Source organism: Pinus tabuliformis, chromosome 4_1, assembly GCF_031772625.1.
Source record: "Pinus tabuliformis cultivar Carrire ecotype Pingquan chromosome 4_1, CPIR1, whole genome shotgun sequence".
In the NCBI taxonomy this organism is placed as follows: domain Eukaryota; kingdom Viridiplantae; phylum Streptophyta; class Pinopsida; order Pinales; family Pinaceae; genus Pinus; species Pinus tabuliformis.
This window is the reverse complement of record NC_142303.1, coordinates 367,014,519-367,302,876: the sequence shown is the minus strand read 5'-3', so window position 1 is coordinate 367,302,876 and position 288,358 is coordinate 367,014,519. Positions and strand designations below refer to the sequence as shown.

At 38.0% G+C, this 288,358-nt stretch overlaps 1 protein-coding gene across 1 annotated transcript; it reads right to left on the bottom strand.

Moving 5' to 3' along the window:
* Window positions 1–157,638: 157,638 nt before the first annotated feature.
* Window positions 157,639–284,502, bottom strand: LOC149175841 (U1 small nuclear ribonucleoprotein A-like). Its single transcript, XM_089419752.1, has 5 exons — window positions 284,180–284,502; window positions 277,776–277,948; window positions 234,474–234,567; window positions 196,615–196,709; window positions 157,639–158,288 (listed from the first exon to the last, which is right to left on the bottom strand). Exons 1-5 carry the CDS (start codon window positions 284,250–284,252, stop codon window positions 157,998–158,000), a joined length of 726 nt encoding a protein of 241 aa, XP_089275878.1. The 5' UTR covers window positions 284,253–284,502; the 3' UTR covers window positions 157,639–157,997.
* Window positions 284,503–288,358: the final 3,856 nt, after the last annotated feature.

Genomic DNA, 288,358 nt, shown 5'->3' with positions numbered 1-288,358 from the left:
CTCAAGATATGCCTCCACCCCCAGTCCTCCTTCCCGATGAGTGCGAGTGATTCGGAAAGAAAGACTGGAACCCAGGGGGCATGCACCCTGGTCTGCTTCGGGCAGAAGAAACCCTGGGTATAAGGTAGAATTTCCGCAGAAGAATATGACTAGTCCGTACCCCGTCCGTGGATGGAAGAGGGGTTGTTCTGGAATAATATTCTTTTGTTAAAGTTATGTGTTTGGCAAAAGAGTCATTCACCTTTGTCTAAAGAAGTGGGCAATGCCCAAGTAGGAATTCCCTTATTACAACAAGCAGTAACCATCTTTGGGGAAAAGCAAGCCTCACCCATTAAAACAAATGTTTTGAAGGATAAGTAGGGGCAGCCTCCAAAGAAAGAGATTCTATTGTTGTGACATAGGGTAACCATCTTTGAGTAACCTAATGATAGACATCACCGAAGAAAGAGATTGATTTGCGGCAGCAAATAGAACCCTCTTCGGATAATAAGAAAGAGACAAGCCTCCCTCAATAATACCAATGTTTTGTCTTTGAGAAGTGTTCTTCTCTTGTCACAAATAGCTGTTCGTTAAAAGTTGGGCCGACGGGAAGACTGAGTACCGCGTAAGACCCCTTAAAATAACGAGAAGACTAGTATCGTTAACATTAGATTGGCAAGATGACAAGTAACTGTGAACACCCAAAGAAAAGCAGAGGTAGGGGAGAGGAGGGGAAGCCTCGAAATTCTATCCTATACCTGGGGGCATGCAAACCTTCTGGAGTGCAAGCTAGGGGCGGTTATTTATCTGGTTTTAAGATTAACCGTTTTCCGAACTTACATAAAGGAAGGATGAGTTGGAGCATAGCTGTGGTAAGGCGCAAGCTCTATAAAAAATGGATCCTTAGAGGAGGCATTCTTATTTTTATAACTGGTATATCGAGCAGTTTTAGCATAAAGCTCATGCTCGTTAAAAAATAAGCGCGAGATCCGAGCAGTTTTAACGCGGTCTTCATGCTCGTTAAAAAATAAATAAAAGCAGTGAGCAATGTTCCCTCCAGAGTTTAAGCTCATTTTTATCTAAAAAAAGAACCTATCCCGGTAAATAACCTTCTGAGATCGTAAATTCATCAGCCATAAAAGCCTTGGTCGTGTTTGTGCACCGTCACCTCCACCGTCATTTGGCCGATCATTCACTTCCATTTGTGTGTTTACCCATTTTGAGGAACATCTGCGAAGAGTGATTTCACCTAGCCATCCTTGTGACACTGCCGTGATTGGAAAATTCCAATTTGTACCTGGAATCAATTGCTATCCCTGTTTATCACTCGTTCCTCAAAAGATGAGTCATCTTTGAGCTCTTTTCTGACTCGTAAAATATGAAAAGTTTGCCGAGTTCTGGCCTTCCAGCTCGTTAAAGGGACCGGAAGAGCTATCCCTCTTTTAGACTTTAATCTTTTTGGACCTGAGGGATTATTACACAAAAAGATCGAGCGCTTGTCTTGTTCGGCTCGTTAAAAGTACCGAACACCCATCCCTTCTGTATTGTTTTATACTTTTTCGGACTTAAGGGATTAGATGACGAAAAAGGAATTATGGAGTTAACTTTCTGTACCTTTTCAGACTCTCTAAAAATGAAAAGGACCGAGTTTTCCTTGTCGTTAGACTCATTAAAATAATTAAATAGCGACAAACTTGTCTTTAGACGAGAACGAGTTTCCCTATCGCTAAGCTCGTTAAATCATAGCGATGGGCTTGCCCGAAGGGCAGGTTATAGAACAAGCATATGTTATCCTCCTCAAGCTTGACAAAAATAAAGAGGTACTGGTCAGAAATGACTGGGGAAAAAATTGGGAGAACATCAAAGCTTAATGGTAGCAAGTCGCTCTTGAACATGACACTTTTCTTCCGTACCACATCGGGTTGGGTTGTTTCATTCACCGGTCTCATCACCATGGTCTTCGCCAAACCATCCACATTTTGGGGTAATGCTACCGATCCATCGCATCAGTGTCGTTATATGTTCAAGAGAGGTCATTCTGAAAGTGTCAACCGTGTCCCATCCACTGCCATACATTATCCTTCATCCATTCATGATCGCCACCCTGAATCATATGTCACAGTTTGTTTTCACCTCCACTAAAATCATTAGCTCCGTTCCGTGTCATTGATGTGGGATTCATTAAGGCCCTCCTTTGACGGACCGCTTCTTGTCGACTTCAGCTCATTATCCAAGAAGTTGATCTAGGAACAACCCCATCAGTACTTTGAAGCTTGCATGCCTCAATGGCAAGTTTCTCACTTCCGGCGACAGGTATACATCAATGACCTTCGACCAGAAGATTTTGCGTGGCGTTCGACGCCAAGTCCTTTATTCACGCCACGTGAATTGTACTGCAGTACCTTGAGGGTCATTATCATTATCGGTGATTCCTCTCGCGCTTGTTAACAGTTTTCATCATTGACCGGTAATCAAGCGATGTCTTTCCATGTTCGACTTCAGCGAAATTCTCACATGGATCGACTTGTACTTAGAGTGAAGATCGAACGAGTTTGAAGACCCCGGATCTAGTTTCATCCATCCGGGCTGCGATACATATTCAGGAAATATAAAAGCATTTGTCATGTACATCATTGCAGCAGATGATCATCCTATTCAAAGGATGATAATTTCAACAGAAAATTATCAGTCTACCATCAGACGATCGTCTGTTCTATGTACCAAAATGTATTTATAAAGCTGAGCATGGGAATGCCTGCCTCAGCTAGATCATGAAAACAGAATGAAAAATAATGTATTGTATTGTATTGTATTACAGGGCACCTCTCAGCACTTGAATGAACTTCGGACCCTCTGGATAAAGCATTTCACCCGATAAACGGCCTCATACTTTAGGGGGCAACTGTTATAGACATTTTTGTGCCTCGCAGCATGGAGCATGAAATGTCAATAATTACAGGGATCCTCAGTCCCTAAACATGTTGTTCTTACCCCTAGAGGAACAAGGTCAGCAAACCACAGCACTTCCTATCAGTTCTCCACCTGAAAACACTCAAAAACAGGCTATTTTTGGATCATGTCAGCTGCTCCACTGAGCATCTGCACTGAATGTCAACTGCTCCTCCTTGTACCTGCGCTGAAAGTCAAAACCAATGAAGGCTACCTGCGCTAGGCGAGATTGGCCAAGTGGCACAGTCATTCTGCAAGGTGTCAACTGCCCAGGAAGCTTCCAAACTGACACTTGGTTCAAGGAATTCGCCCTATGATGAGTAAGAGGTACTTGATCTCCATGTGGAAGCAAGGATCTCCAAGTGGACTCAAGAACTGAAGTTTAACTGAAGAGGGAGAGGACACAAGGCAGCTTTAGGTCAGTCTCAAGCTGACTCATCCTTTCTCCAAATCTCCTATATATAGAGCTCTTCTATGAGGTCTAGGGAGGCTGGAATTTCGTGCAAAGCAAGGAAGTGTTGTTGGTTTACAGTTAGAGCTATTGGGTGATTGCTTTTATAGAGGAGAAGAGGAGATTTCTTACTGCTGGGGAGGTGCTGCTGGATTGGAGCCATTTATGGTTGTAACCTTCTCAGAACCTTTTTCTTCTATCAATAAATCTTTTGATGTTCTCCTATATACTTGTATTGCAATGATGTATTGTTTTTATCTGTATATTTGATCCATTCTAATCCATGCATCAGTTATGAGTACATGTTTCTTGTAGTTTCCCCCTCTTGTTTTTGCAGGATCTTTGTGTAGCTGGGCCGGCAAAGGGAGCAAGGAGCTGGGAACAAGAGGCAAAGAGAGAAGATAGGATCGACAAAAGCGAAAGACATCGGTTGGTCAATCTTTTCTTCCTTCTCTGTACTTTCATAAAGGAAAAATATCAAAGCTTTACTTTCAGTTGTTGCTAAGGAACTATCACCCTTAGAGTAGGGATAGGGTCATTCCGAGTCGGATACTTTTCCCCACAACATGGTTGCGCAGGCTCGCGGACTAGAGCAGGGGGTAGAGGATGCATGTAGGAGCATCCCAGAGTTGGCCATGCTGGCAGAGCTACCAGCAGCAGAGCGGGTCCACAGATTAGCAACCGGAGTCTGCGAGGCGAGGGAGGAAACGGCGAAGGTTCAGTTGGAGCTGAGCCTGCAGATCGTCGAGCTACGATTGAAGGCGCATCCCTCCACGTCCCCAGAATTCAGAGAGCAACGCACCCGTGCTATTAAAATGGGGTTGGAGAAAATTGGCCAAGCGGTACAGGACTGCACTGGGATGTTGGATCAAGCACTAACAATGCTTACATCCCTGCAGGTAGATCCAAACCTATAGTGCCTAGAGACAGAGGTGCACGAGTTGCAGCAAGAGTACAACAGTGTCTGAGGTACTGTGCAGACGGTTATCCTTACTCAACGAATTGCCAAACTACAGCAGGTAAGGGCACTAAAGGACGAATTAGACGTCGCGTGAAAAAAAGAAGCCCTGCTTAAAGCGTACATCCAACCATGGATTGATGAAGCTTTCACAATTACAGCTACCATTGAAGGAAAGTTGGCACAAATGCAGGAACTTTATGCGGTTAGACAGGAATGTGACCCTTCTCATGAAGGTTCAGAGATATGCATGCAGCAAGTACAAAAGACAGTAGAACAATGTGTCACGGACACCCAATTTGTGCGAGACCTGCTGGATGGACTCTGTGCAAAGATCGACGCACCAACAAAGTGACTCGAGACGAGTCACGATGATTGTGTTGGGGGCTTGTTGGGCATGGGATCCCCCGCAACAGGTTTTGGGGCTTAAAGCCCGAGTTTTGGTCAATTGTATTATAAGACTCCATGAAGTGCAGACGTGGAGCGCGAATTGTATAATAGAGTCACAGGGTTGTCCGCCCTAAGAATTGTAATTTAATGTAAAGTTGTGTCGGCCTACCCATGGCCTGCGGACCATGGGATTGTATAAATAGAGAGAGGCTCTAAGTGTAAAGAGATGAGGTAGGCAAGCAAGTAATAGATAGATGTGAAGGCATGATTAGAGCATAAGGGGAAAGTTGAAGTGTATTCGGTCGTAGTAGTAGGAAGAGGCTTTGCAGCTGAGTGTGTAGAGGCCTAGTAAAGTCCGCAGCTGAGTGCGTGGACCCCTGCAACTGAGTGCGCAGGGCGAAATCGGGTCTGTAAGTGGGATTGTACTTGGATTTGAAAGCTAATAAAGAGAAGTTTATTCTATGAATCTATTCCTGAATCTGTATGTTGATGTTATGCATTACTTTACTATGTTATTTACTATGTGAAATTGATAATTACATGTATGATTGCTTATATGTGAATTTAATCTAAGTAATCGGCTAATGGAGACTAATTAAGGAAGACTTGGGTAAATAACATGGGTCTTGCTGCAACTAGAACTACGCAAAGACAGTATCACAGGGTGCGGGGTGCCCGCAGATGCGCGTAGCGTAGTAAGTGCGAAGGTTGGACCGTGTACCAATCACCACATATCAGACATCCCCAGGGCGTAGAAAACTAGTTCCAGCACCCTCCCATACTACTTCGAGTGAGACCTCAGTCCGCACTCTGCGGACTATTGCCGAAAGGGCCAGTAGTACCAAGATTTGCTTGGCTAAATCACTTCCGAACCTGGGTCAAGCCCCACTAAGCCAAAAAATAGGGTTTTCCCCAAATCTTGGCCAGTGTGTTTTGCTCTCATGATTTCAACCCTATAAGCTTCTTAGGTCGTCTTCTCCTTGACTAGAAAGTTGCTTTTATTTTGGTTTGTTTGCTTGTTGATTTTCCATCTTTTTGCTTGATTTTGGGTCATTGGATGGTTATTGGCACTAGGGCATCTAGATTGTCATCCATTCAGCTGATTTTGAACTCAGTGAGTCAAGTTGTTGGTGCATTTACTCCTTGAATTTTGTTTATGGTCCTTCTACAGCTTTGACCTCCATTACACAAGTTTGAAAATTTTTTGCTTGCTCGTCTAAACATTTCTTTTTTGGCATGGATCACATTGCTTGTCTTGTTTTTGGTAAAGTCGTCATGTCATTAATTTGAAAGAGATTCTCTTTTCGTGTTTTTCATTTTCTTGAGAATTAATTGTCTCGAAAACTTTTTCATTGAAGTGTTTTGTGATAAATTCATTTTGTCATTTCATGAAAATTATAAAATTCTAGTTTGTTGCATCAGTATGTTACGGTAGTTGGCTTCATTGAAGACTAGGATTGCATTGGAATATGAAAAGAAAAGGAATTCTCTTTGTTTTTGAAAGGACTATTAGAGTGTACTTGTTAGGAAATTAGGAATTGGAATGTATTTTTCAATAGTTTATTTTCTCAAAAAGTGAAGTAATGAAAAATCATTTTTCTTTTTGTTGCTTGGTTGTTTGCATTTGATTGTGTGTTTTCTACCCTCTCTAGTGTAGACAATTCATAAAATTGAAAGGTTCTTTTCTCATTTAGCTGCATTTAGGGTTTTTTGAGTCACATCACTAAGGCCTGAAAACTGAGACATAACTCAAGATAAACTTTAAAAATGAACTCAATTAACCTAAGGCACATTTGAAACCTAATGATCACATCTAGAAGGTCTATGCTAGAGACGTGTTCCAGCGTCTTTAAACGTAGCAATTGTCATTAGCTTCGGCACTAGACAGCACTAGTACAGATTTGTGCTCCCCGTACCATTGAGTATATAATGGGAGACCCCTCTAGGCTAAAATCCTTTATCCATAGGAAGCCATGTTGGCCGCCTTGCAAATGTGATACTCCAAACACAGCATTCGGTGAGATTACCTGCTCGTACTTCTTGGTTTGCTGGGAGGTATTCAGCAGTTCACGATTGCCTGGTAATCCTTTTTACCTAGATCATCCAGAGCAGTCATTTGATATTTTTGACTCGTTAAACTTAAAATATCATTCGAGAGCTTGTCCTTTTGAGCTTGTTTCCAATTGAAAGTGATAAAGTCATCTTTGTTTCTTTCTCGACTCTTAAAACATGAAAGAGCACCTTTCTATTTATGCGTCTTAAAAAATTAATTGCCCACGATCTTATAACATCCTGTTAGTCTTTTCTAGACCAAATCATGAGTTTTCCCTAAAAGAAAATTTTAAAGCCTTGAAGTTTATCTCTCTCTTTTCCTGTTAACTAAGACAAGGTCATCGTGGCTGAACCATCTAGTTCACCTAATTCCTCTTCCTCTCCTCCATCTGAAAGATTGTCTGAGGAGCCTTTTCCTGAATTACCAGAGTCACTCGAGGACCAAGGTGTTGAACTCGGAATCATTTTGAGCATTCAACCTTTTTCATCTCATCCTCCGCCTACTTCAGATACTGGGTCACCTGCTGATTTTGGCCCGGAATCTCTGGAAAATCCCATCCAAACTCCTGAGAGTTCACTGACTACTGACGATCAGCTTGGACTGGTTATCTATCCTTTGAATCCTTTGTTCGACCTTGTTGTGATATCACCGAAAATTCCTTATAGTACAATCAACCAAGTGTTCCTTTGGAATTATCCCCACGAACCTCTTCGGTTGTTCGTCTTCATTTGTTCCCAGCTATGGAACCTAAAGGCGATGCTCAAGTTACCTCTCGGAATGAGTCAGAAGTTTCTACTCCACACACTTTCGAGGAGGAAGAGCATACATTTCCTCTTGAATGTTTCCCCTATACAGGGAGCATTCCCATCCATGTGTATCGGGAGCTGCCACCTAATTATGTGACTTTGGCACAATTGGTTTCAGGTACACCTAGTGCCTCATCACTTTACCATAACCCTATTTGGGCATCTGGCGCCATGCCTACTACAGGTCCGTTCATTGCGAACCTGACCTCCCAACAGGTCATTACCTCAATCTCGGTGCAACCCACCATTCTAAACCCTCTTATATCGTTCGTCCCAGTTACTCGTCCAGTTCAACCGGTGGTCTCGAAGAATGTTACTGTCAGTTCTTTGATCCCTCCAATAAGTGGCCAAGATGTGCCACCGCCTGGGGGGTAGAATCTAAGTGTTTCTATGGTGTCAGGCACCACCAATGTGAGTAGCTCACATGCTCACATGGTTGGCATGAACCAGCCTTCTTCTGGCATTATTCAAAACCCTGCTGGTCCTGCTGGATCAAGCAATGTCTAGTACCAACAGGTTCAAAATCTCGTTGGTCTGTCTGGGTCAAGAAATTTCCAGTATCAGTAGCCTTATGAGGCTCAGGTTTAGTACCAAACTCCTTATGTTCCATATGGTTCTCAAGGAATGGTCAATCTGCCTTACATCCTTCAATTTGGGCAGTACATTCATCCTAGCTCATCCACTTTTCAGGGTGGCTATGCCCAAATTCAATTCGGAAACTTTCCAGGAACTATTCAAGTACCCTTGCAACAGCACGGACAGCCTCTACAGTAACAAGGGTAACCTTTGTTGCAGCAAGGGTCATCCACGCAACAGCAAGAGAAGATGATGCCGCAACAAGGTCAACTACAAATGTCGCACGGGTGACCCTCACAACAGTTGTAGCAAACCATGTAGCAGCAGATGCAATATGCTCCGCAAACCTCCCAGCCTCTATCTTCACAGGGCCAATCTCTGCAGCCCTAGGGATAGCTTTTGCAGCCACAAGGTCAACCCTTGCAACAACAAAACCAACCAAGGCAGAAACAACCCTTATATACATATCAACAGGGTCAACCCTTTCAAGGACAAGGCCAGGGTCAAGTCCTGTAGCAGCAGGCCCAAAATCCTAATGTCCTAGGTAAATAGGTACAAAATCCTTTTGCTAAAGGGCAGTAAATACAGATCCCCTATGTCCAAGGGCAACAAGTGTACAATCGTTATGTCCAAGGACAGCAGGTCCAAAATCCTCTTGTTCAAGGGCAACAGGTTCAAAACCCATATGTTCAGGGACAATAGGTACAATATCCATATGTCCAAGGTCAACAGGCTCAACAACCTCTTAACCCGTATGTTTCTTATCAGCAACCTATGACCGAACAGTTCCAAGGTGTTCAAGGTCAAAATTCTCCTTATGTCCAAGGTAACCCACAATGGGGGCATATTCAAATGCCATATGGCCAAAATCCTTACCAGCAGGGATGGGCTCCTCCGATTGGACCCACTTATCAACCTCCAATGCCTTTAAATACTCAATTTTCATTTTTGGCCACACTAGAGTTGTCAGATGTGTCTCGCCTTACAAATGATCCAATTTTTCATTCATCATACTGGCCTCCAATTCCATACAAGAGACCGAGTGATTGTCCTAAGTTCGATGGGAAAGCAAAAGAATATCCTTAAGCCCATGTGATGACATATCACCTCTGATGCTCTTCGAATTCTTACATTGATGATTCTATTCATCTTTATCTTTTCCAATGAACCCTCACAGGTGCTGCAGCCAAATGGTACATCGAGCTTCCTCTAAGTACTTACCATGACTTTGACTCTTTATCCATGGCTTTCCTCATGCATTTCCAGTTTCTGGTTCGCTATGAAACTGGCACCTATTTGCTCACATCGCTTAATCAAGATATTGCGACACACATCTCCGATCACATCCATGAAAGGAGATGTAGATGTCGCCTGATCAAATTCGAGATTGTTGATCAGTTTCTCACCGAATGGTTTACTAAGTCATTTGTAGCTCCAATTGCTCACGATATAGCTATGGGTGGATGCATTACCGAAGAACAAGCCATTTCTCGTGCCTAGTACTTATATCTTGTTTATTCTCAGTCTGGCACTTTGTATGAGTTATTACTCGATGGTCCATGGCCATCATCTGGTCCTACAGCATCGAAGTCACAAGCTACACCTCCTGTTGATGGAGTAATTGGTTCAGTCTCTGAGACCCCTGCTAAATCTTCTTCCAAAAAGAAGTCGGTCTCAAACACTACTTCCAATAGTTCCTCCCATAATCCATTTGGCCTTGGTAAAACCTCAGAGGTCCACGCTATCCAGTCTACCACAATGGACAAATCCTCGAAAGGTAAGAAGAAAGGAAAAGGCAAGGGTAAAGCCGATGCCCCAAAACAGGGTCCTCCTAAGTCATCTGCTGGTGATTCTTCACAACGGAAGCCTAAGTATTTGTGCCTCATTTGTGAGGAGGATCACTATACCAAGGATTGTCCCCAACATTCCAAAGTCAGTTGTTTGCTCAAAGGGACCCCAGTTGTTCTGAAAGAGTCGTTTCCATCTTAGCAGACTCAAATGGTAGACCAACCTCAATCATTTGCTTCCTCAGGATCTCAAGTGTTCATGATGAGTACACCTATTAATGTGGCTACTAGATCAAAAGATTACTAAACTCCTACTCCAACAGTCGGGAAAGAGAAAGATGCCACCCCTTCTTCTTTTGCCCCAAGTTTTGGACCTCTTCATATCGAGCGCCCTAACCCTGATTTCGTTATTCGGCCACCCCCTCAAGGTGTGCGAAGGAAATCCTTGTACAATCCCAACGCTCAAGCCGCTCAGCACTATAATATTGTTGAAGATTTGGCTCAAGCACTGTCAACTATGTCGCCTCTCGAGGTGCTCCAAAGTTGTCTGTCTCAGCGGAAATCTTTGTTGTTAGCTATTGGGGTATTTTTCATACCGATTCCAATTTGATATGTTTTGATCTAGAGAACCATGTTCCACACCTGCTATTACAGGGAAAAGTGTCTATTTAGAACTACTCTATCCCACTAAGGTGTGACAGCTACCTTAGAAACAAACAGAAAAAAACTACTTTTGTATTTCCTTTATGAATTATAGATAGAGAGGAATAGAAAGAACCAACCTGTGTCTTGCGCTAATCCTTTGATCCAATCCCTCTCTTCTTTGATGGTCTCCAGCTACCTGCTCCCTTGCATGCCCAGCTTCACAAAGTACCTGTAAGATCACAGAAGTAGAACACTATACAAAGACATGGATCTATATTCATAAACAACTTAGGATCAAATTTAAGTTAACCATACAAATGTAACTAGCATCAAAGATACAAAAGCATGGAGGAGAACTCAAATAGTTTTTATTGATAAAAAAAGAAAAGATCTAGGAGGAGTTACAACCAGTGGTTCCGACCCAGCATCAACCTCCCAGCAAAGAAGCCCCTCTTCACCTCAAACAAAGCATAAATCACCCAACAATCTGATGTTTGTCTCTAGAAACCAACAGCAATTCCTTACAATATGCAAAATTCCAGCCTCTGGATCTCTGGGATGAGGGATCCATATATAGATATGTGCAAGGAGGATGAGTCAGCTTGTGATTTGATTAGTGCCTTCTCTCTGTCAGTTCTTGCTTCCACTTGGAGACTGAGGGCCTCTTACTCATCCTTGGTCGAATTCAGTGAGGCAAGTGTCACAGGAGAAGATTCTGGAAGCTTCCATTGCCTCTCCACCTCGCGGAATGACACTGCCATTTGTCATTTCTCACCCATCGCACCCTACAGAAGGGAGTTTTGAAATGCAACGCACCCTCACAGTGCATTTGGGTGAGATGCAACGCACCTAGCCAGTGGAGCAGCTGCAATGATCCTATTTTGACCAATTCTGAGCAGTTTCTGGTGGAGAACTTCTGGGAGAAGCTGTAATCTGTTGACCTTGTTCCTTTAGGGGTTAGAACAATGCTTTTAGGGACTTAGGAGCCCTTGGTTTATGGACATTTCATGCTTGGAGTTGTAGGGCACAAAAATGTCTATAACACCTGCCTCATTAGATTTCCTTTCTCATTCAGGTAATCATCAATGAGAAAAGCATTCACAGGACTATCATCGATGAAGGTGCTTCTACTTGCATCATGTCAATCGCCTACTGGAAAGCAATTGGTTCTTCTACTTTGAACCAATCCCTGAACACTTTGGAAGCTTTCGACGGGCGTGATTCGCCACTCTTCGGTGTCTTACCTAACCTTGCCATTACTTTGGAGGATGATATAATACAAGTTGAGGTAGAGATTGTTGACACTAATCTCAATTATAATCTTCTACTCGGACGGAGCTGGACCCATGCCATGCATGATGTAGCCTCCTCCCTATTCTGCGCGATTCATTTTCCCCATTAAGGGAAGATTATCACTGTCGACCAGTTGTCCTTCTTTGCCTCTTCCTCCTCAAATGGAAATGTTTTGTATGTCAAGCACACTAGTGCTCCTTATGAGAGTGTGGGGGCAGGTCTTTTCAAATATTTTGCCTTGATGGGAATTTTTCCACTCCCACCTCCTCATGTTGCCTCTGTCAGCATGATCTTAGTCAAATCTAACCCTTGGGTCATACCTTCACTATATATTTTTGATACCTAGGGCGATGTTATGCCACTTAGTCCTCCTAAAATCAATTACGTGGAGATTGTTTCAGCCTCAAGTTCTATATCCTCTAATTCTCATGTTTCGAGGACTTCTCTCAATACGTATTCTCAATCACCATGGCTTGGCACTTCAGAATCTCCTGATCCCTTGGCCGAGACTTTTCTTGCTAACAAAAGTATCATGGAAGGAATGTCTCTCGAGGAACCACCTTGGAACAATACTCATCATCATTCCTCGTTGCTACCTCACCCGGTGGTCATGTAACCAATCTCGAAGAGTTCTCTTCTCAGTTTCCTTCCCTCTCGCGTCCAGCACCGATCCTAAATCATGAAGTATGGTTGGAAGGAAATTTGGGTAATATTACCCAATTGGTGCCAATTGATATTTCTATGAAGCCTGGTATCGTTGAACATGTTCATATCAGGGTAACTTGTTCTCCAGATGAGATCAAGACCTATACTCGTTTGTTTCAAGAATTTTTTGATGTGTTTGCGTGGTCATATGAAGAAATGCCTGGCATTGACCCTAGCATCGTTGTGCACAAAATACCATCTTATCCTCATTCGAAGCCTGTTCGCCAATGGCTCTACCCAGTGCACCCTAGGAAAGTCTCCGCTATCAAGGGTGAAGTTGGAAAACTTCTAAAAGTTGGATTCATCTATCTGATCCCTCTTACAGATTGGGTGTCAAATATTGTCCCAGTGACAAAGAAACAAGGTACGAACCACGTTTGCATTGATTACCGTGATCTCAACCGTGTCTTTCCTAAGGATAACTACCCTACTCCCTTCATTGATCAGACCATTGATGAATGTGTTGGGAGTGAAATTTTTTCCGTTATGGACGGTTTTTCTGGTTACAACCCGATTAAAATTGCACCAGTCGATCAAGAAAATACAATTTTTATCTGTCCATGGGGTACCTTCTCATATAAAAATCTCCCTTTCGGCCTCAAAAATGTTGGGGCTACATTTCAGCGGGCGATGTCCCATGCGTTTCACGATATTCGCAACATCGTTTAGCCTTACTTAGATGACCTTCCAACACATTCTCGTAAGTGCCAAGATCATCCTAACCATCTTCAGCAGATTTTTCTTCACTGTAGACACTACAACATTCGGTTAAATCTTCATAAATGTGTTTTCTTCATAGAATCTAGATGACTCCTTGGCTTTATCATTTCCAAGGACAGTATTCGCCTTGATCCACCTAAAGTCGAGGCCATTGTAAATTTACCCCCTCCATATTCATTGCACCAACTCCAGAGCCTGCAAAGAAAGGAAATTTTCCTTGGTCGTTTCATACCCAATTATGCTAGGCTGGCTATAGGATTTACCCAGTTTCTCAAATAAGGAATGCCCTTTGTCTGGAATGAGGTTGCCCTAAAGTCTTTGGATGACCTCAAGGTTTTCCTCGCAAATGCTCCTTTGTTGCATCCCCCTAATTACCATCGAGATTACTTCCTTTACATGCTACAGTACCTAGCACCATTGTTATGGTATTGGTCCAAGATGACGACGAAGGCAACGAACACATTATCTACTACCTTAGTCGTAATCTCCTCGACACTGAAACGCGTTATTCCCATGTTGAGAAGTTTGATTTGGATTTCGTACAGGTCGTTTAGAGCTTTCGACACTACATTCTCTTACACACTACTACTGTGATTTCTGAATGCAACCCCATGACCTACATCCTGACTCATCAGTTACTGGGGGGGCAAGTATTCTAAATGGATCGTCATCCTATAATAATTCGATTTGGTGTTTACCACTGCCAAATCTAAGAAGTCACTAGTTTTCGCCAAGTTGATTTGTTCCCTTCCTTCTACGTCTCTCCCCACTGGTGCAAATGAACAACTTTTAGACGAGACTCTTTTCCTAGTTAGCACCCTTGACCTATGGTACAGTGATATCATCGTGTATCTCCGGACGTCCACGTTTCGATTAGCGTTGACTAAGGATGATTGCTGACGGATTCGAAATCACTCCAAACCCTACTGTATTATTGGCGATACTTTATACCCTGTCAGTGTTGATTCAGTTTTTTGTTGATGCCTTACTCTCAAGGAGGCTGAGAGAGTTCTCAATGACTGCCATTCCGAGGCATGTGGCGGTCATATGTCTGGCTATGCTACTGCTCAAAATATCCTTCGTGCTGGTTATTTCTGACCATCCATTTTCAAGGATTGCATCCTTGATGTTAAGTGCCATGAATGCCAAATTTACCAATGCAAGATGCACTTCCCACCCACTCACCTACACCTCGTCATTATCGTTGATCCTTTTTCCAAATGGGGCATTGACTATATGACATGTAATCATCATTCAATCGGGGGGCATGGTTATATTATCGTGGTTGTGGATTATTTCACCAAATGGGCGAAGCGATGCCTACATACTCTGCAGATGGTAAAATGGAGGCTCAATTTCTTTTCAATCACGTTATTTCCAAGTTCGACATACCTCAAGCCATTGTCACAAACCATGGATCCCTTTTTTGTGATTACATGATGGCGGAGATGACCTCTACATTGGGTTTGCACCACGATGGCTCAACCTCGTATTACCCTCAGGCCAACAGTCAAGTTGAAGTTGTGAATAAAGTTTTGGTTACAATTATTTAGCGTAATATTGGGATGCACAAGTCAAATTGGCATCTCATTCTCTTCTCAGCTTTGTGGACTTACCAAACCTCCACCAAGGACACAACTAGTTTCACACCATTCCAACTTGTCTACGCTCTGGAAGCGACGTTACCGATTGAATGTGAAATTCCTTCACTCAAGCTAGTTTTCGAACGTCTCCCGGAAACATCACCTTAGGAAGAGTGCCTCTTATATCTAGAACGGCTGGATGAGACTCGTCATCTTGCTGCGTTGGTCATCGAAGCACAAAAGAAGTGAGTCAAGTCCCATTTCGATCGGTCGGTCTCCCCACGCGCGTTCTCTAAGGGTGATTTGGTTTTACTATATGATCAAGCTAATGATAAGCTGGGGGCAGGCAAGTTCGAGCCCATGTGGCATGAACCCTACATTGTAAAATGTGTTTTACAAAAATGGGCCTATGAGCCTATTGATTATGAAGGCAATCCTTTGGATAAACCTCGAAACGGGCTTTATCTCAAGAAGTACTATGCTTAGGTCATCTTGCATGGTTACTTGTGTACATTAGCATGTCATTCATTTTTGTGTAGTGTGGTTTGGTGTGTTAGTTTTCAAACAGATTTCCTATTTACTATGTTTTCCCTGCTTTGCAGATGTTTGTGACTCCTCCCATCGGTTTCACTGATGGTGCTTGCCGTAGTACCTAGATTCTATCCTCCACGGCATGGGCTATTTATGACCCTCAAGGTGAGTTGATTGATCTTCAAGGTATTTTTTTAGGTCCCACAACTAATAACATTGTTGAATACATCGCAGTCATCGAACTCTTGTCAGAAGCCATTGCTCTTGACATTCGGGAGTTGGTTGTCAACCTGGATCCACAACTTGTTTTCCTTCAACTCAACGGGCAATATTCCGTCAGAAACTCTCAGATATTGAGAATGTATCTTTGTATTCGTCTACTGGAAAGGCATTTTGATTACATCATATATCATCATATTCCTAGATGCATGAATACATTTACAAATACATTAGCTAATTATGTGTTGGATAGACATTTACAAAACATGTGAAAAGCCAAAACAAATCATTTGTACCATAGTAAGCAAGAAAATACAACATATATATATAGTGATAATGTTTGATACATCAAAACCCAAAAAAATAATGTGTGTGTTCAAATAACATCAGCGGCTCGCAGGCCTCAAATATCCATGGCATGCAAGCCTCAAAAATGTAAAATGTTGGACCTAGGAACTAATCAGCATGGTGATCGTGGTAGCATGAAACGGCTCGTGCAACACAAATTAGCAATTGGCAGATCCGATCCGATACCCCCACTGTGTTTCTCAGGTACTCGCGAGAAATATCTCCCACCCGAGCATACTATGGGATACCATGAGTCAACCCCTCAAGGTTCCTTGTGATCTCCTCCTCGTTCTCACTCCCCTTCTGATAAGGAGCGACATCAAACTGGCGGGCGATGCACCTGGCTATCGGGGACATCCCGGTAGGATGCTCTAGTCCAACATTTGCATTGACAAAATAAAATTTTATAAACACATATATATATCAAAAACAACTAAAAAATCACAAAATTAAAAAATTTATTTTTTACCTTCATCGTCGAAATCCTCTCCATCTCGCAGCCGCATGTCCGGATATCCATGCAAGTTTGTGCCACTATATGGCCAATCCTCCACGACGATCAACTGTCATCGTAGCCATGAAAAAAACACAGGCCTGTAAGACATATGCTGGCCCCGAGTGATCCTAGGCATCAAACGGCTCCAACGGGCCATCCGTGGGTCGCGTGGCATCGAAGGATCTACCTCAGTCAACTAGTACTATAACAGAGGCACCCGTTCCAAGAAAAAGGTCACTAGTATGGATCTGAAGAAAAATTGCTTCAGATTCCCCACCTTAGCTTTTGTCAGCTGGCGTTTTATGTTGATCTTCATGGCTTCCGCCCAATTGAAGATCGTCAGTGTTGTACAGTCGATGGCATATAGAAATTTCAACTTGTTAGTCTTGTGCACTTCTTGGAACCCCACCACTCTATTGATAGTCAACAGTAGCACTCTTAGTGTCAGATCTCGCACAGTGGTATTCTTAATCTTGCCGCTCTTGGATTTGAGGGCTTTAGGGCAATGTTCGGCAAGTAGCATGGATATGCTTGCCCCAATTGGTCGTGACCCATATAGGTTGACTGGTTCCCCTCTACAGGATAGTCTTGTGATGAAATATACCTCTGAAGTTTCTAACTCCTGCTCCTGGTCACCAATGATGATTATTTCCTGATTTATGTCCTAGAGACTAATCAGGTATCGAAGCAACTCAAGTTGGGCCCGCATCCCTGGTGTAAGAAAGAACTTAAGGAGCCCACAATTCCTCAAATCATTCAGGAAATTTGGATCATTCAGTGCCTGGGTGTCCATATCTTCGTGCTCACGTTCTTTCCATTCTACCATTTTCGACAATTCTTTCTTGCAAAAACCATATATTTAAGTCAATAATCATTTTTGGCCAATAAAATTTGGATTCCAACGGTGGTTTTGAAAGGAAAATGATTTTTTCCGTGTTCACGGTGTCAGCGTGCCTGTTTTAAAAATAGTTGTGCCAACAGTGTGATAGGATGTTTTAATCACCCTTGGCTGGCGCAATTCTGTGACTGAAACTCATGCCGGCAAAAAAAAATTGACAAAACCTCCCTCAAAAATCCAAAAAATGGATGAAAATAGGAATAAATGGTATGGAAATGGAGCTTAGGGCTTTGGCTCTTACCTTCAACTAGCGCCTTGGGGAATGACCTCCCGGATCTCTCGTAATTTGCTGAGGAAAAATTAGGTCAAAAGTGGGTGAAAAGTCTTTCACAACAAGGAAAAATGGTAAATGGTAAAATATATTTACTTTTCCTCCCTCTTATTCAATTTTTCCATGAAATATTAGGTTTTGTAAATGTTTTGACCTATTTTTCCTCAAGAATTGGATAATGCACTTTACATTTTTGCATAGTGACAGGTGATGGATATTCAACGATGATTCTGAGTCATGTTTCAGCCCTTTTCTCAACTTGTAAAACTCATATGAAAAGATTGCCAAGTATTTTTCCCTTTTGACTCATAAGAGAGAATAAAATGGGGGGTTTGCTTTCAAGCTCTTTTCTAACCCTTTAAAAACGAAAAGATAGTTGAGCCCTTGTCGTTTTGAACTTGTTAACGAATATGAAACGTTATGTGCCCAGTATATGTTTACCCCTTTTTCAGATTGGGATGCACTATTTACGAAAAAAGTACTCCTTGACTGAAATGGTCAAGCGATTCTCTCAAGTATCGTTTTCTACCCTTTCGGGCTCGAGAGACACAAATGTACGAAAAGGTACCAAGTGGAGTTTTCTTTTCCGTGTCTTTTTAAAACTCTCTAAACATGAAAAAGATACCAAGTTACACCTTTGTCGGACTCATTAAAATATTAAACGACATCGGATTCGTCACCATGACGAACATAAGCTTCTCCTTCCTAGGGCTTATTAAACGTACTAGGTTGGATTCGTCCGAAGGATGAACTTACAGTGCAAGCATATGCTATCCCCTTCAAGCCTGCAATTAGAATATAATTGGGGTACCTGCCAAGAATGGTGGGGGAAAATTTGGAAATCTAATAAATTGTGTCGACAGCTCACTCTTGAACATGACACTTTTTGCTTCGTGTCGGGATGGAATATCCTCCTTTGTATCGTTGACCTCCCTGGGTTGGACCATTCATTTTTTCCTTCCATTTGATCTCTACCAAGTCATCATGACCACTGATGCTATGGATCCAAAAGCTATCAAACTTCCAGTCGTGTCGCCGATATGTTCAAGAGTTATCCTTTTGCAGTTACACTTACCTCTGATTCTCTATATCATCCAAAATCATTTTTCATTCCTTTATCTCGTGTCGATGATGTGGGATACATTATGGACCTCCTTCAACATGGTCGCTTCCTATCAACTTTAGCTCATTATCCAGGATGTTGATCGAGAGACTCCCTTCCAGTACCTTAGAGCTTGCATGCCCTAATGGCAAGTTCTTCGTACTCGACGACAAGTTCACATCATTGGCTTTCGATTGGGTGATTTCACAGGTGTTCGACTTCAATTCCTCTATTCACATTTCATGGATTGTGTTGCTAGTATCTTGAGGACCATTGTCATTATTGGTGGTTTCTCTCACACTTGCTAACAATTTACAAAATTGACTGGTAATCAAGCGACTTTCTAGCATGTTCGACGTCAACACATCTATTCACATGTTAGAATTTGTACTTTGATCAGGTCATGTTGGAGCGCAAGAACTTGGGCTCAGATTACAAAAGTCTAGGTTGCAAGGCGATGTGACATGATTATGTTGATTTTCATGTCTCTCTCAGATGGATAGTTGCGACCATACCTTGGTTTCGATATGATCCTTTTTATCGAATGACTGTGCCCATGCCTGGATACATTTACATGATCATTCTCTAGATGGTTGCGTCCATGCCACAATTCATGTATCATTTGACAGAGTTTTCAGTTATGCATTTGTATTTGTACTTGCTTGTAGGTTTTCCGACGACAGACTTCGGTTTCCTGCATTGATTCATAAAGCATTTCATCCCTCACTCTAGTTCGGCCTTCATACCTTAGGGGGCATCTGTTACACAACATTTTATCATTATCCTTGTACTCCCCATTCCTTGATCTTGGAGGACTTCTACAGTGAACCCTATATGCTTTCCCTTCATGAAGAAACTCCCATTGTGTCCCTCTTCATGAGCAGAACAATTCCCTTTTGCACCATTTTCCCAAAATCTTCTGTTTTTCCCAGTTTACAAGACTAGCGCTAATGACCCTTGTCCTCCTTGCACTGATATATAGGGATTAACATTGTTCCTAGCACTAACCGGAGCGACTGAGCCTTGTTCTAGTCGCATCGATCCTCTTTTGGAAAATTTTTAAATAAGGTGTCGAAGCTTCCAGCTCTAGAAGCTTCGTAACGGAAGTCTGGTAAATGGTTCAGAGCCGGATGGAGTCGAGGATGTCAGTTTGGGATCCTTTTCCCTATAAGGATGGAAATACCTCAAGAGATAAGACCTTCTCCCATGAGAAGATGAACGATCTCCCATCCATTCATGTTATATAAACCTCCAATTTTCCCAAGCACAAGCTAGTGTTAATGTTGGTGTGTTAGTGCTAATTAAGTTTGGAGTAAACAACAAGCTATTCATAGTTGTAGCTCTCTAGTTGTGTGTGAGGGAGAAGTGTGGATTTGGTTTAGTGTGAAGACTAAAGGGAAGAGCCTTAAAACTATCATTGTTGAAGCCATCATGGAATGCTAACAGAAGTGTGTGGGAACCTGGTTTTGTCGGAAGAGAATGGCAACATCAAGACAATGGTTGTAATCTCTTCTTGATTCAATATATATGCAACTATCAATTGATTTCCCACATAATGTGTCATCTCACATTTTTATGGCTTAATGTTTCTTGACTTGTTAAGTAGGTTGAATTACAATTTTTCTATTATCACAGTTGTTATTTGTTATTGTTTACTTGTTTCAGGTGTTCGAAGAAGGAAATGGGAGATAGTTGGAGCGAGCAAGCAAGGTCATCACCAAACGGGATAAGCGTGCTAAGAGGTAGGCCCTCTTAATTGGTTCTAGCCTAAGTAAATCTTCCATAGAATGTATCGATTGTGGCTAGACCCATTATCGGGCTAGAGAAATTTTTTTTGTCTGCACTCATAATTTTACTTCACCACATCGGGACTATCGTTTATAGGGGATAATGAAGGTGGATTCCAAGGGGCTATGCTACCAGTGAAGTCGAAGGTTAGTTGGAGTGGTGGGTTTACTCTGGCTTGTGAGGTACTCTTAGATGGTTAGTTGGGACATATTTGGGGGGTCACAGGGGCTTCTGGGACTTGTGGTGTCAATATTGATTTTTCCTCAGATTTAGGACCTCCCTTAGAATATTGTGTTCCTTGTCAGGACATTCAAGGTTCTGTGCAATTACAGAGTCATTCTAATGATATTAGGGTGGGTTTTTTGGGAAAAAAAACATCTGCAGGGTTGGTGGAGGCATATCCCTCTAAATTTGTCAGGGTATCTAAGGAGCTGGTACATTTCCCTGTTAGGGCTATTGTCTCAAATGATATCTGTGGAGGGAAGTGTTTTAGGGAGTCTCCATTAGCTGAGCAAACATGGTAGTTGAGGTGGTGTTGTGGTAAAACACAACCCTCTAATTTTTTATTTGTTCACCTCAAATAATGGGGACCCTTTCTATATAAAAAATTGGCTAAACGCCTTTTAGGATTTTTATTAAGTTAATTAACCCATGATTATCTTAATTTTTCATTTTCTTGTTTTGATTGCTTTGTTAAAATTGATTTTTTATAAGCTTCCCATTGATGCTTTTTTCACCTCATTTGGTCAACTAATTTGCAAACGACATTCCTTTGAAGTATAATCAATTATGTTGCATGGATTAAAAATGCGTAAAATGTACAATATTTCATTTTTGTAATTAAATTAGTTCAACAATGCATTTATTTTAAATATTAACCCTTAGTTAGTTATTACTAAAAAATTTCATTTTTTACTTATACTGCCAAATCATAAAGCATCGAGATTCAGTGATTTATTCCAATTTCCAATTTTCAAATAAATTACTAATCTCGAAAACTCAAAATGTCAAAGTGGCTGTAGTTTATTTTTATCAAAGTGGTTGTAATTTAGATAAAAAAAATACACTTTAAATAATTTCATAATTTAATTAAACATCATTAAAATAAAACCAAAACAAAAAATTAATATTTAATATTTAATCTTAAATTAATTAAATTAATTATTATATAAAATATAATTAAATTAAAACTCTATATATATATATATATAAAATAAAAAAGAATTTTATTACATCGTATTGGAAATTTTTATGGCATTGGGGATTTCTTATCACAACATTCTTTTAGAAACCCCGATGACCTCCATTCCCTGATCGTCAATATGCGATGGCTAAGGAGTCAAAAAAGCATTAGCCTTAGTTTCATAACACTTAAGTTTGTTTGGTTTCAAATACACATTCATACGTATGATGGAATGAGTAAAGTGTGGAATAGTTGTAATATTAAAATTAATATTTAATATTTAAAATAATTAATTTTAATTTATTAAATTAATTAATTTAATTATATTATAATAAATTATTATTTAGGTTAATTTTAAATAGTTTATAAGCAGTTAATTATATATTAGTTAGTTAAATTAATATTAATTAACAATAATTTATTAAATAATTAGTTTAATTATGATTAACAATTATTAGATAATTAGAGTCTAATTTAGGAATAGATTTTTAATTAAAATTATGATTTTTAGTCTAGCGACAGAATTTCCAGATTTATGCTAGATTTGACTCATCAACTTTGGAGATTCATAGATTGAGTTTTACTTGGCCAAATGAGGCCCAGGATGGCTCATTGGAAATATAAAATCAATGAGAACATTTCTGAGGAGGTTTCACAAACAGATTTGGTCATTTATTGGGTCGAAAATTAGGCAGAAGATCAAGCTCCGAATTTTTAAAACAAAATCATTTTTCTGAGTTTTATTTTCTGCATTTTCATTTGTCCAAACCCTTCTGAATGCAAATCCATTTGTCAATGATATCCTTGGCCAATTAAACCATCCCAGGCATCAATAGAAAGTTTATATTTTATTTTCAATTATTTAATTAATTTCATTTAATTGGATTTGTTTTAATGCCAGAAATGACATTTTGATTTTATTGTTGCATTTTAATTTATTTTGATTTCTTTTTGCAGAAAAACAGTAAAAGAAATATGGAGAAAAGATATCAATCAATGAGAATGTTCCAGCGATTAAATATTGGAATTTTGAGCAAATAAAATTGATTGGGCAGATTTTTCTTCAACAAACTTTCCTCTCAAGAATTCCTTTGCAAATATTATAAACAGAAAATTGAAAAATGTAATAGGGGTTGCTCTCCTCTGCAATTCTAGACTTCTAAAAGTACTTTTGTAATATGGCTTTAGAGTTGTAGGTGGAAGGAGTGGAAATCTCAGATCTGGGGATTAATGAGGTTTTTCTTTTACATTCTAAGTTATGTATAATAAACAGAGTTTGCACTATTGTAGCTCTTTTTTTGAAAGCAGAATCTTACGCATTGTAAAGGACTATTAGAGACCGACGTTGGAGAAACGGATTCAATAGATTGGTATTTTGAATACTATTGTTTTAAATGCTGGTTTCATTTTATAATGACAGAATTGTATCAATTTACTTACATATTTGTACACTTTTGTCGGTATGGGTAATTTGTCTCTATTTTTTGTTATTATTTATCTCTACTCTTATGGACTGAATTCTGATTTCTGAATAACTATTTACTCATAAATCTGTCTTTTAAAATTGATTTGTTGAATAGTGATATGTTGAGAACTTCTTCCGCATATTATTGTTTAATAATTCAAGTTACTGATTAAATTATCAAAATCATTCTATGAACTTTTTCTTGAGTGTTGTTGACTAATTATTTTAGTTAAGAGGTCTCAATAGAATGTGTTTTGGTATCCAAAATATCATTTAATTGAAATACTTCTTTAACTTGATATTCATTATAAACAAGACATATTTAAATCCCAATACTTTAAATATCTTGCTCTTGGTTGGGTTAGATCTATATCTGCCTAATTGAGATAGGATTAAGATAGTTCATTTCGCTTGCATCTTAGAATAAGTTTGCATTCAGATTAATTTCTACATTATTTTAAGTCCTCTTCCCAAATAGCCAAACTTTAGTAGTGGATTGGCTGAGCCCTAAATCAGCTTAAGGATCACTTTCTTCCCTGATCAGCAAGAGGGTTGATCTAATGTCTCTTCTCCATTGGTGAATGAAAGTCATATTTTAAAGCCATTGGAGATTGAGAGAAGGTAACTGGACCTAGTTGAACCAATCGGAACCACCATTTCAAATGGAAAAGGAGTTGCTTTAAGGTCCGGACTGAGTGGTCATCCCCCATGTTATTGCAGCGATTTTCGAGGCTTCAACATTTTGGCACTAGCAGGAGGGCCTGAAACTTGTTGTCTATTGGAGCCTTTTCAATTTTAACATTTTATTTAAATCACGATGGCTCCTCTTAAACTTCCAATTTGGAGTTGTATCCATGGACGTGCATCTTCCAATACTCCACCCGAAGTGGTAAGACTCTTGTCTCAGGTAAAGTTTAATGGTAAGAGGAATTCTTCTGCTTTTAATCATGTCTTTCAATTTATTCAAAATGTTTCAAATTATGATTTTCAAGGAATTGATAAAGGCATTTTATGCAAAAATTTTACTCTCACGTTCGCGACAAAAGCCAAAAACTGGTGTAGAACTCTTCTGGTTGCCTCAATTCACAGCTGGGATCAATTTGTTACAATTTTCATTTGTAAATTTGATGGCTATGATTATGAACAGGTATGTGATGAAATTGAATATCTACGAAGATTTGAAAATGAGTTTGTTAGAGATTTTAATATTCGATTTCATTTGAATTGTTTAAGATTCAAAATCGAAGATAAACCTACAGAAGAAGAATCACTAGATTGGTTTGAATATATTTGTTCTCTTCCTCCCATTCCCAATCCATATGAAATTAGTTCAAGTTTTGTTTCATCCCCTTCCAACATAAATGAGAATTCCAATATGGATGTGCAAATAAATTATGATGAAGTGGTCTCACAAAGCTTGGAAAATATTTCTATCCAAATGCAAGAAGACAATAGCAGCAATTTTGGAGAAAGAGCTGCCTTGAAATCTGAAAATTACTTTGTATTAAATTTAAAAAATCAGATCACAAATCAACAAGTGCAAGCAGCAATCAAAGTAAATAATAAAATGCAAACTGTTGTACAAATTTCTGAATTTTTCCATGATGAACAAATGCTGAAATCAGAGCAGCAAAGCAGCCTTCTTCAAGAAAGCATGAGTACACAAAGGAATGATCTAGAATCTGAAATTTATAGTGAACAGAACGCACAAGAGTTCTCAAACAAAGACATTTTTAAATGCATTATTTCAGATTCACATTTTTCCCTTTATCCTGATATTTTTAGTGATGGTAATTTTTCCCCTCTTGGTATAAATGATATTTCAGAAAATAAAAAGGGTGATTTAAATGAATTACCAATAAGTTTTTATCAAGATAGATAAACAATTATTGATCATTCTTTTTCCATTAATGAACAGGAAATTTTTATTTCTCCTTGTTTTGATATATTAGACGAAATCAAAGGGAATTCTAGAGAATATTGTGAAGTCGTTTATGATAATTACTCTGACATTGAGGATGTTGATTTATATTCTTCTCAAGTGAATCCTCATGAGAAAATTCAAACAACATCTGAGAATGAGGAACGTTCAATTTAGAAATTATTCCAACCAACTCTCATTCTAGAACAGTGAATTATCTTCATGATTTCACCATTCGAGAAAACATTCCAATTTATGATTCATATCATGATCAAGCTCTCATTCCTACTCATAATCATAATTCTCTTTCTGATTCACAAGTTGGAATTGGAAATTACTCAAATTCCATAATTCTGGCCAATCCTTGTGAAAAAAAAAAAAAATTCAAAACAATCCCAATTGTGCTGTAACATTAGTTGTACCATTAGTGATTTTAATTTTTTTTGTTTCCTCACTTATTTTGTTTAAAATCAAATTTTATTTCTGATTTTATTTTTCAGATTTTTGATACTTTACACTGGCATATTGAGCATTTTAATAGCAAACACTCAATTGATGCATTGCCCTATTGAAAAAGTAAAGCTTCATATTATAACCATGAACATCAAAAGCTATTAATATTTCAATTTCAATCGATGTTCATGTTTTATCAAAAGCTTCTATCTTCTCAAAGGCAGTGTCAATAAGAGAATGTATTTTTACAATCTGGCAAGCAATCCAATTCAATTAATAATCTTCCATTATATCTAACAGATTTCCATCCATTTTTCATTAGCCTATTTGAAAACTGTTTACAAATTTTTCCTTCAAGGAAGATTGTTAATAGCTTAACATTTGTACATAACACTAATAATTTTTTCCAGACTTTTGAATTTAAAAGCTTATATCCACAATCTGACCTATCATCTCCTATTTTGAACATTTTCCAATCCTTAATGGAAACCCATCCAAATTTTTATGATCCAATTAGAATTCAATTGGAAAAGACATTTCAAAAAAAGGTAATTGTATATAAGTTGATAATAATAACTGTACATTCTGATTACAAATTTAATTTTCTTAGTTTAATTAGATTTGTATTTTTATTACTAACATTTGAACTGTACCTATATGCAGAAATTAAAATAAGAGAATGGTTACACTGAAAATATGACTATACCTAGCCATTTTCATGTATATGATTAGAATAGAAGTAGAATTAATTTTGTTTGTTTGTTTTATGTAGTTAATTTATTCTTAATAGTTCTGCAGATAAAAAATAAAACAAGCAATCAGCCTTTCTCATATCATATACATGTTCAGGGAAATATTTTTCTCTCATCAGAAAATTTCTAATTCTTGCTTCCCATTTTTAAATTAAAATTTATTGCAGCAATACCTCTACTCTGCCTATTTTGAATAATGTCTTGACTAAATTCAATTGAGTTTGCACTTGGCCCTAATCACCTCAAAGCCACTTTTCTCCATTTTGAAATATCCTTATAAGATTTTCTTTTGAATTTAATTTGTTAAAGGTTTTGAGGATATAAAGCTTCATGATCTCATTATCCCATGAAATGTATGACTGTCTATTATAAGCTTAATTCCAATTCAATCATTATTAGTCAGTCTAACCTTTCACTATAATCACATGAAGTTCATATTATCTTCCTCGAAATTTGTTAAAATGACCTTAAGGGTGTCCATTTTTTTGTGTGCACACATTCAAATATGTTTTGATATTTTTCCATAATTAGTGGCTTTATCCCATTCTGATCTTTAGTTTATTATCTGATGCTATAATACGCATCATATTTATTTACTAAAGGCATTATTGAATAGTCACTATAACAATACAGATTTTTCTCAAGTTAATTCGGAATGAGCAGAGGTAATAAATTGTTGTTGCAATTCAAAAGGGAGCATATTCTCATTTTTGTTTCTGATGGATTCTATGAATTTCAATTTTCTAAACATGAATAATTGATTTTCTTCAGTTTGATTGCCCACTCTAATTTAGAATAAATAATGAGATGATTTTGAACAAAGTCAGAATTTTGATATATCGAAAGAAGAATTTGAAGATTCATGAGGTAAAAGCTAAAGAGAATTTCCTTCTAGGTACGCATTTACAAGTTCATTTTTATATATTATTAGTTTCTCTTTTCCTTAGTTTATTTTTATTCTTGTTCTATTTTATTTGCAGGTTTTCATTTGTTTTCAAAACTTGAAGTAAGCAGCAAACTCAATTCAAATTTGCAACAGGTTCAGGAAAATTTTATTTGTGATTCATTAGAATTTGAGCATTCTTTAACTTTGCTTTCATTCATTTAGAAAACCCAATTGAAATTTAAAACAGTATCATAGAATTCATATCAGAAACATTTCAACCTGATTTGCATATTCCTGATACTACAGTGAATATATCTTCGCAACATTTTCATCCCGCTCATCTTCGTCATTTATTTCATTCCGATATCACATCATCCATATCACAACCATTTGTATCGTAATATTTCATTGAAAGTAGGTCTTAGCATTTTCTGATAACAAATCGCTGATGCAAAACCTCCGATGTGTTACCTCACTCATTCTTTCATAAAATGCTATATCGCATTTCGCATATCATAGGTTTTCAGTTGAATATATTTTCATTAACTTGAATTGCCGATCTCCGATAAAATCACTTTACCAATATTATGATGTCCACATAATTTGGGACTCGATATCAAATTTAAATCAAGTTCATAAGAAATATCGCGTCCGTTTAATCGCAATAATGGTAGGGGCATAATTTTAAAAGTACTGATGTCTCAAATCCGATATGATATTAAAATCTCGTAATAAATTTATCGGGTTCATTCTTCATCGCATATCGGCATATCAAGAATATTACATCGTGTACTTAAGATTTATGATCGCCGATTTCTTTTGAGGCCCAAATCCGGTCCCACCTAAAAGCCACGTCATCCATCGCATTCTCGTTATCGCAAGAATCATATTGGCATTTCCGACTTGACTATTTTCCGGTATTCTGATATGCCGATATCGCAATCACTTCATCACATTTTTATTCATGGTCATATCACTATTCCAGATCTGCGATGCACGATTTGTGAGGTACGATGTGCGAAGTATAAAGCATGATGTAACTATTCTCCGATCCTTGATATAACAATTATTCAATATTATGATTGTTCCATCTCAACGCATATATTCTCATTGCATGTTCTCATATCGCCAATTTGCCATTGCAACTTCCAATGAGATAGACTCCTCTGCATGCCTCTATGCTATTAACATTTAAATCGATATATCGCATATCAACAAAGGTAAAATTTTGCAGATTGAACTTTAAGCATGGTGAAGAAACATGCAATGTGAATCATCCGATAAGGCATTGTGTTCTATGCAATATTTTAAAGCAATTTTGGGTAACCAATATGATACTAAAGCAATTGATGACAAATTTGCAGCATATTTAAATCATTTCGATTTCTCATATATTTCAGTTTTAAATATATAATTCCATAATTAAATATGAAATTCAAGACCTCTCTATCTTCACATTTAAATTTCATTATCTTGGATTTGGTCTTAATTCTAGACAATTTATAAAAATCATGGAGTTTATATGAAACTTATAATATTTTGAGAACATTCATCGCTACAAATTCTCATTCTCATTTCTGATGCATTTGTTTTAATTTCAATTCCCTTGAACACAAAGCATTCCATTTTTACATTTTGCTACTTGCTTTAGTTTAAATAAAATAAATAATGATTTTGGGTTATAGGATTTTGGTTAGTTTGACTTCTTCATGTTTTTAATGTTAACTAAAATAAGAAGTCAGCTAGTATTGGAGAAACTGATACCTCTCAAGTAAGATCAAAAGAAATTATCTAATGGTAAGATTCATATACCCACTTTCATTAATTTCCATTTTGTCACTTTAGTTTTTAAATTATGCTGATATAAAAATCTATTTTGCAGCTCTTCATAAAAGCTTTCAATCCTCTGCCAGATCATATTTTGGAAGTCCTATACTCTTTTCCTGGTTTTATTTCAAGAAGCAGCGATAATCTTCATTAAAATAGCTACACTAGGAAGTTTCTGAACCTTTAGTTTGTTTCTTTAAAGCATTCCTTTTATTAGAAAATGATTAAGATGATGCTTTGAAACAAGAAGATTGACATCAGACAGAAAGTTTTCATTGTGGCTGAATTTTATTATCACTGCTATCTAAAGCCTAAAACATTTAAAACCCTGCAAGGTATAATTTTTCTAAATCTTGACATAAGAATGAATGATTACACGATTATTTTCCTTTACTTCATTTTGTTGAGACATTGGTATAAACATTCTTGTTAGAGTTTATCTTTCAAAAACTTGGATTTTCCTTTCCACTTATAAATTTCTTCATTTTTGTTTTTGTTTGTTGATTTCTTTTCTCACTTTAGATTAAGAATTATTTTCCTTTGGTTTTCAATTTTAATTTTAATGACTCTGCCATGATTTATATGGATGACCTTTTTATTACCTAATAATGGTCAGCATACATAGGAAAAAATTGTTAATAGTCACCTATTAGCTTTTTCTTAAAATCTCTTAATAAAGCTTGTTTTTTTTTATTATAAAGGTAGACATACTTAAGGAAAAGATTACCAATCAAGAGAAGTTGACAAAGTATCATAAAATCTGGAAAAAAAAAATATATATATATATATATATCTTTTTCATCAAAATTGTAATCATTTTTTATGGGACCCAGCCCACGCTCCAACGTAACCTTGGATGTCAAGTTGTTCGGTGTTAATTATGTTGGCAGATTCGGTTGTTGATTTGGCGATTGATTGCAGATATGAGTGTTGGATATTTTTATTGGAATTAGCAATCATTAATTGTGGCTCGTAAATGCGAACCTGCCCTGTACCCAACCTCGGTCTTTGTTTTCCCGCTTGGTCTTTTACACAAAACCTTTCTGCTTTCTGGCCATTGTTTGGTTGTTTTCTCTACTGTGGGAGCTCTGCGAGGGTTCCTATCAAAGTGCTCTGCCTCGTCCCAGTTCCTATGGAAAACTCTATTTTTGGGTGTGGCTACGATCGAATATTGGTCTCCCGGACTTGCTTGTGCTATTGGCAACGAATTTTTCCTTGTTGCATGAAATTGTCTCGGCTCTGGAGGTTGGTCCGCTCGTATTCTTCTACACAGTGAGTTATTGTTTTGTTCTGTTGTTGCTTGGACTCGATGCCTGGTCTCTCGGGCCACCGATTGTTCTTTCCTATTGTCGACAATGTTCTTAGCTACTGTTATAGTGCTAAAGTCGTTTTAAATTCTGGTTCTTGTGTGCACAGGTTTCGTCACAATGACTCACTCGGCTACAGCTTCAGGTAATTTGTCCCTCCGTGTTTTATCTCCACTCCCTTCTGGTTTAGAAGCTAACCAATGCCTGCTCCTCTTGTCTCAGGCTTCTTTTGGTTTTCTGCGGCTCTATTTCATGAGATTCTTGGTCCTGTCATGCTCCTAGGTAAATTATGCTCTCCCCTTGCTTATGTTGTATCTCTGTTCAGGCATCATTGTGTAATGTATGCTAACCTTGGCTCATTCTATCTGCATAGGTCGAGGGTTCGACCTTGGGCACGAAGGATTATCACGATTCAGTCTCCAAACCCTACAACTCTTTGCTGGTAGGCTCTGTCTTCCACAGTTTGTGAACTTTTGGTTAGGGTTTTGTGGTTCTATGGTGATTGCTCCTCGTTGTTCGGTTGTTGTGTATGATTTGGGTCGTTCTCGCGACCTAGGCCTATGTCTGGTTTCAAATTTCAATTTATTTACTGTTCTAGTTTGGCTGTCTAGTTGGGGCTCGAGGGTTTTCTTGACATCAAACCCTGGACTAAGATTTGTTCGTTCTAGTGGACGTTGTATACTCTATTTGTTTTGGACAATGTAATACTTAATTTGTATTGAACAGCAGCAATATATATATATATATATTATCTGTCTCTGTTTGTTAAAGAAAATGTGTGATGGTTCGTCCAGAATTACCTCTGTTGTAGTTTGTTTCACTGGTGCCTTGATTCTGTATTCTCCATACGATTGTTCAATGTATGAATTTCTCCTAGTCGTGAGTTTGTTCGCATACCCGTTCATTCTAGTTGTGGAAATTACATGTGTTTTACAGTATTCGGCTTCCTATTAAGAGAGGAAAAGAAAAACAACCTACAGTTGTAGGCCTGCGCTCTGTTTGTTGTTTCTGAGTTCAATTAGTCAATAGATAAAACACAATTGCACAGCATGTAGGCAATGATACATATGGATGATAGAAAAATTTGTGTTCTGTCTCTTTTATTACTTGTATCTAGAAATGTTGAACCTTTTACATGTTTTTCATTGTTACATTTATACGTTTTTGTTTATAGTTAATGAAACTGTAGTTACTTTCGGTTGTAGGCAGTATAGTTACATAACTACTAAGTATTCGGTTCTGTTTACATAACAAGATTTACATTTAGACACATTTGTCTTTTCCTTTTAAGATGACAGGACAATTATTGATTTGTTGTTTATTAAAGTTAGACAAGTAATAACCCTAACCGACCAAATATTTTTAACTAATACAGAAATTAAGACAAAAATGAAATCCTACCTCCTACTCTAACAAACTAAACATATAAGACAAAAAAGATGTTAACTCAGCTCTCCAACCTGGCAGAGACCAACACCCGGTCATGGTACCTTAGCTAGATGCTCTTGCATCAGGCTCCCGGGGCAAAAAGAAATCATGGCTCTGGTCCATGAGCTTCTCGACTGAAGAACCTGTCTGCTCAATCTGCTTAGCATCAAACCACAAACTGTCCTCGACAGGACAGTTCTTCCACTTGACTAGGTATTGCAGATACTCCTTCTGCCGAGTTCGTTTGGCCACCTGAGTGTTGAGAATGCTCTCGATCTTGGGAGGTTGAACGTAAGGAATTTGTCTCATCCAAGCTTCTCCTCCATCCTAGGCATTCTGTGTAGGCCATGTGGTTCTGTCTTCTTCTTCTTCTGGGTCAGCAGTGTAAGGGAACAAGTCTGCCACATTAAATATAGGCGAAATGCCTATTCTGGGTGGCAACTGTATCTCATAGGCATTCGCTGAAAATTTTCGAAGGACTTTACAGGGACCTTTCTTCTTATATTTCAACTTATTGTACGTGCCTTTAAGAAAGCGTTCCTTGCCAAATGCGCGAGGACTTCATCTCCTACGTTGAACTGTACTTCCCTTCTCTTCAAATCTGCTTGATGTTTATACTTTTGGCTATTATCCTGCAATTTACTTTTTACCTGCTCATGCAAATTCCTCATCGCATTAGCGAAATCTTCTCCATCTGCGCTTCGCCTTTCCTGTAGTCCAAGATCTCGCAACTCATGCACTCCATGGGGATGCATGTCGTAGAGGATCTGAAATGGACTGTAACTGGTGCTACGATTAGGTGAGTCGTTATAAACGAACTCTGCCTAAGCGAGCATTTGATCCCACATCTGCGAATTCTCACCAACCAAGCTTCGTAGCAGGTTTCCCAGACTCCTGTTTACCACCTCTATTTTTCCGTCGGTTTGCAGGTTATAAGCAGAGCTGTAACTCAACTGTGCATCCATCTTCTTCCACAGGGTACGCCAAAAATTCCCTGTAAACTTCACATCCCTGTCCAAAAGGATAGACTTAGGCAACCCATGTAACCTGACAATCTCTGTGAAAAACTAGTGGACCACATGAGTGATATCACTGGTTTTTTTGCAAGGGATAAAATGCGCCATCTTCGAGAATTTGTCCACTACTACCATCACTGAGTCATAACCTTGCTGTGTCTTAGGTAGACCCAAGACAAAGTCTAAGCTGACTGAGTCCCACAGCCTGCCTGGAACAAGTAATGGTGTGTACAGTCCCGTGTTCTGACTGTGACCCTTAGCCAACTGGCACACTTTACACCTAGTCACAAACCATTTTACATCCCTTTGCATCTTTGGCCAAAAATAGAAATGACTGAGTTGCTCGAGTGTCTTGTCCATGCCGAAATGTCCGGCCAGACCTCCACTATGCTTCTCCCGAATAATGTTCTCCCTCATCGAGCAATCAGGTATGCATAGTTGTCCTCCCTTAAATAGCAGTTTCTCTTGCAAGTTGTAGTCCAACCATGGATTGTTATCTCTCACCAAGGGATTCTAACATGCCTCATAGGCTTCTTTAAAATTTGTATCAGTCTAGTATAAATCCTTTAAGTGCTCAAAACCCAGCACTTGCACAGTACTCTCCTGCAAAAGTAAAGCTCTCCTACTCAGTGCATCTGCCACCCTGTTGGCCTGCCCATTGATGTGTTTCAACACGAAGTTGAAACTCTGTAAATACTCCACCCATTTAGCATGTTTTTGGTTCAGCTTTTGCTATTGCATTACATACTGTAGTGCAGAATTATCTGAAAACAACACAAATTCGTTTCCCATCAAATAATGCCTCAAGTGTTTTAATGCTTGTATAACAGCATAGAACTCCTTGTCATAAGACGAATATTTTTGTCTGCTTTCATTTAGCTTCTCGCTGAAAAATGCAACAGGCTTATCCTCCTGGCTAAGTACAACCCCAATAGTCGTACCACTAGCATCACAGTGAACCTGAAAAAGCTTCTTGAAGTCTGGCAATCTTAGGATCAGCCTCTCTGTGATCTTTTTCTTTAATAGCTGAAAACTTCTCTCTGCTGCATCAGTCCATCGAAAAGGTTGGCTGGCCTTTTTAATGGTGTCCAACATAGGTGCACAAATTTCGCTAAAATTTCTTATGAATTTCCGGTAAAAACTCGCTAGTCCATGAAAGCTACGTACCTCAAATAAACTTTTCGGAGATGGCCAATTAACTATCGCCGCAATCTTCTTCAGATCCATCTCCAGTATAAGTGCAAGTCAAAGGTGAATGGATTTCTGTAGATGCATTTGTAGATACTGGAGGTTCTAACAATCTGGCTAGGCCATCTCTGTTCAAATCCCTGTGGAAACCGTTAAAAAATATATTGGTGTCAGAAAAAATTGGACGATCTGTTCAGCTCACACATTATGTAGACAATGTTCCTTTAAAAGTTGGGGGGATTATTATAAAAATTTCAGCAATTCAGCATTACGACCCTTCAGCAAGCTTGATGTTAGGCATGCCATTCATAAACTCTGTGGTACTAGTGACTATCAACAAGGACAAGCTGATAATAAACTTGAAGAAAAAGGCTATATCAGTACCTAGATTGAGTATTGCAAATTCTGAAGCTACGCATGAGAATAGTCAAAAACTAGTAGGAACTAGAAAGCCGGTAAAAGATTCAGATGACTAGCAGGAAGTCCTACAAATTTATGAGGCTAGAGTAGAAAACAAAACAAGACAATTAGCATGCATTGATACTAATTGGTCTACAGAGCAGAAGGACGTCTACCAGAGACTTCTAAAGAGTTGCTCGGACAATCCAAAGCAATTTTGGGAAACTGAAAGTCCGATGCAGGAAATAGTCACCTTACATGACAATGGAGTAAAGGGAAATCTGATTCCATGTACACCAGCCGATGAACAAGAGATAAAGAATCAGATTCAAGAATTACTAAAAATGCAGCTGATAGAGCCGAGTGAATCTCACTATGCATGTTCTGCATTTCTAGTAAGAAATCATTCTGAGGTCGTAAGAGGCAAGCCAAGAATGGTTATCAATTATAAACCTCTTAATGCCATCACTCAGAATTTTAACTATCCATTGCCAAGACCCGAAGTGATTATGCAGAAGATTCAGCATAGTAAGGTGTTTAGAAAATTTGACATGAAGTCTGGGTACTACCAAATCCAGATCCAACCAGAAGACCGACACAAAACAGCTTTCATATGTCTAGCAGGTTTTTATCAGTGGAAAGTTGTTTCGTTCGGCCTGAAAAACGCTCCAGCCTTTTTTCAAAGAAGGATGGATTATATTTTTGCTAAATATGAGTTCATAGTTACATATATAGATGATATATTGATTCATATCCCTGATGTACAGACTCACTTAAAACATTTAGAGATTTTTCTTGAGGAAATTAAAAAGCATGGAATTGTTCTGTCAGAAAAGAAAATGTCCTTATTTCAGGATAGCATTGATTTTTTGGGGATTAATGTTGCTAATGGTGCTATTCAAATGCAGCCCCATGTGCTAACAAGGTTAACACAATTTCCTGATGAATTGAAGGACAGAAAGACAATTGAAAGGTTTCTTGGAGTACTGAATTATCTCCACAAATACATCCCGAATCTATCAGAGAAAACAGCTCCAATCAGAAGACACATCAACCAAGGATGGTCTCAAGAAGCTACTGAAGCAGTGAAGAAGCTCAAGGAAGAATGTCAGCATTTTCCATGGCTTCAACCACCAGGTGAAGGTTTACTTATTTTACAAACCGATGCTTCACTTGATTTTTGGGCAGCTGTACTTTTAGAGCAAAGAAAGAACAACAAGGGAGAAGTTGAAGAAAATTTGTGTGGATATGCCTCTGGGGAATTTACACCAAGTCAGAAAAACTACTTCATAGCTGAAAAAGAGACGTTAGCTATTTTCAATGGAATTCAGCGTTTTGAGGTATATCTCACCCCAGTAAAGTTTTTAATCAGAACAGACTCCAAAAACTTTAAATATTTTATGTCTGCTAAGATCTCAAGGCAAATTGCAAAAGGCAGAATTCTAGCCTGGCAAATTTGGTTTCAGCAGTTTGAATTTGAGGTAGAGTGGATTCCATGCAATTCAAATTTCTTGACATATTCCTTAACAAGGGATATGAATAAGATGTATATAACTTGTAATTATTCAATTTTTGAAATTCCAGGCAAAGGCCCTGAAGATGATAGTTTTGCTACATTTGTAGATAGATTAAGAATTCTGGAAAATCATGCAAGTTGGGTAACAAATGAAATCAAGAAAGTGGTCGGTTTTAGACTCAGAAGAAATATGTGGATCAGAAAGTGTCAGGCATGGCAATCAAAGAATGTGGGCATCTCACTAGGCCTAGATGAAAATTTGGTAAAAATATTCCCTCTACCAAATATGAAAGTAAAACTCTTCTTTAGGAGTTTATGTGATTTATGGTCTAGTATTTATACAAAAGAAATGGTCTGGACACTCAGGATTTTGAATTATCACCAGATCATAGGAGGTGTTGATTTTGCACTCAGTTTGTTTACAGGTGCCAAGATTTTAGATTTAGAAGAAATTCCCATGACATAAGAAATGATCAAATATTTGGTGACATTAAAAATCCCAGATATTAATTAGGAGCTCGAAGCTGCTTTCCTCCAAAGAATTCATGAGAATTATCATCTTAGTGATACTTTCCCTCAGTATGAAATTTTTGAAAGTTTTGCAGATTGGGAGATCAGAGGAGGAGAATGCAGAAAGATTCAGGTTACCAGAGTATCCCAGTGCATACAGAGAACTGCACAGTACTTAAAGACATTTGCTTATCCCTGGGATTTTCACAGTTTAAGGATTAGAGATAATATAGAGGCAAATCCATTTGCTCAAATCTTCAGTCATGAAAGGATTGGCAGTTTTGAAACTGGTAACAACTAAGAATTAATTAAACAGCATGCTGAATGGTTCCATGAATTTGGGAATCTAAGACTGACAGAAAAGTTACAAATTCTAAATAAACTAGATGGAATACAAGGACAGCCTAAAGCCCTGAAGTTCACAATTAATCAGAAGGCACTAGTAACCATTTCAGTCTTATCTCCAAATTGGAATAATAATGTCATCCACCTTGTCAGTTTAATGATTTCTAAAAGGATATGTACATCAATAATTTTTGAACTTGGATGGCAGCATCGAGATATTTTGAACAAAAATTGTCGATTATGGATTCAGCACGCTATTTAAAGCTCCACGAACATGTTCCAGGTTTTTAAGTGGGAATATTTAGATGGCATCGAGCTGGCAGTACAGAGAGCGCCTACAACCCGGAACGCCTTTAAAGATTCCTTTCTTGATATTGAAGTAAGTGCTCTTCCTTTTTTGAATAAATGGGAAAAGCAAGAACAAAAGCAAGAATTGATGTATACCTCACAACAACCGGACCTCCATAAAATCAAAACTAATATCTGCCAAGGAGAATCATCGTCAGCAGCATCTCGCCAGACAACAATAATGTAGCGGAAAGAAAAATATGAAATGACATATGCGCAAGATCCAAATGAAGGAATAGATGAACAATATGACCGACTGATGAAAAGACACCACTGCTAGATAATAGATGAGTACGAACCATCTCCCGGATCATCTGAAGAAGACCTATGGGAGACTAGAAGCCCAATGGGCCCTTGGTAGAATCTTTGTCAACAATGTGATAATATTGATCACATGTTGTGACAAGATTCCTTTGTACAGAAAAAGTTGAGTAGACACCGTCGGTGGAAAAAGATACCGACAGGACCCTTAATAATTTCTTTTAACATCATTGCTTAGACAGGAATAGATGCTTAGAGATTCTATACAAGAAAGAGTCTGTAGACCATTGTGATCGTCCTGATCATTCGAGTCATTTGCTCTATTGTGATCATTCAGTCTGAGACACTCTGTTGTAATAAGCTTTGTGTATTTTTCTGCTTATATTAATATCGAAGCCTACTAGGCCGCCTGTCTGAGGACAGTTCCTGTAATCCGAAAGAGGTTTGAGCCGTAAGGCGCTTGAGTGAAGACCCGTGGAGAGAGGTCGTGTGGATACTCGCGCATGGTCGCCTGAGGATTGGATATTTGTTTTCAGATCTTGTTGTTTGGGAAGCAACGATTTTAATCAGAAGTAAGTCTTGCATGCCATAAAGCTTCATCATTTATAATCAGTCTCTATATTTCTATTTGTGTTGAGCCTTTGAATGGTCAGAGTCACTTTTTGGTATCAGAGCCATAACCCGTTCCTTGGAACTATAATCTTGACGAAATACATTCTATACACAGAATCTGAAGAAAGCCAGGAAGCCTTCGAAAAGCATCTTTGTTTTACATTGTGCTGAGTAGATAAAAGCGCCTTCAGTCGATTTCTGGAATAGTTTGTATCAGTCCATTATGGCTATATTCTTGAGATCTTTTTCTACGATTGACAAAATATCAATATCTGAAGTAGAAAGTAGATCTGTTTAGTCAGACGTAAATGAACATGAACAAGTAGAAGACCCTGAAAGCTGGAACCCTCCTGCTTTGGATACTGGAGAAGTCTATCCAGTCCCTATCATGTTCAAACACTCAAAGAAATATTACTTTAAAGAATTAGAGATCAAACTCAGAATTAAAGGTCCATTTGTATAGATAGTTGGGCTAAATTTATTTTCTGAAGATGAGATAAGAAAGTTCAGAAACTATGCTAAGGAAGGAAGATTTTATTACTTACATTTGGTGCTATTAGAATTGGTTTAGCACCCCTATTCAGACATGGATTAAATATTCTTTGCATAGCAGAGTTATTTGACACAAGGCATAATGAATATGATCATGCTAGAATAGGAACCATTTTGGGAAACTTATCATCTGGTTGTCAGCATGGAACAATATTTCCTGATTATGTTATCAGTCTAACAGACGCTCATCTTAAAGACTGTTGGAAAGCCTTGATAGGAGTACAAGGGTTATCTATGGTAGATGACAGCGAATTTTTGTCTGTAATAGTCAAAACCTCCTTTCAGCTTACTAATACAGTTCATCCAAAATTAAAACAGTCGGTGTTGAAAGATTGTGTAACAGTTGGGACAGGAAATGCTCAAACTGAAGGTGTGCATTATGAAAAGGAATCCCTACCCAATGACTGGTATATCCAGTATAAGTCTTTGGCTTCAGATAATGCAAATAAACGAGTTAAGAGAATGGCTCTTATGGATGGTGGTGTAAAAGTCATACCCAATCTAGACCATCCTAGAATTCCACAGCCCATAATCTTGCCAGAGAAACATGTATTACCAGCCGAAAATTCAATCCAAAGTGGAAGAAGGTATTTTTATAGACAGCTCACTATACCAGAAGAAAAGCCATATACTTCCACTAGTACACCCCGGTCTGAAAGTCAGTTGTACATTCCTGCAGAAAAACCATTTTTTGCAGTCAATAAAATGTTTAGGACTCATGTAAATACTTTTCCACCTATAGAAGAATATCAGTTTGCTAACAAAAGATTTGTTAGAGGGGGGAAATGGCCACCCAAAACCAAGTTCTGTGTTTCTTCATCTCATACTAGACAGCCTCCTACAAGAGTAGATTGTGCTCCCTTGTTAGAACATAATTCTCAAGACCCAAATGATATGGATCAGGTCTATCAGGTAGGAAACTACTTGACTACTTGGTGCTCTCATGCAGAGGATGTTCTAAATGATTTGGGAAAACAAGCTGATTTGATAAATGAAAACTTAAAGTTGTTATATGAAGAGCAACAAGCCGAAAAGGAAGAAAGGAGAAGAAGGAAACAGAAAAAGAAGGCCAAGAAAATCCCAAAGTTTCATGTAGATATGTCAGCTCCAAAATACTGGGAATTAGAGGAAGATGAAGAAGATCAAAAGGAAGCAGCTCAATCTAGTGCTGGAGAAGGAACTTCCATAGGCACTGGTAAAATAACCAGTGACACAAAATCTTCAAAGACATACAAAATAGACAAACCCTTTGAGTCTAAAAAGGAAGTCATGACATTAGAACAATCTGCAACAAAATTCCCATCTTTTATTATGTCGTCCATCCATAATCAGAATAAAGCTCATATTCTAAAAGAAACAATGAAATATCCTAGGGTCGAAGAAGACCTGTTTGCTACAAACTCTAGTGGCTATATTCTAGACCTAGATAGCTCATCTAATCCAAGGGAGTCTATCAGAATTTGGATAGAAGCCTTGTACCAGATGCAGGTCACTACAAAATTAGATAATATATCTATTATGATTCTAGCTGAAAAAAGGATGGCAGGAATTGTTTTTGATTGGTGGATGGGAGGATCAGAAACCGAGAGAAGAGCAGTCATGGAAGCTGGTTTATCCACATTAGAAATTTTGCTAAAGACCCAATTTGTGCCAGAACCAGCAGATGAGAGAAAGCAGCTTTTAACTGACCTTAGCCGTATGGAATTAAAAGATCTAAAGTATTTAGATCAGTTTGGTAAAGATTTTATGGCTAAAGTCTTTAAAGCTAATCTTTTTAATGACCTCGCTCAAAAAATTGCATTTTTATCAAAATTACCAGGCAATTTGGGAGATCTAATAATGAAAGATCTAGAAGTTCAGTTAAAAAGTCTAGATCAAATCTATTGGGTTGATCTTCTTTTAAGAGTTTCAGAAAAGGTAAAATATCTGCGTTGGCAGAAGAAAGCACACAACATCACTCCAAGCTCCGATGTCTATAGATCAGTATTGCCATGGACACCTTTTAAAGCAAAGAAGAAATCCAAAAGGTATGGCAAATACAAACCCAAAAGAATATCAAACCCAAAGAGGCCTTTCAGAAAATACAGATTTTTGAAGAAAAGGAATAAGCCCAGAAAAAACAACTATTGTTTCATTTGTAAAAAGGAAGGACACTTTGCTCCAAAGTGCCCCCAGAAATCATCTAGTAAACTCAAAGCTTGTGTAGATATTGAGGAGTTTCAAGATGACTGGTCCGTTGTAGAATCAGATGATGAAATTTCTGATGTATATATTTTTACACAAGTTTCAGATGTTGAAGATGAAAGTGATAATGTACAAAAGATGAATGTACGTACATCTTGTTCAGAATATTCTAGTGAACAGCATTACAGTGATATAGAAAGTTCTTCAGAAATTGAGACGACAAGCGAGACAGAAGATGATTCAGATGATGAATCAGAAAGCATAGCATCAGTCAGTAGAGATAAAGGTAAGCAACCTGTAGTGCCTGTATCTCAAATTAATTCCTTATGTCCGTATGAAAATAAAATAACACCATCAACCAGTATGCCACAACTAGAGGGTACTAAAGAAGAACAGAACACTTTGTTAAAAAAGATTGTTAAAACAGATAGCCTGATTTATATTCCAGTACAAGTGCAAGTCAAAGGTGAATGGATTTCTGTAGATGCATTTGTAAACACTGTAGGTTCTAACAATCTGGCTAGGCCATCTCTGTTCAAACCCCTGTGGAAACCGTTAAAAAATATATTGGTGTCAGAAACAATTGGAGGATCTGTTCAGCTCACACATTATGTAGACAATGTTCCTTTAAAGGTTCGGGGGAGTATTATAAAAATTTCAGCAATTGAGCATTACGACCCTTCAGCAAGCTTGATGTTAGGCATGCCATTCATAAAATCTGTGCTACCAGTGACTATCAGCTAGGACAAGCTAATAATAAACTTGAAGAAAAAGGCTATATCAGTACCTAGATTGAGTATTGCAAATTCTGAAGCTAGGCATGAGAATAGTCAAAAAAGAGTAGGAACTAGAAAGCCGGTAAAAGATTCAGATGACTGGCAGGAAGTCCTACAAATTTATGAGGCCAGAGTAGAAAACAAAACAAGACAATTAGCATGCGTTGATACTAACTGGTCTACAGAGCATAAGGGCGTCTACCAGAGACTTCTAAAGAGTTGCTCGGACAATCCACAGCAATTTTGGGAAACTGAAAGTCCGATGCAAGAAATAGTCACCTTACATGACAATGGAGTAAAGGGAAAGCTGATTCCATGTACACCAGCCAATGAACAAGAGATAAAGAATCAGATTCAAGAATTACTAAAAATGCAGTTGATAGAGCCGAGTGAATCTCACTATGCATGTTCTGCATTTCTAGTAAGAAACCATTCTGAGATCGTAAGAGGTAAGCCAAGAATGGTTATAAATTATAAACCTCTTAATGGCATCACTCAGAATTTTAACTATCCATTGCCAAGACTCGAAGTGATTATGCAGAAGATTCAGGATAGTAAGGTGTTTAGCAAATTTGACATGAAGTCTGGGTACTACCAAATCCAGATCCAACCAGAAGACAGACACAAAACAGCTTTCATATGTCCAGCAGGTTTTTATCAGTGGAAAGTTGTTCAGTTCGGCCTAAAAAACGCTCCAGCCTTTTTTCAAAGAAGGATGGATTATATTTTTGCTAAATATGAGTTCATAGTTACATATATAGATGATATATTAATTCATAGCCCTGATGTACAGACTCACTTAAAACATTTAGAGATTTTTCTTGAGGAAATTAAAAAGCATGGAATTGTTCTGTCAGAAAAGAAAATGTCCTTATTTCAAGATAGCATTGATTTTTTGGGGATTAATGATGCTATTCAAATGTAGCCCCATGTGCTAACAAAGTTAACACAATTTCCTGATGAATTGAAGGACAGAAAGACAATTGAAAGGTTTCTTGGATACTGAATTATCTCCACAAATACATCCCGAATCTATCAGAGAAAACAGCTCCAGTCAAAAGACACATCAACCAAGGATGGTCTCAAGAAGCTACTGAAGCAGTGAAGAAGCTCAAGGAAGAATGTCAGCATTTGCCACGGCTTCAACCACCAGGTGAAGGTTTACTTATTTTACAAACTGAATCTTCGCTTGATTTTTGGGCAGCTGTACTTTTAGAGCAAAGAAAGAACAGCAAGGGAGAAGTTGAAGAAAATTTGTGTGGATATGCCTCTGGGGAATTTACACCAAGTCAGAAAAACTACTTCATAGCTGAAAAAGAGACATTAGCTATTTTCAATGGAATTCTGCGTTTTGAGGTATATCTCACCCCAGTAAAGTTTTTAATCAGAACAGACTCCAAAAACTTTAAATATTTTCTGTCTGCTAAGATTTCAAGGAAAATTGCAAAAGGCAGAATTCTAGCCTAGCAAATTTGGTTTCAGCAGTTTGAATTTGAGGTAGAGTGGATTCCAGGCAATTCAAATTTCTTGACAGATTCCTTAACAAGGGATATGAATAAGATGTATATAACTTGTAATTATTCAGTTTTTGAAATTCCAGGCAAAGGCCCTGAAGATGATAGTTTTGCTACATTTGTAGATAGATTTAGAATTCTGGAAAATCATGCAAGTTGGGTAACAGATGAAATCAAGAAAGTGGTCGGTTTTAGACTCAGAAGAAATATGTGGATCAGAAAGTGTCAGGCATGGCAATCAAAGAATGTGGGCATCTCACTAGGCCTAGATGAAAATTTGGTAAAAATCTTCCCTCTACCAAATATGAAAGTAAAACTCTTCTTTAGGAGTTTATGTGATTTATGGTCTAGTATTTATACAAAAGAAATGGTCTGGGCACTCAGGATTTTGAATTATTACCAGATCATAGGAGGTGTTGATTTTGCACTCAGTTTGTTTACAAGTGCCAAGATTTTAGATTTAGAAGAAATTCCCATAACAGAAGAAATGATCAAATATTTGGTGACATTAAAAATCCCAGATATTTTTTAGGAGCTCGAAGCTGCTTTCCTCCAGAGAATTGATGAGAATTATCATCTTACTGATACTTTCCCTCAGTATGAAATTTTTTAAATTTTTGCAGATTGGGAGATCAGAGGAGGAGAATGCAGAAAGGTTCAGGTTACCAGAGTATCCCAGTGCATACAGAGAATTGCACAGTACTTAAAGACATTTTCTTATCCGTGGAATTTTCACAGTTTAAGGATCAGAGATAATATAGAGCCAAATCCATTTGCTCAAATCTTCAGTCATGAAAGGATTGGCAGTTTTGAAACTGGTAACAACCAAGAATTAATTAAACAGCATGTTGAATGGTTCCATGAATTTGGGAATCTAAGACAGACAGAAAAGTTACAAATTCTAAATAAACTAGATGGATTACAAGGACAACCTAAAGCCCTGAAGTTCACAATTAATCAGAAGGCACTAGTAACCATTTCAGTCTTATCTCCAAATTGGAATAATAATGTCATCCACCTTGTCAGTTTAATGATTTCTAAAAGGATATGTACATCAATAATTTTTGATCTTGGATGGCAGCATCGAGATATTTTGAACGAAAATTGTCGATTTATGGATTCAGCGCACTATTGAAAGCTCCACGAACATGTTCCAGGTAAGTGGGAATATTTAGATGGCATCGAGCTGGCAATAAAGAGAGCGCCTGCAACCCGGAACGCCTTTAAAGATTCCTTTCTTGATATTGAAGTAAGTGCTCTTCCTTTTTTGAATAAATGGGAAAAGCAAGAACAAAAGCAAGAATTGATGTATACCTCACAACAACCGGGCCTCCATAAAATCAAAACGAATATCTGCCAAGGAGAATCATCGTCAGCAGCATCTCGCCGGACAACAATAATGCAGCCGAAAGAAAAAGATGAAATGACAGATGCGCAAGATCCAAATGAAGGAATAGATGAACAATATGACCGACTAATGAAAAGACACCACCGCCAGATAATAGATGAGTACGAACCATCTCCCGGATCATCTGAAGAAGACCTATGGGAGACTAGAAGCCCAATGGGCCCTTGGTAGAATCTTTGTCAGCAATGTGATAATATTGATCACATGTTGTGACAAGATTCCTTTGTACAGAAAAAGTTGAGTAGACACCGTCGGTGGAAAAAGATACCGACAGGACCCTCAATAATTTCTTTTAACGTCATTGCTTAGATAGGACTAGATGCTTAGAGAGTCTATATAAGAAAGAGTCTGCAGACCATTGTGATCATCCTGATCATTCGAGTCATTTTTTCTATTGTGATCATTCAGTCTGAGACACTACTAGGCCGCCTGTCTGAGGACAGTTCTTGTAATCCGAAAGAGGTTTGAGTTGTAAGGCGCTTGAGTGAAGACCCGTGGAGAGAGGTCTGTGGAGACTCACGCATGGTCGCCTAAGGATTGGATATTTGTTTTCAGAGCTTGTTGTTTGCGAAGCGACAATTTTAATCAGAAGTAAGTCTTTCATGCCATAAAGCTTCATCATTTATAATCAGTCTCTGTATTTCTGTTTGTGTTGAGCCTTTGAATGTTCAGAGTCACTTTTTGGTATCAGAGCCATAACCTGTTCCTTGGAACTATAATCTTGACGAAATACATTCTATAGACAGAATCTGAAGAAAGCCAGGAAGCCTTCGAAAAGCATCTTTGTTTTACATTGTGCTGAGTAGATAAAAGCTCCTTCAGTGGATTTCTGGAATAGTTTGTATCAGTCCATTATGGCTAGATTCTTGAGATCTTTTTCTACGATTGACAAAAGATCAATATCTGAAGTAGAAAGTAGATCTGTTGAGTCAGACGTAAATGAACATGAACAAGTAGAAGACCCTGAAAGCTGGAACCCTCCTGCTTTGGATACAAAAGAAGTCTATCCAATCCCTATCATGTTCAAACTCTCAAAGAAATATTACTTTAAAGAAGTAGAGATCAAACTATGAATTAAAGGTCCATTTGTACAGATAGTTGGGCTAAATTTATTTTCTGAAGATGAGATAAGAAAGTTCAGAAAGTATGCTAAGGAAGGAAGATTTTATTACTTGCATTTTGGTGCAATTAGAATTGGTTTAGCACCCCTATTTAGACATGGATTAAATACTCCTTGCATAGCAGAGTTATTTGACACAAGGCATAATGAATATGATAATGCTAGAATAGGAACCATTTTTGGAAACTTATCATCTGGTTGTCAGCATGGAACAATATTTCCTGATTATGCTATCAGTCTAACAGATACTCATCTTAAAGACTGTTGGAAAGCCTTGACATGAGTACAAGGGTTATCTATGGTAGATGACAACGAATTTTTGTCTGTAATATTCCAGACCTCTTTTCAGCTTACTAATACAGTTCATCCAAAATTAAAACAGCCGGTGTTGAAAGATTGTCTAACAGTTGGGATAGGAAATGCTCAAATTGAAGGTGTGCATTATGAAAAGGAATCCCTACCCAATGACTGGTATATGCAGTATAAGTCTTTGGCTTCAGATAATGCAAATAAACGAGTTAAGAGAATGGGTCTTATGGATGGTGGTGTAAAAATCATACCCAATCCAGACCATCCTAGAATTCCACAGCCCATAATCTTGCCAGAGAAACATGTATTACCAGCCGAAAATTCAATCCAAAGTGGAAGAAGGTCTTTTTATAGACAGCTCACTATACCAGAAGAACAGCCTTCTACTTCCACAAGTACACCCCAGTCTGAAAGTCATTTGTACATTCCTGAAGAAAAACCATTTTTTGCAGTGAATAAAATGTTTAGGACTCATGTAAATACTTTTCCACCTATAGAAGAATATCAGTTTGCTAACAAAAGATTTGTTAGAGGGGGGAAATGGCCACCCAAAACCAAGTTCTGTGTTTCTTCATCTCAGACTAGACAGCCTCCTACAAGAGCAGATTATGCTCCCTTGTTAGAACATAATTCTCAAGACCCAAATGATATGGATCAGGTCTATCAGGTAGGAAACTACTTGACTACTTGGTGCTCTCATGCAGAGGATGTTCTAAATGATTTGGGAAAACAAGTTGATTTGATAAATGAAAACTTAAAGTTGTTATATGAAGAGCAACAAGCCGAAAAGGAAGAAAGGAGAAGAAGGAAACAGAAAAAGAAGGCTAAGAAAATCCCAAAGTTCCATGTAGATATTTCAGCTCCAAACTACTGGGATTTAGAGGAAGATGAAGAAGATCAAAAAGAAGCAGCTCAATCTAGTGCTGGAGAAGGAACTTCCATAGGCACTGGTAAAATAACCAGTGACACAAAATCTTCAAAGACATACAAAATAGACAAACCCTTTGAGTCTAAAAAGGAAGTCATGACATTAGAACAAGCTGCAACAAAATTACCATCTTTCATTATGCCGTCCATCCATAATCAAAATAAAGCTCATATTCTGAAAGAAACTACGAAATATCCTAGAGTCGAAGAAGACCTGTTTGCTACAAACTCTAGTGGCTATATTCTAGACCTAGATAGCTCATCTAATCCAGGAGAGTCTATCAGAATTTGGATAGGAGCCTTTTACCAGATGCAGGTCACTACAAAATCAGATAATATATCTATTATGATTCTAGCTGAAAAAAGGATGGCAGGAATTGTTTTTGATTGGTCGATGGGAGGATCAGAAACCGAGAGAAGAGCAGTCATGGAAGTTGGTTTGTCCACATTAGAAATTTTGCTAAAGACCCAATTTGTGCCAGAACCAACAGATGAGAGAAAGCAGCTTTTAACTGACCTTAGCCGTATGGAATTAAAATATCTAAAGTATTTAGATCAGTTTGGTAAAGATTTTATGGCTAAAGTCTTTAAAGCTAATCTTTTTAATGACCTCGCTCAAAAAATTGCATTTTTATCAAAATTACCAGGCAATTTGGGAGATCTAATAATGAAAGATCTAGAAGTTCAGTTAAAAAGTCTAGATCAAATCTATTGGGTTGATCTTCTTTTCAAAGTTTCAGAAAAGGTAAAATATCTGTGTTGGCAGAAGAAAGCACACGACATCACTCCAAGCTCCGATGTCTGTAGATCAATATCGCCATGGACACCTTTTAAAGCAAAGAAGAAATCCAAAAGGTATGGCAAATACAAACCCAAAAGAATATCAAACCCAAAGAGGCCTTTTAGAAAATACATATTTTTGAAGAAAATGAATAAGCCCAGAAAAAACAACTGTTGTTTCAATTGTAAAAAGGAATGACACTTTGCTAGAAAGTGCCCCCAAAAATCATCTAGTAAACTCAAATATTGTGTAGATATTGAGGAGTTTCAAGATGACTGGTCTGTTGTAGAATCAGATGATGAAATTTCTTATGTATATATTCTTACAGAAGTTTCAGATGTTGAAGATGAAAGTGATAATGTACAAAAGATGAAGGTATGTACATCTTGTTCAGAATATTCTAGTGAACAGCATTATAGTGATATAGAAAGTTCTTCAGAAATTGAGACGACAAGCGAGACAGAAGATGATTCAGATGATGAATCAGAAAGCATAGCATCAGTCAGTAGAGATAAAGGTAAGCAATCTGCAGTGCCTGTATCTCAATTTAATTCCTTCTGTCCGTATGAAAAGAAAATAACACCATCAACCAGTATGCCACAACTAGAGGGTACTAAAGAAGAACAGAACACTTTGTTAAAAAAGATTGTTAAAACAGATAGCCTGATTTATATTCCAGTACAAGTGCAAGTCAAAGGTGAATGGATTTCTATAGATGCATTTGTAGATACTGGAGGTTCTAACAATCTGGCTAGGCCATCTCTGTTCAAACCCCTGTGGAAACCGTTAAAAAATATATTGGTGTCAGAAACAATTGGAGGATCTGTTCAGCTCACACATTATGTAGACAATTTTCCTTTAAAAGTTGGGGGGAGTATTATAAAAATTTCAGCAATTCAGCATTACGACCCTTCAGCAAGCTTGATGTTAGGCATTCCATTCATAAACTCTGTGCTACCAGTGACTATCAGCCAGGACAAGATGATAATAAACTTGAAGAAAAAGGCTATATCAGTACCTAGATTGAGTATTGAAAATTCTAAAGCTAGGCATGAGAATAGTCAAAAAAGAATTGGAACTAGAAAGCCGGTAAAAGATTCAGATGACTGGCAGGAAGTCCTACAAATTTATGAGGCCAGAGTAGAAAACAAAACAAGACAATTAGCATGCGTTGATACTAACTAGTCTACATAGCAGAAGGACGTCTACCAGAGACTTCTAAAGAGTTGCTCGGACAATCCACAGCAATTTTGGGAAACTGAAAGTCCGATGCAGGAAATTGTCACCTTACATGACAATGGAGTAAAGGGAAAGTTGATTCCATGTACACCAGCCAATGAACAAGAGATAAAGAATCAGATTCAAGAATTACTAAAAATGCAGCTGATAGAGCCGAGTGAATCTCACTATGCATGTTCTACATTTCTAGTAAGAAATCATTCTGAGATCGTAAGAGGTAAGCCAAGAATGGTTATCAATTATAAACCTCTTAATGCCATCACTCAAAATTTTAACTATCCATTGCCAAGACCCGAAGTGATTATGCAGAAGATTCAGCATAGTAAGGTGTTTAGCAAATTTGACATGAAGTCTGGGTACTACCAAATCCAGATCCAACCAGAAGACAGACACAAAACAGCTTTCATATGTCCAGCAGGTTTTTATAAGTGGAAAGTTGTTCCGTTCGGCCTGAAAAACACTCCAGCCTTTTTCCAAAGAAGGATGGATTATATTTTTGATAAATATGAGTTCATAGTTACATATATAGATGATATATTGATTCATAGCCCTGATGTACAGAGTCACTTAAAACATTTAGAGATTTTTCTTGAGGAAATTAAAAAGCATGGAATTGTTCTGTCAGAAAAGAAAATGTCCTTATTTCAGGATAGCATTGATTTTTTGGGGATTAATGTTGCTAATGGTGCTATTCAAATGCAGCCCCATGTGCTAACAAAGTTAACACAATTTCCTGATGAATTGAAGGACAAAAAGACAATTGAAAGATTTCTTGGAGTACTGAATTATCTCCACAAATACATCCCGAATCTATCAGAGAAGACAGCTCCAATCAGAAGACACATCAACCAAGGATGGTCTCAAGAAGCTACTGAAGCAGTGAAGAAGCTCAATGAAGAATGTCAGCGTTTGCCACGACTTCAACCACCAAGTGAAGGTTTACTTATTTTACAAACTGATGATTCACTTGATTTTTGGGCAGCTGTACTTTTAGAGCAAAGAAAGAACAGCAAGGGAGAAGTTGAAGAAAATTTGTGTGGATATGCCTCTGGGGAATTTACACCAAGTCAGAAAAACTACTTCATAGCTGAAAAAGAGACGTTAGCTATTTTCAATGGAATTCAGCGTTTTGAGGTATATCTCACCCCAGTAAAGTTTTTAATCAGAACAGACTCCAAAAACTTTAAATATTTTATGTCTGCTAAGATTTCAAGGCAAATTGCGAAAGGCAGAATTCTAGCCTGGCAAAGTAGGTTTCAACAGTTTGAATTTGAGGTAGAGTGGATTCCAGGCAATTCAAATTTCTTGACAGATTCCTTAACAAGGGATATGAATAAGACGTATATAACTTGTAATTATTCAGTTTTTGAAATTCCAGTCAAAGGCCCTGAAGATGATAGTTTTGCTACATTTGTAGATAGATTTAGAATTCTGGAAAATCATGCAAGTTGGGTAATAGATGAAATCAAGAAAGTGGTCGGTTTTAGACTCAGAAGAAATATGTGGATCAGAAAGTGTCAGGCATGGCAATCAAATAATGTGGGCATCTCACTAGGCCTAGATGAAAATTTGGTAAAAATCTTCCCTCTACCAAATATGAAAGTAAAACTCTTCTTTAGGAGTTTATGTGATTTATGGTCTAGTATTTATACAAAAGAAATGGTCTGGACACTCAGGATTTTGAATTATTACCAGATCATAGGAGGTGTTGATTTTGCACTCAGTTTGTTTACAGGTGCCAAGATTTTAGATTTAGAAGAAATTCCCATGACAGAAGAAATGATAAAATATTTGGTGACATTAAAAATCCCAGATATTTTTTAGAAGCTCGAAGCTGCTTTCCTCCAGAGAATTGATGAGAATTATCATCTTACTGATACTTTCCCTTAGTATGAAATTTTTTAAAGTTTTGCAAATTGGGAGATCAGAGGAGGAGAATGCAGAAAGATTCAGGTTACCAGAGTATCCCAGTGCATACAGAGAACTGCACAGTACTTAAAGACATTTGCTTATCCCTCGGATTTTCACAGTTTAAGGATCAGAGATAATATAGAGCCAAATCCATTTGCTCAAATCTTCAGTCATGAAAGGATTGGCAGTTTTGAAACTAGTAACAACCAAGAATTAATTAAACAGCATGCTGAATGGTTCCATGAATTTGGGAATCTAAGACAGATAGAAAAGTTACAAATTCTAAATAAACTAGTTGGATTACAAGGACAGCGTAAAGCCCTAAAGTTCACAATTAATCAGAAGGCACTAGTAACCATTTCAGTCTTATCTCCAAATTGGAATAATAATGTCATCCACCTTGTCAGTTTAATGATTTCTAAAAGGATATGTACATCAATAATTTTTGAACTTGGATGGCAGCATCGAGATATTTTGAACGAAAATTGTCGATTATGGATTCAGCACGCTATTGAAAGCTCCACGAACATGTTCCAGGTTTTTAAGTGGGAATATTTAGATGGCATCGAGCTGGCAGTACAGAGAGCGCCTGCAACCCAGAACGCCTTTAAAGATTCCCTTCTTGATATTGAAGTAAGTGCTCTTCCTTTTTTGAATAAATGGGAAAAGCAAGAACAAAAGAAAGAATTGATGTATACCTCACAACAACCGGACCTCCATAAAATCAAAACGACACTCGGTTGTAATAAGCTTTGTCTATTTTTCTGCTTTTATTAATATCGAAGCCTACTAGGCCGCCTGTCTGAGGACAGTTCCTGTAATTCGAAAGAGGTTTGAGCCGTAAGGCGCTTGAGTGAAGACCCGTGGAGAGAGGTTTCGCGCATGGTCGCCTGAGGATTGGATATTTGTTTTCAGATCTTGTTGTTTGGGAAGCGACGATTTTAATCAGAAGTAAGTCTTACATGCCATAAAGCTTCATCATTTATAATCAGTCTCTATATTTCTGTTTGTGTTGAGCCTTTGAATGGTCATAGTCACTTTTTGGTATCAGAGCCATAACCCGTTCCTTGGAACTATAATCTTGACGAAATACATTCTATAGACAGAATATGAAGAAAGCCAGGAAGCCTCCGAAAATCATCTTTGTTTTACATTGTGCTGAGTAGATAAAAGCTCCTTCAGTCGATTTTTGGAATAGCTTGTATAAGTCCATTATGGCTAGATTCTTGAGATCTTTTTCTACGATTGACAAAAGATCAATATCTGAAGTAGAAACTAGATCTGTTGAGTCAGACGTAAATGACCATGAACAAGTAGAAGACCCTGAAAGTTGGAACCTTCCTGCTTTGGATACAAAAGAAGTCTATCCAGTCCCTATCATGTTCAAACTCTCAAAGAAATATTACTTTAAAGAAGTAGAGATCAAACTCAGAATTAAAGGTCCATTTGTACAGATAGTTGGGCTAAATTTATTTTCTGAAGATGAGATAAGAAAGTTCAGAAAGTATGCTAAGGAAGGAAGATTTTATTACTTACATTTTGGTGCTATTAGAATTGGTTTAGCACCCCTATTCATACATGGATTAAATACTCCTTGCATAGCAGAGTTATTTGACACAAGGCATAATGAATATGATCATGCTAGAATAGGAACCATTTTGGGAAACTTATCATCTGGTTGTCAGCATGGAACAATATTTCCTGATTATGCTATCAGTCTAACAGATGCTCATCTTAAAGACTGTTGGAAAGCCTTGATAGGAGAACAAGGGTTATCTATGGTAGATGACAAAGAATTTTTGTCTGTAATAGTCCAAACCTCTTTTCAACTTACTAATACAGTTCATCCAAAATTAAAACAGCCAGTGTTGAAAGATTGTCTAACAATTGGGATAGGAAATGCTCAAATTGAAGGTGTGCATTATGAAAAGGAATCCCTACCCAATGACTGGTATATCCAGTATAAGTCTTTGGCTTCAGATAATGCAAATAAACGAGTTAAGAGAATGGCTCTTATGGATGGTGGTGTAAAAATCATACCCAATCCAGACTATCCTAGAATTCCACAGCCCATAATCTTGCAAGAGAAACATGTATTACCAGCCGAAAATTCAATCCAAAGTGGAAAAAGTCTTTTTATAAATAGCTCACTATACCAGAAGAACAGCCTTCTACTTCCACTAGTACACCCCGGTCTGAAAGTCAATTGTACATTCCTGAAGAAAAACAATTTTTTGCAGTCAATAAAATGTTTAGGACTCATGTAAATACTTTTCCACCTATAGAAGAATATCAGTTTGCTAACAAAAGATTTGTTAGAGGGGGGAAATGGCCACCCAAAACCAAGTTCTGTGTTTCTTCATCTCAGACTAGACAGCCTCCTACAAGAGCAGATTGTGCTCCCTTGTTAGAACATAATTCTCAAGACCCAAATGATACGGATCAGGTCTATCAGGTAGGAAACTACTTGACTACTTGGTGCTCTCATGCAGAGGATGTTCTAAATGATTTGGGAAAACAAGCTGATTTGATAAATGAAAACTTAAAGTTGTTATATGAAGAGCAACAAGCCGAAAAGGAAGAAAGGAGAAGAAGGAAACAGAAAAAGAAGGCCAAGAAAATCCCAAAGTTTCATGTACATATGTCAGCTCCAAACTATTGGGATTATAGATGAACATGAAGAAGATCAAAAAGAAGCAGCTCAGTCTAGTGCTGGAGAAGGAACTTCCATAGGCACTGGTAAAATAACCAGTGACACAAAATCTTCAAAGACATAAAAAATAGACAAACCCTTTGAGTCTAAAAAGGAAGTCATGACATTAGAAAAAGCTGCAAAAAATTTCCCATCTTTTATTATGCCGTCCATCCATAATCAAAATAAAGCTCATATTCTGAAAGAAACTACGAAATATCCTAGAGTCGAAGAAGACCTGTTTGCTACAAACTCTAGTGGCTATATTCTAAACCTAGATAGCTCATCTAATCCAGGAGAGTCTATCAGAATTTGGATAGGAGCCTTGTACCAGATGCAGGTCACTACAAAATTAGATAATATATCTATTATGATTCTAGCTTAAAAAAGGATGGCAGGAATTGTTTTTAATTGGTGGATGGGAGGATCAGAAACCGAGAGAAGAGCAATCAAGGAAGCTGGTTTGTCCACATTAGAAATTTTGCTAAAGACCCAATTTGTGCCAGAACCAGCAGATGAGAGAAAGTAGCTTTTAACTGACCTTAGCCATATGGAATTAAAAGATCTAAAGTATTTAAATCAGTTTGGTAAAGATTTTATGGCTAAAGTCTTTAAAGCTAATCTTTTTAATGACCTCGCTCAAAAAATTGCATTTTTATCAAAATTACCAGGCAATTTGGGAGATCTAATAATGAAAAATCTAGAAGTTCAGTTAAAAATTCTAGATCAAATCTATTGGGTTGATCTTCTTTTCAGAGTTTTAGAAGAGGTAAAATATCTGTGTTGGCAGAAGAAAGCACACGACATCACTCCAAGCTCCGATGTCTATAGATCAGTATTGCCATGGACACCTTTTAAAGCAAAGAAGAAATCCAAAAGGTATGGCAAATACAAACCCAAAAGAATATCAAACCCAAAGAGGCCTTTCAGATAATACAGATTTTTGAAGAAAAGGAATATGCCCAGAAACAACAACTGTTGTTTCATTTGTAAAAAGGAAGGACACTTTGCTCGAAAGTGCCCCCAGAAATCATCTAGTAAACTCAAAGCTTGTGTTGATATTGAGGAGTTTCAAAATGACTGGTTTGTTGTAGAATCAGATGATGAAATTTCTGATGTATATATTCTTACAGAAGTTTCAGATGTTGAGGATGAAAGTGATAATGTACAAAATATGAATTTATGTACATCTTGTTCAAAATATTCTAGTGAACGGCATTACAGTCATATAGAAATTTCTTTAGAAATTGAGACGACAAGCGAGACAGAAGATGATTCAGATGATGAATCAGAAAGCATAGCATCAGTCAGTAGAGATAAAGGTAAGCAACCTGCAGTGCCTGTATCTCAATTTAATTCCTTCTGTCTGTATGAAAAGAAAATAACACCATCAACCAGTATGCCACAACTAGAGGGTACTAAAGAAGAACAGAACTCTTTGTTAAAAAGATTGTTAAAACAGATAGCCTAATTTATATTCCAATACAAGTGCAAGTCAAAGGTGAATGGATTTCTGTAGATGCATTTGTAGATACTGGAGGTTCTAACAATCTGGCTAGGCCATCTCTGTCCAAACCCCTGTGGAAACCATTAAAAAATATATTGGTGTCAGAAACAATTGGAGGATCTACTCAGCTCACACATTATGTAGACAATGTTCCTTTAAAAGTTTGGGGGAGTATTATAAAAATTTCAGCAATTCAGCATTACGACCCTTCAGCAAGCTTGATGTTAGGCATGCCATTCATAAACTCTGTGCTACCAGTGACTATCAGCCAGGACAAGCTGATAATAAACTTGAAGAAAAAGGCTATAACAGTACCTAGATTGAGTATTGCAAATTCTGAAGCTAGGCATGAGAATAGTCAAAAAAGAGTAGGAACTAGAAAGCCGATAAAAGATTCAGATGACTGGCAGGAAGTCCTACAAATTTATGAGGCCAGAGTAGAAAGCAAAACAAGACAATTAGCATGCGTTGATACTAACTGGTCTACAGAGCAAAAGGACGTCTACCAGAGACTTCTAAAGAGTTGCTTGGACAATCCACAGCAATTTTGGGAAACTGAAAGTCCGATGCAGGAAATAGTCACCTTACATGACAATGGAGTAAAGGGAAAGTTGATTCCATGTACACCAGCCAATGAACAAGAGATAAATAATCAGATTCAAGAATTACTAAAAATGCAGCTGATAGAGCCGAGTGAATCTCACTATGCATGTTCTGCATTTCTAGTAAGAAATCATTCTGAGGTCGTAAGAGGCAAGGCAAGAAAGGTTATCAATTATAAACCTCTTAATGCCATCACTTAGAATTTTTACTATCCATTGCCAAGACCCGAAGTGATTATGCAGAAGATTCAGCATACTAAGGTGTTTAGCAAATTTGACATGAAGTATGGGTACTACCAAATCCAGATCCAACCAGAAGACAGACACAAAACAGCTTTCATATGTCCAGCAGGTTTTTATCAGTGGAAAGTTGTTCCGTTCGGCCTGAAAAACACTCCAGCCTTTTTTCAAAGAAGGATGGATTATATTTTTGATAAATATGAGTTCATAGTTACATATATAGATGATATATTGATTCATAGCCCTGATGTACAGAGTCACTTAAAACATTTAGAGATTTTTCTTGGGGAAATTAAAAAGCATGGAATTGTTCTGTTAGAAAAGAAAATGTCCTTATTTCAGGATACCGTTGATTTTTTGGGGATTAATGTTGCTAATGGTGCTATTCAAATGCAGCCCCATGTGCTAACAAAGTTAACACAATTCCCTGATGAATTGAAGGACAGAAAGACAATTGAAAGGTTTCTTGGAGTACTGAATTATCTCCACAAATACGTCCCGAATCTATCAGAGAAAACAGCTCCAATCAGAACACACATCAACCAAGGATGGTCTCAAGAAGCTACTGAAGCAGTGAAGAAGCTCAAGGAAGAATGTCAGCATTTGCCACGGCTTCAACCACCAGGTGAAGGTTTACTTATTTTACAAACTGATGCTTCACTTGATTTTTGGGCAGATTTACATTTAGAGCAAAGAGAGAACAGCAAGGGAGAAGTTGAAGAAAATTTGTGTGGATATGCCTCTGGGGAATTTACACCAAGTCAGAAAAACTACTTCATAGCTGAAAAATAGACGTTAGCTATTTTCAATGGAATTAAGCGTTTTGAGGTATATCTCACCCCAATAAAGTTTTTAATCAGAACAGACTCCAAAAACTTTAAATATTTTCTGTCTGCTAAGATTTCAAGGCAAATTGCAAAAGGCAGAATTCTAGCCTGGCAAATTTGGTTTCAGCAGTTTGAATTTGAGGTAGAGTGGATTCCAGGCAATTCAAATCTCTTGACAGATTCCTTAACAAGGGATATGAATAAGATGTATATAACTTTTAATTATTCAGTTTTTGAAATTCCAGGCAAAGGCCCTGAAGATGATAGTTTTGCTACATTTGTAGATAGATTTAGAATTCTGGAAAATCATGCAAGTTGGGTAACAGATGAAATCAAGAAAATGGTCGGCTTTAGACTCAGAAGAAATATGTGGATCAGAAAGTGTCAGGCATGGCAATCAAAAAATGTGGGCATCTCACTAGGCCTAGATGAAAATTTGGTAAAAATCTTCCCTCTACCAAATATGAAAGTAAAACTCTTCTTTAGGAGTTTATGTGATTTATGGTCTAGTATTTATACAAAAGAAATGATCTGGACACTCAGGATTTTGAATTATTACCATATCATAGGAGGTGTTGATTTTGCACTCAGTTTGTTTACAGGTGCCAAGATTTTAGATTTAGAAGAAATTCCCATGACAAAAGAAATGATCAAATATTTGGTGACATTAAAAATCCCAGATATTTTTTAGGAGCTCGAAGCTACTTTCCTCCAGAGAATTGATGAGAATTATCATCTTAGTGATACTTTCCCTCAGTATGAAATTTTTTAAAGTTTTGCAGATTGGGAGATCAGAGGAGGAGAATGCAGAAAGATTCATGTTACCAGAGTATCCCAGTGCATACAGAGAACTGCACAGTACTTAAAGACATTTGCTTATCCCTCGGATTTTCACAGTTTAAGGATCAGAGGTAATATAGAGCCAAATCCATTTGCTCAAATCTTCAATCATGAAAGGATTGGCAGTTTTGAAACTGGTAACAACCAAGAATTAATTAAACAGCATGCTGAATGGTTACATGAATTTGGGAATCTAAGACTGACAGAAAAGTTACAAATTCTAAATAAACTAGATGGATTACAAGGACAGCCTAAAGCCCTGAAGTTCACAATTAATCAGAAGGCACTAGTAACCATTTCAGTCTTATCTCCAAATTGGAATAATAATGTCATCCACCTTGTCAGTTTAATGATTTCTAAAAGGATATGTACATCAATAATTTTTGAACTTGGATGGCAGCATCGAGATATTTTGAATGAAAATTGTCGATTATGGATTCAGCACGCTATTGAAAGCTCCACGAACATGTTCCAGGTTTTTAAGTGGGAATATTTAGATGGCATCGAGCTGGAAGTACAGAGAGCGCCTGCAACCCAGAACGCCTTTAAAGATTCCTTTCTTGATATTGAAGTAAGTGCTCTTCCTTTTTTGAATAAATGGGAAAAGCAAGAACAAAAGCAAGAATTGATGTATACCTCACAACTACCGGACCTCCATAAAATCAAAACGAATATCTGCCAAGGAGAATCATCATCAGCAGCATCTCGCCAGACAACAATAATGCAGCCGAAAGAAAAAGATGAAATGACAGATGCGCAAGATCCAAATGAAGGAATAGATGAACAATATGACCAACTAATGAAAAGACGCCACCACCAGATAATAGATGAGTACGAACCATCTCTCGGATCATCTGAAGAAGACCTATGGGAGACTAGAAGCCCAATGGGCCCTTGGTAGAATCTTTGTCAACAATGTGATAATATTGATCACATGTTGTGACAAGATTCCTTTGTACAGAAAAAGTTGAGTAGACACCGTCGGTGGAAAAAGATACCGACAGGACCCTCAATAATTTCTTTTAACATCATTGCTTAGATAGGACTAGATGCTTAGAGAGTCTATATAAGAAAGAGTCTGCAGACCATTGTGATCATCCTGATCATTCGAGTCATTTTCTCTATTGTGATCATTTAGTCTGAGACACTCTGTTGTAATAAGCTTTGTGTATTTTTCTGCTTTTATTAATATCGAAGCCTAATAGGCCGCCTGTCTGAGGATAGTTCCTGTAATCCGAAAGAGGTTTGAGCTGTAAGGTGCTTGAGTGAAGACCCGTGGAGAGAGGTCGTGTGGAGACTCGTGCATGGTCGCCTGAGGATTGGATATTTGTTTTCAGATCTTGTTGTTTGGGAAGCGACGATTTTAATCAGAAGTAAGTCTTGCATGCCATAAAGCTTCATCATTTATAATCAGTCTCTATATTTCTGTTTGTGTTGAGCCTTTGAATGGTCAGAGTCACTTTTTGGTATCAGAACCATAACCCGTTCCTTGGAACTATAATCTTGACGAAATACATTCTATAGACAGAATCTGAAGAAAGCGAGGAAGCCTTCGAAAAGCATCTTTGTTTTACATTGTGCTGAGTAGATAAAAGCTCCTTCAGTCGATTTCTGGAATAGTTTGTATCAGTCCATTATGGCTAGATTCTTGAGATCTTTTTCTACGATTGACAAAAGATCAATATCTGAAGTAGAAAGTAGATCTGTTGAGTCGGACGTAAATGAACATGAACAAGTAGAAGACCCTGAAAGCTGGAACCCTCCTGCTTTGGATACAAAAGAAGTCTATCCAGTTCCTATCATGTTCAAACTCTCAAAGAAATGTTACTTTAAAGAAGTAGAGATCAAACTCAGAATTAAAGGTCCATTTGTACAGATAGTTGGGCTAAATTTATTTTCTTAAGATGAGATAAGAAAGTTCAGAAAGTATGCTAAGGAAGGAAGATTTTATTACTTACATTTTGGTGCAATTAGAATTGGTTTAGCACCCCTATTCAAACATGGATTAAATACTCCTTGCATAGCAGAGTTATTTGACACAAGGCATAATGAATATGATCATGCTAGAATAGGAACCATTTTGGGAAACTTATCATCTGGTTGTCAGCATGGAACAATATATCCTAATTATGCTATCAGTCTAACAGATGCACATCTTAAAGACTGTTGGAAAGCCTTGATAGGAGTACAAGGGTTATCTATGGTAGATGACAGCGATTTTTTGTCTGTAATAGTCCAGACCTCTATTCAGCTTACTAATACAATTCATCCAAAATTAAAATAGCCGGTGTTGAAAGATTGTGTAATAGTTGGGATAGGAAATGCTCAAATTGAAGGTGTGAATTAGGAAAAGGAATACCTACCCAATGACTGGTATATCCAGTATAAGTCTTTGGCTTCAGATAATGCAAATAAATGAGTTAAGAGAATGGCTCTTATGGATGGTGGTGTAAAAATCATACCCAATCCAGACCATCCTAGAATTCCACAGCCCATAATCTTGCCATAGAAACATGTATTACCAGCCGAAAATTCAATCCAAAGTGGAAGAAGGTCTTTTTAATGACAGCTCACTATACCAGAAGAACAGCCTTCTACTTCCACTAGTACACCCCAGTCTGAAATTCATTTGTACATTCCTGAAGAAAACCCATTTTTTGCAGTCAATAAAATGTTTAGGACTCATGTAAATAATTTTCCACCTATAGAAGAATATCAGTTTGCTAACAAAAGATTTGTTAGAGGGGGGAAATGGCCACCCAAAACCAAGTTCTGTGTTTCTTCATCTCAGATTAGACAGCCTCCTACAAGAGCAGATTGTGCTCCCTTGTTAGAACATAATTCTCAAGACCCAAATGATATGGATCAGGTCTATCAGGTAGGAAACTACTTGACTACTTGGTGCTCTCATGCAGAGGATGTTCTAAATGATTTGGGAAAACATGCTGATTTGATAAATGAAAACTTAAAGTTGTTATATGAAGAGCAACAAGCCGAAAAGGAAGAAAGGAGAAGAAGGAAACAGAAAACGAAGGCCAAGAAAATCCCAAAGTTTCATGTAGATATGTCAGCTCCAAACTACTGGGATTTAGAGGAAAATGAAGAAGATCAAAAAGAAGCAGCTCAATCTAGTGCTAGAGAAGGAACTTCCATAGGCACTGGTAAAATAACCAATGACACAAAATCTTCAAAGACATACAAAATAGACAAACCCTTTGGGTCTAAAAAGGAAGTCATGACATTAGAACAAGCTGCAACAAAATTCCCATCTTTTATTATGCCGTCCATCCATAATCAGAATAAAGCTCATATTCTGAAAGAAACTACGAAATATCCTAGAGTCGAAGAAGACCTGTTTGCTACAAACTCTAGTGGTTATATTCTAGACCTAGATAGCTCATCTAATCCAGGAGAGTCTATCAGAATTTGGATAGGAGCCTTGTACCAGATGCAGGTCACTACAAAATTAGATAATATATCTATTATGATTCTAGCTGAAAAAAGGATGGCAGGAATTGTTTTTGATTGGTCGATGGGAGGATCGGAAACCGAGAGAAGAGCAGTCATGGAAGCTGGTTTGTCCACATTAGAAATTTTACTAAAGACCCAATTGGTGCCAGAACCAGCAAATGAGAGAAAGCAGCTTTTAACTGACCTTAGCCGTATGGAATTAAAAGATCTAAAGTATTTAGATCAGTTTGGTAAAGATTTTATGGCTAAAGTATTTAAAGCTAATCTTTTTAATGACCTCGCTCAAAAATTTGCATTTTTATCAAAATTACCAGGCAATTTGGGAGATCTAATAGTGAAAGATCTAGAAGTTCAGTTAAAAAGTCTAGATCAAATCTATTGGGTTGATCTTCTTTTCAAAGTTTCAGAAAAGGTAAAATATCTGTGTTGGCAGAAGAAAGCACACGACATCACTCCAAGCTCCGATGTCTGTAGATCAGTATTGCCATGGACACCTTTTAAAGCAAAGAAGAAATCCAAAAGGTATGGCAAATACAAACCCAAAAGAATATCAAACCCAAAGAGGCCTTTCAGAAAATACAGATTTTTTAAGAAAAGGAATAAGCCCAGAAACAACAACTGTTGTTTCATTTGTAAAAAGGAAGGACACTTTGCTAGAAAGTGCCCCCAGAAATCATCTAGTAAACTCAAAGCTTGTGTAGATATCGAGCAGTTTCAAGATGATTGGTCTGTTGTAGAATCAGATGATGAAATTTCTGATGTATATATTCTTACAGAAGTTTCAGATGTTGAAGATAAAAGTGATAATGTACAAAAGATGAATGTATGTACATCTTGTTCAGAATATTCTAGTGAACAGCATTACAGTGATATAGAAAGTTCTTCAGAAATTGAGACGACAAGCGAGACAGAAGATGATTCAGATGATGAATCAGAAAGCACAGCATCAGTCAGTAGAGATAAAGGTAAGCAATCTGTAGTGCATGTATCTCAATTTAATTCCTTCTGTCCGTATGAAAATAAAATAACACCATCAACTAGTATGCCACAACTAGAGGGTACTAAAGAAGAACAGAACACTTTGTTAAAAAAGAATGTTAAAATAGATAGCCTGATTTATATTCCAGTACAAGTGCAAGTCAAAGGTGAATGGATTTCTGTAGATGCATTTGTAGATACTGGAGGTTCTAACAATCTGGCTAGGCCATCTCTGTTCAAACCCCTGTGGAAACCGTTAAAAAATATATTGGTGTCAGAAACAATTGGAGGATCTGTTCAGCTCACACATTATGTAGACAATGTTCCTTTAAAAGTTGGGGGGAGTATTATAAAAATTTCAGCAATTCAGCATTACGACCCTTCAGCAAGCTTGATGTTAGGCATGCCATTCATAAACTCTGTGCTACCAGTGACTATCAGCCAGGACAAGCAGATAATAAACTTGAAGAAAAAGGCTATATCAGTACCTAGATTGAGTATTGCAACTTCTGAAGCTAGGCATGAGAACAGTCAAAAAAGAGTAGGAACTAGAAATCTGATAAAAGATTCAGATGACTGGCAGGAAGTCCTACAAATTTATGAGGCCAGAGTAGAAAACAAAACAAGACAATTAGCATGCGTTGATTCTAACTGGTCTACAGAGCAGAAGGACGTCTACCAGAGACTTCTAAAGAGTTGCTCGGACAATCCACAGCAATTTTGGGAAACTAAAATTCCGATGCAGGAAATAGTCACCTTACATGACAATGGAGTAAAGGGAAAGATGATTCCATGTACACCAGCCGATGAACAAGAGATAAAGAATCAGATTCAAGAATTACTAAAAATGCAGCTGATAGAGCCGAGTGAATCTCACTATGCATGTCCTGCATTTCTAGTAAGAAATAATTCTGAGATCGTAAGAGGTAAGCCAAGAATGGTTATCAATTATAAACCTCTTAATGCCATCACTCAGAATTTTAACTATCCATTGCCAAGACCCGAAGTGATTATGCAAAAGATTCAAGATAGTAAGGTGTTTAGAAAATTTGACATGAAGTCTGGGTACTACCAAATCCAGATCCAACCAGAAGACAGACACAAAACAGCTTTCATATTTCCAGCAGGTTTTTATCAGTGGAAAGTTGTTCCGTTCGGCCTGAAAAACGCTCCAGCCTTTTTTCAAAGAAGGATGGATTATATTTTTGATAAATATGAGTTCATAGTTACATATATAGATGATATATTGATTCATAGCCCTGATGTACAGACTCACTTAAAACATTTAGAGATTTTCCTTGAGGAAATTAAAAAGCATGGAATTGTTCTGTTAGAAAAGAAAATGTCCTTATTTCAGGATAGCATTGATTTTTTGGGGATTAATGTTGCTAATGGTGCTATTCAAATGTAGCCCCATGTGCTAACAAAGTTAACACAATTTCCTGATGAATTGAAGGACAGAAAGACAATTGAAAGGTTTCTTGGAGTACTGAATTATCTCCACAAATACATCCCGGATCTATCAGAGAAAACAGCTCCAATCAGAAGACACATCAACCAAGGATGGTCTCAAGAAGCTACTGAAGCAGTGAAGAAGCTCAAGGAAGAATGTCAGCATTTTCCACGGCTTCAACCACCAGGTGAAGGTTTACTTATTTTACAAACTGATGCTTCACTTGATTTTTGGGTAGCTGTACTTTTAGAGCAAAGAAAGAACAACAAGGGAGAAGTTGAAGAAAATTTGTGTGGATATGCCTCTGGGGAATTTACACCAAGTCAGAAAAACTACTTCATAGCTGAAAAAGAGACGTTAGCTATTTTCAACGGAACTCAGCGTTTTGAGGTATATCTCACCCCAGTAAAGTTTTTAATCAGAACATACTCCAAAAACTTTAAATATTTTCCGTCTGCTAAGATTTCAAGGAAAATTTCAAAAGGCAGAATTCTAGCCTGGAAAATTTGGTTTCAGCAGTTTGAATTTGAGGTAGAGTGGATTCCAGGCAATTCAAATTTCTTAACAGATTCCTTAACAAGGGATATGAATAAGATGTATATAACCTGTAATTATTCAGTTTTTGAAATTCCAGGCAAAGGCCCTGAAGATGATAGTTTTGCTACATTTGTAGATAGATTTAGAATTCTAGAAAATCATGCAAGTTGGGTAATAGATGAAATCAAGAAAGTGGTCGGTTTTAGACTCAGAAGAAATATGTGGATCAGAAAGTGTCAGGCATGGCAATCAAAGAATGTGGGAATCTCACTAGGCCTAGATGAAAATTTGGTAAAAATCTTCCCTCTACCAAATATGAAAGTAAAACTCTTCTTTAGGAGTTTATATTTATGGTTTAGTATTTATACAAAAGAAATGGTCTAGACACTCAGGATTTTGAATTATTACCAGATCATAGGAGGTGTTGATTTTGCACTCAGTTTGTTTACAGGTGCCAAGATTTTAGATTTAGAAGAAATTCCCATGACAGATGAAATGATCAAATATTTGGTGACATTAAAAATCCCAGATATTTTTTAGGAGCTCAAAGCTGCTTTCCTCCAGAGAATTGATGAGAATTATCATCTTACTGATACTTTCCCTCAGTATGAAATTTTTGAAAGTTTTGCAGATTGGGAGATCAGAGGAGGAGAATGCATAAACATTGAGGTTACCAGAGTATCCCAGTGCATACAGAGAACTGCACAGTACTTAAAGACATTTGCTTATCCCTGGGATTTTCACAGTTTAAGGATCAGAGATAATATAGAGCCAAATCCATTTGCTCAAATCTTCAGTCATGAAAGGATTGGCAGTTTTGAAACTGGTAACAACCAAGAATTAATTAAACAGCATGATGAATGGCTCCATGAATTTGGGAATCTAAGACTGATAGAAAAGTTACAAATTTTAAATAAACTAGATGGATTACAAGGACAGCCTAAAGCCCTGAAGTTCACAATTAATCAGAAGGCACTAGTAACCATTTCAGTCTTATCTCCAAATTGGAATAATAATGTCATCCACCTTGTTAGTTTAATGATTTCTAAAAGGATATGTACATCAATAATTTTTGAACTTGGATGGCAGCATCGAGATATTTTGAACGAAAATTGTCGATTATGGATTCAGCACGCTATTGAAAGCTCCACGAACATGTTCCAGGTTTTTAAGTGGGAATATTTAGATGGCATCAAGCTGGCAGTACAGAGAGCGCCTGCAACCCGGAATGCCTTTAAAGATTTGTTTCTTGATATTGAAGTAAGTGCTCTTCCTTTTTTGAATAAATGGGAAAAGCAAGAAAAAAAGATGGAATTGATGTATACCTCACAACAACCGGACCTCCATAAAATTAAAACGAATATCTACCAAGGAGAATCATCGTCAGCAGCATCTCACCGGACAACAACAATGCAGCCGAAAGAAAAAGATGAAATGACAGATGCGCAAGATCCAAATGAAGGAATAGATGAACAATATGACCGACTGATGAAAAGACACCACCGCCAGATAATAGATGAGTACGAACCATCTCCCGAATCATCTGAAGAAGACCTATGGGAGACTAGACGCCCAATGGGCCCTTTGTAGAATCTTTGTCAGCAATGTGATAATATTGATCACATGTTGTGACAAGATTCCTTTGTACAGAAAAAGTTGAGTAGACACCGTCGGTGGAAAAAGATACCGACAAGACCCTCAATAATTTATTTTAACGTCATTGCTTAGATAGGACTAGATGCTTAGAGATTCTATATAAGAAAGAGTCTGCAGACCATTGTGATCATTCGAGTCATTTGTTCTATTGTGATCATTCAGTCTGAGACACTACTAGGCCACCTCTCTGAGGACAATTCCTGTAATCCGAAATAGGTTTGAGCTGTAAGGCGCTTGAGTGAAGACCCGTGGAGAGAGTTTGTGTGGAGACTCACGCATGGTCGCCTGAGGATTGGATATTTGTTTTCAGATCTTGTTGTTTGGGAAGCGACGATTTTAATCAGAAGTAAGTCTTGCATGCCATAAAGCTTCATCATTTATAATCAGTCTCTATATTTCTGTTTGTGTTGAGCCTTTGAATGGTCAGAGTCACTTTTTGGTATCCGAGCCATAACCCGTTCCTTGGAACTATAATCTTGACGAAATACATTCTATAGACAGAATCTGAAGAAAGCTAGGAAGCCTTCGAAAAGCATCTTTGTTTTACATTGTGCTGAGTAGATAAAAGCTCATTCAGTCGATTTCTAGAATAGTTTGTATCAGTCCATTATGGCTAGATTCTTGAGATATTTTTCTACAATTGACAAAAGATAAATATCTGAAGTAGAAAGTAGATCTGTCGAGTCAGACGTAAATGAACATGAACAAGTAGAAGACCCTGAAAGCTGGAACCCTCCTACTTTGGATACAAAAGAAGTCTATCCAATCCCTATCATGTTCAAACTCTCAAAGAAATATTACTTTAAAGAAGTAGAGATCAAACTCAGAATTAAAGGTCCATTTGTACAGATAGTTGGGCTAAATTTATTTTCTTAAGATGAGATAAGAAAGTTCAGAAAGTATGCTAAGGAAGGAAGATTTTATTACTTACATTTTGGTGCAATTAGAATTGGTTTAGCACCCCTATTCAGACATGGATTAAATACTCCTTGCATAGCAGAGTTATTTGACACAAGGCATAATGAATATGATCATGCTAGAATAGGAAACATTTTGGGAAACTTATCATCTGGTTGTCAGCATGGAACAATATTTCCTGATTATGCTATCAGTCTAACAGATGCTCATCTTAAAGACTGTTGGAAAGCCTTGATAGGAGTACAAGGGTTATCTATTGTAGATTACAACTAATTTTTGTCGGTAATAGTCCAAACCTCTTTTCAGCTTACTAATACAGTTCATCCAAAATTAAAACAGCCGATGTTGAAAGATTGTGTAACAGTTGGGATAGGAAATGCTCAAATTGAAGGTGTGCATTATGAAAAGGAATCCCTAGCCAATGACTGGTATATCTAGTATAAGTCTTTGGCTTCAGATAATGCAAATAAACAAGTTAAGAGAATGGCTCTTATGGATGGTGGAGTAAAAATCATACCCAATCCAGACCATCCTAGAATTCCACAGCCCATAATCTTGCCAGAGAAACATGTATTACCAGCCGAAAATTCAATCCAAAGTGGAAGAAGGTCTTTTTACAGATAGTTCACTATACCAGAAGAACAGACTTCTACTTCCACTAGTACACCCTAGTCTGAAAGTCATTTGTACATTCCTGAAGAAAAACCATTTTTTGCAGTCAATAAAATGTTTAGGACTCATGTAAATACTTTTCCACCTATAGAAGAATATCATTTTGCTAACAAAAGATTTGTTAGAGGGGGGAAATGGCCACCCAAAACCAAGTTCTGTGTTTCTTCATCTCAGACTAGACAACCTCCTACAAGAGCAGATTGTGCTCCCTTGTTAGAACATAATTCTCAAGACCCAAATGATATGGATCAGGTCTATCAGGTAGGAAACTACTTGACTACTTGGTGCTCTCATGCAGAGGATGTTCTAAATGATTTGGGAAAACAAGCTGATTTGATAAATGAAAACTTAAAGTTGTTATATGAAGAGCAACAAGCCGAAAAGGAAGAAAGGAGAAGAAGGAAATAGAAAAAGAAGGCCAAGAAAATCCCAAAGTTTCATGTACATATGTCAGCTCCAAACTACTGGGATTTAGAGGAAGATGAAGAATATCAAAAAGAAGCAGCTCAATCTAGTGCTGGAGAAGGAACTTCCATAGGCACTGGTAAAATAACCAGTGACACAAAATCTTCAAAGAGATACAAAATAGACAAACCCTTTGAGTCTAAAAAGGAAGTCATGACATTAGGAAAAGCTGCAACAAAATTCCCATCTTTTATTATGTCGTCCATCCATAATCAGAATAAAGCTCATATTCTGAAAGAAACTACGAAATGTCCTAGAGTCGAAGAGGACCTGTTTGCTACAAACTCTAGTGGCTATATTCTAGACCTAGATAGCTCATCTAATCCAGGGGAGTCTATCAGAATTTGGATAGGAGCCTTGTACCATATGCAAGTCACTAAAAAATTAGATAATATATCTATTATGATTCTAGCTGAAAAAAGGATGGAAGGAATTGCTTTTGATTGGTGGATGGGAGGATCAGAAACCGAGAGAAGAGCAGTCATGGAAGTTGGTTTGTCCACATTAGAAATTTTGCTAAAGGCCCAATTTGTGCCAAAACCAGCAGATGAGAGAAAGCAGCTTTTAACTGACCTTAGCCGTATGGAATTAAAAGATCTAAAGTATTTAGATCAGTTTGGTAAAGATTTTATGGCTAAAGTATTTAAAGCTAATCTTTTTAATGACCTCGCTCAAAAAATTGCATTTTTATCAAAATTACCAGGCAATTTGGGAGATCTAATAATGAAAGATCTAGAAGTTCAGTTAAAAAGTCTAGATCAAATCTATTGGGTTGATCTTCTCTTTAGAGTTTCAGAAAAGGTAAAATATTTGTGTTCGCAGAAGAAAGCACACGACATCACTCCAAGCTCTGATCTCTGTAGATCAGTATTGCCGTGGACACCTTTTAAAGCAAAGAAGAAATCCAAAAGGTATGGCAAATACAAACCCAAAGAGGCCTTTCAGAAAATACATATTTTTGTAGAAAAGGAATAAGCCCAGAAACAACAACTGTTGTTTCATTTGTAAAAAGGAAGGACACTTTTCTAGAAAGTGCCCCCAGAAATCATCTAGTAAACTCAAACCTTGTGTAGATATTGAGGAGTTTCAAGATGACTGGTCTGTTGTAGAATCAGATGATGAAATTTCTGATGTATATATTCTTACAGAAGTTTCAGATGTTGAAGATGAAAGTGATAATGTACAAAAGATGAATGTATGTACATCTTGTTCAGAATATTCTAGTGAATAGCATTACAGTGATATAGAAAGTTCTTCAGAAATTGAGACGACAAGCGAGACAGAAGATGATTCAGATGATGAATCAGAAAGCATAGCATCAGTCAGTAGAGATAAAGGTAAGCAACCTACAGTGCTTATATCTCAATTTAATTCCTTCTGTCCGTATGAAAAGAAAATAACACCATCAACCAGTATGCCACAACTAGAGGGTACTAAAGAAGAACAGAATACTTTGTTAAAAAAGATTGTTAAAACAGATAGCCTGATTTATATTCCAGTACAAGTGCAAGTCAAAGGTGAATGGATTTCTGTAGATGCATTTGTAGATACTGGAGGTTCTAACAATCTGGCTAGGCCATCTCTGTTCAAACCCCTGTGGAAACCGTTAAAAAATATATTGGTGTCAGAAACAATTGGAGGATCTGTTCAGCTCACACATTATGTAGACAATGTTCCTTTAAAAGTTGGGGGGAGTATTATAAAAATTTCAGCAATTCAGCATTACGACCCTTCAGCAAGCTTGATGTTAGGCATGCCATTCATAAAATCTGTGCTACCAGTGACTATCAGCCAGGACAAGCTAATAATAAACTTGAAGAAAAAGGTTATATCAGTACCTAGATTGAGTATTGCAAATTCTGAAGCTAGGCATGAGAATAGTCAAAAAAGAGTAGGAACTAGAAAGCCGGTAAAAGATTCAGATGACTCGCAGGAAGTCCTACAAATTTATGAGGCCAGAGTAGAAAACAAAACAAGACAATTAGCATGCGTTGATACTCACTGGTCTACAGAGCAGAAGGACGTCTACAGGAGACTTCTAAAGAGTTGCTCGGACAATCCACAGCAATTTTGGGAAACTGAAAGTCCGATGCAGGAAATAGTCACCTTACATGACAATGGAGTAAAGGGAAAGCTGATTCCATGTACACCAGCTGATGAACAAGAGATAAAGAATCAGATTCAAGAATTACTAAAAATGCAGCTGATAGAGCCGAGCGAATCTCACTATGCATGTTCTGCATTTCTAGTAAGAAATCATTCTGAGATCGTAAGAGGTAAACCAAGAATGGTTATCAATTATAAACCTCTTAATGCCATCACTCAGAATTTTAACTATCCATTGCCAAGACCCGAAGTGATTATGCAGAAGATTCAGAATAGCAAGGTGTTTAGAAAATTTGACATGAAGTCTGGGTACTACCAAATCCATATCCAACCAGAAGACAGACACAAAACAGCTTTCATATTTCCAGCAGGTTTTTATCAGTGGAAAGTTGTTCCGTTCGGCCTGAAAAACGCTCCAGCCTTTTTTCAAAGAATGATGGATTATATTTTGGCTAAATATGAGTTCATAGTTACATATATAGATGATATATTGATTCATAGCCCTGATGTACATACTCACTTAAAACATTTAGATATTTTTCTTGAGGAAATTAAAAAGCATGGAATTGTTCTGTCAGAAAAGAAAATGTCCTTATTTCAAGATAGCATTGATTTTTTGGGGATTAATGTTGCTAATGGTGCTATTCAAATGCAGCCTCATGTGCTAACAAAGTTAACACAATTTCCTGATGAATTGAAGGACAGAAGGACAATTGAAAGGTTTCTTGGAGTACTGAATTATCTCCACAAATACATCCTGAATCTATCGGAGAAAACAGCTCCAATCAGAAGACATATCAACCAAGGATGGTCTCAAGAAGCTACTGAAGCAGTGAAGAAGCTCAAGATATAATGTCAGCATTTGCCACGACTTCAACCACCAGGTGAAGGTTTACTTATTTTACAAACTAATGTTTCACTTGATTTTTTGGCAGCTGTACTTTTAGAGCAAAGAAAGAACAGCAAGGGAGAAGTTGAAGAAAATTTGTGTGGATATGCCTCTGGGGAATTTACACCAAGTCAGAAAAACTACTTCATAGCTGAAAAAGAGACGTTAGCTATTTTCAATGGAATTCAGTGTTTTGAGGTATATCTCACCCCAGTAAAATTTTTAATCAGAACAGACTCCAAAAAATTTAAATATTTTCTGTCTGCTAAGATTTCAAGGCAAATTGCAAAAGGCAGAATTCTAGCCTGGCAAATTTGGTTTCAGCAGTTTGAATTTGAGGTATAGTGGATTCCAGGCAATTCAAATGTCTTGACATATTCCTTAACAAGGGATATGAATAAGATGTATATAACTTGTAATTATTCAGTTTTTGAAATTCCAGGCAAAGGCCCTGAAGATGATAGTTTTGCTACATTTGTAGATAGATTTAGAATTCTGGAAAATCATGCAAGTTGGGTAACAGATGAAATCAAGAAAGTGGTCGATTTTAGACTCAGAAGAAATATGTGGATCAGAAAGTGTCAGGCATGGAAATCAAAGAATGTGGGCATCTCACTAGGCCTAGATGAAAATTTGGTAAAAATCTTCCCTCTACCAAATATGAAAGTAAAACTCTTCTTTAGGAGTTTATGTGATTTATGGTCTAGTATTTATACAAAAGAAATGGTCTGGACACTCAGGATTTTGAATTATTACCAGATCATAGGAGGTGTTGATTTTGCACTCAGTTTGTTTACAGGTGCCAAGATTTTAGATTTAGAAGAAATTCCCATGACAGAAGAAATGATAAAATATTTGGTGACATTAAAAATCCCAGATATTTTTTAGAAGCTCGAAGCTACATTCCTCCAGAGAATTGATGAGAATTATCATCTTACTGATACTTTCCCTCAGTATGAAATTTTTGAAAGTTTTGCAGATTGGGAGATCAGAGGAGGAGAATGCAGAAAGATTCAGGTTACCAGAGTATCCCAGTGCATACAGAGAATTGCACAGTACTTAAAGACATTTTCTTATCCTTGGGATTTTCACAGTTTAAGGATCAGAGATAATATAGAGCCAAATCCATTTGCTCAAATCTTCAGTCATGAAAGGATTGGCAGTTTTGAAACTGGTAACAACCAAGAATTAATTAAACAGCATGCTGAATGGTTCCATGAATTTGGGAATCTAAGACTGACAGAAAAGTTACAAATTCTAAATAAACTAGATGGATTACAAGGACAGCCTAAAGCCCTGAAGTTCACAATTAATCAGAAGGCACTAGTAACCATTTCAGTCTTATCTCCAAATTGGAATAATAATGTCATCCACCTTGTTAGTTTAATGATTTCTAAAAGGATATGTACATCATAATTTTTGAACTTGGATGGCAGCATCGAGATATTTTGAACGAAAATTGTCGATTATGGATTCAGCACGCTATTGAAAACTCCACGAACATGTTCCAGGTTTTTAAGTGGGAATATTTAGATGGCATCAAGCTGGCAGTACAGAGAGCACCTGCAACCCGGAACGCCTTTAAAGATTCCTTTCTTGATATTGAAGTAAGTGCTATTCCTTTTTTGAATAAATGGGAAAAGTATGAATTGATGTATACCTCACAACAACCGGACCTCCATAAAATCAAAACGAATATCTGCCAAGGAGAATCATCGTCAGCAACATCTTGCCGGACAACAATAATGCAGCCGAAAGAGAAAGATGAAATGACAGATGCGCAAGATCCAAATGAAGGAATAGATGAACAATATGACCGAATGATGAAAAGACACCACCGCCAGATAATAGATGAGTACGAACCATCTCCTGGATCATCTGAAGAAGACCTATGGGAGAATAGAAGCCCAATGGACCCTTGGTAGAATCTTTTTTAGCAATGTGATAATATTGATCACATGTTTTGACAAGATTCCTTTGTACAGAAAAAGTTGAGTAGACACCGTCGGTGGAAAAAGATACCGACAGGACCCTCAATAATTTCTTTTAACGTCATTTCTTAGATAGGATTAGATGCTTAGAGAGTCTATATAAGAAAGAGTCTGCAGACCATTGTGATCATCCTGATCATTCGAGTCATTTGCTCTATTGTGATCATTTAGTCTGAGACACTTTGTTGTAATAAGCTTTGTGTATTTTTCTGCTTTTATTAATATCGAAGCCTACTAGGCCGCCTGTCTGAGGACAGTTCCTGTAATCCGAAAGAGTTTTTATTTGTAAGGCACTTGAGTGAAGACCCGTGGAGAGAGGTCGTGTGGAGACTCGCGCATGGTCGCCTGAGGATTGGATATTTGTTTTCAGATCTCATTTGTTTGGGAAGCGACGATTTTAATCAGAAGTAAGTCTTGCATGCCATAAAGCTTCATCATTTATAATCAGTCTCTATATTTCTGTTTGTGTTGAGCCTTTGAATGGTCAGAGTCACTTTTTGGTATCAAAGCCATCACTTATGCTTGATTCCATCCTTGACAATCTTATAACAGTTCGTCAATCCATCATGCACCACCTTTCTGTCGTACTTCCATGGCCTGCCTAGCAGTATGTGACATACATCCATCAGCATGATGTCACAAATGACTTTATCCTTATATCTGCCTATTTGAAACTCCACCTCGCACTGTTCATCCACCAGCAACTGATGGCCTTTTTGCAGCCATGAAACTTTGTAAGGGGTGGGATGTTTCAATCGCTTCAATTCCAATTTTTCCACCATCTCTGTGGACACCAAGTTATCTGTACTACCGCTGTCAATAATTAACTTACAACACTTACCATGTGACTTACAAACTGTTCTAAACAAAGCCTTCCACTGCGTTTGTTTGGTAGCTTCCTTGGCTAGTTTTAATAAAACCTTATTCAGCACCAGGGCTTCCCCTATTTCTGGAGCATTTTTCTGCTTCTTTGGGAGGTGCCTCTACTTCCTCTAGTTGTGCAACATATGCACCCCTCTGTCCAGCTTGGTCTGCCTCAGGACACTCAAATGATCTGTGTCCCCATTTATGACACATGTAACATTGATAACCAGCCCCTCTACCTCGGCCATTTCCCCTGCCTCGCTGGTATGACCTACCACCTCTCGCATTATCACCTTTGTTCGTTGATCCGGAAGCTCTGGAACTGTTGCCTTCCTCATTACTACTAGCAGTCTGCCCTCTGCCATATGACTGGCCTTTTCCTTTGTCTGTTCCGCGTCCTCTCTAGACATTATGCCTTCTAGTAATTTTCTCTTCAGCTTTCATCACACTCTGATATGCTTCTTCAATGTTCTTTGGAGACAAAAAACTAATTTCATCTAAAATTTCTAGTCTTAAACCATTTACGTACTTGGTTGTCTTTTCTGTGGTATCCTCTGTATAACTGACCCTTAGGTTCACTTGATAAAACTCCTCAGTGTACTGCCTCACCGTCATTCCTTTCTGTTTCAGATTCTGCACTTGTCTGTGTAGTGAAATCAGATAGTCTTTCGGAAGAAATCTGCCCTTCAACTTGGCTACCATCCTTGACCAAGTTTTGATCGACAACTTGTTCAATCTCCTTCTCTCCGCTTGGACACTATCCCACCACAGGGTTGTGTGTCCCTTCAACTTAGTCACAATGAACCTCACTCTGCGGTCCTCACTGACTTCCTCACACTCAAAATACTTATCCAGCTCGCTGATCCAATCCAATAGAACCTCTATGGACACGCTGCCGTCATAGGTTGGGAGTTCTGGTTTGGGTTTACTGCTTGCCACTAGAACAGACCTCAACAGTCTCACTTCTAGGGTCTCACCATCTGATCCATCTGTCGCTGCTTCAGCTTCCTCTTCGCTGTCATCGCCTACCTCCGGGTCTCTTCTTCTCCCTGCCTCTACTGCCTCCAAACGGGCAGTAAGAATCTTGATCTCCTCTCTCAGTCCTTCCTCTACTATCCTTCGAGCACCTCTGCCATGACCTCGCCTTCCTACCTCCATTTCTCTAACTGACCTTAAAAAAAACTACTCTGATACCACTATGATGGGACCCAGCCCACGCTCCAACGTAACCTTGGATGTCAAGCTGTCCGGTGTTAATTATGTTGGTGGATTTGGTTGTTGATTTGGTAGTTGATTGCAGATATGAGTGTTGGATATTTTTATTGGAATTAGCAATCATTAATTGTGGCTCGTAAATGCGAACCTGCCCTGTACCCGGCCTCAGTCTTTGTTTTCCCGCTTGGTCTTTTACACAAAACCTTTGTGCTTTCCGGCCATTGTTTGGTTGTTTTCTCTGCTGTGGGAGCTCTGCGAGGGTTCCTGTCAAAGTGCTCTACCTCGTCTCGGTTCCTATGGCAAACTCTGTTTTTGGGTGTGGCTGCGATTGAATATTGGTCTCCCGAACTTGCTTGTGCTATTGGCAACGAATTTTTCCTTGTTGCATGAAATTGTCTCGGCTCTAGAGGTTGGTCCGCTCGTATTCTTCTACATAGTGAGTTATTGTTTTGTTCTGTTGTTGCTTGGACTCGATGCCTGGTCTCTCAGGCCACCAGTTGTTCTTTCCTGTTGTCGACAATGTTCTTAGCTATTGTTATAGTTCTAAAGTCGTTCTAAATTCTGGTTCCTGTGTGCACAGGTTTCATCACAATGACTCGCTCGGCTACAGCTTCAGGTAATGTGTCCCTCCATGTTTTATCTCCACTCCCTCTGGTTTAGAAGCTAACCAACGCCTGCTCCTCTTGGCTCAGGCTTCTTTTGGTTTTTTTTGGCTCTATTTCGTGAGATTCTTGGTCCTCTCTGGTCCCAGGTAAATTATGCTCTCCCCTTGCTTATGTTGTATCTATGTTCAGGCATCACTGTGTAATGTATGCTAACCTTGGCTCGTTCTGTCTGCACAGGTCAAAGGTTCGACCTTGGGCGTGAAGGATTACCACGATTCGGTCTCCAAACCCTACAACTCTTTACTGGTAGGCTCTGTCTTCCACAATTTGTCAACTTGTAGTTAGGGTTTTGTGGTTCTATGGTGATTACTCCTCGTCGTTCGGTTGCTATGTATGATTTGGGTTGTTCTCGCAACTTAGGCCTGTGTTTGGTTTCAAATTCCAGTTTATTTACTGTTCTGGTATGGCTGTCTAGTTGGGGCTCGAGGTTTTTCTTGACATCAAACCCTGGACTAAGGTTTGTTCGTTCTAGCGGACGCTGTACACTCTATTTGTTTTGGACAATGTAATACTTAATTTGTATTGAACAGCAGCAATATATATATATATATATATATATATATATATATATATATATATAGATATATTATCTGTCTCTGTTTGTTAAAGAAAATGTGTGATGGTTCGTCCAGAATTACCTCTGTTGTAGTTTGTTTCACCGGTGCCTTGATTCTGTATTCTCCATACGATTGTTCAATGTATGACTTTCTCCTGGTCGTGAGTTTTGTTCGTGTACCCGTCCATTCTGGTTGTGGAAATTACATGTGTTTTATAGTATTCGGCTTCCTGTTAAGAGAGGAAAAGAAAAACAACCTACAGTTGTAGGCCTGCACTCTGCTTGTTGTTTCTGAGTTCAATTAGTCAATAGATAAAACACAATTGCACAGCACATAGGCAATGATACAGATGGATGATAGAAAAATTTGCGTTCTGTCTCTTTTATTACTTGTATCTGGAAATGTTGAACCTTGGCTCGTTCTATTTGCACAGGTCGAAGGTTTGACCTTGGGCGCGAAGGATTACCACGATTCGGTGTCCAAACCCTACAACTCTTTGCTGGTAGGCTCTGTCTTCCACAGTTTGTCAACTTGTAGTTAGGGTTTTGTGGTTCTATGGTGATTGCTCCTCGTCGTTCGGTTGCTATGTATGATTGGGTCGTTCTCGCGACCTAGGCCTGTGTCTGGTTTCAAATTCCAGTTTATTTACTGTTCTGGTCTGGCTGTCTAGTTCGGGCTCGAGGTTTTTCTTGACATCAAACCCTGGACTAAGGTTTGTTCGTTCTAGCGAACGTTGTATACTCTATTTGTTTTGGACAATGTAATACTTAATTTGTATTGAACAACAGCAATATATATATATATATATATATATTATCTGTCTCTATTTGTTAAAGAAAATGTGTGATGGTTTGTCTAGAATTACCTCTGTTGTAGTTTATTTCACCGGTGCCTTGATTCTGTATTCTCCATACGATTGTTCAATGTATGACTTTCTCCTGGTCGTGAGTTTTGTTCGTGTACCCGTCCGTTCTGGTTGTGGAAATTACATGTGTTTTATAGTATTCGGCTTCCTGTTAAGAGAGGAAAAGAAAAACAACCTACAGTTGTAGGCCTACACTCTGCTTGTCATTTCTGAGTTCAATTAGTCAATAGATAAAACACAATTGCACAACACGTAGGCAATGATACAGATGGATGATAGAAAAATTTGCATTCTGTCTCTTTTATTACTTGTATCTGGAAATGTTGAACCTTTTACATGTTTTTCATTGTTACATTTATACGTTTTTGTTTACAGTTAATGAAACTGTAGTTACTTTTGGTTGTAGGCAGTATAGTTACATAACTACTAAGTATTCGGTTCTGTTTACATGACAAGATTTACATTTAGACACATTTGTCTTTTCCTTTTAAGATGACAGGACAATTATTAATCTGTTGTTTATTAAAGTCAGACAAGTAATAACCCTAACCGACCAACTACCTTTGACTAATACAGAAATTAAGACAAAAATGAAATCCTACCTCCTACTTTGACAAACTAAACATATAAGACAAACAAGATGTTAACTCAACTCTCCAACCTAGCAGAGACCAACACCTGGTCATGGTGTGTTAGCTGGATGCTCATGTATCAATTTTGAGATTTCAATATTTTATTAAGATCTTTCAAAGTTCTATTATCAGTGAAGAAAAGTTATTTTTAACTAAGTAAAGACACTTTACAATAAAGCACCTTTAACTCTGAAATTTTCATTCTTAACTCTTAAGGAGTCAATGATTCTCCCTATCCCAAAGAGTCTTATTTTTCTACAGTGTAATCCAGAAATATATTTAAACTTAAAAGACAAGATGTCTCATCATGAGCCTGCTTACCATGATCATATGGGAAAAATAGGCTGACCTTACCAACACTGCTAAACAAACCAGGGTAATGGCTTATGATTGCAAACAATTTTAAGACAAGGGGTATCATCACGAACCAGCTTATTCAGTCCAATTATAACCAGTGAATGGCATTGTCAACTATCTGGCTACCAAACTAGGACAATGGCTTTTAAGAACTAAAAAATAAAAAAATAAAACAAATACAAAGAAAATAAACATATATAAATGGATTTATCTGTCGGTCAATAATTCCTAAATAGATGGGATTCTGAATCATTGATGATTAAAAGGTAACCCTGTCGAAACTATAGATGTTTGCTAGCAGTAGTAGCTCTACCTATGACAAATGAGTATATTTTAAAAGCTAAGCTGTAAAGTGACCCCTTGCTTTATCTCTACAACTAATTAAGGACTGATATAGAGTTCTGAAATATTTTAATATACGAGGAATTTTAAGAAAAATTACAGTAAGATGATTCTTGTTTTTATTCAAATTAATGAACCTAGTCAAGCATTCTAAAAAATAATTTTCTTTTCTTTAATTATTTTTACTTTGATTTTAGGAAAATCTCATTCATATCAAACAGAGATAACTAGTTCTTCTCCCGTGTGTCGCCATTGTTGTGGTAAAACACAACCTCCCTCATTTTTTACTTGTTCACCTCAAATAATGGGGACCCTTTCTATAAAAAAATTCAACTAAACGCCTTTTAGGATTTTTATTAAGTTAATTACCCCACGATTATCTTAATTTTTCATTTTCTTATTTTGATTGCTTTGTTAAAATCGATTTTTTATAAGCTTCCCATTGATGCTTGTTTTATCTCATTTGGTCAACTAATTTGCAAACGGCACTCCTTTGAAATCTAATCAATTATGTCGTCTGGGATAAAAATGCGTAAAATGTACAATATTCCATTTTTGTAATTAAATTAGTTCAACAATGCATTTATTTTAAATATTAACCCTTAGTTAGTTATTACTAACATTTTTCATTTTTTACTTATACAACCAAATCATAAAGCATCGGGATTTCAGTCATTTATTCCAATTTCCTATTTTCAAATAAATTACTAATCTCGTAAACTCAAAATGTCAAAATAATTGTAGTTTATTTTTATCAAAGTGGTTGTAGTTTAGATAAGAAAATACACTTTAAATAATTTCATAATTTAATTAAACATCATTAAAATAAAACCAAAATAAAAATAGATATTTAATATTTAATCTTAAATTAATTAAATTAATTATTATATAAAATATAATTAATTAAATTAAATTAAAATTTAATATATATATATATATATATATACACTTGCTTTTTATTGCATCGTATTGGAGATTTTTATCGCATCCGGATTTCTTATCGCAACATTCTTTTAAAAACCATAATGACCTCCATTCCCCGATCACGGATATACGATGGCTAAAGAGTCAAAGGACTCGGAAGCATTAGCCTTAGTTTCATAACACTTACATTTGTTTGGTTTCAAATAAACACTCATACGTATGATGGAATGAGTAAAGTGTGGAATAGTTGTAATATTAGAATTAATATTTAATATTTAAAATAATTAATTTTAATTTATTAAATTAATTGATTTATAAAATATAATTAATTAAATTAAACTATAATAAATTATTATTTAGATTAATATTAAATAGTTTATAAACAATTAATTATATATTAGTTAATTAGATTAATATTAATTAAATAATTAGTTTAATTTATGATTAACAGTTAAATTAGTATTAATTATTAGATAATTAAAGTCTAATTTAAGATTATATTTTTAATTAAAATTCTGATTTTTAGCACAACAACAGAATTTCTAGATTTATGCTAGATTTGACTCATCGACTTTGGAAGCTCATAAATTGAGTTTTACTTGGCCAAATGAGGCCCAGGATGGCTCATTGGAAAGATAAAATCAAGAAGAACATTTCTGAGGAGGTTTCACAAACAAATTTGGTCGTTTATTGGGTTGACAATCAGACAGAAGATCAAGCTCCGAATTTTTAAAACAAAATGAATTTTCTGAGTTTTATTTCCTGCATTTTCATTTGTCCAAGCCCCTTCTGAATGCAGATATATTCGTCAATGATATCCTTTGCCAATTAAACATCACAGGCATCAACACAAAGCTTATATTTTATTTTCAATTATTTAATTAATTGAATTTGATTGAATTTGTTTTAATGCCAGAAATGACATTTTGATTTTATTGTTGCATTTTAATTTATTTTGATTTCTTTTTGCAGGAAAACAGTAGAAGAAATATTGAGAAAAAAATCTCAATCAATGAGAATGCTCCAGCAATTAAAAATTGGAATTTTGAGCAAATAAAATTGATTGGGCAGATTTTTCTTCAACAAACTTTCCTCTCAAGAATTTCTTTGCAAATATTATAAATAGCATATTGAAAAATGTAATAAGGGTTGCTCTCCTCTGCAATTCTAAAATTCTAAAAGCACTTCCATAATAGGGATTTAGAGTTGTAGGTGGAAGGAGTGGAAATCTCAGATCTGGGGATTATTGAGGTTTTTCTTTTACATTCCGAGTTATGTATAATGAACAGAGTTTGCACTATTGTAGCTCTACTTTTGAAAGCAAAAGCTCAGACATTGTAAAGGACTATTAGAGACCGGTGTTGGAGAAATGGATTCAATAAATTGGTATTTTGAATACTATTGTTTTAAATGCTGGTTTTATTTTATAATGACATATTTATGTCAATTTACTTACATATTTGTGCACTTTTGTCGGTATGGGTAATTTATCTCTATTTTTTGTTATTATTTATCTCTGTTCTTATGGGCTGAATTCTGATTTCTGAGTAATTATTTACTCATAAATCTGTCTTTTAAAACTGATTTGTTGAATAGTGATATGTTGAAAACTTCTTCCGCATATTATTGTTTAATAATTCAAATTACTGATTAAATGATCAAAATCATTCTATAAACTTTTTCCTGAGTGTTGTTGATTAATTATTTCAGTTAAGAGGTCTCAATAGGATGTGTTTTGGTATCCACAATATCAGTTAATTGAACTACTTCATTAACTTGATATTCATTATAAACAAGACATATTTAATCTCAATACTTTAAATATCTTGCTCTTGGTTGGGTTAGATCTATATCTGCCTAATTGAGATACGATTAAGATAATTCATTTCGCTTGCATCTTAGAATAAATTTGCATTCAGATTAATTTCTACATTCTTTTAAGTCCTCTTCCAAAAGAGGCAAACTTTAGTAGTGGATTGGCTGAGCCCTAAATCAGCTTAAGGATCACTTTCTTCCCTGATCAGCAAGAGGGTTGATCTAATGTCTCTTCACCATTGGTGAATGAAAGTCATATTTTAAAGCCATTAGAGATTGAGATAAGGTAACTAGACCTAGTTGAACCAGTCGAAACCACCATTCCAAATGGAAAAGGAGTTGTTTTAAGGTCCGGACTGGATGGTCATCCCCCATGTTGTTGCAGCGATTTTCGAGGGTTTAATAGGTGGATGCTACTTGTCCTTATGTTTGTGAAGCATCGTGCATGGGTTCGATTGGTAAGAGTGTGGAGGGTGGTAGGGCTTCTTTCACTCTCCCTATCTCAGGGAGTATACATTCATTTTTTAAAGACAAGGTTAAGGCTTCCAAACTGAAGGGACAAAAGAAGCAAAAATTCATTGCAGCACGGCTTAAGTACTGTGGTGAAGGTTTAATCTTCAGGGAGGATGTGTCTATGTCCAAGTTGGTGGAATATTCAGAATTGGTTGTAGTAGGTCAGGCTCGTGGTAGACATTTGGGGGTCCCTTATCTCAGGGACTGGATTAAGGAGACCTGGGGTTCCAAGGTATCATATGCCCCTATGGTTTAGAGGCTGGAAAAAGGTTGGTTTTCTTTCTTCATGCAAACCAAAGAATATGAAAAATGGGTGATTGATTCAAACTGGCAGATGGCGGGGGTGCCTATGTGTTTCTCAAGGTGGTTTGCACTATTTGATGCCAAGAGGGAAAAGGTCTTTGAAGAATTGGTCTGGGTACGCCTTTTGTGTCTTCCTAGTGGATTTTGGGATCTGGACCAATTGAAAGCTATTGGAAATTATATTGGGAAATTTGTTGAGGTAGATATGTCATTTGTGGAGACTGGGGTAGCGACAGTGGTTTGGATATTGGTGAGGTTGAAAATCCATGAAGGTCTGATGGCTAAAATTCCTATTCGCATTCCTTCAAGATCCTTCAATCAAAAGTTAGATTGTAAAGGTGTAAAATTTCACTTTTTCAAATTCCACACCTATGGTCATTCTGTTGATCAATGTATGCTACAATTTCGTCCTAAATTTTTGGAGGCAGATGTTGGGGGATGCAAAGTGGGTGTGTCAAGGGCTTCTTCAATTGAGACGGTGTTATCACTCTGATAATACCTTTGAAGTAAGAAGAAATAAAAACCAAAGGTAACCATAATCCACTTTTGGAGATCAGGACCTAGTCTTCCTAATGCTTAAAGAGGGCTCTCTCTTTAAAATTTAACTTTGTTTTAGTTAAGATGTTTTTAGGCTAGCTATGATTATTCAAGGGGTTTTTGATTTGTATTTGAGATTGGATGGTGGGATCTGCTTAGACATATGAATAGAATGATGTCTTTTATACTATTGGGATATGGAGTCAAACAATAAGGAAGCAGAATTTGATTAACTCACTAAAGGGAACTTTCAAAGGGCAAGATAGCAAAGTGTTTTTCAGATCTTTGACACAGAGGGGTGAAAGGGTTTCACTCGGGGTGAGAGAGCAGTTAAGGGTTTTCAGACCCGAATAATGAACAAGGAATGAAGGGTAATCAAGATCAAAGGGCAATTAATAATCCTTTAATTTGGATATTTATGAAATCAATCTAAACCAAAGAGAAATTAAGAATTCTTTAATTTAAATATCAAAAGAAAACATTCAAATGCTTAACTGTTAAGACATGGTGTAATTAAACAAGTTATGAAGTATTATTCAAGTTATAACATTTGGATTTGGAAAAACGTTAAAGATTATGAATAACTTGAGAAAAATGACAACAACACATGAGAATACTTGTCTGAAATTCGCTTAGCACATGAATCCTTTGAAACATCTAATCTTTATTCATCAATCCAGTTTGTTGGCTCAGAAAATGATACAATAACTCTCTGAGTTTTATGATCAAAAAGTCTATAGAAATGTCTAGTAGAGTCCACCCTACATACTTCGAATTGTGAAGTATTTATGCAAAATATTAGTACAAAATATCTCAAACTAATTTGAGATTTAATCTAGGAAATAAAAATATCTTCTTGCAAGAAGATAGAGATAGCTATTGAACTGCCTCATGCTGTCCCTTTTATTTTGGTTCTGCTGGCTTTGATATTTTTCCCTTTTATCTACTTTGTTGTTTGATCTTTCACGTTGGGTGCCTCATTTACTTTAGCCTTTCATCTGATACACTTTGACTCTGCTGATCTGTCAACATCCTTTAACCATGTGTTTTACTTTTACTACACATTAAACTTTTTACTGCATATTTCTACATTAAATCGGTTAATTTCTCCCATGCTTCAACATCAGGTAATTGGATTTTTAACATATTTCTATATATTTCATCTGCCTCGGTGTATTTGGAAAAAGGTAGCCTTATTGATAAACAAGTGTTTTACCTCATGCTAGAGGTAAAACAAGTTTTCAAATGTTTGGTAAAGTACTTTTCCTATTGGTAATGCCTTTATAGATGATGTATTTACCTGATCCTTTGCTACCTCTCTGATTTTCTTGTTGTAATCCTCCTGTGTCATCAGCTTATCATTAATCACTAAGGGACTGAGTAATCCCTTTTCTCTCAAAATTTGGAACTTAGCCATAAATCTATCAATGGCTATCTACATATTTTGACACTTATCCTCCATGTTTTGCATTAAGTTCCTCTTGTAGAGGACCTTTTTGACCTCCAAAATTGCCTTTGTTTTGTCTTCTATTTCCAATTCCTGAAGTTCATACTTATTCTTGTTGTTAAGGAATTGGATAATTCTAGTAGCCTCTTATGGCATTTGTCCTAATTCTTCTTTTGCTTTCTGGATGGCCTCTGTAGCCAGTTTCATCAAATCTATTTGCTCGAAAATTACTTGAATAGATGACCAAATATCATTGACAAAGTCAATGATATTGGCCCATAGTTTTTCCTTAGCCTGCCCAAGGGGTTCTTTCAGTGTCAAGTCCTTTTCTAGGGCTTTCAATCTTTCACTCATCCTAGTAGCCTATTGCACTTCTTCTTTGTGCATGATCTTGACAATCTTGTAATCAGTTTCCAAGCTTGTCACTTTCTCTTTGAGGTTATTCATCTCTGTGGTTTGTATGGACATTTCTTCCATAGCTTTAACCAATTTTGTTGCTTCATCACCTGATGTACCTTTTGCTTATGTAGATGTTGTAGAAATTGGTTGTGTTGTGGCCATTGGAGTTGTGGAAGCCAATGAGGCTGCCAATGTGGAAGGAATAGTCGTGGTAACTACTGGGATGACATTCACCGAGGTAGTGCCAATATCAGTTTGTTTTAATTGGATTAAGTTGTCCAATTCCTTTTCTGTCTCCCTCAATTGATCATTTAGTTTAAGGACTAAGTCCATCAACTCTTCATGCCTTGTTTGGATTTCCAAGACTTCCTGTGTCTGGGGGTGCTGTAGTTGAGGTATCTTCAATTGTTTCTTGAGGGTTGCAATGTCATCATTCTTCCTTTTGATTAATTGTTCAGTAGCCTTGATGTCTTTGGGATCATGTCCCAATTCAATTACCAAGTCTTCCAAAGACTTGATTCTGGTGTCTTTGGCCTGTGAGGAGGCCTTTTCCAACTGATACTGGGCCGAAATGTTATTCAATGAATTCTGCAACTGATGGGCAGCTATGGCTTTTCCTGTAAGGGTGGAGTAAATCATTTCTCCAACCTACTTGTGAAATTCAATCTAGTTAATGGGATGAATATCCCTTGCCAATACTTCAAAGTCTATCTTCTTGAAATTTGTTGATGTTCTTGGTTGTTGTACAATTGGCTTTATGAAGTACATTCGCATCTTTCCTTCCTTGATGTCAAAAGTTGACATCAACCTACTTTGATTAGGGGGTGCAAGCTTGAGATACTGTGCATAGGATTGTGTCTTTAGTTTCTCATTTCTCATTTTAATTTCCTTGAACCTGTCCTTAATGTCCCTATCTCTATAAGTAGGATTATTGAATGAGGAGACTTCTACACTAAGTTTCCTTTCTAAAATTTGAGTTTCTGATGTTGATGGCTCCTATGTTTCTTTAGATGGAGTTGTGCCTTGATCATGTCTAACTCAATATTAGTTATTTCTATCGAGCCTTCTGTGTCTTCCTATTCTAAAACAGGATTGAGCCTAGGCCTTTTTCTCTGGCTAGCTTCATACTTTACATTGGATGTGTCCATACCTGAGCTGGAAGCTCCCTCTCTGTTCCTTTTCACATTCGTTTCCTCATCCTGAGGATTCTGCAAAACAGTAGGGGTACTCATGGTTCCTTCTTTCTCTGGTACCTGCAGGAATGAGCTTTCATCAAGCTGTCTCTCTAAATCAAACAAGGTGTTTTCAACATCTACCTTTGTACTATCCCTGTCTATGAGAGTGTTTTTCAACCACTCAGATTGGTTGGCATATCTTTCTATTTCTGGTATAGGGTGAAAAATGTAAGGTCCCAATTTGGCCTTTTGTCTTAGTTTGGTCATAAACCCTTGAGGGTCATACCTCCACATGAAACTGTTCTGAAACTTCATTTGTTGCAGAATTTGATCTACTTCCTCTCTTGCCTCTCTAGAATTGCAAATAAAAGGGCCTAAATAATTTTTGACCTTGAACTGAGTCATTTTCTTGGCTGAGACAAAGTTGATATTATCAGAGTTCATTATCTGCCTATAATATTCCAAAGCAAATAACCTCATGGGGAGGTATTTGGGTAGTTTCTATAGGGCAAGCTGGCAACCATAGATTCTTATTTTGGTGTGATTTTGGTAAAGGTACCAATCTCCCACCTTACTTTGCTTGGAAAATTGGAGCGCTCTTTTGATTTCTTGGCTTATTCTAGGTGGAGGGCTTCGTGTCAGCATGGTCATGACTGGATGGACAAAAGAGCCAATGAAGTCTGTGTAGGTGTAAGCTGATGAATATGTGTGGAATAGTGGTGTCCAAAATATAACAGACCTCGGCTAGCCTTTAGTATCCAGCTTCTGGATGGTGAAGGGAAATTTGTCTCACTGATAATACAAAAACATGTGGTAAAGTACAGATGAGTACTTGAATACTCTTTCATTGTGAATTCTGGTAAATTTTTCATGCATCCTTTCAACTATGAACTGGGAATAATTGTACAAAGTAGCAGGAGGCTTTCCTGGGGTTAAAATGGACATGAAGGCCAGGATGAGCTCATTAACGAATTCATATATGGTATAGCCCAGTATACATGATATCATACTTACAATTTGCTTTCCCCTTTTAGAGAAAATGGTAGAAACATATGGAGGGGCATCTGTAGGAATGTGTTGCTCCTATACAATGAAAGTTTGGAATATTTGGGCCAGTCTTGATGGACCAATTCGATGTACTGGTCTCACAAATACCCAATGGAGAGTGGGGTTAGGTTTAGACCTGGTTGGACTTGCAACATTTCATTGATTGACTCAGATGTAATAGTGAACAAGACCTTTTGGTCCGGGGACATTACAGCTCTCTGGCTGTGAATGTAACAGGCAGGGCACATATGGACAATCTCTGGAAAGATATGTACTTGTGGAAACTAGTATTTGGGAGAATTGGAGTCCCAAAGGCCAATGTCATCAGTATGGTTTAGATATCTGTCCTTACTCAAACAATGAATTTTGAGCAAGAGTGTATAGGCACTTGTGTCTTTGATTTGAAAATCCCTGTCCGCCAGGGGAAGGTGGTCAAGGTCCAAATGGGGGGTTGTGACAGGTCTGACATCCATGGCAATGGGGCAGCCATAATTCAGTTCTTGTGGATTTGAATTTGAAAATACAGATTTATATCAAAGGTTTTGAAGGTAATTTGGAAGCTTTCAAAAGGGCTTGGGCACACATTTTAATTTTAAACTAATTTCAATAAATTTTACTTAATTAAAACACTTTAAAAGACTAAACATTTTCAAATTGAAAGGGTGCCTTGTAATTTCTCTTCAAATACCTGGAATTTGGGTGAATTAACTTCAAATTTGGTGTTCTCGGCAACTGCAGAACTTTGAATGGGCTTTGGTATGGACTGAGAGCTTGATTGGGGTCTTTGCAACTTCTTCAAGAGTGAAATTGAGGTCAATTGGAAATTTCAGCGTTTGAAGGTGTCGCAATCGTTTGCAGAGGTTTACAAATAAATTGAGCGAAAAAACCGAAAATAGGGCTTCTTGGCATTTTTATTGAACAACGGTCACTTTTTGGTGGGTAAATTACAAATGAACAGTGGGTGGTTTTTCAGGTTGGGCGGGGAGGTGGTTTCCCAAGCCATCACACCGCTTTTATGGAGGAGGTGGTATTTTGGCAAGGTCACCTGATCTATCTTAGCGCTTGACACATAGCAGATGGGGGACCGGGAAAAACCACTTTATCGGGTGGGTAAAGGTCAAACATCGGGTGATCCCCACATGGATGTGGACTGTTGGATTTGGGTGCTGACGATCGGACAACAATCGAGTAACAGATGTGCACGGATGAAATGGGCAAAGGTTTCGGGGGGGGCCTTTAATCCTTAGTGGTTTGGGATTATTTAGGAGTTAAGCATGGGATTAAATGATCAGATGGGGTTCAATGACGGGATTATCTTAACTTTACCGAAAATTGGTGAGTTAAGAGGCTTTTGTCGGGGGTATGGGGTAAAAGTATAGTTTATAGCTAAACTAAGGGTTGGGGTATTAAATACAGGATTTACTTATATATGGGAAAAGGTATATCATGAGCTATATTATTATGTTAAAAATTAATATGAAATGAAATGAGCGGAGTGAACATCCCACTAAGCATAATGTAATAATTTTACATTTTCTTCACATACACTTATACTTAGGATAAAATCTTTTTGTAGGTATTTTGAATGAAATGGAATTTTAACATGGGGTTGTTTACTTTTCATTGGAAAATGGACTTTAACCTTAGGAAAAATGGTTTTATTAGGGTAATGAAGGAAAATGACTTTTATGAAGGGAATTCTAACACTCGATATCCATAAGTCATTAAGTCGAGGGTCTAGTCCCACCAAAAGTCAGAAAAATGCTCTGAGCCTTTATGACTTGAAGGATCTTTAGTAGTAGAACATACTTGTAAATGGGAAATTAGTAAGTATAGGGATGAAATGAATGAGAGGGAGTTAATTAAATCAACTTGTAAACCATTGTTTTTGTTTTCTTAACTACTCATGCACATTGAAAGATATGATTAAGCATGATAAATGTGCTTTTATCCAATCAACTTTATACTTCAGCAACCTTTCTTCTACTTACCCATTACTTGCCCTAACATTTTTTCTTCATTTTATTTGGGTGCATTTAGGCTAGAAGACCCTTATCATTCATTTTTATTTTGCAAAGTAAACTATTTACCTCTAACCTTATATCTTCCAAGGGCTCAGATTAAACTGATGAGCTCCTTTTATTTTCTCTACCTATCTAATGATCTGCCAAGATTAAGCTGTTTGGTCAGATTTTATTCTCTAATTATAAACATAAAATTGAAAGCATGAAATAGTCAAGATTAAGTAGTTTGACTACCATGGTTTGTGGCATGTATGACAAGCTGCACACAACCATTATTTAAGACACTAAAGCAATAAAATAGTAGTGGCATTTAGACTTGCACACTTTTATGATCTGTTTTTGTGTTTCGGGTTCATATTTTTTCATTTTTTGATCTTTTCTTATTCTTTTTGTCCTATGATATTTCTTTTAGGACATACCCTCTTTACATTTTTTAATTTTTAATATGGAAAACATTTGTAGAAAGCAAAGGTATGTACAATATTACAAGGTTTAACCTTAGCCCATTCAAAATTATGAATCCTATCACTATATGACTCTAATAGTGGCTCCACATGGGGATGGCATTTCTTAGTGAAATGTCAAGAAATCTAAAGATCAGTAGCCTTTCAATTGTGGCTGAAGTTACTTTGCAAAGTGTCCTTCTATGAATCTACATTATTGATACTTATGATAGTAAATATTTCAAAGCTTAGGGCCTTCTCTTCGGGCTTCAACTTCAAAGGATTACCATCCAATCCAATCTACACTCTGCAATGTTATGTACAATGATGCAAAGTAAAATGAACTATTGTAAGTCAGTGGAAAAGTAGTGCTTCAGCATCCTACCATTAACAGGTCCTCTTGGTAGATCTGATCCATCTATGTTTCTCAAGAAAAAGGCATTGTTGCCTCTGTAGCCATAAATGACATAAGGCCCCTGCCACAGAAAATCAAATTTTCCATGCTTGCCTTTATCTTCTCTCCTTGAATCCCACTTAAGGACTTTGTCTCCTATGTGAAAATCATCTGCTTTAGTCTTTTTATCAAAGACTTTCTTAATCTTTTCCTGGATTATTTGTGATTTTACATATACTTCTTCTCTGGTCTGTTGTAGGTGTATGGTCTGATTTATTCTTCTCTGAATATCATTTGGTTCCACCTATAATTCCTAAAGGATCTTCATGACTGGCACTCCCAAGGATGATGGGAAAATTGCATCCATCCTATAAACCAGCTGATAGGGTGATGTTCCAATGGACTTCTTAGTAGTCAATCTATCTACCCATAAGGCATTTACTAACTTCTTGCTCCATGTCTTTTTGTTATCCTCTAGTAACTTTTTGATAATATTGACCAAAATTTTGTTGGATGACTCTGTTAGTCCATTACCTTGAGGGTAATAGGTTGTGGAATGGCCAAGGGTGATATGGTATTTGTACAGAAATCTATCATTATTTTGGATTTAAAGGATGCTGCATTATCAGTAATGAGCTTCTGGGGACATCCAAATCTTTAAAGGATATTACTCTCTAGGAAGGTTGTTATGACAATGTATGTGGCTTGCCTAGAAGGTATGGCCTCTATCCATCTGGTAAAATAGTCTGTGGTTGTTAGAATCCACTTGTGTTGAGTTGAGGATGGGGGGTGTATTTCTCAAATGAATTCTAACCCCCATTGTTGGAATGGCATCTCAGTGGAAATTGGTTTAAGAGGCAAGGGTAAAAGTTTCCTTTTTCCCTCAAAAATCGGGCATTTATGACAGGAGGTCACATGTTTTTTAACATCTGCAAACAAATTAGGCCAATAAAAACCATCCCTCGTAATCTTGTTAGCAGTACTCTTCCACTACAAGTGTCCTCCATAGTCCCCTGCATGAAACTCTTGTAACATATTGTCAGCTTCATCCTTCAATAAACATGTTAAGAGAATACCACTACTATCCTTCCAAAACAATGCATTATCTACAACACAATATCTTAATGACTTCATTTTTAAGAATCTAGCTTTAGTTCTTGTCAATCCATGAGGATCTTGTAAGTTTAGTAATACAAATGTAATATATACATACCATGGTGAATCATTAAAAGGTTCATTGATTTGTAGAGTCACCATCTCCTCCTAATCATCAAGGGCACTAATGAAGTTGATATCAAGGACCTGACAGTTCGATTCAGCCATGAGTTTGGCTAAACCTTGGCCTTTGATGAACTTGGTGGGTTTTATCTCTATGTCATATTCCAATATTGTGGCAATCCATTTGCCTCTTTTTCCTCAAGGCCCATTTTGAGTCAAAATGTCCTTAACTACAGAGTTTGGAACATAAGCAATAATGCGAGAGTACAGAATGTATACTCTGAAATCTTTGATAGCCTTAACCAAAGCCAAAGCTTGTTTTTCCATGATATTGTATTTGAGTGTGGCATCTCTTAAGGATTTACTAAAGAATGCTATTGGTTGTTCATATCCTTGATTGTTCTTTTGCAACAAGACTACTGCAATAGTGTGCTCTGAAGGAAAAGAAAAAATGATAAAATCTGTGTTAAAGTCAGGACTAATCAAGACTGAGGTCTTGGTTAATGCTTCCTTAATAGCGTCAAAGGATTGTTTGGCCTCCAGTGTCCATTTAATTGTTGAGTCCTTTCTTAGCATGTTATTTAATTCCCTAATTAATTTTGCTAGATTTGAGATGAATCTCCTAACAAAATTAATCTTACCTAGAAATGATTGTAGCTCTTTAATGTTTCTGGGATGGGAAATGGTCAAAATGGCTTCTATTCTAGCAGGTTCTATTCTAATCCCATCTTTAGATATGAGGTGTCTTAACAGCTTTCCCTATTCTAGACCAAAAAGTGTCTTTTTAGGATTTAAAGAAATCCTAACTTTCTTGCATTTGATAAATACTCTTCTAAGGTGGTCTAAGTGTTCATTGTCAGATTTAGAGAAGACTGTGATGTCATCCTAGTATACTACTAAGAAATCATGGATTTCCTTGGCAAAAGATATATCCATAGCTCTTTGAAATGTGGTACCTGCATTCATTAATCCAAAGGGCATCTTCAAGTACATGAAGGTACCCCAAGGAGTAGTAAACGCAGTCTTGGCTTGGTCCTCAAGTTGGACTAATATTTGGTTATACCCAGAGAATCCATCTAACAGCGAAATCCTATATGAACCCACTACCCTTTGCAATATATGGTCCATTTTTGGTAAGGGGTAGTTGTCTTTTAAAGAGACCTTGTTCAAGTTCCTAAAATCTACACAAAGTGTAATTTCACCTGTCTTTTCCCTAGTTGTAACTAAGTTTGAAATCCAGTCTGAGTATCTAATGGTGGCTATTATTTGGGCATCAAACATTCTTTTAACCTCTTTCTCTATGGATGGCATAAGAACTGGGTTTATCCTTTTAAGTTTCTATTTGAAAGGTTTATGATCTTCTTTTAGATGTATTTTGTGTTGGATTATGTTGGTGTCATAAGATTTTAAGTCTTCATAACCCCAGGAAAATACATCCTGGAACTCCTTAAACATATTTATATATTTGACCTTTTCCTCTGGGGGTAAGGCTTTAGATATCTTAATGAGTTTTGGATTATCTTCAATTCTTATATTTACCTCTTCTATGTCAGCTCTTAGAGGTTCCATCTTGGGTTTCCTAGCTACATCATTAGAGTCAAACAAATCCTCTAAAGGTACTAATCCTTTAGGAAAAAAATTATTTTCAAATTAATAATCTTTGGATCATCATCCATTATTTCATATATCTCTACATTTTCTAAACTATCTATCTCCACTTTAGTAAATTTAGTTGGTTTAGCTATATTGAAAATATTTACATCTGAGCTACTTTCTATATTATTATCTATTGTACAGCCAGTATCTATATTGCAATTCTGAAATTCACCTTCATTGTTCATGAAATCATAGATTTGAGCATCCTGGGAGAAAATCTGCCAATACTTGAGGTTGTCTAGTATTACAGGCCTATGTCTGACTTCTGTAGTGTACTGGTGGTTTGTTTGAAATGGAAATTTACAAGTACTAGCAAAGGCAGCAAAGTTTGATTCCAGGAGGTCTTTGATCAAGTCTAAAACAGTATCCCTATATCTACCAATCCTAGGGTTGTTGATAGAATATTCACCACTGATCTGTTTCATAATCAGCTATGAGTCTTTCATGACGGAAACTCTTTTGGCTCCCAATTTCCTAACCAATTGTAACCCTAGAATCAGGGCTTCATATTCGGCCATGTTATTGGTACATTTGAAGTTCAATCTGAAAGCATGTCCCTCAGCATGGTTATTTTCCATATTATGGATCCACACTCCTGAACCATCCCCTAACCTATTTACAGACCCATCAAAGTCTAAATGCCAAAGTGACTCCTGGAATGTGTTCTCACTGTCAGTTGCTCTGTACTTAAGGTCTTTGGTTGTAATTTCCTTTTTATCAGTTTCTGCATTGTATGAGATGAAAGAGTCCATATCTAAATGCATGGAGTATATGGGAAATTTTTGGGGCTTTTCCTCACTACTGACCATGTACTTCATAGGTCTCCCTACATAATTTTCTTGGTTGGCCAAAAACATATATGGGGGCATAATACATATCCAACTGCAAATATCCCTATAGTTTTTCTCCCCATGAGCGAGATAGTAGCATTCCATATTTTGGTGGGATATCTGCAACTACAATTTCCATCAGAATTCTCTTTACAGTGCACTAGACAAGAGTCACACATAAGTATTTGATTAAACCAAGGTATTTAACCTGGCTGGAGTCAAAAGAAAATAAATCCTTATAAGGCTTGGTAATGTCTAGGTTCAGTCTTTCCATTATTTCCTTTGGCATGAGATTGTGGGATGCTCCTGAGTCCAACATAGAATTATGCAAAATTTTATCGTGAATGTTTAGGCTGATGTAAAAAGGAGGAACTCCTCCTTGCTGATGAATTCCATTGGCCTCAGGGCCAAACAACAATTCAGATTGGTCATCATTCAAATTAACAGAATCCTCTCCCTCTCCTATGTTCAAAGTATCAGTTATCTGTGACCTATAAGATTCATTCTTTACTAGTTCGGTCATAAGGAACTGATATCTTTAACTTGGCTATTTCATTTCTAATATTGAAAGGGAGCTGAGGTTTGTTTGTTTGATTCAGCTCTTCCTTAATGTGTGCAGTTTGAGTGTCTTTATCTTGTTTCTTAGTGGTAGGAATTTCAGTTTGTGTTTCTATTGTTTTTCCTTGATTTCTTTTATCTTGATTGCTTTGAAATATTGGCTCTGTTTGGGTTTCAGTGGAGGTTATATCTACAATCCTAGGGGTTGAAGTTTCAGGTGTTCCCCTAGGGAGAATTTGCAATACTATGTTAACTGGAGCTTATTTTATTATCTTAGTCTAGGTTTGGATGGATCTTTTAATGGGAGACTCGTTATTCTTCTTACTTCTCAAGCTATATTTTTTATGTACCTCATATATATCTGACTCGTATCCATGCTTAAAATCAAAAGATTCACTAGATTCTAACTGTAACTGCTGAAGCATATAAAACTCTTGTTCTTCTTGAATAAGAAAAACGGTGTCTTCCTCTGTGGTTTCCAGTAAGTTAATCTGGGTATCATCCTCTGCATCTTGATTCTGTGAATCCTCAACATAATTTTCTTGGAAGGGGGGCCTAATCTGTTGGTCTGGTGTAGCATTTTTTGGAGTATTAGGGTTCTTCCTAAAATTTGGGTTTCTTATTGGGGGTTGTTGTTGTTGATTCTCCCATTGATTTTTCCTATCCATGTTATCTAACCTATCCATGATTCTTTCCAAACTTTTAGCTAAAACATCTACTTTTCCATCTGAAGTTGAAGCTTCTTCTTTAAATACAACATTCTTTTCATTCCTCATTCGTGCTTTCTTAGCTAACAAGTTGGCCTCTACACTGATAGCATTACTCTGCATTTGTTCAAGTGTTTCAGGATTTTTCTCCCTTAGCTAGTATGACATGTCAGCATCAAAACCATCAGGGAACTTAATTAATGCTAGGTCAGTTGGAGGCTTAATGTTGGTTGGGATTGCATTATAGATATTATTAAACCTAGTGCAATAGTCCTAAACTGACTTATTGGGAGCTCTCCTAATATTTTCATATTCAGAAAGTATTTGCAATGGATTCTTCTTTCTTTCCCATCTATCAATGAATAACCTTTGAAAATTGGCTAAGTCTGCAGTATGGTTGGCAGGAAAGGCTTTGAACCATTTCTTGACATCACCAGTTAAATTTTGGGCAAACAATCTCATTTGGACATCTGCTTCATCTATTTCATGCAATTCAAAAAAACAGAAATCTTGTTTACATGTTGTTGGGCAGTGTAATGACCAGCAGCATCAAACAGGAAAATCTTACTCTGATAATCTGCAGGCATGGGATGGAGTTGGGCAGGTAAAACAAGAGGAGCATATATGTTTGCCTTACTGTGATTCTGGTTTGACTGGGGGGGTAAAGTTGTGGTGTTTGAACAAGGGCTTGAAACTGATGGAGGTGAACAAGATGATGATGAATATGATTGATTAATAAGTGGTTTAGGTGATTGGATTGTGGTAGATATAATTGATGAAGTTGTGGTAAAGGAAGGTTGATTTACAGCGAATGAAGTTTGTAAAGAAACTCCAAGGACAGCGGTAGTAAGGATAGCTAGTTCAGTAGATTGTTGAATGTAAGAATCACCTACATTACAATTTAGAGGCCCAAGCTTCTAATTTGTCAAAAGTCTCAACAACTAATTTATCTAAATCTTAATGAATAACCCTTTTTTATTCAATGAGTTGAAAAAACTCAGGATCTAAGACTTTTCGTGTATTTCATTCTCAGATTTACTTCTGAATAATAAGAGTTCAAATGACAAATCGAAAGGGATGTCCTTTAAAGTTGACAACTCATCAGGGAATGAATTGGATCTAACTAACCTGCTACTACTGGCTTGAGTTTCTGTTGTTTTAGGTTGTCTTAAAATTCTCTCTGGGTCATCCACTATAGTTGCAGGGTTTGGGTCTGGGTTGGCCCTAGTATAGTGAATCTTATTAGGAGCCAGAATTTTAAGGTTTTAGACTGTTTTTATGAAATTTTCTGAAAACTTACTTTAGGTAATGACCTTAAGGGGCTCAAGATTTAATTGAAGGTTTCCTAAAAGTTTTATGAGACTAAGGATTGAAGTCCCCAGTATGGTCGCCATAAATATTATCACTCTGATAATTCCTTTGAAGTAAGATGAAATAAAAACAAAAGGTAACCACAATCCACTTTTGGAGATCAGGACCTAGCCTTTCGGATGCTCACAGAGGGCTCTCTGTTTAAAATTTAACTTTGTTTTAGTTAAGATTTTTTTAGGCTAGCTATGATGGTTCAAGGGGTTTTTGATTTGTATTTGATATTGGGTGGTGGGATCTTCTTGGACAAATGGATAGAATGATGTCTATTAGATCATTGGGCTATGGAGTCAAACAATAAGGAAGCAGAACTAGATTAACTCACTAAAGGTAACTTTCAAAGGGAAATATAGCAAAGTGTTTTTCAGATCTTTGAGATAGAGGGGTGAAAAGGATTCACTCGGGGTGAGAGAGCAGTTAAGGGTTCTCAGACCCGGATAATGAATGAGGAATGAAGGGGTAATCAAGATCAAAGGGAAATTAAGAATCCTTTAACCTGGATATTTATGAAATCAATCTAAACCAAAGAGCAATTAAGAATTCTTTAATTTAAATATCAGAAGGAAACATTCAAATGCTTAACTATTAAGACAGTGTAATTAAACAAATTCTGAAGTATTATTCTAGTTATAACATTTAGATTTGGAAAAACGTTAAAGATTATGAATAACTTGAGAAAAATGACAACAACACATGAGAATACTTATCTAAAATTCACTTAGCACATGAATCCTTTGAAATGTCTGATCTTTATTCATCAATCCAGCTTGCTGGCTCAGCAAATGATACAATAACCCTCTGGGTTTTCTGATCAAAAATTCTATAGAAATGTCTAGTAGAGTCCACCCTACATACTTCGAATTGTGAAGTATTTATACAAAAGTTTATTACAAAATATCTCAAACTAATTTGAGATTTAATCTAGGAAATAAAGATATCTTCTTGCAAGAAGATAGAGACAGATATTGAACTGTTGGGTGTGGAGCATGATTATTTAGAGGTCTTTGTTTCATCCAAATGTATACCTCAAGAAGTTTGTACACCCCTCCACGCGGGGGGGTGCGGGGGGGACTTGTCCCCCCGGAGGGGCTTTGGTGGGGCCCATCCCCCCCGCGGGGGTTCGGGGGGGCCCATCCCCCATGGTTGGGGGGTCCAGGGGGCCAGCGGTCCTCTGGCGGGGGTTTCGGGGGCAGCGCCCCCGAAGCTAAAAACAGATGTAAAACTGCCTTGTAAAAGTATAGTAATTTCTAGTTAATCTGGGCCGTTCATTAGGCGAATGATCTGACGGTAGAACTTATGTTTAGTTTAGGGTTTTTTGCCCTGGAAGACAACCCCTCTCTTTATATGAAGGAATTGTATTGAGGCTATGTAATAGATGTGTATTCTTCGAGCAAGAAACAGAGAGGTGAGACTGTGAGAGAAAACAGAGGATATTACAGTGGATCTACTGTAGGTTGTCTCTTCATTTTGTTGGATAATAGAAAGGAAGGACTGGCTATTTAGGGTGGACGTAGCCCAAACTGGGTGAACCACGTATATCTGTGTCTCTCTGGTTTTATGCATTTTCTATGCTTATATTTATGCAATATTTTATGTGTTCCATTGCTCTGTAATTTATAATTTCCTAACAACTAGTATCAGAGCCAAAGGTCTATTTGGCTGACAAACTCGCAGTAGAGAAGGGTTCCTAGTTCGAGTGGGACCAATGGCGGAAGATGGTAATTTTAGGGTCAAGAAATTTAACGGCCAAAACTTCTCGCTGTGGAAGATGCAGATGGAAGATTATCTGTATCAGAAAGATCTGTACCTACCATTGGGCGGAAAAACAAAGATGCCGATAAGTATGACAGATGAAGAATGGAACCTTCTCGATAGAAAGGCACTTGGAATAGTACAGTTGTGCCTCACAACGTCGGTCGCCTTCAACATTTTGAAGGAAACAACAATAGAAGGTTTAATTAAGGTGTTGGCGAAACTATATGAAAAACCCTCGGCCTCAAACAAGGTATTTCTTATGAAACGGTTATTTAATATGAAGATGTCGGAAGGTGGATCTATTGCAAACCATTTAAATGATTTTAATACTATTACAAGTCAGTTAAGTTCTGTAGGGGTAAACTTTGATGATGAAGTTAGAGCTCTGTTATTCTTGTGCTCATAGCCAGAAAGTTGGGATAGTTTAGTAATGGCCATTAGTAACTCTGTTTCTGGAACTAGTACTTTAAAGTTTGATGATGTTGTCGGTGATATCCTTAGTGAGGAAATGTGACGGAAAAGCTCCGGTGAGACATCAGGTAATGCTTTGAGTGCAAAGTCTAGGGGAAGAAAAATGGAAAGAGGAAAGAGCTCAGGATATCGCATTAAATCAAGGAAAGGCAGATCCAAGTCCAGATCAGGGATAGTGTGCTGGAAATGAGGAAAGAAAGGACACCTAAAGAAAGACTGTAGATCTCAGAAGGGAAAAGAAGGATATGCACAGCAAGAAAACAATCATGAAGCAAATGTGACAAGTGAGGTGTTACAATATGCTTTGATTCTTTCTTTCGAAAATATTACTGATTCCTGGGTGGTAGATTCAGGGGCCTCATTCCATGCCACACCTAATAAGATATATTTTCATGACTATGTTCAAGGAGATTTTGGACAAGTCCGTTTAGGTGATGATAAACCCTGTAAAATTGTTGGAATGGGTAAGGTTCTTGTAAAACAGTAGAATGGAAACCAATGGCTACTAAAGGAGGTAAGGCATGTTCCAGATCTGAAGAAAAATCTGATTTCAACAGGGCAGTTAGGCGATGAAGGTTGTGTGACAACTTTCACAGATAAAGCTTGGAAGGTCACCAAAGGAGCCCTGGAAATAGCAAAAGGTGAAAATGTTGGTACATTGTATTTATGCAATGGTATTTCTAACTCTGTTAATGCTTTAACTTCCAAAGGAGCAGATGTATCATTATGGCATCATAGGCTCGGACACATAAGTGAGAAGGGGATGAGGATTATTCACTCAAGGAATTTTTTGTCGGGTTTGAAGAATGTTGATTTGGACTTCTGTGAGAATTGCATTTATGGAAAACAGAAGAGAGTCAGATTTCTTAGAGTTGGGAAAGAAAAGAAGAGTGAAAAATTAGAGCTTATGCATACAGATGTATGAGGACCTGCTCAGGTATCATCTCTCGGTGGCTCTCGTTATTATGTTACTTTTATTGATGATGCAACTAGAAAAACTTGGATTTAATGTATTAAGAATAAATCTGATGTATTTGATACTTTCAAGTAATGGAAAGCTTTTGTTGAGATTGAGCCAGGAAAGAAATTTGTTGACACCTAATCATCAGGATTGGGTGAACATAATGTAAATAAATAAATAAGTAATGTGAACAGTCATCGGGAGATGAATTGAATAGTCTCTCCCTCATGTATATAATGAAAACCAACCTAAAGGAATAAACATACGAATCAATTTTTCTTTGAGGAGTTACTGCTTGGCCTGACATGGTATCAGAGCCAGCTCCCAAAATAATTGCAACTCCCTTCTACCTACTGCTCTCTATCCACTACCTACTACTCTTTTTCCACTGTCTACTACACTCTTTGTCCCCTCCACAGTGGCTGCCACTCTGTAGTCACTACCACCCATTGAAGAACCATGCGTGAATCATGTTCCTTAGCTAGGATCTGCAGGTGAATCAGCTATGTATTAAAGCTGGTGTCAAAAAAAATTTGAAGAGTTGTTGTGTGTTGTACGCTGGTCGGTTGAAGGGGGGATTCAAAAGCCATCAAGGCAAGACAAGCCTACGATCCAAAGGGCCACCGTCGCATCAGTCTGCTGGTTTTTGAGGATTCTACAGTTGGATACTTGGAGGCAAACCGTTTACACAAGGATTTCTCGAAAGAAGGAAGAGGTCGAGCTGATTGGGAACGACGAGGAATGCTGCTCCAGTTATTGTGTTGGTATATACCTCTGCTATATGCATTGAACTGTTTTGAACGTTGGTGGCCTATGTTAAATGGCATATATTAAATGGTATGCATTGAATATTGAAATCTGATGAAGCGTTGTCTTTGTATATTCCGATTTGAAAGTTGTTCATGACATATATTAGATGGTATGCATTGAATATTGAAATATGATAATGCACTATCTTTGTATATTCCGAGTCGAGGCAAGTGTACTTTTGGCCTGAACAGGATTTTCTACTTGTCCAATGATTCCATTATGTGACTGCGTTTGAGATTTCCTGAAAATATTTTCTCATTCACTGTGGCATAATAACAAAAGAAAATATTTACACTTATCTGACTGTGTCTAGTAAATAATTTTGGGACCATTCTGGATACGAAAGGAGGAGAAGTGGATTTGATTTTGGCATTCAGAGAATGTGAAAAAAAAATTGATGGAGTAAAGGAAGATGATTCAGTACTGATTCTTGTTGGTATCAAAGCGTTGTATAGTTTTTTTATATACATAGTCACTCACCATATATTTTGGTTGTCTCACCCATATATATTTTATACTTTAACACTGTCCAGATGAATGCCAATTGACATTTGAATTTGTTGCCCCATCTTATTTTTTTTCCATTAAGAGTAAAAGTTTTGCAACAGAATTTTTTTTGTTACAATATGCATTCAATCATATCCATCGTGGGAATAGTTCTCACTGGCAAAGAGAACTATCCTGAGTGGTCCCAGAAGATAAAACACACGCTCATTTTCAATGAGTTGTGGAAAGGAGTGTGTGTTGGAGACAGAGACAAAGAGCCATAACAGCCTACCTTAGACAAAGATCTCGTTATTTGGGAAAACAAGAACAGCAAAGCTTATGCATTAATCGCAGCATCTGTAAATGAAGAGGTGAGTCGCCATATTTCACCATTTTCAACTGCCTTTGAAGCCTTACAAAAGATGAAAGAATTCTATGACTCACATTCTTCACTTGAAGTTGTTCAACTCATGATTAAACTCTTCACTCTTGAACTGCAAAATAATGATCCTCTTGCTCTTGCATCTGAAGTAAAGTCTATAATGCATGATATCAAATCCACTAAGGTTGAATTGGACATTCCTCTTATCACTTTTCTCAAGGCACTTTATCCTACTTACTCCAATTATCTTGAGTCATTGCAAGCAAATGGAAATCTCAAAGATATCACCTTTGACTCTCTTATGAAAAAGTTTGCTGAAAGAGAGAAAGTTTTTGGAAAGAAAACAGCCCCTGAATCTGCTGAAGAGGCTATGTGCCTTGCTCATAAAGAAAAGCATCCTACTTAAGATTCTTCAAGAGGAAGAGGTGGTCGAAGAGGAAGAGGAAGATATTTCAGAGGCAGGGGGGGCAGACACTCTCAAGGAGAAAAGGCAGATTTGCATTGCATACACTGCAAAAGAAATGGATCACATGATGGCTCTACATGCAAGTTACCATGGGACAAAATTGAGCAGCAAAGAAACCAATAAAAAGGTAAAACTGATGATACAGACAAAGGTAAAGCACCTGAATCCGCTCACTATGTTGTGGCACAATGTAATATTGGAGTAAATGAAGATTTTTTTAATGCTTCACTTGCTTCTTGGAAAAATGATTGGTTGCTTGATTCAGGAGCAACCTGCCACATGACTCAAAAAATATTTTTCTGCGGAATTTACTGAAAATGTTGATGGAGCAGTATACTTTGCAGACCAATCAAAAATCAAGCCATCAGGGCTTGGCACAATCAGACTTAAACTGCCTAGTCTTCCAGACTTTCTTCTACATCATGTTCTATATCTCCCACGGCTCAAGAGAAAATTGTTGTCCTTGGTCCACATCTGCCAGCAAGGTCACTCCATTCATATGTTTGATGGCAAGCTTGAGGTAAGAAAAGCATCTGACCACTCACTTGTCATGAGGGGAATAGAAGAAGAAAGGCTTCTCAAGTTGCAAGGAACCTCTGCTCGTGCACAACATTTCTCATACAATTCTCATTATGAAGAAGGTACACTTCCATCAAGTTTATTATGGCATGCTAGATTTTGACATTTGAACTATGACAACCTCCGCTTGTTGAAGAAAAATGGTGTTGCTGGTTTGCCTACAATTCCTAGGAAACTTAAGCAATGTGATGCTTGCATTCTAGGAAAGCATAGCAAACAGTCTTTTCATGATTCACATTCAAGAGAACATAGAAAACTTGAACTCATTCATTCATATTTATGTGGTCCAATGCCTATTCCTTCTGCAAATGGAAATAAATATATGATGACATTTATTGATGACTACACCAAAATGTGTTGGGTTTATTTATTGAAGAACATATCTGATGATTTTCAAACATTCAAGAACTTTCGTAAATGGATTGAAAATGATGCACAATCTCATATTGGGTCTATTCGCACTGATAATGGAAAATAATACACATCAAATGAATTTGAAAACTATCTTCGCCAACATGGGATCAAACATCAAACAACTGTACCTTATAATCCCTAACAAAATGGTGTAGCTGAAAGAATGAATAGGACAATCTTAAATATGGTACGATCCATGCTCTTCTTCAAAAATGTAAAGATAATGTTTTGGGCTGATGTTTTTCTATGTGTTGCATATATAAAGAATAGATGTCCATATAATGCTATTAGAAACAAGACTCCATATGAAATGTGGTATGGACATGTTCCTTCGGTAAAGCATCTCAGGGTCTTTGGTTCCACTTGTTATGCCTTCATACCAAAGGTACATAGAAACAAACTTGGTACAAGCCTGGGGTATTCAAACACCTCCAAAGCATACCATCTCTATGATGAAGTAAATAAAAATTTTGTTGTATCTAGAGATGTAATTTTTCTTGAATCATCCAAAACTGACAAAGTTGTTGAGCGGCAACTTGATCGCTTGGATAGATTCGCAAAAGAAAAATCATTTCAAGAATTTGATAATCAGATTCCACATCTTGAAGGGGGGATTCCTATACTAGATCAACATGTGGAATCTTCTTCTGAAGAACACTCTCCCCGCATGAAACTCCAACAACGGATGATGCATTAAGTTATGTGATTGATAGAATTGGGAGACTCAATCTTGATTCAGTCCCAACTCAATCAACAGAGCAGCCTGGACTATCTAAGAAAGGTCCCCCAAAGTAGCTGACAAAGACACTTGAATGTGTTCATCCTAATGAGGTTGGAAAGACAGGAACTAGAAATTCAAACCGGAAAAATGGAGGTGATGTAGATGACTCAAATTCACCTGTTGATATGGATGTTTCTTATGATTGTGAATTGAACTTGTCTACAGATTTTGAACCAACTTCCTTCAAAGAAGTTGCTTCTCATGATGAATCGAAAGAAGTGATGCAAAAGGAGTATGATGCCCTCATAAATAACGGCACTTGGAAGCTAGTTGATCCTCCATTAAAAACCAAACCAATTGGCTGCAAGTGGGTCTACAAGAACAAGAATAAAGCTGATGTCTCACTTGAGAAGCACAAGCTAGGCTTGTCGAAAAAGGTTTTGCACAGAAGGAAGGGGTCGATTATGAGGATACTTTTTCCCCCATAGCAAAATGGGCTACCATCCGGACACTCTTTGCCCTAGCAACTCAGAACGGTTGGAAAGTCCATCAAATGGTGTAAAAACTGCTTTCTTGAATGGAGATCTAAAAGAGAATGTTTTTATGTCCCAGCCTGAAGGATTTGCTATGAAAGTACATGAACATAAAGTATGAAAACTGGTGAAGTCCTTGTATGACCTCAAACAAGCACCGCGAACCTAGTATGAAAACCTAATTGAGTATCTTCTGAAACTCAATTTCAAACATTATGATCTTGATGATGCAACTTTATTTGTCAAGAAAGTTGGAAAAACAGTTGTATATCTTGTGGTATATGTAGATGATCTTTTAATGATAGGGAACAATGAAAGCTACATTGCATCCATAAAGAAGGAATTGGGGAAAAGTTTTGAAATGACTGATTTGGGCTATGTTCATTACTATCTTGGTATTGAAGCAACCCAACATCTGAAGTCCATATTACTTTCTCAAAAGAAATATATTGGAGATCTATTAAACAGGTTTGGCATGACAGAATGCAATCCTCTTATTACTCCAATGGAACAAAACTTAAAGCTCACATCTCTTGAAGGAAAATAATTTGAGGATGCAACAAAGTATAGACAGCTTGTAGGAAGTCTCAACTACCTAACTACTACCAGACCAGACATTTCGTTTGTTGTTGGAATCCTCTCTAGGTTTATGCAAATGCCTTGTGAGGGACATTGATCTGTTGCAAAAAGAGTTCTAAGGTACTTGAATGGAACTCAAGACTTTGGAATCAAGTATACATAGGTGGACGACTTCAGCTTGATTAGATACTCTGATTCAAACTTCGATGGAGACAAAGAAACTGGGGTATCTACTTCAGGATATGCTATGAGTCTTGGATCAGGAGTTGTCTCCTGGAGCTCACGTAAACAATTAGTTCCAGCAAATTCCACAACAGAAGCAGAATACGTGGCAGCAGCTGAAGCAACAAAAGAAATTGTGTGGCTCAGGAAAATTCTTGAAGATTTGCAGGTAAAACAAGTACAATCAACTCCACTCATGATTAACAATACCTCTGCAATAAATTTGGCCAAGAACCCAAAGTTCCATGATCGAAAAAAGCACATAAATACTAAATATCATCTGATTCGACAACATGTTGAGGCCAAAACAATCCATCTCCGTTATTGTTCCATTAATGAGCAAATTGCAGACATCTTCACCAAAGCACTTGGAATAGAAAAACTTGAACGATTCATAATGATGCTTGGACTCACCAACATCCCTTCAGATTAAGGGGGGAATGTTCACACCTAATCATCAGGATTGGGTGAACATAATGTAAATAAATAAATAAGTAATGTGAACAGTCATCAGGAGATGAAGTGAACGGTCTCTTCCTCATGTATATAATGAAGACCAACATAAAGGAATAAACATACGAATCAATTTTGCTTTGAGGAGCTACTGCCTGGCCTAATAAAATTGAAGTGTCTTAGATCAGACAATGGAGGTGAATATTGCAGAAAAGAGTTTGATAGGTACTGTTCAGAGCATGGAATTCACAGAGAGAAGACAGTTCCAAGAACACCACAAGAAAATGGTGTGTCAGAAAGGATGAACAGAACAATCATGGAGCGTGCAAGGTGCATGATATTGCATGCAGAATTGCCTTTACAATTTTGGGCAGATGCTGTAGATATTGTTGTTTATCTAATAAACAGAGGGCCTTCAAGTTCCTTGGATGGTGGTGTTCCAGAGGAAGCATGGACATGTAAAAAGGTAAACTACTCTTTTTTAAAGCCTTTTGGTTGTGACGCCTTTGTCCATATTAATAAAGAAAATAGAACAAAGCTTGAGGCAAAATCAAAGAAATGTACCTTTATTGGATATGGTGTTAATGATTTTGGTTATCGCTTATATGATTATGAAAATCACAAAATCATTAGGAGAAGAGATGTAATATTCAATGAAAAGGTCTTGTATAAGAATCAGTTGCAGGAAAAGAAACAGGAAAAAGAAAAAAATGAATACACAGTTCTTGATGAGATCACTGAAAAAGTAAAGGTGCCTGAAAGTAATAATAATCAACAACCACAACAACAGCAACCACCACAACATCAACAGGCAACCCAAACACCTGAAAGTGGTGTTAGAAGATCTACCAGGATAAGTATATCCCCTGAATGATACTCTCCTTCATTATATTATTTATTGTTAACTGATTCTGGTGAACCCGAATGTTATGAAGAAGCAATGCAGGTTGAAAGCAAGAAGAAGTGGGAGCTAGCCATGGAAGAAGAGATGGACTCCTTAATGCATAACCAGACTTGGGACTTAGTCAGGTTGCCTGCAGGAAAAACTACATTGAAGAATAAATGGGTTTACACGCTAAAGGAAGAAGATGGAGAAAAACAAAGGTACAAAGCTAGACTTGTGGTGAAGGGGTTTGCACAGAAGAAAGGTATTGATTTTGATGAAATATTTTCTCCTATTGTTAAAATGACTTCAATCAGAACTATTTTAAGTCTAGTAGAAATTGAAGAGTTTCATCTTGAGCAGTTAGATGTAAAGACAGTCTTTCTCCATGGGGATTTGGAGGAAGAGATATATATGCAGTAGCCATAAGGATATGAGGTAAAAGGGAAGGAGAAACTAGTGTGCAGGTTGAAGAAGAGCTTGTATGGCTTAAAACAGGCTCTAAGACAGTGGTATCTAAAATTTGACAAGTTTGTGTCTAAACAAGGTTATACTAGATGTCACTTTGTTCATTGTGTTTATCTGAAAAATCAAAATGATGGCAGCTATATTATATTGTTATTGTATGTGGATGACATGCAGGAAATAAATGTTCTCAAAAGAAAATTGGCAAATTCATTTTCAATGAAGGATTTGGGAGCTGCAAAACAAATCCTTGGTATGAGAATAACTAGAGACAGGAAAAATCGCAAATTAACATTGTCTCAAAATGAGTACATACAAAAGGTGTTGAAAAGATTTAATATGCACAATGCAAAACCAGTTAGTACACCTTTTGCTAGCCATTTCAAACTTAGTAAGGAAATGTGCCCAAAGACCCAAGAAGACATGGATTATATGTCTAAGGTTCCATATGCATCAGCAATTGGAAGCTTAATGTATGAAATGATCTGCACAAGGCTTGATATTGCACATGTAGTGGGAGTTTTAAGCAGGTACATGAACAATCCAGGAAAGGAACATTGGATAGCAATGAAATGAATTCTCAGATATTTGAAAGGTACCACAAATCAAGCATTATGCTTTGGTGGTTCAAAAATTTCTATACAGGGGCATGTTGAAGCTGATATGGCAGGTGACAGAGATAACAAGAGGAGCACTACAGGATATGTATTTACTGTAGGTGGAACAGCTGTCAGTTGGGTTTCAAAAATCCAAAGTGTTGTTGCACTTTCAACAACATAAGCAGAGTATGTTGCTGCTACAGAGGCTAGTAAAGAAATGATTTGGTTACAAAGGTTTATGGGTGAACTGGGTAAGAAGCATGATATGGGCACGTTATATAGTGATAGCCAAAGTTCCATTCATCTTACAAAGAACTCAGCATTTCATTCCAGGACTAAACACATATAACTCAAGTACCATTTCATATGATCAGTGTTGGAAGATGGAGAGTTGAAGTTGGAAAGGATACACACTAGCCAGAATCATGTAGATATGCTAACAAAAGTTGTAACCAGGGAGAAACTGAGAATATGCTCAGTTTCAATTGGTCTTCAAGGATGACGATGAAGATGAGAAACAGCCAGGTCCAAAGAGGAGTCATTTTCCAGCAAATGAAGCAGCAGTGGAGTTGCTACAATCATTCTCCAAGTGGGAGATTGTTGGGTGTGGAGCATGATTATTTAGAGGTCTTTGTTTCAGCCGGATGTATACCCCAGGAATTTTGTACACCCCTCCACGCGGGGGGGTGTGGAAGGGACTTGTCCCCCCCACGGGGGTTCAGGGGGGCCCATCCCCCCTAGCTGGGGGGTCCGGGGACCAGCGATCCGCCGGCGAGGGTTCCGGGGGCAGCGCCCCTGAAGCCAAAAACAAATGTAAAATTGCCTTGTAAAAGTATAGTAATTTCTAGTCAATCTGGACTGTTCATTAGGCAGATGATCTGAAGGTAGAACTTATGTTTAGTTTAGGGTTTTTTTCCCTAGAAGGAAACCCCTCTCTTTATATGAGGGCATTGTAATGAGGTTATGTAATAGATGAGTATTCTCCGAGTGAGAAACAGAGAGGTGAGACTGTGAGAGAAAACAGAGGATATTACAGCAGATCTGTTGTAGGTCGTCTCTTCATTTTGCTGGATAATAGAAAGGAAGGACTGGCTGTTAGGAGTGGACATAGCCCAAACTGGGTGAACCATGTATATCTGTGTCTCTCTGGTTTTATGCGTTTTTTGTGTTTTTTATTTATGCAATATTCTATGTGTTCCATTGCTCTGTAACTTACAATTTCCTAACATGAAATGCTTCATGTTGTCCCTTTTATTTTGGTTCTGCTGGCTTTGATATTTTTCCCTTTTATCTGCTTTGTTGTTTGATCTTTCACGTTGGGTGCTTCATTTACTTTAGCCTTTCATCTAATACACTTTGATTCTACTGATCTATCAACATCCTTTTACCATGTTGTTTTAATTTTATTGTACATTAACCTTTTTATTGCAAATTTCTATAGTAAATCAGTTAATTTCTCCCATGCTTTAGCATTAGGTAATTGGATTTTTAACATCTTTCTATATATTTCATTTGCCTCAGTGTATTTGGAAAATGTAGGCTTGTTGATAGACAATTGTTTTACCTCATGTTGGTGGTAAAACAAGTTTTCAAATGTTTGGTAAAGTACCTTGCCTGTTCGTAATGACTTTATAGATGATGTATTTACCTGATCCTTTGCTACCTCTTTGATTTTCTTGTTGTAATCCTCCTGTGTCATCAGCTTATCATTAATCACTAAGGGACTGGGTAATCCCTTTTCTCTCAAAATTTGGAACTTAGCCATAAATCTCTCAATGGCTATCTACATATTTTGACACTTATCCTCCAAGTTTTGCATTAAGTTCTTCTTAGAGAGGACCTTTTTGACCTCCAAAATTGTCTATGTTTTGTCTTCTATTTCCAATTCCTGAAGCTCATACTTATTCTTGCAGTTAAGGAATTGGATAATTCTGGTAGCCTCTTCCGGCATTTGCCCTAATTCTGCTTTTACTTTCTAGATGGCCTTTGTAGCCAGTTTTATCAAATCTATTTGCTCGAAAATTACTTGAATAGATGGCCAAATATCATTGATAGATTCAATGATATTGGACCATAGTTGTTCCTTAGCTTTCCCAAGGGGTTTCATTCAGTGTCATGTCCTTTTCTAGGGCTTTCAATCTTTCACTCATCCTAGTAGCCTTTTGCACTTCTTCTTTGTGCATGATCTTGGCAAGCTTGTAATCAATTTCCAAGCTTGTCACTTTCTCTTTGAGCTTATTCATCTGTGTGGTTTGTATAAACATTTCTTCCATAGCTTTAACCAATTTTGTTGCTTCATCACCTGATGTACCTGTTGCTGATGTAGATGTTGTAGAAACCGGTTGTGTTGTGGCCATTGGAGTTGTGGGAGCCAATGAGGCTACCAATGTGGAAGGAACAACCGTGGTAACTGCTGGGATGACATTCACCGAGGTAGTGCCAATATTAGTTTGCTTTAGTTGGATTAAGCTATCCAATTCCTTTTTTGTCTCCCTCAATTGATCATTTAGTTTAAGGACTAAGTCCATCAACTCTTCATGCCTTGTTTGGCTTTCCAAGACTTCCTGTGTCTGGGGGTGTTGTAGTTGAGGTATCTTCAACTGTTTCTTGAGGGATGCAATGTAATTATTCTTCCTTTTGATTAGTTGTTCAGTAGCCTTGATGTCTTTGGGATCATGTCCCAGTTCAATTACCAAGTCTTCCAAAGACTTGATTCTAGTGTCTTTGGCCTATGAGGAGGCCTTTTCCAACTGATACTGGGCCAAAATGTTATTCATTGAATTCTGCAACTGATGGGCAGCTATGGAATTTCCTGTAAGGGTGGAGTAAATCATTTCTCCAACCTGCTTATGAAATTCAATCTAGTCAATGGGATGAATATCCCTTTCCAATACTTCAAAGTCTATCTTCTTGAAATTTGTTGATGTTCTTGGTTGTTGTACAGTTGGATTTATGAAAGACATTTGCATCTTTCCTTCTTTGATGTCAAAAGCTGACATCAACCTACTTTGATTAGGGGGTGTAAGCTTGAGATACTGTGCATAGGATTGTGCCTTCAATTTCTCATTTCTCATTTTAATTTCCTTGAACCTGTCTTTAATGTCCCTATCTCTATCAGCAAGCTTATTGAATAAGGAGACTTCTACACTGAGTTTCCTTTCTAAAATTTGAGTTTCTGATGTTTATGGCTCATGTGTTTCTCCAAATGGAGTTGTGCCCTTGCTCATGTCTAGCTCAGTATTAGTTATTTCTACTAAGCCTTCTGTGTCTTCCCGTTCTGAAACAAGATTGAGCATAGGCCTTTTGCTCTCGCTAGCTTCATACTTCACATTGGTTGTGTCCATACCTAAGCTGGAGGCTCCCTCTCTGTTCCTTTTGGGATTATTTTCCTCATTCTAAGGAGTATGCAAAATAGTAGGGGTACTCATGGTTCCTTCTTGCTCTGGTACCTGCAAGAATGAATTTTCATCAAGTTGTCTCTCTAAATCAAACAAGATATTTTCAACATCTACCTTTGTACTATCCCTGTCTATGAGAGTGTTTTCCAACCACTCATATTGGTTGGAAAATCTTTCTATTTCTGGTATAGGGTGATGAATGTAAGGTCCCAATTTGGCCTTTTGTCTTAGTTTGGTCATAAACCCTTGAGGGTCGTACCTCCACATGAAACTATTCTAAAACTTCATTTGTTGCATAATTTGATCTTCTTCCTCTCCTACCTCTCTAGAATTGCAAATAAAAGGGCCTAACTAATTTTTGACCTTGAACTGAGTCCTTTTCTTGGCTGAGACAAAGTTGATATTATCAGAGTTCATTATTTGCCTATAATATTCTAGAGCAAATAACCTCATGGGGAGGTATTTGGGCAATTTGTATGGGGAAATATGGAAACCATAGATTCTTATTTTGGTGTGATTTTGGTAAAGGTACCAATCTCCCACCTTACTTTGCTTGGACAATTGAAGCACTCTTTTGATTTCTTGGCTTATTCTGTGTGGAGGGCTTCCTGTCAGCATGGTCATGACTAGATGGACAAAAGATTCAATGAAGTCTGTGTGGGTGTAGGGTGATGAATACCTGTGAAATAGTGGTGTCCAAAATATAATAGACCTAGGTTGGCCTTTAGTATCCAGCTTTTTGATGGTGAAGGGAAATCTGTCTGACTGACAATACAAAAACATGTGGTAAATTACAGATGAGTACTTGAATAATCTTTCATTGTGCATTCTGGTAAATTCTTCATGCATCCTTTCAGCTATGAACTGGGCAAAATTGTACGAAGTAGCAAGAGGCATTCCTGGGGTGAAAATGGACATGAAGGCCAGGATGAGCTCATCAATGAATTCATCTGTGGTATAGCCCAGTATACATGATATCATAGTTACAATTTTCTTGCCCCTTTCAAAGAAAATGGCAGAAACATATGGAGGGCATCTGTAGGAATGTGTTGCTCCTCTACAATGAATGTTTGGTATATTTGGGCTAGTATTGGTGGACTCAATTTGGTGTACTAGCCTAACAAATCCCCAATGAAAAGTGGGGTCAGTTTTGGACTTGGTTTGACTTGCAACATTTCATTGATTGACTCAGTTGTAATAGTGAACAAGACTTTTTGGTCTGGGGACATTATAGCTCTCTTGCTGGGAATGTAACAGGCATGGCACATATGGACAATCTTTGGAAAGATATGTACTTGTGGAAACTAGTATTTGGGAAAATTAGAGTCCCAAAGGCCAATGTCGTCAGTATGGTTTAGATATATGTCCTTACTCAAACAGTGAATTTTGAGCAAGAGTGTATAGGTACTTGTGTCTTTGATTTGAAAATCCCTATCTGCCAGGGGAAGGTGGTCAAGGTCCAAATGGGGGGTTGTTCCAGGTCTGACATCCATGGCGGTGGGGGAAGCCATAAGTCAGTTCTTGTGGATTTGACTTTGACAATACTGGTTTACATCAGAGGTTTTGAAGGTAATTTGGAATCTTTCATAAGGGTTTGGGCACACACTTTAATTTTAAAGTAATTTCAATTAATTTTACTTAATGAAAACACATTAAAAGACTGAATGTTCTCAAATTGAAAGGTGCCTAGTAATTTCTCTTCAAATACCTGGAATTTGGGTGAATGAACTTCAAATTTGGTGTTCTCGACAACTACAGAAGTTTGAATGGGCTCTAGTATGGACTGAGAGCTTGATTGGGGTCTCTGCAACTTCTTTAGGAGTGAAATTGAGGTCAATTGGCGATTTTAGTGTTTGAAGATATCGCAATGGTTTGCAGGGGTTTAAAAGTAAATTGAGTGAAAAAGCCGAAAATAGGGCTTCTCGTCCTTTTTATTGAACAACGGTCACTTTTTGGTGAGTAAATTACAAATGAACAGTGGGTGGTTTTTCGGGTTGGGCGGCGAGGTGGTTTCCCAAGCCATCACAACGCTTTTATGGAGGAGGCAGTGTTTTGGCGAGGTCACCCAATCTATCTTAGCGCTTGAAATGTAGCAGATGGGGGACCGGGAAAAACCACTTTATTGAGCGAGTAAAGGTCGGACATCGGGTGAACCCCACATGGTTTTGGACCGTTGGATTTGGGCACTAATGATCGGACGACAATTGGGTGACAGATGTGCACGGATGAAATAGGCAAAGGTTTCAGGGGGGCTTTAATCCTTGGTGGTTTGGGATTATTTAGGAGTTAAACATGGGATTAAATGATCGGACGGGATTTAATGACAAGATTATCTTAACTTTACCAAAAATTGGTGAGTTAAGAGGGTTTTGTCGGGGGTATGGGATAAAAGTATAGTTTATAGCTAAACTAAGGGTTGGGGTATTAAATACGGGATTTAATTATATATGGGAAAAGGTATATCAGGAGCTATATTATTATGTTAAAAATTAATATGAAATGAAATGAGCGGAGTGAACATACCACTAAGCATAATGTAATATTTTTACATTTTCTTCACATACACTTATACTTAGGATAAAATCTTTTTGTAGGTATTTTGAATGAAATGGAATTTTAACATGGGGTTGTTTACTTTTCATTGGAAAATGGACTTTAACCTTAGGAAAAGGGGTTTTATTAGGGTAATGAAGGAAAATGACTTTTATGAAGGGAATTCTAACACTTGATGTCCATAAGTCATTATGTCGAGGGTCTGGTCCCACCAAAAGTCAATGAAATGCTCTGAGCCTTTATGACTTGAAGGATTTTTAGTAGTAGAACATACTTGTAGATGGGAAATTAGTAAGCATAGGGATGAAATGAATGAGGTGGAGTTAATTAAATCAACTTGTAAACCATTGTTTTTTCTTTCTTAACTGCTCTTGCACATTGAAAGATATGATTAAGCATGATAAATGTGCTTTTATCCAATCAACTTTATACTTCAGCAACCTTTCTTCTACTTACCCTAACATTTTTTCTTCATTTTATTTGGGTGCATTTAGGCTAGTAGACCCTTATCATTCATTTTTCTTTTGAAAAGTAAACTATATACCTCTAACCTTATATCTTCCAAGGGCTCAGATTAAACTGATGAGATCCTTTTATTTTCTCTACCTATCTAATGATCTGCCAAGATTAAGCTGTTTGGTCAGATTTTATTCTCTAATTATAAACATAAAATTCAAAGCATGAAATAGTCAAGATTAAGCAGTTTGACTACCATGGGTTGTGGCATGTATGACAAGCTGCACACAACCATTATTTAAGACACTAAAGCAGTAAAATAGTAGTGGCATTTATACTTGCACACTTTCATGATCTGTTTTTGTATTTGGGGTTCATATTTTTTCATTCTTTGATCTTTTCTTATTCTTTTTGTCCTTTGATATTTCTTTTAGGACATACCCTCTTTACATTTTTTAATTTTTAATATAGAAAACATATGTAGAAAGAAAAGGTATGTACAATATTACAAGGCTTAACCTTAGCCCATTCAAAATTATGAATCCTATCACTATAGGACTCTAACAGATGGGAGGTGGTGGTCGTCGAGATAAGGAACATTTGGGGGTTTCATCGGAGAAGTATTCTCCTAACATTGTCATGGAGAAGCTTCTGAAGGAGAAGGAGCCTTCTTACAGGGAGGTAGGGTTACACATTCCAGAGGAGTTGGTCACCTTTGCTGATATGAATGGTTCTAATGGTATGTATCCATCTGTTTCTATAGTTAATATCTCATTATTGTGTGATAATTATGTTAATATTCCTCCATTTATTGCGTCAACCTCATTTGCACTCTCTCTGATTATGGTGAATTGTATCATTCCAAGTATTGAGCAAAGTATCCTAGCTCCTAGAGTTACATATATGTCTTTTCTAACGAGAAACACTGAAGAACAGTGTATTAGATACTCGCTACGTAATCGAGTGATTATGGATAGTTATGGTATAGTTTATTCTTCTATCCTGGGATTGGCGTCCTCCATACCTTTTTTCTCTAGGGGTAGGGGCAGGAAATCTCTACTTTCGTATGCACGAGCTAGGGCGAAATTGGATTTATCTTCTGGGAGACAATGTTCTATTGAATGGGCACTTAGAGTAGCAAAACCCAAGATTGGGGTTTCATGATGAAGCTTTTGTCTTTTAATTGTCGTGGGTTGGCGATCCTGTCAAAAAAATCGTCACTTCGAAGACTAGTAATGGATACTAAGCCGCATATTATATTCCTTCAAGAGGCATTATGTATTCGTCCGTGGGTGAAGGCGACATTGGAGTCATTACTCGAGGGTTGGACATTTGAGGCTAATGATGTTTGTGGAAGATATGGTGGGTTGGCAGTGGGTTGGCTTGATAGGACCTGCCATTGTGAGACCATTTGGGGTTTTGAATCGGTTATGGGACTGGAATTTTTCTCGTCAGAATTGGATACCTCTCTATTATTTGTTAATGTATATGGTCCTTATAATGATCAGATCCCATTCTGGGAGAACCTGTTTCGTAAATATTTTTTCAAAAATAGGAAGGTGATCTTGGGTGGGGATTTGAATTTTACTCTAGGGGCTTCTGAGGTGTGAGGTGCAAATGCTAATCCTGATGCACTTTCTCCTTTCTTCATCAATTTGATGGACTCTCGTGGGCTAGTGGATATAGATCCTATAAAGTTGAATCCTACTTGGAGGAATTGTCACGCGGGTGAGAATGAGATTGCTAAGCGATTGGATTACTTTTTGGTGGCTGAGGATGTTGCATCATGTTTTTTTTTGTTTAAGGCAATGGTTGGATTTTGGTGGGGAATCAAACCCTAACCCTATCCTGTTGGAATTCAAAGGTTGGGGGAGGAAACCTCCAAGCCCATTCAATTTCTATGAAAAATGGTTGAAGGATGTACACTTCATTGATCTAGTCACAAAAAATTGGATTCCTTATTGTCTCCATGGTGGTCATGCGGGGGTACAATTTGTGAAGAATATGAGGAAGATCAAGCAGTTATCTTTCGCTTGGGCTCATGAGAAGAGATGTAAGGACAATCAGACATTAAAGGAAATTTAGGATAGGCTCTTTATAGTAATGGAGGGGGATGGTAAGGGTTTTCATTCGGATATGCATAAGTTGGAGGTTACATGGCTGGAACGCAGAAGGAGGGTTCCACTGGCTGAGTAGGATGCGGTATGGAATTTAGAAAGTCTGGCCATTTGGATGCAGAATAGTGATGAGAATACAAAATTCTTCCAAGCGGTTGTTCAGGGCAGGAAAATAAATAATACAATATGGGAGTTGACTGATGAGGTAGGGAATAGGCATTCATCTTTTGATGATCTTGCTCGTTTGGGAGTGAAGCATTCCAATTATCTATTCAAAGATCGGGGGTGGGGGGAATCCATTGGTGAAATATTAAAGGCATCACAATTGTTCCCTAGTTTTGTGGAAGTTAATGAAAATGAGGAGTTGATGGCCAAGGCAAATCTGGAGGAACTTGAGACTATTCTTGCATCCTTCCAAAAGGATAAGATCCCTGGTTCGAATGGGTGGCCAGTGGAATTTTTTTTGGGCTTTATAGAGTTGATTGGTGTGGATATCCTTCGGGTGATTGATGAATCCCGATCGGAAGGAATTACTCACCCTCCTGTGAATGCCATATTTATTGCATTGATACCTAGGGTTAATAATCTGAGCACACTTGATGAATATCGGCCTATCTCACTGTGTAATTATTTATACAAAATAATATCCAAGGTTATTGCACAAAGGCTAAAGGTGGTACTTTCTGAGAGAATATCACAGGAACCGTTTGGTTTTCTGGTTGGAAGATAGATTCAAGAGATTGTCGAGGTGGCTCAATAGGGTTTACATAGTTTAAATACTAGGGGATTAAAAGGTGTGGTGATTAAACTGGATTTTTCATGGGCCTATGATCAGGTCAATTGGTTTTATCTGAGACTTCTGGCACATTTGGGCTTTTCTGTGAGCTTCATTCATTGGGTAATGATTTGTGTGACCTCGGTATCCTTTGCTATGTTAAACAATGGAGCAGCTTCTCCCTTTTTCACACTAGGGAGGGGTATTCATCAAGCATTTCCATTGTCCCCTCTATTGTTTTTTCTGGTGGTGGAGAGTTTGAGTCATTTCCTGAAGCAAGCTAAAATCTCTGGCGGCTACAAAGGGGTTCCTATTTCACAAGTTCTGTACATTTCCCATCTATTGTTTGTCGATGATATTTTCATATTTTGTGATGGATCATGTAGAGATTTTGATAAATTATGTAGGGGGATAGAATTATTTATGAAATCTACAAGTACGGTCATAAAATTTGGTAAATCCTCCATCACCTGTTCCAATATTGAGGCGGTGGAAATCAAATATTTGACTTCTAAGTTTGATTGTTCTGTGTTGGATATTGATGATGGACTCAAGTATCTGGGATTCTATTTGAAGCCTAATGATTATTAGAAATCTGGTTGGCAGTGGTTAGTTTCCAAGATTGAGAAGTGTTTGAAAGTATGGTGCCATCAATGGCTCTAGAGAGCTGGCAGGTTGGTGATGGTCAAATCCATTTTGGGGGTTATTCTACTTTACTGGTTGTCTCTTGCTTGGATCCCATTGGGGACGTTGGAGAATATTCGAAGGTTATGTTTCTCATATCTATGGAGGGGTCATAAGGAGCAAAGTCTACCTTGGGTTCGATGGAAAGCTATCTTGATGCCAAAATATCTGGGAGGTTGAGGACTAAATAATATTTTCCATTTAATTTTCCAAGGTGTTGGTGGTCAAGGTAGGGTGGTGACTCATATCCATGGACAATTTATGGACTTCTGTGGTGTATGAGAAATATATTAAACCATTTTCAATGACTAAATGGTTGAGGTTTCCATCATAGACTACAAGGAATTCCTCTGTGATGTGGAAGGCTTTGTTGAGATTGTTGGAGATTATAAGGAGTGATTTGACATGGCAGGTAGGAGATGGGAAGTAGATTCATGTGGGGTTGGATCCATGGCTGGGTAGTGGTAATGTTCATAAACTTCTTGAGAAAATTTGCGTACTTCTAACGGAGGCTGGTTTTATAACTCTTCACCAAATTCGGGATCCTATTACAACTAATATATGGCAACAGGGGTGGCTTTTTGGGGAATGCCTCAACTTGATGGGTGCACATCTAGCATGTTGGAACAGATTTACAAGTGTGTTAATTAAAGCACATATTCGGATTATGAATCATGTGAATAGGTTGGTATGGGACTCTAATGTGTTGAGAAATGACAACAAGAAATTCCAGTTTAATTTGTCCTTGAATTAAACTGAGAATTAAAATCTAATTCTATTATCATAGAAACTTGTAAATAGTTAGAGTCCTCTTCTCTGTGGGAACGTGGACATAAACTCGACTACTGGAATGAAGATGGAGCTCTGGTGGATCTATCAACTACAGCCTAAAGTAGACTAGGGTTTAGGAAGTTGTATTGTTGACGACTGCTCCGTTAGCCCTGGTCGCAACCTTGTCCATTTCGCTATCTCCATTACCACATGCTACCATCACACCTAAGGGTTTCTCTTCTCCGTTACTTCATTATTTTGTGTTGCAGAACCTCTGATGAATGGCTTTCCGTGGGCTACCTGGCAGTTGACACGTATTTTTTCGTTGTCGGCTACGGTCATGGGGTTAGATCAGGTAGACTATTCGAAGGATCCCTATGCCTTTGTCTCCATTTGGATGTCGTTTCCTCCCCCGATACTAGATGTGTCATATCCCCAACATTCCGTCTCCACTACGACTTCTCCCAGATAATTCCCTTACCATCGCCTTCTGCTCCGGGAACCTCCTGTCTGGCTAAACCTTTGACTTACGACCCCCTTGTCTAGCCAGTTTCTGCTACCCCTCCACCTTCGTAAAAAACCTACAGTTTATGGTCGGTTGCATCAATCATAACCCCTCCATTTACCCTCTAGGCTACTCGCTAAACCCTCTAGTCGAAATCTCATGCAATTTCCCCTCCACTGCTCCTGAAGACTACCCCCTAACTTACCCGCTAGACCATCCCTCCCTCACTTTTCAGTGCCTCCCACCTCTGGTTTCTTTGAAGGAAGCCCGTCTGAGATTGCAGGGAACACCTCTGCGCACCATCCTGAAGAATAGAATCCCTCCGCAGAAACCCCTTGGAATAGCCACTACGAAAATGGCATCAAACAAGGGAATAATTCAAAGTGTGGAAGGCCAAGTATCAGGACATAGCCTTGCATCTCGGAGAAGGTATTCAGATGGGAGAGGTACTTGACACTATAGACAGGGTTTTGGTCGGTCGGGTTTGAGGTCGGAATTAATCCATGGATAGACTCAAATAGTGGACTTATGAAATTTGGGGGCACATTTTGACAGAACTCTCATTTGTTCAGTCACTAGCCAGGGGATGGTTTGCGCTTCGCTTTGCAAGGGCTGATTACACAACTTGGATTCTATCCAAATTTTGGCACATTGAGCACACTCATGTTCTTCTCAGAATATGGAGCCCTATTTTCGATCTAGAGAGGGAGCATCTTGGTGTTGGGCCACTGTGGGTTCATATCCCTAGTCTACCTCTACATTTCTGGTCTGAGGATATTTTCCACCGCATAGGGAACACCCTAGGAACCCATTTGGAGCATGAAAATTCTTACCTCTCTTCGAGAAATATGTCTTTGGCACGCATCCTTGTTCACCTTGACACAAGGGAAGGACTGGAGGAGCATATTACTCTACACTGGAAGCATTACACTCGCATCCAGATACTATATTACGAGGGTGTCCCATTCTGTTGCAGGAGGTGCCACAAGGTCGGACATTTGTTTAAGGAATGCCCACTGAACAAGAAAGAAAATGCTCTAGAACATTAGACAGAGGAACCTGTTACTGACACAAAGGTACCTGATCAACGGGCGACTACCATCTCTATACAGAACAAGGCGGCCAAAGAGACTTCAAAGAAGTGTGGCAAAGCACCCATTCGGCTTCCCTCACCTCCCATGACCAGGGCACAGGTGGCTGCAGCGGCTACGCTCTCTTCGGGTAAGTCAAACTCTTGTTCTTTCATTTTTTCCATTTCGTCTTGTGCATATTCATTAGTATTATCTGGACAACATTGCCCTGCCACCACTATTCCATCTCCCCACTCTTTAGCCTGCCCTATTATTGCCCCCCTCTGACCATTTCTTGCACCCCTCCCTTGTTCCCTGAACAGACCAACACTTTTGATCAGAATACCGATTCTAAATCATGGAATCTCTCTCACCCCTACAACCTTCGATCACTACATTGGTCTCTGCCCCAAGATACCATTGGCATTTGGATTATTACCCCCTCCATCCCCCTGAAACCACCTAGAGGCAGACCATCCTCTCTCACCAAGGCCAAGTTACAGGCGGGCATGGATGTTATCGTGGGTCGTCAACTAGAAATTGACCAGGTTCTTAGAGCACAAAGTACCTTGGTGTCCTCCCCCTCATGAAGATGCTCTCTTTCAACTATAGAGGGTTAGCTAGTCCCGAGAAAAAACTAGCATTTAGAAGGTTCTTGAACATTGAATGGGTGGAAGTTATTTTTTTACAGGAGACCCTAGGTTTGGCAGAGCCCATTACACACCTTCTTGAATCCATGCTTCCTGGATGGAAATTCCACGCCCTGGATGTTAATGGGAGGTCTGGTGGCATTGCATTGGGCTATAACTCCAGGCTGATTAAATTGATCAATATTTGGGGGGGGAAAGGATATTTAGGGATGGATCTATTTACACCTAAACTTGGCATTGAAATATGTGTGATCAATGTATATGGACCTTTCCATAACTGGGCTTACTTCTAGGAACATATTCTCAGATCCAGCCTCCTACAAGTGGACAATCTTATCCTGGGAGGCGACCTAAATTTTTCCATTGGTTATTCAGAATCATGGGGACATAACGTGCAGATTGACTCATTATCAGATTTCTTTGAGAACATGCTGGAGGACCATGGATTAATAGATATTCCTTCTGCCAGGTTACAACCCACTTGCAGGAACAGAATGATTGGGGAAGCAAGGTTAGCCAAAAGATTAGACCGATTCCTCTTAAAGGAATGACTCCTGGGACGTGGTTTTAACTATCGACAATGGGTAGGTTCAGAGGGTCTGTTGGATCATTCGCCCATTTATCTAGACCTCTATGGTAGAGTCAACAAACCAAAATCCCCATGCAAGTTCAATGCTACATAGTTAAATGACCCTAATTACATCAATCTTGTTATCGACTATTGGATGACCCATCCTCCTAGTGTGGGAGATAACCTAGCTGAAGCTTTTTCTCACAACTTAAGCAATCTAAAGCGCCTCTACATGAGATGGGCTCATAACAAGAGACTAAGTGATGATGAAGTCCTAAGGAACACTAAAGTAGAGATTGTCATCATGGAATATGAACATGGGAGTGGATATCTCCAAATCTCAAGGAGAGGCTTACATCCCTAGCCACTCAGAGGGACAAGCACCTAAAAGATAAAGAAGAATCGTGGGGGCTCCAGAACTGAGCCATATGGCTACAAGAAGGAGACAATAACACCAAATTCTACCACAAATTTGCTAATGGTTGTAAAGAAACCAACACCATTTTTCAAAAGACGAATTAACAGGGCATCAGGGTTCATTCCTTTCAGCACTTAGCCTCCCTCGGTACCTCACACTTCAGGAAACTCTACAAGGCCCCTCCCAATGCTACACTGGCTGAAATCATTAGGGTTGCACAACTTTTCCCCTGATTTGTAAATTAGGAGGATACTGAGGATCTCATTAAGCCTATTTCAATGGGGGAGCTTGAATCTACACTAAAGTGGTTCAAGAAGGACAAAAGTCCTGGACCAGATGGATGGACGGTTGAGTTCTATACTGCTTTCTTCGAAATCCTTGGAGAGGACCTTCTCAAAGTCATTGAAGAATTTCAAACCACAGGATGCATGTATGAAGCCTTCAATTCCACTTTCATTGTGCTCATCCCTAAATCCGACAACCCTAGTTCCTTTTATGATTTCTGCCCCATTTCACTCTGCAACTGTATCTACAAAATCATTGCCAAAATCATTACAAACCATCTCCACCCCATATTATCCTCCCACATCTCCTTCGATAAATTCGCATTCCTACATGATCAATAGATACATGAAGCTTTTGGAACAGCTTAGGAGGTCCTACATTCCATCGAGACAAAGAAGCTGAAAGGTATGGTCCTCAAGGTCGATCTCTCAAAAGCATTTGATCGTGCTAGCTGGTTATATATTAGAATGTTTTTAACACATTTAGGATTTCCTCTGGAGTTCATCAATTGGATTATGTGTTGTATAACAAATGTATCTTTTAGTGTCCTCATTAATGGATCAGCCTCCCCCTTCTTTCACTCTGAAAGGGGGCTCAGGCAAGGATTCCCTCTATCTCCACTATTATTTTTGCTAATTATGGAGGGCCTTAGCAGGCTCATATTGGATAATCATCGGCTGGGACGCTTACAGGTAATCGATATCTCTAACACTTTCACACTAACTCATTTACTTTTCGTAGATGATGTCCTACTTTTTCTAAATGGAGGTATTGAGGATCTGTCATAGTTACAATCAATTATTTCCATTTTTGCTACCTCAACAAGTACGGATATTAATTGCAATAAGTCTACTATCATTGATATGGGGTGCTCTCCTCATGAAATACATTATGCACCACCGAGAATTCGACTGTTCATGTGGACGGTGCTCAAGAACAAGGCCCCCATGGGGGAAGATCCTATGAAACGAAATATACACTACCCATCTCGGTGTTTCTTATGTAGGAACAGCTTGGAAACCACTGACCACCTTTTTCTACAATGTCATGTCTCTGTGGATCTCTGGCTATTGATCCTTTCTGCCACCCAAACCCCCATCCGATGGCAGGGTATATCTATTCGGAATCTTGGCAATCTTGGTGGGTAGAGGTAACCCCAAGAAAAGCTAGGAACTTTCCACTTCTCATCTGTTGGGCTATCTGGCTAGCTCATAATCAGCTCATATTCTCGAACAAAATTCCTAACTGGCACATCATAACTGCCTTCATTCTGGTTGCTTACCATCTTATGCCTAATGACGACACTACTCCTTCTTCTAGGACAATTATTACTATCCATTAATTAAAACTACTCCTGGGAATATTTCGACGGGTCTGCACAAGAAGGAGGTTGTGGGGGGGAGCTATCCTATACCTATCTGATTCTCATTTTTATAAAATCCAAATGGGCCTAGGAATGGGTACCAACAATTTTTCCAAGCTCATAACTCTCAGACATCTTCTACAATTTGCTTTAGAAAAGCATTGCAAAAATATAAAAGTTTTCGGGGACTCAAATATTATCATCAATTGGATCAACAATATATTTATCTGTCATGCTTATTCTCTAAGGCACATTTTGTAGGAGGCACACAAATTCATAGCACAATTTGACTCCCTTTTTTTTCGTCATATACACAGGGAACGAAACCAGATTTTCGATCAGCTTTCCAAGGAAGCTGTGAATAGGCCTAGAGGTGTGTGGATGATACAGGAACAACGGGACGGTGAACACTACCAATACTATCATAGACCATACATGGATTTCAGAGCATAAAGGCCCATGGGGCCTATCTTTATATGGCATATTTTGCATACTTATTAGTACATATTTATTGTTTATTTGATGTATATAGATAGCTGAACTAAAATTGTACTCCATGTGTGGAGAATTTTTGAACTCTGATATTTTTTGAAGGGCGATGTCACCCCACCTTACAGCATATGCAATACTGCATTTACAATATGTAATTTTCCTACTATCAATGAAAATTACGATTTTTCCTTAGGGGAAAAAAAGAAACTTGTAAATAGTTAATTAAGTTTAATTAACTTAATTAGCTTAGGAATTTCGAGTTGTAAGTATTTTGGAAGTCATGTATCTATTCTCCCTAAGTTTTAGGGGTCCAATATGAGTTTAAATTGAGTTTGAAATTAGATCACTTAGTTTACTGAGTTATGTTCAGTTAAATTAGTTCTAAATTGTTTTTGGAACTAATAGAGGACTAACAGTTAGTTGGTGCACTAATGCATCCACTAGTGCTACTCTAGTTCGCTTAAGATTCCCTCATGAGAAACTCATGCATGTCAGTTCAAAGAAAGGCCCAATTGAGACTAGAGAGCAGGGACAATGTACTATCAGTGGTATAATTTACTTGAGTGTAAATATCATGCATGCATCAGAGATTGATCCTATGTTTGGATTACACAGTTTTGGAAGCATGAATTCCCTTTAAATACAAGTTATTCATCTTAGGAATTACGCAAGAGATTAGGAGCTTGGAGAGCTACAGAATTGGCTAAGTGTTGGCCAAGAGATAGCTTGTGAGCTGAGAGAGTTGAGTATACTTGTGCGGAATTGTTCTAGTGAGAACAAGATTTTTATCTTCACTCATATTTCTGATATATGCAATACAGATAGTGGGGTTTTGAGCAGTGGCTTTCCCCAGATACATCTTGTGTTATGTGCCATTGATTTATCTTCTTCTTGTTCATATTGTTTTCATCAATATATTGACTTCCGTTGGTTAGTAGTAGAAGTAAATCCTTGTCCTGTGCTTTAGCAAATGGCATGAGCTTGTGAATCTACAGGATTGTCTACATGTTATCGGAACTTAAGAAAGTATACCAGAGGATATTTTGAAGTTTTAAGTTTTGGGTTACAGGTGAAATTCGAATTTGCAATACATACTTCAGGATCGGCAGATGGCATTCTACGATTTGCGACTTGAGTATGCCTTGGAAGGTAGCTCAAATTTTAGAGCCTAGAGGGATAGAATGGAGGTTGTGATAGAGGATAATGGCTTGAAGGAATTCATTGATCAAGAAATTCATAATCCAACAGCATCAAATGCACAAAATTTGGTCGAATGGAAGAAGTGTGTGGCAAAGGCCAGGCAGACAGTACCAAAGGAAATTGGCACTGAAGGACAAACTTTGAAAAATCAAAATGGAGAAAGGCGAGACTATTCCAAAATACTTGACCAAGTTCACTCAATGTCGTGATGAACTTGGAAGTGTTGGAATTACAATTGTCGAGGATGATATGGTGAGTCTTGCTCTTCTAAGACTCCAAAAGAGTTGGGATAGTTATTAGGACTTTGTCAATGGTCGGGAGAAGCTGTCAGATTGGGATCGACTATGGTTGGATTTGATGTAGGAGGAGATCAAGAGGAACACCACGGATGGCTCTTCATCAAATACTGATGATGAAGAGAATTGTGCCTTAGTGATTACGGAAAAATTTGGGAAAGGGAAAGCTTCCCATTCCAAATTAGATTCTTATCATAGAGGTAAGAAGAAATACATGACGAAATTTAAGTGCTTTCATTGTCACGAGCTAGGCCATTTTGCTACAAATTGTCCACTCAAGAAGTCCAAGAAGAAGTCCTCGGGAGGAGCAGTGGGTGAGGCTTTGGCCTCTCAATTCGAATTGGACTTTTCCCTCATTGCATGCATGGTGTCATCAATGATGGGAAGTGTATGGTACTTAGACAGTGGAGCTTCATTCCACATGACTGGTGACAAAGAGTTATTCAGTGACCTGGAGGAGAAAGATCTCCAGATGCATATCAAAATGGGTGACGACGGGAAGTATAATGTTACTAGATTGGGCACGATTACTTTTCAGAGGGAGCATGGGGATCCACTCACCTTGAAGAATGTTATGTATGTGCTCGGGCTAAAGAATAACTTGTTATCCATTTCCATGCTTGAGGATAGAGGCTATGATGTCATCTTCTCGAAAGGAAAGGCATTCCTTCAACACATAGCCACGGATCAAGTAAAGAAGATAGGGATTTAGGTGAAGAATCTCTATAAGCTGGAGGTAGAGGAGTATATTTCTTTGAGCACAAAATAAGAAAGGGTGTAGAGCCGAGACATTGGCGAGTTGTGGCACAGGCGATTCGTCCACTTGCATCATGAGGCTTTGAAGATATTGCAATAGATCTCTATCGGTCTTCCCAAAGGTACGCTTGAGCAAGTTGATATATGCAAGGGGTGTACTTTGGGAAAATACACCAAGTCTTACTTTCATGACAGAGACAGTCAAGAAGAGTTTATTCTAGAGAGAGTCCATTTAGATGTGTGTGAACCATTCTCAACAGCATCCACAGCCAAACATAGGTATTATGTTATATTTGTTGATGACTATTCTCGTAAATGCTGGATATTTTTCATGCAGAAAAAGGATCAAACTTTCACAAAGTTTTGTGAGTTTAAAGCATTGGTGGAGAAAGAGTCGAGCAACAAGGTTAAATCTCTACGAAGTGATAACGATGGTGAGTATGTCTCAAATGAGTTTAAGAACTTCTGTGCAACAGAAGGGATTAAACGGGAGTTGACGACACCCCATAACCCTCAGAAGAATGGGGTGACCGAGAGGAAGAACAAAAGCATAGTAGGCGCAGCGAGGGCAATGTTACATGATCAGGGTCTCCCACTACACTTGTGGGTTGAGGCATGCAACACATCATTGTATGTTTACATTCGTAGCCCACATCAAATACTTGAGATGAAGACACTAGAGGAGGCTTATTCCGGCAAGAGGACAAATGTTGGTCACTTCATGATTTTTGGGTCATTGGTATATTTCCATGTGACCAAATATGCATGGAAGAAGCTTGAGCTGACAGAAAAGTTGGGGATATTTGTGGGGTACACTGATACACCTCACAACTATCAGTTTTACTTGTCGACCAGCAAGATGACAGTTGTTCGCAAGGATGTCAGATTCGATGAGGAGAAGGCCATGCAAGTTTCCCTTGAAAGGGAGCTTGAGCTACATGCGAATGAGGAGATTTTAGATCCTAAGATTGAGGAGCCTCTTATTGATGTGGAGCAACCACATGAAGAGGATCCGGGAGTGGAGACATCCACTCAAGCAGATTCTTCTAGAGAGGGAAGAAATTGCATCAGAGAGGTTGACAGATTGTTGGAAGATGCACGGGAGAATGTGGCAGCACCCACTTCTCAGCACAGGCAGAGGAGGTCACCTGAGAGGTACACTAGATACATAGCTCTTATGGGTGGATGTTTTGTGACAGAGCCATCTTCCTTTAAGGAAGCAGTGCAGCAGGGGTTGACACCATGGCGGAGGAGTACAACTCCATAGTTTGTAACAGTGTTTGGGATGTGGTCCCGACACTGAAGGAAAAGTCAGTGGTGAGCTCCCGTTGGCTTTACAAGGTAAAGAAAGTTGCAGATGGTAGTGTGGAGAAGAATAAGGCTATATATGTGGCATGTGGCTTTTCACAGGTAGAGGGGATTGACTATGATGAGACCTTTTCTCCTGTTGCAAGGTACTCATTGATCAGATCCATATTGGCACTATCAGCATAGATGGGTTGGAAGATACATCATATGGATGTAAAGATGGCCTTCCTTAATGGCATTATTGAGGAAGAAGTGTACATAGAGCAGCTTGAAGGTTTCGAGACCTTTGACCGTGAGTCGCATGTGTGTTGGCTCAAGAGAGCATTGTATGGGTTAAAGCAAGCACCCCATGCTTGGTACACCAGGATAGATAGCTACTTCACTGGTTTGGGCTTCACAAAGAGTGAAGCGGATGTAAACCTGTACCACATAGTGGTGGAAGGTAAGTTGTTGATCATTGTACTTTTTATTGATGATCTCATACTGACCGGTGATGATCAGATAATCAAGTGTTGCAAGGAGGACCTTGCAAGAGAGTTTGAGATGAAGGACACGGGGCTCACGCATTACTTTCTCTACATGGAGGTATGGCAGGAAGATGGGGATTTGTTTGTGTCTCAGGGAAAGTATGCCAATGAGCTACTCAGGATATTCTGCATGGAGAACAGCAAACCCATGGAGACTCCTCTAGCAGGTAACTTGAGGAAGGAGGATGTTACTTCAGGGGAAGTAGTGGAAGCTATTTTTTACAGGTAGCTTGTGGGTTCACTCATGTAATTGGTGAACACATGACCAGATATGTGCTATGCAGTTAACCAGCTTAGTCAAGCAATGGGTAGGCCTACAAAGCTGTATTGGAAGGCGGCAAAGCATGTGTTGAGATACCTCGGGGGCACTTCTCAGTATGTATTATGGTACATACGGACAGAGGGAGTGAAGCTTCAAGGCTTCACTAATGCAGATTGAGCAGGGAGTCCATCCGACAGGAAGAACACATCAAGAGGGATCTTCAGTATTGGGTCAGCGGAAATTTCTTGGTACAACAAGAAACAAAGATCGGTTGCACTCAGTTCGGCAAAGGCAGAGTACATGGTTGCGATACAGGCAGCATGTGAGGCCATCTAGATGAGGAAGATCTTGGTTGGTTTGTTTCGTCAGCAAATGGATCCAACTGTGATTTACTGTGATAATCAGAGTTCTATCAAACCCTCTGAAAATCCAGTTTTTCATGATCGATCCAAGCATATTGATATATGATATCATCATCTCAAAGATTGTGTATTGAGGCGGATTATGTTGTTAGAGTACATTCCCACGGAGGAGAAATATGTTGACATTTTGACAAAGGAATTTTCAAGATGTAAATTTGAGTTTCATAGAGATAGGATTAGGGTAGCTGATAATCCCTTTCTTGTTGAGAGGGAGTGTTGATAAATGGAAACAAGAAATTCCAGTTTAATTTGTCCTTTAATTAAACTAAGAATTAAAATCAAATTCTATTCTCATAGCAACTTGTAAATAGTTAATTAAGTTTAATTAACTTAATTAGCTAAGGAATTTCGAGTTGGAATTCTTTTGGAAGTCATGTATATGTTCTCCCTAAGTTTTAGGGGTCTAGTATGAGTTTAAATTGAGTTGGAAATTAGATCACTCAGTTCACCGAGTTAAGTTCAGTTAAATTAGTTCTAAATTGTTTTTAGAAATAATATAGGACTAACAATCATTTGGCGCACTAATGCATCCACTAGTGCTACTCCAGTTAACTGAAGATTCCCTCATGAGAAACTCATGCATGTCAGTTCAGAGAAAGACCCAGTTGAGACTAGAGTGCAGGGACAGTGTACTATCAGTGGTATTATTTACTAGAGTGTAAATATCATGCATGCATTAGAGATTGATCCTATGTTTGGATTGTGCAGTTTTGGAAGCATGAATTCCCTTTAAATACGGGCTATTCATCCTAGGAATTACACAAGAGATTAGGAGCTTGGAGAGCTATAGAATTGGCTAAGTGTTGGCCAAGATCTAGCTTGTGAGCTGAGAGAGTTGAGCATACTTGTGCAAAATTTTTCTAGTGAGAAAAAGCTTTGTATCTTCACTCATATTTCTTATATATGCAATACAGATAGCGGGGTTTTGAGCAGTGGCTTTCCCCATTTACATCTTGTGTTATGTCCCATTGATTTATCTTCTTCTTGTTCATATTGTTCTCATCAATCTATTGGCTTTCGCTGGTTGATAGTAAAAGTAGATTCTTGTCATGTGCTTTAGTAAATTCCATGAGCTTGTGAATCTACAGGATTTTCTACAGAAGGCGGGTTATGTTAAGCTCTGTGTGGAGGTTTTGGAGCGGAATCTCAAATGGTGGTGGCACGGATTAAGGAAATTACAGTGTCTGTCTAAAACATAATTATTTGGATGGTCGTTGATGGAGGGTAGGGTGTTGACGTGGGATTTTTTGTAGACTATATAGTTTAATGGTTCGGGATGGTGTTTCTTGTGCAAATTGTCATTGGATGACATTCCTCATTTATTTGTAAAGTGTCCATTTTCCTATGTTGTTTGGTTGGAGGTTTCACAGTTGTTGGGTATGCAATTTATTTGGGCTGGTAACTCCTTTGATGAGGCATATCAGACATGGTATTCTGAAGGTCCTTATAAGCAATTTCTGGAACTTCCTATGATTGTTGCCTGGGGTATCTGGCTAGCGAGGAATGCTGCCATTTTTACTGACAAATTCTTGACTTCATCGGTGGTGGTTGTACAAGTTGTTGGTATATTTTCATATTTTACATCCCTTCCCTCTATGGTGCGGATCCGTGATGTTCAAGCAGCATTCATTGACTATAATATTCCATGAGGTTTCTTTGATGGTTCATTGAGGGGGTACCCTACAGTTGGGGGGGTACGGGCGATCCTACATATTTATGTTAATCAGTACTACTTTTTCTCTGCAGGTTTAGGGGAAGGGAGTAACAATTATGCTGAATTGATGGGCCTGTATATTCTTCTTCAACAGGCTATTCTGTATGGTTTTCGGGATATTCAGGTCTTTGGAGACTCTTAGATGGTCATGCACTGGATGAATAGGATTCATATCTGTCATATAATTTGATATTTTTCTCTTGATTATGCAGTTTGATATTTTCACTACTTCACCTGTCTACAAGGAGAGGAATTCTTTGGTTGACGAGGTTGCCAAGAAGGGTTCAGTGCTTCAGATGGGGATGATGCAGATCGATGAGTTCCTCCCAGATGGGCAGAGGGATTCTTTTCACCATCCCTTCCATGAGAGGGGCACGTTTTAAATTTTGTTGATATGATTTAGGGATGCAGTCTCGACATGATTTTGCGAATTTTTTGTTATTTTGTGAACTTCAATATATATGTAATATTATCTATATATGGAAAATGTATAGCTCTTTTGATATTTGAAATGTATGCAATGCATATATCTACAAATGTAATTTATACTTTGTTTGGAAGCAATGAAACTATGACTTTTTCTGAGGAAAAAAAAAAAAACTCTTGATGACGGTAATAAAGATGTATGACAACTTGGTTCATATTCTAGCTTTGAAGACCATAACATTGAAGCTCTATGGATAAATTATGATTTGAAGCTTATCTCTATAACTCAATACTTGAGACAGTCACGCTACCAAAATTTCCTTTCTATACATAATAGAAGAATAAGTGATATCAATGAAGCCAACCTGAAAATTGGAAGAAATAATTTAAAGGATTAAAACGAAGTCGCAAGTGACAAACCTAAAGAAAGTCATTCTATTGAACAAAATTTTGGGATATGTACAAAGGTTACCTTGAGAAAGAATCTAAAGACTGAGAATTTGTAAACTGTGGAATTACTATATCTGAAGATTAATGCAGCTCATATCTGAACATGAGTAGTTGTCTCTTTTGAATAATATATTTCAAGTCAAGGAACAAAACCAAATCTTTGCAAAGAAGGATAGGCAAAATCAAAGAGGTGTGTATAATTCCATGACCTATGTCAATTGCTTATAATGTTAATTCCTTTAGGTCATGATGATGATCAAAATAGGGTCTGCATAAATACAAATTAGAGACAGTGACATGTAGGAGATTGATTTTATCAAGTATTTAATTGTAAATCTTATGGATAAAATGCATGTCAAACAATATCATTAGGGTTTTGCAGCATTTTGCAATGCATGGATGAAAATTCTAGGGATTTTAATTCTTGAGTAACGGGTTTTAAATACTTTTTCAACTAAGGTTTATAAACCCTAACATAGTTTGGACTAAAAGAAACCCTAGAAACAAAACCCTATCTAATCATGTTCACTGTTAATGATAGATCTAACCCTTGATATTTAATGTGAGAACAAGATTAGTGAACAGGTCCAAGATTAAGAGGGAGCTAATACTTCTCTAAAGATAAGTAATTTATATCTCCATGTTTATTATCTTTATGCTTTGTCCTTCATGATCTTCTAATAAAGGCTGCAAGTCAAGACAAGATTTATCTAAAGCTTGACTAGCAAAATGAAGAAGTAAATGAACATGGCAAAGCATGAAAATGATGAAGAAAGGAGAAGGTAGAAGTTTGCATCAAGAAAGTTGATTAAAGGACAAGCAGTTCACTTACCTCAGATGGAAAGAGGGATATGTAAAGACCCTGATAAATACAATAATGAAGCTTGTTGATTGGTTCATTCCAAATTGATGATTTAAAGTTGAAGAGCATGGAGCAGAACTTTGTTGCAATATGAGATGGACCATATAAAGAAGTATATTCAAAGGATGGAAAGCTAATAGTTGAGAAAATTTGTTGGATGATATTGATGTACCTACAGCTCCTTGGTTTTATCATGGAACACATGGATTGTGTGGACAACACTATTGATGTCTTGGAAGAACATGAGGGACGAATTGATATTTAGAAAGTTGGTATGAATTATTGAAGAATATGAGGCAAAACTATGTTATGAAGAATAGAAGGCATGTGCTAGAAGTTGTGAGGAAGTTTGGCTACTTGAAGATGATAGATAAACCATTTGATGACAAAGTTGCATGAATATTGTCAATATCTAGAAAGGTCGAAGTTTGATATGATGTGATGTTATTAGGAGTCAAGAAAGTTGTCATGAAAATAGAGTGTGAAAGAATTTGGCTCCATAAAATGTTTGACATCCACAAAGGTCGAAACCCAAGTATGATGTAATGTGAGAAAGGATCCCTACAGCTACAACTATATCTCCAAGGAAGAACTAGTAGCTAAAGTATCGATGAAGTATGAGACAAGCTAATTTTATGGTTATGTCTCCCTGGTTGAAAGGGAGTAAGGATCTCCTATGTGGTTGAGAGGGAGTAATGGTGTACATTGTATTCTCCATGTGCCATGCACTAGGCCAGGACTAATATTCGTAAGTCTAGTGAATACACTGGTAGGGAGAATGGAGGATTGGATAAGAATCTGGGACTAATAATCCTTGAGGATTTGGAATCTAAGATAGGTAGTAGTCCCATGGACCGCTACTCTTTGAGGATAGGACAGGGTATCCAAGATAAGATTAATTGAAGAGGACCGATATTCTTTGAGGATTTGGAATCCAAAATAAGAATAGTCTTGTAAGGACATACCTAGTGAACATCCAGATGGGGTATCTGCCTTGAGAGGTTGTGATGATGGTGTCCAAATGTATGCCTCCCAGAATTGTGCTCTAATATAGTGGAGAGTTAGAGCTTGTTAGTCAAGAACTTGCTATATTGCAATTTGATAATGTTGGTTATGATGTTCATACTTGATCATGGCTTATCAATCTGACTCTTCTTATGAGAATATTTCAATTTGAGAGTATCCGTGTATCCTATTTTGTAATTATAAATACCTCCCTAGTTAAGAGGGAGTGTTGAAAATGATAACTAGGTTCGGTGTTCATAATTATCATTGTACTTGTATCATTATGTATTTTATGTAAAAATAAAAAATAAAAAGAAAAAAAAGAATTTTTTTTATTAGTTAAGCATGTTCTTCATGCTTCTAGGATTTATTGAGTCAAAGAGTCGAAGTCCTATTTGGAATTTTTGTAAAGAAAAAGGAAAAATAATTTTTTTAAATGTAATTTGGATAATTCACCTCAAGAAGCCAAGTCATCCCTCCTGGATGACAAATGGGCTCACTCAATATACGTGACTTTTCGCATATGAGAACAATTATATATTGGCATATATCCTCCTCAATTTTGGCAAGTAATTTGATACTTTATGTGATGCATCCTAAGGTATAAATATGCGAAGTTTTTAAGGTTATATTCTTAAGAGAACTGTGAGTTTCCTAGGCAATAGAAGATCTTAAACATATGCGAGTTTCCTATGGCATATGAGTTGTTATAGCTGAGATTGGTGTGATCTCCTATGACTAAAATTGATGGATTCTATTATGATGAAATACAATTTAGAGGGCTTGACCTGACTTCTTGGACGTTGGATTTGGATCTTGGAATTATCACTTTGATCTGATTCTATAAGAATAGGATATTTTTTGGGTTCCTTATGGGGATTTGGCCCTATCTTGGAGAGCCTACATCTTGTGTTCTTTGTTTCTTTTATTTTCTTGATTTATATTTTGGTAATTGCCTGATGAAATAAGAGAACATAATAATAATAATAATAATAAAGCCAACAAATTCACAAGTAGTTACCATGACAGAGAAATCAACCCTAATTATTAAGCATTTTTATTTATCAACAAGTTGTAGGAGATCCAAATCAGCTAAGCCAAAATTCAAAAAACCCAATCATGGCTAACGAATCTACCAATAACCCTCACAATCATGCAAAGGAGAGGTTTGTGCAACAAAAAGCCCAAGTCACAAATATAACTCATAATGTCAGCCTCCTCATGGCGGCTCTAAACAATAATGTAGGGATATTTGAAGAAGATGGAGGTTCTAACGTGAAGGTCATATTGGAGGGAAATCAACAGATCATGAAAAACCAAAGAGGGAATGAAAAAAAGAACCCGAAAAGGCTCAACCTAGATCGAGTGTTGTGAACCATTCCTAGTCCTTATTCAAAATGGAAGAAAAGGTCTAAATCAAGTTATATTAAGGTAATATTTACATTCTGAACCTAAATTACTAGTTGCAATAATTGGAAGTTTATCTTAGTGTTCATCATATAGAAGAAGAACATAAGATTATGTTTTCTTGGGTAAAAATAGAGGGTCATGCCTTGAATTAGTGGGAAAGCCACACGGAGACCTTGAAGTTAGAGGGAGATCCTCCACTAACTAAGTGGGGAGAATTCAAAATCCTCATAAAGTCACAATTTTAACCTATTGGGTATGTAGAGGGCAAGTAGATCTGGTGGAATTAATTCAAGAAGAAGCAGGGGAAAAATGTACAGGAGTACACCACATATTTAGTTAGAAAGATGGCCATAATGTCAAGTATCTCCCCAAAGAACCTAGACGTACTCCTCAAATGTTTGGGGGCATACACAACCATCTATGAAAGCAAGTGGTGTTTTCAAACCTAGACTGATGGATGAGACTTGTGTATAGGCAAGGCACTTGGAGAACATAGGCCAGAAGAAACGGAAATCAAGTGGTTTGAAGCAAAAGGAGCATCAGGATGCTTCTAAGGAGGGGAAGAAGTGGAAAGGGTGGGAATATAAAAATATAGCATCCATAGCACACTAATGCAAAGATCCTAGCATCCACTGACAACCATTGTAACATTGTGTTGGAAATAATACTGAGAGGGGGGATGAATCAGTATTATCTAGCAATTTAATAAATCTTCCTTATTTGATCTTTGAATTATTTTTGCATGTCAGTACCATAAAATAATGAGCATGAACAAAGAAAACAGATAGTCACATCAAAGAACACAAGATGTAAGGTGGAAACCCAATGTGGGTGAAAACCACCTGCTGCAATATGTCTCTATCTTCTTTCAAATTAGAAACTTCTTTTACAATGATTTTGTACTGGTGCAGTCCTTTACCAGTACGCAGGCTGCAACCTGCAGAGAGCTACAACTCTCTCTCTCTCTCGTTTTCCAGTATACTCCTGGAAGGGAGCTACAACCCCCTACTTCTTTTCATAAAGCATCAGATGATCAACAAGTACATAACAGTTACAATCCACTACAGATATCAGATCAGCAATAACAGAACTAACCCAGAACACTTTATCAACAGAGAAATTCAATCAACAGAACATCTTAAGACAGAGACGCAGTTTTTCTTTCTGTGGCCTGCGACCAGACGCAGTTAACCTTCTGCTACCCTGCGTCCACACGCAGATATCCTTCTGCTGCGCTGTGTGCCCACGCACTGTTCCTTTAACTGCTCAGTGTTCTGTTGCTTCAGGGACGCATCCAGAAACACTATCGCGCCGCGTCTTTTTGCTACAGGGACGCACCCAAAAACACTATCGTGCCGCGTCCTGTTGCTTCAGGGACGCACCTGAACCTTGGTCGCCCTGCGTCCCCACGCAGATCTCTAGTCACTCAGTGGCGTCCCAGACGCACCTGAACTTCGTCTGCCCTGCGTCCCCACGCAGATCTCCAGATTCTGCACTGCGTCCCGGCGCGATTTCCTTTCACTGTACCTGCGTCCCTTCGGGTATGAATGATTTCAAGACTTTAAGTGTAACCCAAACAGTCAGATCTACAGATCTGATCTTGCGCCAAAGAGATCTCAGTCCTTCAGTAGATTCGCCTTTTAGATCTAGACCAGATCTCACCCAATAAGATATTCAACCAAAGACATACCAAAATCCAAATGATCTCCTTTGCTTTATATAGGCAAGCTCCTCCTCAAAACATGGAACAATACCACGAGCCGACACCATAATAACACAATACCGTCGGCTAGATACCAAGAGTAAAACACAAGAAACCCCCACGTGAGCTTTTCTCTGCCTTGAAATGTGTGCACTGGGTGGACGCACCTCCTGAATGGCTGGCCTGCGACTCTGGATGCGGTCCCTGCATGGTGTACCTGCGGGTACGCACCTTCTGAACTGATATCCTGCGTCTTTCTTAATTTTTCATAAATTGAGAGCCTTGTCATGGGAGTTGCCATCAAGTACAACATCTGTAACATATAGCCATACCAGAAATCATAATGCCAACAATCTCCCCCTTTGGACTTGATGGCAACCTTACAAACTTCAGCTTCATTCTCCCCCTTTGACATCAAGGGCAAAGGGGTATGCTCCCCCTAAGATCATGCTCCCCCTGAACCAGATCTGTAACAAAGAACCATAATCCTCCATGAAAGAGATAGAGACATATTGCAGCTATTTCCAAGATCTCCTTCTGACCATCCTCCATAATGCCAACAATGCATTATATGCTCCCCCTGAACCTGTACCATCAATCAGAAAAGGTTCAACAATAAGATGATGCATCAACAACCCCCAGCTTTTGCCTGAGGTACTCAAAAGTGTCCCTGGGCAATGGTTTGGTGAGAATATCAGCAACTTGTTCCTTAGAAGGAACATACTCCAACTTGACCTTCTGTTCAAGCACTTGTTCCCGGAGAAAATGATACTTGATTGGTATGTGCTTGGTTTTTGAATGCATAACCGGATTCTTTGAGATGCTGATTGCACTTGTGCTATCACATAAGATGGGGATAGGTGGTGTACAAGTGATTTGAAAATCCTGCAAAGTCTGCATCATCCAAAGAAGTTGGGTGCAACAAGATGCAGCAGCAACATATTCCGCTTCAGCTGTAGACAAGGCAATCGAACTCTGTTTCTTGCTGAACCAAGATACCAGTCTGGAACCCATAAAGAACGCACCACCACTTGTGCTTTTCCTGTCATCCACGCTTCCGGCCCAATCTGCATCTGTATAAGCATGAAGAGTAAGATCTGTATCTCTAGGATACCATAAGCCATAATTTTGAGTCCCTTGAAGATATTTGAAAATTCTCTTCACTGCCTGAAGATGAGTCTCCTTCGGATTTGCCTGAAATCTTCCAACTATTCCAACTGCATGCATGATGTCCGGTCGGGTACCTGTCAAATATAGTAAACTTCCAATCATAGATCTGTAGGTTGGTTGATGTACTGCTGCAGATTCATCATTTGCACTGAGACTACATCCTGTGACCATGGGTGTACATACTGGTTTTGCATCTTCCATGCCATATTTCTTCAAAATCTGTTTGAGATACTTGGTTTGAGATAAAAAGATTCCTCCTTCTTTTTGTTGGATTTGCAAACCAAGGAAATATGTCAGTTCTCCTAGCAAGGACATTTCAAATTCTTTCTGCATGACCGAGGCAAAGCTTTGACTCATAGCTTCTTCATTGCTGCCAAAAATAATGTCATCTACATACACAACAAGTATTAGCAATTTGTCATTTTCAACTTTTATATACAGATTGCTATCTGCTGAACCTTTTGAAAAACCTTGTTGATGAAGATATTTGTCCAACCGGTAGTACCAAGCCCTTGGAGCTTGTTTGAGACCATAGAGAGCCTTTTTCAATCTGCATACAAGATTTGGATCATTTCCAAGAATGAACCCATCTGGCTGTTCAATGTACACTTCTTCTTCCAAGTCTCCTTTTAGAAAGGCTGATTTCACATCCATTTGAAATACTTTGAAGTTTTGAAAACTTGAGAGAGCAAGGAACATTCGGATGGCCTCAAGTCTTGCAACAGGAGCAAATGTTTCTTCAAAGTCTATTCCTTCTTGCTGCGCATACCCTTTACAAACAAGTCTGGCTTTGTTTCTAATTACTTCTCCATTTTCATTCAATTTATTTTTGAAGACCCATTTTGTTCCGATAACATTCTTATCCTTTGGTCTAGGAACCAGCTCCCAAGTGTTGTTCTTTTCGATTTGCTCAAGTTCTTCATCCATTGCTTTCACCCAACATTCATCTTTGCATGCTTCTTTCACATTTTGTGGTTCAGTAGAGGAGAGTAATGCCAAATAGCTTGAGGCTTCTGCAACTGTTCCTCTTGTTTGTACACCTGCTTCTTTCTGCCCCACAATCTGAGATTCTGGATGATTCTTCTGAACATATCTGGATGGAGTCTTTTCTTCTATTCTTGTTTGCTCCTCTGGCTCTTCTTGAGGTTCTTCTTGAGGTTCTTCTTCTTCATCATTCTGTCTTTGAGGGTAGCCTTCATCTTCTTTGATGTCTTCAGATGGACTTGCCTAGGAATGTATCCCTTCTCATCAACCACTACATCAATGCTGTCAACAATTCTGCCAAGTCTTTTATTGTAGCACTTGTATGCTTTGCTATATGGAGAGTAACCAAGAAGAATGCCTTCATCTGCTCTAGGTTCAAGTTTTCCAAGCTGCTCATCGGTATTCTTGATATAGCATTTGCTCCCAAAGATTTTGAAGTGCTTTACCGAAGGAGTCCTGCCACTCCAAAGCTCATGAGGAGTTTGAGTGTTGTTCACCCAGACATTTGTTTTGTTGAGAATAACAACCGCAGCATGTGCAGCTTCACCCCAGAAAGTTGCGGGAGTTCCTGATTCATCAAGCATAGCACGAGCCATTTGTTGGATTGTTCTGTTCATTCTTTCAACAACTCCATTTTGCTGAGGAGTTCTAGCTGTAGAGAATTCTCTCCTTATCCCATGTTCATCACAGAAATCGAAAAATTCATTTGAAGTAAATTCCCCACCTCTGTCGGATCTGAGGCACTTAATTTTGTGACCTGATTCATTTTCAACCAAGGCTTTGAAGGATTTGAATTTTTCGAATGCTTCATCTTTGTGCTTCATAAGTCCTAACCAGACAAACCTGGAGAAATCGTCAATAAATAATATCAAGTATTCCTCTCCTCTAAGTGTTCTTTTCCTGAATGGACCACATGTATCTGTATGTACTAGCTCAAGAGGCATGCTAGCTGATCCTTCTTTCTCTGGAAAGTTAGTTCTGGTTTGTTTTCCAAACTGACATGATCTGCATATGGTGTTGTCGGGAATTTTGATATCTGGAAGATCGCGAACTGCCTGATATTTGCATGCTTTCCTTATTTGTGAGAAGCTTAGATGTCCCAACCTTCGATGCCATAACCAGTGCTCTTCATCCTTGCTCAGATAGCATTGTTGTTGTCCTTCTTCAAATATGTACAGATTATTTGGAGTTCTTTTGCCTTTGAGTATTGTTTTACCTGTATCAAGATCACGAACAAGACATCCATTCGATCTGAAAATAACCTCGGTTCTTTGATCACACATCTGGCTGACACTTAGAAGATTATGCTTCAATCCATCGACATACAAAACATTTCCAGCTTTGACCTTTTCTTTTAACTGAGCAATGCCTTTTCCTTTTATAGTTGCAGGAGTATCATTTCCAAAAGAGACTTTCTTTCCCTTTTCTAGAGCAGAATAAGATTCAAGTTTTTCTTTATCACCTGTCATATGCTTCGAACATCCACTGTCAATGTACCATAAATTTTCCTGTCCCTCTGCATAAAATGCTATTCCACATCTTTCTGTTTGAGGTTCCTTTATTCTCCATGTTTTGGTGCTTGAGGCTTGCTCCTTTTTCTACTGAAACCTGCTCCTGCATTCAGATTCTTCATGACCAAAGTTATTGCAAATAGAACATTCGACTTCATTTTCAAGAACCGAAAAGTTGTTATAGGTCCTTTTTGTAATCCCTGTCATACTTCTTTGTTTTTGAGCTTCCCTAGTCATGATTGTTTTATATGCAACACATTGAGCTGCTTTGTGAGCAAAGTTATGACAAGAAAAGCATTGTCCATTGAAGAAACTTCTGCGGTTATCGAATCTACCAGCCAACTGATTGTAATTTCTATTTTCATCTATTCTTGGACCAAATTGAGAAGATTTTACCTGTGGCTGGTTCACCCTTAAGATGGATTGCCCTTGATAGTTTCTGTTTGTAATTCGTCCCTGCTTTACCTGATGATCTTCATTGTTCTTTTGCTCATTTCTTCTTGCTGCATCAAGATAACTCTTTGAGGTGGATGCTTGAGAGGTTTCTCCATTGTAGCCCAGACCTGTCTTGTTTAGAGGAGACCGCTGCACATTGATAATCTTATCCAAAGTTTCAGATCCTTTGACAAACTTAAGATTAATAGCTTTTGTTTTCTCAATCTCTTTTCTAAGACCAACAATTTCTCCTTCTAGTTTTTCAAGATGTTTTTCCTTTTCATCAATTTGAAATTGTAGAGTATCAATGATCACATTCTTTTCTTCTATACATCTCTTGAGTCTAGTGATTTCATCATAAAGGTTATCCACATCTATAGCATCCATATAATCATCATCTTCAAATGCCATTAATAACTTATATTCATTACCTCGTTCATCTTCATCACTGTTTGATAGACCATCACTATCTTCATGGGTGTAGTAGCTTTTCTTATTTGCACTTTGTTTCTTGTTCCATCTAGCAGGTTCCTTTCCTTTATCCTTATAAGGACATTTTGCAGCATAATGACCTACTCTTCCACAAGCAAAGCATTTGAAAGGTAGCTTACCTCTGAACCTTCCAGAACCCCTTTGAAGATTTCTGACAAAATTTGATTCTTCTTCCTCTTCTTCTGGAACATGGCTTGCTTCATAGTAATCTTCTTTGCCTGATGCCTTGAAAGCAGCTTCCCTTCTGTTTGATGGACCTCCCTTTCTCATTTCATAAGCAGTTAGAATTCCATGTAGCTGAGACATAGTGAGAATTCGGAGATTTTCCTTTTCTTCTATTGCAGATACTTTAGATTCAAATTTGGGGGATAATGATCTTAGAATCTTTTCAACTACTATAGCCTCTTTTATTTCTTCACCCAAATTTTTCATACAATTAACAATCTCATCTACCCGAAGAAAATAATTAGCCACACTTTCATCATTATACATCTTGAGAGTCTCATACTGAATCCTGAGAGTTTGAAGTTTAGCTCGCTTTACCTGTTCATCTCCTTCATAGCTCGTGACCATTTTGTCCCATATCTCTTTTGCTGATTTGAAGTGCATTACCTTCATGAATTCCGTTTGGGATATACTTCCTAATAGAGTACTGACTGCTTTTGCATTTGTTTCATACTTCTTTTTCTCAGCTGGATCTATAGGAGTAGCTGAAGGAAAAGCATAGCCTGTTTCTACAATGTCCCAAACTTTTGTACCAAGAGATTGAAGATATGCAGTAACTCTTACCTTCCAATAATTGAAGTTTGTCCCATCAAAAACCGGTGGCCTGATTGATGCTTCTCTCTCGTAGTTGCTCATGATGAACGATCTACCTTCAAGCGATCAAGCTTCTCTGAAGGACCTGCTCTGATACCAATTGTTGGAAATAATACTGAGAGGGGGGGTGAATCAGTATTATCTAGCAATTTAATAAATCTTCCTTATTTGATCTTTTAATTATTTTTGCATGTCAGTACCATAAAATAATGAGCATGAACAAAGAAAACAGATAGTCACATCAAAGAACACAAGATGTAAGGTGGAAACCCAATGTGGGTGAAAACCACCTGCTGCAATATGTCTCTATCTTCTTTCAAATTAGAAACTTCTTTTACAATGATTTTGTACTGGTGCAGTCCTTTACCAGTACGCAGGCTGCAACCTGCAGAGAGATACAACTCTCTCTCTCTCTCGTTTTCCAGTCTACTCCTGGAAGGGAGCTACAACCCCCTACTTCTTTTCATAAAGCATCAGATGATCAACAAGTACATAACAGTTACAGTCCACTACAGATATCAGATCAGCAATAACAGAACCAACCCAGAACACTTTATCAACAGAGAAATTCAATCAACAGAACATCTTAAGACAGAGACGCAGTTTTTCTTTCTGTGGCCTGCGACCAGACGCAGTTAACCTTCTGCTACCCTGCGTCCACACGCAGATATCCTTCTGTTGCGCTGTGTGCCCACGCACTGTTCCTTTAACTGCTCAGCGTTCTGTTGCTTCAGGGACGCATCCAGAAACACTATTGCGCCGCGTCTTTTTGCTACAGGGACGCACCCAAAAACACTATCGCGCCGCGTCCTGTTGCTTCAGGGACGCACCTGAACCTTGGTCGCCCTGCGTCCCCACGCAGATCTCTAGTCACTCAGCGGCGTCCCAGACGCACCTGAACTTCGTCTGCCCTGCGTCCCCACGCAGATCTCTAGATTCTGCACTGCGTCCCGGCGCGATTTCCTTTCACTGTACCTGCGTCCCTTCGGGTATGAATGATTTCAAGACTTTCAGATCTACAGATCTGATCTTGCGCCAAAGAGATCTCAGTCCTTCAGTAGATTCGCCTTTTAGATCTAGACCAGATCTCACCCAATAAGATATTCAACCAAAGACATACCAAAATCCAAATGATCTCCTTTGCTTTATATAGGCAAGCTCCTCCTCAAAACATGGAACAATACCACGAGCCGACACCATAATAACACAATACCATCGGCTAGATACCAAGAGTAAAACACAAGAAACCCCCACGTGAGCTTTTCTCTGCCTTGAAATGTGTGCACTGGGTGGACGCACCTCCTGAATGGCTAGCCTGCGACTCTGGACGCGGTCCCTGCATGGTGTACCTGCGGGTACGCACCTTCTGAACTGATATCCTGCGTCTTTCTTAATTTTTCATAAATTGAGAGCCTTGTCATGGGAGTTGCCATCAAGTACAACATCTGTAACATATAGCCATACCAGAAATCATAATGCCAACACATTGATGTTCATACATAGGAGAAGTGTTGAAAGTTGCATCCAAATCTTAACCCGAAGAACAAAAATAAAAATTCAAAGAACAAGAATTTGATGGCCACTTATTCAAGAAATCAAGGTGAAATAAACTTAGATGTGGATGACAGGATCATATGTACATCAGTGCAAAAGTAGGTGAATCTAAGTATCCTTAACAAATATGAAGAGAACGAAAATACCATACTTTTCCATATAAAGACATAGGTCAAGAAGACAAATATTGATGCTCCATTCGACTCAAGATCATAGGAAAATATTATTGCAATAGAGTTGGTCAACAAATTGGGATTAGGAGTTCATGATCATCTAAGCCCATATCCATTGGGATGGATACATAAGGCTGTGAAAATAAAGGTAACCAAAAAATGCAAAATTATATTTGCTATTATTGTTGATTTTATTAATGAAGTAGAACTTGATGTAGTTCCCCTTTATGTATGTAGAGTGATGTTTGGAAGTCCCTATATGTAAATACAATATGAAATCATCATGTGGAGAGTCAACCAGCACCACCTCATTAAGGATGGAAAATCCTTCACCATCAATGTGCACAAGGGAAAGTCCAAAATTTAACCGATAAGTACCAACCAAGCAAAGAAACTTATCAGTTCTAGCAAGAAATATGTTTTATTGTTTTTAAGAGAAAATCAGTTTATAGAAGAGTCAATGAAAGCAAAGTCATCCTAGAGGGGTGTACAAATAAATAGAAACAACAACTAGAATAGTTGTTATAGGAATACAAGGATGTGTTCTAGGAGCCTAAAGGGCTACCACCCAAGAGGGAAGTGGAGAATGAAATCCAACTATTGTCAAACCCCCTGTTGCCAAACGTTCGTTTGTATAGGCAGTCCATTATATTAGTGAGGTGAAGAATCGGTTGCAGCAGCTATTGGAACAAGGTGACATTCAACTGAGTACCTCATCATGTAGGTCACCCATCATCATTGTGCCAAAGAAATATGATGGGACTTGGTATATGTGTATTGCTTAAAGAACGTTAAATAAAATTATGCTCAAGAACAGGTACCAGATTGGATAAACGAAGCAAGGGATCAATGGAAGAAGGACAAAGAAGTATGGCCACTTATTCAAAAGTTGCAAAAGATCCCAATTCAAACAATATTGCCAGATATTGAAAAGGAAGGAAAAATCATATTGGAACCTGGAGTAGTCATAGAAACAAGAACCCGACAGCTACGAAATCGATCAATTTCAGAGTATCTCATCAAGTGGAAGAACTTACCCGTTGAAGATTCAACATGGGAGGACAAGAATTTTATACAGAAGCATCAAGAACTACTCAAGTGTTGAGGACAACGCTTTTTAAAGGAGAGGGGCATGTTAGGCCCCTATAATACTAGTGTAACCCCTTATTGTTATTAGTAAAACCCACTTATTCTATTGATGTACCCATGTAGTGCCCATATTGTTACTAATGTACCCCATAGAAGCCCACTATTATTGTTATTGTGCCTTTACATTATTATTGTTATGTCGGCTCTAATTATGTTATGACCCCTTAGACTCCTATATAAAGAAAGGAGGTCTTTTCATTTGTATCATCCAAGAATTGTTCATTTATGTAATGTAAAGGAGGTTGCCCCCTCGAAGAGGCTGAATTCTAAGGCGTTGATCTATCTTTTCTATCTTTTCTTGAGCTGGTTTCATAACATACCCCCTGCCCAAGATAGATGATATGTTAGATCAATTGCAACAAGCCAAATACTTCACCAAATTGGACTTAAAGTCAAGATATCACCAAGTTCAAGTTAGAGAAGAAGATCCTAAAAGATCACCTTCAAAACTAGGGAATGTTTGTATGAGTGGTTGGCCATGTTGTTTGGACTATGCAATGCACCAGCTACATTTATGAGGTTAATGAATAATATACTACATCATTTTAAGATTCATTCGTTATTATCTATTTTGATTATATACTAGTATAGAGTCTACTTGGGAGTAGCACAACTGACATTTGAGACAAGTGTTAGAGACATTAAAGAAGCGTTAGCTACTGGAATATCTCAAGACGTGTGAATTTGCATAGTAGTATTTGGTGTATTTGGTGTATTTGGGGTTTGTGATACGTCGAGGAGAGCTAAAGATAGATCCTAGAAAGATTGAGGCCATCATGAAGTGGTCAGTGCTTACTAATGTTTCTGAAGTCAAGAGTTTCATTGGGGTAGCACAATACTTGAGGAAATTCATAACTTCATTTTCAACAGTAACAGCACCACTTCATGCCATAACAACAAATGGAAAGAGTTTCTAGTGGGAAAAAGTTCAACAGAGACCCTTTGAGGAGTTAAATAAGATCATTCAAGCACTGTTTTAGCATTACAAAACTTGCAACAGTCCTTCCAAGTGGTGACATATGCAAGTGGGCATGATATAGAAGTGGTCTTGATGAAGGAGGGAATGCTTATATGCTACAATTTTGAATTATTCTATGGGCGGTTGTCAACTGTCCTATCTACGTCAAGGAGATCTATGCCCTAGTGCAAGTTGTGAAGAAGTTGAAACATTATATGATGGGAAAGGAGATAGTAATCTACACAAATCATCGACCACCATAATACCTAAAAACCTAGAATAAACTACAGCAAACCAGATATTACAAGTGGATGGGATTTCTAAAACAATTTCATTTAGTGATCACGTACAAAAAGGGAAGCACAAACAAGTTGGCCAGCATGCTTTCAAAGCCACCCATATCAAAGATCACAATTGTAGGAACTCTAATGTGCATGGAGCCAGTCACCCATGATGCATACAGAGAAGCACATTCAAAGGATGTGGACTTCAAGGAGGTGTTTAAGCAGTTGCAGAGCTAGAGTCGTGTGCACAATGGTGACAGAACAGTTGACCACCATCTCCAGGACAGGTCCCTCTGCAAGTTGGATAAGTTATGTGTTCCTAAAGGTCAGCAACTGCAAATGATTAGAGAGGCTCACACCTATAATATTGCGAACAATGTTACCAACTTAACAAGAATTGTACCCTCAAAACAAGAACTATAGCCCAAAAATCCCTTGTGTTTGTACAAAAAACATGAAATAACACCCCAAAATCAAAAACTAGTGATGTTGCATCATTTTTTTAGGGAGGTTAAAATTTTAAGATTTTGCAGCCATGGCATTAAAAACCAAAATCATGATCATAGAAAACCTTAAAATTTCAATAATTTCCAATCATTATGTTAAAGATCAATAATCACAACTCCGAAAAATCTTAAAATTTTGACATTTTTCAACAATGGAATTAACCGAATTTTATAACTACAAAAAACCTTAAAATTTCAACATTTTTTAACCATGGCATTATAAACCAAATGTCATGACTAAAAAAACCTTAAAATGCAACAATTAAATCAAATAGCAAGTCTACAAAGAGTAATTTTTAAAGGCTAAAATTATAGTTCTTTTAAGATCTTAGCCTAAGACAATTTGACTCATTTTCAATGGGTCACTAAAATTATAATATTTTTTAACTATTGCTTATAAAAACTTCAGTAATGCACACAAAGTCGTGGAAAACACCTTTAAAAATAAAATGAAAAGATATAATGAAAAAAATAGTTTTTTAATTAAAAAAATTTAAATTTTAAATTTATGTTTTTAAAGAATATATATATATATATATATATAAATAGATTAAAAGTGAAAAAAAAAACAATAATTAAAATTTTATACAAAAATAATAATATAGAGATAAATAATATATATATATAATAAAACTTATTTAAAAAATGTACACAAAATCAAATAATAAAAAATATAATATATTATAATTAACAATGAAGGAAAGAAAATCGGAAGAAGAAAAAAAACAAAAACAAAATATATATATGTGTGTGTTTTGTGGGCATCGCCACTGTGACCTTATTTTTTAAATTAAATTTTATTAAAAATATATTTGTTTATTTATAATTTTTTAAATTTAAATTAGAATTTATTTCAATATTTTTAATTTAAGTTTTTATTTCATAACTTTTTAAATTATTTTTTAAACTTTTAAGTGTAAGTCAACTGATCTTTAGGTATGGAGTAAAACAAATTTTATCTTTGAGACTCTCATCACCCCTACTATTTTATATGGATGTGAGGATTGGGATTACAATATCTAGAGAATCATGGAGGAAGATTGAGTTGATCCAAAAGCAATTTATAACCTATAATTTCAACATTTTTTCAACCATGGCACTATAAACCAAATATCATGACTAAAAAAACCTTAAAATGCAACAATTAAATCAAATAGCAAGTCTACAAAGAGTAATTTTTTACGGCTAAAATTATAGCTCTTTTAAGATCTTAGCCTAAGACAACTTGACCCATTTTCAATGGGTTACTAAAATAAAATAAAAAAATGTAATGCAAAAAAAATAGTTTTTTAATTAAAAAAATAAAGTAATTAATTAATTAAATAAATTAAATTTATGTTTTTAAAAGAATATATATATATATATATTCCAAACAACAAAAATAAAAATAAATAGATTAAAAGTGATAAAAATAAATAAATAAACAAATAAATAAAAATAATAATATATAGATAAACAATTTTGTAAAATAAATATATTAAAAATTTATATATATATATATATATATATATATAATAAAACTTATTTAAAAAATTTACACAAAATCAAAATTATAAAAAATATAATATCATATAATTAATAATGAAGGAAAGAAAACCGAAAAGGAAAGAAAAAACAAAAATATATATAGGTGTGTGTTAATTTTATTAAAAATATATTTGTTTATTTATAATTTTTAAAATTTAAATTATAATTTATTTCAATATTTTTAATTTAAGTTTTTATTTCACAATTTTTTTAAATTATTTTTTAAACTTTTAATTTTATTTTGAATTATCTATTTTCTTTTTTAAAATGTAGATTTTATGATCAACTATGATAATTACATTTATGACAATAATTATTTGGAGAAAGTTTTCTCATACAAATCTCTGGGTTGACATTCATCATCAGCTAAACTGGAATTATGACATTGAGAAAAAGATAATTGGAGGTTGAAAAGCTTATTATGCGCTTGAAAACAATTGTAAGTCAACTGATCTTTAGGTATGGAGTAAAACAAAGTTTGTCTTTGAGACTCTCATCACCCCTATTATTTTATATGGATGTGAGGATTTGGATTACAGTATATCTAGAGAATCATGGAGGAAGATTTAGCGATCCAAAAGCAATTGATAACCTATAACCCCAAAATTAAAGGAAATACTCACTACCATATCCTTTTTATTAAAACTAACATTTCCCCCATTGAAAGCATGGCTATGATTAGGTATCTCATATATAAGAATAAGTTATACAACATAGAAGCAACAAGGTTGTGGAAAATTGCTTCTAACTCTAGCCAAAATCCCCACCTCCAGCTCAAGAAAGGTTGGCATAAGGATGCCCAGTGTTGGCTAGACCATTGGGGGTGAAAAGAGGAAATCATCTTGGAGAATAAGGATAATATTAAAAATATTATTACTTCCAAATATAAGGATAAGTTGTTGGAGGATAAGGAGTTAGAGGGAAAAATGAACCTAAGATATTATAAAGAGGTGATCAACCCAAATCTTGATAACCAGAATTATATGTTTGTCTCGACTAGTGCTAAGAAGAAAATGAACATTTTCAAGATAAGAATTAATTCTCATCCGCTTCAAAGTGAAATCGGACATTGGTCAATTCCCAAAAGACCTTGGGACAAAAGAATGTCACATTTGCAATACTAAGCAAGTTGAAGATGAAAAGCACATTCTCTTGGACTGCCTAGCTCTCAATTACATCCATTAAAATTTTCAAAACCTTTGCCACACTACCAAGCTTCTTGTTTTGTTAAGTCAATAAAACTATAGTGATCTAGGAACGCTTCTCACCCTTTTTCAATTATAGAAATAAACTATTAAAGAATCTCATGTAATCTCTTACTTTCTTAAGGTCGAATAGACCATATTCGTCTTAATGGATGTTCATCATCATCTTCATTTTTATTCTTCTATTTTTTTGTTATTATTTTGTATTTTGAATTTTCTTGGGGTTTTTTCAAATTTTTAAAACTATTTTTTTGTGTGCGTTTTAATGTTCTGTCTTTTTTCTTTTAATTGTTTTTCCCTTAATTTAGAGAGAAAGGAGTATCTTTTTTCAATTTTTTTTGGAATAAAAAAGTGAAGTATAAGTCTTGAGAGTTAGGTCAATTGGTCGAGTCCCTGTGATTAAAGCACATTTTCTATTGAGAGGTCGCGACTTCAATTATCTCAAAACCCTCAAGGTCAAGCCTTGTGGTTGAGCCGACAGGAAGTGATCACTTTGTGTGGATCTGCCTAGTACAAATGTTCTATGGATGTAGCAATCACTGATCTCTAGAGTCCGTGAACCACAAAAAAAATAGTAAATTATAACCAAAGATATCAAATTAAATTGATCTCTCTATTATACACTTTTTTCTCAATTTTTTAAAAGTAAATTATTAAAAAAAATAATAATCAAACAAATATTATGTTATGCCACTTTAAATTCACAATCAACTTCTTTTTTTCAATGGTACCAATGGACAAGGTTGTAATGTCAATTAATTAGTAACTTTAATTCAAAAAAATATAATAAAAGTTAGACAACTTTTAAAGACACTTAAAAGACAAGCATTTAAAAAAAAATTACAAATTTCAATAGATGAGTTTTAGAGTTTCCCATAGTCATGATATCTGGTCTTTAATGCCCTAGTTGAAAAATGTTTGAATTTTAAACCTAAAAAGCATCATCACTTTTGCATTACAATGTGTTTTTCATGTCTTTCATAGTCATGGCATTTGGTCTTCAATGCCATGATTGAAAAATGTTTGAATTTTAGCCCAAAAATAGAGAAAGGTGAGGTTGTGTCACCACTTTTGCCTTTCGGCATGCTTTTTCATGTCTTTCATAATCATAATATTTGGTTTTTTATGCCATGAATACAAATTGTTATAATTTTAACCCTGAAATGGAAAAGGGTGATCTTTCTCACCACTTTTGAAAACCAATATGAAAATCATGATTTGATTTTACCTCCAAAATAATGAGAACTTGGTAAAATTCTTTGTAAGTTGGTATTGGCAAGATAGTGGCCAACTTGTAGAAGTATGTGTATTGGCTCAAGATGCAAGAACATGTAGATAGGGTCATTAGAGGATGCATGTTTTGTTGTACCAACAAACCTAGTAACAAAAAACAGAGTCTATAACATGCCTTGCATGTAGTCACTCGTCCTTGGAAAATCATTTCCATGGACTTTGTGGGATTTTTATCGACAACCAGGGAAGGACATGACTACATACTAGTGATAGTTGACAAGTTCAACAAGATGTGTGTTCAAATGTCTTGTAAAAAGACCATCAATGTGAAAGAAGCAATGAACTTGTTCTTTGGACAAGGTTGGGTGCACTTTGGGATACCAAGGAGCACCATTTCAGACAGAGACACAAGATTTCTCATTGGAATTTGGACTACATTGTGGGAGAACATGGACACAAAGTTAAAGAGGTCTACAAATGGGAAAATAGTGGTCAATAGGACTTTCGTGTAGCTTTTGAGTTATAATCAAAAACATCAAAAGACTTAGCACGAAAATCTGGTATATATACAACACTCTTATAACATAGCAATCCACACTTCTATTGATAACTCCCTGTTTGAAACTTGTTTTGGATATTTGTCACCTTCACCTTTGGATATTTTCATATGGGTAGCAAGAAGTGAGGGAGAACCTCACAGGGAATACCTTAACGGCGGAAAAAATTGTTGTGAAGATCGCGAAGATCCATATACAGGTATAGGAGACACTACAAAAGTCACTGGAAAAATACAAGGCCAAGCATGATCAACATAGAACAAAGAATTCTTTCAAAGTTGGAGACAGAGTATGGTTAAAATTTAACAAGGAGAGGCTACAAAGTCCTGGTAAGAAAATTGAGGCTCTGTGATATGGTCTTTTTGAGATACTAGAAAAGGTTGGAGATAACTACCTCCATACACGCGCATTTACACAATGATTAATGTAAAAAGAATTTAAATCTCTACGAGCCTTCTATGTTATACCAAGAAGAGGAATTGATCCTCTCTTTTGTAGAGGATTTGGCACCAGATGCTCAAGCGCAAAGTTGGCAAAAGATACAATGTTGCAGAAGAGATTCAGAACTTTAAGGCAAGGACAACATGAATTTTAGCAAGTGTGAAATTTCATCTATCACAACAACTAGAAAAAAAATTTAATTGTTAATTTATTTAACAATTTATCTGTTATTTGCTACGGCAAATATCAAATAATTCACACTTTGATTTTCACAAATAAACTGCAGAATAAAATAGCATTGGATACTGAGAAAATCAAGCACACACACATAAAATTTAACACAGTTATTTTTGGACAAATGCCCCCAAAAAAACCCAACTTGGGAAAACCAGGGCAGCAATTGAGGGTTTTATTATTATGCAGCGGTGAGAAATCTTGAGTACAATAATCTGGATGCTAAAATACGGTTATCTTGTAGAGAAAATACTGGTAAAAATATCTAGAGGGAAATTGTCCTCATTAGGGGCGATTTCGGCACTTAACTGCCTCTGAAAATCAAGTCTTCCAACTGGATCTGCACAGGCCCTGCGTCAACGTGAAGCTCCCTGCTGCAACTATTGCCTGAATCGTCTGCTAATCAGGCCATCCTGCCTACTGTTAGCTGGGAAAACGTCTCTCCGACACTCTAGAACCATTGTCCAGCCTCTAGAACTGAAAACATCCACCCTCTTCAGCAAATCAAACTACCCTCTGAGGCTTATGCGTTAGGACTACACAGCGTCCTAGAGAAACTTCGGCCTCTCTGCAAATGCACTCGTAGGATATAGAAAACTTCCTCCAACTTCACTATTTCTGCCTCGATCTCTGGCTCTCCAACAACTATTGTTTCTCTCTGGAAATCGAACTGCCAAGGAAATCAAACTCCACAAGTGTCTTAAATGTATTCTCCAAGTGCCCATTGACTTCTTCTTATAATATTCTATTGGAACACCAACAGCCAAGATTAAAACTTAATCAAGCATCAAGATCATATTCAAAGTCGATCCATGTGAGTTTCAAGAGAAACTTCACCTTGACTTAATTAATTCTGATTAATTAACTAGTTTTCCTAAATTTAAACTTAGAAATAATCTAATTAAGCCATCTCTAAGTGGAATTTCCATAAAAGATTTATGAGTTATGGAGATATCATGTATTCTAGTCTCTCCACAAATTTTCGTGACTAGAACTCATATGATGCTACAAAAACTAACACTCCCTCTTAGCGAGGATTGTGTTCTAGTGTTGCACACCCTGTCAGAACACCTATCTCTATACCACCCACTATCACGCTACTGATGTCTATCCACTGCCAACCAACCACTACGCAACTCTGATGTTGCATTTGTGTTGTTGTTGACACTACCATATTGTTGCTAGCCCTATATATGCATTGCAACTTCCTCTCGTACGTTGTTGTTGTAACTACAACAACTGCAACTGAGAAGCACCCTAAATACTGAATCAATTGTGTTCAGTATGATGCATCTATCTCCCGAGTCCTGACTGCTGCTAGCTACTACACTATTCACGAACGAATCTGCATAGTTGTTGACTTTGCACTGCGCCACTCTGCTCTGCTGCCAACTTTGTGTTACGCTCATCAGCACTTGAATGCTACTAGTCTACAACCGTCACTCTGGAATCCGGCTGCATCTCTGACACTAATCCATCCTGCTACTGAATATTGTGGGCCCTTGTAGAATATTGATCCATTAGGAGGACACCTCAAGGATCCTTCCCAAATCTCTGCAATTCTGGACTACAACTCCAAGTCGCCCCACCTCACTCCTGGAGGTATAATTGCCATCATAGCGAAGTCTTCCCCCAACCTGGAGGAAAATTTGCCAATCTCGATTAACGTTGTCCTCTAGTCTTGCTTCTCCTGCTTGTGCTTCTTTCTGAGAGGACACTACGTACTGTAATGACCAAACTCACCACATTTGAAGCACTTGACCTTTGACATGTCCTTGTTCTTCTTTTGCTCCCCCTATCCCTCACTAAGACCCTTCGATGCAAGGACCACATTCTCCTCTTCCTTGTCACTCTTCACAGCCTCACTGATGGTGGTCTTCACTAGAGCTCGCCTCAACTCCTCTTGTTGCAGATCGACCCACATTATGTCCCAACTAGACAAAGTGTCTCTGCCCAATATGCTTTGGAAAAACACTTGACAGTCCTATGAGACACTATTTAGTGTCAATTGTACAAGCTTTGTAGATTGGGGTGCCTCCCAATTGGTTGCTAGTTGATCTTTGACCTCCTTAATCCGAGTGAGGAAGGGATCTATGCCTTCACCCTTCTGCATCCTGATGGTTCTCGGTGTCTCATAGAAATATCTTTCGCTGCTTGGAAGAACTCTGATATAACATAGAGAGAACTACCCACATTTCCCTAGCAATATTCTTGACAGAAATATTGAACTATATGATCTCAGAGTCCATCCAAAATCATCAGCTTTGCCTTCGCCATTTCCTTATACTCCTTCAGCTGATTTGCATCCTAGAGAATTGTTACCACATTGTCCACGTAAGACTTCAAGCCATATTCATCTAGAAGTAAGGACATCCTAGCTTTCCAGATGACATAGTTGGAAGCTCCCACCAACCTATCCTAATCTCTAAGCCCAATTGTGGCCATCTCATCAAAATTTGTCGAAAACTATCTCTTTCCCTCTACTTGGTTGTTGCTCTACTATTCGCACCCGCTGTTGGAGTGAGAAAATTCTCTCACAACTACTGTCAATCTGCAACTGGAAAATTGGACCTCTGAAACTCGAAGTCTGCTAAGAGAAATTTTCCCTTTATTGTGTGCTTTTCTCTTCCACCCAATGATTTTGCTACTACAAAAGCCTCTGCGTCCAACCAAAAATTTGCTCAGCGAAAATCTAAGCTATTGTTGCCTCCTCTGACTATAAGAATCATTATTCCGGGCAACTCGAATTTTATGCAAGCTTGCAACTGAAAATCAAACTCCTGCAACTGAAAATCGGCAATCTAGGTATTGCGCAGACTCTGAGAATTTCAGCCTGCTGCTCCCTCTGAAAAGCGAAATTCTCTCCTTCGCTTCTCAGCTGATCACTCACGCTCTAATACCATGTGAAAATTTCATCTATCACAGCGACTGGAAATCATTTTCCTAATTGTTAATTTATTTAACAATTTATCTATTGTCTGCTACGACAAATATCAAATAATTCACACTGTGATTTTCACAAATAAACTGTGGAAAAAAATAGTGCTGGAAACTGAAAAAAGTCTATAACACACATAAAACTTAACATGGTTATTTTTGGACAAATGTCCCTGGAAAAACTCAACTAGGGAAAACTGGTGCAGCAACTTAGGGTTTTATTATTATGCAACAGTGAGAAATTATGAGTACAATAATCTAGATGTCGAAATCTAGCCATCATGCAAAGAAAATAAGGTCAAAAACATCTAGAGGAAAATTCCACTCACTCCAAGCAATTCTGGCACTGGACTCCCTCTTAAAAGCAAGTTGTCCAACTAGGTTTGTGCATGCCCTACATCAACCTAAAGTTGTATGGTGCAACTACTACCTAAATCATCTACTAATCAAGTCTTCCTACCTGCTTCTAGCTGGGAAAACATCTCTCCAACACTCTATAACCTCTGTCTAGCCTCTGGAACTGAAAACGCGTGCCCTCTTCAACGAATCGAACTACCCTCTTAGGCTTCTACACTAGGACTGCATAGCTTCTTAGAAAAACTTCGACCTTTCTGCAAATGCACTCGCTAGATCTGGAAAACTTCCTCCAACCTCACAGTCCCTACCCCTCACTATCTCTGTTTCGATCTCTGGCTCTCCGACAACTGCTCTTTGGAAATCAAACTGCCATGGAAATCGAACTCCACAAATGTCTCAGGTGCATTCTCCAAGTGCCCTTGACTTCTTATAATCTTTTATTGGAGCACCAACGACCAAGATTAAATCTTAATCAAGTGCCAAGATCATATCGGAGTTTATCTATATGAGTTTCTAGAGAATTTTTACCTTGACTTAATTAATTCTGATTAATTAACCAATTTTCCTAAGTTTAGACTTGGAAAACATTAAAAAATAAGTTAATAATCTAATTAAGTCATCTCTAGGTGGAATTTCCAGAAACAATTTCTAAGTTATGGAGATACAATGTATTCTAGTCTCTCCACAAAGTTTTGTTACTAGAACACATCCGATGCTACAAAAACTAACAATCAGTTGAGTTGAAAGGTCAATTTCTAAATGAGGCTAACTAGTACACACGAGAGAAGGTGGAGGAAAAATTTACTCAATTCATTCAATAGAAGCTTTTGGGGACCAAAAGCCTCCCAAACTGGGGAGGTGTGATTTGGATTGGATCATTCTATTATTTGTCATCCATCTGGATGCTTCCAAAGCGGGAAAAAGTAGAAGAATCAACTCACAAGACCATTTTTACCAGTGGATCTCAATTTGGCAAATTAAGGTATGAAACCTTTTGGAAGCAATTTGAGGCATCAAACGACATTTTTGGAGGGTACAACTGTCTTAAGTGCGACACTTTTTTGCATTATTCTACACACATATTTCCAACAACACAAGAATCGTCTCAATAAGTGTTTGTATGCAAAAGTTATGTCACCCGGAAGTTAACATTCCTATTTTGACCACCATAATTAGAGATGATGTCATATCAGTGCCTATTATTCATGAAAAGAGGGCTAGCCATGTGACCATAATGAAGAAGCCTCTAGAAAAGTCCATATTATAACTCTAGTTAAGAGTTGGAGTCAAACTTAACCACTAATAAGCTATCAAGTTGTGCTATAATTGGGCCACTAGGAGGAAAGGGGATTCCTTTTTATTTGATTACATTTTGTTTCATAGATGAACCGAGTAGTTGAGAGTGGATATAGAGAGAGCAAGCAGAGAGAATTTGTGTACTATAGCATTCCATGGGCCATAGACCTCACTTCTTTGAAACTTGCATCCATTTTCCATCTAGAGAAAGAGAGCAGAACAACCTCACCTTCCAACTTGATTTTCTCCCGAAAGAGTTTCTCATGTTATATTTTGTGTTAATTGTGGTTTGCGATTTTTATTTTGTTATTCTCTTTTCTGCATAATTATAATTCACATGCATACACAATAAATAATAATTAACAAATTCAAAATCTAATGAGAAATAAACCCTCATTGTGTAGATTTCAAATTTCTAATATATTTTAGTAAATCTTTGTGATAAACTATCCAGTGAAATATCCATGCTAATTTACGAAACGTGTTTCCCTAAAAAAACACACAAAGCCAAGATCCATTAAATTTGCTTAAAAGGCCAAAATAAATCAACAAAGCACCACTGAAAAAGGGTACAAATTCCTAAAAATATGATGTCCCAAAAAGAGTTGTTCCGAACTTAAACAACTCTAAAGTATTGGATAGAAAAAGAAGAGTCCATGCTAACTTTGACACTCTATTGGGATAATAAAGAAATTGTAAATCTACCATGAACACTGTAAAAAAACCCTAGACCAACATAAACTTGGGGAAAAATCTAGTTTGGACCTTAATAATACAACTAGTATAGTAGCTATCTTAACACAACTACGCCAGTAGGTATGTAAGATAAAGACATTGCAATTACTTTTGTGTATGTGTCGTTTCTACTAGGGAGGCTTTTTCAAAACCAGCCAACTATTCTTAATTTATTATTCTCATGCAAAGAAGACAATGTAAATATAAAAGTGCAAATTAATATAAATATGTTCAAAACATCTTGTATAAAACCAAATTACATCTTATGTCTATAGCACAAAACTTTGTTCCATAGGTATATAATTGTTTGAAAAGCATTTTGCAATTACAAAAGAATGAATACATCCATATATCAGCCCCACATTTAACTCAGTAATATCATCAATGCATGAATGCATAGAAACACAAAAGTGGATACACCTTGTAATTATTAAGAGAACATCTCAAAGTCAAAGTTATACCAACGCATCAGGTTGAGAATGAATGCATTGGATTGCACAATAGCCATGCATTGTTGAAGCACCTCCTTGCATCACATATTTACGTGTATATTGGACCCTATTTACTTATGCTGATTTCATTAGTCTGCACTTGACAAACATCGTAAACTCGTCCTTATAAATACTATATTGTGGGGATTGTGGCATAATATGTAATATTTTGTACAACTGTAATGACAAAGCAATTGAACTGCTTTGAAAACGACAATGCCTTAAAAACGTTTGAAGATGATTAATTGAACAAGATAAAAGGGTATAAGTTTTCATAATAATGTTGATAAAATGAGGATATACACCCAATTCCTTTCTCAACATAATCATGGCCTAGTTCCTTGGACATTTTTCCTTTTGATCGATTCCTTTGCCAATCTTTAGGATGGTACAATGGGCACAATGTTTGAGGTGCTATTAGCCATGAATGCCCCATAATAAAATCGGTGCTTAAACAAACAAATATTGTTCTCGTTTGAACTCTGTACATTGATATGCATTGCAAATATTTGGAACGCTTGTATTTTGGGAATTTGCCAAATATAAGCAAAAATGAACTGAGGGACGTTACGGAACCCATTAACTTCAGACAAAATATCTGCATCGATACAAAAAGTCCATCCACATGGCATTAACCACAACATACAGAATATGATTATTACTTATTTTCAATAACTGAAAACAATTTAGAAATTGATTGCTTTCTTCGGATTGAGATTGTGTGTCCTGTATATGTCATGGAATATCATGTTTGGCTTCTATTTTGACGATTTATAGATGTACCAATGCTACCTCTCATATGACATACAACTAAACATTCCTGTTTCAATAGCGTTTGTATGGAGATCACCAGTGGCCATAGGACAAATTATTATTATTATTATTAGTCCTGACTCTGGAATTTCTGAAAATCAACAGTAAATATGCATAATACGTTTATTTAGATTTTTTATGAGTAATCAACCTCTCAAATTTAGGAGCATTGTTCTTGTTCAAACCCCACTCAGGAAGTATGAACCGTATATATTCTGCAAACAAGCAAAGGCAGTCTCTCTCAGAAGGGTCACCTATAGCAATTACAACATCAAACTTTCAAATGAACTGTCCACAATGACTGCAACCTTGGTTCAGTTGAAGTCAAAAGTCATTTTTCTTCTCAATTCTTTGTCAAGCTGATTGGAAACAGCTATAGTCTTAATCCTACAATATATGTATAAAATCCTAGCATGACATATTTTTATTTAGCATGTGATTGTTCAAAGGAATTCATACTGTTGTTAACAAAGCTCAAATAAAGCCATACATAAACAGTAAAGGCAATCACAAGACTGGAACATGACCTTTTTTATAGAGTGCACAGTATATGACTACACACAGGAAATAAGATGCATATTCTGTTCCAGAGAATCATGTGATCAAAATGGCCAATTCAAAATATTCATCTTTGTGAGCATCAGTCCAGTACCACTCAATTGCCACATTTGAGACATTGTAAGATTGAAGACCATATATCTATTCATTTCCAGCATAAAATTTGGCAACACATAACTTATCACAAATTTATATGATCACTCAGAGATATCACTCCAAAGACACGAGGTTTCAAACTTCCTTTACTACAAACGAAAAGGTATAGAGCACAAGAAAAAAGAATTAAATTATACAAAGAAACTCTAACCAGTGGCAAACCACATGAAACAATCATTTCTTCATGTAAGTGATAACCATGGGGTTTTGAGTGACAAGCTTGAATCCTTGAAAACCTTGCAGAGCTACAGTGACTAGCATTTCAGCTCCATATTCTAGTGATCATAAGGGCATGTTTTATTTGATGTGACACTTTGTCATCACAAATTTATATGATCACTCAGAGATATCAATACTCCAATCAAGCTTCCTTTACTACAAACAAAAGAGTATAGAGCGCAAGAAAAAGCATTAAACTATAAAAGGAATCTCTAAACAGTGGCAAACCACATGAAACAATCATTTCTTCATGTAAGTGATAACCTTAGGGTTTTTAGTGATGAGCTTGAATCCTTGAAAACTTTGCAGAGCTACAGTGACTAGCATTTCAGCTCCATATTCTAGTGATCAAAAGGGCATGTTTTATTTGATGTGACACTCTGTCAAGATTGATGACCATATCTCTTCATTTGCAGCATAAATTTTAACAAGTCACTAATAGTAATTACATGATCACTCCAGGGAGCATGGGTTTCAAACTGCCTTTACACCAGCATGACGTTTGAAGTTTGAACTACTTCAAATAAAATGATATAAGCCAAAGATGGGAATACAAGAGGAATCTCTAACAAGTGACACCCCATGAAAGAATTATTTCTTGGCATACGTAATAAGCATGGGATTTTGGGGAGTGATCTTGAAACCTTGGAGAGCTTGCATGGCTACAGTTGCTTGCATTTCATCTGCATATTCAACAAACGCAATCCCAGGCTTTGCTTCAATCATTCGGACTTCCTTGAAACCGAGGTACTGACAGAAGAGCATCTGTAGCATCATAGAAGTTGTCTCATGAGGAAGATTCTGGACGAACAATATGTTGTTTGGTGGGGCAGGTGCTTCCGGTAAACTAGGTCTAGATGATGGGAACTGCATTTGAGAACCCTGCAATGATGATAAAACACATTATCATGTGTTATAAAAAGTCACAGAACTATAAGAGAAATTGTGTTACCTCTTTCTATGCACTTTTGAAGACGTAAATTTGCATATTTATAGTCTATATTTTCAGCACATCTGCACGGGTTGATACGTCCACAACTAATAGCAATAAATTTCAATTTCACGAAAGAGGAAAGTGATTGCAAAGACACATTTCTAAGAGTAGTTATTATGCAGAAAGAAGGTGAATACACTTTAAGAATAGAAATACTTTTATAGTAGAGCACAAGGAATATCAATTAATAGCCCTTTTAATACTACAAGGTCCCATATCTACTGCAAAATTATAAATTTATGATTTAGAACATAAACCCTTGGAATTGTTGACAAATAAGGTAGCTTGTGTTTTCTACCAGCAGATATGGATCATAGAATGAATGCATGACTCTTAATCAAACATAAATGTAAAACAAGCAAGGTATAGGCTAAACAAGTTAAAGGTTCAGCAGATGCATAAAGGGACACTAAAACAGCTAAGGCTTCATTAGATGTATGAAAAGCATAGGGGCACTAAACGAGGTAAGACATCATGAGCTGCATAAAGACAATGAGTTATTCCGAATTCTTTTTCATGGTTCCATGAAAGAAACAAATTTGAAAAATGTCACGACACTCTAGATCAACAATGAGAGCATCACAACATTCTAAGATGTAGGCTAGGAACTTGGAGGGGGAATAACCAGGGAGGCCAATAGACATCAAAAGTTTCAAATATAGAGAGCATAAAAGGTTAAATTCTGAACATGATAGTATGTAACTCTGACACATGTACTTCCAAAGCTTACACTTAACCCATATACTTCAAAATAGTACACCTGCTGGAAAAGCAATATCAAATTTCATACAAAGGTGATGTCATGGTTTATTTTATGACACTACTCTGGAGTTTTGTTTAAATGGACCTTATACTGCTCTACATAAAGGTACTAGAAGTGAATTTATTGAGCCTAACATATTAAACTGCAACATGCAGATAATAACAAACTATAAATCCATTATTTTATTGGTTCATGCAATGTTATCTACAAGAACATGACCCTTTGAAGATAAAATTATTACTTTTAAAACAAGTACAGCATTCAGAATCCAGGAAATCTACAGCTCACTGATTCTTGGAATGGCTAACTGTAATGTGGAAATTCATGTGCCAGAGTGCCATTCCACAAACTGGACATCAACAAGGAGAGTTTCCGGCAGACATAATATATGCAGACAAGACTCGCAGTTGACTTAATTTCTGCAAAGCAGACATGCAGCTAACTGGAGTTCTACAGAGACCTTGTGACATTGGTGAAATCGCAATAGTGGACAAGATTGCAAATATCTGTAACTCGAACCAGTGGTGTTGTTTGTCAGGACTTTAGCATATGCAAAGGAGTCTTGTGGGTTCTACAAGAGATGACTTATGGCAGCAGCATGAAATTTCTTGGAAATTGTTCACCAACACCACAAGGAAGGCTTCTGCATTAAGCTGCAGGTGCGGAAACATGTACCAATCCAACAAAGAAATCTTGCAAGTGTAGTTGTGCACACAACTGTTGCAAAGAGAGCTGTGCCATCCCTGTGTAGCACACCAACCACCGGATGGGTAGCCACAAAATGGGGTAATCAAAATTCCATCCCTCAGAAACCAATTCTCCACAATCCCAAGCAGAGAAAGTCTCCCAGTAGGCACCAGAATAAAGTAGAGTGCATGCATGGTGCAAAATAATTAACGTCCAGCGGAATTAAACAGGCATCGATTAAAAAAATTAATGGCAACCAATTACATATGTTCATAATTTATCATAACAAAAAATGCAATTATATAATTTACATAACAGAATATAATAGTTTGCAAATTCATAAGCAAAGACAAAACACTTTTAGTAGACAATAATCCAAGACATTGGCTGCATTAAATCATTTTTCCACCCAACCATAGGCATCCAATGCAAATACCAACCCCATGCCACGTTATAATCAGGGTAAATGACCCAAGCTACAGGCTTCTCACTCACTCAACTCAACCTGTTTGGTCTCTCATACATGGCCAATCTGCTCATTACCAGTGTTACGAACATCACTATAAAATAGCGATTTTTTCGTGGCGGTGATTAAATCGCGATTTTTTCGGAAATCACAAGAAAATCGCTATCCGACCTGAAAAAATTGTGGGTCCGGCAGACTGCGAGTTTTTAAAGTCTTTTTTGGGTTTTTTATATTCATTTTGTAAACAGAGGGCAAGGGTGAGAGCTAAGGAGGAGAACTCATCTACAAAAGCAAGAGAGGAGAAAAGTGAAGGAATTTAGCATCCCAAACAAAAAAAAATTGAGTTTGTACCAAGTTTCTTCAGCAAGGCGTGGTTTTCAGGTATGGGCATCAAATTTGGCCTTGTTTTTTTTTTGTTTTTTCCTTGTTTATTCCTTGTTTTTCCTTGGGTTTCAGTCACCCATATATTTTCCATGATTTTTGCTTGGATTTGAGTGTGTTTTTTTGTCATTTTTGTTGCATTTAGTGGAGAGAGTTTTTTTTGTCAAAAATGCAAAATCTTGATTGTTAGTTTTATTTGTTTAAATTCTTCTTGTGCCCTAGTTTTTTTCCATGATTTTTGCTTGGGTTTGAATGTGTTTTTTTGTCATTATTATTGCATTGAGTTGAGAGTTTTTTTGTCAAAAATTCAAAATGTTGTATGTAAATTTTAATTTCATTTGTTTAACTTACAATTCTTCTTGTGCACTAGAGGTTCAAACTTCAACCTTACATTAAAACTCATGAGTTCAACAAAGTTACAAACATGCCAAGAAAATTGAACCCTATGTGGGAATTTGGTGAACCTAATGGAGGGTTTGAGAGATCAAATTTGACTTGCAAGTTATATGGACAACATATGACAGGGGGAGTATACAGATTGAAATTCCACCTTGCACAAATTCCTGGACATGAAGTAGGAAGATATATAGACAACCAAATTGACCAAGGCAGCTCTAAAGAGTCAAACGGCAAGGGGTAGAGTGATGGGATTGGGAGGTGACCATGAGAGTGGTATTGGTTCTTCTTCAGCATCAATTTCTACAACCAACCCCACAACTGCTTCATCATTTTTTGTTCCTAGAACCACACCCGGTGCACAACCATCTATTAGGTCATTTCTTAAAAGAACAGAGAAGGAAGAAGCTAACAAGTTATTGGGCATGTCTTCTTTGGAGTGATATTCCTTTCAGCATTGCCAGGAACAATCCATTTTTCCAGCTTGCAATTGATGCTATTGTTATTGTTGGCTATTATGACTTTAGAGGGCGCATTCCTGAGAATGAGAAGGTCGAATGCACTAAGAGATTGGAGGAGTTTAGGGGCTCATGGGTACAGACAGGATGCATTTTGACGTCAGATGGTTAGACTGAACAAAAGGGTAGAACCCTTATTAACTTCTTGGTTAATTGTCCCAAGAGGACAATGTTTATGAAATTTGTTGATGCATCTACACAGATCAAAGATGCACAGTTATTATATGATTTGTTGGACGTGATCATTCAAGAGGTGGGTCCACAACATGTTGTCCAGGTCATAACATACAATGTTGATAATTATGTTGTTGCTGGCAAGATGATTATGGAGAGGCATCCTAGCATATTTTGGGCACCTTGTGCTACACACTGCATTGACTTGATGTTGGAAGTCATAGGAAAAAATCCTTTTATCAATAACATTGTTGAATCATTGAAAAGCATCACAAAATTTATATATGATCATGCATCCATGCTTCATTTGATGAGAACATTCACCAACAACAAGGAGTTGGTGTGCCCTGCTATTACATTGTTTGCCACTAGCTTCATATTTCTTCAATCCCTCCTAAATTCTTTGTGGGATGTGAAGAGAATGTTTCTGTCAGACGAGTGGTGTGCTTTGTCATTTAGCCACAAACCAAAGGGAGAAGCCATATGCAGGCTAGCTTCATACCATGAGAGCTTATGGGCGGGAGTGCAGGAGATGTGTAGCATTATTGAACCTTTCGCAAAGGTTCTTCGATTATTTGATGGAGACAAGCCCACAATGGGCTACTCGTATGAGCCCATGGATAGGGACAAAGAATCCATTCACAACTATTATGATGATAAGGGGGATGAGGGGTTTGAGAAACAACAACTGATATGGGCAATGATTGATGAGCGATGGAACAATACACTCCATCGTCCTATTCATGCTACAAGGATCTACCTAAACCCCACATTTTCTTACTCATATGGTTTCTTATTTGATGCTGAGGTCATGGATAGATTCTTCACTTGTGTTCGGATGATGGTGTCATCTCTAGCAAAAATCTCAAAGAAATGGAGATATACAGGATGGCAGGTGGCACATTTAGCTTTGACATGGTTATCCATAATAAGAAAACCAAAATGCCAAGTAAGCTTTAGTTTATTTCAATTTTCAAATTTCATTGTCTCTTCATACATTGCTTGAACTTTCAAATTTCAATTGTTTTTCTTATGTTTACCTTATTTGTTGTAGATGCATGGTGGAGAAGCTATGGTGGCAGAGTACCAAATCTCCAAAGGCTTGCCATTTGAGTGCTCAGCCAAACACGTAGCTTCTCCAGATGCAAGCGCAACTGGAGTGTATTTGAAAAAATACACACCAAGAAACGCAATTGCTTAAAAATTTTCCAATTAATTTTTTGAATTAATTAAATAATAAACAATATCATTTATTATTTTTATTTTTTATAATTATTAATTTATTATTGATAATTTATGACCCTCGTACAGGTTGGAGTCCCAACGCCTTAACAACATGGTCTACGTCTACTACAATCTTTGATCGTGGGTGATACAACTTGAGAGGACACCTGACGAGAAGGCCATCTCATTGGATGGGATTGACACCACTTATGAATGGAGGGTTGAGGTCGAGAGGCCTATCATGGAATCGGCCCTTGATTGGTTAGAGGAGGAGGTAGTGGCGAGGGTAGCAGTTGCAAAGGAGGAGGAGGTGACACCACCTACCATGGTCACCAATAGAGGAAGTGGTCTATGTAACAGCCCTGGTGAAAATTCCATGTAATAAAAATTAATAAAGGAAAAATAATAACCACGATTATGGGACACTTATTCCAAGCTAAATGTTAGGCAAAACATCCTAGTGTGGGTGTTCATTTCAGTTATTATGGCTAAAGGAAATTGGCAAAGGCAATGACAAAGGCTTTGGAAAGGAAAAGAGACATTAATTGGCATTTTATTTATGAAAATAATGGAAATTAGGAGAAAATGAAGGTGAAAGGTCACAGGTTGCATGTGGGGAGGAAAAGGAAGGAAAACAATGGAAAAATGAAGAAAATAGAGGTCACATTAATAAAAAGGCTTATGAGGATCAGTGGGTACCTTTTGTCAATTCAGTTTTAGAGCTTTCTCTCTATTCCCTTGGAGTTTGCTTGGAGCACTTTAGCATTGGATCAAGAAAGGAAAAGAAGGCAAAGGAAATCAAAGATCAAGCAAGGAAGAGCAGGATCAAGCAGCTACAACGGGTTTACTTGCAGGTATTGATTTGCATGTGTGATTTCCTTGCTAGATTTGGCATGCATGGTTATGCACGTGTGTTCTTGGATCTCTTTTTGCCATGGGCATGGGTTTTGCCAAGTGTGATAGTGTTCTTCAGCCTTGCCTTGCCATTTCTGGATAGCCATGGTGAGATGGGGTTCTCATGTTTTGGTTGAGTTGGATTGTCAGATGAATTCGAAGCTGAGTAAGGTGGATCTCTGAAATGAAAGAACACATGGCTTAGTGATCCCTGAACCAGATTGTGGATTGCGGTAAAGCCACTGGCCTAGTGACCCCTAAACCGAACAGGTATTGTGTGCCTCGATGGGCCTAGGAATCCTCGACCAATGAACGGCAAGATATATGGTAAAACCTAGAGGTGGTTGCCCTTGATCAAGCCTAGGAATCCTTATCAATGAATGGCAAGATATACGGTAAAGCCTGGAGGGTGGTGTCTCAATTATGGCCTAGTGACTCGTAGATCAGAATGTGGTTGTGGTAAAGCCTAGAGACTAAGAGACAGGAAAATTCCTCACGGTGTAGATGGAGAAATCCGGTGGCATCCATTCTTGTTTATGGCCTAGTGATCTGGTGAGGATTGTGGTAAAGCTTGACTCTATTGATGAGGGTGAGGTGGCTTAGCCTAGGGAAGCACTGGTTGGTTCTTTGGTTTGAGTCCCACATTCATGCTTGGAATATGGCACGGGGGTGATTGACTGAAGAGAGACTTGGCTCAGTCAATCTACGGTCAGGTGGAACGTGGTAGTCCCATACTGGGCTGGCTTTTGCATTCATTATAAGAGTTTCTTTCCTTGGTATTTTATAAGCAAATGTACTGGATTATATGTGGCATTTATGACTATTGTATCCTCATTATTTTTGTTGTTTATATGTTGGTTATGAATATGTTTTATGACAGTGGAAATGTATGGTTCTCATCATGTTTGGATTTGTAAATGAATCAGCAATGAATATATGACCTAATAGATGAATATGCAACTAATGTGATAAGGCACCAATGCTTCTTAGCGATTCTCAGATACGTATAAGACCCTTATGCTCAAATTTGTTATTATCACGTGTAGAATGCACATTTGTGACATGTTTGATGAAATGTTTGTCATGCCTAGTAGGGCTCCAGTCAAGTCCTTGTCTAAGAATTTGCATTGGTATCATTGTCTCTATGTTTCTTTTCATTTTTGTGAATTCCATTAAGTTATGGGCAGTGACTAGGTCCTAGCCCTGGAAATTAGCGTTAAATATCGCAGTCGCTGGTAGAAAAAGGCTACAACCACACCCAAGCACGCTCATGGGAGCAAATGGGACCCTCAGTTGCGTGGAGGGCTTGGCAAGGGAGCAATTGGTACCCTCAATCACTTGGAGGGCTTGGCAAGGGAGCGACTGGGGCTCTAGGTCCTTGAACTGCTAAGTTGCCTCAGGGGTTGGTCACCAGGAAAGGTGGGGTAGCTCCTAGGGGTTCTGTAGGATGTGTGGATGGTCTATTTGGTTGTGTTTTGTTAGTTCCACTTCCTTAAAGTGACCTAGGAGGTTGACTCAAATCATAGTAGCCGATCGTCACATGTTTAACCTAGTTGGTTGGTTACTTGGGTAAGATGTGGGAGGAGGGTGTTACAATCTACCTCCTATAGCTCCTAGTTCTTCAGCTTCTTGAGCACAACAGAATCCACCGCCAGCCCCAGGGCCTTCTTCATCTAGAGGGAAAGTTGTTATATTTTCTCGCAAGAGGAGCAGAAAAATCAGTAGTACTAGTTACTTGGTTCATTTCATTGTATATGATATTATGACTCATAATATGAGATACATTATTATATTTCTTGTTGATATTTTGAGGTTGAGTCAGGACTCAGGACTCAGTCTTCAAGACATGATTCATTGTTATGTGTGATGTAGCACTAGACATATTACACATCTCATATATTAGTTCTCTTTTCATATTTATATATCAATGCATTTATTTTATGTTGTGGATGCTTTAGATATTAAAAATTTTGAAAAAAAAAATGAATTTTTCGTATTTGATGATTTTTTGCCAATTTTTACAAATTTTTTCCCAATTTTTTCAATTTTTTCCAGATTTCGGACCCTCGTCAATTTAATCTCGATCGCAATTATCCCAACATTGCTCATTACAAAGTATTCTAGAAATCTCATCCACATTAACAAACACTCTCTCCTCTCAACAGAAACAGTTGCATGATCTCAAACTTGACCTCCAACATTTGCAAACTTAGCTTCAGACCTTTATGGAGGCAAAGCCATGAGAATTTCATGAAGCAGGGAACCAAACTACTTCCATCAATTATGTCAAAACCTGATCAGAAGAAACGCCCTGATCTCAATCGAGTAGCCCCATAATGCAATTTCATAATCATGGATGAATTGGAGTTAATTTCGAAATTCATATGCTTTTTGTTAGTTTATGCCTTCAAGGTGTGGTTATTTTATAAATAGTTTTTTTCAGTTGTATCCATATAGACACAATTGTTGTATAGTTCACGGACTAAGCAAAAATTTGAAGGGCCATTTCATATTAGCCTTTAAATTTTCTGCCTCTCTATACTTAAGGAAAAAATTGATGTATCTCCCGAAGTGTTTAGAAACATTTTCCTAATATAAACATATTGTTACTATTAAAAAAATAAGTAAATAAATACATATCTTCCTTTTTGATGTAGGAAATGCAATGAAAGGACAATATGAAAAAACATTGTCCAGATCATTAAGTTGCTCATTATCTAATATCTTCCTTTTTAAATTCAGGCTCTAATCCCAAAGGAAGTTAATCGCTCTTCCTTTGAGAGATTTTGGCCCATATCTTTATGCTATGTCTCTTACAAAAATCCTATGTTGCATGATTTTCTGGAATGTGGGAACGTTGGGAACTTGGGGTACGGGTGTCGGGAACGGCTAGAGGTTTCCCCAAAATTTACAGGAAGCGACTAATCGGGAGCGGTAATATTATATAATAAAATATATATATATATAATAAAAAAAAATATTATATAATTTATACAATATATATATATAATAAAAAAATAATTATATAATTTATACAATATATATATAATAATAAAATAATTATATAATTTATACAATAAATAAAATTAACTATTAAATCAAATATTCAAATATTAAAATCAATTTAAATATATACATAATAAATATATAATCTCTCTTATATATAAATATATTCTTTGGGTGTCTCTCTCCCTTTTATATATATAAAATATTAAAATGTCAAGTTCATTATAACACATGACGAGTCTTTGAAACCATCTAGCTTAAAAATACAAAGGAACAGTTTTACATATGTTTCTCTAGTTATTCTAAAGAGAAAAAGTAAAGCAACTCTAATGTTTATGCATTGACTGCCACATACAATATGCACACACAATCTTCTACTATATATATATAGAAACAACAAAAAAAATACTCATCAGCATGACATCCCAGATATCGCCCTTACATCAAGGTGCCACACGCTACCTTAACCCATCAAGAGATTGCTCCAGTTTCTCAATTAAGGATATCGTTGTTAAGGATGTCTTTGCCCTTTCTTCCTGCGGAGGTTTCAACTTAGGCTCATGTTTTGTGGGTAGTTCAGCATATTTCTATACAGAATTTGTATTCCCCAACCCCAGGGAACAGTGGAACACCAAAAAAAATAGTCTTCAAAGCTCCCGGAACTTTCCCAAGCTCCCATTGCAGCGCCCGCTGAAAAGGGAACGTTCCCATACAGTTCCAAAGCTCCCGGGAGCGCGGGAACTTTTGGAATGGGTTTCCCAACTCTTGGGAGCGATTCCTGTGTAACAGAGCAAAAATCATATCTAAAATCATTGCAAACATAATAAAGCCCCTTCTCCCCAAGTTGGTTTCAGAGAACAGAGGAGGATTTATCCATAAAAGACAAATTATTGACAATATATTTTTGGTCCAGCAGGCAATCCATTTTAGAAAGTTGAGGGGAAAAAGGAATGTTAATCAAGCTAGACATTGCCAACGCCTTTCATAGAGTTAGACACAACGTTCTTTTTGGCATTCTCCACAAGCTGTTCTGAATTCAGAGCAAGGATCGCAGTTTGTATCAGCGCCCCTTGGATCTCGCCATCAATAAATGGTCGTTCGGCAGGCTGCTTTAAAGCATCTCGAGGTCTTCGTCAAGGATGCCCTCTACCTCCACTTCTTTAAATTTTGATGGTTGAATCTTTAAGCAGAAAACTTGAAAACGAAAGGAGGAATGGCATTCTTCCAAGAATCAAAATAGTCAACAATGTCATGGAACTAAACTATACTCAGCTTGTTGATGACACCATTCTTTTGGGAGGTGCTACTCCATTCTAGAGCAATTTGTTCAACCTCATGTGGACTTGATAAATAAGAGAAAGATTCTTCTCTCTTGGAATGCTTCCCACTCTAGAAAAGCAGTGATCCAAAGAAAGTTACAAATCCCTATCCAGGGGGAGTGGACATCATTCAAATATCTAGGATTTTTCCAATCAGTATGAAACCTATCTCACATAGTTCACAATCGGTCATAGATAAAATCAAGACAATGTTTCTTAAGTGGGGTGTCCAATGGTTGAATCCTAAAGGGAGAGTAGTCCTATTAAAACCAGTTCTATCTGCCCTACCTAATTTCAATTCTAGGCCTCTATGGCTCCCAAAGGAGTAAGAAATCAAATCACTCAAGAACTGAAGACGTTTCTCTGGTAGGAAGGAAAGACATTCCAAAAAATTTCACCTAGTCAATTAGACAACAGTTAAAAATCCTATAAATCATGGTGGCTTGGGCGTGAAAGATCCAGCTCTTATGAATTTGACAATGGGGGGAAATTATTATGTGGATTGACTAATGATTACAATTGGTGGAAGAAGGTAATAAATCTGAAATACCTCACAGGGGACAAAGGAAGATGCTTAGATCAAGTAAACTACTCTAGAGGAAGCTCTCAAGTTTGGACGCTGATGACAACAGCAATTCCTATATTACAAGAGAAGCTTACTTGGACCCAGGAAATAGGAAGAGAATCTTAGTTTGGAAGAATAGCATAACAGATAACCCTCCTATGGAATTTCTTCCACCCCTTTCTGTGAAAAATTCCAAACTGGAACCCTATTGCAGCAACTGATATTATTTCTCCTAATTGTTAATTAATTAACAATTTATCTGCTACAGCAAATATCGAAATAAATGCACTGCAACCTTCACAAATAAAATACTATGGAAAAATAATGCGTTGGGGTAGCAATTGAGAGTTTTATTATTATGGAGCAGTGAGAAATTCTAAGAACTAGATGCCGAAATCTGGCAATCCTACAAAGAAAAACACTAGCAAAAATCTCAGGAGGAATTTTCCTCACCCCACATGCAAACTCTCGGCACAACTTGCCTTCAGAAACTCGGTCCTCTGACCCTTTGCATCAGCCTCTGCGTAGCCTGCTAAACATCAAGCCTCTAACCGGTCTCTGATGAAGTCGTTCTCCCTTCTGTTGGCTGGAAAGATGCTTCTCCGACACTCTGGGACTCCTCGGCCTCTGGAACTGAAGACATCTCTCCCTCTCAGCGAATCGATCTTGCCTCTAGAAGTTGTTGCGTTGCCCCTGCATGAGCTTCTCTGTGGCTCTTTTGCCTCTCTGCAAATGAACTCGCTAGATCTGGAATGCTTCCTCCAGCCTCACTGTCTCTGCCCCTCACTCACTGCTTCGATCTCTAGCTCTCCAGCGACTGGCTGCTACTACTCTGGAAATGGATCTACCAAGAAATCAATCTGCTCAAGTGTATCAAGTGATTTCTACATCACCACATCAATCTCCTCTTATAATCCTCTGTTGGAGCACCAACGGCCAAGATTAAAACTTAATCAATGGCTAGGATCATCTTTGGATCGATCTGTGCGAGTTTCTAGATGATTCTCGCCTTGACTTAATTAATATTGACTAATTAACCATATTCCCTAAAAGTTTAGACTTAGGAAATATTTAGAAACTGGTTAATAATCTAATTAAGTCATTTCTTGGTGGAATTTCCAAAAACAATTTCTGGGTTTTGGAAATCTCATGTATTCTAGCCTCTCCATCAAATTTCGTGGCTAGAACATGTCCGATACTACAAAAACTAACAATTTCTCCTCTAAAATATTGTTTAAGACGAGCAAATAGGCTCATTCTATACGACATTTCTATTTGGAATCAAGGGAAATGGAGTGGTTGGAATCTCTCCTTAATCCCCTCTCATTTAAACTATCTATCAAGTGAAGTCAAGAAAGCATTGGTTCGATGTGCACCATTGTTTATTCGTGAAATATATAAAAGAGGATAGGGGAAGTCCACCTATATAGTGAAATCAGGATATGAATCGCAATTGACCTCGTTAGCTCCAAGCTCTCGCATCTGGGTAAACATTTGGAACTCAGACAGTCCCCCAAAAATAAATATATTTTGTTGGACATTTGCGCACAACAGTGTCATAAGAACCGTATTGGGCCTGTTGGTTCGACCGCTTTGAGGCAAAAACCAGTTCAAACCAATGACTTGAGCCGTTTTTGTTCGGTTCGATATGGTAAAGCCATGTAGAACGCAACAAGTGTGGCCTATTTTGCTTTTTTTCTTTTAATGTTTGTCTTAGCTGGGCACTAGCCCAGAATAAGTGCCTAATATTCAAGCATATGGCCCTGCTATTGCTATGTATTTCATAGTAAATTTAAGTAAAATTGACAGTCTCCTTTTACTTAAATTTTTAACATTACCATGAAATGACTCAGGATGTTTAAGAGTGGTTTTGACCTCATTGGATTTCATATGGAGAAAGTAGAATTTAAGATCTCACTCAAAATCCAGCAAGCTTAACAGTTTTCCAAGATTTCAGGATTGGGGGGGATTGCAACACTACATTGGATTTTCTCATGTATTAGGGTATAGAACTATATTTAATCAAGAGCACCAATCCCTCTATGTACCTTGATGTTAGTGGCATTGGTTGATGAACTCCTCTATCATGAGCCTACTAAAAAAATACCCATCACTCAAACAAAATCTTGACTTGACATGCTATGATTTTCTATCTTATTTTAATACATAGAGGGTGATATTGATGATGAAGATTTTGATGAGAGGTAGGTATTTGTTGTAGCATAACTTTTTTTGCTAAAGGCAATGTGGAGCTTGTTTGCTGATGTATTTTTGGTTTAGAAATAGATTGCACTCGGTGCTATTTTGGTTATGTGCACCCTTACATGCTATTTTGGTCGTGTATGAATGGTTTGGACTTCATATGGACGCACATCAATATATATGTTTTTCTTTAAACTTTGAATATTTTATGTGTTTTTGGTTAATCGGTTTTTTGTTCCCGGTTTTTTACTAGTTTTTGTACGATTCTAACCAGTTCTTGGTCCGGGGGATCTATCGGTTCATTGACCGGTCCAATTTTGATATCTATGGCACACAAAAAGATCTTGACAATGGAGAATCTCTACAAGAGAGGAATCATGGCCCATCAATATGCTATGTCTACAAGTCTGAAGTGGAATCGATTAACTGCCTATTCTTCAAATGCACATTTACAAAGAAATGTTTGGGGGCAAGCATTGCAAGGAATCAAACATCGTCTAAAATGGCCAAATTCGATATTTCAATTGTTTGCAAGCTGGCGCAACTGATGCTTTAAAAACTGGCCGGTTTGAACCAACAATCGGTCAAACCGGCCGGTTCATTCACTGACCGGGTCAAACCGGCCGGTTCATTAGCTAACCAGGTCAAACCAGCCGAAAAACCAGGTTTAACCCACCTCTTGGCCAAAAAATCACATAAACCGGTGCTAATTGGCTGGTTTAGGATGGAACCAGTCAGTTTATGGTCAAACCAGTCGATTTCGTCCTAAACCAGTTGGTTCACTGCCAAGGCCGCAAAGGACCCACACAATGCAGTTTAGGAAGGTTTCAGGGTGTTTTGGAGGGAGAATAAAGGTTGTTTCCCTCTAAAAACACCCTCTCCAAGCCTTTAAAAGGAGCTCACCCCCCTCATTTTCCTCGCACATCTCATTTGGATTTTTTGTGAGTTTGATTGGAGAGCTTGGAGAGTGTTGAGTCTATGTTACCAAGATTCGGATACGGATACAGATACAGATACGAATCCGGATCCGCTAGTTTTTTGAAAATCCAAGATCCGGATATAGCAAGGATACGTCACGTACAAAAAAAAAAAAAAATATATATATATATATATATATATATATATTTTAAATTTTTAAAAACACTTTAGAGCTAAAAAATCAAAAATACTCCATGGAACCATTAAACACTTTTAGAACACTGAATAATAATATGAAGATTGAAACACTGAAATGATGCATCCTCCCTCATACAAAGTAACAAAAAGGATCATAATATCATAAATAGTCTATAAGTTACCTTACTAGTAATGCATATAAAGTTCAAATTATAATATATTAATAATTATCAATACACAATTAAATAATAAAAATTAAAATACACTTCATTTAAGTTTAAACATCATAATATCATAAATGGTGTATAAATTACCTTACTTGGTAGTGCATATAAAGTTCAAATTATAATATATTAATAATTATCAAAACCATTAAATAATAGAAATTAAAATACAATTCATTTAAGTTTTAACACACCACTACAATATGAATATCTTCCTGAATGGTAGAACACTTATCGGTGCCACAATGCAATTATTATTAATATTTCTAATAATAAGATAATAGGACATAGAGATACCATGTTTTGTATTCATATATATTCTTTCCCATATTAATATATGATACCAAATTTTCTACACTTATCGGTGCAACAATGCAATTATTATTAATATTTCTAATAATAAGATAATAGGACATAGAGATACCATGTTTTGTATTCATATATATTCTTTCCCATATTAATATATGATACCAAATTAAATTACTGTATATATATTCTATTAAAATAAAAATATACATACTTTATTCTATTAAATTCTACATACATATATAAATATTAAATAAACATACATACTAATAAATTCTATTAAAATAAAAATATACATACTTTATTCTTTGAACTTAAACTTATAAGACATTTAAAAAAAATTTACTATTTAGCTTCTAATGATCAATTTTTTTAACTTCCACGCATTCACTTTTGTATATATAATATATGTATATAAAAAATTAAAAATTTATCAGATTTGGGCTTTGTATATATGTAATATGTGTATAAAAAATTTTCAATCGGCGGAATTTTTGTGCATAGTGCATACTTTTTACTGTATATTTCTTTACCTTTATAATAAAATATGATGAAAAGGAACTCTGGTTTCTGCTTCAAATTTCCGCCTTTACATTTATTTCGGAAGAAATAGGGATACACAGAAACAACTCCGGTCTTTCCTTTCATCTTCGAAGAAGTGGAGGTGCAGGAGACTAAGAGACCAACTTTAGCAGCTCCGGTCATTCCTTTCACACTCTACCTAGCATCCATTAACATTTCAGAAGTTGCAGAATTTAAAGCATTAATTTCGAGAAAATCGCTCTGCTTGTGAGGTGGTTCACAGGTAATATAGCAGAAATATCTTTGCAGGGGCAGTCTCCGTGCATGCATTGGTGTTATCTATCTGTCTCTGCAATTTGTAAACTTCCGGGAGTTACCAGAAGAAAAATAAAGATGAAGACTCTGCTGCTGTTTCTGTGGCTGTTGAATTGGGCATATGCTGATGTAGAGTGTCCAATGAACCTTGATTATGTCCGCCAGTTGCCGTGGGACAAGTCTTCCTGTGAATCCGCCATCAATAAACCCGATTGCTGCCAGACATTGCGGGTCTTGCTTGGCATAGGATTAGCTCAGTATCTGAGAGATGTATCCATGATCGAGCTTTCCAGCATTGCCTCTGCAGTATCCTGTCTCGGGCTCTATCAGCAGCAGCTCCATTCTCTGGCTCTCTCGCCAGACTTGGTTGCAATCTGTTTGAATAATATAACGTCGCACTTTGTATCAAGCCCCCTTCTGAACAGTGAATAACACTGAACGCCACCTGCCGTATTTCATCCGTATTTCTCCGTATCCGGATCCGGATCAGATCCAAGGATCCGTGGATCTTGGCCCCCATGCTGCTGGATCCGGTAACATAGTGTTGAGTTTTTGTTTTGAGTAGTGGAACAGTAGAGAGTCTGAGCTAAGTAGTAGTCATCATGCCTCCAAAAGCCAAGGATACTACATGGGCTCATTGTGATATGATTGACAGAAAAATGATCTGAAAATATTGCCAAAAATCTATTAGTTCCAAACAACACTTGGCTGGGGATAGGAGGCCATGTAAAGCCATGTGGAGCACCAAATGAAGTGATAGGGCATATTAAGGCAGAATACCTTCAGAAGTTTGAGACTCAAGTCACTGAACCAATAGAGAAGTTTGTGACTCAAGCAGTTGCAAAGTTTGGGAGTCGAGACTCAACCAACTGAGTTTGATCATGATGACTCATGAGAAGTTTCAAGTGATAATGTTGATCACTATTATCATATATGTAGACTTGTAGTAGGCCATTGGCCCCATAGTTTGTAGGTTTTTTTTGCACTCTAGTGGTCATTTAGAACCTCATTGATTATATATTTTGTTGTTGATATGTATTGCACTTGGTGTCATTTTGATATATTCACCTTTACATGGTATATATATGATCAAACTTTGCATATTTTGTGTCTATTGGTTTGGAATCATGGTTTTAAATCTTAAAAATAGTTTTTTTCATTAAAAATAATTATTTAATGTATTTTTTTAAAGACCAGTTCATTTAGACCTGACCAGTACCGGTTTGAAACCCGGTTTATTAGGTGGACCAATCTGGTCACCAGTTCCGGTTTTTAAAACTATGCACGCAACAACTACAAAGCCTCTTTTAAGGGGAAATCACTTCTCAAAAGTGTATGGATATCTATCCCAAAATTTGTAGTTTGGAAAATCAGGTTAGTGGGAAACAAGGCAATTTTCCAGGACTCTTTCACACTTGCAGACTTGGTAATAGAAGGACCAAAATCTCTTTTGGATGAACACTTGAGTGTCAGGGACATACACCTCTCCACACCTCAACCTCTAGATAGATATGAAGACCGCTAGCTTGCACAGTTTAATCTTGAGTGCAATCTTAGCATGTCTCCTAGGAAGAAGCAGCTTTGGCACATACCAAAAAAAATTGGATCCTTTGTTTTGATGGGGCATCAAATAAAACCCAGGGGTGGCAAGAGTTGGGGGGGTGGGGGCAGGGGGTGGAGTTCTCTTCAAGCCGAGAGGGCAAATAGAATATGACTACCCATAAAGTTTGGGTGAAGCATCTAACAACCAAGCAGAGATATATGCTCTTCTCCAAGGTCTAATCCTTTCTGTATCAATTTCAATTAGATCCCTCATTATAGTAGGAGACTCGAACAATATAATCAGGCACTTTTCTCTTGGCACTAGTCCTATAGAAGAGAACTCTCTCATTTGTATAAGAGAATCACAAATCTACTAGCTTCACTCTCAAACTTCCAAGAACATGTTTCCAAATATCTAAATTATGCCCCAAACAGACTGGCAAATCAAGCTATTAACCTAGCCCCTAGAACCTTGTCAATAAATGGAACTCAGATGGAAGCTCCAACTCCATAATCAATGTAAATGCAATTTAAAAATTGTGGTAAGAAAAATATGCCTGATTTACGCAACAATTGAAGAAGCAACTGGACAATACAAGCAATCATGCCATCACATCTCATAACAACTCAGGTGATGTCTACTACACGAGATCCCAGCTGGCCAATATAAAGTCTGAAGGATCACTAATTCTCTCCCCTGCAAAACAATTACGAAACGCCCAGCAAAGATTAACCAAGCCACCATTCCCATGCATATACTCAGTGTGAGATAATCATGGATTGATGAGATGCTAAGAGGAATCAATAAGGAAGGAGGCTAACGATTAAAAGAGGCCTAAAGTGCATTATCCCCAGTATCAATAAACAGGATAGCACAGAAACAATAAGGCATAGGAATCTCAGCAGGTATATCACAGGCACAGGGCAGTTTCAGGACAGCACGAATTAAGAAGCCACATCAACGGGACCTATAGGATTAGCAAAGGAATTTGGTGGGCAGTAATATAATAATCAACAGGTGAAATGGATAATAAAGGGATGAAAGAGGGTGGTATCTAAAATATGCAAAGAACTGAGGAAGCAATCAGATAAGGGATAGCATTGACAAATAGGAAGGTTGATAGGCTCTCAATTCAGACAGGCACATTAACAGACATTACCTCCTCTCAACAGAAACAGTTGCATGATCTCACATTTGACCTCCATCATTTGCACACTTATCTTCAAACCATTATGGAGGCAAAGCAAGGAGAATTTCATGAAGCAGTGAAGCAAACTACTTCCATCGATTATGTCAAGACTAATCAGCAGAAACACCCTGATCTCAATCGGGTAGCCCCATAATGCAATTTCATAATCATAGACGAATTGGAGTTAAATTACATATGCTTTTTGTTAGTTGATGCCTTCAAACTGTGATTATTTTATAGATTGTTCTTTTCAATTGTAACCATATAGACACAATTTTGTATAGTTCATGGACAAAGCAAAGATTTAAAGGGCCACCTCATATTAGCCTTCAAATTTTCTGCCCCTATTTAAGGAAAGAAATTGATCTATCTCCCAAGTGCTTAGGCTCTCAGTTCAGATAGATATACTAACAGATATTCTCTCCTCTCAACAGAAACAGTTGCATGATCTCAAACTTGACCTCCAACATTTGCACACTTATATTCAGACCATTATGAAGGCAAAGCAAGGAGAATTTCATGAAGGGAAGCAAATTAAATCCATAAATTATGTCAAGCCTGATCAACAGAACTGCGCTGATGTCAATCGAGTAGCCCCAGAATGCAATTTCATAATCATAGATGAATAGGAGTTAATTTCATATGCTTTTTGTTAGTTTATGCCTTCAAGGTGTGACTATTTTATAGATAGTTTTTTCAAATTGTATCCATATAGACACCATGGTATTTAAAACTGGAATCGGTGACCGACCCGGTCCACCTATCAAAACGGTTTTCGAACTGAAGCTGGAAAAACCAGACTGGTCAGATCTCAATGAACCGCTCTTTAAAAAATACATAAAATAATTAATTTTTAATGGAAAAAGAAAATATATTTTTATAATTTAAAACCATGATTCCAAACCAATAGAGACAAAATATGCAAAGTTTGCTCCTCTATATACCATGTAAAGGTGAATATATTAAAATGGCACCTAGTGCAATACATATCAGCAACAAAATACATAATCAATGAGGTTCCAAAAATGGCCTCTAGAGTCCAAAAACAATGCTACAAGCTATGGGGCCACTGAGCTACTACAAGTCTACATATCAGTGATCAACACAATCACTACTCATCACCACTACTAGACATAATCCATGCCAAATGAAGTACAAACAAGCATAAGCACCCAATTGCAAATGAATAAAGTAACTTTTGATCGGGAGCCCACATTCCAACACGGGCTCTTGCCAAATGGGCGTGGAAACGTATGACTAATGCAGGTGCCGGAAATATTGCACATCGTCATCGGCTACTAGTGGTTGTTAGGGGCTGTTATCTGGCCTGCCGGAAGAGATGATGGGAGAAAATTTTCTCTTATCAAGTCACCCACTTTTAGTGGGTAACAATTGGCTCCAATTCGGACATGAGCTCATCATAGAATGCATGATCCATGTACTCGAATAGGGAGTTCATGAGAACTCCAGAAATCTCCTTGGACCGAAAACTTGTAACCTGCACATTGTAGCCAACTTGTTTGGGAGCATGTTCACTGGGTATAGGGTATTACCCATGTTTTATATAAGAGTATAAATACATACAAAAAATTGTTAATTTTCTTAACACTCTGCAACTACTTAGATGAATTTAGTGAAAAATCAAGGCAGCTAAAAACGGAAACCAAGTTTAACTTTTACCAAGATATAGAGTTTCTTAACATTCAACATGCAACGGAAAATACACACATAAATTTGACACTCGTGTTTTACCCAGGAAACCCAAATGGGAAAACCTGCTTTCGTTGTTGTGGTCTTCTTATTGATTGTTCTTTTAGCAAAGAAATATTTTACAATTCAGTGCGTTGCTACTGCAACCAACAAATAGCCTCTGAGAAAGATCTCAGCTTTCTTCTCACTAATCTCAGCTCCATAAATTGTCCTTAGCCTCTCACTGCTCTCAACCTTGAGAAATTGCTCTCGGCCCTACCTCTTGATCTCGGCCCTCACACAATTGTTTGTTTTTGAACCTAATCTCAGCTCGCTCTTTGAATTCTTGATCTTCGCTCCTCAATTAATGCGTTATACCATCAACAAAGAATCATTATCTTTGTGCCTTCTGTCCTTCGCTGCCTTAATAGACTTTCGATGCATGCAAGAGACCAAGTACGAATAGTTATTCAGTCTAGTGCAACGAGTTGCTTTTTCTAGTTAACTGGAGCAAGTCCCAGTTACACCTAGACTGGCTCTCAGTTAACTATATTGAGTTGCTCCTTCAATTTCTCTTGTTGTGAACAGAGTTAATTGAGGACTTAACTAGTCCCATCTCCACTTGTCATTGAAGTCTTAACTCATCCTAAGTGCACTTGTGTCGTCCCACTCATCCTATAGTTTAACTGAAGAAGACTCCAACGCACTAAAGCTCCAACACTATGATGCAGTGTATTGATGACCATTTCAGTGAATTGAAAATCAACTCATCACAACTGAAGTCTTCACTAGCTAAGGTACAAGCCAGAAGACCTCATTTCGCTACATTTTCAACACTCCCTCTTAGCGAGGAAGGGATTTTGTACGACTCCCAACTTATCTCTGAAAACACAAACTTGCCTTTGACTAAGGCCTTCGTCAAGATATCTGCAACCAACTCATTTGTGGGAATGTACGGTAGCTTTACTATCCCTTTCAGCAAAAGAGTCCAAAGATGAGAGTGCCTGATCTCAATGTGCTTGGAGCGGTAATGAAACACTAGATTCTCAAAGAGCTTAATGCAACACTGATTGTAACGATGAATCACTGTGGGCTCCAACTCCTCCTTGAAAAGACCCACAAGCAACTTCCTCATCCAGATGGCTTCACATGCTACCAAGTTGGCAGCCATATACTCGGCCTCTGTTGAGCTGAGTACAACTGATTTTTGCTTCCTATTGAATCAGGAAACAGTTGTTGACCCATTGTTGAAGACACAGCCTAAAGTACTCTTCCAATCTGTAGAGTTTTGTGCCCAATCTGCATCTATGAAGCCCTCAAGCCTCACTCCACCAACCTGTCTGTACCATGAGCCATAATCTCCCATTCCTTTGAGATACCTCAAGATGCACTTCCCAGCAACCTAGTGATCTCTGGTGGGATCCATCATGAATTGGCTCAACTAGTTCATTGCAAAGCATATGTCAGGTCGTGTGTTGACTAAGTGCATCAACGACCCAATGAGTTGTTGAATTTTGTAGCTATAGTTGGTCTTTATAATATCTTCATTTGTACTCGTAATTGTGAACTATGAATTATATTTGTAAAAGAAAATTTATTTGAGGCATGTTCTTCATGCTTGCAAGAAAAGGGAAAATATTTATTTTGTATTCAAAAGAAAAAATATTATAAGGCTCATCAAGAGCAGGAAAAATGAAATTTTGAATTTGTATTTTACCTCCACAAGTGACCAAGTCGGCCCCTCCAAGATCAAGTCAGTTGCCCAAGAGTCACACCCCTTCGCATGGAAGAATCACTATAAAAAGAGCCTATTCGCTCTCCTCCAAGACACACTTGGATCACACATCTTTTCTCCTTTCAAGCGAAGGATACAAGGAGCATTTGGATACAAGGAGCATTTGAAGGACGAAATCAAAAGGAGAAAGTGTTGATTTTACTAGGACATAACAAGAAAAATTTACTCACACAAATAACAGCTTCAAATTTCATTATTAGCATTAGTTTTTCATATACCATTTAACATCATTAAGCACTTATACATGAATCATTAAGCATGATGAGAGCAGTGGAGAAATAACCAAGAAACCAAGAGACACAAATTAGGCTTGATGCCAGAACAAAGGTCACAAGGGGAAAAACCAAAAATTCTTCCTTATTAGAGAGAGAGAGAAAGTCCATAGTTCATCAATACATCAGAAACAACATCAAGAGAATAGCCAAACCAATACCCAAGAACAAGATGACATCCCAAACCCTCCTCCAAAAGTTTTGGCCCTCCTTTCTCCTTCAAAAATTCGTTGGATCAAAGATAGGCAAGACAGATTCGATGTGTACAAATGAGGAGAGGTCTCCTTTATATAGCCTTTTGAAGGAGGTCGAATGGGTGCCTTTTGGGGCCTAGCTGACTTGAATTAGTTGTGAGGCCAACTTGTAGATTTAGGAGGGAAAATATAAATTCAATTTTCAATTTTCATCCTTTATTTTTCTCCATCAATATGCTAGTGAAAATTCCGACCGAAGCTGCCAATCTTCAATCAAGGAAGCCAAGATCTAGACGTCTAATTGTGGCATAAATCTTTGTGGGTCTGTGTGAAGTTTCTATGGTTTTGGTACACAAATCTGAGATACTTTTTTGGTGGCACCATTCAAGTTTTAAGGCTAATATAGAGGGTGTGTTTCGATCCCTTTGGAGACCTCATCTCTAAGGTATATCTTTGTGGATAAGTGCACACGTTGAGGAAGAATCACAGGATTCTTTTCATCCCTCTTAAAGACCCTATCTCTGTGATATATCTCTTGGTTATAGTGCGCATTCAGAGATTGATCTCAATGGAAAAGTGCAATATCTGAGGCACGCTTGCAGGATGTTTCGTGACCTCATTAGGGAGCTTCTTTGATCAAATTTATGGAGGGATGACTTGGTCCTTGATGGTTGGTCATCATACTGGTTAGTTGACTTTGATGTATCTCGTGTTGCATTGATTCTCTAAGGAAAATGTTGGCTAGGTTTTCCCCATTGTGGATTTTCCTAGGGTAAAATCTTCTTGTCTCATGCATTGTGGTCTCTATTGCTCTATTGTATATTTGGTCGAATTTCTGAAGTATGATTACGAAATGATCTTACTGCTACGCTAAACAACATATATAGCATTGGAAATAATTATCATAGTTCAGAAATAAAGTACTTGTATCTCTTACACTGGAAAATCAACATGGGTTTCCTGTACAACATGGCATCTACTCGCTTTCATCTACTAGCATCCACCTTCCTCCAATTTGTGACTAGGGGCGTGGTCACGGGCTTGCAATCCTACATATGAAACCTCCTGAGAATCTTTGTAGTGTACTTCCCCTGCCACAAGAAGATTTCCCCATCACATTTCCATACCTCCAACCCAAGGAAATAGTGCATCTATGTCCTCGTGCTCTCTTGCAAATACCTCATACTCTCTTGCAAGATCTGCCTTGCAGTCCTGAATGAAGTTGTCTACTCCAATCAAGATAAGATTGTCAACATCAAACACTAGAATGTGCGGAAACCCTCCAACCGTGATTGGCTTGAGAATCCCAAGGTCGACTTGTACTCTTCGAGATTCCAGGACTTTCTAGACTCAAAATTAATTCTTTTTGTACAATTACAAATTGCCCGGAAGGGTTTTATAAGCATGATGTTGACTCCTTTGACTCATGACAATAAATCCTAAGACCTAACAAACACTAGAAGCACGAAGAACATGCTTTTACCTAAAAGACCATCAATAATGAGCATGAAACCCATGCTTTAATAATAATATTTTTTCTTTCTTCTTATCTTGTTTGTTACATAAGATACATACTGAATTGAGTACAACAATTATGAAGACCAAAACTAGTTACGTTTCTCAACACCCTCCTGAGGATTTGTGGCTTGATTACTTGTAGTCCTAAGCCTCAAACACATCTCCTTTTTTGTGGACCTAATATTCCAGTAATCCTGACCTGTAACAAACATATTCGGTCCCCCTTATCCTACAACAGATGGCCTAACCAAGCCTCCTTCCATTGTGGATGACCACTCAACAAGAAACCAAAATTTCATCCTTCTCTTGGATAGATTCTTCCGGCTTGGTCAGCTGTCAATGTTCAGAAAACAAACTTGCTTGAGAAACTCCTCCCTATTACAAGTTCATGAGGTATGAACCATATATTTTTCTTCCTCATATCCACAAGTTCACTTCTCTTTTTTCATTGTTCCAAATGACCTAACATGCATTTTTATTTATACACAATCTTGGACGTCAACTTTAATGAGGCGCCAACCTATCCATATTATGTCTTAATGTATTTTTAAGTTTAAATCTTTTAGGTCATCCTTGTGAGGGACTTGATTTCACATAGTCAATCTCAAAAATTAGTTTCTCCTCAATCGTGAGGAGTTAGGAGATGTGCCACCTAGTGTTGGAAATGATTTGACGAGGGCTACATGATCATATAGTCCTTTTTTGAATTTGCTTTGGCTTTGACCACCTTTTCCTTGATTTTCTTTGGACGGTCGATTTTGCATTTTAGGGCTTAAACCCTTTTGCCCTTTAGGGCTTCTTGAACTATTATCACATGCTTTGAAAGACTTATCCTTAGACCATGAATCTTTGCACTTTGACATCAATGACAACTTTCATCCAACATAGGATCCTTTGAGTTATAAACAAAATTGTCAAACTAAGAAGGCATCTAACCATCCTAAATCAATCTTCGATGGAATCTTGTAGTTACTGGAAACCTGAGATGACTTGTTATCACAAGACCAAATTGTGGTGACATCAATATTCTTTGGAATGTAAGTCACTTGTTTCTCGTCTAAGTGATGGATTTCCAAACTAGTTGAGATGTCTGCTTTTATGATTTGGGTGTCGATAAGGAGTTCTTATCATCTGATTTCCCCTTATCCTACTTGTGGTGATTTCTTGATTCACCTTAAGTATCTGATTTCCTCCATGCATGGAAGTTACTAAGCTAACAGCAAAATCATCACTTGAAATTAATGTCATTTGAACTGCAACATTTGAGTATGATTTGGCTTCAATTGGGTTTGGACTTGTTTGAACAGTGAGGTTAATGGGATTTGCATTTGTTCCCTTTTCTTCAACTTGAATTTCCACATTTGAAGATTTCGACACTTCTTTCTCGATAAGTTGTTGGACCTTCTTTTCCAATGACTTATATTCCTTCTTAAGCTCCTTTATTTGCGTTAGCAACTTTTCACTGTGGTCCTTGAGGCTATAAACTTATTCGTTTTTGTCTCTGATAACCTTGTCAACTTTCTTTTGCATATTTTGCATTGACTTTTGACTTTATTGAAGGATTATTTTTGAGATATATTTTATGTCTTCTGGTGTTACTAAATTTGGTTTCAATGTAACGTCCTATAGCGTTATTTTTTTCTTGTTGTAGGAAAATGTCATAAACTTTTTTTGCATATTTAAAATGAATGACCCTAGTGATTCCATGCAGGGTCAACCCAAAATTATGTCACCTCGATTACCCCATAGGGATTGAACAGAGAATTGGGATATAAATGTATAGTCCCCAAAGTTCAATTGTAAATTGATTATGTCATATTGTTTTGCGTTCTAGAGGTCTAATTTTTTTATTATATTTGACTCAGGAATTACCAATTGGTTAGCGAGTTTAGGGTTTATATAATTGTTATCTTCGGCAAGCAAGATAGAAATAGTAACATCTTTTCTTACAAGAGTCCCTTTAATTCTAAATAGCACTGAAGCATAGTTATATGAAGTTTCTGAAAATTTCCCTCTCTTCCATTATAGACTCCATTCTTTTCTCTTCAATGATTGACCCCCTTTTGTGTTCGTCGATAATTTTGTCGACAATGTACACTTCAAATGTCGTTTAGAATATATATATATATATATATAACCTTGAAATACTCTTTTTTAATGTATATATCAACTTCTACAACTTAAAATCTCGATATATATATATATATATATATATATATATATATATATTCCTTAGTATTATTATTATATATCAAGAGTAATTTAATACTATAACTTTATAAAGTAATTTAATATTATAACCTTTTTTTAAATAACTTTATAAAGTTATTCTAGTTAAATTCTAATAACTTGCCCCATAAAGGATGTAATTGTATGGATTAATATACTGATTTAATTTTTTTCATTGTATGAAAGCCATGGATGACGTCATACAAAAAAAATGGTTGATTGTACGGAAGGTACGGTTCGATCTAAAACAGTAGTTTGGGTTCTTCAATCTGCGTGGGAATTATATGATACTTTTCAACTCGACCTCACTCCTGTGTTTTAATTCCCTTTTGTTAATTTTAGGTAACAACGGTATGTTCTATGCTTTAGAGCAATTTTATTTCAATTTCTTTCTTAGCCCAATATCAATATCTAGTTTAGCAATCACACCAACATGATAGTAAAAAACAGATAGAACATAAACAGAAACAGCAAAAGACAAGCCAAGTCAAGAGGATACAAGATGTGGCACCAGCCAGGGACAAACCCCAATGTGGAGAAACCCTTGATCAATTCTTCTTATATTCTTCAATAGTTCAACAGAGAGAGAGATAGTACAATTTACAAATCTGATAATTTATGACAAAATCAAAAGAGCCCTAACCAAAAAAGTCAACGTAGTCAAGAGGACAGAATTCTTCCTCAATTCAGCTTGGACAAACCCAGTCAACTTCGCCCTCCAACAACAAGTCTAATCAACCCAAAACAGTCTGAAAAAGTCCAGTCAAAACTGGTCGACAAGTCAACCCTACACACAGCCCTAGTGCAATCAATGCTGGTCAACGCAAAGGTCAAACAGCCTCGGTCTTCGTGCCCAGAATTGTGGCCTGCCTCAACAGAAATTTCTCACCCAAATCTACAGTCAAGGAAGGTCAACGCTAGTCAATGCAACCCAAGAAAACAACCTCTGAAATTCGGTCAAACCGATCAACGCCTAAAATAGAAAATCATCATCCTTTCCTTCGCACGTGTGAGAGAGAAAGTTGCCTAGAATTAGGTACCCAATCAGATGAGAAGAGAGAGAGATGTGAGTGAATGAGTGATGTCCAAATCAGGCTCAGGCATCATGAATTTATAGCAAACGTTGAGGATGAATGGACGTGACTGTTGGGATTCTAAGCCTACATAAGTCTGCTGGCCGACCTTGACAATTTGTCCATAATCAAAATAAATTCATAACTTGATTTGCACATGTCAGAATCGAATGATCTTTAGATCAATCCTACACCTCTCGGAGAGAGGAATCCAAGAAAAATATCAGTTGCCATAAATAAGATGACCCATGTGGAGTTTGGCCCTAGTTGCCAATTTTAACACTCCCTCTCAACTAGGGAGAAGTCCATCTGCTAATCCGTCTGCCAATCTATACTATCTCTGCCATCAATGCACTGCTCTGCATTGCTCTGCTCTGTTGAACTATGAAGAAGAAGAAGTGATTGAGAATGTATCATACCATCCTCTGCTGACCCGAAGTCAATCCCAAATAAAAGAGAGTGTCTCATACCACTCTTACTAACCCGAAGTCAATTCCAATTGATCCCAGATCAATATCGTTCATCCTAGCATAGGGAGTACGGTAGTACACGATTCGTCCATCGGTAGTACTATCGTCCCTATCCTCATTTCCCTACTCATTGGCCAGATGAGAGGTACTTCTCATGAGTCCCAGACTACATGGGTTGAATGTCTCAGCAGGAGAAGAATGAACCACTCATCCTACCTACATGTAGTCACGGGGTATCACAGGGGAAGGCTGAACCACTCACCCTGTACCCAGCAAACCACTAGGGGAAGGTCGAACCACTCACCCTATGGTTGCTCATCACTCCAAAAAGTACCCCAAGCCCCCCGGAGCTCCCAGAGCTCAATCTCCATATCATACAGGACCTTCATAAGAGGGTCTCCCCACGACTCCAAGTCGTTCTCGGAAAACCAGGAACTTGACCTTCCCAGGGGCTTTGTCAAAATATCGGCAACCTGCTCATCAATCCCAATGTGATGGAGCCTTATTACTCCTCGTTGTACCATATCCTGAATAAAGTGGTACATGATATCTATATGCTTGGAGCGATCATGAAACACGAGATTCTATGATAATCGGATCCCACTGTGGTTGTCACAGAGGATCACGATGGTATCCAACACATGTCCAAACAGCGCACTAAAGAGCTTCCTCAACGAGACAGCTTCACAGGACGCCATACTAGCAGCTATGTATTTGGCCTCAGCGGTGCTCAAGGCAACCTATTTTTGCTTCTTTCTCATCCAGGATATCAAAGCAGAACCCAAAGAAAAACAGCATCCAGAAGTGCTCTTGCGATCCACCATACTGCCAACCCAATCAGCATCAAAATAACCATGCAACCTCACATCTCCGACAGTATATCTCATTCCATGAGTGATTGTGCCTTGAAGATATCTCAAAAAGATTCTTGGCACCAATCCAATGCATATGATGAGGCTCAACCATATATTGGATCAACGTGTTAACTGCAAAACATATCTCCGGATGGGAGTTCACCAAGAACATTAGTGCTCCTATGAGTTGACGATACTCAAAAGCATTTCCTAATTCAGGTTCGACAACACTACCACATAACTTCTTAAAGTTAAGTTCCATTGGGGTAGTCACAGGCTTGTAGTCTACCATCCCAAATCTTTCCAATATATTCATAACATATTTTCCTTGAGATAGGAAAATTTCACCTGGCTTTTGCCAGACCTCCAACCCTAGGAAGTAGTGCATCGGTCCTAGGTCCTTCATCTCAAATTCAGAAGCCAACTCCATCTTACATTTGTGAATGAGAGGGTCTGCACCTATTAAAAAGAGGTCGTCCATATAAACTACCAAAATGAGAGATTTATCATCTTCAACCTTAAAGTAAAGGTTTGGATCGGCCTCACTTCTAGTGAATCTCAACTTCATCAGATAGCTATCAATCCTCTCATACCAAGCTCGAGGTGCTTGCTTCAAACCATAGAGAGCTTTCTTCAACCTGCATACATGAGATTCTCAGTCATGAACCTCAAACCCCTCGGGTTGTTCCAAAAAGATTTCCTCTTTGATCATCATGCAAGAAAGCGGTCTTGACATCCATCTGATGTAGGTTCCATCCTTGCGAGGCATCAAGGGCTATGATCGAGCGGATGGTGGTGTATCTGGCAATAGGTGCAAATAGCTCATCATAATCTACTCCTTCCTTTTGAGAGAAACCTCGAGCAACAAAGCGAGCCTTGAACTTTTATGCACTTCCATCAACTCTATGCTTGATTTTGTAGAGCCACTTAGAGGTGACAACCGATTTGTCCCGGGGTCTAGGGACCACATCCCAAACATCATTCTTCATAATTGACTCGTATTCTTCATTCATAGCATCCTTCCATACTTGTTGCTTCATGGCTTCTTCAAATGATAAAGGCTCATTTTGAATGATAGTGCTCATGACGATCAAGTATCCTTGATACATGTTCAGCTTCTTGCTTTCACGGAAAGTCCCCCTTGGTGCAATATGTCTTTTGGCATCTTCGAGAGTCTCCCTAAGCCATGAGGGTCTCCTCTTGGAGGAGGAGGATCAATAGGATCCATAGGTTCATCAATATCTGGCATTGTTTCATCTTCTTTTGCACCCTGTTTTCCGGTGTCAGCTTCTTTGTCCTTCCTTGGGATAGGAAGGTTGTTGATCTTCCTGAGGCCATATCTTCGTCGAAGGTGACATCATGACTTGTCTCAACTTCCCTTTGACCAGCCACATAAATTCTATATCCCTTAGAATTTTCACTATAGCCAACAAAGACTCCTTTCTCCCCAAATGCACCCAATTTGCTTCTTTTCTCTTTCAGCACATGAAAATATATGAGGCTTTCGAAAATTCTAAAACGAGAGACATCAGGTTTCTTAGCAGTGAACATTTCTTCAGGAGTCTTGGAGTCCAATGCTTGATGAGAGCATCGATTTTGAACATACACAGCGGTATTTGCAGCTTCAGCGCATAGGAACCTCGGAAGGCCTTGATCATGAAGCATGGCACGAACAACTTCTACAATAGAGTGATTCTTCCTTTCAGCCACACCATTTTGCTCGAGGTTGTATGGCGTTGTAGTCTCCCTCTTAATGCCTCTGCAATAATCTTGGAATTCATTGGATTCATACTCAGTGTTCAATATCTTGATTTTCTTCTCGAATTGGTTTTTCAATCAAGGCTTTGAAGTGTTGGAACCAGGTGAACACTTCATCCTTCTTCTTCAAGAAGTAGATCCAGGTCTTGCAAGAATAATCATCCACAAAGGTGAGATAATATAAGTATCCTCCCAAGGAGTTTACGGGCATCATACTAGATATGTCGGAGTGGATCAATTGCAATATGTCGTGGTCTTGCTATTACTTGAGGGGAATGGTCCCCTTGTAAGTTTTCCTTCGGCAGATCCCGAACATACACCTTCATGCTCTACTTTGAACTCAGGCATACCTGTCACCATCTGTCTCACATCAGGTAGGGCCTTATAATGAAGATGGGCGAACCTCCGGTGCCATAGTTCAAATTGTAAAGATGTGTCACAAGACATGGCTCCCAATGGACTTCCTCCAACTTGATACAAAGTGTCAACCCTGAACCCAAGAGTAAAAGCATCTTTAAAATTTCTTTTCCAAACATGTACCTTTCCATCAATAAAAGCCACCTTGAATCCTTTATCTTCTATTGCTGAAATGGACACCAGGTTCTTCTTGAGATCGGGTCCATATAGTACTTCTTGTAAATGAATAGTGTTACCTTGATTCAATTGAATGGTATAATTCCCTACTCCCTTCACGGGATAGGTGGCATCGTCTCCAAGGATGATATCCAAGTTTCTCTCCTTTTCTATCAGATTAGAGAGAGCTCCCTTGTATCAGGTGAAGTGCCTTGAGGCACCACTATCAACTAGCCAATTCCCCAAAGTGTCCGGTGGAGAGGTAGTGGAGAGGGCCGATATAAGATAGTACTCCTTTTGCTTATTGTTAACAACATTTGATTCTTCATACCTAGAGTTCCTTGCTTTCTTAGAGGGTCGACCATTTCCTTGATGTCCCACATTCCTTTTTCCCTTGCCATTAGACCTACCATTCCTTTGATCGTTGTTGTTGAAGTTGCCCCTGGAATGATTGTGATCATCATGCGATGTGTCCCTTCTATTTGGACACTCCCCTGTATAGTGGCCAAACTTATTGCAAGCAAAGCACCTACCCTTCCTTCCTCCCTTAGATCTAGGTTTTCCATTGAAATGACCTTTAAACCCTGCATTATTTCTCCTTTTCGCAGGAGCGGAGAATGCAGTGGGACTGCTTCAATTAGAAGAAATTTCTTGCTCTAGCATTCTTGTTTCTTCTTGAATGCATCTCGACATCAATTCTTCAAACCTTGGAATTCGATCATTGTTGAGTATAGTGGTTCTGAATACATACCACTCAGGTGGGAGTCCTCCAAGGGTGGTGATAGTAAGTTCCCTGTCAGGAATGACCTCTCCAATCGAAAGTAGATCATTCTTGATCTCAGTGATCCTTAAGAAGTAGGATTGAATATCCTCGTCCTTGCCCTTCTTAATATCCTTCAACTTATTTTTGAGAAATAAAATTTGATTAGCATTACTAACCTTGAACATGCTGATCAACCTGTCGTAGATCTCCTTGGAGGTCTTCAATTCGGAGATGTAGGCCACCAAACGCTTGTCAATGGAATCTCTGATAATCTTCTTTGCTTTGACTTCAACCCTATTGTACTTGGTCTTCGCAGCAATCGTGCATTTTAAGGAGGCTCAGGGATTTTACCCTTCACATAATCCAACACTTCTTGTTCTTCCAAGGTCAAATCAAGAGACATCTTCCATCCATGATAGTCAAATTTTTCACGGAGCTTGTCTTCAGCCAGGAAGTGGGATGAGGAACCCATTTAGCCTTTTGTCCTTGTCCAACTGTCTTTGGTGATTGCTCTTTCACTCTTTCTTGGGCTTTGTCTTCACCTTAGCTCTGATACCATTTTAACTTTAGGTAACAATGGTAATGTTCTATGCTTTAGAGCAATTTTACTTCAATTTCTTTCTTAGCCCAATATCAATATCCAGTTTAGCAATCACATCAACATGACAGTAAAATGTAGATAGAACATAAACATAAACAGTAGAAGACAAGCCAAGACAAGAGGACACAAGATGTGGTACCAGACAAGGACAAACCCCAATGTGGGGAAACCCTTAATCAATTCTTCTTATATTCTTCAATAGTTTAGTAGAGAGACAGTACAATTTACAAATGTGATAATTTATGATAGCAGCAAAAGAGCCCTAACCAGAAAAGTCAACACTGGTCAATAGGGCAGAATTCTTCCTCAATCCAGCTTGGTCCCCAGTGAATTTCGGCCTCCAACAGCAAGACTAATCAGCCCAAAACAGTCTGAAAAAGTACAGTCAAATTGGTCAAAAAGTCAACCTTCCAGTCAACGTTAGTCAACGCAGGGGTCAAACAGCCTCGGTTTTCATGCCAAGAATTGCGGCCTGCCCAAACAGAAATTTCTCACCCAAATCCACAGTCAAGGAAGGTCAACGCTGGTCAACGCAACCCAAGAAAATAGCCTCTAAAATTCGGTCAAACTGGTCAACGCCTAAAACAGAAAATCATCCTCCTTTCCTTCACATGTGTGAGAGAGAAAGCTGCCCAGAATTGGTTCCCAATCAGATGAGGAGAGAGAGAGATGTGAGTGAATGAGTGATGTCCAAATGAGGCTCAAGCATCATGAATTTATAGCAAACGTTGAGGATGAATGGACGTGACTGTTGGGCTTCTGCGCCTACATAACTCTATTGGCCGACCTTGACAATTTGTCCATAATCAAAACAAATAATAACTTCATTTGTACATGTCGAAATCGGATGATCTTTAGATCAATCCTACATCTCTCAGAGAGAGGAATACAAGAAAAATATCTGTTGTCATAAATAAGATGACCCATGTGGAGTTTGGCCCTAGTTCCCAATTTTAACACCTTTTGTTCTAAATGTCTATGATGACTCATTCGCAACGGCGGAACCCATCTCCATAATTAAGATCACTTACTAGCATTGGTGGCTTTAACAAGGCGAACAACGAGACTGTGGCTCGATTAGTGGCTCAAGGAGGGCAGACGACGAGACTATGGCTCGATTGGAGGCTCATTGCGGTGGCAGGATGTCGTGTATGGTGGAGTTCGATGGCAGTCGTAGGAGTTTGTGGGGGTGGAGTTTAATGTGGTTGTGGGAGTCTATGGCGATGTCGGACTGCTCTAAAGACATTTTTTTTCTTTTCAATTTTTTCTGACATTTTTTATATATTTTTAATTTATCTTTTCTCTTTATATATATATCCTCTTTTAATGGCCAAAGGCCTGACGGAAAAATGGAGAACCTCCAAAAACTTTGTGTAACTAATAGCCTTAACCGCAACAACAATGAAACTCGATGAAGGATTGATGGCCAAAGGCCTAGTGATCATGAAATGTGGCTTTGTGCAACATTTAAGCGGCAAGAGGGTCGAATAGCTCTGATACCAATGTTACGAACAAAGTTCATATACACAACAAAAGATTCAGGATCCTTTGGAATATAAGAATGTCCATCATAGGACAAGTAAAATCATTATAGAATAAAGTTGAATGTACAAGGGATAAGATATGATATTGATTACAAATGAGTGTCTGCTTATATACTTAGGTAGGTGCCCATTCATGAATGATCATGTCCTTGGGACGTGTCTCTTCAATAACCAACTATTATTATTTAATTAATCATTATTATGATTATTATTATTATTTATATTATTTTTATATATTATATTCATAATAGGTTACTTGTATATTGAATTCATAAACAAGTGTAAAGGTTGCTTAAAATTCAGTTTGTTCAAGTGCAAAAACTTGGCCTTGTCGCAATATTATACAGTATACCACACGTGAATACCCACAAGAAATACCACCATTGGAGAAATTTTGAGGTCAAAAATGGGCCTCAAAACAAAAATGTATAACCAGATCTTGGCCATTCGAGGACGTTTTGGTTGGACTGACCAACTCTCAAGTAATAGAAGTAGAAGAACCCGCATTGATATCCTTCAAAGGCTTATCAAACGAATTTGTGAAGGGGGTTTCCTTGCAATAGCTTGAGGAAATTGACTATTTTCAAATATATTCCTCTCAATGAGCTTTCACTGAATAATCTAGCTATTTTAAAAGCTTATTGCTTGCTTACCAAAGCATAAAGGTGTCCTCATACTCTTTAGCCTAGCATTTTTTAAATTTTGTAAATAGTTGTGTATATAATCTAACCCGTTTTGTATATAAATTTTATTTCTTTGTATATACTTGGATCTCTCTTTTATGTTTGAGCAAATCTAGCTGAAGAAGAGGGTTCGGCTTGAAATATCTTCATAAGTTTTTCTTGCAGGTGAACACTTGGGAGATCAAAGAGATATACATCTTATTTTTTAAGCTAGATCCTACACTTGTTCGTGTTTCTAGCCATCTATTCTCCTTTTCCCTTGTGCAAATCTGCCTTCTAAGAGGCTAGACGGCTAGGGTTTCAAACAAATCTTTTGAAGAGATCTCATGTTGGAGGCTTGGGAAAATTTAGATCAAATTTTCTGAGGCCTTCCTTCCTTAACCGTGAGCAAAAGAAGGCCTCTCCCTCTCTCCTTGCGCATTTTCTTTCCTCCTGGAGGGCTAGGGTTTAAGCAAAAATCTTTTGGAGGAATCAATTGGTTTGTTGAGGAAATTTTCACTATAAACTATTGCCATAATCATTGTAAAATAAATTCCTCTTTTGCATCTTGTATCTTGAGGAGGGGTTTTCTTTTTCAAAGCTCTATATTTCTTTGTAAACCCTCCTTAAGGATTTTAAAGCCCTCTCTTCTCTCTAAGAGGGTTTCACCTTGTAATATAATAAAAGAAAATTCTCCTCGAGGGAGCTTGGGGTTTTCCCCATGGTACCCCATCTCCTCATTTGGTAGGAGATTCTCTTGGTTAATTGATCACTAAATTGCTAGATTAGTTTATTTTCTTGCATTATATAATTTCTAGATCTAGCTTCTAGTCTTCATTTGCATGTGGTCCTAAATCACATATCATTTAATTAGCTTGTTTTGATTTCATTGAGTAATTTGGTTAACAATTGATCTAATTGGAATTTTCATTGGCATAGTCTTAAGTTTCTTGATCTCATTTACTTGTGCCTCATTGAGTAATTTGCACTTGCTTCATTGGTCATTGAACACTCTGAACGCACCTCATCAACTGTCTAATTTGATCATTTAAAGTGAAATGGTATTTTGATCTATCTAAAGGTATTTCACATTGAAAGCATTTCATTTTAATTGCTAAATCTTACTTGGAGCATGTGTTAACAATGCATCTAATTTGCATCTCTAAAATTTACCTCCAAGCATAAGCTTGGTTGATAGTTATTTAGGGCAACCTTCCCTAACTATCATTCAATCTCCCTAAATTTGAGTTTGGAGCAAAGGTTAAAATGTGTGACCTCGCAGTGCTCTTGTGGCCGAGTCCCTTGTAGGAACAAAGGCATGTCAATTGCATTGAAGTCCTAGGTGGGTATAGTTAATGAGGCCTTAGCCTCCTCATCCTAGCCTTCTTGCAACAACCTCAGTCCTTACCAAGTTGAAGGAATTGAGGGGAAGTCAATCTATAGATTAGGCATTTAATTAAAATTTACCAAGACCACTTTGCCTCGCACACTCACATAACTTTGTCTCATCTTGAAGCAATTGGTTATTGTACAATTCAAATTGTGAGCATCTCATTCACTTGCAAACATTGTATATTCTTGTACTTGCTTATTTCATTTTCATGTGCTCATGATAATTGTCTCTTAACGCTATAGCTTACTTGAGCATCTCTTTTAAAGTACAAGCTTTCTTCTATTGCAAGATTCATTTTTATCTTGTTGCTCATATCTTGAATTGGTATATAATCTATTGTGGTTTTGATTCGCTAACAATTGTTTTGCAGCTTTGTTATTCTTGTAACTTAAAAGATCATTTTTCATTTGCCAATACCATAATTTACCTTTGAACATATATTTCTTGCAAGTTAAATTTAAAGGCACTGGTCTCTCATAATTTGTCTTGCAGGATATCTTGTTGAACTAATTGAATTTACATTACTGGTGTTTATATGCTCATAAACATTTGTACTTGCTAAATCAAGCTCTAATTTCATTTCAAGTTATATTGAATGGTGATTTCCTTACTAACCATCTCCTAGGACTTCTTATATCTAACAAATTATCCTTTAGAATTTTCTTTAGGAACCACCCCTTAGCTTAACAAGGAGAGAGCTTAAACGAAAAGAGTCGGGATCAAGTGACAGCCCCTTCTCTGAGTGTTTTGCCTTAAGGCCACACCTAGTGGGATTAGGGACTTTTCCCACATTAATCTAGGCATCCATCTTAGGCTACAACATACCTTATAATGTATCGCCCACTTTCAACTGATAAGTAGGCTAGATAACATAAAACATTGTCCAAATGACAGGTGGAGGGCATTTGAGGCTAGTTATCTGTTGATCACATAGGGTTGTCACCTAGCATGCTGAACAGAATGGGAGAAAAGCTTTCTCCTAGGGATCACTCACTTGGGTGGGTAATAGGAAAAATATACATATATATATAGAGAGAGAGAGAGTGTGTGTGTGTGTGTTTTCTCAAAGGGGTCACCCACTTTGGTGGGTAAAATCTAGATATGATATCTATATATATAGTTTCTATGACATATTTTATCCATATTTTCAAAAAATATGTCATTTCCATTTTGGATACTATATCAATGCAGCTTAAGCTCGGAAGCCTACTCACTACCCTGTGTCTAATACATACACACCTAGTCCACGCAATGCTCGATTCAAACTTCATATACCCTACCCAAGCACTTTAAAGATATGAAATTCACCCTAATTTGGAACCACCACTAGATAGTCCCTCTGCTTCAACACATATCACCCTGTCAATTAAGCAATCTTTATATAGCAATCCCCTTCTCTCTCCCAAATGAAGCACTGTTTCACTACTTGCTTAAGTTCACAACCCACCCTTTCAATTAATGGTGCCTTTTTGTCTTCAATCAATCTGTTATAGTGTTATAATAAAATATTTTATTTAAATCAAATTAAGGTTTTAAACATTCATTTTCCCCCTGCCAATGAGATGTAGCCACATAGGAACAAGCATAGGTTGGCTTTGATGTGCTTTTTAATACAGATTTTGTTCCCTCAGCATGCAGTTGCTAGTACAAAAATGAATACCTTTCCATTCTCAGTAGCCACAATCTCCATATACTTAAAGCAGCAAACTTTAACTTCTGTTTCCAGAGAAGCTCTATCATCAATGCCCAATCAACACATAAGTTGAAGCTCAATCATCTTTTACTGAATTTCATTCTGATTTTTTTAAGTTGAGCTGGCAGTCCCCTAGGCACAAACTTCAAACATTGCTCTGCACCTGTTACATGCCCACACCTCACCATGGGTTGGGAGGTTTGTTATATTTTTACATGTCATTTCATTTAATTATTGCAAGATTGCTCCAAGTTCAAGCCAGATACATCTTTCATGCAACCATAACTGGCTGTCCTGTAGCTTCTAATTGTATAAATGTAGTATTTACCGGAAATACTGTAAATACATCTCCCCTTGTTTGTGCATTCTCCATATTTTTCTGTGGTAGTCTCACTGCTATGAACCTCTTCATTCATGTATTGCTCCATCCCCTTGTTTGTGCATGGAATAATACATGAATGGAGAGGTTCATAGCAGTGAGATTAGCACAGCACAATATGAAGAATGCTAAAAGTTGAATGAATTGAACAATCCCCAAAGTAAAAAAAAAAAAACATGTTAAGAATCTTACTATCAAATAAATGTCTTAAAGCATGAGTTCACTTTATCAATGCATTCAATCTAGTGTCTTCGGTTCATATTCAGATGGTATCTAGATAATGACCAGACTTTAAGATCCTCTATATACTAAATGCTATCAAGTTGGATAGTAGCATGGAGCAATAACTGGTAATTACTGATCACAAACTGGAACCAATATTAGCAAAAGTCTGTAACAATAAATAAAGTTTTGATGGAAAAGAGAAACTGCCAGAAGGTATAACAAACTGCTAAAACATTTAGTTCTGTCAGGGAAATATCATTAGATAATCATAATGAAAAAGCACAACTATGAACATAAAGAACAAAAAAGGAAGACAATAACGATCTCTGTGGCTACCTCCTGTTCAGTTTAAGCCCCTGATTCTTTTATAATTCATCTTTTGATACAAAAGTATCTGCTTTGCAGTTGGACTTGAACCAATGCCACAAACTTAAAACATCACCACAAAAAAAATTCTGCCGGTAGGCACAACAAACTGCTAATGCAATTGGTTCTCTCAAGGCAAGTTCAGTAGATAATCATAATGAAAATGCACAATTATAACAGAAGGGACAAAAGAGGAAAATGATAACAATCTTTGTGGCTACCTCCTGCTCCGTTTAAATCCCTAATTCTTTTATTACTCATTTTTTGATACAAAAGTATCTGCTTCACAGTTCGATTTGAATCAATGCCACAAACTTAAAGCACCACCATGAAAAACTTAGCTTTAAACTTACTAGAATTGGTGCACCATAGCCAGATGGGTATGATGCATTGGGAATCACCCCAGGTTGTTGAATTTCATGATGTTGTTCCCTGCGCTTCCTTTCAGCTGAAGAATGAAAACAACAATGATTCAAGACATTTAACTTTTGGATGTTATAGAAAAATAAAGTTCAAATCTATATGACACCATGAAAACAGATTACTCTTGAAAAGGAAAAATCAACAAGCAAGATACTCATAACTACCTGAATTTATTATGTCTTTTTTATCATTACAACTGTGAATTATACAATAAGGCAAAAGCCCTCTTCAGTGTTAGAACGCTGGAATTGTTCCTTCTTCACAATATTTTTATTTGCTATTCACTTTCTCAGGCACAAGTTATAACTCGATGTCTTAGAAATTTCCAAATCCCCAAATAAATATTAATCCTCCGAAAATTGAAATCATGCACATGTTATGATCATGTTCCCTCTTTTAGAGAGTTTGAATGAATGTTTAATTGGGACATGTATGAGAGACGCTCCAGATGGATATAGAAACACAAGATGCCCAATAAGTAACTGTTACTTCAGAAGAATGCATTAGATTCATTTTCAGTGTGGTAACCAATTCATGACATCGATCCTGATCTTCGCTAGAAGCCAAAAACAGTTTTTGACAAGGAAGAGATGAACATAACTTATTCTAAAAAAGGAAATAAAGAATACCAATATTGGCCTGAAGTATAAAAAAGGAAATGGAAAAAAAATGTTGGGACAAAGACTAGGCTACTGGGAAGGTTCTTAACCAATACAATACTGGTTGAAATTTAAAAAGCATTCCATGAGAAAGAGAAAAGTTATGGTACTGTCCATAGATAACCAAAAGGCATCAATGGGACTTGTTACAGCTCAACTGTCATCCAGAATGTGTAAAAGCCCCGAGCACCAAGATGGCAGACTTGGGTAACTAGGAGGTTGGCCACTGTCACCTCGCTAACCCTCCTATACTCTTTTGGCCGTCTCTCCTCCAGCTCAAAGTGATGTGAACGGTAATTACCAGCAAAATAGGTTTGAAAAAGTTGAAGAAAAAAGTGGATGGCAGGACCAGAAATTAGTGCACAATCCATTGGACAAATGTAGATGTTTGTAGCATCGGAAGGTCTTCTGCATAGGCTAAGTGTCTTGCATGCAGGACAGAGTCCTCTTTAGGTTCTTGTTCGAGAGGAGCAAGTATTATGATTCATTTCCAAAGTTTTAACTTGGAAAAGCACATTAATTAATTTAAGAGTTAATGTTGGCTTTTGGCTAAAGTTTCTAATGATAAATAATCTAATTATTTAAGTGATTTATATATAATCTCCACCATTGATATAAGTGAGTTAGGATTTAATCCTAGCCTTCTATCACTTTGGAGATTAGAGATTTGGCTCAATAAGGAATTATAAAGAGAACCTAAGGGAGAGGATGAAGACACACATTGCATTTTGAGGAAGCAATTGTCTCATGAGTGAAAGGTTCAAGTGACTGAAGAGGAAGGGGAAAAGGGTGCAGCTACAGAATTAAAGTGAACACATGTTGGTAGGTTGAGTTCTAGCATGCAGATAGAGACGGGCCAAGAGCTGAGAGGGCCGATAGTGATCTGCAGGCAGGCCAAGATGGCTGAGAAGTAATCTGGGGGCAGGCTGAGTGTATGTTGCGTGGAGGACAAGGCTGTAACAGCTGAAAGAGGCTATGTTCCAGCAGCCTATGGTATGCTATGTGGAGGAGGAGGCCGTAACCGCTGAGGCCGAGTTCCAGCAGGCAGACCGAGTTGCTACAGGGGTGCTGAAATTGTGGAAGTCAAAATTCCTGAGTGGGGGCAAATTGCTACAGGTTCCATTGTTTCTTTTTCTATGTAATTTCTCTGTGGGTCTAGGCCCTAGATTTTCCAGATTTTAATATAAACCGAGGTGGGATTTATTGGTAAAACATTTCTGTTGTCTTGTGGTGATTTCCTATTTAATTTTCCGCTACATATTTTATTTATGAAAATTGAGAACACCATTATATTTGTTTTCACAATTTCAGATTTTAATTTTGGTATCAATAATTTTCTAGGTATAAAATAATTGTGAGAAAAATAAATCAGATCTGGTGTTAAAAGTTCAGCATAGTATCAGAGCTTCAACTCTAAGAAGTAGGAGATCAGGTTTCACACAGCAGCAAATCAATTTCCAGCAGTAAAATTTTCTTGGTTGAGTATTTGATTTGGAAGGATGGCCACAACCAGGTTGAGATTAGAAGAATGTTTGAAGGGTACATCAAACTATAGTCACTAGAAGGAGAGGATAGCAATGATACTAGTGGAGAACAGCATTTGGGAGTTTGCAGAATAAAAACTCGCCCCTCCTACTGATGCTACACAACTGGCTGCCCGTAACCAAAAGGACGTGAAAGCCAGAAGGATTATTCTAGATGTAGTTAAGGATCATGTGATCTCTCATTTATCCGAAAAGAAGAATGCCCGGTGTATGTGGGGGGCTCTGACAAAAATATACGGGCTCTGACAAAACTATACCAGAGTGATAACTAAAACTGGAAGATGGTGTTGAGAACTTGAGAGAGAATCCCAGGGGCACCAAGATGACCAGATCAGATACAGTAGCTTCTTATCTCACAAGGATTGCACAACTTCGTGATGAGTTGATTGTAGTTGGGACATCATGATAGAGCCAAAGATAGTGAGGACAATCCTGAACGGCTTCGCTAAGCCATGGGCTCCTTTCATCAAAGGCATTGTGGCATGAGAAAACTTTCCCAAGGGAGAGACTCTGGGATGATTTCATCCAATAGGAGATTCAAGAGGAACCTTTCTATGGAGGCCAACACAAGGGTGATGAAGAGAGCCTTTCCCTTGCCAGTCAGGCCAAGGGCAGGCAAGGGGAAGGCCAAGAAGAATTCAATTAGACAGGCCACCTCTAAGGCTAGAATGAAGATATGAGCAAGGTGAAATGTTCTGCTTTTCACAAGATAGGCCATTATGCACATTTGTGTCTAAACAAGAAGAGGGGCAATGGAAAGGCACAATAGGCTGCAATTTTACTAGACACGCAGAAAAGTGAGTTTGCCACCAAGTTCGACAAGAGTTCTCATTGGTGTCCTATCTGTTTGGCACCATAGCCAAGGTTACCTTGTTCATGAATAATGGTGCTTCTCGTCATATGAGGTGATCACGAGATCTATTTACTAATGTGATCACAAGATCTATTTACTAATGTATCAAAGGATGACTCACATCTACATGTGGAGCTTGGCAAAAATGCCAAGTGTGTTGTAGAGGGGATTGGGATTGTTACCGCTCAAACTAGCAGGAGTCCTAGGAGCAGATCCTAAAGGGACAACTACTAGGTCAACGGCAACAATGGAGCCATAGTCAACTATCACCTCAGTTAAGGCTCGCTGCTCTTTACAGACTTTCACCGATGGGAGGATACCCGGTATAAAGGGAATCACTAGATAAATTGGTCGATGAAAGGATAAGGAGAGATTCCTAAGGCCTATTCAGAAGAGAGACTCAATTGTATGGTTTACATGCTTGAGAAGCAAGGTGTAAGGCTCTCTAAGAAGTGCCAAGGGGATTTTGAGGGCTAGGGTTTTCAAATAAGACTTGTAAAGGAGGGACCTAGTCCTATTGGTTTCCAAATCGTAATTATGAAATTATATACAGTAAATTGTGGGACCACACGAGACCAAGTGAGCCCAGAATTAGGTCAACGGGGTGGAGTTGATCAATCAAGGGTGTGCTTAACCTAATTGAGGGAAAGAAGGGGATCAAAGGGGAAATTTTCACAAATTTTGATGCAATGATCCCAATGAGGTCACTAGCCAAGGGAAACCAAGGTGAAGAATCAATCTCGGAGCTAGGGCTTGGAATATCTCAAGATCCCACCGTCGGAATTGCCTCAAACTTGGAGGGATCCTAGGAGAGACAACAGCGCAGTAGACAGTAAGAGATCGAATTTTTTTTACGGGTGAAATGTGAGAAAAATGATGCCCCAGGTCACCTATTGGGGCTAGGCCTAGAAAGAAAGGGAGGAGGTGAGAACGATATGCTTTAGAGTGATCACCAATGGAGGATCAATGCTTAATCCTTTGGGAGAAATGGAATCAAGGAGATTCCAATGCTTGGGTGGATTCACTTAGTCAAGGAGGCCTCTAGAGCGATTTCACATGGCAATTAGGGCATGTGAACAAATGCTTCAAGGTATTTACACTTTGATTTGCCATATGTGATGACTTATCAAGATATAACTTCGACAAGATATCCCTAGGAATATTCACTTATTCATACATGGCCCATGACATGACGCAGAGCTATAAAAAGACAAATTTCCACAATTTCACATAAGAAAAGCAATAAATTTCAGCCTAGTATATAGCAAATATCCCCAACAACATGCATGTGGCATAAGAAAATAACAAAATAGCATTAAAATAGTACTTACAAAGTTACATGTAAGAAAAAGGATATCCAATCATCATCATATGCCAATAGTAAAGCTCCAAGACAAAAATGAAGAGATCCAAACATCAAAATTCATCCATTCATCCAAAATTTCGTCCTCCAAGAAGAATAGCAAAAATTTCACATGAGAGAATGATTCAATCCAAGTCATGATGACCAAAATGATTCATCTCACTTCTATTTATACACTTTCTAATGAATTCGATTTAGCTAATTAGGCCTAATTTAGCCCCTAAAATAAAATAATGTGCATAATAACAAAACTTTTGGTGACAAGCCCACCAAATAGCTCAATAATGGAAAGATAAGCCTCTCAAGAGGGTCGAATGATCAAAAAAGTGAGTTGTCGGGCCTTTGAGGAGGCCTGATGAAGTCCAAGGGGTGCCCTGATGTAGAAATGGACTCCAAACATAGTGGAGAATGGGTTGGTCCCTTGTTTTCCAATCAAAAACATGTGGTGCTCCCAAGTGGATGTGGGGGCACAAGGACACCCTCGTGGGTCTCCAGATGGATCAAATATGATTGTAGACCATTTGTAAGGGTTGGAGTAATGACATATGCCCTCCCTCTGTAGCGGGAGGCATCCTGGAACATCTACCAAGTGTATGGTGCAACTGTGGAGCCGACTGGGCATGGTGGACTGAGTGCATCATCCTCATCCAAAAAGCGAAACACGAGCAATTAGTGAACGTTGTCATGGATCCATGAAGTAATATCTACTATGGTGGAGGCCCATGGCTCTCAACACTCACCCTACAAGTGCCAATGTGACCCTCTGGAGGGCTAGGACCCTATATAGGGAGACTAAACCCTAAATGAAGACCCACCTGCAATCCTGCATAAGCTCCAATGCATCCCTTTGCCCTCCAATACAACAAATCATTAGAATAATCAAGTAATAATGCTTACAAATCATGGCATCAATGGGGCACTTCATGGTGGCATGCGCTTCCATAATGGGCTTTGGCGTGTACAAGTGTCTCCAAGCTCAATAAGGGGTTAACCAAGGACCCTATTAGGTGGTTCCAACCTCTAAACAGGGTGGCATGTCCATAGTACATCAATTAAGAGGTAGGTGGCAAATTATATAATAATGGAATGGCTTGGGGATTAGGGAAATCAACCAGACCACATGTCAAGGTGCAAGGGTAGCTATAATAAGGGAAGCCCACAACTAGGTATATAAGTGTAGGTGGGAGCAAATCGTGGTATATGAGTTACCCCAGCCTTTGTTTTCCCACCCTTCTTCATATGTCTTTTACCTTTGATTGATTTTTCTTCATAACTGCTCGGGGCTGCAGGGGATGGATAGCATCATGTGTAATATGTAGCAATGGACAACCCCTTAAGGTGAGGCAGTTCATCGCCCACCAGGGGTTGGGATCAATGTTGCATTAATCGTTATCGGGATAATATCGACGCGAGAAAAAAATTGGAAAAAATCGTAATTATCGGGAAATAATCGGAAAAAATCGGGAAAAAATCGTTTGGTACAAAAATATTCATTTTTTTCAATTTTTTTCAATTTTTTTAATATCTAAACCATCTACAACATAAAATAAATCAGTGTTACTTGGGAGCGGGAGCGGGAGCGGGGAGCGGGAGCGGGAGCGGGAGCGGGAGCGGGAGCGGGAGCGGGAGCGGGAGCGGGGAGCGGAAGCGGGAGCGGGAGCGACCATTTTCAGAAGCTCCAGGTTTGGGAGCGAATCCCGGAGCGATTTTTTAAAAATATATATATTTTTTATATTTTTTAATTTTTGATACATATATGTCAACAAAAACATGTAGAATGATGAAATAGACATAAAAAACATAAAAAAACATAAATTGATCATTGAACCATATCACATCAATCATCTAGAAATTATAATCGTCATCAACCTTAGTAAAATAATAAATTAAAATAACATTCAATTCAATAACATTTATCATCATTGATCACCAAAGTAACAAGTTGTACTTGTAAGCCAAGTTTAACCATTACAAGAAGTAATATCAAAGATATTTCTAAGTCCTAACTTCTAACTGTTAACATGATATGAAATGTTAAAAATTTATAAAATGAAACATGAATAATGAGATGAAATGAAACAACTTTAGTCTTTCACAAAGCATCATATTCATAATTCACAATCATTACCAATGAGTTATAATTGCCAAGGCCCAACTTCAAACTTCAAATTTTCATTGTCACAGTGATATAATGTTTACAAAAAATATCATAATGTCATAATGATATGAAAGAGTCAAGAGTCAAGAGTCAAGGACTCAAAACTCAACACTGAACAGTTATGAAAACTAAAGTGACAAGTGACAAGTCTAATAGAAACTAAAAAAGACAAGTAAACTGTAAATCTACAAGTGGCCCTTGCCACGAGAGTCTCCAGGAGTATAAGTAGGTCTTGGCGGTCTTCTAGGAGTCTCCCGCCCAGACCGACGACCAGAACTAGAGCCTCCACGCGAGGGTGTCGATGGAGGTGGCGACAGCAATGGAACAAGACTCGGGCCCCGAGAACTGCTACTGGATGGTGGAGGTGGAGGTGGCATGGCTGCTGCAGCTGCTTCAGCTTCATCCCGTACAAGCTCATCTTCTAGTTCTTCCATATGTACAATGCCATCCTCCAAATTGTCGTCCTCAGGGTGATTGTCCCAAATTTTATATGTGGGATCTTCATTAGCCCGATCACAGTAATGGCTCAACAACCTCAAATTGTAGTGCACATAAACCAAGCTTTCTGCTCGGTTTTCGTTGAGCCTGTTTCTTTTCACATTATGTATATAACTGTAGGTGCTCCAACACCTCTCTGCAGAAGAAGAATTTACAACCTGTGCAAGAACTTTCAATGCCAATTTTCGCAAAAGTCCGTCGCCGCCATATGTTTCCCACCATGTGAGAGAATCAAATTTATCTTTGTCGTCCATTGCATGGAAGTTACCATACAAACCACTGCCAGTGAAGTATCTGCCTATTTCAAGGCGCACAGCTGCACATTCCTCCCTGTCAAGCACCAACTTTTCTAATGCATCCAGATATCCTTTAGTTACCTCTCGATCTAAATGGGGTTTGGTCCTAACACCACCCCCTGCTGCAGGTTTGCCCAACCAAGAATCTGAGTAGTATTTTGGCGTAAGGATATACGCCAAGCAATGTAGTGGAAGGTTAAGCCTTTTCCACCGTTCACACACACAATCGTGAATCAGATTGTACAAGTCGGGATCTCTGTTATTAACAATGTCTTTTATTTCCCCCAACATGGTATCCATTTGCTCATACACCTCGCCAATCACTGGTTTGTCTGTATCTGCAAACCGAATCATGTTATAAATTGGCTTGGTGAAATCCAATACCTGTCTCACAGTTGTCCAAAACTGCCCATCAAGAGCGGCCTCCTCCACCGTTTCAAAACCTGCAATGTCAGCTACATTTGTAGCCCTTTCCTTTAACACCTGCCAATTTGGACTTGATACCATGCTAGCTAAACCCTCTCTTACCTTCAAAAGGCGCCTGAAGGTGAGGTAATAGCTACCAAATCTAGTCCTCGCAATCTTCAGCAACTCCAATCTCGAGTGACTGCGGAAAAGGCCATGGGTATTGCTATGATTTGTAATAAATTTTATCATTTTTTTTCCTCTCTTGTACAAATCACCAATCCATTGGTATTGTTCATTTTTGTTTTTGACAATATCATGCAACAGAAGGTTCAATGTGTGAACCAAACATCCAGACCAAAATATGTTCGGGTATCTATCCTCAATAATTGCTCCCGCTGCCTTACAATTAGGAGCATTATCAGTGATGACTTGGATGACATTGTATGGGCCAATACGCTCAATTGTTTCAAGCAATGCTTCTGCAATGTTGATAGCGGTCTTGAACTTGTCTGAGTAATCATGTGCAGCTAGAAAAATGGGACCACTTCGGGACACAGCGAGAACACTTATCAATGGCTTGCCTTTTACATTTGTCCATCCATCAGATACAATGGACACCCCATTGTTAGTCCAAGAACTTGTCATTTTATTCAAAGAATGTGATATTTTTGCTTTTTCATGATCAAGGCCAACTGTTCTTGCCTTGTCATACCCAAGGCTCTTGTATCCTTTAGGGGCATCATTTATGGCAGAAACCATTTCGTGCCAATAAGGTGAGCGTAGAACATTGAATGGTATCCCATTTGCATAGAGGAACCTGTAAATTTTTGAATCCACATCATTCCTACACCCCTCATCAAGGAAATCTGATATGGTTCTACGGCGTAAAGATGATGACCCTGAGCCTCCATGTCCATATCCACTGCCTTGGGAGGATGCTGAAGGAGTTCTTTGTGAGCTTTCAAAGAAACCCCTTGATCTTTTTGCTTTGTATTGGGCGTCCTCCTCTTCCTTTATGTATTTGGCTCTATCTGCTGTTGACACCGCGTCGCAAGTTCTGATTCCTATTTGTTTCTCTCCATCCCATGCCCTTTTCCCGCAAAGGTGTCTTCTCAAACGGGTGTATGAGCCTGTGAAATCAGTGTTGCAATGGGGGCAATGAAATTTAGTGGTTCCACCCCCTCTCCCTGTTTCAGGCCTCTGAACATATTTCCACAATGGAGTTTGGTCTTGTTTAGTTTTTTGACCCTCATGTTCACCCTCCTCCACATCCTCCTCACTGGGGTTTTCACCTATTTGACTTCCTCCGGCTTCTTCATCCACCTCTTCAGTTTCAGGCCCCCTCCGTTTCCTACTCTCCACCACCATAATAACCAGAAAAGGGACCAGGAAGAGGAAAATGCCAATAAAAATCCCCAGGTCCATCGTGTTTGATGTTTGTAGGGTTTGAGTCTTGAATCTGCAAATTAATTTAGTTTATTGGGATTAATTCATTTAATTTATTAATTTAATTTAAATTAATGATCTTTAAACTCAAACAGGTAAATTAAACTAACCAAACTAACCACCTAACCAGCTAAACTAACTAAATGATTAAGTTACTTACCTCTGCAAGCTTGCTCCTCGCTCCTTGGCACTTGCTCCTCGCTCCTCAGCTCTGGCTCCTTGCTCCTCAGCTCTTGCTCCTTGCTCCTTTGCTCTCAAACTCAAGCTCAATCTCATTGAAATGATTTTGTTTTGGCCCATTGGGCTTATAAACCCAAAAAAATTAGTTAAATTTTTTGTTTTTTTCGGGTCCGCGGAATTTTTTTCCGCCGAACCGCTCCCGGTTCACTAAAATTCGCTCCCGGAGCGTTTTTTAATGCCCGGGAGCGATCAGGGAGCGATCGCTCCCCGATCGCTCCCGGGCATTAAAAAGCGCTCCCTCACAGACCAGGGAGCGCAAATTTTTTTACGAGAGCGATTTGGGGAGCGCGCTCCCGACCCGCTCCCGCCCAGAGCGCGCTTCGGGAGCGGGTTCGAAGGGGGGGGGGCGCTCCCCCGCATCACTGAAATAAATACATTGACACATAAATATGATAAAAGAACTAATATATAAGATGTTTAATATCATTTCTAGTGCTAAAATCACACATAACATTGAATCATGTCCTGAATAGTAAGTCTTGACTCCTGAGTCCCAACTCAGCCTCAAATATCAACAAAAAATATAATAATGTATCTCATCAAGTCATAATGTCATATAAAATAAAATGAAGAAAATAACTAAAGTCTAATCCTATTGATTTCCTCTGCCCCTCTTGCGAGAAAATGCCACAGCTTTCCCTTTCCCTCTAGATGTACATGCTGGTGCTGGTGGAGTTGGCAGTGGAGTCTGTTGTGCTCTAGAAGCTGAAGAACTAGAAGTAAGAGCTATAGGAGGTAGACCACGTCCTCTACTAGTGGCAGGGGTAGCCCGACAGGTGGTGTCACCTGGAAACATTACAATCTCCCAATCCTGAAAAACTAATAAGTCTGCTGGATTTTGAATGATATCTAAAATTCTACTTTCTCCATATGAAATCCAATGAGGCCGGAACCACTCTCAAACATCTTGAATCATTTCATGGTAATGTTAAAAATTTCAGTAAAAGGATGAAAATGAAGATTAAGGAAAATGTCACTTTTACTTTAAGAATATAACATTACCATGAATAGCATATCAATACTAGGGCCTAGACTTGATCATTAAGCTGCCCCACTCAAAAATTATTTGTTTCTTTCAAAAAAAAATTGCATTTCGAACATTTAGCATCCCTTATCAAACTGCATTGCCCCGACCCTTGGCGATAAATTGGGACAAAATCACAATTTTTTCAAATTATCGCGATTTTTTCGAAATTATTGGGTATAAAAAAATCCGCGATTATTACTCACGATAATATCGGCTTCGGGAAAAAAACGTGATAAAACGATAATATCGCGATTTTCACAACACTGGTTGGGATAATCATGGGTTCCTTAATGATGGAGGGGGCTCATCTAGGGCCCATAAGAACCAGGGTGATGGCCATAGATAAGGGGTAGAGCTCATGTTTGACTTTTTCCCACGTGCTAAATTTGTATGTCCCGGCCATCTTTTGCAGTTTGTGGTACATTTCCTGTTGAGAGTGGTCAAATTGTGCTTTTTTTTCTTTCTAGCTGCATCAACCTCTGGGGCATCGTTCCAGGCCTAACCCAAGGTATGGACAAGGGGAGGGGGAGGCTAACCCTATGTGGACCCGGATGGGAAAAGAGATCAATGGGGCTGAAATGAGTGGAAAGGGAGTAATGTAGGTGGTGTCGGGAAGCGAGACCACGCAACCAAAATCAAGATTTCCCATGTAGCGCCAACCCTAAAGCTAATCGCCAGTAAAGGAAATCCCACGGGACTAGGTAACCATGAAATCGATAATGGAGACAAGAATACAAATCTAACCCACTCTTTCTGCTGAATCCCCCCACCAATTCATGCCCAAAAGTGCCCATGAAAAGTAAGGAAAACTACTCAACTATACCAATGAAAAGCCATACCTTTAGGGTCGGGAGGCCCACCTTCAAACATACATTCAAAACAGATAGGTGAGGGACCACATGGCTGGCTTAGTTGGCAGAGAAAATGCCACATCAAGCTATCTGGGGGTTGCAAGGGGCTGACGATTGAGGATAATCTAGGAGAAAAAATTTCTCCCATATACACTACCCACAGGTGGGTGGGTAACGAGGACCATTTAGTTTTAGCTGGAGTCAAAAGTGTTGAGATTGCAACAAGATGATGGAGCTTAGTGAAAGAGTCGCCTTCACTAAGTGGGCCCGCAGGCTATTTTTGGCGCAAGTCTATTTTTTAGACTATGTCTATTTTTAGACATATGGATCATGTCTATGGATTGCAGGTCGCTGTTTATGGATGATTGATCAAGTTGGGAAAAAATAGATGGACTTCTATTTTTGATGAAAGTGTGAGTGATCACAGTGTGAGTGACCAAAGTCTATTTTTAGACTGGCTGTCAAAAATAGAAAAGTCAAATATTATTATCTCACAATAATATTTGGACTATAAACTTAATCTTATTCTCTTGGAGCACTTCAGTTTGAGCTACAGAGGTGGCACATGCAGCTGTCAGAAGGAAATACGCTTTTCTTATGAGTCAGTTGAGTTGTTGCATGCATGACTTCAGTTAGAAATCAATCAGTTGAGTTTGGTGGAGTTGATTGTGGAGTTGATGGAGTTGTGTTCAATTTAGCTTTGTTAAACTGGTTGTATTTAGTCTAACTAGCAAATAGACTAGAGATGAGTTGGGTGAATTAGTTATTAATTAATTCACAAGTTATTAACTCATAATACAACTAATGAATACATCAGTTAACTCAGTTGCAGTTAAGTGCATGTTCAGTTCAACAGGGACAGGTGGTAGAGAATCAGATTGCTATCAGTTGTGACTATAGTTGTGCACCAGATCTTGCACAATCAAGGGATTGAGTATGCCAATGAGTTTGCTCACGTATTTGCCCACATTATAGCTTGTGCTCACATCCAACAAAGTGTGAGTGACTATTTTGCAGGTGAAAAACGAGTTTGGTGAGCCATTCTCATCAGTTCTTGAGCAGGTATTGAGCAGTGGAGGCAGGCAAGCAGTGGAAGAGATTTGGAGACCAGATCTGAGCTGTATTGTGTGTAACAGAGGTGGAGATACTTGTGAGAAGTATTATGCTGTGTAAGGTTACATGACTCAATCATTAATATACAGATAGTTGGGGTTTTTAGCGAGATGTTTTCCCCGGGATACATACTGTGTTAATGTGTGAATGCTCTTGATGTTTTATTGTTATTGATGCTGCTATATTGATGATCAACGTAGAGGAGCTTATGTATTGTGTATGTTTTCCGCAATAGTACATGATCAGGATAATCTCCATTGAATCTGTGTTAAATTATTCAAAATTTCTACAAAAAGATCCTTTACAAGTGTGTAACGACCAAAATTCGTCTACGCAACGTAAATATTAAAATACTTCGTAGATAAATACATCCATTGTGGGATAGTAAATGTAAATTGTATATTATATAAAGAATTGATGTAGGATGAGTACAAATAAGAATGAGGGTCATGTAGATATAGCCAGGTAAGTACCCTTTCACAAACAACGATGTCTCTAAGACATGCCTTTTCATTATTAGCTAACTAACCATTAGTTAATTTACTTTTATTTATTATTATGATTATTATTTATTATCTATTTTTATTTATTTTTACATAATTTATGTTCATAACATTGTCTTCTCCTTCAAAAAGCTTTGTCCTCAAAGCTTGTTGATGAAAGGGCTTGATCTATTTTCTACTACGAATGTCTTCTACTTGATATCTTTTTTTGCTACGAATGTCTTCTCGTCTCGGAACAATCATCTTTGTCGATACAAGTGGTTATGATGCTCGGAGTGATATATAAAATTGTCTTACTGAGAATGGATCAAACCATCCTAGGTTAACCTTCTGTGGAATCTTCTGATCACTGGAAATTTGTAACAAATTGTTATCAGTAGACTGAATTGAGCTCACTTCAATATTCTTTGTAACATAAGTTTGTTGTTTATGTTCTGAGTGATACAGATTTGTAGATTGATTAAGGTGTCCACTCTTGTGATTCAGATGTATATAAGGAGTTTGTCTTGTTTGAATTTCCTTTAACGTTATTATGACAATTTCCTGATTTCCATCAGGCATTGTTGTTGTTGACTTAACCACTGAATCTTTATTTGGGGTGTCCTCTGTTTGAATGACAACCCCTGAGTACGTTTTTAATTCAATAGGGTTTGGATTTGCCTGAACTGCGAGATTAGTTGTCTTGATCTTTGTTTCTTTAGTTTGGACTGCTACATCTGGAGATTTTGATGCTTCCTTTGCGACAAGTTCTTTGAACCTATTCGTCAATGACTTCTTTTCGTCCTTAAGTTTTTTAATTTGTTTGAGCAAATTTTGATTATGATTTTTGAGACCTAAGCATTCCTCATTCTCTGAGTCAAATTTATTTTGGCCTTCACGCTTCTCGTCTTTTAAACACTTGATTTGTTCTACTAATGTATGGTTAAGGCTCTTTAAACATAAATTTTCTTCTTCTTATTCTAATAAATGCTCCTTCAGTTCTTTCTTTGATGTTTTAGCTTTCTTGACTTGTTCGAGTAGTTTTTCTTGGTGAACTCTGAAGCGCGAAATTTCTTTGTCTTTGTTGCAAATGACTTCTTCAAACTCTTTTTGCTTCTTTGATATCATTTTTTTATTATCTTGAAACATCAAGTCTGAGATATCCTTAAGGTCTTCTAATGAAGATTTTATTGATTTTGATTTACTTGTTATGTCTCGAAACATGACCATCTTCCCTTTATAAGGAAACGTCAAAACTTGTTTCTTTATGTTTAACATGAATGTACCCAAATCCTTAAACCAGGGTTGACCGAGTATGATGTCAGTGTTTTTATCCGTCCTTACAACATGAAATTGAGATATGTAGTCATGATGACCTATTGTCACTTGTAGATCACTAATTTTATACTTGTTTTGGTCAAAAATAATTTTTTTACGCCAATGCTTAGCTATGGAATTAATAGTTGATTTGCCAAGTTGATGTTGATATAATTTTTATCATTGCTTGGGTTGATGGTGACATTAACTTCTCTTCCTTGGATACTTCCTTTTAATGTAATTACTCTGTGATTTGTAACTGAAAGACCATTATGGGAAAACCTTTTTTCCTTTGTCATTTTAGAGCTGAGCTCCATCAATTTTTTTTCAACGATTGATCCCATTTGTTTTGTCGAGATGACTTAAGGTATTATATTTAAAGTTCCTTTGGACTTTGTACTTTAAACCTCCTTTAAAAGTGCCTTTTTAGTGTGTGTATATATATATATATATATATATATATATATATATTATAATTCTTCAAATCTCTTTTAATTCAAATTCCTATTATCCTTGATATTTCAAAACTCCCTTGTATTCTTTTTATATAGTTCTACTTACGCTTTTTTCCTTTTGTATTTTAAAAAGAATATTTAAATATTGTTTCAATTGACTTCTTTTAAATATCTTATTGTCTTGTGTATTTATTTTTTAAATTTCATAACTCGTTAAACTTTAATTCAACTTCACTTTAACATAAACTCTTAACTGATATTTTCTCCTTATGTAACCTTTTATAATAATACCCGCTTTTAAAACAGTGCGAACAACGCATATGGATTTCCAAATGAATTAATTAATCATGAGCAAGCTGAAGCTCAATAATAATACAGAGATATTTACAATAATAGAAACATCAAGTTTCTATGTAGAATATGGAAACAATCAGTTTCATCTAAGGAACTGCTAAAAGAATAAAAATAGCAACAGCTAAAAGAATGAGCATTAAATACTAAATAGGAATAGGAATATTCTAATACCCTCCCTTAATGCTCAATCTATTTACAACTCCAATAGACCCTCTGAATTTTACAAATTTATCAGGACCAAGAGGCTTGGTGAAAATATCGGCGGGCTGCTCTGTTGTGGGAACATATTGCAACTGAATTGAGCCATCTTCAACAAGCTGGCGAATGTAGTGGCAATGAGTTTCCACATGCTTTGTTCGTTCATGAAAGACTGGATTCTTGGCAAGTTTGAGCACTCCCTGATTATCACAAAACAAAGAAGTAGGCCCTGTCTGGGAAACATGCATATCTGCCAGCATACGTCGAAGCCAAACTGCCTCACAGGATGCCTTAACTGCTCCCCGATACTCTGCTTCTGTTGAGGAGAGAGCCACTGCCTGTTGCTTCTTACTAGTCCAAGTAACAGCACCGGATCCTAGACTAAACACATACCCAGCTGTAGATTTACGGTCATCAACCGAACCGGCCCAGTCAGAATCAGTGTAACCACTGAGTATAGGATTGGAACTTCGAGTGTATAGGAGGCCATAATCAGAAGTGCCACGCACATATCGTAGCACACGCTTTGCTGCTTTCCAATGATCAGCTTTAGGAGCTGACATGAAGCGGGAAATGTAGCTTACTGCAAAACTGATGTCAGGTCTGGTAGCAGTAAGATAGATGACACTGCCCACTAATTGCCTGAATAAAGTTTCATCCACAAGGGGAGAGGATGAGTGTGCTGAAAGTTTGAGCCCTAGTTCCATAGGAGTCGTGGCCGGTTTGCAATCCTGCATTCTAAACCTGTCCACAAGATTTTTGGCATACTTGGACTGAGAGAGAAAGATCTGATTTTCAGTCTGCCAAATTTCAACCCCCAGACAGTAATGAAGAAGTCCCAAGTCTGTCATCTCAAAAGTTCTGCATAAATCTTGTTTGATCCCATGGATCAAATGTGCAGAGCTGCCAGTAATGATAAGGTCATCCACATAGACAACCACAAACAAGATATCATCACCAGTATGCTTGATATACAGGTTTGCATCAGATGGACTCCGCTGAAAACCCTGATCTGTCAAGTACTGATCAATTTTCATGTACCAAGCCCGAGGAGCTTGTTTCAATCCATAGATTGCTTTAGCTAACCGACACACTTTCTGTTCTTGACCAGCAACCTTGAATCCTGGAGGCTGCGTCATGTAGACTTCTTCTTGGAGATCACCATTTAGGAAAGCACTTTTTACATCCATCTGATGAACTTTCCAATTGAACTGAGCTGCTAGGGCAAGGACAAGCCTTATGGTACTCATCTTGGCTGTAGGAGCAAAAGTCTCCTCATAGTCGATGCCTTCCTTCTGTGAGAACCCTCGAGCCACAAGCCGAGCTTTATACTTGTCTATGGTTCCATCAGCTTTGTATTTCACTTTATACACCCATTTGCAGCCTATGGGCTTTTTCCCTGCAGGAAGATCAAAAAGTGTCCATGTGTGATTCTTCTGAAGACTCTGGAATTCGGCTTCCATAGCCTGTTCCCACTCAGATGTACCCTTAGCCTCTGAATAGGTTTGAGGCTCAAAAATACTGTGTAGGTTAGCCATAAGAGCAAAATTGACTGTAGACTGTTGTCTGTTCTTATGTCTAGAAGTTCTACCTTCAAGGAGCTCATCATCCCGGAGATCACCAATGGTTTTAGCCCACCATTTTGGCCGAAGAGTAGAAGAACCAATATCAGGAGTATGGGAACCAATATCAGGAGGAGGTGGAGAAGACTCAAGAGCAATAGGGGCCGCAAGAGGAGGGTTATTTTCTGGAGGAATCTCAGATAGAGTATTATCAAATACTGATGCTACATCATCCCTCCCATCAGGTGGACCGACCGGAAGAAGAACACTGTGAGGCTGATCCTTAGAACACTGCTCAGAAGAAGAAGACTGAAAAAATCCTCTGTCTTCATCAAATACTACATCCCGACTGAAGCTAAGACGATCAGTGGCTATATCTATCAGCTTATAGGCCTTGTGATGATCACTGTACCCTGTCATCATGAGTTTCTGGCTTTTGGAATCCAACTTAGAGCGCTTAGCAGCTGGAATCCAAACATATGCAACTGAGCCAAATACTTTGAGATGACTGATCTTAGGCTTACGGCCAGACCAAACCTCTTCAGGAGTCTTCCCTGTAACAGCCTGAGTGGGTGATCGGTTAAGAAGGTAAACAACAGTAAATACTGCTTCAGCCCAGAATCTGTTTGGAACACTCCTGTGTTGTAACATGGAACGAGCCATTTCAACAACCGTGCGGTTGCGACACTCAACAACACTGTTCTGCTGAGGAGTGTAGGGTGTGGTTAACTGACGTTTGAAGCCATGAATATCACAAAAGTTGGCAAAAGCTGAAGAACAAAATTCCCCCCCATTGTCGGTCCTAAGAGTCATGATGTTACAGCCAGACTCTTTTTCAACTAAGGTTTTAAACTTCTGAAAGGTACTAAGTGCATCAGATTTATTTTTTAGAAAATACACCCACATCTTTCTACTGAAATCATCTACAATAAGTAAAAAATATTTGCAAGCAGTGATAGAAGCTGTATTCATAGGACCACAAATATCAGCATGAAGTAACTGGAGTACCTTAGATGCGCGCCAAGATTCTCCATCCTTGAATGGAGACCGATGTTGTTTTCCCGCTTGACAGGCGCCGCATACCCCCAATTGTTGAGTCTGAATATCAGGTAATCCTGACACAAGTCCCTCCCGAGAGAGCTGAGAGAGATACTGCATATTTAGATGCCCATATCGCTGATGCCATAGAGTACTGATGGGAGAGACACGTGCTGCTAGAGCCACTTCTGGAGAGTCACCGGTGTCAAGTAACCTATATAGACCATGGTCCTCTAGGCCAACAGCAATTGTTAGACTAGTCTCCCTGTCAATAATGGAGCACTTGTGCGCACTGAACACTACATCAAGCTGAGGAGAATTCCTCATAATCTGGCTGACAGACAGCAGATTAATTTCCATACCAGGAACATAGTACACATTCAAGAAGATGAGTGTGCGCCCACCAGACTGGATCTGAACGATACCTCTGCCAACCACTGTGTACTTTTCACCTCCACCAAATACCACGGAATCACTGAAAGGTGAGAAGTCAATAAACCAGTCACGCCTGTGAGAGAAATGGCGTGATGCACCAGAGTCAATGTACCAAGCAGAAGACGGTACATGATCTGACGACCTTTTAGCCATAAAAGCGTAAAAGGCAGATTCTGTTTGCTCGGAATGTTCCTGACTGCCTTCCAACATGAGATTGGTGAACGAAGCCATTTGCACGTTTCCCAAGATATGGAAAAATACAAAAAATCCTGCACGGATTTTAATGCGGATGCTGGCTGATCCAGACAAAAATTGACAGAAACTGATTTACTGTAAGAAGCACAATTTTCTTAAACAAACACTAGATAGGAAGAATCAACAAATTGGGCCCACAGACATAGGCAGGAAACTCAAGACGGATATGAAGAGGCACGAAATTTCTGGAAAGTTAAAACCTCTGTTTTACTGTAATAACAATGCTGATTTACTTGAATGAACTTCTTCCCAAACTCTGCTGCTTAAGATAGTGCTTTGAATTTCTACTATCCTCTTTCTTTTCTTTTTCTTGCTGCTGCCGTAAACAATGGAAAACCACTGCCGCTACTATACGGGAAATTCAAATATCAGTTCTTAGAAAAGCCGGAAATTCAAATATCAGTTCTAAAAAAGCCGCTAATAGTTATGACTGCCGCTGAGTCCAAGCCGACAGTGCCAGACAATTCTGTTCAAAAACTTCCAACACGCAGAATCACTGAAATCTGCGGTGATCCGAGAGCTTCCGGACTGGAATCAGGTTGATTTTGCGCTAAAAATCGATCGATTGACCCTTGGCAAAACAGAACTACGCAGAGCGAAACCCAAAGAGAAACGATGATACGAGGGCAAGATCGATATAAAAAAAAAAATTAATGCCCGACACGCCATAAAGATTGGAAACCACTGATAAATCCGGTAGCAACGATGCAATTCTTCTTCATCGTCATTACTAGAGACCGGCCACTTCTCGCTTCTCCGCAGAAAACAAACAAATCGGGACGTCTTTCTGGGTTCGAAATCAGAGGTCTTCAAGAAATGATGAGAAGCAATCGAACGCTGTTGCCGCAAAAGCCAAAAAGATGCAGCGGCCACAAGTACAGTCAACAGGCCCTCATTATCTTTCCACAGTTAACTCATAACCATCGCATGCGAGAGATGCGCATTAAATAAAATACAGTAAAGCTTTAACACAGCTGCTACGAATGCATACTTGGCTGCATCGCACGCTATAGTTGCCAATAATGGAACTCTTTCACACCTTCCGCATTAAATGCTTAAGATCCTCTTCAAGATTTTGCCGCAATACCGAACTATCAATACCCGACACGCTTACGCCAATCAGAAGTCGTAAGTGCCCTTTTCAACACACAGGTGCCACGGCAAAAATTCTACGTTTGACCACTTGAGCAACTAGGGTTCACCGCAGTTGTCGCCTGCAACAGATCTCCGCTCACTGATCTTTTGCTGCAGCTGAAATCTGTGTTGGATGTCGCGGACAACACTTGCCGGTCGCAGAAGCCTTCAGATGGACGAATGCTTCAGGGTTTCTTGCTCTCGTCGGCTCTGCGCTTTACTTGCTCTGAACGAAGTGGATAAAGCGAAAGGCTCTGCGGAATTTCTTGATACCAGCCACCGTTTGATCGAAGAGAAGGTGAATATGGTTGCACGCCCTGTCCCTTCTTAAAAAACTGTGGAGATCTCACAAGACAGAGAACCGACTGCGATTTATCCAAACAGAATCGGCAATTTTGTTCTAAACCAGATCCAAGAGTTTCTCAAAAAAAAATGCTTAGACATGAAGAAATGATAATGCAGGAGAAGAATCCATTTTTGTATCGAGATAGACGACTGTAAGCTTTTATCACAGTGAGCAAAGCCAAGGCTAAGACTCAGTGAAGGCTCCCTGGCTTACAGAGGGCTCGACCTTAGAAAGGAATGAAAGAACTCAAGAGATTAGGATGCGAAGAGGATAGCTGATCAAGAAATCTCTTTTTCTGGCTCTGTTTCGCCAGCTTGAAAACAAAAAAACAGACCCTGAGAGCAGTTTCGAAATGAACTACTGAATTTTTCAAACTATGAAAAATTATTTCGAAAAAAAAAAATCCTGTGCTCTGATACCATAAAACAGTGCGAACAACGCATATGGATTTCCAAATGAATTAATTAATCATGAGCAAGCTGAAGCTCAATAATAATACAAAGATATTTACAATAATAGAAACATCAAGTTTCTATGTAGAATATGGAAACAATCAGTTTCATCTAAGGAACTGCTAAAAGAATAAAAATAGCAACAGCTAAAAGAATGAGCACTAAATACTAAATAGGAATAGGAATATTCTAATAGCTTTGTGCTTGTAAATATTTTCAATACTTTTATGACTTATAATATAATACTTCTCTTTATATATCTTTTATTTATAATATTTTTTTTTCTTTTTGAAAGGTTACAACCCTAGTGAAACGTGGCTATTCACCTTTGGTGTATATTATAAAATATATGTTCACTTACATACTTTTGACTCGGTTAATGTTCTCCACTTAAAAAGTAATACTTACCATTCACATAAAGAGATTTTGTATTCCTTTTGTTTTTCTTTTACTTTTAAAATACCACGGGCAATTACCATTGGTTTCTAACCACTTAATGAAGAATCAATATAATATTATCTACTCTTCACATAAAAAACGTAAAAAAGTATAATTTATCATTCACATAAAGAGAGCTTGTACTCTTTTTGTTTTTCTTTTACTTTTAAAATACCATGGGTTTCTAAAACCACGGGCTTCTCCATGTAAAAAGTAAAACTCACATAAAGATATTTTGTATTCCTTTTGTTTTTGTTTTACTTTTAAAATACCATGAAGAATTACCATGGGTTTCTATAACCACGGGCTTGTAAACCACTTAATGAAGAATCAAGATAATATTATCTACTCTTCCTTCTCTTACTTCTCTTACGTATAGTTTTAAACAGTGTTGCACTAATCACCAAAAAATCACAATAAAATCATTTTAACACGATTTTTTCAAAAAAATATAAAATTGGGCGATAAAATCGATTTTTTTTAGCCGATTTTTATGAAAAAATCGTGGAAGAGAGAGAGAAAAAACAACAAAAGAAATACAAATTTACAACCAAAAAAAAAATATTTATGAGGAGGTGACCCAAGCTACCCCTGTCACCAGTGGAGGACGTGGTCTACCTCTTGTAGCTCCTAGGATGAATACAAATGAGAATGAGGGTCCTCTATATATAGCCAGGTAAGTACCCTACCCTTTCTCAAACAGGGATGTCTCTAAGACATGCCTTTTCATTATTAGCTAACTAACCATTAGTTAATTTATTTTTATTTATTATTATATTTATATTATTATGATTATTATTTATTATCTATTTTTATTTATTTTTACATAATTTATGTTCATAACAAGGTGACAAATGTATTGTATGTTACAGGGCTAACCAAGAACTTCTCTCAGTCTCAACCATGCAGTGCAACGGGTTTGAGGTCTACTTCAAGGATGGACAAGTACTTGTTAGGCCGAGAGATTCCAGCCTCGAACCCGTACGAATCATTGGAGGAAGGCTGGGTAACTTGCACATGTTGAAGGTTCAGCTTGTACAAGACTTGGTACATAACAGTGACGACTTGTGTGAGTTGTGGCATTGGAGGATAGGTCACTTGCATCTCAGAGCTTTACCCATACCAAGGGACATTGTCACTAGTTTTCAAAAGTCCAGTGTAGAGCAATAGGGTGTGTGAAAGGAACGTGCACTTGGCAAATATGCTAAGACTACTTTTCCTAGGAGTGATAGCATGTGAAGGGGGTTATTGGATCTGGCGCATTTAAACATGTGGGGTCCTATGCCAATGCCATCTTTGAGTGGTTATTGTTACTATGTGATCTTCAGCGATAATATTTCGAGGAGGGCATGTATCTACTTCATGAAGACTAAGAAAGAGGTCTTTAGTTGGTTTTAGGAGTTTAAGGCTCTCATGGAGAACCGAAAAGAGAGGAATATCAAAGTTCTGATATCAGATAATGGGGGTTAGAATACCTCCAACTACTTCAAGGATTTCTACAAGGAGGCAAGAATTAAGGAAGAGTTGACGGTACCATACAATCCATAGCAAAATGGAATTGTCGAGAAGAAGAAAAGGGCCATCGTTGGAGCTACCACGGAAATGATACACGATCAAGACCTGCCCGTGTTCCTTTGGCCAGAGGCATGCAACACGACAGTGTAGGTACAGAATAAGAGTCCTCATTAGGTCTTGGACGGAAAGACTCTGAAGGAGGCATTCACAGGAGTGAAATCGAAGGTTAGCCACTTTTGCGTTGAATTTCCTTGGAATTCTGCAACTTCTTAGATGATTTCTGAAAACTGAACTGGTTGACTTATCACCAAGATACAGAACTCCTCAACAATAGAAGCAATAGAATTAAACACAGAGATAAAGACACAATTACACAAGAGACAATAAATTTTTCAAGTGAACCCAACTGGGAAAATCCTCTGCTTGTTGTGGATTTTATTGAGAAAATTTCTGAGCCATCATAATTATTTACAAACGGTTTTAATAGAAGAACACAAGTGTTCTCTTTGCTAGTACTTAGTTGAAGCTCCCTACAAGAACCTCTGATCAAACTCCTCTATCCTTGCGCAATCTGGCTCCTATTGCTAAGCGTTGGAAACGCTATTCCCTAGCACATACCTGAGCCCCTAAATCCTAGTGCACAACACAAGGAAATTCTCCTCTCAAAACTGCGTATAGGTTGCTCCTTACACGCTCTGCTAGCAAGATGCTCTCACACACACAACCTGTGCGTACAAGAATGAATTACCAAGATGTCTCTGTTCTCCTTTTAAGCTTTTCGACTTAGCTATCACTGGCAAGTTTAAATTTAAAACTCAGAGTTGTGGCTGATTTGTTAACTGAGTCAAACTAACTCTCGTAATTCGTCCTAGCCTAATTAGACAGTGAGACTCTCACTTGTCCTTTTCCAAAAATAAACACGCGCTTGGAGACAAACAAAACCAAGCCTCCAACTCCTGGGCGTGAGTTAATTGCTTCATGACTCATCCTATTTCCTAAGAACTCGTGCATGCTAAAGGAACACTGTTTGTGATCTTTCTTGACCATGGCACAAGTCAAGAAGGACCTTCTTTGCTACACTTTTCAAAACTCCCTCCTAGTAAAGAAGGTTCTTCTAGAAGAACCTCATCAACTTGGATTTTTCTTCAACACTACCACGTTCTCCATTGTTGCAGTTGCTCCCTCTGAACTAGAATACATGCTTTCTTTTGCGGAATCCGATTTCAATACCTGTTCTTTCCAACCATGCTCCGCAAGTCTATCACCTCAGTCATAACTGCCATGTACCCCGTGTACCTCTATGGCAACTTACTCTAGCTGAAGGTGGCACTAGAAGGTCCAACTCTCTCCCGATCTCCCTTAAATAAATCTTTTGCCCACTTGGCTCAAACTCTCCCTACATTGGGAGTCATTGACTGAGTGGCTGCCTCCACTCACCCTGGGCTCTACTCATCATCCTACTGGTCGAACCAACTACCATCTAGCCAAGACTCAAACCAAGATACTTGTTGAGGCTCCATCTTGAGTAGCTTCTTCTCAGGTACTCTAACATGCTCTTATTCTAAGGCCTCCCTCTGAGTTTTGCTCTCCTCAACCCTCATATCCCTACTTTGTGCACTTCTTGCCTCGTTGCTCGAGATTGTGCATGTGTCTACATGGAACTTATAGAGATTTTTCTTCCTTACACCTATCTGCTTATTACATCCAGAAGCTAAGTTTTGGAGGTAAGCCTCACCTCAGCTAAAGATGACATCATAACCCTTGTCCTCAAGGGTAGCTACTGAAATAAGATTATGATTTAATGTTGGAATATAGAGGACATCTCTGAGATGAAGAGGATTACCTGACTCCCTCTGAAAACTAACAGCACCAACTCCTCTAGTGTCATACATGCCATCATCTTCTAGCTTGATCTGAAACGGCATGTCCTTCTTCAGGTGGTTAAAATTCTTCTTGTTCCTAGTCATGTGGAAGGATGCTCCTAAATCAATATACCAAACATTGTTGTCTGTTGAGCTTGCCATGTCAGCAATCAATAAGAAATCATTCTCGAACTGGGCAAAAAATGCATCTACATTTGCTGATGCAGCTATATGATCCTTATTGGCTCCTTCTTCCACTTAGGACACTTAGTTGCATAGTGTACAAACTCACAGCAATGGAAGCACTTGATCTTGCTTAGGTCCTTCTTGCCCTTCTGAAAAGTGTTGAAAAGTGTCATTTTCTTGCCCTTAAGGTTTGTGCATCACCATGAGGAAATTCGACCCTTAAACCAACACTCAACCAACGCACAGTTCAGCTACTATAAGGAACTCAGCCCTCCTTGATGCACTAAAATAGCTCGGCTCTAGTCACAGGAATAAACCACAGTCTTATGCACAAAATACTAGCCCAAACACTCGTCTAACCTGGACAGAAAATCTGCCCTAATCACAGAGTAAAACTCAGTCTTATCTTTAGCTATCCTAGCACAGATAAATCACAGATACTCCTCTCACAGCTACGGCCTTTTCTCCTAAGACTAGATGTACACTCTAGGCATGTCTCACATATGATGAATTGCCTTGGATCTATTAATCAACATGGTGTTGGTTTTTTGTTGTTTTTCCACAATACTGGAGTCTAGGATAGAAACTTGAATCACTGAAGGTACCAATCCAAGTATCAGAACAAGACTACTTTGCACAGCGTAATAATATACAACAATAAGTCTACTAGTCCACAAAAATATACACAACTTTTTACAGATTTATACAACAACCCAACTTCGTTATATTAATCAAATTGATAATACAACAGTCTAGGGCTCTTGTACGAAGGATAATTATTAATAGCTCTGATAAATCCATTGATACAAGACAATAACAACTAGGGCTTGGTGTCAATCACTTCGACAACCAATCCACCTTGAACAAAGTACTCTAATCGTCTAGTTGATGTAGAGCTCTTCACAGCTGCCTTGGTCGTACCTTGTACACATTTGTTTGGCCCCTCGGCTCCCTATTTGTAGCAACTCCAATCTGCCTTTATCAATGAACCAGCTCCATTAGGCCACTGAATTCGGCTCCACCTGCTCTCTCGCTAACCATTCGTCCATCAACACATCAAAACTCTTGTCGAGTTGTTCACAACTCTATTTGTGAACAACTCTTATCTGTCCATTGTTGCTCCCCATCTCTTTCAGGACTTTCTTCCCGCTAGTGCCTTCCTGTGTTGTCCGATCAAGACACACTTAGGGTCGAAGGGCTTCCCACTATCACTGTCAAGCGTCCTTCTCCAACAATGAACTTAGGGCATGGAGGATTGCGCAACTTCTATTGCAGATGTCCTTCGCTGATTTCTAATTTGACAACGCTCTGTTTATTTGCAATACAAAATTTGTTGATTTTTTATTTAGCAACGCTTATGTAACATAAGTTGTATTGACAAAAGATAAATCTAATAAGCTCTTGAAGTAATTAAAAATTGCTAATTATGTTTCATTGGTATTGCTTCTTTTGTTGCGTTGGGATAATTTGTTCTCTAAGTGCTCTATTAATTGCTCTTGTAATCTTGTGTTAAGCATCATTGTGAGCATCTTATTTTCAAATGATATAATATTGTTGGAGCACTTAATTCACTTAATATTCACATTGGAGCAATCACTCACATCTTGCATTCCATTCTAGGACTAGAAGTGCATTTATAAAATCTACCGCTAAACATAAGCTTAGTTGTAAGAAAATAAGGCCACTTTCTTCAAGCAATTTGAGGATTCTAGACCCTTAATCACAGTTAACATAGGTGACCTTACAATTCTCTTGCACACAATCCCTTGTAGGAACGGAGGCACTTAGGTGGTTAGAACTCCACGGGAGGTAATGTTAATAAGGCCTTAGCCTCCTTTGGACTTTTCTCTACAACTTGCATTTGAGACTAGTTCAAAAATAATTGAGAAGAAGGATAAATCTAGATTAGGCATATAATTAAAAATAACCAAGAGCTTGCATCTCACATAGAACTAGGTCCTACACTTCATATAGGATAGAATTTGCATATTGCAACAACTGTTCATCTGGTGACTTGGAATTATAATTCAAATTGTGCAAGTAATCAATTTTAAAGGCACTGGTCTCTAACTAACAATCTTAATAAATATAATCAAGTGGTGCTTAATAATTATACTTGCCTATTAATTTCCACCAAGTTGCTAGGCCATTCAGTTGTGTCTCCTTTACTTGTTGGTTTCCAACAAGTAGTTCATCTCTTCATCCATAGGGACTACCCCCCTTAGTTTGCAATTAGGAGACAACTTAAACAGAGAGGGCAACAATCAAAGTGGCAGCCCCCCACCCTAAGCGTTGTTGCAATCTAGTGTAAAATTTGAGGAACAACAAGGACAATGTTGCATCATAAAGGTCAAGAATGCTCTCATAATGGAGTACAACAACCTCTAGAGTGGTGTTGAAGAGAGGATGGGACATGGTATTATAATAGGCAATCATTGGGGTCTAAGGGTGATACGCAAGCCCTCCCAAAACATCTCAATGGTAATAATCCACCATCTGAGCTCCAGAACAAGCAACATCCATCAAAAAGTGTCAAGGCTAGCCTATGGGCATCCTAGGTAAATCTGAGCACATCATCAAGTAGTCCAATGCCAAAGCTCATTGGCTCTGTGTTTCAACATCTGGAGGTACATATGGGGTTCAAGTACCAAGCGGAATCATCTCATAGCCCAATGCTCATCAATGGGGCAACACTATGTCATAAAGGTCAGGAATGCTCTTAGAATGGGGTACAAGTTACAACAACCATTGCAGTGGTGTCAAAGAGGGTCTATCCCATCCCTCAACAAATCTTTGTTGTGATAATACCACCTAACATAAACCTCTCAAGGTCAAGTGATATCAACAATCATTAGGGACAAAAACATTAAAGCGTCATAATGGACCATATCTAATGCTAAGGGCACAAGAATACTTCACACCAAACTCACTTTAAAATGTCTTACTAGAATAGGACCTGTAAACAAGGGACCTCACTTATGGTAGAGATGATTACCTCAACAACCCTATTAGGTGTTTCCAACCCCCAAGGGAAGTGACATGTCTTATGTTAGACCATCAATCCATGGATGTATGCTAATGGAGGTAACAAAGTTGGAAAGACTCAAGGTAGGTGCCATAGCCATGAGACCAACTAATGGGGGTCCAACATCCAGAGTGTATAAATGTGAGGAGGATATGGAGACAAGAATTACCCCATTCAAAAAAAATTGTTTTTTCATTCCTCTAGTGCACCTTTTACTTTAATGATTTGTCATTATTTGGGTGCATAGTTTGGGAGCCCAAGCTTGCGTTTATATTATTCCAAGACCCGTTTAAGATAAAGCAGCTTCTCACTCATCAGGGTTGTAACTTCCAAGAGTTCCTTCTGTTCAGAAATGTAACTTGTATCAGTCTTCATAATCGTATTTGAGTCATGATATAATGTATTTGTCAAAAAGAAAGAAAAGAAAAATTATTTATAAGCATGGGTTTCATGCTTTATTTATTTTAATTATAGGTCAAAGCACCCATTGTGTTCCTCTAGAGTTTATGTCATGAGCCATTGTCCATGTCATCTTGTCCTAGACCCTTATTGGGCATTTTGTATCAAAGAAAAAAAAATTATGTAAATTGGTCTAATATGGCTCCTCCGCCAAGTCACACTGCCCTCCAGTCAAGTTAGCCTCATTAAGGGAATTAGACCATACACAAGACTATATATAGAAGTTCTACTCGATCTCATTTAATCACTCACTTATCCAAGAAGTTAGATCTGCAATTTGAGGAGAAAAAGAAGTGTGAAATACCTAGAAGGAAAATAAAAATCATAGCGAAGAGGATGGAAACACTTGTCAAGCAAAAAGAAGCCGAAAATCTCTCTTATCTGCCACACGTGCGAGATTTCGGGTTGCAGGAAGCGTGGTCGACGTTGCAGGTCTGCAGTAGAGCCGAAAATCTGATGCGAGAGGGTCGAAATCTAAGTTTTTTGTGAGATTGAAGCAGTTTGACTAGAGTTGACTATTGGAGTTTGACTAGCCATCTTGGGAGGCTTACTTGGTGGATTGGAGGAGGTCTTTGTCTTGGTCAAGAGGTCTTGGTTGTCTCATTTGATTTGGTTCTAAAAGAAGAGAAGAGAATTTTTGGGTTTTGCCCTCACTGAAAACATACATCACATGTCCTTGATCTTCATGGTTTTGTTTTGATAGTTGCTTGATGATTAGAAGATAAATGAAGACCTAAAAGACGCTAATAAGAATTCAAATATATCACACGTAATTATCTAGATAAGAAAAAATATATGTCTTTCTGATTTTCTATCATGGTATCAGAGCTAAGGTGAAGAAGAAGAAAAAAGGCAACTTTAAGATCAATAGCTCTCATCATCTTAAGGAAGGATTTGACAAAATAAAGAAAGTCTTGAAGGGTACTTGAAAGCTACAAAGATATCTCGTTTTCATCAAGTACACCTATGGCCTCATCAATGAAATCTGAGAACAAGCTTCAACAAGCCTCTAACTATAGAGCATGGAAGACAAGGATGGACCTCATCCTCGCAAAGAATAAGGTGTTGAATTTTGTACTAAGAAAAGTGGTGGAACCTTCAGATAATGCTGGAAAGGAGAAGTACAAAGAAACTAATATTATTGTCATTACTTAATTGTGGATGGAGTTAAAGATAACTTGATTCCCTACATGTCCACGCTAGATTCTTCAATAAAAATGTATGAGGCTCTCTCCAAGTTATTTACAATCAAGAATATTGGACAAGTGGCTAGTCTAAAAAATGAACTTTGAATAGTCAAAATGACAAAAGATGATACAATATCTTCCTATTTTATAAGAATTGCCCGTATTAGAGATGAACTACAAGCAATTGATGTAGTACCTGAAAAGAACTTGTGATTGCTGCCCTTCTAGGACTACCAAAGTCTTGAAATGCCTTATCAGTTGAATTAGTAGTTGGAAGAATTATCCATCCTTCAAAGAAATATGCTATGCCTGAATACAAGAAGAAGCTCATCTCTCCTTGGTAGAAGGAAAGCAAGAAAATGAAGAAAATGGCCTCAAATGCCTACTCTGCTCCTATCAAGAAGAAAGGAGGTGATAAGAAATTCAAGGGGCCAAAGAAAATCATGGGAAGATTGACCTCTCTAAATTAGAATGTTATCATTATCACAAGATGGGTCACTATAAGAATCAATGGCCCAATAATCCTAAGAACAAAAAGAGACAAAGAGACAAAGCTACAGTTGCTACCGATGATAATCCTCCAAAGAAGTCTAAAACTGAGGATACTAAAGTCAAAGACTTATTCTATTAAGTCTCATGTATCCTTTACCTATAGTATAGGTTATTGTTTAAATTTTTGTAAAATCAATCTTTCTTTTTTATTTCTAGGGTTTATAGATGTAATATGTTTTGTTAGAAAATTTAAAGAGTTGTCTTGATAAAGGAATCCCTCACAAGACTAGATTGATGTAAGATCAAGAGGGTTCTTCCCACCATTTTACAAAAAAAGATAAGTATTTTGTTCTTCATTTCTTTTCTTTGTTGACTTCCCCTATCTGTCTAGTTTCATTTTGTGCTTATAATCCTTTCTCTTGTGTTTTGCTTGGAGGGAAAGTTTGCAGGTATACTCTAAAAGAGCTTGCAATAAGAATAATGGCCTGAATTATAAGGGAGACTTAAAAGAAGACGAAAGAAGCTTAGTTGTAAAGGGAGCCCTTCAATAGGGTTTCTAAAAGGAGCAACTCAAGGTATGTTTAAAATTACAAAATTTGTTGCAGATATTCCTCATATAAGAAGGTATAATCATTTTGTCTTGCTTTATATTACTAACTCTCTCGTATCTAGGGTTTTGAATCATAAAGATTCTTATTAAATAAGGTGATTAATCTTTAGATTAAATCAACCCTTGTCACTCTTTATCTTTTGTTTACTTTGGTAAAACCACAATTTTTAGGGTTCACTATAAAACCCTAGCCTTTTGATGATTAGAGTTTGTTGATGATATCTAGAACATATGAGGAAACCCTAGCTATTTAGGGTTTATGACAAAACCCTTGTAATAAGTAATATGAGATCCTAGAAATGAAACCCTAGGTATATATGTTTTTGTATAATTGAAACCCTATCTTAGTTATTGTATATCTAATATTAAAGTTTTGATGGTTATATCTAGGGTTTACGACAAAACCCTAATAGAGATTGATATAAGATTCTAGAAACCCTAGATGTAAAATACTATCCTAACTTGATTTGGTCATCTAAAGTTTAGTTTTGATAAAGGAATCTAGGGTTTGTGACAAAACCCTAGCAAAGATTGTTGTGAAAGTCTAGGAAAGGAAAAGTGTAACCCTTGTTGATTAGGTTTAGGTTTTGGATATCTAAAGATTGATTACTTACTCAAAGGTTTGATAACCCTGGATGCTCTCGTTGTGATATCATACTAACCCTAGTTTGATAAAGTTGACTTTATGCTCCTGTACATATATATTTGTGCTTGGTTGTACTTGTTGAAAATTTGTAGGAACATAATCTTCAAGATGTTGAAGATGCCTACCTATGACTTGATGATGACATTGAGCATGATGGAAACAGAGAGTTGTAATAGATGATCTTGTTGCCATGTAAAGATATAAGGAATAATGTTCCATTAGGTTGAAGTTCTCCAATGATATGTTGATGCAAAAGAAAAATCCGGTATGGCTGAGATGTTGATAGATTTGTTCCCTAAAAGAAAAGAAGCTTGGATAAAGAAGGTGGATATCTCCCCAATTCAGAGGGAGGACATATTGTGACAGCTATAATGAAGACCGTGAAGAAAGAATGAGGATTGGAGAATGGCTAAAGCACTACAGATGGTTATTCGTGATTAACAAAATCTTTTGGTTGCATCAATTTTTTAGTTGCATCAACCTCTAGGAACAAAGTTTTTGGGCCCTCACTCAACGATGTGGACGAAAGGTGCCAATCCCAATGATGCATGACAACCAGCCTAAAGAATGGAGATGGATATAGGGAGAGATGGAAAGTTGTAATTGTGGATTACCTTGGACACACTATATTAATCAGTGCTTCCCAGTAGTGCCCTTCTTAAATCCTAAGGCCTCAAAGGAGGTCCCACTTGACTAGGGTCAAAGGCTAACCTCCCAAGTGAAGTGTGGGAACAAAAATACAATCAGGATAGGTCAATCATCCATTTTCCCTGTGATCCATATCAATATTCCCATAAAATTAAATGAAAGCACGTGATTGCAAGAATAGTTAAAGCACCTACCAATGGATGAACCACCTCCCTTCTGTAGAAATTAAACAAAATTTTGCGATTGTTTATATGAACAATCTGAAATCTAATTTCTTTTCATAAAGACACAAAACTTCTCTACTAATTTTGCAACGGAATAAAACATAATTAAAATCACAGTTTCATAGATATAAACACAAATGTTTGTATAGGGAACCCAGCTGGGAAAACCCCCTGCTTGATTGAATATTTTATTGATAGAAGAATGAGCAATAGATCTCTTAAAAAACAACCTTGTTTCAATAGAAATCAATCTGATTTCTCTACTAGTACTAAGTTGAAACACTCCTTGCAAGACCTAATATGCTTCCCGAATAGCCTATACCAATCTATGCACAAGCTTCTCTTGTACACTCTTCCTCTCACAAGCTCACACACACAAACCTATGCTCTCGATTGCCTTGTCTCACCAACTCATGCTCACAACACAATGAATACAATTGTGCCTTTCGATCTCCTTATAAGCACTTTGAATTAGCTAATTTTGGCAACTTCTATTTTTGGAACTCAAACAAGTGACTGATGAGTTAACTAACTCATGCAACTCGTTAAGCCTCAAATTAGATGTTGAGACTCACTCACTTGTCTTTTTCCAAAAATAACTTGCACTAGAAGACAACAAATTGAGCCTTCTATTTCCATGCATAAGTCAAATTGCTTCATGAACTGTCCTAATTTACAAGAATTCGTCGTGATTTTTACGAAATCATCCTAAATTGTAGGGACTTATCCTAAATCTTAGGAATTCATCCTAACTTATAGAAACTAGCTCCTAACTTATAGGAATTGATTCTTAACTTATAGGAATTCAAACATCCTAAGGAAGAACTCGTTGATGCCCCTTTCATTAAGGCACAAATCAAGGAACCTTTCTTACTACTATTTTCAACACTCCCACTTAGTGAGGAAGGTGCTTCTGGAAAAACCTCATCCACCTGGATCTGTATTCAACACTACCAAGATCTTTGTTGTTACAGTTGCTCCCTCTAAACTAGAAGACTTCCTTGCTTTCTTCTACGGAACTTGATCTCAAGACCTGCTCTTTCGCACCATATTCTGTGAGTCCATCACTTTAGTCATAAGTGCCATGTACCCTGTGTACCTTTGTGGTTGCTTCCTCTGGCTGGAAATAATACTAGAAGATTCAACTCTCGTTTGATCTCCCTTAACCAATTCCTCTGCCCACTTGGCTCGAACTCTCCCTATATTGGGAGTCTCTGACTGAGTGGCTACCTCCACTCGCCCTGGGCTATGTTCATCATCATCCTGTTGGTCGGCCCAACTGCCAACTAGCTTAGACTGAAACTGAGATACGGGTTGGGGCTCCATCTTGAGAGCTCTATCTTGCTCTCACTCAACCACCACTTCTCTACTTTGAGCTATCCCTACCTTGTTGCTTATCTCTACCTGCAACTTGTAAAGATTCTTCACACTCACATCTATTTGCTTCTTACATCCAGAAGCTAAGCGTTGGAGGTAAGCCTTACCTGTGCTGAAGATGAAATCGTATCCTTGTCCTCAAGGGTAGCTACCGAAACAAGATTTTGCCTCAATCTTGGAACAGAGAACATTTCTGAGATGAAGAGGATTATCTGACTCCCACTGAAAACTGACGAACCAACTCCTCTAGCTGCATACTGACCATCATCTCCTATCTCAATCTGAAACTGCATGTCCTTCTCCTTCAAGTGACTAAAACACTTCTTATTCCCAGTCATGTGGAAGGATGCTCCTAAATCAATATACCATATAATGTTATCTATTGAGCTTGCCATGCAAGCAATCAATGAGAAATATTTCTCGAGCTGGGCAAAAAATGCAGCTACATGATCCTTACTAGACTCCTCCTTTTGGTTTGGACACTTGGTAGCATAGTGCCCAAACTCATGGCAATGGAAGCACTTGATCTTGCTTAGATCCTTCTTCTTGCCCTTCTGACTAGACTCGGCCTCTCCTTGGCCCTTCTTGCCCTTTGCCTTACCTACAAGAGCAAAATTCTCCTCTTCCCTCTCAACCTTCGACCCCTTGCCACTATTGCTCTTGAAAACGTTGAGTCTAAGCTCCCCCTGAGTAAGATCACTCCACAGGCATTCTCAATCTGGCAGTTTATCTCATCTAGTAATCCCTTGGATGAAAGTAGCCCACTCCTTGGTAAACTCGTTTATAGCAACTCGCACCAGTTCATTGTCTTCTAGTTTCTCTCCTACAACTACTAGTTCATCACGAAAGTTCTGAACTCTAGTGAGATAGGAAGTTACATTCTCACCCTTTTGCATCTTGGTGACCCTCAACTTCTCCTTAAGAATCATTTTATGATTCTCAGATGGATCCTGATATAACTTCACAACAGCATCCCACATTTCCTTTGTGGTATCCTTACAGGAAACATGTGGAACTATATGATCCCGAAGTCCATCTAGGATCATCCTCTTGGCTTTGGCCATCTCCCTTTGGAATTGTCGTAACTGGTTTGGATCTAAAGGTTTTGCAACACCTTTCTCTGCATAATCCTTCAGTCCAAACTCGTCCAACAAGAATGACATCCAGACTTTCAAACCAAAGTTTGAGGCGCCATCAAGACTATCTTGATCTCTCAACCCTGTTGTGGCCATCTCTCAAATCTGAAATGTGTGTGTTGGTTGATTCTGTTCACTGCTCTGATACCATGTAGAAAATCCACGAAATTTTGCAACTGCTAATATGAACAATCTAAAAACTAGTTTCTTTTCATATAGACACAAAATTTCTCTACTCGATTTGCAAGGGAATAGGAATAGAAATAAACACACAATCACATAGTTCAACAACACAATTTTTCTAGGGAACCCAACTGGGAAAATCCTCTGCGTTATTGAGATTTTTATTGATAGAAGAATGAGCAATAGATCTCTTACCAAAAACAATCTTGTTTCAATAGAAATCAATATGATTTCTCTGCTAGTACTACGTTGAAACACTCCTTGCAAGACCTAATCTGCTTCCTAAATAGCCTCTACCAATTTGTGCACAAGCTTCTCTTACACACTCTTCCTCTCACAAGTTCACACACACACAAACCTATCCTCTGTGTTAGTTTTTGTAGCATCAAAGTTGTTCTAGTCTCGAAACTTTGTGGAGAGGCTAAAACACGGGAGTTCTCCATAGCCTAGAAATCGTTTCTGGAAATTCCACCTAGAAGTGTCTCAAATAGATTATTAGCCTATTTTTAATTATTTCCTAAGTCTAAGCTTAGGAAAAGGGGTTAGTTAATCAGAATTAATTGATATAACGTGTGAATCATCTAGAAACTCACACGGATCAACAGGGAATCAATATGGGCCCTTGATTAAGTTTTGATCTTGGTCGTTGGAGGTCCAACAGAAGATTATAAGAAGAATTCGATGAGTAGATGGAGAACACACTTGTGGAGTTTGATTTCCTTGGAGAGTTCGATTTTTCCAGAGAGTCACCAGTTGCCAGAAAAGTTCGAGCTTCTTGAGGAAGCAAATACAACGAGGGGCAGGGACAGTGAACCGGACGAAGTTTTCCGGATCCGATGAAGTGCATTGCAGAGAGGCAAAACGAGCCACGGTGAGGTTGATGTAGGGGTTGCGCAAAAGCCTCTAGAGGCAATTCGATTTTGCTGGAGAGAAGTTGGATTTCAATTCCAGAGGTCGGGAAAGTGCTCCAAAAGGCCAGAGAGACAGTTTCTCCGCTAGTGGTAGACAAGACGACTACAGGAGTCGCTGATTTAGGCGAGGCACAAAAGGGACTGCGCAAGGGTGACGCATGCCTGTGCAGAGGCTGTTTGGACAAATCACTTGGAGCTGCATTCAGAGCCCGGATTGCTAGTGGGGGGGACGAAAATTCCTCACAATATTTTCGCTAGTAATTTCTTTGTAGGATTGCCAGTTTTCGGCATCCAAATTGTACTCAGAATTTCTCACTGCTGCATAATAATAAAAACCCTCAGTTGCTACAATGGTTTTCCTGGGGGCATTTTTCCAAAAATCACTGTGTTAATTTTTTGACGTGTGTGTGCTAGCATATTTCTCAGTTTCCAGCACTATTATTTTTCTGCAGTTTTATTTGTGAAGGTTGCAATGTTATTTATTCAGTATTTGTCATAGCAAATAAATTGTTAAATTAATTAACAATTAGAAGAATAATTTCCAATCGCTGCAATAGGATTTCAGACTTGAAATTTTCACACTTTATATTGCCTTGTCTCACCAACTCATGCTCACAAGACAATGAATACAATTACAATTGTGCCTTTCGATCTCCTTATAAGCACTTCGAATCTGCTAACTCTGGGAAGTTCTATTTTTGGATCTCAAACTAGTGATTGATGAATAAACTAACTCATGCAACTCGTTCTGCCTCAAATTAGAAGTTGAGACTCACTTGTTTGTCTTTTCCCAAAAATAACTTGCACTAGAAGGCAACAAAATGTGCCTTCTATTTCCACGCATGAGTCAAACTGCATCATGAACTGTCCTAACTTATAGGAATTTGCCCTAACTTTTAGGAGTTCATCCTAAATTGTAGGGACTTATCCTAAATCTTAGGAATTCATCGTAACTTATAGGAATTGATTCCTAACTTATAGGAATTCGAGCATGCTAAGGAAGAACTCATTGACGTCCCTTTGATTAAGGCACAAATCAAGGAACCTTTCTCGCTACTATTTTCAACACCTTCAAAAAGAAATGCCAAATGGGAGTGAAATCTGACCAGAGCAATAGGTGGAGAGCTCTAACATAGTGTTATGTGTTGATCATCACAGGGATGTTGGCTGGCTAGCTGCCCAAAGAGGAGAAAAAAAATTCTCCTAGGGATTATCCACTTTTAAGATTTTGGTGAGTAACAATACCAAAGGCAAATGTGAATATTTATTCATTGTTTTCAGTGCTCATGTTCATGAGTTGAAATTGTTTTTCACGTATTCATTTTTTTAGAATTTCAGACATGGTACCTTATGCCAAGGATCCTAACATTTAGGGGATGTCTCCACATGTCCCTTGACGTGTTTACTCATTTCCACATCCCACCATCCCAAAAACTTAGTGGAACATTGCTATAAAGTGATGCTCAGTATAAACTTTCTACCATGTTCTAGACTCTATTGTAGTTTGTAGATAACAAACCATGAACATAGCACACAGATCAGATATCTTCTGGGAGAATGCATCATCCTTGCCGACCATAATCCTAGATAATAAACCATTAATATAGCACACAGATAAGAAATATTCTGGGAGAATGTATCATCCTTGCTGACCACAATCCTAAAGGAGCAGATTAAATGTCATTTTTTCAATGTATAATTCATATTTTTTATTTATGTATGATGGACTTTCAAAAGTTAAAACTGTGTTTCTCCATTCTGACTATCAAGATAAATGACGTATGGAGGGAGAGAAACTCTTCCATCTGAAGCGGTGAGATGAGTATACAAGAAAAGTATTTAGGGGATGTCTCCAAATGTCCCTTGACGTGTTTCCTCATTCCCACATCCCGCCATCCCAAAAACTTCATGGAACATTGCTATAAAGTGATGCTTGGTATAATCTTTCTACCATGTTCTAGACTCTATTGTAGTCTGTAGATAGCAAACCATTCACACAGCACACAGATCAGAAATCTTCTGGGAGAATACATCATCCTTGCCAACCAAAATCCTAGATAATAAGCCATTAATATAGCACACAGATAAGAAATATTCTGGGATAATCTATCATCCTAGCTGACCACAATCCTAAAGTAGCAGATTAAACGTCATTCTTTTCAAAGTATAATTCACAATTCTTTATTTACGTATGATGGACTTTCAAAACTGTTTTTCTCCAATCTGACTATCAAGACAAAAGACATACGGAGGGAGAGAAACTCTTCCATCTGAAGCAGAGAGATGAGCATAAAGAAAAGCATTATGTTAAAGATTTAGTTACACAATTTTCCAATACAAGGTCTAAAAATATTGCTATTATTCAAATTGTACACGTATATAAGAAAGATGGATGCATCAAAATACCTCTCTCATCTTGTCTCCTTCGTTTTTCCCTGGGGACATAAGTGCCATCAGCCTTTGCAATGGCATCTGACTTTGTCTTTGCATACTGTATTCTCTGTGGTCAAAAAAACTATTATACATTAAAATTTCAAGAATAGAAAGACCACAAAAACAACAAAGATACATGACAAATCGGAACCAAATTTCTGAAGAATTTGTTTTTGTCTACTTTGACCTAAGTAATCCAATTTTATATAAAAAGCTAGCATAATTAAATACAGAGTATTCACAAAATGAAGAAAGAAGATAAATAGTTATAATAAACTTTATTACTTTGCAATACCATCAAGTTGCCACCTCCCAGATTACCATTTTGTTGTCCTCTGATTTATTTAATCTTTGATTCAGTCCTCCATGTGATTTAAACTTTATCAAAATTTCGAGATCACGATCCTATTCCTTGAGATCTATAGAGTTGGCCATCATTTACAGGTAAATAGATGCTTATGGCTATTACCGATAATCAATCTAGCCACCCCTTTAGGAGAAACAGTCGCATAGTTTTCTTGACAACTTTAAAGTCAGTCCTAAATATTACAAGTGAAAAGATCCATGGCAAAGACAAATCTATTGAGCTACACTATAATTGCAAATCATTCCTCCATATAAATAAGTGTTAGAACTTGCACTTTCCTTGAGCTCTTTCAATAACATCCCATATCATTTAAAATCAAAAGCTAGAGCTATCGTTCAATTTTTCCTCACCACCAATACAATCCTTTAGCAGAAGACTGAACTAGATAATCTGACCCTTTCTAATACAACTTAAAGTTTGGCTTTGCCTTTCATGTCTATAGCAATAGTTTGTTTGCTAGGAATGGTCAATAATACAAAAAAAATGGTATTCCAGGAAAATAACATATCCAAGATTCAAAACCGTTAATAAACTGCTCACTCCACGTGCTTGCAGAGTGATGGACTCTTCCCCTCTCCATATCTCTCAAATTGGTGCCCACTCCTAGTTTCTCTTCAACTAATGCAGAATGGACTACCATGCAAATTTCAGCTAGAATCTATGGCTGAGAGTATATATATCAGAAATTCTTAACTACTTCAGTTACCAATTGATAGATAACGAACCATAGTTTGCCAGCCCATAAGCTACTCAAAAATGAAACTACCTATTTGATTAAAAGTTAGGTAAGTTACTTTACAGATCAAATCTGCCAAAGCTCAATCAAGGGTTTCAATATGGTAAGATTCAAATACATACCTGTGAAAAGAAAATTCAACACCGATGGCAAATGAAATTGAACACTTGCTCCACTAAAAAATCCTTGATGATGATGATGATGGTTGTTTAGCTGTCTCCAAAATCATGGATGATGACTACAAGCCCTCCTCCTTCCTTCTCCAACCGCCAAGAAACACAAAGGAGGAAAAAAAAAACTAAAATCGGTTAAAAGTTAAAACCTTGTGGGTTCCACTGGCCTGCCAATTTTTATGGTTGTGGAGCAAAATTTCAGAAGATATTTGCAATATTTTCAAAAACCGTGTGTTCTTTGCTTAAAGAAAAATCGCAATCTTTTCCGGCCAATTTTTCAGCTGCCCGAAAAACTCGCAAATCTTCGAGGCATCGACAAAAAATCGCCAATGATATCAACACTGTTCATATTAATAAAATGCGGAGTGCTTTTGATATTTTGTATGTGAATTTATATTCCAATATTTGGTACCTAAAAATTGGCATCAGAGAAATTTCCTTGCCGATTTTTAGAAAAGAATTTTCTTTTTTGCGGATTTTTTCCAAGAAAAGAAAAACAAGGGTATCGCCATTTACATTAATTTTGGTAGCTTTCTGGGCTGGAATCTGCAGAAACAAGTTGGAGATTTGTATTGCTGATAGAAAATCACCCAGTTTCAGTAAAGATGAAGAAAAAAAAAAACCTCAATTAGAGTTTGGGAGGTTAGGATATTGCTGATTTAAAATCAGCTATTTCTAGGATTGTTCATGATAGCCATAAGGACTACAGAGCTCAACTTTTGACAGGGGCCTCCAATGGAAATCACACCTGTTGCCGCAAAATCTAGCAAGCCTTGGAGAGGTAAACTCTACAAGGTGTAAACTAAACCAAGAAGCACCAATGGGGTAGTGGCCCACTGTAACCACAGCCAAAACCCCCCTGCTCTTCACTGATTTTCACCGATGGAAGGAGTCCCAATAGGAGAGAGATCACTTATAATAGGTATTCTAGGGGTTAATATAATGTGTGAAGTGATCTCATTAGGGACTCTTCAAGAAAGACACAATTTAGGTTCAAGGCTTCACAAGGAAGCAATTTCGCTTTCTATGATGAGAGCTAGAAATAAGGGCACAAGACCTAGGGCTTGATAAATTTGATGAGTGTTGGAGCAACCATAGGTCAAGGCTAGGTGAAAAGGTTTCTTACAATGTAACCAACTATACCAAGGCTCATGAAACTTTCAAAAAAGCCCTTAAATTGAAGGAATGAGAACTAGGGTTTCCCCCTAGGCCAACCAACTAGGGCAAGGAAATTTATGGATGAAATTGAAGTGTATGCCCACCAAAAGGATAGATTTTGTAGAAAATATTATCCTCTTGAAGTTTAGGCTCTCCAACCACCTAAATTCCTCTTGCCTAGGGACTCCCACCAAGCCCTAGTTTCTCAACTTTGCCATGAAAGGGCCCAATTTGAGAGAGAGAAAATATGGAGAAAATTTGAGAATGGTCACCAACAATTTGGACTAGTGCCTTGTCTCTTGGGAATATGGATTCCAGGATGATAAATATTAGCCAAAATTATTTCTACGGAGGCCGAAATTTGATGCCCTAGCAATCAAATTTCAAGCATTTACCCACTCAATGGAAAAATGGAATTTCATGGGAAAGGTACTAGGAGTTCACCACTAGGACAATTCTTCGCATGTTATGTATGAGTAATGTATGCAACATTCAATAGCATTCAAAATTGATTTTCAACAAATAAGGGCACAATGTAGCATAACCTAGAATCAATAATTCCATACATTAAACATTCAAGAAATAGATATTCAACAATAAAGAACATTTACAACATAACATGCAAAATTTCCATCCATTAGACAAAGAATATCCAAAATCACCTCCAAACATCAAAATGCATCCAAAGATCTCCAAAATATCCACAAAAGATCAAGTGTGAGTTCCTCTAAGGAGGCTGAAATTCCAATGTGTGATGATGAGAGATCTCAATGAAGTGATATCTAATTTATATGTGACTAACTAGTGTCTAATTAAGCCTACAAGCCCCTCAAATAATAATATAATGTACAAACTACAAGCAAGATCAAAAGCAAACCTGGTAGCTTTCATTAAGACATAAATATCTCCACACATGTGAGCCAAAGTGAGCAAAAATGATAACGTCATGCTAGCGGATTTCCCTTCTGGGCCCTGGATTGAGTTCCTCAGGTGCCATGACAAGTATAAAGGGCCTCTAAAATCATAACCCGGGGGTTGGCCCCTAGATCTTTGTGAAAATCATCATGTGGACCCCAAATGTGGGTTTGGGGCACAAAACTAGGTCTCATGGGTCTTCTTGTGGTGTGAATGCTAGATTTTGCTCCAACGTTGAGGGCTCTAAGGATGGTACTAGCCCTCCCATGTCTCAAGATGTGAGACAAACCTCATATGGGCCCCAGATCAATTGCCAAACCACACGATCACTACTAAGTCGACTAAGGCATGCCAGTCCACATGCATCATACCATTAACGATATGGCTCAAAGTGCAAGAACTTTGTGGGTGTTGAAGGTGCCCATGGATATGAATGATGCTCTACAACTAACCAAAGTCCCATGGCTCCCAAAGCATCACCTGTGGGTGTCAATATGTCCCTCTAGAGGAATTGGGCCCCAGTTAAGTTGCCTAGACCTATAGATGGAACCATATGCCAATTACACAATATCAAGTGTTGCAACTTTCACCACCAGGTACATTAATCATTATTGCATCTATGTGAACCCGGCTTGAAAGAAATGGGCAAATTAACATTTCATATAAGGCTTCTTTTCCAAAATTGGAGCCTTAGTCATGTAATGGTGTTACCTCCCTAGGTAGGAGTGGTTAGTAGACGATCCTATTAGGTGTTCCCAACCACCATGGAGAGGTGACATGTCCTTGGTCCACCCTTCAATCAATAGGTACCATGTGAATAATGATGGAACAAAGGGGAAAATACATCATGGCCAAGTGCCATGGTTAAAGGGACCGACTATTATGGAGTACCCCATTCTGAGTGTATAGATGTGAGGAGGGAGCCATTGTGGATGCATGAGTTACCTTAGCCTTTGTTTCTCCACCCCGTTAAATGCCTTTTACTTTCTTGATCCTTATTTATATTACTGCTCGTAGCTCAACGAATGAGAGGTTGCTCTGTATGATGTATAGCAGTTATAACTCCTTTTAGGATGGGGCAGTTCATCCCCCATCAGGAGTTGGGACATGCAAGGGTTCCTTGTCTTCTATGAGATAGGGAAACATTGGCCCAGGAACCGGGTAATGACCATATGAATGAGATAGAGCTCATGCTTGGGTTTAGCCCACACGCAAATTTCTAAGTCCCGACCATTTTTTGCATTTTTTATTTTTCTTTTGTTTTTTTTTGTGGCCATCATATGCTCTTTTTGTTTCTTTTAGCTACATCAACCTCCCAAGGTAGATTTCAAAACCCTACCCAGATATGAGGATGTGCCGGTGCCAAATCCCAGAGAACCAATGGTCAATTAAACCCGAATAAGGGAGATGGAATAGGGGCTCATAATGTAAGATGGAAAGTGGTAAGTATAGAATAGAGAGAGATGGGGCTAAGCTATCTCAATCATGGTTTCCCAAGTAGTGCCCCTTCCTAAAGCCATGAGGCGTTAGCGGAGATCTCACTAGACTAGGAGTGAAAATTAACCCCCCATTTAAGATGAGTGAACAAGATCATGGCCAAGACCCTTTTTTCTTCCAAGTTACCCCATAATCAACGCCAAAACGCTCAAATACAAACGAGCATAAGCACTTGATTGCAAAATGAATAAAGTACCTTTTAATCAGAAGCCCACCTTCCAACATGTGCTCTTGACAAATGGGCGAGGAGACATATCATTGATGCAAGTGGCCCAGATATGAATGGCACGTCACATTGGCTACAAGATGGCTCTCAGGGGTTGCTGGCTGGAAGAGATGAATAGGAGAAAATTTCTCCTAAGGGTCACCCACTTTTGGTGGGTAACAATACCAACACCATTGTATAGAGGATTTTCAGCCATTTGATTTGATATATCATGTTGTCTACAACCATTGCAAGTTTCACCCTCTAGCCCCCATGGACGTGGATGTGCTAAGGTCATTAAAAAAACTTTATCCAACATTGGTCTCTGAGAATCAAAGAGATACAAGAACCTATCGCTAAATGTCAAGAGACCTATCTTCTTTGGCCCACATACATTGACATCATGGAAGCATATAATCAATAACAATATGCCTCGTGTGATCTCAAGGATGCTTTTATTGGTCGGTATATGGATAGTTGTCATTTTTTGGATGACAACTACTTTCATCTTCATTTGATGACTCTACTTCACCTTATGTAGAGAACATCATGGAGGGACATTAACAATTGATCATGGCTACTGTTGGAAAATCAATAGAGATGGTAGTTAAAACAATTTTCCTCTTAATGACATTAACTTGTGATATTTTCATTATTAGTATTCGATTTCTTAATTATATTTTCTTATCATCAAGATTAATGCCAAGCAACAAAAGAGAGAACATAAGTGTTAAAATTGGCAACTAGGGCCAACTCCACAAGGGTCATCTTATTTATGATAGCGAATATTTTTCTTGGATTCCTCTCTCTGATAAGTGTAGCATTGATCTAAAGATCATCTGATTCTGACATGTACAAATGAAATATGAATTTATTTATGTAATGGACAAATTGTCAAGGTTGGCCAGCAAACTCGTGTAGGCTCAGAAGCCCAACAGTCACGTCTATTCATCCTCCACATTAGCCTATAAATATATGATGCCTCATCCTCATTTGGACATCACTCACATACATCTTTCTCTCTCTCATTGGTTGGGTACGGATTTTTGGGCAACAACTCTCTCCACACGTGAGAAGGAGAGGAATGGCATTTTCTGTTTCTACTTTGACTAGGTTTGACCGAATTTTCAGAGGTTGTTTTTGGGCTGTCTTGACGAAGCGTTGACATGTTTTGTTGTGATTTTGGGTGGAGGAATTTTGTCCTAGCAAGCCACATTGTTGGGCACAGAAATCAAGGCAACTCGTTGACTATTTGACCACCGTTGACTGTGGTTAGGGCTGACTGCAGGTTGACTATTTGACCAGACTTTGACTGTGGGTTGAATTCAGATTGTTTTGAGGGTTGTTTCATCTTGCTGTTTGGAGGCCGAAGTCGACTGAAGTTGATCGAATCTTTGAGGGTCAAATCTGCCATGTTGACCAACGTTCATTTTTCTGGTTAGGGCTCTTTTGTTGTTGTTCTAAATTATCAAAATTTGTAAATTGTACTATCTCTCTTTGTTGAACTATTTAAGACTAAAAAAAGAAATGATCAAGGGTTTCCCACATTGGGGTTTGTCCCTGGCTAGTGCCACATCTTGTGTCCTCTTGTCTTGGCTTGTCTTCTACTGTTTATGTTTATGTTCTATCTGCATTTTATTATCATGTTGATGTGATTGCTAAACTGGATATTGGTATTGGGCTAATACAGAAATTGAAGTAAAATTACTCTAAAGCATAGAATATACCATGGTTGTGGGGGAGTGCCTCCCCCTCTCGCTCCCACTCCCAATTCGTGCTCCCAGCGGGAGCGGCTCCGGAGCGTGCTCCCGAAAAAAAAAAAAAAACACTCCCTGCCTTTTCGGGAGTGTTTAGCTTTTTTTGCAATTTTTTTTTGCAATAATGTTCCAAATGCAATTTTTTTCAAAGAAACAAATAAGTTTTGAGTGGGGTAGCTTAATGATCAAGCCTATGGCCCTAATATTGATATGTGATTCATGGTAATGTTAAATTCTTAAAGTAAAAGTGACATTCTCCTTAATCTTCATTTTCATCCTTTTACTTAAATTTTTAACATTACCATGAAATGACTCGGGATATTTGAGAGTGGTTCCGACCACTGTTTTACAAGCCGGCCGATTCGAAACCGACTCGGCCGAGTCAAACCGAGTCATTAGCCTGAGGAGTGACCCGGCCACCTAACCGGTCCGGTTGACCGACTCATGTGTGACTCGGTCAACCCGGCCAGGTCCGTTATGACTCGGCCGAGTCACACTTGGGACGGCTGGGCAGCGTAAAAAGTTAAAAAAAAATCGTTTTTTTGGTAATTTTTCAAATGTTTAATGCAGTTTATGGATTCCAAAGGGTAATAGTAATTTGTTAAATGCTTTTGGGGTCCATTTCCCCCTCCCAAACCCTATTTAAGACACCCAAATGCTCTCATTCACTCACAGCAGTCTTATGCATTTGAGTGAGAGTCTTCTTTGAGAATTAGTGAGCAGTTCTTGAGCTTGTTTTGGAGCAGCAGTGAGGAGTCTTGGAGGAGCATTGTAGCTGGAGTGAGGAGCTTCTTGGGCAGCCATTTGGAGCAGCATTGAGGAGCTGATTCTTGGAGCAAGCTTGAGGACGCAGTTTGTGCCTGGAGGTATTTTTTTCCACCTCTATAAATCTGTTTTTGCTTAGTAAATTTTAGGTGCATATCAAGAAAGCTTAGAGAGTGTTTTTTGTCAAATAAATGAACATTGAACCAATTTTATTTTATTTTCATTTTCAGATTGTTTTCCTAGTCAAAAAATGGCACCTAGAGCAAAAGATCATGCTTGGGCATATGTTGAAATGGTTGATAGTCAGATGCATTGCAAATTTTGCCATAGGAAAATTAAGGAAGGTCCTGGGGGCATTAATAGGCTGAAACAACACTTGGCAGGGATTAGAGGCCAAATTACCCCATGTACCTCATCAGAAATTGGGGAGATTAGAAAGAATTTGTTGGCCAGCTTTGAGAAATTTAAAGAAGATAAGGCTAGGCAAAAAGAGATACAGGCTGAAATTGGGAGGAAGAGGGAGATACAAAAAATGATGGCTACCAACCCCCACTATGATTTTGAGGGTTCTTCCTCTATCCCTCAAACTGAGGCATCCAACCCTTTCCGTTATGTTCCTCCCTCTTTTGGTTCTGTTCAAGATAAGGGAAAGGGTAGAATGAATTTGAAAAAGGGTGAAGTGACTATCAAAAGTTATTTCACTCCCTCCTCTCCATCAGATGCACATGGTCCTGAAGTTAGTAAAGGTCAAATTCAGCCCACTTTAGATGACCATTGGAAGAAAGAATTGAGGGAGACTGCTTGTGACTACATAGCTAGATGGTGGTATGATGTTGATATCCCCTTTAATGCTGCTCGTTCACCATATTATGAGCCTATGTTTGATGCCATACATGCTGCTGGAAAAGGCTTCAAAGGCCCTACTATGCAAGAGCTAAGGGGGTTTCGTTTGCAGAAATAAATTCAATCCATTAATAAGTATTTGCAAGAGTTCAGGGACTCATGGGCAAGAACAGGGTGTACCATCATGTCAGATGGATGGACTGATCAAAGAAACCGTACCATCATAAACTTTCTTGTCTTCTGCCCACAGGGAACCATGTTTTTAAAATCAGTTGATGCATCTGATAAGGTAAAAGATGGCCACTTGTTGTTTCAGCTATTGGATCAGGTTGTTGAGGAGGTGGGGGTGGCTAATGTTGTTCAAATCATCACAGATAATGCCTCTAACTATGTTCTTGCTGGTAAACTGTTAGAGGAAAAACACAAGACCATCTTTTGGACCCCATGCGCTGCACATTGCATAGACCTCATGCTTGAGGATATTGGAAAATTAGATTGGGTCAGAAACACTGTAGATCATGCCAAAATCATAACAAAATTTATCTACAATCATACACTGGTTTTGAGTCTCATGAGGAAACACACTGGAGGCAAGGATATTATTAGGCCTGCCATCACTAGATTTGCTACACATTTTTTGACATTGCAATCTATGCTTTCCCAACATAGAAACTTGCAAAAGATGTTTTCCAGTGATGAATGGAATCAAAGCAATTGATCTAACAAACCAGAAGGCAAAGAATTGAAAAGGAAAGTCCATGAAGAAACTTTTTGGAGAAAGGCAGCAGAGATTGTGAAGCTTGCTGAGCCACTAGTTAAGGTGTTGCGGTTGGTGGATGGGGAAAGGTTGGCTATGGGCTTCATTTATGAGGCTATGGATCAAGCAAAGGAGCAAATAAAGACAGCATACAAGGATAGAGTGGCAAAGTATGGGCCCATTTGGGCAATCATTGATGAAAGATGGAACAATCAACTCCATCACCCTATACATGCAGCTGGGTATTTTTTGAACCCACGGTATCATTATAAAGCTAAGGAGTCAGGAGCTTTGAGGGGGGAGGTCAGAGATGGACTGGTTGATTGCATTGAACGCATGATCCCATCGAAGTCTGATCAGCTGGAGATACATCAACAGGTCACATCCTTCAGCAATGCAACAAGTACCTTTGGGAAGAACCTAGCAAAGATTGCAAGAGAAGCAGATGAGCCAGGTAAACAAAAATTTCAATTTTCAATTTCTTAATGGTTTTACTTTTTTTATTAAAGTTTGTTAAACCATTTATAATTTGAAAGTTAGATATAATTTGTAATTTTGTTGAGCTTCAACCTTCATCTAACTCATAATTAATTACACTCCTATGTTTTTTGCAGCACAATGGTGGGAGGCCTTTGGTGGCCAGTGCCCTGAACTACAAAGGTTTGCAATTCGTATTTTGAGTCAAACTTGCAGTGCATCAAGGTGTGAGCGCAATTGGTCTGTCTTTGAGAGGATTCACACAAAGAAGAGAAACCGTTTGGATCAAAAACGGTTGAATGATCTAGTTTTTGTCCAATACAACCTTCGGCTCAGACGAAACCAATTGCTGAACAAAAGACCTGATTCAGATCCCATTGTGTTGGAAGACATTGATCCAACATCAGATTGGGTAGTGGAGGGTCGTCCACCAGAGTTTGATCCTGATGAGGATCTTGATGAACTTGAACATGTTGTTCAACTTCACCCTGTTCAGTTGAATGCAGATCCCAATCCACCAGCCTCAGTCTCACAGCCAGCAAGGACTCCAGTTGTAGGTGCTTCCTCTGCTCAGCCACGACAGAAGCACAGCCGCATATCTACTCTATCTCAGCTTGCATCTGCTGCACAGCCTGCTAGTGGTACTGGTACCACTTCTACAGTTGCAGTTGGAGACGATGATGATGAGGAGGAGGAGCCATGGGGCCCCTTGTCTGACTCTGATGATGATGATCCAGAGATTGGTCGAGATGATCTTGGCTCCTCTGGCAGTAGCTACTAGCCAGTAGTACTAGTATTGCAGTCTGGTCACCATCACAGTTTACTTTTGTTGTAGAGGCCATTTCTAGCCTCCTTGGTTATTTGTATTTTGTTTTGAGTCTTTGATCATGTATGACAGTTGACTATGTATTGCCATTGGGTACCATTTTGATATAGTGGATTGGTTCATGAGCCTACTTTGATCATATGTTGTCTTCCATCTATATTATAATGCTGTGTGTTTGGAAACATGAATGAAAATCTTTAAAATTATGTTTAAAATATTTAAAATTATGTTTTTTAATAAAAAAAATAAATATTTAATGTATTTTTTACAACGACCGAGTCATTGAAATCGAGTCGGCCGAGTCATTACCGTTTCGGAGTCGAAGTCGGAGTCGGAGTCGGAGTCTTAAAACATTGATTCCGACCTCATTGGATTTCATATGGAGAAAGTAGAATTTTAGATTTCATTCAAAATCCAGTAGAGTTATCAGTTTTTCAGGATTTCAGGATTGGGGGATTGCAATGTTTCCATTGAATTTTGTCATGTATTAGGGTATGGAACTCGTATTTAATCAAGAGCACCAATCCCTCTATGTACCTTAATGTTAGTGACATTGGTTGTCGAACTCCTTTATCATGACCCTCCTAAAAATGTACGCATCACTCAAACAAAATCTTGACTTGACATGCTATGATTTTTCTATCTAATGTTAATGCTTAGAGGTTGATATTAATGACAAAGATCCCTATACAGATCCAGAGGTAATGACAAAGATACCTCTGGATATTAATGCTTAGAGGGTGATATTAATGACAAAGATCCTGATTTTCCAACAAGACTAAAAAATTAGACATTTCTCGTGGTGGGAAGAGGCCCAAGCATAAGCAATACATAATAGATTTACTTGTCTTTTCTAGTTTCTAGTAGTTTTTATAACTATTGACTCTTTCATATTTATTATGATATTTTTTTAAACAATATATGACCATTTAAGTTTGAAGTTGGCAGTTATAACTCACTAGTAATGAATTATGAATATGATGCTTCATGAAAGTTGAAAGTTGTTTCAATTCATTTCATTTCATGTTAGATATTATTTGTTGTAATGGTTACACTTAGTTTACAAGTACAACTTTGCTGATCAATGACGATAAATGTTATATATTGAATTTTGAAAGCTTGAAACTTTAACATTGATTAATCATGAGACTCAATATGTTGTATGTTACTATGTTACTAACTTGTGGACATGGTTGATGAAGATTATAACTTCCAGAAGATTGTTGTTATATGGTTCAATCTATGTTTTTAATGTTTTTTATATCTAGTTCATCATTATACATGTTTTTGTAGAAATATATGCATCGAAATATAAAAATATATATTATATAAAAAAAGCTCCAAGATTTGCTCCCAAACCGGGAGCTTTTGAAAATGTCGCTCCTGCTCCCTATTTTCACTCCCGCTCCCAAGTAACCCTGGAACATACCATTGTTGCCTAAAATTGACATGGTATCAAAGCTTAGGTGAGGACAAAGCCCAAGCAAGGGTGAAAGAGAAATCACCAAAGACAGTTGGACAAGGACAAAAGACTCGATGGGTTCCTCATCCTACTTCCTAGCTGAAGACAAGCTCCATGATAAATCTGACTATCATGGATGGAAGATGTCTATTGATTTGACCTTGAAGAAAAAGAAGTAATGTATTATGTGCAAGGTAAAATCCCCGAGCCTCCTTCAAATGCATCGGCTGCTATGAAGGCCAACTACAATAAGGCTGAAGTCAAAGCGAAGAAGATTATCAGGGATTCCATTGACAAGCATCTGGTGGCCTGTATCTCCAAATAGATGACCTCCAAGGAAATCTACGACAGGTTGGTCGACATGTTCTAGGTTAGTAATGCTAATCAAATTCTATTTCTCAAGAATAAGTTGAAGGATATTAAGAAGGGCAAGGGCGAGGACATTCATTGAGGATTACTGAGATCAAGAATGATCTACTCTCACCACCCTTGGAGGACTTTCACCTGAGTGGTATGTATTTAGAACCACTATACTCAACAATGATCGAATTCCAGGGTTTGAAGAATTGATGTTGAGATGCATTCAAGAAGAAACAAGAATGGTGGAGCAAGAAATGCCTTCTAATAAAAGCAACCCCATTGCATTCTTCGCTCATTCCAAGAGGAAGAACAATGCAGGTTCAAAGAAGCAAAGTCAAGAAAGACCGAGATTCAAAAATGGAAGGAAGGGAAGATGCTTTGTTTGCAATAAGTTTGGCGACTATGCAAGGGAGTGTCCTAATAGAATGGATACACCTCAAGATGATGACTATCATAACAACTCCAGGGGCAACTTCAACGACAATGATCAAAGGAATGGCAGGTCCAATGGCAAAGGAAGAAGGAATGCGAGACATCAAGGAAATGGTCGACCCTCCAAGAAATCAAGGAACTCCAGGTATGTTGAATAGAATGTTGTTAATAATAAGCAAAAAGAGTATTATCTTATATCAGCCCTCTCCACTGACTCTCCTCCGGACACTTTGGGAAATTGACTGATTGAGAGTGGTGCATCAAGGCACTTCACCGGATACAAGGAAGCCCTCTCTAATCTGATAAAAAAGGAGACAAACTTGGAGATCATCCTTGGAGACGATTCCACCTATCCCGTGAAGGGAGTAGGGAATGTTACCCTTCAATTGAATCGAGGTAACACTATTCATTTGCAAGAAGTACCTTAAGCACCCGATCTCAAGAAGAACCTAGTGTCCATTTCAGCAATGGAAGATAAAGGATTCAAGGTGGCTTTTATTGATGGAAAGGTACGTGTTTGGAAAAGAAATTTTAAAGATGCTTTTACTCTTGGGTTCAAGGTTGACACTTTGTATCAAGTTGGAGAAAGTCCATTGGGAGCCATGTCTTGCGACACATCTCTACAATCTGAACTATGGCACCGGAGGTTCGCCCATCTTCATTATAAGGCCCTACCCGATGTGAGACAAATGGTGACAGGTATGCCCGAGTTCAAAGTAGAGCATGAAGGTGTATGTTCGGGATGTGCCGAAGGAAAACTTACAAAGGGACCATTCCCCTCAAGTAATAGCAAGACCACAGACATATTGCAATTGATCCACTCCGACATATCTAGTATGATGCCCGTAAACTCCTTGGGAGGATACTTATATTATCTCACCTTTGTGGGTGATTATTCTTGCAAGACCTGGATCTACTTCTTGAAGAAGAAGGATGAAGTGTTCACCTGGTTACGACACTTCAAAGCCTTGATCAAAAACCAATTTGAGAATAAAATCAAGATATTGAGGACTGAGTACAAATCCAATGAATTCTAAGATTATTGCAGAGGCATTAAGAGGCAGACTACACCGCCATACACTCCCGAGCAAAATGTTGGTTGAAAGGAAGAATCCTTCTATTGTAGAAGTTGTTCGTGCCATGCTTCATGATCAAGGCCTTCTGAAGTTTTTATGGGCTGAAGCTGCAAATACCGCCGTGTATGTTCAAAACCGATGCTCTCATCAAGCATTGGACACCAAGACTCCTGAAGAAATGTTTGCTGGTAAGAAACCCGATGTCTCTCGTTTTAGAATTTTTGGAAGCCCCGTAGATTTTCATGTGCCAAAAGAGAAAAGAAGCAAATTGGGTGCATCTGGGAAGAAAGGAATCTTTGTGGGCTATAGTGAAAATTCTAAGGGATATAGAATTTATGAGATTGGTCAAAAGGATGTTGAGATAAGTCATGATGTCACCTTCGGTGAAGATATGGCCCTCAAAAAGATCAACAACCTTCCTATCCTAAGGAAGGACAAAAAAGCTAACACAAGAAATCAAGGTGAAAAAGAGGACGAAACGATGCCAAATGTTGATGAACCTATGGATCTTATTGATCCTCCTCCTCATGAGCCTTCCCCCTCCAAGAGGAGACCCTCATGGCTTAGGGAGACTCTCTAAGATGCCGAGAGACACAATGCACCAAGGGGGACTTTCCATGAAAGCAAGAAGCCGAACAGGGATCAAGGATATTTGACTCCCATATCATTCAAAATAAGCCTTCATCATTCGAAGAAGTCGTGAAGCAACAAGTATGGAAGGATGTTATGAATGAAGAATACAAGTCAATTATGAAGAATGATGTTTGGGATGTGGTCCCTATACCCAAGGACAAATCAGTTGTCACCTCTAAGTGGCTCTACAAAATCAAGCATGGAGCTAATGGAAGTGCAGAAAAGTTCAAGGCTCGCTTTGTTGCTCTAAGCTTCTCTCAAAAGGAAGTTGTAGATTATGATGAGATATCTGCACCTGTTGCACGATACACCACAATCCATTCAATCATTGCGCTTGCTGCCTCGCAAGGATGGAACCTACATCACATGGATGTCAAGACCGCCTTCTTGCATGGTTCAATCAAAGAGGAAGTCTATGTGGAACAACCCGAGGGGTTTGAAGTACATGATCAGGAATCTCATGTATGCAGGTTGAAGAAAGCTCTCTATGGATTGAAGCAAGCACCCTGGGCTTGGTATGAGAGGATCGATAGCTATCTAATGAAGTTGGGATTCACTAGAAGTGAAGCCGATCTGAACCTTTACTTTAAGGTTGAAAATGATAAACCTCTCATTCTGGTACTTTATGTGGACGACCTCTTTTTGACAGGTGCAGACCCTCTCATTCACAAATGTAAGAGGGAGTTGGCTTCTGAATTTGAGATGAAGGACCTAGGACCAATGCACTATTTCCTAGGGTTGGAGGTCTGGCAAAAGCTAGGTGAAATTTTCCTCTCTCAAGGAAAATATGTTGTGAAGATATTGGAAAGATTTGGGATGGTGGACTGCAAGCCTGTGACTACTCCGATGGAACTTAACTTTAAGAAGTTATGTGGTAGTGTTGTTGGACCTGAATTGGGAAATGCTTCTGAGTATCGTCAACTCATAGGAGCATTGATGTTCTTAGTGAACTCCCGTCCAGACATATGTTTTGCAGTTAACACATTGAGCCATTACATGGTTGAGCCTCATCATATACATTGGATTGCCACCAAGAATCTTATGAGATATCTTCGGGGCACTATCACTCATGGACTGAGATACACTACCAGAAATGTGAGGCTACATGGTCATTTTGATGTTGATTGGGCTGGCAGTGTGGTGGATCGCAAGAGCACTTCTGGATATTGTTTTTCTTTGGATTATGCTTTGATATCCTAGATGAGCAAGAAGCAGAAATCAATTGCCTTGAGCACCGCCAAGGTCGAATATATAGCTGCTAGTATGGCCTCCTGTGAAGCTGTCTGGTTGAGGAAGCTCTTCAGTGAGTTGTTTGGACATGTGCTGGATACCACCGTGATCCTCTGCGACAACCAGAGTGGGATCTGATTATCAGAGAATCTCGTGTTTCATGATCACTCCAAGCATATAGATATCAAGTACCACTTTATCCGAGATATGGTACAACGAGGAGCAATAAGGCTCCATCACATTGGGACTGATGAGCAGGTCGTTGATATTCTGACAAAGCCCCTGGGGAAGGTCAAATTCTTGACCTTCCGAGAACGACTTGGAGTCGCGAAGAGACCCTCTTATGAGGGTCATGTATGAGATGGACATTCAGCTCTGGGAGCTCCGAGGGGCTTGGGGTACTTCTTGGAGCGATGAGCAACCATCGGGTGAGTGGTTCAGCCTTCCTCTAGTGGTTTGCTATGTACAAGGTGAGTGGTTCATCCTTCCCCTGTGATACCCCTTGTTGACATGTGTGCAGGACGAGTGGTTCATCATTCTCCTACCAAGACATCCTACCCATGCAGTCTGGGACTCATGGGAAGTACCTCTCATCTGGCCAATGAGTAGGGAAATGAGGATAGGGACCATAGTACTACCAATGGACGCATCGTGTACTACCGTACTCAGGCTAGGACGTCCGATATTGATCTGGGATCAATTGGAACTGACTTCGGGTTAGTAGAGAATGGTATGATACATTCTCGATCACTTCTTCTTCATAGTTCAGCAAAGCATAACAGTGTAGAGCGGTGCATTGATGGAAGAGATAGTACAGATTGGCAGATGGACTAGCAGGTGGAGTTCCCCTAGTTGAGCGCGAGTGTTAAAATTGGCAACTAGGGCCAAACTCCACATGGGTCGTCTTATTTATGACAGCTGATATTTTTCTTGGATTCCTCTCTCCGAGAGGTGTAGGATTGATATAAAGATCATTCGATTCTGACATGTACAAATGAAATATGAATTTATTTATGTTACGGACAAATTGTAAAGGTTGGCCAGCAAACTCATGTAGGCTCAGAAGCCCAATAGTCACGTCTATTCATCCTCCACGTTAGCCTATAAATATATGATGCCTCATCCTCATTTGGACATCCCTCACATTCATCTTTCTTTCTCTCTCATTGGTTAGGTACGGATTTCTGGGCAACAACTCTCTCCACACGTGCGAAGGAAAGGAATGGCATTTTCTGTTTCTGCATTGACCAGGTTTGACCGAATTTTCAGTGGTTGTGTTGACCAAGCATTGACCTATTGTGTTGTGATTTTGGGTGGAGGAATTTTGTCCTAGCAAGCCGCATTTATGGGCACAAAAATCGAGGCAATCCGTTGACTGATTGACCACCGTTCACTGTGGTTAGGGCTAACCATAGGTTGACTGTTTGACCAAAATTTGATTGGGCTGAATTCAAATTGTTTTGAGGGTTGTTTCATCTTGTTGTTTGGAGGCCGAAGTTGACTGAAGTTGACCAAATATTTGAGGGTCAAATCTGCCATGATGACCAGCTTTGATTTTTCTGGTTTTTGCCGTTGTTCTAAATTATCAGAATTTGTAAATTGTACTCTCTCTACTGAACTATTGAAGACTAAAAAAAGAATTGATCAAGGGTTTCCCCACATTGGGGTTTATCCCTGACTGGTGCCACATCTTGTGTCCTCTTGTATTGGCTTGTCGTCCATTGTTTATGTTTATGCTCTATCTGCATTTTACTATCATGTTGATGTGATTGCTAAACTGGATATTGATATTGGGCTAATAAAGAAATTAAAGTAAAATTACTCTAAAGCATAGACCATACCATTGTTGCCTTAAAATTCACAATAAGATATAGGCACGCTGCGAGGGAAAAAGCCCACTTAAGGGGAAAACCCAGTCACAAAAGTCTTCCTTCAGTAGATTCAAAAGATGAGACGACCAAGACCCTTACAATCTAAACCAAGACATCCTCCATCCATCAAGTCAATCTTGTTATGCATCAGTTCCATGGCTTCCTGTAGTTGTCAGTTTTCTTCACACTTGTCCTTGAAGAGATCACTTTTGAAACCAATCCGAACTTCTTCATCTTGTGACTGCATCATTATAGTAACCCTGAGATACTGTGGACATATCACGGTAGTACCACCGAACTGAAGTCACTGCAATGCATCACCAAATGGAGGTCATTGTAATTCCAAATTCATCTGAATTGTCTATACTGAGATATACGAACTTCTTTGTGCAAAGGTACCGAACATATATCTCTGAAACCCTATACAAACTTCTGTGTCATTTCTGAGCTTCATCACTAAAACTTTCTCTGAAATAATGTGAGTTATGTGATTGGTGTTATGCAAAGATCCCAAGCAGGGATATAGTGGTTGCCCCATGTAAATAGGCCGGCATAACATTGTGAACAGTTGCATCTTAATTATTGAGCCAACATGCATATTCTTTCATTTGTGTAGGCCGACATGTGATCTCCTTATGAAATTCGACTTGATGGAGATTCTTTCAAAAGCAAGGAGACTTCGATGGATGGAGGAGTCTTTACAAATTTATTTTGACAATAACCTAAAGCCTACAACGGAGGCTTGACCTATACATTTGACCCAAGCATGAAACCCATACTTGAATAAGTCAAACCAAATTAATAATAAAAGTTCTTTTCACTTTCTTTTGACAAATATATTACATTTGACTCAAGTACAATGAAGACCGAACCTAGTTACATTTTCCAACAGCGACAAGGTTCCAACTTGTTTATTCCCAATTGTGGTGTGTTATGTGAACAATTTCTCATAGATGAATGGATTTATATATTTGGATCCATATGACCGAGATAGGAATTTAGCGCACCATTTTCGTTTGGCTATTGAGTTCAGGTATCTTCAATAGGGAGTGAACATAAGCACTTGAACATTGAACCTAGGTTTATAGTGGAGCTTATCGAACTACTTCAACATGGTGGCTAGCACGTGTACGTGGGACCTTGGTTCTAGCCTACTTCAACATTACGGTCCACACTCATCCATGGGAAGCTAGTATATGGTAGTTGTACTTCTTCACAACAACCATTGAAGACAACATTTTTCTAAGAGGAATGGAAAGTAGTGTACCCAGGGGGTAATATGAGGTACCCAAAGGGAATAATAGTAGAATAATAATGGAGGCCATTCAACATAAGGTGGATTACGTTGATTACATTATTAAATAAGGCCCACTATGGTAGTTAGTATTGATAAACAAGATGGGGCCTCATTAAAGAAGGTCCATTAAGTAGTTAGGAGTCTATTATGATTGGAGTTCTCTTGATAATGATAAATAGGGATGAAGAACTCCTTATGGCCCTAGTGGAAAATTATTCTAATTGGAGCTTAGCTCATTAAAAGGAGCTTTGATACCAATTTTTATGTGCCTTAGATCTAATTATAAAACCCCACACCAAGTATCAAAGAATATGACAAGAATTCTCCACACTTTATTAATAAGAAAACCCTTAAGGTAGGGCAACAACTTACAATTGATCCTTTTATGGAAGCAAGCCAATCTTGTTCACTTGCCTCTTCAAGGGGGCAACTTCTTAATATGCTAAGCTCCAATGACAATAATCTTCCAGCATGCCATAATGGTTTATCATCCTTATTTGTCTTTATCAAGAGCTTAGAGAACTCTAATCATAACAAATTCCTAACTACCAAGTGGACCTTCTTCAATGAAGCCCCATTACATTTATTTAGTACTAACTACAATAGTGTGCCCTATTTAATATTTAATAACCCTTCACCTTCATGACTAATCAATTCTTGTAAGTATATTGTCACAAGGCTCATTGCAAAAGCTCGTTTATTAACAATTATCTCTAAGTATATTGTCACAAGGCTCATTGTAAAAGCTCGTTTATTAACAATTATCTCTTTATTTATCTATATGGATTCTATTAATTATCCTTCTAATGTTGGACATTTTCCAATAAATGAACTATCATTCATTACAAATTTCCTCTTAACAAGAAGCATTACCCAAAATAACAACCACCAAAGACACATCTAAGACATGAACTTCCCAGCAATGATCTTATAAAGAGGCAAAAAGGACTATGAACAAAGCTAAGATGTTTTGTCTAGCAATTAAGACTATTAAAGGGACTGCTTCAAAAAAGAGCCTTGCTAAATTCGAAAAACAAGGAATCTGCAAGACATAAACACACATGTATATAAGATATAAATTTATTTTATTTCTTGTTAGTTTTTTGGCTTTTTGAAACTATTTCTTCCTATTAAATAACTATTGTGGTAGCAACAACCACACTTTCCCAGTAGTGCACTAAAATTCAGTTATTTTTCAAGTAGAAATGGCCACAAACGAGATTGTTTCCCAAGAAATGACTTGAAATATTTTGTTTAAATGGAAATATTTTAGGCAATACTTATGGCCTGTAATGCACATGTTGTCCTTCCTTTGACACAAGGTGCCAAATCTACCATTCTTCTTTGATAGGTTGCCTCAATATCTTACCATAGTAGAAAAAACCAATTCAGCAGCATAGTTGTCATTTTTCTAATGACTTTTGTCTTCATGGAAACTAGTTAACAAACCAATAAACCGGTACGCAACTATAGACATGAAACATACATAGATGTAGGTGCGAAGAATAATTAAGATCTAAGATTGTTTGCATTAACCAAACATGGAAGCAAGCTCACTCAATTGTGTCTCTGCTATCACTGCAACTGTCTACAACTTCCCCTTGCCCTTCATCCTCTACGTACATTGAGAAGCAAATTGGCCATTCTTATGGCAGATATCTCATTTGATCTTTGCTCATATCTCTCTTTTGCACGGATTGTTGTCCCTCTCCCTGACTATCACCCTTCTTGATGAAAACTTTACATTTGGTCCTGCTTCCTACTTCCTAGTCCTAGACTCTTTACGAGTCTCCCCTTAGATGCAATCATCGCAAAGTCTCTCCCACTTGGGAAGATGTTCCCAGGCACATATGCCCATGATGAATGGCTACCAAGCCTTAGTAAACCCATTCAAAACAACATTCACTAGCTCTGCACCTAATACAACTTCCCTAATAGCTAAAAGTTGGTCACGAAACTATGTGAGCCTAATAAGGTAGTCGGTTACATTATCGAAGGGGTTCATTTTGCACTCTTTGAGCTTAGTTTTGAGAATCATTTTCCACCTTATGTTATCACTTTGAAAACGTGATACCAAGGCATCGAACATCTCCTTATATCTAGTCTTTTCTGCAACATGCGTAATCAAATGATCCTTAACAACTTCAAGTCCTTTGTATCACACATTGCCTACCTACAAGGTCTACTATTGTTGGTGTTTGAGTGCTCCCTGAGGTTTGCGTTGGAGTTGGAGGAAGGTTGCAAATGACTTCCCACAAGTCTTGCTCCTTCAAGATCACTGAGATTATTTCCTTCCATGGCAAGAAATTCTAAACCCCATCAAGTCGATCCTCAACTTTCACACTAGTTACTAACATGGCTATCCTGAGCTTTGTCTCTCAAGTTCACTGAAGTAACCAGGAAAATAATAGATTTGCTTTCTCTTAGAGAAAATGTTCTAATACCATGTTAAATTATCCTAGAACCAGCTATATAAGCAAACAGATCAGATCTAGTTACTTGCTAAAATTATTAACTCTTGCATGCAATGGAAAACGAGAAAGGCAATCACACAGTGCACAATAATTTTTGCTCTTCTAGATCAGTTCATCATTCAAAATTTCTTCAAAACTTATAAGAGGTCCCTTAAAGAGAAAATGGCCTTGAAAATCAATTTTCGACTCATGTTATCACTTTTTTGTGATACTATGGCATCAAACATCTCATTAGATTTGGTCTTTTCTACAACATGCGAAATCAGATGATCCTTAATAGCAACAAGTCCTTCTTATCCCACACTTTATGCATTGCAATGCCTACTACCACTAGTGTCTGCGTGCTCCCTAAGATCTTCATTGGTGTCAAAGGAGGCTTGGACATGACTTACCACAAGTATTTCTCCTTCAAGATCACCGAGATCCTTGCCTTCCATGGCAAGAAATTCGAAACCCCATCAAGTAAATCCTCAACTTTCATGTTGGTTACTAACATGGTTGTCCTAAGCTCTATCTCTCAAGCTCGTTGAAGTAACCTGGAAAACAATAGATCTCCTTCTCTCAGAGCAAATGCTCTGATACCATGTTAAATTATCGTAAAACTAGCTATCTAAGCAAATAGATTAGATCTAGTTACTAGTTGGATTTATTAACTCTTGCATGCAGCGGAAAACGAGAAAAGCAATCACACAATGCACAATTTCTGCTCTTCTAGATCAGTTCATCATTCCAAAAAAAATCAAAACTTACAAGAGCTCCCTTGCAAGGAAAATGGCTCTAAAAAATTAACAAACAAACAACAAACCTAGAATAAATTCAATTTGCACAGAAATTGAGGCAGATCTGCACCAAACGCATGGTTTGCAACACAATCCATATGGTTGTATGAAATTTGTGATGCCTGCTCTCCAGTTTGTACAGTTGTACAAATTCCATATAGTTAGTTGTACGGTCTACTCTATTGGGTGATACGGCCGCTCTTCTCTTAGTAGTTGACTAGCTGCCTTCTCCTTGTTGAACTACAACCGAAACTCCTCACCAATGGCTAAAAATCAGATCTTTGATTTTCTCCTTCACTCACGTATGTGGAATGAATGCTCACTATGTGCTTTTGTCCTTTTCCGTCTCTTTCTTTTATACTTGACATGAGCCAAAAACCTAATTTTCAACGATTAAGATCTAACCACGAGACCAATGGCTCTCTTTTAAATAAATCATTAAATGACCCACTTTACTCACTTTATTAAATAAAAGTTACTTTAATAAAAGAATGTTCATCTTATTAATTAATAAATATAGTGAACTTCTGTAAAAAGCATAGGACGCAGTTAGTGGTGATTTCCATAAGTAGACACCCTCATGGAAATACATATCTGAATTTCAAACACTAACACATCTCTCAAGTCAATGCCCTGTTAGTTTTTGTAGCATCGAATGTGTTCTAGCCTTGAAATTTTGCAGAGAGGCTAGAATACATGAGATCTCCAAAACCCAAAAAACATTTCTGGAAATTTCCCCTATAAATGACTTAATTAGAATATTAGTCAGTTTTTAAAAATTTCCTATGTCTAAACTTAGGGAATATGACTAATTAATCAGAATTAATTAAGTCAAGGTGTGAATGTTCTAGAAATTCACACAGATCGACTTCAAGCTAATCCTGGCCATCGATTAAGATCTAATCTTGGTTGTTGAAGTCTCAAGAGAGGATAATAAGAAGAAGTCAATGGGGCTTGGAGTAATCACTTGTGCAGTTCGATTTCATGAGCAGATCGATTTCCTGAGTAGCAGTACTCAGTTTCGTTGTTCATTGAGGGGTAGCAAATCGAAACCCCAAAGGCAGCGCAGTCACCTTGAACAAGAGGTTGAACTTCTTGAGGAGACTCAAATTTTCTGAGTGTGAGGCAAAAAAATCCAATCTCCACAGATCAGGGAATTCCAGAGGTAGATGGAGCAGCCCAGTTTTTTCACAGAGCAGATCTCTAGCTGGACGCAGTAGCTTTTCAACAATTTGCTAAAGCAGAGCTAGCGTCGGGTGGAAGAGGAGCACACACTGAAGAAAATTTTCCTCGGGAACTTCTAGTCTCAAGAAGTTCAATTTCCCTTGCACATTAGCAGTCGTTGTGAGCAGAGTTTCTCAATCCAGAAAGGAGTGCAAACAACCTAACAATAGCTGAGCAGAAGGAAAGAGGAGATTTTTGACGTGTGTTTGAGATGGCCACTACTGGGTTCGAGATCAGGACAGGTTGGATGGTGTTTCCAACTATGTCATCTGGTAGGCAAGGATGTCCTTCCTTCTGGATGAATATGGAATGAAGCCATTCATAGATGCAATGGTAGTTATCCCCATGGATGCAGATCAGTTGAAGGAGTACAAAAAGGAGATGGCGTGGGCAAAGAGGTTGATCCTTGATAGCTGGCAAAGGTATTGCCAAGGAGATGTGGGATAACACTTTCCACGTTGTACCAGGGCACTTCCGAGCAACAGAAGATGTACTTAGAGGAGAAGTTGAGATGCAACAGGATGCAGAAGGGGGAACGCATAGACACCTTCCTCACCAGGATTAAGGAGATCCGGGACCAGCTTGTAGCTGTTGGGGCAACGCCTCAAACCACAAAGGAGGCCGAGTTGCAGTAGACGCACGCAGCGAGTGCTAGAAGATACCGTCTCAAGGAGCTATTTGACCAAACAATAAGATGTTCTCGATCTTTTATATTTCTCGATCTTTTGGTATCAGAGCCCTGAAAAGTTCCTTATGGCCAGTTTAATTAGATCTTTCTCTACTCTTGAACGTCGCGTTATTACTGAAGTCGATTCTAGATCTCTTGAAAAAGACATTGATTCTGAAAAAGAGATATAGACAATAGAAAATCCCAAAAGTTGGAACCCTCCAACTCTTCATGCGACTGATGTCTATAAAACCCCTCTCTAATATTTTTCAGAAAAAGATGCTTTTAAAAGAAGTAGAAGTCAAGATCAAAATTTCTGGTCCTTCTGTTCAAATTGTTTCTCTCTCTCTGTTTACTAGTGAAGAAATCAAAAAATTTAGACAATATGCAAAACACAAAAAATATTCCTATTTACATTTTGGAGGTATAAGGATAGGTTTGGCCCCTTTGTTTAGGCATGGCCTAAATACTCCTTGCATTGCTAAAGTCTTTGATACTAGACACCAGAATTATGATCATGCTAGAATAGGTACCACTGTCGGTAACCTATCGACAGGTTGTCAATACGGTAAGATCTTTCCAGACTACTCTATTAGTCTTACAGATCCTAATCTGAAAGATTGTTGGAAACTTATGGTAGGAGTCCAAGGATTACAGATGGTTGATAGCAGTGAATTCCTATCTACAATGATTCAAACGTCATTCCAGTTGACTAATACAATACATCCGAATTAAAACAGCCAGTACTCAGAGATTATGTGTCAATTGGTTTGAATAATGCACAAGTAGAAGAAGTATCATATGATTCTATAGGTCTACCAACCGACTGGTATTTTCAATACAAGTCTTTAGCAGATGAAAAGAAACCAGGAATTCTAACAAGAAGAGCTTCGTTGCAAGATGGAAAAATTCGAATACTTCAAGAAAAGCCTTCTGTCCAGCATCCTATTATTCATCCGAAAAAATATGCATTACCAGTCTCTAATCTTACAGAATCATCATCTCAAATAGCCAACACTTCCAGTCACCCTGTTCTGTCTTCAAATGAATTGTATATACCTGAAGTCAAGCCTTTTCTTGTTGTGAATAAAATGTTTAGGATCTCTAACTCTCAAATAGCCCCAGTTGAGGAATGGCAATTCGCCAATCGCCACTTTGTGAAAGGAGGAAAATGGCCCCCAAAGACTAAATTCTGCACTACTTCGTCTTCCTCAAAGCAACCTCCTACAAGAGCTGATTGTGCCCCCTTGATTGAACATAATTCCTCAAATGCAAATGATCTAGATCAATTGTATCAAATTGGTAATTATATTACTACATGGCGTTCTTATGTTGAAGACACCATAGATGATCTAGGTGCACAGAATGAACTCATTTTAGCCAATATCAAGCTTTTGCATGATGAACAACAAGAAGAAAGAGTTGATAAAGAAGCTAGGATACAGAAGAAAGAACGAAGGAGAAAAGAAAAAGCATCTCAAAGTTCAAAATTCACTATAGATATGTCGACCCCAAATTTCTGGGATCAAGAAGAAACAAAAGCTAGCACCTCTGAAACATCTTTCAGGCCAATGAAAATAGAGTAACCAAGAAAAACAAAAGCAGAAATCGTGACTCTTGAAAATGCAGCTTCTAAGTTCCCATCTTTCATCATGCCATCAATCCAAAAGGAAAATTTTGTCAAAGAAGTCCAAAAATATCCTAGGATAGAAGAAGATCTGTATGCTTCTAATTATAGTGGTTATATTTTAGATTTGGACAAATCCACAAATCCAGTTAAATCAATTAGAATATGGATTGGAGCTTTATATCAGATGCAAGTAACTACAAAACTCGATAATATATCCATATTTGTTCTAGCAGAAAAGAGAATGGCAGGGATAGTGTATCACTGGTGGATTGGACCACCCGAGTCAGAACGACAGTCAGTTGTTGCAGCAAGACTATCTATTGTAGAAGTTTTACTAAAAACACAGTTTGTCCCCGAGCCAATAGACGAGAAAAAGCAAATCATTACAGATCTTGCTAGAATGACGCTGAAAGATTTAAAATATCTTGAATCTTTTGGTCAAGATTTTATGGCCAAAGTTTACAAAGCAAATCTTTCAAATGATTCAATTCAAAAAAAAAAAAATTATCAAAATTACCAGAAAATCTAGGAGATCTGATCTCTAAAGATATTGAACTTCAAAATAAATCCATTGATCAAATTTATTGGGTAGATCTTTTATTTCGGTGTCATGAGAAGGTTAAATATCTCTGTTGGCAAAAAAAAAGAACATGATATAACTCCCAGTGCTAATGTTTTTCGTGCTGCTTTGCCCTGGACACCATTCAAGAAAAAGAAAAAGCATAAAAGGTATGGAAAATTCAAGACTAAGAAAATTGCAAATCCAAAACAGCCTTTTAAAAATTTCAGATTTTTGAAGAAAAGGAAACAGCTAAGAACCAAAAATAATTGATGTTTCATATGTAAGCAAGAAGGACATTATGCTCGTGCATGTCCAAAGAGCACATCGGGTAAATTAAAAGCCTGTCTAGATATTGAAGAATTTTGTGATGATTGGTCTGCTGTAAATTCAGAAGAAGAACCATCAGATGTATATATGTTAATGCTTCTTTTTCAGAAGATGAAGAATTAATCAGTTCTGTTCAAAAAATGAATATCTGCTATCACTGTTCCTCTGATGAATTTTCAGTTGAAGACGAAGAAGAACTTCACTACAGTGAAGAAATTGAGACTGACATAGACAGTTCTGAAACAAGTGAAACCGAATCTTTATGTTGGTCTTTGCCACCAGAGAAAGACAAAGGAAAGCAAGTCATCCCCATTCTCCCTCAGTTAAACTCTTTTCATCCATATCAGAAAAATATTGGACAAACATCTTCAATGTTAGTTCCTAAATTCGACCCAGCAGCAGAACAAAGTTTTTTGAAGAAAATGGTAAAAACAAATAATCTTTTGTATCTACCAATCTTCGTGCAAGTTAAGAATAGTTGGGTAGATCTTGATGCATTTATTGATACTGGTGGCTCAAACAATCTTGCCAGACCGTCGTTGTTTAAAGGATTATGGAAACCTCTCCAAAATATCCTAATTTCAGAAACGGTTGAGCTACAATTAATCTTACCCACTATGTAGATAATGTTTCTTTAAAAGTAGGTGGGAAGATTGTAAAGATATCTACTATACAGCATTATGACCCATCAGCTAGTTTATTTTTGGGTATGTCGTTTATAAATTCAGTCTTGCCAATAACAATTAGTGAAGATAAAGTTATCTTCAACTTTAAGAAGCAAGTTGTCTCTGTTCCAAGATTAAAATTTGCAGATTCAGAAGTTCAAAGAGAAATCCAGAAGAAAACCAGTGCAAGAAAGCCAAAAAATGATTCAAAAGATTGGCAAAAGGTACTGCAAATTTAGGAGGAGAAAGAAGCTCTCAAAACAAAACAAAAAGCAGCTATAGATCCTCAGTGTTCTCAAGATCAAATCTCCATATATCAGCGTTTAATCAAGAGCTACTCAGAAGACCCCCAGAAGTTTTGGGAAAAAGAGAGCCCCAAGCAAGAAATTGTGACAATGCATGACAATGGAGTAAAAGGTAAGTTAATTCCTTGCACTCCCTCAGATGAACAAGAGATCAAGAAATAGATTGAAGAATTGTTAAAATTAGATTGATTGAACCCAGTGTTTCTCACTATTCATGTTCTGCATTCTTAGTTCAGAATCATTCCGAAATTGTTAGAGGTAAAGCAAGGATGGTGATAAATTATAAACCATTAAATGCCATCACTCAAAGTTTTCATTATCCATTACCTCGTCAAGAAGTAATAATGCAAAAGATTCAGAAGAGTAAAATCTTCAGTAAATTTGATATAAAATCTGGTTATTACCAGATTCATATTGAAGAAGCAGACAGGCACAAGGCAGCATTCACATGCCCTGCAGGATTTTATCAATGGAAAGTTGTTCCATTCAGATTAAAGAATGCTCCTGCTTTCTTTCAGAAGGGAATTGATTTTATCTTTGGTAACATTGATGATATTTTAATTCACAATCCAGATTTACAAACACATTTGGCTCATCTAGAAATATTCTTTCAAGAAGTTCAAGCTCACGGTATTGTCCTCTCAGAAAAGAAAATGGTGTTATTTCAAAATGATATTGATTTCCTTGGAATTCATGTAATCGATGGACATATACAAATGCAGCCTCATGTTCTGACAAAGCTTGTTGAGTTCCCTGATGAACTTAAAGACACCAAAATGATTCAGAGATTTCTGGGTGTTTTAAATTACATCCATAAATACATTCCCAGGCTATCTGAAAAAACTGCTCCTATCAGAAAACATTTGAAATCAGGATGGTCTAGTCAAGCAACTGCAGCAGTCAAAAATCTCAAAGAAGAATGTAAATCCCTTCCAAAGTTGCAGCCCCCAGGAGACGGATTGCTAATCTTACAAACAGATGCCTCTAATGAATTTTGGGCAGCGTTTCTTTTTGAAAAGAAAGAGGAAGACAAATAAGAACTATGTGCCTATGCATCAGGAGAATTTCTCTCCAATTAGAAAAATTATTTCGCTGTTGAAAAAGAAACTCTTGCAATCTTTAATGGCATTCAAAAATTTGAATTGTATCTTGCGCCAAGGAAATTCTTGATTAGCACTGACTCAATGAATTTTTAACATTTCTTGTCAGCAAAATTATCAATACAAATGGCAAGAGGAAGACTATTAGCATGGCAAATCTGGTTCCAACAATATGATTTTGATGTAGAATGGATTCCTGGAAATTCTAACTATATTGTTGATGCTCTAACTATATTGTTGATGCATTTTCCAGTATTCTGTAATTTTTCCAAAATTTGTGTTTTCAGCAAAATTTATTTTCCAGTTGTTGAATGTATGGATATGGGAAAAGGCATTTAACTATTTTGGAGAAATAAGGTGAAAATGAAAACCGGGGTGGGAAATGAGAAATTTCTACACTCAATAAACTAATAAGTTAACTACATATAGTGGGCATTCTTTGTTTGGGCATATTTCATGAAGTTTTGATGATTGTCATCCTCTTTAAGGCTGCATGATAAGGTTTTATTATAGCTTAACAGTGGCATCATAAAAGGCATTTGTCTCTTGGCTTATCTAGCATATGGTTTACATTGCACTGGGAAAGTGATTTGGTCCCTAACTTGTTGCATCATTCATCTCATATTTTGCATCTAAAGTGCTCTAAAGTAATCTAACTCACTGTTGTCGTAAAGCTCACTTATTGCTCATTTAGATAACATTGGAACACAAGTAACATAAGGCTTATATCGTTCATGCTCTAATAGTTCATTGTGAAAAAGATTTGTTTCATTGTTTAAAATTGGTAATATTGGATAAAAATACTAATATTCTCTTGTCTCTTGTGAGTTTTTCATGATCTCTAAAGTCATAAGTTTGCACTAATAATCTCACTCTCTAAAGCACTTTAATCTCAAGTGGCATCGTGTTGAATGGTTTACGTTATTTGGGCATCTTGTGTTATACATCACTTGTCTTTTTGGGAGATCTAATTGTTTCTTTCACTCTAATTGGCATTAAAGTAACCTGTTCCAATTGTGTTTAAAGAATATCATTGAATGTCTCTTGAGCAATTTGTGATCTATAAGTGTCAAAGAGCCTTGGTTAATTGAGAATCTAATATGTAATAGTTGTGATCTAATTACAATATTGGCATTATCATTTTGACATATCTTGGAAGGCTTCTAGTTGTCTAAAGAACATTGACAATCTTATTGTCTCTTTCTTGAGTAACAATCATCGGATTATTGTTCTAAATAACAATGTGAGTAAGTGCTCTAAGTCTATTGTCATCTATGGTTAAATTATTGAAGAGCATCTATCTTATTGTCTAACACTTGAGCAATTATATCTCTTGTATCTTGTTGGCATTGTGGAATTTGAGCACTTGTTTTGTGGTTGAGATCACCTTTCTAAAGTACTTGTTATCTTAACTGAAATAAATCATAACTAAGTACTTAAAGGAGAATTTAAGTAATTTCACCATAAGAGCACTCAAATCATTTTGCATTTCATTCTAGGCCTAGGTTTGCATTAATCAATTTACCTCCAAGCATAAGCTTGGTTGATAGAGAGATAGGAGCACCCTTTCAATCTTTGCTTGAGAAGTCTAACCCCCTATAGTATTTAAAACAGTGACCTTGCAATCGTCAAAGCCACAGTCTCTACAGCATCGGAGGCACCGAGTATGTTAGATTTCAAGGAGAGGGATCATTAACCAAGCCATTGCTTGCTTCACCTTGACTTCTCTCTACCACTTACTTTAGAGTCTAGGTTCAATATAGATAAAGATCAAGGGATACACTTAGTTGGGAATCTAATTAAAATAAACCAAGATTCTTGCATTTCACCTAGACTATAGGATCTGCATTTCATCTAGGATAATCAAGCATCCATTAAGCAGTGATGGTTCATCCGGTCATTTGGTCTTCAATTGATATAAAGCAATTAAGTTGACTCCATAAGGCATCAGTCTCATTAAAAATTCAATCTAATCTCATAACTTGCTAAAATCAACCAAGTGGCTAGGTCATTCAATTGTGTCTCCTGGAATTGTTGATTGCCAACGAGTCTTGCATTTCCATCTTCCATAGGGACTACCCCCCATAGCTTGTTGTTGCGAGACAGCTAGAACGAATAGGTCGGGGATCAGAGTGACAGCCCCCAACCTGGGTCATTGTTGCACCGTGCCTAGCTTGGAGCCTACATCTTTGTGTTCTTTGTATCTTGTGATCTTCATGTTTTTTATGTTTTGGTAATTGCTTAATGAAGAGAAGATAACATAAGTAATAAAAAGCTAACAACATTCACAAGTAATTATCAAGTTAAGAGAAATCTACAAGCATCTTGATTTCTCAACAATGGCTTGGGATTTACTTCGTGAAAGGTGTCATATTCTTATACTAGGTTATAAAAATCCACTATCTGTGAGCACCTTTGAAGATTTCCGTGCCTTTACTTTCCCAAGCCCCCATACTTTGCCTTTTTCTTTCTTGCTTTGATATGGCTTACCTAACGAGCTTCACGAAATTATCAAATAATAGTGATCATGTAATCCCCCTTTAATCATGGGCAATTTATTGCTTCATCAGGGTCATGATGTTTAGTAAGAGTTCATTTTACTTTGATAGGCCTAATATGCATGGATACTCTCGAAAACAAGTAGTTATATAAGAGGGGATAGAGCTCAAGCCAAAATTGGCTTTTCATGCTTTACTTCCCTTGCCATTCTTTTGCATTTTAACATTTGGATCATGCTCTTTTTTCTTACCACTGCATCAACCTCAAGTATATTCAACCCCTTCTTCTCATAGGACAAGACCAAGAGTGAACTAGCATGCACAGTTGACAACTGTCAGGCCAGAAGTAACTCCAGTTTGGCAGAAAACTGATTCGATTTATTTCATTAGGTAGTTATTGTTATATACAAAGAATGTGACTGCTCAGTTCATCTTCTGATGACTGTTCACATTCCAAATTCACCCAACCGCAGAGGATTAGGTGTCAACATTCCCCCCTTAATCTGAAGGGATGTTGGTGAGTCCAAGCATCGTTCTGAATCTTTCAAGCTTTTCTCTTCCAAGCGCTTTGGTGAAGATGTCTGCAATTTGCTCATTTGTGGAACAATGACGGAGATGGATTGTTTTGGCCTCAACATGATGTCGGATCAGATGATATTTAGTATTGATGTGCTTTGTACGATCATGGAACTTTGGGTCTTGGCCAACTTTATTGCAGAGGTGTTGTCAATCATGAGTGGAGTTGATTGTACTTGTTTTACCTGCAAATCTTCAAGAACTTTCCTGAGCCACACAATTTCTTTCGTTGCTTCAGTTGCTGCCACGTATTCTGCTTCTGTTGTGGAATCTGCTGGAACTGATTGTTTGCGTGATCTCCAAGAGACAGCTCATGATCCAAGACTCATAGCATATCCTGAAGTAGATACCCCAGTTTCTTTGTCTCCATCGAAGTCTGAATCAAAGTGTCCAATCAAGCTGAAGTCGTCCACCTTTGTATACTTGATTCCAAAGTCTTGAGTTCCATTCAAGTACCTTAGAACTCTTTTTGCAGCAGACCAATGTCCCTCACAAGGCTTTTGCATAAACCTGGAGAGGATTCCAACAGTGAATGAAATGTCTGGTCTGGTAGTAGTGAGGTAGATGAGACTTCCTGTTGTCTATACTTTGTTGCATCCTCAAATTCCTTTCCTTCAATAGATGTGAGCTTTAAGTTTTGTTCCATTGGAGTAGAAAGAGGATTGCACTCTGTCATGCCAAATCTGTTTAACAAATCTCCAATGTATTTCTTTTGAGAAAGAAATATGGATTTTGGATGTTGGATTACTTCAATGCCAAGATAGTAATGAACATAGCCCAAATCAATCATTTCAAAACTTTTCCCCAATTCCTTCTTTATGGATGCAATGTAGCTTTCATTGTTCCCTGTCATTAAAAGATCATCTACATATACCACAAGATATACAACTGTTTTGCCAACTTTCTTGACAAATAAAGTTGCATCATCAAGATCAAAATGATTGAAGTTGAGTTTTAGAAGATGCTCAGTTAGTTTTTCATACCAGGCTTGCGGTGCTTGTTTGAGGCCATACAAGGACTTCACAAGTTTGCATACTTTTTGTTCATGTCCTTTCACAGCAAATCCTTCAAGCTGGGACATAAAAACATTCTCTTTTAGATCTCCATTCAAGAAGGCAGTTTTTACATCCATTTGATGGACTTTCCAACCGTTCTGAGCTGCTAGTGCAAAGAGTGTCCGGATGGTGGCCCATTTTGCTGTGGGGGCAAAAGTTTCATCATAATCGACCCCTTCCTTCTGTGCAAAACCTTTTGCCACAAGCCTAGCTTTGTGCTTGTCAAGTGTGCCGTCAGCTTTGTACTTGTTCTTATAGACCCACTTGCAGCCAATTGGTTTGGTTCCAAATGGAGGATCAACCAGCTTCCAAGTGTCGTTCTTTATGAGGGCATCATACTCCTTTTGCATCGCTTCTTTCCATTTATCATGAGAAGCAGCTTCTTTGAAGGAAGTTGGTTCAAAATCTGTAGATAAGTTCAATTCACAATCCTAAGAAACATCCATATCAACAGGTGAATTAGAGTTATCTACATCACCTCCATTTTGTCGGTTTGAATTTCTGGTTCCTGTTTTTCCAATTTCATCAGGATGAACACTTTCAAGTGTCTTTGTCAGCCACTTTGGGGGACCTTTCTGAGATGGTCCAAGCTGCTCTGTTGATTGAGTTGGGACTGAATCAAGATTGAGTCTCCCAATTCTATCAATTACATCACTTAAAGCATCATCCGTTGTTGGAGTTTCAGTCGAGGGAGAGTGTTCTTCAGAAGAAGATTCCACATGTTGATCTAGTATAGGAATCCCCCCTTCAAGATGTGGAATTTGATTATCAAATTCTTGAAATGATTTCGTTTTTGCGAATCTATCCAAGCGATCAAGTTGCCGCTCAACAACATTGTCAGATTTGGATGATTCAAGAAAAATTACATCTCTAGATACAACAAACTTTTTATTTACTTCATCATAGAGGCGGTATGCTTTGGAGGTGTTTGAATACCCGAGGAAGATACACTTACGACTTCTAGCACCAAGTTTGTTTCTATGTACCTTTGGTATCAAAGCATAACAGGTAGAACCAAAGATCCTGAGATGTTTTACCGAAGGAACATGTCCATACCACAATTCATAAGGAGTCTTGTTTCTTATAGCATTAGATGGACATCTATTCTTTATATATGCAGCACATAGAACAGCATCAGCACAAAACATTATCTTTACATTTTTGAAGAAAAGCATGGATCGTACCATATTCAAGATTGTTCTATTCATTCTTTCAGCTACACCATTCTGTTGGGGATTATAAGGCACAGTTGTTTGATGTTTGATCCCATGTTGGCGAAGATAGTTTTCAAATTCATTTGATGTATATTCTTTTCCATTATTAGTGCGAATAGACCCAATATGAGATTGTGCATCATTTTCAATCCATTTATGAAAATTCTTGAATGTTTGAAAAGCATCAAATTTGTTCTTCAATAAATAAACCCAACACATTCTGGTGTAGTCATCAATAAACGTCATGATATATTTATTTCCATTTGCAGAAGGAACAAGCATTGGACCACATAAATCTGAATGAATAAGTTCAAGCTTCCTATGTGCTCTTGAATGTGAATCATGAAACATTGTTTGCTATGCTTTCCTAGAATGCAAGCATCACATTGCTTATGTTTCCTAGGAATTGTAGGCAAACCAGCAACACCATTTTTCTTCAATAAGCAGAGACTGTCATAGTTTAAATGTCCAAATCTAGCATGCCATAATAAACTTGATGGAAGTGTACCTTCTTCATGATGAGAAATATATGCGAAATGTTGTGCATGAGCAGAGGTTCCTTGCAGTTTGAGAAGCCTTTCTTCTTATATTCCCCTCATGACAAGTGAGTGGTCAGATGCTTTTCTTACCTCAAGCTTGCCATCAAACATATGAATGGAGTGACCTTGCTGACGGATGTGGACCAAGGACAGCAAGTTTCTTTTGAGCTGTGGGAGATATAGAACATGATCCAAAAGAAAGTCTGGAAGACCAGGCAGTTTAAGCCTGATTGTGCCAAGCCCTGATGGCTTGATTTTTTACTAATCTGCAAAGTATACTGCTCCATCAACATTGTCAGTGAAATCTTCAAAAAAATCTTTTCTATGAGTCATGTGACAGGTTGCTCCTGAATCAAGCAACCAATCATTTTTCGAAGAAGCAAGTGAAGCATTAAACAAATCTTCATTTACTCCAATGTTACATTGTGCCTCAATATAGTGAGCAGATTCAGGGGCTTTACCTTTGTCTATATCATCAGTTTTACCTTTCTGCTGGTTTCTTTTCTGCTCAATTTTGTCCCATGGTAGCTTGCATGTAGCAGCATCATGTGATCCATTTCTTTTGCAGTGAATGCAATGCAGATCTACCTTTTCTCCTTGAGAATGTCTGCCCCCCCTGCCTCTGAAATATCTTCCTCTTCCTCTTCGTCCACCTCTTCCTCTTGTAGAATCTTGAGCAGGATGCTTTTCTTTATGAGCAAGGCACACAGTCTCTTCAGAAGATTCAAGGGTTGTCTTCTTTCCAAAGGCTTTCTCTCTTTCAGCAAACTTTTTCACAAGAGAGTCAAAGGTTATATCTTTAAGATTTCCATTTGCTTGTAAAGACTCAAGATAATTGGAGTAAGTAGGATAGAGTGCCTTGAGAAAAGCAATAAGAGGGATATCCAGCTCAACCTTAGTGGATTTGATATCATGCATTATAGACTTTACTTCAGATGCAAGAGCAAGAGGATCATTATTTTTCAGTTCAAGAGTGAAGAGCTTAATCATGAGCTGAACAACTTCAAGTGCACAATGTGAGTCATAGAGTTCTTTCAGCTTTTGTAAAGCTTCAAAGGCAGTTGAATACGATGAAATATGGCGACTTACTTCTTCATTTACAGATGCTGCGATTAATGCATAGGCTTTGATGTTCTTGTTTTCCCAAATGACGAGCTCTTTGTCTGATGTAGGCTGTACTAGGTCATTGTCTCCTTCTCCGACACACACTCCTTTCCACAACTCATTGAAGATGAGAATGTGTTTTATCATCCGGGACCATTCAGGATAGTTCTCCTTGCCAGTGAGAACTATTCCTACCATAGAGATGATTGAATGCATTCTGTAAAAAAATACTTCTGCTGATAGAAAAAATACTTCTACTGATATACAGTGAAATTGTACTCAAAAGGGCAAAAAGATTTCAAATACTTTATGCACTATGTTTCTTCAAATCCCTCCAATGTTTGATAAAAGCATCAGCATTTCATTGAAATATTATGTACATATCACTTCAATGTTTTAAAATGTAATATATCTATATATTACATATCATTTTAATGCTTTAACTTTACGACGCAGCAGGGTAACATTACCATTCAAATGATTTAAATGAAAAAAACTGCGCATTGATACTATTCACCTCCACAAAACTTGTGACTATGTGGCTGTTGTGAACGAGATCTCGGTTCATAGTCGTTCACAAAAATAAGACTCGGAGAGGAAGAAGAAGACTCCTCCCCCATACCCATCACAATCCAACAATATCTCTCATTATTCACAGCAGGCAACGATGCCAGAAGCTCAGATGGGTAATGGTACCAATGACCGACACAAGCCAGCTCTGGAATTCATCGAGAATGTCACCACAAATGCAGATCAGGTGCAGACTCGTGTTCTCTCCTCAATCTTGACGAGAAATGGCCTGAGGGGCAGAACTAACAGAGCAAGAAGTGTTTACCAGTAAAATAAAACCGCAGAGCGCTGTATCAGATCATAGACAAACGAGCAAACGAGCAAAACCGCAGAGTTCAATACCATATGTACACTGGACCATTTCAACCGCACATACAACGTTTCAAATACCATTTACAAAAATAAAACCGCACAGTTCAATACCATAAATATACGCTGGACCATTTCAACCGCACATACAGCATTTCAAATACCATTCAAACAGCGCACAGCTCAATACCATACAATGTTTCAGCGTTAATACACATTCAACATTAATACCATACAACGTTAATGCTCCATTCAACATCAATACCATACAACGTTTCAGCGTTAATACACATTCAACGTCAATACCATACAGCGTTAATGCTCCATTCAACGTCAATACCATACAGCGTTAATATTCCAGATTAAAAGAGTCGTGGAATAGTGAGTAAACCCACAGCGTTAATACACATTCAACGCAGTTCAACAGGAAAACTGGACAGCGTTAAAACCACTGGATTATTAGACAACACATACCATGAGACAGCACATTCAAACGTCCCACTCGTATATCCATTCAACAACGCATACAGGAGCTGGTGGCGTATCTCTGCAGTGGCACCGTCAGGTCTCAGTATGGACAGATGTGCAGTGCGGCAGAGGCAGATTATTTCAGAACAGAAGGGAATAAAGCAGAGGCAGAGGCAGAGGCCAGGACAGAGGAGTTACAAGGAGCATAATAGCTAAAACAAGGAGCTGGCTCTGATACCATGTCAGGCCAGGAGTAACTCCAGTTTGGCAGAAAACTGATTCGATTTATTTCATTAGGTAGCTATTGTTATATACAAAGAATGTGACTGCTCAGTTCATCTTCTGATGACTGTTCACATTCCAAATTCACCCAACCGCAGAGGATTAGGTGTCAACAACAACAACCAATCAAAAGATAGGATAATGGATATCAGGGAATGATGACAACTATTAAGTATGAATAACATGGAGTACTACCATCATTAAAGCCTCCTATTTGTGCCCCTCTGAGACAGTGAAAGAAAAAACCCTAAGGAAGTTTGCACTAGACTAGGGACACATGATAACCACCAAGGTGAAGTAAGGCAACAAGTACACAGCGAATAGCGGTCTATAATCCAATTTCAACCTACGATCCATACTAGAATTCCTTAAACATTAAATGAAAGCGCTTGAATACAAAAAAGGTTAAAATACCTCACAATAGATAACACACCTTCATCATATGAGTATATTAGATCAATGATCATGGATGAGAGGCATCTGAGGTTGGCTCTCTATGGATCATGGTAGCGCTACTGGCTAGCAGTTGCAATGTAATAGATATATTTTCTCGTAGGGTTACCCATCACCATGAAGTGCTCAACATAGATGGGTAAAAAGGTCGAACAATGAGTCCATCCCTCATCACCATGAAGTGCTCAACATAGATGGGTAAGAAGGTCAAACAATGAGTCCATCCCTCGTCACCATGAAGTGCTCAACATAGAATGCCATCTTTGGACGTAACCCACCTTAAGGGTTTATCAAAGTGACTTGTATATATCGCCTAGATATCCTCTCGGACAATTGTATTCATCTCATGTTTGGATGATAAAAGGTGGCCTGGTGCACACAAGGAATATCTAAACGAAGAAAGTTGATCCATCATAATACCAACCAAAGCAAGGAGATCTAAGACTCAAGATAGAGCCAAAGGACTAGTCGTTGCAATATACTCAGATGAACAGAAAGGCCAAGATGGATACTAGTCTCATCCCTTCATTGTATCTAGAAAGCTTCAAAGACAGTGTAGAAGTGAGATCAAGCCAAACATTGTCTCAAGTCGAAAGGGGGAAGCACCAAAGTCTACAAGGATGACAGGCTAAGGAACTATCTACTTGCACCTAATGATGTGGAGGATGAGTTGTACTCTCTCAATTGAAGACCAATCAGACTCTAATAAACTAGGTCCCCAAACCTTAAATCCATATAAAATTGTGGGCCGCACAAGAGTTTCCATCAGCTACATCTAGGACAATATGTCCTGAAAATGGTTCCAGAAACATTGCCCCGCAGGAGGACCAATGAACCCTATCCCTTGCTAACAAGGAGCTAGAGTGTGTGGCACAAACTGAAGTGAGGTCTCGTGAAGAGAACTCCCAAGCAAGTTTATGAGCAAGTGATCTCAATCTACCCCCGTAAGAAAGAAATGGGCAATCAAAGAGGACCTTTGACCCATTGAAGATCATGACTTTGGTTTTACCCAAGTTGACCATCAATTGTCAAAGGTCACAAAAGACAACCAAGGCATCCAACTGTCTTTATAAGCCATTAGAGGATGAGGCTAAAAGGACCACGTCATCGACAAAAAAGCAGGATAGAAATCAAAACATGGTGAAGAGGCACCCATCTCCCTCTTGGATGTGCTTTTGCAAAAAGGATTCCAACTCGTGAATGTTGATCCCCAACAATGTGCAGGGAAACCCTATTTAACCCCAATGGTACTCTCGATAAAATCTAAATAAATTATATTGTGCCTAGACGACCAAGAACTAACTTATAAAGGTGCATGATGATAATCAATTATGTATCAAAGATACCATTGTCTTTGTCTCTAGAACCCAAGTTGACCATCAATTGTCGAAGGTCACAAAAGACAACCAAGGCATCCAATTATCTCTATAAGCCATCAAAGGATGAGGCTAAAAGTACCACATCATCGCCAAAAGAGTAGGAAAGAAATCAAAACATGATGGAGGAGGCACCCATCTCCCTCTTGGTTGTGCTCATGCAAAAAGGATTCCAACTCATCAATGTAGATGCCCAACAGTGTGTAGGACAAGGGGAAACCCTATTTAACCCCAATAGTAATCATGATAAAATCTAAATAATTTATATTGTGCACAGACAACCAAGAACTAACTTATAGAGGTGCATGACAGTAATCAATTATGTATCAGAGATACCAATGTCTTTGTCTCTAAAACAAATACTCACAGGGGAAGAAATCAAAAGCTTTCAGAAAGTCCACAAAGCAGCAATAGATTTTTAAAGTGTGGTGTCATGCCTCCTCAATAATAGCCCAAAGTGTAAGGATGCGGTCAAACACTAGTGCTCAGGTCTGAATCTAGCATGTCCTCTAGCTTTGAGTTGCCTCCTCTCAAGTCCCCAAGAAAGCTGCAAATGGAGGGTCATAGCATAGGGTTTGAAAAACGTGCAGCCAACGATGATTGCCTCGTAGTTGTTGGGATCTGTACTAAAGCTCGATTTGTGAATCGAATGAATGATGTGATGTGACCAAGACTGTGGAAAACTCGTGTTGACCACATGGTTGATCAGGTTAGCAAGGTGGTTAATATAGCATGAGGACCCCGCTTGAAGAGTTATGCTTGGAACACTTCTTCATCTGTTGCTTTATCGATATTCATCATGCAAATGGCCTCTCGGATATCTCAATATGAGAATAGATGGAAAGTAGAGGGAGACAAGTGACTTGGATTGAGGGTTGTCCAAGGACAACATATAGGGAGGATTTACATGTAGAAGACCAACAAGTACATGTATGATGTTTTGGTCGCATTATCCTAGTGTATAATTGTCTCTAGGAAATGCCCTTGAGAAACAAGCTTTCAACAATCCACAAGACTGACATAGATATAATGGTTAGCTACCTAGCCAAGATGACAATGTTGAAAGATCAGTTGGGTTCCATAGGATCAAAAGTGGAGGAGGTGGATTTGGTGCCCATTACCTTGAATGGGTTTTCTTCATCTCAAAAACTCTTTGTCCAAGGTGTTTGTGCTCATGAAAAGTTAGCTACTTTTGATAAGCTATGGGATGACTTTATGTTGAAAGAGAAGGTTAGAAATTAGAATCTTATTCAAATAAGAAAAGAGATGTAGAATACTTCACCCTCATTGGGAAGACAAAGAAGGGAAATAAGAAAGGACAGAAGAAGGGTAAAAAGCTATGTTACAGAAAACACCTATTTGGCCCCTGCTCCAATAGACAAAACACATGGATATGCCAATATGTTAATTTTAAGTATGTTCTATGCTTAGAGCAATTTATTTCAATTTTCACAGTTAGCTCAATATCTTTTCCAGATTAGCAATCACATAAGCATAATAGTAAATTGCAGATAGAACATAAAATTAAATTGCAGAAGACAAGCCAAGGCAAGAGGACACAAGATGTGGCGCTAGCCCGTTACAAACCCCAATGTGGGGAAACCCTTGATCAATTCTTCTTATATGTTCTTCAATAGTTTAACAAAGAGAGAGAGAGAGAGAGAGAGAGTACATATACAACAAAAGTTAACACTTTGACTTATCTAAATAAGAGCATAGATCATCTCTAAGAAGATGATACATGAGGTAGCTGAAGACATGTTGCTTCAACTAAGTCTTCGAGGTGACTCCATCACCACGTTGCACCTATCATTGTTTTGCTCTTCATCATCATGTTGCGCCTCACTATGCTGCGCCATGTTGCACCCATCATCACTATGTTGCATCTCATCATGCTTCACTAATCATCACTGTACCCATCATTACATTGTTGTATTATGCTCAGAGCTATGCTATGCATTGCTGCTCCTATGTGCACTATGCTGCACTGTACAACATGTACTCTTTGCAACTCCCATTGATGTACCAATGCTGCACCATGTACCATTGCTCCACCAAGAATCATTGTTGCACCATGCACTTGCTGCACCAAGTACCATTGTTGTCCCAAGTACCATTGCTGCACCATGTACTTGTTGTCCCATGTATCATTGTTGCACCATGTGACCTTGCTGTCCCATGTACCATTTTTGCATAATGTGACCTTGATGTTCCATGTATCATTGTTGCACAATGTGACCTTGTTGTCCCATGTATCATGCTGCACAATGTGACCTTGCTGTTGTTATGACTGTGACTGGTTAGGGTATATTTGACTGCTGTAATAGCCTCTAATCAGTCACCAAGACAACCCTCCTTAGCTGCAGCCTACTCTTGAAGAAGTGGTGGTTCCCTTCAGTGTTGTTCTGCGCACAGACAGTGCTCAATACACCTCCACGCTGCCCTGTTTTGGAGTGGCTAGGCCTGCGGCCTACCACAGACCTCCACTGCCTCCTACAACCCACTCAATACACCTTACGTTGCCCTCCAAACTGCTCATAGGGTTTGCGGCTTACCCACAGCAACCTACATTGCCCTTCACCGAGAATTAGGCACCCAAGGACACCTCTACGCAACCCTGAAACAGTCTGCCCTTATCTCGGCCCTCTAGGGAGTTACCTCAGACTCCCTTATAGCAACTCAACCCTCCAAAAGACCCATGAAACAGACCTTCCTTTGTTGCGGCTAAGACCTTCTGTTGACTACAGTTAGGACATCCTATAAACAGCTTAGGATCACCCTTGGGACAACGAATAGATGAGGGAAGTCTTCCTTGATAGCGTAGAGGATTAGGGCATCCCTTCTTCACAACATGACTGTGTCTTCCTTGCTAGGGCATCATATCTAGGGCAGCTCCCTTAGTCTCCTTTCCTCCTGCGTCTAGGACTTCATCATCCAAATTTCTCTTGCCACTAAAACTCAGAACACGTGAAGAGAAATCGAGAGTGAAGTGTGTGTAGAAATGACTATCAAGTCACCTCCTTTTATACTAAAACATTGAGCACATGTGGGGGTTATTTGGTTGTTGGCCGACCTTGACGAATTGTCCCATAACACAAATAAATTCATATCTCCATGAATACTTATCAGAATCGAATGATCTTTAGATCAATACTACACCTTTCGATGAAAGGGGTCCAAGAAAAATATCAGTTGCCATAAATAAGATGACCCACATGGAATTTGACCCTAGTTGCCAATTTTAACACAATATAAGTATGAAACAGCATGGAACAGCCTAGGGATGATTCAGAAAATGGCCCAAACTATTTCGACACATGTACAACATTTTGATGCTTGTTTCTACTTGTCCAGCCCACCCAAGGGCCCATGAGTGGTGAGAGTCCCATAATCTATAATTAATAAAGCACTAATCTATGATTAATGAAGACACTAACATTTGATATTCACATTTATTTTTAAAGGAAAGAGGAGCTATCCAAAAACCCTAACAATGCCCCTTTGAACATAATGAACCACTTCATTTCATTCATTCTTTACACTTTCTTTAGCGAGCTTCCTACATCAGCAACAAGTATTTTGCATGTGTTTTGAAGCGTGTTTTGAAGCATGGGAGCAAGATTTGGTCCATTTCCAGCAAAATGGAGGATGAATATTGGCAGAAAGACCACGGTTGTTGTAATAAACATAAATAAATATATAAATATATACAAGTAAATAATCAATTAATTGAAAAGTCACAACATAATAAAAAGTCATGTCTAAACAAAAGGACATTATTCTCAGTGAAAAGGCACTCGCCTAGGTATTTATATGAGACCCTTATATACAAATACAAAACCCCAGGATACCCGAGGCCCTATGAGAAACAAAATATTTTTTCTTATATCATAAAGTAGAAGAGAAAAATAAATCAAATCTAATTCAATCACAAAATTTGATGTTCCAGGTAGCCCAAAGTTAGGTCAGTCATGTTTTGGAAAAGAAAACAACTGCAAGTTGCCTCTACGTTGAGTTATAGGAAACATAACAATATATAAAAGTAGATATTAGGGTAAGGCAAACCAAGATAGGAAAACTATAAAAAAATTCTGCTTATGTATTGCTTCCCTGTCATTATCATATAGACATACTGAAATATCTTAACAACTAACAAGTTTATAAGAAAAAAAAACCAATTCTAACAAGGTAAAGTGCAGATAATTTATCCCCATCCAACTTGCTCTCATGCTACACAAAATAAATCATTTCAGTAGCTCACCATTGGTTTATCATAGAAGGGAAATCCTTGCATTTGCCGGAGTGCATTAGTCGCAGCTGAGACTTCATCAAAAACAACCCAAGCTTGACCCCGATGCTTCAGAGTTTTGAGAGCAATAACATCTACAATTTTTCCAAATTGAGAGAAAACTGCATACAGAGACTTTTTGAGCTCTGATTAACAAAATACAAATGTAAGAGTTCAGAAAATCACAAAGATAATTTATATGTTGGAGCAGAAATAGTGATTCTGTCGAAAGTCATTTATGGTAGAAAAAACATAAATTAAAAAGATATAGATATATAGACAAACTCAAATGATGCATCCATGCATAATATACTCTAGCGTCGGCATTGAAAATTAAAGTAAATACCCATGCTGGCAAAGTTGTCATATCAGAACTTGATACTTTATACATCTTCTCTGGGAACTATATTTAAATGATTTAATCTTATAAATAATAATTCGGTATATCCCTCATATAAAGTTGGATTAAAAATTATCCTCCCCGATCCATCGGCCTCCTTGCTTATTTATTTGAAGCATTAGTCACTTAGTGTTCTATTGAAAGAGAAGCAACTGCTCCAGGATTGCCTCATCCTTGGAAGATTGCCGATTCTCCTTTGAATAAATCCTGCCACTCACAACAGCTGCTTGATATTGGCGATGCGAATATTGCTACATCAAGGATAAATGCACGTCTACTGACCTCATCAAATAGTGGATTCAAAATACAAATTTGAGGGATCAAAGATTACTAGAGTATGCCTACTTTTTCCAACTACATGAACAAAACTCTTATATCTCTATTAGCAAACAAATTGGATAAATTTAACACTTCTATCCTCTTTACAGTTATAGTCTTCGGGACTCTGGGCCTCTGTGGCTTTACTTCACACATGAGTAGCCTATTCCATGCAGGAAACAGTTGTACTGTTCCTGGTTTGCATAATCACTAGGCGATTGTGAGTCTAGCTGTTGGAAATGCATGTATGTGAGTCTAGCTGTTGGAAATGCATGATAGCCCATTTGACAACTATTCTAATGGTGATTGCATTGGAACATTGGTGTGTCAAAAGTGAAAATCATCCAGGTTTCTGCAAGTCCTACCACACAATGAGTTTAGACTACACCTTTGCAGGCCACTCAGTCTACTGTATGATGAAATTTCTCAATCCCTTTTGGCTGAGATTTTGCTTATATATTTCTCAAATAAGTGGCATGCTCTTCCAGAGTTGCACTCCGAAATTTTCAGCTATTCTCCCACTCAAGTCTAAGGGGGCTTGAATTACAGTGAACATTCAGCATGTAGAGAAGTATTTTCACATTACCTATAGATCCTCAACTTATGAAAGAGCTCAGTAACTTTTGCAATCTGAGAATTATAATTAATAAAAGTGACCAATGTCACATCGTTCGTGTTCGTGTTCAAATTTGGTGCCCATGAAATTCAGATAAAATTAGTCAATGTGAAAAAAATGATAAACTTGTTGTCAAGTGTGTTCATGCATATTTCACGATTTTCCCATGTCCTCATTAAACATAAATTATACATGATTAAAATCCCATGCCTTCATTAAAAATATCTGATACATTTCGTTTCCCGTGACTTTAGTTAGATTTAGATTTCCTTTTCTGTAATTTTTTTATTTTGAACAGGAAAAACAAATATGAAAAAATTTTGTTTGTTTTAGTTTGGCTATCAAATCCAATTTGATTGGGTTCATTCAAGTTTACTATCAAATTTGCTGAATTAGTTTGACTTTTTTTTTGGCTTGTAATTCAGCTAATTTTAAATTTCAACAAAAAATTTGCCAAACCTTGTTGCATAGCTATTGACCAATCATAAACCTCAAAGACATGAGCTTCCATATTCATGGCAATGGGACATTAATGACTACTTGGGTTTGGCTACTTTTCTTACAATAGCAGAGAGGAGAAGGGATATCAATTTTCAAAATACCATAACAGAAATTTTTAAGTTCTTAAATATTTGGTGTTGTTACCTGCTCATATGTATCTAGCAAGGAACGAAGACCCCATTGCCCAATGGACAAGGGACCAGAAAAAATTTCAAGTTGAGAAGTCCAGCAAATTTTGCCCCTCCTCTCTCTCTATTCTTCTATCTTATTCTATCTCTTATCTTCTTTTTCTATGCAACATATCATAGATCTCATCTTAGATGTACATGTCTCAACACAAGGAAAGTCGATAGCTGCATCATCATCTCATCTCAGAATAATGATGCACAACAACAATAGGGGAGATCAATTTACCACAACCAAGTCCATGGCAGTCATATATGACCTTGGTAAAGATCACACACACCCTATGTCCATTGATTGATCCTCACCCAGCTTGACCCTCAGCGATCAAGTGGTAGAACACCTGCATCCAACACCTAAGGAAATCAATTTACCTTAACCAAGTCCACGGCAGTCGCGTCCGACTTTGGTAAAGATCACACACACCTAAGTCTGCTCACCCACTGACCAAATGGGTGGCAATCTCAGTGAGCATAACCATCTCAATATGGGTCAAAAAAGTCACAAAGGTGACTTGCAGGTAAGATGCATACTGGAGCATGTACTCAGCCAAGCCCATGGCTTCAAGGAATACCCTCACACCCAGGAGCCTCGCTACTCGTCCCCCCACCCCCAACCAAGTCCATGGCTAGTCGAAAGAATAGGGGAAGAGCATATGCTCAGTGTTCTCAATCATCAATGTTCCCTCCCAAGGAGGGATACATTCTCCTGCACTTCAAGCTGCTCTCTAAAGAATAAGAACTTCACTTTCGACAAAGGCTTGGTGACAATGATGTTGGCATGATGGATTGTGCTAGGTAACACCCCGAAAAAAATAATAAAAATAATAAATAAAAATAACATAAAATAAAACTGGGCAGCTTTTGCATTTGTTTTCTGGAAGTTTTCGACACACAGCTTTTTCCTTTAGCGGTTTTTGTGCGCATGATAATTTTGCCCATGGTTTTGTAGGTCTTATCGAAGGAATTATGGTTGTATTCTAATCTAGGGTTAATGGAATGGGTGTTTGTTAATGATGCGACATAAGCATATTATATTGTAGCATTGTAAAGATAATATATTGAAAGAATTGTGTTGCTTTTACCGGTTTTGGGTTTCAAGGGTAAAATATCGAAGTTAATGTGTGTTTGCCATTGAATATTTTCTTTTTTATTGAGAATATATTTGCAAGAACTATTTGTGCAGTGTTAAAACTTGCATTAGCACGGTCAACCATTGATTTAGGATAGATCTAACTACTCTATTATTATGTTGCACTAGTTTTTAGGGCATCGATACGTGTCCACAAAATGACTAAAGCACATCCCCAAATTTTTGGTAACAACAATAATAATAATTTATTATCACCATAAATATGTATAGTTGCTTGTAAGCATAACAAGATATACCATATGGTATCATACACAACCTTTACACTTGCTAATTCTGTAAGAGCTTGGGAAATTTAAAAGAGGGCCAAGTGACATTCAATTATCGACCCTTAAACATGAGCAGAATGCAGTTTAGCTTTAGGCAACTTAAGTGTAACTATTTTAAAATTTCAATCAGGTCCATTAAGGGTCTATAAGACAAAGAATTGCCTCTATCGCAGCTTTTCTTCCTCATATTTCTTGTTAATGATGATTATGTAAAGCTTAAAAGGCATTCCTTTCTCAATTGGTTCTACAAATTTTTATAGCCATGTTGAAAACCACTACAAACAATTTGGTTTTGTAAAGAGATTAAATTCATATTTCAAATTAAGAAGGTGACTGAGTAGAAATCTATTCAAACATTGAGTACCTAATCCAAGTCACTACTATCTTATCATTTTAACAATGATTGAGGTTGGGATGGTGGAAGAACTAGACTTACATGACACCTAGAACATGTATGATATATAAAAGTTGAGATAATCCCAAAAATAACAAGAACCAAAGCAATAACCACAAGGATTAGCCCTTTGAAATGTTGCATTTCCTGGTTTTTTGATATGGAGGTTTTGCTTGCTATAATGTTGTGCTGAAAGGACAATAGTTAAATCACCAGAAAACTAAATCAAAACCCATGTATTGAGCTGCCAACATGTACAGCAGATTTATATTCAATGTAGTACCAAAAAAACGGATGGGAAAATGATCATATTGTCCAATCATCAATGTCCATTGTCAAAACTGAATATATCTAATCAAAATATCCCTGAAATCTACCTAGAACATCCCTCAAATCCACCCAGAACATCTTTGAAATTTGTCCAAAACATCCCCTGAAATTTGCCAGAAACATCTTAGGGATAGTTGGCCTGTCTTCAAGTCCCTAATGAAGTTCCCAATACTTTTTTGGACATTTCCTAGGGTTCCCCAAGTCCCTAAAACATCGGAACAGCAAGTAAAAAAATTTCTAATTTTTTTTTGGGGAGGGGGCATGTCCCATGTAACATAGCTCCATTATCATATTATTTGCTTGACTTGTCATGAAGTTAGTTGGAGAATGATATATTTTACTGTGAGAGAGAAGAAACTCCCTCTATAAAGAGGACTTTTCTCTTCATTTGTGACAAATGGAAATTTGGGGATTAAGGAGTTCTCCCCTTGGCAATATTGAGCATCATATTAGCAAGTTTGATGGAAGAGTGGAAGTATTTATATTACTTACGTGAGGTTTTACAACTATAATATTTTCATATGTCATTTATTGTTGTGGGAAACCTTTGTAGCACGATACAAAGGCCTCATAATGAAGTATCTTTCATTTGGGTGATTTAATGTGGGGACATAATCCTTCTTATTTCCATTGTTATTGTATTAAGCTTGCATCTAAAAAGCTTAGTTGTTGCTAGAGTAAAATGACATCACCTTCATAACAATGCTAAAGAGTGGCACCCCCTAACTTTCCAAGGTTAATATTCTACATTCAACAAGATGAGGCTGATTTGTGGCATAATAACAGGCCTTGTTTACCTTATAATTCATGCATCTGACCTCTTATATCCAAGCCTCTTTGACTCCATTTTGCCCAATATTTAGTGGGCACTGGCATAGGGTTTATCATCACCCTTTGGTTTTCATACCATTCATCTTTTCACCTATACTACAATCAGTTGTTTTCAAACATCACCTAGAGCCTCCACTCCATAGCCTCTGCAATCCTATATAGGGACACCCCCCTTATGTTGAAGATGAGGCAACCTAAAGAGGGAGGAAGAGCCACTAAGGTGACAGTGGGTAGCCTTCCTAAGTTACACAAAGCTAGTATTTTGGTGATTGGGACTTCACACTTTTGTGAGTGCTAGATTTTGTTGTAACAACAAACAAGCACCAACTTTTCTATATGAAACATTCAATAGCAAAAACACCTCATCACAGTATGGAAGTCACCCTTCAACTAAGAGGCCACAAGTGGGTGCTATCTATTTTTCCATAGTCACCCAAGACTTCCACCTGGCCCTATTCTTTTTCCACAAGCATTGGCACAGGCACGAGCATATCATTGTCAAGACCCGAACCCTGGTGGAGGCAATAACGGCACCCCACCTTCAACGATCCAACAAGGCACTGTTGTGGCGTTAACCAATCTCCTTAATAGTGAAGAACAAGAAACCCCAAATGAATGCCCTGGCATCTTTGCAAGAAACTAGTCAAACTTCCATACTACTAAATCAGACGTATGTCAGTCACTTTATAGTATACCTTAATTATTTACACCGAACTCGATTTTGATACTTGAATGTTTAAGGGTTTCCATTATTCTTTCATAGTCTAAGACTTCGTTAGGTTAAATAGTTTTCCATGAGTTCAGTGTTCACTAGGCCCTGGGCATCTAGATTATCATCATTAGAAATATCTTGGCCCTCAGCGGCTTGCCCCTCGAGAACCATTTCGCCTGCACGAGCAAGCCGTTTGTGCTGCACGACCTCTTCGAACCAATTATAATACATAAAAGTACCTAAAATCTTCGACTTCCGTCTAAGAGGAAGCTAGGGTTTTGGTTCGATTAGCTTTTGGGTGTAGTTAAAAAATAAGGCTCGTAGTTTGGGATAACAGTGTTAAGATAACCAGGTCTAGTTAGCTTGTGAGAAGAGGTAGTTCAAATTAATATTGTATCACTAATAATGTTGAGTTTCTGGTGTCCAATTGCAGTGAAGAATTAGTGCCCTAGATTGGACTAGTTTCGACACTTTCATTTTCAGTGCGGATTCTAGCGGCAGATATGGAGTAAATAACAAATTACAACATGAGTAATTGGATGAAGGCTATCCGATATTTTATCCAACTACGCTGTAATCAGACATGTTCAAGTACAAATAATTCATAACATCAACAACAGTTATCGCATGTTCATAATGAGAAAATGGAGGGTTACAGACTTCATAGTACATACCCTCTAGCTTGGTTTTCTCATTGAGATTGTTTATGTAAATGGTCATATTTGGAGGAATGTCGGAGGACTGCATCCTTGCTTCCAGTATCTGTAGTTAGCTGCTGCTTCGCCAGAGAGATTGTAACGAAGAATATCTGTTCCTTCTCTTGTTCCGCTTTAAACCCTATCATAAACCTCACTCTATTTTCTTATAGCATATAAATGCGAAAAAGCAAACGTTGGGGCTGTAGCGTCGTTTGCTGTCTGGTTAAGTATATGGCGATGTTCAAAATTTCAAATTTCAACTTCGAGGGTCATTTTATATGTGATTGTGAATCCATATGACAAAAAAAGGTGAAACTCATTTTTTCGACGGGTTGGCATTTATTCATTTGAAAAATGTTCCCCTTTAAATTTTGTGAATTTAAAAGTGAACTCATTGCAAAAGATCAAAGTCGGTTTCTTCCAATTTACTCGTATATGGCCCTTTGCAAAAAGTAATTGACTTGTATCTATTTTCTTGCCAAATGAGCCTGTAAAGCACAAACACGCCCTTTGTAATTGTGAAATTTTAGTCACTTTATATGTAGAGCACTTAAGGAAGTAATAAATGATTTAAATGGATGTGAGGTAGAATCAACATCGGTTCAAAGCCACCACTTTAAATAAGTGTTAGTGGTAGCGTGATAATGCTTGTCATCACTAGTTGTATTGACCATGTAAGGTTATTAACCTCATACATTTGTTCACAATGATAGTCTACTACTCGAAGTCGTTGTCTCATAGAATTCATTTTGAGGATTCTATTAATATGGCAATAAGAATTATTTGGGTTATGTTGAGTTATGCTCAGAAAGATTGTGGCAACCTTTCTCTGGCAAACTCTATGACTCACCCAGTTTTACATTACCTTTTTAGTCTTATTGTTTCCATTTTGATCGAAGGGTAGGCCATAGTTTTCCTAACTTGGCCATTCCTTGCTCTGGGTATCGAAGTCATCTTCACAAGTTTCTTCTTTGTCTGATATGGCCAAGACTGTTGTATATATCTATTGATTGGCCTCCCTTGTTGCATTGAAGAGCAAGTAGCAAAGGAATAGTGCTCAAGGAGGAAGGGATTCGTTGTCGACAATAAGACTCTCTCATTTCCTCGACTTTGGCACACCTCGAGGTAATCTAGTCCACCATCTTATTTGTATTCCCCTCAAGTTTAAAAAGAAACAGTTCGATATCCACCTGCTGGAAGCTTAATAAAGATAGAATTTTACACGAATTTTAGAAGACAAAGTTTTAAGGTTTTATTGCTAGTGCTCTCCCCTTTGATTGAGAATTTGGTCCTCCTTCTATTTGGTTAAATTCTCAGCGGTCAGTCTTCCAACCCCTCGTATAAACAAAGGTCCCATGTTCGAGCTCCTTTGCTCTGTCTGTCAATAATTTAAACTAGGCTTTACATCATTGTGCATACGACATGATCGCTCCCTCTTATTGGACTTGGTCCCTCTCATTACTCTCAATCTCTCCAATGTATTACCTTGTGTTGTGTTTTTCAGTCGGTTCATTTATATGCCTTGACAACACGCGAGGTATCGACGAGGTTCCTCCTCTCAAGTTGAGGGGAGCACTCGTGGTAGACTCCAAGCTCATAATGTTATTCAAAGATACCACTCACAGACTCCCAATCCCATCAAACAATAAATTGCTTGGGCTAATGATGAAGTAAGAGTTGATTATGATGAGCAAACTCATGAAGAGGTTTTGGCCTCCATGGAAGATTGGATGATTGAGTTGGGCCACAATCGGAGACACCAAAACAAATGTTTTTGTACAATCAAGTTATATTGGAACATGAAGTCCACGTTAAGCAAAGTTTTGTTGGAGGCTACGAGACATGTAGGGAGATCTTGGTACAAATAGATGAACTATGAATGGAGCACAAAGATCTCAGCTTGGAACATAGGGATATCTTTACTCATTTGACTAGGATTGAGACGATGTTGTTGAAGGGGCAAAGGCCTTGCATCATCGAGGGCCCCTGCCAACCCCATTGATGTTTCTACATCCTCATAGAGCCATGCATGCTCTTGTTGCTGAAAATGTTGGTCTTTTATCTCCTATGTTTAAGTATAAGAACTTTGATATGCTAAGAAGATATAGATTTGTTGGGTTTAGCGGTCATCTCTTCACTTTAGCTTTTATTGAACTTTGTTATAAATGGTATGTTGTGTGTATCAAGTTTTGGACAAAATCAATGCTCTTCAGGTACTGGCCTCATCTCCCAAATGGCAGAGTAGATCTACATAGTTAGACTGCTATGTATTTTTTTGACAAATGAATGAAAAAAATAGCTTACAAAAAAATATGTGAATGTGAATATAAGCTAGAAATATTTTAGAATTGTCAACATCACTTGTCCATGATGAGTCAATAAAGATTATAATTTCAATTTTGTTACGAGTTAAAGTTTCCTATAAAGTAACAATTATATATATATATATATATATATATATGAAGGTATGGTATTAAAGCTTTTTCATTATTTATTAAAATAGGAAATTACATGATAATATAATGACAAAGGATAGAGAGACTAATCGTATGTCAAAGTTCTGAGGAGAATTATGAAGCTTGATCTTGTTCACGTGATGACTATTGAAAAAAAATCTAAATTATCGAACAATGTGTATGATACAATAATTTGTACATGTTTACCAAGGTTTAGTTGAAAAAAATTGGCCTTTCATAGTAGTATTGGGCAACAATTGGCATTCTTACTTGCAGGTGCATGCATGGAAAGTTAAAGGGTGGGCATGTGGAGTTCAAACTTGGTCGACAAGCTTTGGAGCTAAGTAATATACACCAAATGTTGTAGATATTTTGAGTTATTGCTCCAAATCATATGGGTGTGTTGCTAGAGGTGCTACCTCTTAACCTTGATTAATATTCTCGACGCATGGTGTTCTCGAGTTTTGGGTGCAAGGGTTGGTACATGCATTAAGGGGTGCTCGAATAATCTATACACAAATGTTGGTGTTTATTTTTTAATCGCATTGTCTTCAATGAGGAACTAGCTTCCAATTCACTAACCTTTTTCCATTAGGAGAGAATAAAAATGATAAGTAAATTCTTATCCATTCTTCATTTGAACATGCAAAGACCAAGGGGAAATTACACAATTTCCCCTTTGATCTATTCTATGATACTTTGGGTTGCAAGGATACCACATGCAAGGTCATGCTTTGGGTTGTGTCACACCATAAATATAAACATGGAGTTAGTTTGTCAATTGTGTTTTACCACAACTATGAACTTATGCTTGCTTTTGGACGTACTCATCAGTAAGTGTTTTATTGATGCTCTCGCTCAAAATATTCCTTTCAATATTGGGGCCTTTATTGTGGTTTCCATTGTATTTTGCCTCCACATACATAGTCCTAGTATAAGGATCATCAAGAGACATGTTATCAAACAATATTAGAACCTTTTAGATGTACAACTTCAAATTGTTGATGTGGTTTGGTGTTTTATTGTCTCCTCTTTGTACATAACATATAGATAGAGGAGGACAAGTTGTAAAGGCAGTTTAACATGATTTATTCTTCCTCTTAGATTTATTCCAATGAAATGGTCTTGGAACCATGTTATGCATTATCGCAATTTCTTATAACTAATACACTTCCTTGGCATTCTAAGTTATTACTTCTATCCAACATGATAGAACTCTTATCAGCCATTTTGAAGTCCTTTCAATTTAAAATTAATGGTTTATTATTGCCTTGGACAAATACATACCCATATGAAAACTTGAATTATCATTATTACTCAAGTAAATGAGGTTTTTGGATGGTAGTTATATATATGAACATTATAGTTGTATTTGGTATTAATCCTCTGACGGAGGCCTGCACTAGATTTTGGATATGAGGATGTAGTGGAGGAAATATTCAATAGGGTTTTTGTAGGAATACATCTCGCTGGCTAACTTGGTCCCATTCACTTGAGTGCTTCTAGATCATCAAGGTGATAGACCTAGCCTATATGTTGTGGACTATGGTGAGGACGACCTCCCAAATTAGTAACAAATATTTCATTTATGTGAAGAACTTGACAAACTTTGGGAGAGCACTTATGTAATCAATGTTTTTTTTTTGTTTGTTTTTTTATCATATCACCAATGGCAAATGGAGGTCTTATCCCCAAGGTG

What these genes read in the sequence shown, in the direction of transcription:
- LOC149175841 (XM_089419752.1), bottom strand. Translation starts at nt 284,252, where the DNA reads ATGCAGTCCTCCGACATTCCTCCAAATATGACCATTTACATAAACAAT. An exon ending in TGAGAAAACCAAGCTAGAGG is followed by an intron (nt 277,949 to 284,179) that starts GTATGTACTATG and finishes TTTGTTAATCAG; the next exon opens with AGCTCAAAAAGTCTCTGTAT. An exon ending in GCTATGGTGCACCAATTCTA is followed by an intron (nt 158,289 to 196,614) that starts GTAAGTTTAAAG and finishes TCATCATTGCAG; the next exon opens with GGTTCTCAAATGCAGTTCCC.